Raw genomic sequence first — 211,341 nt, 5'->3', positions numbered from 1 at the left:
CTTGTTTTTATTTGATACTTCGTAACCTTCAATCGTACCTCAAACAGATTCATTGACATAATGTCAGGAGTCATTCTTCCCAGGGGAATGGAATTTGGGAACACTCTGGTGGTTTTGGTGCTGACAGGCCGCTACTCAGTGATGGGCTACCAACATTTTTATCTCCACACCGTGGGCATGGCTTATGCATTTTGTTTCAACATCTTTCAGTGCAAATTGGGTGCTCTGGGGTGGAGTTCCAAATTTTGCTACCGGAACTGCGTTCCTGACTGTTCCCGTAGGAGCCCATCACTGCTGCTACTACTTCAACACCACCCCATGCTACTGCAATTAGCTGCAGTCACACGATCCTCATTCTCCGTGTTTCCTGACCACTTCCCAGAAGTCCATGGGGAACTCAGAAGGAACTGTTACAATTGCCAAAGCTCCTTGCCATCTTCCCATCAGCAAAGTCTGCCTTGTGGAAATTTGGAGAGAGTCAATGGGGAAATGTTGCGTCCTCTGCCAATTCTGTGCTGGCAACATGCTGGCCACTCAAGCATCCCCATCTGGCAGCATCAACTTACTTGCATGCTGGGAAGGGAAGGATTTCATGCGTGTTCACTGCCAGTCTCCCACAAGGAAACTCAACAGGAAGTTAGACGTTGCTACAATTTCCACAAATCATTTTTGCTCGCCTTTGGTCATTCTGTTTCTTCGTTTAAGTAAGGAAACTTAGTTAAAGTTTCCTTACTTAACTGACTCAACATCTCACAGGTTTTCTAACACCATTTAAAGTGTGGTGCTCCAGGGAGCTTTCTGAGCTTGGTTGTTTGCTTGCAGATATTTCAATACACAAGTAAAACATAAAAACATCCGTCTGTCCGTCCGTGTGTGTGTGTGTAATGTTTAATAATTTTGTTTGAAGATGTTGCTTAGTGGTCTGTTTCCTTTCTCTGGTGTTCAGGATTGCTGCACTGCAATTATATTGAATACTGTACTTATCCAGATCCTCTTGTGCGGAAGTTGGATGGTTACCTTGGTAATGAAACACCCGGTTAGTGTGGATTATTTTTCAATTGACCTTTGTTTCTAATTTCCTGTCTGATCAGCTGTTGATGAGGATATCCAGGAAGAATAGTGTGTTGTTGATTATGTTGTCTTCTTCTTTCAAGAATTTTATTTCTTTTGCCTATAAATTCTAGCAACTGAGTAGTCAGAGTAGAGAGACCCTCACACTTAACAACCATCACAATATCCCCATGGTGATGTGAACAAAATTTGGGTGTTTGGCAACCAGCTTGAATTCATGACAATTACACCAGTAGTGGGTTGTATATCCTGTTACTACTAGTTTGTTCATACGCGGGTAATGCTTCTGAGCATGCAGAGAAGCATCCAAGGTAGGTAGATGGAGCCTCCCGCTGCTATTGGTTCACTGATCTGGGCCAAACCAGTAGCAAACTACTGCTGAGTTACACGTCCTGAGGTCACCTGATATCCATTTACAACTTGCCCAGCTGGCTACGGACAGGCAAAATCAAGAAAGGATGCAGCAGGATTTGTTTAACATCATGTGATTCACTTTAACAATTGCCTTCTTTAAAAACAAGAGATCTAGAACCCAATTATAGTCATAAATCAAGGCTTAACTGTAATAGTCTACACAATGAGATGGATAATTTTCATAATGGTTGCAAACTCAGCATTTAGTTATTGGTTCTCAACAAAAACTTTGTCAGAGCATTTCACTCCTATGTCAAAACCTGACATTTGTTTCTACTGTAATTAGAAGCAACTAATGTTTCATGTTTTTAATGATTGAACAAAACTTTTATTTTGAACGCATCTGCTGTTTGATGTAACCATCTATTATTCCTTAATGCAACTACAGCACATTAAATTTTGGAACATTAAAAATTACAGTGGGAAAAAATTACATCAAAGCTGCAAATAAAGAATTAAGTACATTCACAGTTGCTTCAGTTGCTAGGCCTGTGTTTTGGTATTATTTTTTGGTGCATAATATAATATATAGTAAAGTGTCGCCTAACAATTAGAATGGAGAGCTGTTTAATATTTCTATATCAGAAGTCGTATTGGTAGGTCCTGGAAGTTTTCCTTCCTAGATCAGTGATTTTCAACCTTTTTTGAGCCGCGGCACATTTTTTACATTTACGAAACCCTGGGGCACATTGAGCGGGGCGGGGAGGGCTAAAAAAAGTTTGGACAAAAAAATTATCTCTCTTCCTCCCTTTCGCTCTATTTCTCTCTCCCTCTTTCTCTCCCTTCCTTCCTCTTTCTTTCTCTCTCTCCATCCCTCTTTCTTTCTCTTCCTTCCTTCCTCTCTTTTTTGCTCTCTCTCCCTCCCTACCTCCCTCTATGTCTTTCTCTCTCTCCTTCCCTCCCTTTTTTTTCTCTCTCCCTCTTGCTTTCTTTCTCTCTTTCTCTCTCTCTTGCTTTCTTTCTCTTGTTCTCTTTCTCTTGCTTTCTTTCTCTCTCTTGTTCTCTTTCTCGCTCTCTCGCTCTTTCTCTCTCTTGCTTTCTTTCTCTTTCTCTCTTGCTTTCTTTCTCTCTCTCTCTCTCTCTCTTGCTTTCTTTCTCTCTCTGAGCTTCGCGGCACACCTGGCAATGTCTCACGGCACACTAGTGTGCCGCGGCACACTGGTTGAAAAACACTGTCCTAGATGACTGATCTACATGGCTTCTTTATATGTCCTCCTTTTGCAAAACTAGAGATTTTTGCCTACTTGAACATCAGCTTCTCTAACTTACTTTTATTGTAACTTAATTCAGTGCTGCTGTTTAAATTTTGCTAAAGGCCATTAGACTTGATAAATGTGACTGCAGTTTATTTCCCCCCTGGAATTTCTCTAATAAGAACAATTCAAATGGCCCTCATTTATAAAATTAATATGGCTACATTAAAATTTTAGTTTATAAAAAAGAAAACAAAGTGTTGCTGGTTCCACCCAAAATTTATTAGCGACACAGACATAATGTTCAGTCCCATTACTACTAACCTTTTCATTATAGAATAAATTACTAAATGTCAAAGTTTGAAGAAGCAAAAGAAAAAAAGAGCGGAGTATGAGTTTCTTCACTTTTTCTATGTTTAAGTAAGTTTACTGAATTACATACAGCGATAAAAAGCCCTTAGCCTAAAATTTAATACGGATGGAGTAGCCGTATAGAATCTTGCATCATGGCCAAACAGTGGGATTCGGAAGAAGGAGCTACAGTGGTTCAGAACTTAGCATCTTTGTTCAGCCAAACAGACAACACTGCTGAATAACTAATTGGCATAAACAGCATGCATGATTTTTAACTCTTGGTTTTAAATTGTTCTTATACTGTTTTGTTAGACATTTTAATATTACACTGTAAATTTTATTTTTTTGGTTGTAAGCTGCCCAGAATCCCCAGGGAGTTGGGCGACACAAATTTAAATCTATCTATCTATCTATCTATCTATCTATCTATCTATCTATCTATCTATCTATCTTCCTACCTACCTACCTACCTACCTACCTACTGTTCTGCCGGCGTGTGCCAACCGTCCTTAATTACAGGTTAATTAGTCCAAACAGACGCAAACACAAGATAGAAGGCAAATAAATGTTCTTTATCAATAGAAGAGAAGAAAAAACTCCCTTTTAAACTTCAAAGGGATTTCATGTAGCAAAATGGCACAGTTGAAATACAACACAAGAACAAAGTCCAATTATTAACTCAGTAACTGTGAAATTTGATCACAGATACTGTTTTCCAAACAGTGATAAACACTCACAATGAAGTATAATCCAAAGTCCAGGAATCCAAACACAGTCTTGAATACAATCAGGAAACAACAATTCACCTTGACGAATGATGATCAAATAATCTTCCACAACAGCCAAGCCAGCACGTTGCTATTTTATCAGCAGCTCTAATTACTGGAGCCTCACCCAACCATAGGTGGCCTCTATTATCTCCTGTAATATGTCTTAAGTTGTTCTCTCCTATGCATAGCTCTATGCATCCGTGAGTCTGTCATACGTTCCTCCTCTGAATCCAAAGAAGATAAGGAAGGTAAGGAAGATTGATCTCCTCCTGGGCTGTCAGCCAAGCCCCCCTCTTCCATCACACCCACACTTCCTTCGTCATCGGATACTTCACTAGTTGACTCTATCGGGAGCAAAACAGGCCTGTGACATGTGGATGTTTCCCCCACATCCACATCCACATTCCTTGGGGCAGGAGCTGGGCCAGAGCTAACCACAACACCTACCTACCTACCTACCTACCTACCTATCTATCACCAAACTGCCACAAAGCTGTTATCTCCCATTCAACAGAGGATCACCAAACCCAATAGACATGGCCTAAAAAGAAAACAGGTGTTTTACGAAATTATTAATACTGTACCTTGGATGGAGAGAACAAGGTTAGAGTTTTAGGGCCTATGAATGTGATCTTTGTTCATCTCTAAACTAAATTGGTAATCCAATTCTAATCCATTTGTTGATTACCTTCCTATAATCTATGAGTCTATGTTGTGGTTGGCTCTGGCCTAGCTCCTGCCCCAAGGAATGTGGAGGTGGATGCAGGGGAAACATCAACATGTCTTAGGCCTGTTTTATTGATGACAGAGGCAGGTAGTGCAGTTTCCTCGGACGAAGAAGGTGGGGGTGACTTGGAAGAGGGGGGCTTGGCACACAGCCCAGGAAGCCAATCTCCATTATCTTCGGTCGATTCAGATGCGGAAATCTTGGACCCACGCAGGCACAGAGTTATGCGTAGAAGAGACCAATTGAGGACATATTACAGGAGATAAGAGAGGCCACTTGTGTTTGGGTGGGGCTCTAGTAATTAGAGCTGCTGATACAAATAGCAGCATGTTGGTTTGGCCGTTGTGGAAGATTATCTGATTGCAGTTCTTCAGGACTGTGTTTTGCTGTTTTCCGGACTTTGTTGATTTTTCATGCCTTTGAAACCAAAGCAGAGCAAAGTGTGTGCGTCTCCGTTGAAGGAGGGCTGTGACGTTTCTTCACAGCTGCTAGCTAAGTACTTAAGGACTGATTAAGGGAATTGTACAGCCTACCAGGTTGTTTTGGGACGAGTGCTCTTTGCAATACAAAAGGGGTGCTTTGTTTCTTTTAAATTTTGTGATAAAGAACATTGTTTTGAATTTTCAAACGTGTGTGTCTGAAATTTGTACCCTTGAATTTTTGGGAGGCTCATACCAGAGAACCCGGCAGAACAAGTCTATATGACTGAATCCATTTCTTAAGGCTTCATCATAATTCATAGTCTGTAAAGATTCTCAGTCATCCAGGTCATGGTTGTCCCAAAGGTGCTTTTTTAGTAGGCAACTGGATTTTTTTTAATTTTGAAGATGTTTCGTTACTCATCCAGGAAGTTCTTCAGCTCTGTCAGGATACTGGGGAATGGGAAGATTTATATTCCTTCATAACTCAAGTTCCTTTGCGAGGCAGAATATAACAGCAATGGATAATGCTAAACTAGGATAGAATGATCACCTGTTTCTAACACCTATTTTAAAATATTCATTGTATTCACTATTACTGCCTTTAACAAGATTTCTGATCAAAATAAATTATATGTTCATGTTAAAAAGAATGCTTTTGTTTAAGCCAGTCTAAGCACACAAGTATATAGCCCACAATGCATATCACTGAAGCAATTTCTAGCAGCAAACCAGGACACAAAGAATATGCATAATATCCTTACATTAGAATCTTTTTCAATGTGTGGAGCTATTCTGGTTTGTTCTTCTTGAGGACCTGATAGAAAGGAAATGGAATAATAAAGGAAAATCAGAGAATGACAGAAAAGAGACAACACTGAGGAAAAAAGGATGAGAATTTGAAAAAAGTTGTTTGTATCATCTCTCAACCCCATCTTTCTTTATGTTTGATTAAAAGCTATTTTCTGACTTGTATTTTATTCCTATAAGAAAAAAAATAAACAGCCTGGAGCCATTGATTGACTGAGATACAACCTAGATCCGGCCATAAATGAGGAATGATTGTAAAAATTTATGTGTTTTAGTGGGGGTTTCTAATTAATGTTTTTATATTGTTCTTAGAATTATTTTATATTGCTCTTAGAATTGTTGGAAGCCACCCAGAGTCTTTTGAGAGTTGGACGGCAAATAATTAATAAACATATAAGTCATAGACTTCTTGTTGACTGTGGTCAAATGAAAAAGTATGAGAAACATATATGAAGTGCATTTTATCTTATCTTGGTTGTTGTAGTCAGATGTGGAGACAGAATTTGAACTGGAACTAGGCAGTGTATGGGAAAGGTATTTAATCTTCCTTGACTCACCACTGTCCTGATGGGAGCTGTCTGCCAAAGCTGCTATTTTGAGTATGGCGGGAAAGTGGTAATAATGTCAGTGGCAGTCACTATCCTGGAATAAACATGAAAACACAGGATGGAAACCAGTTACACATTTCCATTATTTGCCAGTTTGGTTCAGAAATATAACCCCTTTTGCTATATTTGATGTTCGATCTATCGCAGAGGTTAGATACTGTAGATGCAAAGCTTAAACCACTGTAGAAGGAAAAGTATATGTTTAAATTTATTCTTGCATAATGATAATTGTATGTGAACTACCCAGAGGTGCTTAAGATTGGGCAGCCATATGAATCTTTTAAATAAATGAATGAGCAAATACGGTTGTTATTTCAAATTAGTTTTGCCTAAAAATTGGGTGTGACTTCCAAAATCATATTTAAATTATGATTAAAGCAGAAAAACTTAATCCAAGGGTTATTCACTGATGATATCTGAATGACATATGGATAAAAATCTGTAGAAATTCTCAGTCAGCCAGGTCACGGTTTTCCCAAAGGTGCTTTTTTCAGAAGGCAACTGGACTTTCTTGTTTTGACTTTGAAGATGTTTCGCTTCTCATCCAAGAAGCTTCTTCAGCTCTGACAGGATAGTGGAGAACGGAAGGACTACAAATACTTACATTTCCCATTATCCTATCAGAGCTGATAGAAGCTTCTTGGATGACAAGTGAAACGTCTTCAAAGTAAAAAACAAGAAAGTCCATTAAATGTAAGAATAATGTTTAATAAAATTCGTTTTTTTCCCTATGGGAATGCATGGTGCCCAGGTGCCACACTGTTCATGCATTGGTTTGACATTTTTATAAAACTGAAGAAAATTTAAAAAATCTTAAAAGAAGAAATAAAATCTGGTTGCCTCCTGAAAAAAAACACACCTTTGGGACAATATATGGAATAACTTTCCACGTTGCAACCAAAAGCTATTTGACTTTTCTGTGTAAATGGCTAAAAATGAAGGTGGCTTACGATAACCCTTTCAAACATTCAAAACCCATCTTCTGCTTTAACCATAGTGGTTGGTTGAGACAATGCTGTTGAATATCTCCTTTTCTTTTAGACTCCCTACCCGTGGTGAGAAAGCAAATGCTATTTGCTTTTCCCTCACCTGTTTTTTTTCCCTATTGTTTCCACCGAGCAAACTTTGTACAAGCCTCTCGGCTGCTAGCTTCTATTCAAACTTGACATGTTCCTTTCTTAGTTTGTCCATTTGTGGTTTGGTTTGAAAGAAAGCATTCCTTGTAGCCAGGGGTGGGCAGCAGGCAGGACGGGGTGGAACACAATTCCACCAGTGGAAATGAAACGGTGTGCCCAGCTCCAGCTGACCAGCAGCAGTCACTTCCGGGATTACCGGTCTCAGATGGGCTCTCCTTTTCCCCCCTGCTGCTGCTGCTGCATCTGCACTCCTTGCTTTTTTCCTCTTTCCTCCTTTCTGGCCTCGGATGAGCTTCCCTCTCTCCTGCCCAGCTCCCCTCCAGCCTCACACGGCCACCTCCCAAGGCCAGGAACGAGAAAAGAGGAAAAAAGTGAGGAGCATGCAGCAGCAGTAGAGGAAAAAAGGAGAGTCAAACTGAGCTGCACCAAAGCAGTCTTGATTGTGGTCTTTTTCCCCTTTGCAAAGCCTTCACTCTGCCCATAGCTGAGATGAAAAGGCATTGTGCGGCAATAATAATATTGGTTCTATCTATGGAGATTCAAATTTATTTTTCCCAGGAGAAATGAAAAAGAAAGATAAAGTAAATCTTTGTACTAAAAACCAGCCTAGCAAGATGCAAGCATGAGTAGCAGGTGCATTTATGTCCCTATTCAAGGTGATATCATCTTCTAATTTCAGGAGCAGAAGTGGTTCCTACTGTTTTCAGATTTGTCTTATTAGCCCTCATCCATCTTTTGTATTTTAGCTTTACTCAAATGTGCACCCTTCACACTGAGAAAGAATGTGACTGAGAAATAATAATAATAACAACAACTGAGTTGGAAAGGACCTTGGAGGTCTTCTAGTCCAACCTCCTGCTTAGGCAAGAAACTCTACACTACTTCAGACAAATGGTTATCCAACATCTGCTTAAAAACTTCCAGTGTTGGGGCATTCACAAGTTCTAAGTTACTTCTCTCCTTGTTTAGTTTCCACCCATTGCTTCTTGTTCTACCCTCAGGTGCTTTGGAGAATAGGCTGACTCAGTGAAGGGCTACCAAATTTTTTACTATCACACTGTGGGTGTGGCTTATGCAGGAAGCCCTGCATTTTCTTTCAGCATTTTTCAGTGTAAATTGGGTGCTCAGGGGTGGAGCTCCATTTTTGGTACCCCACTGTGTCCCCCCCCCCGCCCGTCTGGGCAATAGCCCACTACTGGGTTGACTCCCTCTTCTTTGTGGCAACCTCTGAAATATTGGAACACTGCTATCATGTCTCCCCTGGTCCTTCTTTTCATTAAACTAGCCATGCTCAGTTCCTGCAACCGTTCTTCATGTTTTAGCATCTAGTCCAGTGATTTTCAACCTTTTTTGAGCTGCGGCACATTTTTTACATATACAAAATCATGGGGCACATTGAGCGGGGGGGGAGTGGGGGGGCTAAAAAAGTTTGGACAAAAAAATTATCTCTTTCTCTCTCTTTTCCTCCCCTTCAATCTATTTCTCTCCCTCTTTCTCTCTCTCTCTTCCTTTATTTCCCTCTCTCCATCCCTCTTTCTTTCTCTTCCTTCCTTCCTCTTTTTTGCTCTCTTTCTATCTCTCCCTCCTTCCCTGCCTTTCTCCCTCTCTCTTGCTTTCTTTCTCTCTCTTTCTCTTTCTCTCTTGCTTTCTTTCTCTCTCTCTTTTTCTCTCTTGCTTTCTTTCTCTTTCTCTCTCTCTCTCTTGCTTTCTTTCTCTCTCTTTCTTTCTCTCTCTCTCTTTCTCTCTCTTGCTGAGCTTCGCGACATACCTGACCATGTCTCGCGGCACACTACTGTGCCACGGCACACTGGTTGAAAAACACTGATCTAGTCCCCAAGTCATCTTTGTCGCTCTTCTCTGCACTTTTTCTAGAGTCTCAATATTGGTTTTGCATCGTGGCAACTAAAACTGAATGCAGTATTCCAAGTGTGGCCTTACCAAGGCCTTATAAAGTGGTATTAAATGCTGAGCTTCAGAATGAGATCCAGCACAAATGAATGAATGAATGAATGAATGAATAGAGGCAGGGGTGAAATTCAGCAGGTCCAGGCAAGTTCTATAGAACCAGCAACGGTGATTATGCCCAGTTTGGAGAATCAGTGAATTGCACTACTGACTGGCCCTGCTCCTCCACTTCCACTTGCTCCTTCTCTTCTCCTTCTCAGGCTCATACATACAGAGCAAACATGAGAAGGAGGCGAGAAGCAGCCAGCTTGAATACTGGAAGACTTGGCAGAATTTTTATGCTGGTTCTGTGGGCATGGTTTTATGGGCGTGGTTTGGCTACACCCACCAAGCCACGCCCACAGAACTGATAGAAGGCAAATTTGAATGTCACCCCTTGAATAGAGGTACTGTCCCCAAGAAATATACAACCCTTTGTCAGTGATTTGTCTCTGATTCAATATTACTTTCTTGCAGTTCAAAGATCCCCATTTTAGTCACAAGAATTTTACTACTTTAATATCGATGACAGTTTGAGAATGAAAATGAATAAACACCCTCCCCGAAATGATTTGTGAGCAGGTAGCACCAAACTATGTTTTACATTTACCTCACCATAATTTTTATACGAGGGTCGCCCAGAAAGTAATGCACCACATTTTTTTCTTCAACAATTATTTATTGAACACAATGAAACTTACATGCAAGAAAGAAGGAAGGATGTTTCTTCTACACTCCCTATTTTTCCATGTAATCTCTGTCCCATTCTATGGCCTTCCTCCAGCGAGACACAAGGGCGTGTATGTCCTGTTGGTATCACTCCTTGTTCTGGTCACGAAGTCATTTCTGCACTGTGTGAATCACCTCTTCCCACTTACCCTCTGTGCCCAGTGGCTAACCGTACTTCTGTTGACTGTAGATTCTCCATAGACTATACACAAACGTTTGTGAATGTTCCCAACGGTTTCTTTCTCCACAGTGAGAAATTCAATGACCACACGCTGCTTGTAACGTACATCACTTACCGACGCCATTTTGAAACACTGCTGCAGCTATACTATCTGTCTGAAGAAACACGAAATTTACACACACACTCCTGACAATTCAAATAATGTATAGCTAAAGTTTCACATTCATACCATTACTGTAGGCTGAGAAAAAAAATGTGGTGCATTACTTTCTGGGCGACCCTCATAGTAAGCCGCTCCGAGTCTCCGGAGAGGGGCAGAATACAAATCTAATTAATAATAATAATAATAATAATAATAATAATAATAATAATAATAATAATAAAGTACTCATGAATGTATTAAATTTCTGTTTTTAAAAATGGACAAGTAGTTTCTATTCCTAATAAAAGGTAGACTATTTTGACTTCTGATCTATATCTTGCTCACCAAAATGTTCATGCTCTGGAGGACCAATGGCAGATTATTGTAAGGAGAAGAAAAAATACCTCCATTTAAATATAATTGAAAAACAAGCATTCCAAAGCACATACTTACCCACATCTATGAAATCTAAAGTGACATCTGTTTTAATCAGCTGTACTAATTTCCAGATTGTAGAATTACATCCAAACAACACAAGTGAAAGATTGACAATTTATAGATATATAAGATTTTTGAACCAAAATGGATAAAAACTTTCTCAGTAGACCCTCTGTGTATGTATATTTAATTAGCTTTTCAATAATAATTTCCTAATATCTGTTTCCACTTATGTTAGTCTTTTGTGACAAACACAGAGTTCCAAAATACAAAACTTTTCTCACAATAGGGGTCTAAAGGCTAAAACATATGAAGAATGATTGCAGGAATTAGGTATGTCTAGTTTAATGAAAAGCAACGGTGACATGATAGCAGCTTGCCTTCAGACCTTGTGGGTGCTCCAATACTGGAGGTTTTTAAGAAGAGATAGGATAACATTTGTCTGAAATGGTATAGATCAGGGTTTCCTGCTTGAGCCGGCATTGAACTAGAAGTTCTCCAAGATATAATGATGATTGATATGATATTTCAGAGAGAAAGCACAACTATAGAAAAGTTATGTCTTGTTAGATGACAGTCCTTAATAAATGGGACTGGAGCATGTTTTTCCTGCCTAACTTAAAGTAACAGATAGAACAATGAAGTTCTTTAAATATCCTGGACTCATGCCATGTAGGGTTTTAAAGTAGCATTTTGAATTATATCAGGAAGCAAATTGAAAGCCAGAGCAACTCATGGAACAAAGATGTTACATGGATATATCTAGACATGCCCATAATTCCCTGGGCTACTGATTCTTCACCAATTGAAGCTCCTGGGTGTTCTTCAAGGCAGCCCTATGTACAGCATGGTGCAGTAATTCATTCAGGAATGACCAAAGCACAAGTGACTAAACGCAGCACCTCAAGACTCAGGAAGGGGCCCTGTTAAATCACTGCACCGGAGACGTCTGTTGAACCATAACACGTTTATTCAATAAAACACAACGAGCAAGCGTTCACCAGTAAAGCAATTCCCAACAAGGGCAACGGCTAACCCATTGCCCTATTTATACCTTTTCTAAAGCGCGGGCTTTTTCTAACTGACAATCATTTAACCTTGACGGCAACTTACATTTAGCCGCGTCTTAACCAATCAGTGATTTTCTTCAATTATTTAAACAAACACAACAGGCCCAAAGGCCTCTTAGCCAATGTTGCCACCTGCTCTTTAGCAAAGAGGTCATTTAAACTCTCCAGAAAGAGCATACCCAGAAGAATCCTTAGGATCCATTTACACCATTTAAAGATACCACCTGATGTCACTCACCTCATAACATAATTCTGAACTTCCAGTTCCTCCTCTGGCGATATGGGAAGCCAGGACCACGACCTCTATGGCCGGCTCTGAACACTCCATGCCAAGAGCTAAGCCCCCCCTTTAGAGGGGACGAAGCAAAGGGGGACTGCCAGGAGGGTAGAGGGGAACTGCATTTCCACTCTCCAAGCTGGCAAGCCCCTAGCTGAGGGCACAGAGCTGTGGCAGCAAACATGGCTGCCACGAAGCTGAAGGAGAATCAGAATCAACAAGACTGAGCAGGAGAAAAAGTGAATGATTTGTGATCTGGGCTAAAAAGAACTGTTTTATTTTTAAAAACAACCCCAAAAATATGGGCGGAAGAAATAAGGAAGCTAAAGATTAGCGGAGGGTCAAGCATGCTAAAATTGTGAGATGTTTGGGAACAAGGAGGAAAACAAAATGTTTTTCTTGGAAGCTTTAAAAGAAGATGTGTTCTGGAATGATATTCTATTCTAAAGAGTATTCTAAAGAAAAAAGCATTGATACTTGAACTGCAATATTATTTTACTGAAAGAGTAGTAGATCCTTGGAACAAACTTCCAGCAGACGTGGTTGGTAAATCCACAGTAACTGAATTTAAACATGCCTGGGATAAACATATATCCATCCTAAGATAAAATACAGAAAATAGTATAAGGGCAGACTAGATGGATCATGAGGTCTTTTTCTGCCGTCAGTCTTCTGTGTTTCTATGTTTCTAAGTTGTCTCTGCATTACCATAAATTGACAATCATACATACGGGATTTAGAAATATAAAATAACGAAGCTCAGAGCACAGGATAATGAAGAGGAATTTCTGATTTGAATCAGGAGCATCATTTTAGGGGGGGGGAAAGGGTGTAACTCTCGGAACTTTTCTTTTTGTTGGACAAATAACGTGGACTTAACTTTATTCCAAAATGATAAGGAAATGGGAAAGCATAACTCAGGATATTAAGACTATTGCAAACAAGCAGTGTGCGGGAACGAAAGAAATACATTCAAGTTATGGATCATGTAGAACTAAAACTGGAAAATATATAATGCAAAAAATAACAAATGCAATTCGGACAAATGAGGACAATAGGGAAAACTTTGGAAGAGTGAAAGAAACAGAAGAACCAAGCAACAAGCAGCAAGAAAGAAAATATAAAATATAACAAAGGGATGATTGAAATATAGAGGGTAAAAAGATAGCAAAGCAAAAGGAGATCTTTGGTATGGGAAAAAGAAGAAAGGAAGAGAAAGCTAGAAGGGAAAAGAAAGAAAAACCTAGAAAAATGAAAGGAAATACAGACAACAAAAAAGGGAAAGATAGAGACTATAGCAAAAAAGGGAGTTAAAGATAGAAATGAGAGAACTAAAAGAAATATGGTGCAGGCAACCAAAAAAGAAAAAGAAAAGAAGATTAAACTTTGGAGCAAATTAATGTTGAACGATTGTTAAAAATGTGATATAGTGATAGAATTAAAGGGTGAGAACATAAAAATAGCTTGCATTTAAAAGTAATGTTGTTGATAAGGAAATTATAAGCTGATTTTTGATTATTGTTTAGGAAATGAGTGAAGTAAAATATCTTAATATTAGAAATATATAAACCAGGAAATAACCACATCTTTGAGTGTTGGAATTAAAATAGGGATAACATAAGAGGGGAAAACAACAACAACAACAACAACAACAACAATAATAATTATTATTATTATTTATTAGATTTGTATACCGCCCCTCTCCTCAGACTCGCAGATAGATATTAAGAAGAAAAGAAATTTGAGAGATGCATTGAAAATAGATTGTAATTATTTTAAAAACAAAAATACAGTATTGTCAAGAATATTGTATGGATGTATGAAACTCAGAAAGCAAATGCTCATGAAATGAGATGTTGAAAGACCTAAAACTTATTGGGGGGGAAAAAGATATCCTAAAGAAATCATCCTTAATTTGGAAAGATCTCATGCCCCCCAGAAAGGCAGTAAAAATATCAGTGCCAAGCTTGCATCCTGCCTCTTAGAAGTACACCCCAAAAGGATAGTACCAAGAACCACTAAAGCAGTGAAGGAAGACCCCCTCCCCAGCCAGAAAAAGCACTTGATATAAGCCTAACTAGAATGAAGCAAAAGAGGAAACAGAGTAGCTGTTGCTTGTTAAATCAACTACCAGAATAAATTAAACACAGGAACTAGACAGATTTCTGAAGCTGCTTCTTTTCAGGAACAGAGATTAACATTTTTCCTTCCAAACAAAGCTAAACAGGGAAATTTATCCCATCAATAAGCACAGAATTAAACTTCATCCAAAAACAGTTTCAAACCAAAAGTCAGAAAGGGCATGTAACTCATGTTTGAATGTCAATCTTTCTAGCTAGCCAAGAAGCCTTGCCGAATGACACTCATGTGATAAACCCAGGTTTTTTTAAAAACATATTAGTGCTCATTACATTAAATGTAACATAGAAATGTGAGTATTTAGAGCTTTTACAGTTAGTTCTTGCGGATACCATCCCTTAGTTTTTAAACCAGCTGGAAAAAAATGTTGGCATGTTATGTACTGACTCCATTGTTTAGCACCATACTGTAACAAAAACTGACCTGGTGCTGCTTTTACATACCTTTTCTGGGCCATGATCAAGAGAGAGAAAATTGGTTGGATTTGCCTAGCATTGTTTTGCCATCTTCTGGCAGGAAAAACAAAATTAGGCACATGTTGGGCAAGTGTAGGCAAGTGCTTAGAATAATGGGCACTGGTGTGCTGCCAGGGTTTCTTTAAACTTTAATGTACAGTGGTACCTCTACTTAAGAATTTAATTTGTTCTGTGACCAGGTTCTTAAGTAGAAAAGTTTGTAAGAAGAAGCATTTTTTCCCCAGAGGAATCAATGTAAAAGCAAATAATGTGTGTGATTGGTGAAATCACAGGGAGGGTGGAGGCCTTGTTTCCTCCCGGGAGATTCCTAGAGAGGCCCCACGGAGCCTTCTCCCTGCCTTTTCCGGTTATAGTTTCGGAGGCTTGGGTTTGTAAGTACAAAATGGTTTTTGAGAAGAGGCAAAAAAATCTTGGAACACCCGGTTCTTATTTAGAAAAGTTCGTAAGTAGAGGCCTTCTTAGATATAGGTACCACTGTGTTGTTTTGATTTTAAACTGTTAATAGTTATGATTTTCAAATATTGAAGCAAAAGTGAAGTGTCCGTCCTTCCATAATATGGATTTCTCACTGAGGATTAAACTATAACCAAACTTGTTTCCTCTGAGATTGCTGAGGAACATTATATTGTGATGGCCACTACACAGACATATGCAGAGCCCGCAATCTAGTTTGCATTCTTTTTTTCAAGCTTGCTAGTGGAAGAAGAGTCCATTTTGGTGGGGGGAACAGTTCACTGAATTGTCATCGATGGAATGAAAGCACAAGAAAGCAGTTGGGGCATAATCAGTAGTCAGGCATTACCACAGAGGGGAATGGGACAATTTGCCACAGCCAACTAGCTGCGGTCAACTCACCATTGGCCAACTTGCCAAGGCCAATTCCTCAAAGCCTACTTGCTATGGGACAACGCACCATGGCCAACTCGCTGCAGGACAATGTAACAATTCTATATAATTATTTCAAATAAATAAAAAATATCTTAATTTTTTGCCATTCGTGTTTTATTCAGTTCTTCCTCTTGCATCCTTTCTTTATTGCTTCTATTAGTGTAACTCTTGTCCCGTAGCGAATTGTCCTGCGGCGAGTTGGCTATGGCAGGTTGTTCTGCAGCAAGTTGGCCGTGATAAGTTATCTGTGGCAAGTTAGCCCTGTTAAATTGTCTTTGGTGAGTTGGTCATGGCAAGTTGGCCATGGCAAATTGTCATAGACCCTAACAGAATTGCCAAATCAAGCACGAGTCTATTGTAGAATGACTGGTTCAAAACCTGCAACACAAAATTATGATGACTTTTTCTATTTGCAGAAACTTTCGGTTTTGGTGGAGCAGCCCCATTGAATAGCGCTCTGCATAAATCCTTCTTCAGTTCTTGCCATCATATCCCTTATGATGGAGAAGCAGGTGGAGCCAGAAAGATCATATTCTCTATATATATACTGCTCAAAAAAAAAATAAAGGGAACACTCAAAGAACATATCCTAGATCTGAATGAAGGAAATATTCTCACTGAATGCTTTGTTCTGTACAAAATTGAATGTGCACAATAGCATGTGAAATTGATTGTCAATCAGTGTTGCTTCCTAAGCGGACAGTTTGATTTCACAGAAGTTTGATTTACTTGGAGTTATATTGTGTTGTTTAAGTGTTCCCTTTATTTTTTTGAGCAGCATATTTAAGGAAAAACCCTGCTGGCAGAAAAAACAATTTCAAAAGGGATCATGTCCTCTGATTGTTCATGTTCATGACAACAGGGTTTTGTTTGGTCAACTTGACATGGTCTCCCTTTGAAGATCATGTGCTTGAAGTCCGGTGGAGTAAGCTGATTCTTTCCTCATGGGTTGAACCCTTATTTACAAGTTCAAAAACGTGGGCAAAACGTAAATATTTAACATATTTACTGTATTTTTCAGACTATAAGACGCACCGGTGTATAAGACACACCAAGATTTCAAAGAGGTAAGTTAGAAAAAAAGTGTTTGTCTTCCCCAGCCTGCAGGAGCACTCTGCAAGCCTCTGTACAACCCATTTTTTTTGCAAAAATAGTCCCATTTTCACTTGTTTTTTGTAAAAATGGGTTGGGCAGAGGATTTGGGAGGCTGTAGAGAGTTCCTGGGGGCTGAGGGAAGGCAAAAATGCCTCTATTTTTGCAACAACCAGCTCATTTTTCAAAACGGGCAAAAATGGCCATCTTTTCACAAAAATGGGAGGCCTGCAGAGAGCTCCTGGGGACTGGGGGAAGGGAAAAATGATGTTTTTACAAAAAATAGCCCATTTTTGGCTTGTTTTTATTAAAACAGGGGAGTTTTTACCTTCCTTCAGCCCCCCAGGAGCACGCTGCAAGCCTCCCAACCCCTCGGCACAACCCATTTTTGTGAAAATAGGCCCATTTTTTGCAAAAATGGGAGGTGGGGCTAGGCTTTGGGAGGCTGTATTTGGTGTATAAGATGCACTGACATTTCCACCCTCTTTTAGAGGGAGGGAGGTGCATCTTATTCTCCGAAAAATACGGTATATGGCTGCCGGTCTATCAAAAAAACTGTGGGTGGCAAACAAATAAAAGCAACAATAGAATCCATGATATTAAACAAATAGCATAACAAAATTAGCAATACCAGTCAAAACCCCTTTTAAAAAAATCTTAAACCATAACAGGCAGACCTGCACCCATATCAGAACTCCAATAGCTCCCTGACAGCAGTGCTTGGGGGAAAGAGCCAGATCATTCCAGCCTTGCAGAAGTCTAAGAAAACAGATATAATTCAGTTTTCCCTTTCAACAAGTGAAGAAATACTTAATAGCTTGTTTGCCCATTGAAGCACTTTGTTATGGATTTTGTGCCAACCTAATTTGGAGAGAAGAGACTTTATGTTTTAAAATAATGGCTACATATAAATCTTTCACATATACAATGCACAGTTTTACAGGCAGGAAAAAAAATCCCCTAGTGGAAGAACAGGATGTTTGTATAGGCATCACAAAACTCTTTCTGAGAATGTATTTATTTATTAGATTGTTAATCCCATTTTTATTACTTCAAAGGTAACTCAAGGTAGAGAACATACCCAAGTCTTTCTTCCTTCTATATTCGCTTCACCAACATCCCTGTAAGAATGGGCTCACGGAAAGAGACTGGGTGGGTCACCCATATGGCTTTCGTGGGCAAGGAACTCTCTGTCTCCTGGTTTTAGGTCAGTATCTTAGCCATTAACCCAGGAGCCCTGTTCAATAAAACAATCACTAAAGGGTTCTGTGTGTCTATAACAATGAGCTCATAATAGGGCAACTCTATCAATATCAAAACGCCACTTAAATAGTTGAGCTAGTTTCAAACTAGATTTTGATTTTCTTTCTCTCTTCCTTACTCCCATTCTTTTTCTTTCTCTTTTCCTTCCTCTCTTTTTTCTATCTGTTTCTCTCTCTTCCTCTCTTCCTCTCTTCCTCTTTCTCTCCTTCCCTCTCACTTTTTCCCTCTCGGCTTCTGGGCAGGTTTGGAAAACTCTGAGTTGATGATGATTTTTAAGTGAGCGATTGCTCACTGCTCAGCTTAGAGGGAACTATGCCCCAGGGTTCTGGGAAGCCTCCTGAAACCTGGGGATGGCGAAAAATAGCCAAATGGCCCAAGGAGCAGTTCATTTTCAAATTTGTGGTTGGCCCCTTTGGCCTGTTTTTGCTGCCCCAGGATTCAGGAGGCTTCCTTGAAGCCTGAGGAGCGCAAAAACAGCTGAAAGGAAGGCTGAAAATCAGCTGGCCAGTGGGTGCTGGAGCTGACATAGGACAATGTTTTCACATGCCCTCAGTTATGGCTCTGCACGCCACCTGTAACTCACATGCCATAGGTTCACCATCACTGCTCTATAGTGTCATTTTGAGAGAAGGAGTTGAAGCAGTTTGTGTCCAGGATATGAGGTGTCTATAGTCCTATCTTGAGGGGGAAATCTCAACCTTCAGGATTCCATGTGGACTTCCATATTTCCCAGAAGCTTTACTGATTATAATGATCAATATTTTATTTATTATGCTTCTCCATCATTTAGGCATGTTAGGAAGATTTGATGGTACATAATCAATCAAAAGAAAAGGCGAATATGAAAACATTTGTAGAGTGGATAGCTACTTGTCTGAAATGGTATGGGGTCTCCTGCTCCTCCTCCTACAAGACCTCTATGGTCCCTTCCAGCTCTATTCTGATTGATTGACTGAAATGCCTAAGTCTGCCAAGCTCAGTGGGATTGAATCGAAAAGGATTCTCTCTAACGAGATAAGGATGGAGCAGAAAACACAACCACGAGACTTGGGAGTGGTCAAATTTGTTAAGCCTTCTCAGAGCCTCCTCTGACCTCTTGCCAACTCCTGATTGGATGATTCAGCTCCCATGCTGCCCGAGCGCAGCTGACTCAGTTTCCGGGCTGGGAAACCTGAAGGCCAGGCAGTAACAGTAACTTGTTCTTGTATCCTTACAATTGCTTATTTGTAGACAATCATTTTTTTTACCTCATGATTTTTGACAAACATATATTTTCTTTTATGTACACTGAGAGCATATGTACCAAAGACAAATTCCTTGTGTGTCCAATCACCCTGGGCCAATAAAGAATTCTATTCTATTCTATTCCACTTCATTCTTCATTCTTCATTCCAATACATTCTATTTTTTTTATTTTAATTTATTTATTTTGTCAAACAAGTATAGAATTATAGTTTGTATTAACATAACATAAGTAGAGTAGTGATAGAAAGGACAAAAAGACAGTAGGCCAGTGGTGCGCTTATGCATATTCCATATGAATAGAATAATATTCTATTCTATTCCAATTCCATTCCACTCTTCATTCCAATACATTCTATTCTATTCCATTCTTCATTCCAGTACATTCTATTCTATTTTGTTCTGTTCTATTCCATTCATCATTCCAGTACATTCTATTCCATTCTATTCTGTTCCGTTCCGCCTGAATCAGGAAGCACCACATTTGTTAGGAGATCCGTCGCACAGGACAAAGCGGGTTACAAATCGAGCGGGGCCAAGTCCAGCCGCTAAACTTTAAATCTGAGCCGCTTTAGCGAGAGGGAGGCGCCTGGAGGGCGTGTGTGAGGTGAGGGGGGGGGAGGTCCAATTCCCGCGATTCCCCGGCAGGTTTCAAAGCCGCGCGCCCAGGCAAGGGAGGGAGAGAGGCGTGTCCCGACCACACGGAGCCGGGGCTCGCCCCTCCTTTGCTTCGCACCTCGCCGTGCCTCCGTCTGGAAAGGGGAGGCGGTTCTAATCTAATGGCCGGCTTCGCCTCGACCTCTCGCACGGCGGCTGAGAGTCCCTTCGGCGAGGACCGGCGACCATGCCCTGCTGGCCGAGCTTGGTGACGATCCTGAGCGCCCTGCTGGCGCTTCTGGGGGTGCTGCACTTGTGGCTCTTCCATCACCAGCCCACTTGCTACGGGAAGCACGAACCCTGCCCGTCGAGCCCGGGGGGCAACCGCGACGCCGGGACCCGCCGCCGGCGCTGCACCCACCTGCCGTCCCGCTGCGCCTGGTTCCTCCAAGAGCTTCCCGCCTTCCTGGTGCCCGCGCTTCTGCTGGCGCTGCGCAACCCTCCGCGCTTCGCCCCGCTGGGCTGCAGGCTGCTGGGAGGCATGTTCTGCGGCCACTACTTCCACAGGTACCCCCCCGCGTGGGAAGGGCCATTTCGGGCTGGAAAGAGGAGAGGAGAGCGCGCCGAGCTCCCCTCCGTTGCGCCGCTTCTTCTCTCCTCCGTTTGCACTTCTATAAAGCAGGAGGTCTCCAACCTTGGCTACTTTTTTTCTGGGATTTCCAACTCCCAGAATTCCTCAGCCGGCTTTGGAGACCCCTGGCCTAAACTCATGGTTCCAGCTACTTCTAAAATAAATTAATAGTAGGCGTGGGAGTGTAAAGAGAGGACGGCTGGGATCCTAAGTAAAAAACCAGATGGAAATCAGGGTCACCTTTAAAAATGGCCCATAATCATTCCGGGAGTTGAATTCCACAACTTTTTAAAGTTGCCAAGGTTGGAGACTCCTGTTCTTAAAGCCTGAGGTGAATCCGCCTAGTTATGTATTGCGGGGGCGCGGGAGTGGAGGGGCGGAAGTAAAGAGTCCGCTAGGCGCTTCTTATACATCCTGATCCTTTTTAGGGGGTCCGGTGGTGGTGGGTGGTTGAGTTTCCAAGGTGAAAGCGCCCGTTGCGCGAGTGCGGGACGTATGGAGAACTTCGAAGTAGCTTCCTCGTTCTGCTGTGGGAGTGGCGATCCGAGTGAATTCATAATCCTTTTGGAAACAATTAAACTTTCCCGCTTCTTTCGGTTGGACTCCGAGCAAATTATTAATAGTATTTTTTTGCGGGGAGCGAAGGGAGCGGGATGCGCGACCTTTGCGCTTCCGCCAAAGGCGCCGAGATTTACGAGGGATTCTTCGGTGCGCCAGGTGTTAACAAGGATCGCAGCCTTCAACTCGGCGGGGATTACGAGGCGGGTATAGTGATAAAGTCCCCTTTGTTCCGGTTGCCCAGGTCAGATTTTTTTTTTTTTTTGCTCAGGTTTAGGTTCGTGCTGTTTTGAACCGGGCGTCCCGTAACTGAATTCTTAGCCAAAGTAAAAGTTTGTTTACGCGGCAACGTTTTCTAATCGAGCTTCATTCCCTGTACCCACTGCCAGGTTTGGTGTATAGGGTGCTCCGCAGTTCCTGCAAAATAGCTGAAATGATGAAGCGTTGGGACATTTAATTTAATTTAATTGATGTATATGCCACCCAATCCCATGGTGCTTTTTAAAAAAAAATAACGAGAGCAGTCTAAAAATATCCATACATGTAGAGATGTTATCTTAAGAAGTCTTAATCTTTTCTGCCTGCTGCAATTTATTGCAATAAATGTTTGGTTTCTATTTTAAAAGCGAAGAATGAGGAAGAAAGAAGATATCAAAGCTATTGATGGAAAAGATTGCTTTCTCCGGCATACCAAGATCTTGATACCATATGAAACTGTTTTTGTACTTTTAACACTTTATTGAGCAATTCACCTTTTATGCCTCAGCTGCTGCCTTCTTACGCCTTTAAAATCTTTTTTTAAAGGGTTTTACTTTTTATAGTTTTAGTCAGTGAAGGGCTACCAAAGTACCAAAGGGCTACCATAAGCCACGCCCACAGTGTGGGCATAGCTTATGCAAGATGCCCTGCATTTTATTTCAACATCTGGGGTGCTACCCCACTGTGTTCCCCACCCTCCCATCTGGGCATTAGCCCACCCCTAGTTTTAGTCATACATTAAAAGCGCAGGTTTTCTTGGCAAAAAATTCCCAACCAAATTCCTGTGAAGGATAGCCAACCACAGTGTTATCTTGCAAGATGTGGACTACAATATTAAAAACAAGAAAAAAGTCAAGGAAACAATTGATCCATTGCTGGGAGAAAGTGGCAAGTAGATGACAAGTAACAGGAAGAATATACGGTACTTAGCTAGGTTTTTCGCATCTGTCTTTACACAAAGGGAAAAAAACAGTCCAACCTATCAAAAACAGCGCCACAAAAAACAGTTTGGGAACACAAGTTAAAATAGGGAAGAAAATAGTAAGTGAATTAGTCTCTACACTAGATGAGTTCAAATCACCAGGACCAGATGGATTATACCCCAAAGTTCTGAAGGAACTGGCAGATGAGACCTTAGAACCACCAAACTATATCTTTCAAAGATCCTGGAGCACTAGGAAACTGCAGAGGACTGGAAAAGAGCTGATGTAGTTCCCATCTTCAAAAAAAAAAAAGGGGGGGGGAGATCCAGGCAACTACAGACCTATCAGCCTGACCTCAATATCAGGGAAGATTCTGGAAAAGATAATCAAGCAACAAATCAGTGAACACCTAGCAGCAAACAAAGCAGTGGTATCTCTAAAAACTTTCCCTACCAGTTCTGTGAGCGTAGCTTGGTGATCATGGCCATGTGACCAGGTGAGCTCAAAAACCAACTTTCACACTTCACACACAAACAACACAAAAGCCACACAACTGAGCGGGGCATGGGCAAACACCGCAGCAACATGGAGTTCCCTGCACTCCATGGGGGATTATGATACCACTGTCACTTGGGGGGCCTTTGGGATTCCCTTCATTTTTGCCGGCACTTCTTTGAATCCCAACGATGGGAGCCTCAGGAGAATCCCCGCGCTTCGGCTGACAACGTAAGTCTGGAGGTGGGGGATCCCAGCGGCGGCAGCTCGGGTTCATAAAGTGAAAGTAGTTCGGAAGAAGAGGCAAAAAAATCTTAAGCACTGGGTTCGTATCACAAAAAGTTCATATGAAGAGGGGTTCATAAGACGAGGTATCACTGTACTTGGATATACCAGTGACAGAAAGAAAGACATTTTGTATGGACAAATTGACAAGTCTGATGATGATTACACTGGGTTTCACAGTGACAAAAAGAAACTAGGGGAAAAATATAGGTATAGGGAGAAACAATTTAAAATAGAAAGGGGAAATAAAGAGAGGAGGTTAAGAAGAGATAAAAATAGAATTAGACAAATACTATACTTAAAAAAGGAAAAAGGTTTGGAGGAAAAGATGCTGGGGTTACATAGGTAAAAGGAAGAAAAAAAGGTTAAGAAAAGGGGAATGGAAAACTATAGAAAATGGTTGAAAGTTGAGGAAATAGATTTCTCTTGCTTTATCTTTCATTTTTTTTACTATTTTAAAGTATGGGTAATAGGTTTAGACTGAATAAACAATGTGATTATTGAATTTATTAAAACAGTTTTTTTCTGGTAGTGTTATATTTTTATTAGGTTGATGTAAGACTGGATTTATTAATTGAATTGTTAGAAGAAAGCATAAATTTTGAAATCATTATTTCTTTATATAACATATGTTTGATTTATGGTAAGAACACTTTTTAAACAGGCCAACAGCTGTCTCCTGAAGCCGAACGCGGAAGTTAGCGTTCGGCTTCAGGAGACAGCTGCGAAGCGGCGCGCGTGTTTTAAAACGTCACAGCCGGCCTGGGGGGCTTGGGGGGAAGCCCCCGAGCCCCCCAGGCCGGCTGCCACGTTTTAAAACACGCGCGCCGCTTCGCAGCTGTCTCCTGAAGCCGAACGCTAACTTCCGCGTTTGGCGGCAGCGGTTTTTTTTGTTGTTGCACGGATTAATTGACTTTACATTGTTTCCTATGGGAAACAATGTTTTGTCATACGAGCGTTCCGACTTACGAGCCTCCTTCCGGAACCAATTAGTCTCGTAAGTCGAGGTTCTACTGTATTTTTATTGCCAGTTTGGAGAACCAGAAGTATTTGTTACTAGCGGTTCTGGCAAAATGGCCCAAACTGACAGCATTTCACTCCTGAAACAAAGTACAGTGTTCCCTCGATTTTTGCGGGTTCAAACTTCGCAAAAAGTCTATACCACGGTTTTTCAAAAATATTAATTTAAAATACTTCACAGGTTTTTTCCCTATACCACAGTTTTTCCCACCCAATGACATCATATGTCATCGCCAAACTTTCGTCTGCCTTTAATAAATATTTTTTTTAATAAACTTTCATAAATAAACATGGTGAGTAATAATCTGAATGGTTGCTAAGGGAATGGGAAATTGCAATTTAGGGGTTTAAAGTGTTAAGGGAAGGCTTGTGATACTGTTCATAGCCAAAAATAGTGTATTTACTTCCGCATCTCTACTTCGCGGAAATTCGGCTTTCGCGGGCGGTCTCGGAACGCATCCCCCACGAAAAGTGAGGGAACACTGTAATAACTAAAAGCCAACATGGGTTTGTCAAAAACAGATGATGCCAGACTACTTTTTTTGCATTCTTTGACAAAGTGACAAAATTAAGGGACCAGAGGAATACTGTCAATATAATTTACTTGGACTTCAGTAAGGCATTTGATAAAATGGTATATGTGATACCTTGCTCAATAGTAGTAACTCTGAGAAAGATCTTGGAGTCTTAGAGGACATCCATTTAAATATGAGTTAGCAGTGTGCAGCAGCCAACAGAGTTCTAGGCTGCATCAACAGAGGGATAGAATCAAGATCATTTGAAATGTTAATACCACTTTGTAATGCCTTGGTAAGGCCACACTTAGAATACTGCATTCAGTTTCGGTCACCACGATTTAAAAAGGATGTTGAGACTCTAGAAAGAATGCAAAGAATACAACAAACTCTTTGCAACAAACATGATTAGGGGGCTGGTGGCTAAAACATGAAGAATGGTTGCAGGAACCATTTACTGAAAAGGAGGACCAGAATACTCCCATATCTCAGGGGTTGCCACAAATAAGAGGGATTCAACCTATTCCCTATTCTCCAAAGCACCTTAGGATAGAACAAGAAGCAATGGGTGGAAACTAATCAAGGAGAAAAGCAACTTGGAACTAAGGATAAATTTCAGACAATTAGAAATTTCAGTTATTTAGAACAATTAATCAATGGGACAACTGATTAAAATACTCCAACACTGGAAGTTTTAAAGAAGTTGTTGGATAACCATTTGTCCAACGTGTGTAGGGTTTCTTGCCTAAGCAAGGGGTTGGACTAGAAGACCTCCAAACTCCCTTCCAACTCTGCTATTCTAAATTCTAAATGGCTGGGTGACTTTAGATTATAATTCTCACAATTCTCATCTAGCAACTTCCTCTAGATTTTGTGAGAGTTGAAGAGGAGCAGAACTACCAAGATTTTTGATAACCCCATTTGTAGATTTATCCATTAGTGTTGGTGTGCTCAAAATCCAGTGTCACCATCTCCTCCCATTTATGGCTGCATAACCGTAACTTGTTGCTTGTATCTTTATGATTTATGTTAATATTGTTTCCTGATTGCTTATTTGTACCCTATGACAATCATTAAGTGTTGTAATTTTAATAGGAAAGTGAACACAAGAACAAGGGGGCACAATCTGAGGTTAGTTGGGGGAAAGATTACAAGTAACATGAGAAAATATTTTGCTGAAAGAGCAGTAGATGCTTGGAACAAACTTCCAGCACACGTGGTTGGTAAATCCACAGTAACTGAACTTAAACATGCCAGGGATAAACATATATCCATCCTAAGATAAAATACAGGAAATAGTATAAGGGCAGACTAGATGGACTATGAGGTCTTGTTGTGCTGTCAATCTTCAATGCTTCTATGTAATTAATGATTATTGAAATATGTGTCTTTTGTTTATATGGAGAGCATATGTACCAATGAGGTATGGGGTGAGGTATCATCAGTACGCAGATGATACACAGCTGTACATCTCCACCCCATGTCCAGTCAACGAAGCAGTGGAAGTGATGTGCCGGTGTCTGGAGGCTGTTGGGGCCTGGATGGGTATCAACAGACTCAAACTCAACCCGGATAAGACGGAGTGGCTGTGGGTTCTGCCTCCCAAGGATAATTCCATCTGTCCGTCCATAACCCTGGGGGGGGGGGAATTATTGACCCCCTCAGAGAGGGTCCGCAACTTGGGCGTCCTCCTCTATCCACAGCTCACATTAGAGAACCATCTTTAAGCTGTGGCGAGGGGGACGTTTGCCCAGGTTCGCCTGGTGCACCAGTTGCAGCCCTATCTGGATCAGGACTCACTATTCACAGTCACTCATGCCCTCATCACCTCGAGATTCGACTACTGTAATGCTCTGTACATGGGGCTACCTTTGAAAAGTGTTCAGAAACTTCAGATCATGCAGAATGCAGCTGCGAGAGCAATCATGGGCTTCCCCAGGTATGCCCATGTTACACCAACACCCCGCAGTCTGCATTGGTTGCCGATCAATTTCCGGTCACAATTCAAAGTGTTGGTTATGACTTATAAAGCCCTTCATGGCATCAGACCAGAATATCTCCGGAACCGCCTTCTGCCGCACGAATCCCAGCAACCGATTAGGTCCTACAGAGTTGGCCTTCTCCGGGTCCCGTCGACTAAACAATGTCGTCTGGCGGGTCCCAGGGGAAGAGCCTTCTCTGTGGCGGCCCCGACTCTCTGGAACCAGCTCCCCCCGGAGATTAGAACTGCCCCCACCCTCCTTGCCTTCCGTAAACTCCTTAAAAAACTCATCTGTGCCATCTGGCATGTGGGAATTGAGGCATTCCCCCCTCCACCGGGCCTATACAATTTATGTATGGTATGTCTGTGTGTATGTCTGGTTTAATAATGGGGTCTTTTAATGTTTTTTAAATTTGTTAGATTTGTTGTGAATTGTTCTATTGTATGTTGTGAGCCACCCCGAGTTTACAGAGAGGGGCGGCATACAAATTGAATGAATGAATGAATGAATGAATGAATGAATGAATGAATGAAAAATACCTTGTGTGTCCAATCACACACACTTGGCCAATAAATAATTATGTTCTGTTCCATTCCATTCTATTGCCTACTAGTTCTGCTGCTGTTGTGAAAGTGGATTCTTGCATATGAGCAGAAGAAGGAACTAGATCCATGATGGCGAACCTATGGCAGACATGCCATAGGTGGCACATAGAACCCTCTTTGCGGGAACACGAGCCGTCGGCACAGCTCAGCTCCACCACAAGCATGTGCATGCACAAAGGAGCAGGGCACAGGGAGTGTGCACGCATTGCATTATGGGTGAGGGCGAGTGCACTGTCATGCCATTGGACATGCACTTTCGGCATGCAACAACAAGGGTTAGCCATCGCTGGACTAGATGATCTTGAAAGGCCATTTCAATCCTTACACTGTCTGATTCAGTGGCACCTGATTCCAAAATACTGAACAGCAGTAGTTGTAATAGCTTTGCAAAAGAATTGTAGCTGCAATTTTAAGGCTAACACTCGCTTGGAAGTTGCCTCTCTTGAAAGATGAGTGATGGGCTTGGCGTTACATCTCCGATATAGTTACTTTGAAAGGGCAAGTAAAGTAAATTCTTTACCATGTGTGTGCCAAAGACACTGTGTAAATGTCATGTTATATAATTTCATTAAAAGGAGATTAAAGGCAATTTTAATTTTTGTTATTAACACTTTAATCTTGATAAAAATATTAAAATGAAAGTTTCTAATTATCCCTTAAAATTGGTTTTGGAAGATACAGCTTATATTCAGCTACATAAAAATATGATATTTGTGCTGGCTTTTTGAGGTTAAAATAAAAGTATGGTATTGACAGATACAAGATTCAAATGTATAAAGTTGTGTAAAATGTACATTTAACAAAAATGGCCTAATGTAAGAAGGGATAAAGTCAAAGATAAAATGTCGGCTGACGGGGCCTAGGGGAAGAGCCTTCTCTGTGGAGGCCCCGGCCCTCTGGAATGAACTCCCTCCAGTCTTTTGTAAAGCTCTTAAGACCTACCTCTGCCAGCGGACACGGGGGCCGTGAGTGATGAGATTGTCTCCGGCCGATACTATGTATGATTGAATTGGATGAATGCGTATGACTTTATGTGGGGTTTTTAATACTTTTTTTTTAGTAATTTGTATAATTCTTTTATAATAATTTACATTTCTTTACATATTGTTGCATTTATAATGTTGTACGCCACCCTGAGTCACCTCGAGAAGGGCGGCATAGAAATATGATAAATAAATAGGTAAAGAATGCTAAAGGGTTAATTTCACGAGAATGACTCGCTACAAAGAAAATTGATTGTGGTGTGCCAGTTTTCTTTCAGCAAATTCTCTGGGAGTTTAATGTGATGGAGAATGGAGTGAATTCTCTTTAGAGCAGTGCTTCTCAATCTCAGTAATTTTAAAATGTGTGGACTTCCCTTTGCTGGCTGGGGAATTTGAGGAGTTGAAATCCATACATGTTAAGGTTATCTAGGATAAGAAACATTTCGTTTTGAAGGTTCTTCTGAGGCTCATCCACAAAGCAGCAGTGATATCACCAGATCATGAGGTTTCAGCAGAGTAAGGAAGATACTTAGCGATGATTCACACCCTGACCCGTGTCTCTTTACACTTTTAATATCGGGCAGAACACATTGAAACATAGACAGCCAGACAAACAGGTTTAAAAACAGCTTCTACCCATGAACTGTTAGACTGCTAAACTCAATCAAAATCACCCAACGTGCATATGGAAACATATGACTAGTTCCCCCTCCTCAATTACTTGTACAGTGGTACCTCTACTTACAAACTTAATTCGTTCCGTGACCAGGTTCTTAAGTAGAAAAGTTTGTAAGAAGAAGCAATTTTTCCCCATAGGAATCAATGTAAAAGCAAATAATGCATGTGATTGGGGAAACCACAGGGAGGGTGGAGGCCCTGTTTCCTCCCAGGAGATTCCTAGAGAGGCTCCACGGAGATTTCTCCCCGCCTTTTCTGGCCCTGTTTCCTCCCAGGAGGTTCCTAGAGAGGCTCCACAGAGATTTCTCCCTGCCTTTTCTGGCCCTGTTTCCTCCCAGGAGATTCCTAGAGAGGCCCCACAGAGGCTTCTCCCTGTCTTTTCCAGTTACAGTTTCAGAGGCTTGGGTTTGTAAGTGGAAAACGGTCCTTGAGAAGAGGCAAAAAAAAATTGAACACCCAGTTCTTATCTAGAAAAGTTCGTAAAGTAGAGGTGTTCTTAGGTAGAGGTACCACTGTATAAGGATTATTCTCTGTAACAGTAGTGGCGAACTTTTTTCCTTGGATGCCAAAAACACACAATGAGTACACTGAATGATGGCTCACGTGCTCACAGAGAGGGCGCTGCGTGTCACTCATGGCACGTGTGCTAGAGGTTCACCATCGCAGTGATAGGCAATTACCTCCCTGTAATCTCCAATTGCAATGCCATCCACAGAAAAAAAAAATCTGCCAAGGACGCTGGGTATGCCTTTTCTACTTGGACAAAATTTCTTTTGTGAAAAGGAATATGGAATTGGCAAATATCAGTAATTTTTCCATGTTAAAGGCTTTGGAAATTTGGTGAGAGCTAGCCAGGTATTGCTCAATAGCAAACTTCTCAGAGTAAGATATTTTTGGAGTCAGATTTTACCGCATGGTGTTATTTCATGTATTAGTTGGTATGTATACTTCGTTCTTTCGGTTGAAGTTACATTGTGTACCAGAATAACCACAACAACAGAGTTCTCTTTCTAATCTTTTCTACTCCATTCATTTTCCTCCACACCCAAAGCCTGCCTTTGGGCTTCCTGATGTTCAAGCCCCATTCTCCTTCCCTTTGTGGTTAACTGCAGGATTCCTCATCTATTGTCCATATCTCTGTTATTATCTCATTTTTTGCCATAAACTTGTTTGCCTGCAGACCTGAGAAGGAGTGAAATGTATACAATATATTCACATTTATACAATATATTCTTCCCAAATAAAAAGCCATAAGCTGATTTCAAGTCTTTAAAATGAGGAATGAATTCATGTGATCCCATCCAGTTGTTCAGAAAGAAATGGAGCTGAGGGTTTTTTTTTATGGGCAAGATTCCCCCAATTTGAAGCCCCTCAGAATCTGGATGACAATTGTCAAGTCACGTGGAATCTAGTGTTTTTTAAGCAGGGCCCAATCCAGAGCTTGCTTGAAAGCATATGGAAATGTCCCTTTCTCTAGTGTTGTGTTGCCCACTGTCTGCCTTCTGCCACATACCTCCCAGTGACTGATTAGAGCCCACAGGGTTGGCCTTGGGCTGCGAGGAAGGGCTTTCTCCTTGGAGGGAGGAGTCGACAGTCAGGATGGGTTGTACTCGCTCGTTAGAGGCGTGTCCGAGTCATAGAAGTATAAAAAGGCTGGAACCGCCCACAGACCCAGTTTTTCTGACTCGCTTCTAACAGAGACACCTCGTGGCAAGCACAACCTATTTTGTCTGTGACTCCTTATAAATAATCTCATTAGGTTAGTAATTCCAATTTATTCAGTTTAAAATTGGTCCTGAGGAAGCAGTAGGGTGCGGTGACCTCTTGGTACAGCTCTATCTGCTGGGTGGTAGGGCCCCAGGCCTTCCACACACCCCTGGCTCATTTTTTTTGTCTCCTTCTGCCGTTAGGGCTGCCTTGGAGCCACTCGCAGGCAAGCCATAAGCCTGGTGAGGGATTCTGACTGGTTACAGTCTGGTCCCCTTTGCCAACGTTTCCTCCCTAGTCAGAACGTGCGAGACCTCAGAGTGACCACTTTCCCCTGGGGCTGGCTACAGTCTTAGTGGTGATTTCATTTTATCTTGATTCCCTACCAGAGAGCTGGTTTCTGACTCCGTGTCAGATTTTCCAGGAAGCTTGGGAGAGAGTAAGCCGATAGCTTGTGACGCAGGAGAAATTGTCTGTTTACTTAATTCCCAGGCCTCAGCTACGAGGCGTTAATTGCTTCTCCTAGTAACTCAGGGAAGTTTTTTCAAGCCCCTGTTGATCCCTTTTTCGGGGGTTTTGTTTGTTTTTTTGGATAAGTGAGCCCTCTTAGAGAGGTTTTTCCTTTCTCTCCCCCCCCCCTTAATTATCGGCGGGCTCGAATTCAAACAGTCCCAAGCAACTCCAGCTCTTTTGGCGCCATCTGCTGGCTTAATTCTATAACGGTCTCAGTACCTTCCCATATTCTGGAAAAGTTACTCAGACCAGGCTGTAAAGAAGGAGCAAATAGGGGCTAGGTTATTTTCTATATATTTAGATCTTCCTTGCAAGGGACATTTTCAACAATTTTTATTTAGTCACCTTTGTTTTATTTGTCCCCTCACAGACCCCTGCAAGGGGACTTTGTCTTACTAACTTTTCCTCTACCTTTTATTCCTTTCTCCCTTTTTCTAGCTGTCTTGCCATGTCAGACCTAGCTAAAGCAGGAGGGAAAAGAACCAAAAAATCTGTCAGGCCTCTACAGGTGGATTCTGATCTCATTTCCCCTATTCCAGAGAATAGGGACCCTACTCCTCAACCTTCGAAAGCAGAGAGGCGTAGGGATCTTACTCTACAACGCCTCCATGAAAAAGCAGCTAGGGCTCTTTCCCCTACTCCCAGAATTCCTAATCAGGCTCCAGCTACTATTACCCCTTCTGGGTCCGCTGGAACTCTGGCTGCCAGTGTTTGGGGCCCAGCTGGTTTGCCAAATCAAAATTTAAATCCAGACACTTCTAGACCCCCTGTTCCTCTTTCTCCTTCGATTCTCATTGTACCTCCAGTTCAACCTGGCCCTTCCTCAGAGGTTCCTCAACAGATACCTCAGGCGACGCCTCCTCCAGAAGCCCACCCTTCCTCTTCAACAACCTTTGATACATCAGCCATCCAGAGGTGGATTGATTCAGCAGTTCAACGCAGCATTGAATTTAAGCTTAGCTCTTTACCCACTACCATTCCTTCTAGACCAGTACCTGCGCCACCAGTGGCCCCTCTTTCCCTTGCTGCCTCTATCCTCAGACCTAACCAAGATTCTTGGTCTGATTCCTCGACTGAGGACTCGGATTCTTACGACAAGGATCCTCCAGAGGGGGGTCATGCCGGTCTGTCTGAGGACGAAGAAGCTTCTCCAGCATTACCTATACCAGCAGCCTTATTCCCAGCAGAGTTATTTTCTACCATTTTGTTGAAGGCTCGTTCAACTGCGGGGCTCACAGCTCCCCCCACTCAAGCCCAACCTTCCGCTTCCCAAGTGGAGACCCTGTGGAATCCTTACACGGAGGAGCAAGACATAATACCGGCCCCGCCATTCTTCGTAGAGACTATTACTAAACAATGCCTAAATCCGGCGGCAGGTCCAGCTCCTTCTAATCTAGAGAAGAGATTTTTTTAATGTAGCTCCGGAGCTCGCCTCTTTCCTAGAGCCCCCCGCTATAGACTTCTCAGTTCTTGCCCTGCATTCTTCAGAGAACCTGCCGGGAAAGGAGGAGGATCTTCTAAAGGGAGAAGACCGTAAAATTGATCGGCTCCTGCAGAAGAGTCATCAATCCGCTGCTTGGGCAATCAAAGGAGCTACAACCTCTTCCTTTTTCGCCAGGTCCATGCTCATCTATATCAGACAGTTGCAGGAACAGATTCCGGCTTCTGACATTTCAGCCCAACAAAGCCTGAACAAGATGTTTGCCACCTGTCAACTACTCGCGGACACTACTCTTTATACATCACGGTTTGCAGCCAAAACCATGGCCTCCTCAATAGCGGCCAGGAGGATGACCTGGCTGAAGAAGTGGCAAGTGGATATTAAACACAAGTGGCGTTTTGCTACAGCAGAATACAAGGGTAAGAACCTTTTCGGTGATGTCCTGGAGCCCTTCCTCATCGATTCTAAGGACAAAAAGAAGATCCTACCCTCAAGCCAGAAGAAATCTTCTCAACGTCCATCTCCTTACTATCGTCGACCTTTTCGTCAGACTGATCAATCCTTCTCCTACTACAGAAGCTCAGCTCAACAGAGCTACAAACCTCACAATTTCCATGACAAGAACTCTAGAGGTAGAGGAACCAAACGGCCCTTTCATGGATCTGCAGGAAGCCATCAGGGCCGAAGAGGTAGGTGGTGATATCCCTCACCCCGATCCCCTTTCAGTTCCCATCGGTGGTCGCCTTGCTAAGTTTGCCTCCCATTGGTCTGCTATTTCCTCAGATTCCTGGGTTCTCAATACAGTGGCAAGGGGTTTACATTTGGAGTTTCTTTCCCCTCCCCCCTCTTTCTTCATTGCCTGTTCTATTCCCAAAGATCCCTCTAAGAGGGCTCTAATGGACCAGGCCATACAGCACCTGTTAGACATTCGGGCCATTCAGCCCGTCCCCCCTGAATTTCAGGGCCAAGGTTTTTATTCTATTCTCTTCCTTGTCCCCAAATCCTCGGGGGGCTGGAGACCTATTCTGGATTTGAAACGCCTTAACCTGTATATAAAATATCACAAGTTTAAGATGCACTCTCTTAAAACTATCTTAGCCTGCATCAGAAGGGGAGACTTCATGGCATCTCTGGACCTAACTGAAGCCTACTTACATATCCTCATAGCTAAGGAACACCGTAGGTTCCTTCGTTTCTCCTATGCCGGAAGGCATTTTCAGTACCAGGCCCTTCCTTTTGGTCTATCCTCAGCCCCCCGGGTTTTCACCAAGATTTTATCAGTTTTAGCTGCCCATCTTAGATCTATACCCATTCGTCTTCAATTCTATTTGGATGATGTCCTAGTATTAGCGAAGTCCTTTAGCCTAGCTCAGGACCACTTGAAGACCACTGTCGAGGTCCTTACAGCTCATGGTTTTTCTATTAATATTCAGAAAAGCCATCTCACCCCTGCTACCTCCATCCTTCATTTGGGTACAGTTATCAACTCCTCAGTGGGTCTAGTAAGTCTCTCCCCTGAACGGATAAGTAGCATTAGGGGGTTGGCGTCCCTAATCCAGGGCGACCCTTTCCCCACCCTCTCCTCCCTTTCTTCCTTGTTAGGGAAGATGGTTTCCTGTTTTTCCATTGTTCCCTGGGCTAGACTTCACTCTCGAGATCTCCAGTGGTTTTTACTTCCCTTCCAAAAGCTTGGACAGGCCCACTTGGCAAGACGAACCCATCTTCCTCCACAGGTCCAAAGATCCCTGACGTGGTGGAAGTCCGGAGCCATTGAGGACGGTACCCTGTTCCGATCCTCCCCCACCGTAACCATCACCACGGATGCCAGTCTGTCGGGACTGGCATCCGTGGCCAGTCTGTCGGGACTGGCATTGCGGCCAGCAGCAGGCTCAGGGCCTTTGGGACGCAAGCCAGTCTTCCTGCCCCATCAACTGGCTGGAGTTACACACAGTTTTCCTGGCCCTCAAGAGATTCAGCCACCTGATTGCCGGACAGGACGTCCTCATCAGGACCGACAATATGGCCACCAAGGCACATATCAACCGTCAAGGGGGCACCAGGTCCAGGACTCTGATGCTAGAGGTCAAGAAGATCGGCCTCTGGGCAGAGAGACACTTGTCCTCTCTCCGATCGGAACACATATCGGGGACAGACAACATACAGGCGGATGCCCTCAGCCGAGCAACAGTAAAGCAAACGGAGTGGAAATTAGATCCAAGAGTTTTTCAGCAAATCTCAATGAGGTTCGGCAAACCATTAATAGATCTGTTTGCTTCCCCTCTCAACACCCAACTTCCCCGCTTCTTCTCCCGCTTCCCGTCCCAGGGGGCGGAGAACTACGATGCCCTCCACTGTCCCTGGCCCAGGGAACTACTGTATGCCTTTCCTCCATTACCTATCCTTCCCCAAGTCATCCACAAGATATTGGAGGAGCAAGCCGAGGTAATATTGATAGCTCCCTTATGGCCCAGGCAACCCTGGTTTGCGGACTTAAAAATGTTGTCGGTGGTGGAGCCATGGCAAATACCAGTGAATCCTCAACTGCTCTCCCAGGGGTCCCTTCTACACCCGGACCCAGGCAGGTGCCGCTTGACCGCCTGGCTTTTGAGCGCAGCGTCCTGAGGAGTCAGGATTTTGACAACGATGTCATTGATTATATTCATAAGGCTCGCAAACCTTCCACGGAGCGTATTTACTCCTCAACCTGGAAAACCTTTTGCTCCTGGTGTGAGTCCCAAGGATTGTCTCCAATTCGCATTCCCCTCTCAAAGGTCCTTAAATTTCTAAAACACGGCCTAGATAAGGGTCTCTCTCCGAATACCATTAAGCGGCAAACTGCAGCTCTTTCCTCCATCATCGCTTGTGACACCTGGATATCCCTTGCTCATGTTCCTTTGGTGTCCAGATTCCTCAGGGGCTTTTCCAACTCGCACCCCCCTGTGGTCCACCGTTTCCCCACTTGGGACCTCCCAAAGGTGTTGTATTCGTTAACAGAGGCTCCTTATGAGCCTCTACAAGAGGCTTCTCTACGATATCTCTCCTTCAAGGTATCTTTCCTAATTGCCATCACAACGGCCAGACGGATATCCGAGTTAGCAGCATTATCTGTCAGAGAGGACCTATGCCTTTTTCACCAAGACAAAGTAGTCCTCCACCTTGACCCGTCCTTTCTCCCCAAAATCAATTAGATTTTCCACCGGAGTCAGGACATTATTCTACCAACCTTCTGCTCCCGACCTTCTCACCCTTCGGAACGCAGATGGCACACGCTTGACGTGAGGAGAGCTCTTCGTGTTTACTTGAAAAGAACACGGCCCATCAGGCAATCTGAGGCCCTGTTTATTTTTTTCTCCCCTCAAAAGATCGGCCTCAAAGCTTCTTCGTCCACCATTGGTCGATGGATCCGTGGGGCCATTGCCAAAGCCTATGATGTGGAGGGCGTCCAGAGGCCTCTAGGTATAACTGCACACTCCACTAGGAGTGCGGTTTCCTCGGCGGCCTGGGCCACTCAATGCCCCCTGGAGGACTTATGCAAGGCGGCTACCTGGACCTCTCTCACTCCTTTTATCCGCCACTATAAGATCGATAAATTTGCCTCAGCACAGGCGGCCTTTGGGCGGAGGGTCCTACAACAAGTAGTGGAAGTTGCCCATCCCTCGGGACAATAACTTTGACATGTCCCATCCTGACTGTCGACTCCTCCCTCCAAGGAGAATGAGCGTTGACTCACCTGATACGCTCTTTCTCTTGGTAGCGGAGTTGACAGTCACTTCCCTCCCCTTATCTACCTTTTTCTTCTTTCCTTGTTTTTTCCCCTCTTCAATGTAGAGCTGAAGAAGTTTCCTGTATATAGTTCAGGTTTTTTTTTCTTGAATTAGTTGAATCTAGGAGTCTGAGTTGTGCTGCCACTCCGAGTCAATGTTTTCAGTTACGTCATCAAAACTGGGTCTGTGGGCGGTTCCAGCCTTTTTATACTTCTATGACTCGGACACGCCTCTAACGAGCGAGTACAACCCATCCTGACTGTCGACTCCTCTACCAAGAGAAAGAGCGTATCAGGTGAGTCAACGCTCATTCTCTGTGGTGGCTCCAGCTCTCTGGAACCAGTTATCCCTGGAGATCTGCATTGCCCCCATCCTGCTGGCCTTTCTGAAAGCTGTGAGAACCTGGCTTTGCCAGCAGGCCTGGGGCCATTGAGCAATGTAGTATCATCCAGCTCCAGTCAGCCATGAAGGTATGAATAATTTCATTTTCTAAAGGTTTTTAAAACTGTTTTATATTCTTTTTAAATTGTTGTACACCGCCCTGAGTCCATAAAGAGTTGGGCGGCTTATAAATTAGATAGATAGGTAAGTAGAAGGTAGGTAGGTAGGTAGGTAGGTAGGTAGATAGATAGATAGAAATATTTCTTATGTGCTACCTAAACTGGGATAAATGTCAATCTTTCTAGCTAGCCAAGAAGCCTTTCTGAATGTTACTCATCTTGTTCCTGGTTATTAAAAGCTTCTTTGCTGGAAGACTCCAACAGGGAGTATTTCCTCCGAACAGCAGTATAAAATGCTTGAAACAACTCTTCCCATTTAAGAAAGTCAAGCAAAGAAGAAGAAAAAAACCTCAGGAGATAGTCAGTCTAGACGTACTGCCAAGAATGAAATAAGGGTTAAAGGAGATGCAGTTTCTGTAAGCAGGCCAATAAATATTAGGTTAGAAAAAATGCCAGAATGTTGTAATTCCTTACAGGATTAACCCTGTAAAGTAGAAAAAAACAAAGGGAGATTTATTATAACAACCAGTTCTCTGAACTGTTTGGAAAGTTAACAGGAAGGAAAGGTGAGTGGCCAACATTGCAGCAGTAGGAGTGTCCCCTGTGCTCTGTGGGAAACCCTGAATTCCAGCTGTTCAGAGACCTGGAACTAATCAGAACTAGGTAAGATCTGCCTTGGAGGGGTGGTGGAGAAGAGAGGTACTAGTTGGTGATGTGGAGGGGCTTGCAACAACACCAGAAGCTGACACCAACCTCTCAGCCTGCAGCTGAGGAGGATAACTCTGTCACCATTAGGTGGAACAGCCATAATTGGACTGATTGAATGGAGAGATTGTGAATTGTCTTTGTGACAACATCTAAGTGTTTGTGCTGGAGAAAGGTGAAGAAGTGCTGAAGCTGGTGAGTGTTTAGCCCATTTAACAATTAAAAGAAGAATTTTAAAACTTAAAAGGAAACAAGAGCTTTCAAAATGGAGTGAGCTGCTATCTAGCAATTGGAAATATCACACAGAGAGTTAAAGGAGCAATGCTAAAAGCCCAAATATGAGGATGTTTTTATAACTGACTTGGTGAAAGTTAAAATGATCAAATAAAATAAAGAAACTGAATAAAAAATTTATAAGTGCTAAGTGGATATCAAATACAGAGACTTTTTTTTTTAAAGAGTTGTGTTATATTGGGAATAGGCAATGCAAACTGCTGATTAAAAGAAAATACTGCAACAAATTGTGGAAGCATAAATTTGCTGACAGCTGAAGACTGACCTTGACTAGAAGAAGATATCTAGGAGTTTGAAAGAATTTAAAAGCAGTGTGCATCCTGCTATTGTGTTTGATGATACAGTGTTTGGGTGATAAAAGATAAGATGATTTTGAGTTGGACTAGACTGAAACACAAAGAGACTATATAGACTTGAGCTTCAAATAAAAAATTTGTGAACTGTGTGAATTGTGAACTTGACAATATGGAGGTGTGCATTTATGAAGAATTGACTGGGATGTTAAAATACAGTATTTTTAATATTTGAATTGGTACAGGGTTCCCTATATTACCAGGTTTATAATACAAGTGATAGTATATCGCATATCTCTTTTACAGAGTCCTATTATCTATTGGTGGTTTGGGTGCCTTCTTGAAATAATCAGTGATGAAACTGTACATCTCACTTGTACACAGTTTACCAGTAAAAAATGCTAAAAACAGATAAGATCATGAATCAATTTTAATTCCTTATCTCACAATAGTAAGATTTTAAAATCAAGAAATGTTTCATCATATATCCTGCTTCATGTTTGCAGAAGAAATCTTCAAAATGTAAAATAATTAGTAATGAATTAAACGAATTAAAGATCCAGAATGCAAAGATTCTGTTTCTTAAAAGTTAGTCTTCATTTCTACATTCTTTTCATTTGCCCATTTGTAAACATGTTAATACACATGTTCATAAATTACATGTAGTCTTTCTTGTTATATATTGTGTAGGAATGTCACAAACTTTAATCTGTTGCATGAAGATTAAAACTCAACTAATATGTAGCCATGGCATTTATGTTCCATTTTAATATCCAAGAAATCATTTTTGTTCTCCTCATAATTAAAATCACATAATAAATCTTGGAACTTTCTGCACTGTTCCAGCAACTAACTTTTTGAAGTATCTAGTCTGGCTAAGTCATTCTGGAACATCTTTCGTCCTTTGAGCTGATATATGAGACACATTAAAGCAACAGGAACAAACTGATCTATCTTCATAAAATTTAATGTGCTTATTTTCTACAAAAATAGTAAGGGATATTTTGTGGCAAGAAAAGAAGGACAATTTTCAAATTATTTGCCAGGTTGTAAACTAATATCTGTCTCAAACTAATAGATAGAAAAAGACTAGTAGAATAAGTCTAGCAGTAAAATACATGTGTGGGAGAAAGTTTGGTAGAACTTTACAGGAATGAACATTCCCATTTATAGGTTATAAGCAGCACGTACTCATCACTTTTTCTACAGAAACGAGCTATGGCAGTAAAATGTCTTATTTAAGTTGCGATTATAGAAAGGGCTCTGGCTAAGTACTCTAATAGACATATCACAATGACATGTGGCCTGACAACAAAATCTGAAACAGTTAACAAAAGTCTGTTACCCTCTAGCATCATTCTTTCAGAGAGAGAGAGAGAAAAATCCCTTCTCACCTCATCATTAGTCAGCAATGTGTAGTGGCAGCCCAAAAAGCCAATTGTATTAACAGAGGGATACAATCTAGGACTAGGGAAGTACTAATACCACTCTATAAAGCCCTAGTTAGACCACACCTAGAATACTGCATCCAGGTTTGGTCATCACACTAAAAAAAGACATTGAAACTCTAGAGAAAGTGCAGAAGAGAGCAACCAGGCTGATTAGGGGACTGGAAACTACAGTATAACATACTAAGAGAAGTTGCAGGAACTAAACATGGCCAGGATAGCGAAGAGAAGAAGCAGGGGAGACATGATACTTTTCCAATACTTGAGGGGCTGCCGCAGAGAGGAGGGGATCAGGCTGTTTTCCAAGGCAGCAGATGTCCGGACAAGGAATAATGGATGGAAGATGACCGAGGAGAGATTCAACCTGGAAATAAGGAGGAACTTTCTGATGGTGAGAGTGATCAACCAGTGGAACAGCTTGTCTGTAGAGGTTGTGAGAGCTCCAACACTTGAGATGTTCAAAGACTGCCATTTGTCCGAAATAGTGTAGGGGTTGAACTAGATGACCTATTAGAGTTGATCCCTTCCAACTCTAATAATAATCTAATCAGGGGTATGTGTCTTCTTTAATCTTGGGTCCTCTATCAGGAGCATGGGAGTTTGAGGTTCAGTGCAGTATCTTAGCTGTTCCTTGAAGGGAAACTGCCCTTCCACAGTGGGCTGACCTCTAGGAAGGCACAGGGTGCCGTGATTGCCACATCAGAATGAAGCAACGGAGAAACTTTTCTCAATGAGATGACCTCGATTGAATCAAGATCGCTCCTTTTATTGTATTTCACTTTTCCTGACATGTGGTACAGAATAACCAATCCGCGAACGCCACATACATTAAGCCATCCCCCAACTACCATTCAGTCATGCGCTGTATAAGGCAACCTCCTTGTGACTTCCCTATAGATAATTAATGGAAGCTCCATTCATTGCCTTTTCCTGGATTGTGTGTTTACTGGTGATTAGCAAAGGAATGAGAGTAAGGCATATATTTCCTTATATGGAAGTTAGCTATACGTTATCTTCATGCTGTATATCAAGCTAATTATTTTCCACGTGGTCATGGATTCTGCAGCTTGCTTACTCAGCCTGGACTTTGCTGCCTTTCCATAGAGGAAGAATAAGGTTTATACAGCACCCATTAGGCTAAAACATCACCCTTCAGCAATATTCTATCCCAATGTTCAGTGCCTAAGAACCTATGATTACAACAGTTCCTAATATTGCACTCTTCTGGGCAGAGAGCTCTGGTATTGTTCTGGGGGCTCTATTGGAACTAGTCCCCCAGATTAGGAGTGACAGATCTAAGTGCTTCTACTATCAATGGGAGCACTTTATTTTCCATATTCCTTCTAATTTCTCCTTTGCAGTCCAGTACTTCCCCAGCTTCTCCTTCTTCCTGATGTTGCTGTCACTTGTCATTGGTACATCTAGCACAACTGCTGAATTGTGGATCTTATCTACTACCATAATGTCTGGTTGATCGATCATTACTGCATGTCTGTCCATACCTGGAAGTCCTACAAGATTCAATCCTGTTAGTATTATGTAGAATCTCCTATGGGGAGGTCTAGCCCATTCAAGTGGGCAAATGTTTCTGTACACAATGCCACCTAAATGGTTGTGCTGTTCAGCGTATGATGTTGTTGCCTGCATATTTCACCCTATCACTCTGTGTTGAATTGCCTGTGTGACCGCTCTGCATAGTCTGCAGCTAGGGTCCTGTCTAGTGTAGTAGACTCCTGCTTCTATGGATCTGGTGCCTAGTATCCATTCTGGTGATGTTCTGATGCATGCTCTCTTTTAATCCAGCCCTTTCCAACTGGTAGGATTTGCCAATGTCAGCCTCCTCGGGTATCTGCAGTTCCCCTGCTTGATTTTCCCAACTGTTGCTGGTACTTGGGCATTGCAGTCCTCCCTGCCTCCTCCGTATGGTTCCCATAAAACTGGGATATCAAGATATTTGTACCTAGTCTGTATATCTGCTATGTGGTCCATTGGTCCTCTCCATCAATCTTAACTATTTTCCAATATATAAAATTATAGTAAATGTGAAGTTTGAAATAATGCCATAAATAAATTCTGATGCTCACTTGGTGAATCTTCAGCATGAGAACTTTAGTAGGAAGCAATGCTAAGCTTTTGGTTACTTTTTCTGAAGAAACTTCAGTGCTAAAAGTATTGAGATTTCAAGATTTATAGAAACATAGAAGACTGGCGGCAGAAAAAGACTTCATAGTCTGCCCTTATACTATTTTCTGTATTTTATCTTAGGATGGATATATGTTTATCCCAGGCATGTTTAAATTCAGTTACTGTGGATTTATCTGCCACGCCTGCTGGAAGTTTGTTCCAAGCATCTACTACTCTTTCAGTAAAATAATATTTTCTCACGTTGCTTTTGATCTTTCCCCCAACTAACGTCAGATTGTGTCCCCTTGTTCTTGTGTTCACTTTCCTATTAAAAACACTTCCCTCCTGGACTTTATTTAACCCTTTAACATATTTAAATGTTTCGATCATGTCCCCCCTTTTCCTTCTGTCCTCGAGACTATACAGATTGAGTTCATGAAGTCTTTCCTGATACGTTTTATGCTTAAGACCTTCCACCATTCTTGTAGCCCGTCTTTGGACCCGTTCAATTTTGTCAATATCTTTTTGTAGGTGAGGTCTCCAGAACTGAACACAGTATTTCAAATGTGGTCTCACCAGCACTCTATATAGCGGGATCATAAACCAATTGATTTATAAACCAATTATCTCCACAAGACTCTTTTTAGAGTTGTGAAAATAAAATAAGAACATTGAATGTGACCTACTGTATATTTGCAACCATCCTAAATGTAATACGTTTTTATTACAGCTTCTGTCTTGCCTAGTCATCATGGCATGCTTGTAGTTAAAGCCATGAGAAAGCCACCAAGTTGGAAATGGCTACAATATATTAGCCAAACGTATGTGACTGTTGAGTTCTAAGAGCTCTCTCCTTGAGAATCCATTGCAGACTATTAAAACGTTGGACCAGAATTAATAAAATATTTGCTCTAATAATAATAATTATGAATGGCTAAAAGGAAAATTATCAGTTTATTATAATAAAATACATATTCCTAAGCATCAAGATTTTTCTCCTGAATTCATGGAAAAATCACTAGGAACAGAGAAAGCTAGGTGGCAGTACTCCTTTATTAATAATTGTATGATGAAAACTTATTTTCTCTAAGAGGCACATTTTACATTTGACATTGAAATTTATCTCTTTTCACTTGCAATATTATTGAGGATAGTGTTGGATAAAAAGAGGAAGAGAGACATCTGTCATGTTACAAGGTGATCTAAACCTTAAAACTTGATGTTTTTGATAAAGGAATGTTTTTGATAAAGGACACAGAGGGAGAGCGATAGAGAAAGAAAGAAAAAGAGAAAGGAAGGAAGGAAGAAAGAAAAAAAGGAAAGTAAGATGTATTCTCTAAGTTTATATCTGTTATATCAGCTTTATTTAACCAAAAAAGGGCTACCGCCACAGCTTCCAAACATGGCTGTCAATTACAAAGGCTGCTTTTCTAATTCCACCACTTGAGGGGGAAAAAAACAGGATGAAGGCAGAACACGTGTTGAGGATTTTGCTTCATGAATCCCAGCGACCAATTAGGTCCCACAGAGTTGGCCTTCTCCGGGTCCCGTCGATTAAACAATGTTGTCTGGCGGGTCCCAGGGGAAGAGCCTTCTCTGTGGCGGCCCCAACCCTCTGGAACCAGCTCCCCCCGGAGATTAGAACTGCCCCCACCCTCCTTGCCTTCCGTAAACTCCTTAAAACTCACCTCTGCCGTCAGGCATGGGGGAATTGAGGCATTCCCCCTCCCTCCCCCGGGCCTATATAATTTATGTATGGTGTGACTGTGTGTATGACTGATTTAATAATGGGTTTTTTTTAATGTTTTTTAAATTTATTAGATTTGTTGTGAATTGTCTTATTATATGCTGTGAGCTGCCCCGAGTCTATGGAGTGGGGCGGCATACAAATCAAATCAAATCAATCAATAAATAAATAAATAAATAAATAAACAAATAAATAAAATAAATAAAATAAATATTCGAATGTCCCTTTATCGAGACATTCAACTTCAGCACTCAAAATTCTATTCAGGTTTGGCACAAGAAAAGGTAAAACAATTGCTATGCTTAAAATATTTATGAAAAAAATGGAAAGACTGAATGAAAAACAGTGACACCAGCATTATCAGTCACCAACAGATAACAGCACCAATGTGCTAGGTGCTCTAACATGATTGTTAGCACAAAAAATGGTGAATTGGGAAAAGCTGATTGGTGTGAACAAGAAAAAAGTGGATGGTTTATGACAGCAGCCAATGAAATTCACATGAGAACAGTTTGAACTGAGGAAAGACAATCTGCAGATGACTCATTGGGAATTTGTTTCTCAGAAGTCTTCAAAAGGTAATCACACCACCCCAGGACATTGCAGCAATCATAAATATGAGTTAGCTGCCCAGTGGCTGGATTTTTGTCGTGCAACCATAGAGAAGCTGCAATGATCATCAATATGAAAAACGGGCCTAAGTCCATTTTCAATGCTGTTATACATTTGAAAAGTCACTAAACGATGGTTGTAAATTGAGGACTACCTGCAATGTAATTTTTTTTCTTTTAAGTTTGTTCCTGAATACCTAAGCAAAGACCAGTACTTCTGTTACAGAAGTGCTCTGACAGACAAGGCAAAGACAGAATTATCTGGCCATAGTACCAGAAAACATGTTAGATGAAAAGTAAAAACAGCATTTCACCAAACGAATCTGATGCCAGCTGTAAAGCAGGGTGGTAAAATGGTATAACTTCAGTCTGCTTTGCTACATCAGGGTACCTCAACATCCCAGAATTAACTATGAATTCTTTATTGTACCAGAGGGTCATTGAGCATCTGTCAGAAGATTGAAGCTCAACTGCAATTGGACTCTGCTACATGACAGCACCCTAAACATTGTAGTAAATACAATACAGAAAAGAGAGGAAAGAAGGAATATGGTGTGTGTGTGTCTAGAATGGCCAGGTTAAAGCCTAGATCTAAACCAGTGTTTCTCAACCTTGGCCGCTGGAAGATGTGTGGACTTCAACTCCCAGAATTCCCCTGCCAGCTCTGCTGTTGTAGTCCACACATCTTCCAGTGGCCAAGATTGAGAAACACTGATCTAAATGTTGTCATGATGCTGTGAGGTGATCTGAAATGGGCTGTGCAGATAAGAAATCCTTCAAATATTACACAGCTGACAAACAACTCAAGCCATCTAAAGCCCTTCAAAACATCCTAAGCAAACCAAAAGACCCAGCAACCCCAGAAGGAAAAAAAACAGGTGTCATCTATAACATGCAACAGTGATGGTGAACCTTTTTTCCCTCTGGTGTCGAAAACACATGTGTGCACGCTATTGTGCATGTGTGAGTGCCCACACCCATAATTCAATGCCTAGGGAGGGCGAAAACGGCCTCCCCCGGCCCCCTGAAGGCCTTCTTGAGGCTGGAAATAGTCCATTTCCAAACTTCTGGTGGGCCTGGTAGGCCCATTTTTCACCCTCCTCAGGCTCCCTTGGAGCCTGGGGAGGCCCTCCGGAAGCTGAAAAGCCCTTCCCAGAGCCTCCATGTGAACCAAAAATCAAATGGCCGGTGTGCATGTGCATGTTGAAGCTGAGCTAGGGCAACAGGTCACGTGCTGGCAGATATGGCCCTATGTACCACCTGTGGCACCTATGCCATAGGTTTGCCATCACTGACATACACTATAAGACAATGATGGTGAACCTTTTTTCCCTCAGGTGCCAAGAGCGTGGGCACATGTTATTGTGCATGTCCGAGTGCCCACACTTGTTTAATAATAGTAATATTGGACTTGTATGCCGCCCCTCTACGGATACCTGTGATGGGCAAAAACAGTTCCCCCCGCCTCCCAGAGGCCCTCTGGAGGCCAGAAATGGCCTGTTTCTCAACTTCTGGTGGACCCAATAGGCTTGTGTTTCGCTTCCCCAGGCTTAAAGGCTTCCCTGGAGACAGGGAAGGGTAAAAACATCATCTCCCATCCTCCCGGAGGCTCTCTGGAAGCCAAAAATGCCCTGTGTGGCATTTTTGGCTTCCTAAAAGAATGCCAAAAGAGATTTTGTGTGAGCCAAAAATCAGCTGGCCAGCACATATATGCACAGTGGAGCTAAGGTAGGGCAACAGCTTGCGTGCCAGCAGATATGGCTCTGCGTGCCACCTGTGGAACCCCTGCCATAGGTTTGCCATCACTGCTATAAGAACTGCAACAACCACTTTATAGGACAAACAGGCAGAAGACTGGTAGAAGGCATCCACGAACACCAACTGGCAGTCAGAAGGCATGATGAAAATTCATTAATTTCACAACGCATAGACGGATTTAACCATAGTTGGGAAAGTGTGCCAATCCTAGACCAGACCAAATAAAAAATGGTGAGGAATTTCTAGAAGTCTGGCACTCTGACAAATCAACCATCAATAGACACATAGACATTAACTACATCTACAGACTATGCAAAAGAGACGACCAATCAGTCCCAAAGAGAAAAAAATACTCCAGCACTTTTCCACCAGTTATCAGCACTCAGATTAGTATAGAATAGATTAACTCCAAGGTCAACTTCAGACCAACAATCAAATGAGCAATACCCCAATCAAGGAACGGACAAAAAGCCATTACAAAGAACTAAAAAGAATCCCTAGGACTGCCTCTATCTACACATCAAGGCAAGACACCAGAATATAAACCAGCAGCAAACCATTTCATTTATTTATTAGATTTCTATGCCACCCTTCTCGAGGTGACTCATACTCCTTACTAGCACTGATTATGTTACTTAGTTAGGGTAATGAAAGGTTTGCAAAAAACAAACAACCTCAGAGCCTGGCCCACCCCCACACCCCGGAAAACATTCTGTGTGGAAGAGTAGGAAAAAATCCCTCCCAATCTCCAGACAGTTATAAGAATGTCTGCTTCAAGTTGTTTTTGTCAAAGAGGACGACCAAATATTACAGCCAATGACATGCTTACTTTTCCAATAGAAAGAAACAACTTGTTCACTTTTTATTGAATAAATGGTTGCTGTTATGTTTGCAAGTTGTTAGAATAAAGGTGATCGCTGATTGGAGCAGGCGCGACCAATGAGAAGCCCGCAAGCGCAACTAATGGGAAGCCAAGGCACGACCAATAAGGAATCGCCGGGCGCAATCAATAGGAAGCCCCGGCGCGAAGTCTTGAAACATTGTCACCAATCCCCAGCGCTGGTAATAAAGTATATAAGGTGCGGTTTTGGCCGCTTGTCTTTAAGTCACTACCTGCCTGCGAGCTGGTCACTTTTAATGTTCCTGATGATTGAATAAAGAGCTGTTACCCTCTTCCTCGGCCTCCAGCCTCTGATTTAACAGTTGCAAATGTTCACAGGATTTTCTTTGTTCAGTCATCTTTATTTTTATTTGATGAACTCACAGATGTTGTAACATCATATGTCAGCTCCTGTGAAGACCTATGTGTAACAACCAGGAACTTGTGAATATATAGTAACAATAAACCTTGGTTCACAGCTAAATCTAAGCAGCTACGTCATTCCAAAAAGGAAGCCTACAGAAAAGGTGATAAAATGCTGTACAATCAGGCCAGAAATGTATTAACAAGGGAGATCAGAGCAGCAAAAAGAAGCTACTCTGAAAAGTCAGTTTCTCAACAAATGAACCAGAAAACATGTGGATAACTCTTTAAAACATCAAAGATTACAGCAAACCTTCTTCCCAAGCTGAAGGAAATCGGCAACTGGCAGATGACCTGAATGTGCAGATTTAAAACGAAACTACAGCCACCTATCTCCACAACCACCATCCCAGACACACCAACAACAGTCAAACCTCCTACAACTGACCCCATACCATTGGGTTCAAAACCCCTAGTGATAATAGAAAAAGAAATGTAAGATCTATTTCACAGACAGAAGCAGGAAAAACCAGGCCCAGACAAGATAACTTCTTCTTGCTTAAAAGTCTGTGCTGACCAGACAAATTGGCATCCATCTTTACCCAAACCTTCAACAAATCACTAGAAACATGCCATGTTCCTTCTTGCTTCAAATGCTCCACTATCATTCCAGTGCCGAAGAAGCCCTCCATCCAGGAACTGAATGACTACAGACCAGTTGCTCTAACACCTGTAGTTATGAAAACCTTTGAAAGGCTAGTGATGTCCCACTTGAAAACCATCACGGATCCACTGTTAGACCCCTTGCAATTTGCATACTGAGCAAATAGATTGACAGATGATGCTGTTAATATGGCTCTGCACTACATCTTGAATCTCTAAAGACCTATGCAAGGATCCTATTTGTAGACTTTAGTTCAGCATTCAATACCATCATACTTGATATTTTTCTAGCTAAGCTAAATCAGCTAGCGGTACCTGAACACACTTGTAAGTGGCTCACAAGCTTCCTAACAGACAGGAAGCAGCAGGTGAAGCTAGGAAAAATCACATCAGATACATGTACAATTAGCACAGAGCACCCCCAAGGCTATGTACTCTCATAACTTCTCTTCTCCTCTATATACCAATGATTGCATCTCAAATTATTCATCTGTTAAACTACTAATGTTTGCAAATGATACAACAGTGATTGGTCTCATTTGAGATAACACTGAAACCGCATACAGATGGGAGGCTGAACAACTAGCCTTGTGATGCGACCGGAACTGAACATACTCAAAACTGTAGAAATGGTGTTAGACTTACAAGAAACCATCCCATTCTACCACCTCTAACAATACTAGACAACACAGTATCAACAGTAGAGACCTTCACATTTCTAGGTTCTATCATATCTCAAGACCTAAAATGGTCACCTAACATGAAAAATGTTGTTAAAAAAGCACAACAAAGAATGTTCTTTCTGTGCCAACTCAGAAACCTCATACTGCCCAAGGAGCTGGTGATACAGTTCTACAGAGGAATTATTGAGTCTGTCATCTGCACCTCTATAACTATCTGGTTCAGTTCTGCAACCCAACAAGACCGACACAGACTTCAGAGAGCAATCAGAACTACAGAAAAAACAATTACTACCAACCTGCCTTCCATCGAGGACCTGCACGACTCAAAAAGAGGTCCATGAAAATATTTACTGACATCTCACATCCTGGACATAAATTGTTTCAACTCCTACCCTCAAAATGACACTATAGAGCACTGTACACCAAGACAACTAGACACAAGAACAGTTGTTTTCTCGAATGCCATCACTCGGCTAAACCAATAATTCCCTCTGTTATGTCTTGTTATGCTGATTAAAAGCTGACCATTGATTGGTTAAGACGTGGCAAGTCAAATAGACTTGCCGGCAAAAACAAATAACCGTCAAAAGATTTCCCCGCACTTTTACAAGGCATAAATAGACGCGGCTTTTGCCGTTGTTCTCAGTTGAAGTCTGTTAGCAGAGCTGAATACTCCTGATTGTTCTCTTCAATTAAAAGAGCTGTTATCAACTCCTGGTAGCCTCTGATTTAACAGTGGCGACTAAGGCTGCATTACTATTAGTCTCCTCATTGTTCCTATCACCCATCTTCCTATGACTGTATTACTGTAACTTGTTGCTTGTATTCCTTACAATTTGCTGTATATTAATATTGATTGTTTCCTGATTGCCTATTTTATCCTATGTCAATAATTAAGTGTTGTATCCCGGCAGGGTTCCTCTTTGCCGGCACTACTGGAACGCTTCTGGTGAATGGCACGGGTGTGAGATTCGACTTCTGTACATGCGCCAGAAGCCAAGTCTACTGTGAGGACCTGCATGCGAGCGAGATCTCAGTTTTTTTCGCTGATATTTTTGCTTCCACACATGCAAAAATTGCCAAAATCTCACTCTCGTGCGCATTGTCACACAAGACTTGGCTTCCAGCACATGCACAGAAGCCAAATCTTGTACCGATGCAGCCGCCCGCCGATCAGTTGGAGCTGCACGCACAGCTCTATTTTCGCTCCCAGGATGCCATATTGGGGCGTTCCGGCTGCAATCCGCTACTGGTTGTACCTCATGATTCTTGACAAATGTATCTTTTTTTAATGTACACTGAGCATTTGCACCAATGACAAATTTCTTGTATGTCTAATGACACTTGGCTAATAAAGAATTCTATTCTATTCTATTCCATTCCATTCCATTTCATTCCATTCCATTTACTGTGTGACTGAAACTATTCAAAGTGTTGGTTATGACCTATAAAGCCCTTCATGGCACTGGACCAGATTATCTCAGGGACCGCCTTCTGCTGCACGAATCCCAGCAATCAGTTAGGTCCCACAGAGTGGGCCTTCTCCGGGTCCCGTCAACTAAACAATGCCGCTTGGTGGGACCCAGGGGAAGAGCCTTCTCTGTGGCGGCCCCGGCCCTCTGGAACCAACTTCCCCCCAGAGATTAGAATTGCCCCCACCCTCCTTGCCTTTCGTAAGCTACTTAAAACCCACCTCTGCCGCCAGGCATGGGGGAACTGAGATACTCTTTCCCCCTAGGCCTTTACAATTTTATGCATGGTATGTCTGAATGTATGTTTGGTTTTTACTTTAATGGGTTTTTAATTATTTTTACTATTGGATTATTGTGTATACTGTTCTATTATTGTTGTTAGCCGCCCCGAGTCTCCGGAGAGGGGCGGCATACAAATCCAATAAATCAAATTTGTTGATATGTCCACAGTGTATGTTAAAAAAGGAAAAAAACTTTCATGAGGTTTACTTCCTTTGTTTACACGACAGTAGTTAGGCAGAAAGAATCCTATTTATCCCAGGTTTCAGAAAAAAAAGTTCCGAAAATATATAGACAACAATGACAGGATCAATGGAAATGTGATTAATAATTAAAGAAATGAAGTGTTACAATAATTGTCAAAGGAGATATTTTTTTAATAAGTTGGTGAAAAGAATCAGGTTAATGATCAGGTTCATAAATATTCTATATCTGATTAGAGAATTGAATTGGCAATCACATCTGAAACTATGCTCGAATGTACTCGTTGGCTGTTAACTTTAAATGCACAATGTGCTTTCCTTGTCCCTGAAAAGCCTGTATAATTGCCTAAAATCGGGCTTTTTGTTCTGATTGATAAGCCTTTACTGTATTTATGCTGGAGTTATCTAATTAGCTTTATTCAGAGCAGACTGATATTATACTTTGTGGATAACCTGGAATGAGTCATGCATGTATAAATCTGTTCTGTTTTACTGTCCAATTCTGGTCCACCATGTTCTTCTTCCCAATAGTTTTAAGTGAGTTTTAAAAAGACAAATATTAACTTTATTCTAACTTAATTCTAATTCTAAAACAAAGACCTTTTATACACTGCTCAAAAAAATAAAGGGAACACTTAAACAACAGAACTCCAAGTAAATCAAACTTCTGTGAAATCAAACTGTCCACTTAGGAAGCAACACTGATTGGCAATCAATTTCACATGATGTTGTGCACATTCAACTTTGTACAGAACAAAGTATTAAATGAGAATATTTCACTCATCCAGATCTAGGATGTGTTATTTAAGTGTTCCCTTTATAGTCATTAAATTTCTCAAATATTTCTCAAATATTTTTAAAGTCGCTTTCTAGTCATTTTTCTAATTACTCCAGAAATATTTTATTTTTGTCAAATTAGTATTGTGCAGAATTTTAACTGAATAGAATGTATTTTGTTGAGCTTTCAGTTATCTGCTCTCACAGAAACCTCTAGTGGGTTTTTGTTCTACTTCTACTTGTTTATACAGTTTTATCTAATTATCTGAATGCAGTCTGAGATCAGCTAAAACAAACTTAGTATTTCTTGGTGGCCTTGGGGTCCAGATTGGCATATCAATGAAATATAGTCTGTGAAAAGTTTTTTAAAAAACCATGTTAAATCTTATGTATAAGTTGCATAAAGAGAAGATCAGAAGGGACCGTTGGCCGCTTACATGGCCGGCAGTGTTTGCGGTGCGGGCTGGGAGAACCAAGAGGCTGCCATTCGGGGGCAGAGCTGGCAATCTCGCGTGAGGGAGCGAGATTGCCCATAAGCCTCAGAAGTGGCGCGTAGGCGCTGGTTTGCTCGTGGGCGGGATGGGCAAGGGAGATACCCTCCCTCCCTGTGTTTCAGTGTGCATTTGTTGAGTTGCCTCTGGGGGCTGAGTAGGAATTTTTTGCGGTCAAGGCAAATTGGCATCGCAGTGACCGTTTTTTGCCTATTCCACACTGCGCTGGGAAGAGTTGGTTAGGGGGCAATCTTCCACCTAGTTACAGCAGCACCCCCTGTAGTCACTTGGGGGCCGGAAGGGGCGGAAAGGGGTTTAAGCAGCAACTGTGTGATCTCCTTTAGGGCACCTCTTGGGAGGTGATGGACGGCCCGTCACCTGAACTACAGGGCTGGGCTGGCCTGGGTAAAGGAGGGGGGTCGCCCTTGGGGTTCTCTGGCCAGGGCTTCCCAGAGACTGGGATCGAGCCGTCTCACACGCCAGGTGGCGTGGCTCGGGGAGGGGAGGGAGGGGGAGGAAGCCTCCTCCCCTTCACCCGGGCAAGGAGCTTTCGCCCTAAATTTGATTAGAAATGTTTTGATAGGGATTCTGCCCCATTCTAGATTTCACCTCCGCAGGTCATTAATTAATTAATTAATTAAATACATAAATAAAGTGACCCCTTTTACCCACTATCTGTGTCCGCGTGTTACTCTGCCTCCACCGCAAAGAAAAGATGGCAGTTTAAGGCAAATAATAATAATAATAATAATAATAATAATAATAATAATAATTTATTAGATTTGTATGCCGCCCCTCTCCGAAGCAAAGCAATTAGGAATGAAGAACTCTCTCTGGGAATCTCATCTAGGGTTAGGGTTAATCTCCTGGTGAATGCTTCTTTGCTCACAAACACACCTACACATACACTTAATTATTATAGACTTCCTAAATTATGTCTACTAGAGCAGATAAAATACCCATCACAAACCCTCTGGATTACTAAATTGACAAATTACATACAGCTGTGACCTCCCTGCTTCTTGTATAACAGGAGAACAAATTTTTATTAAAAAAGAGTTGCCCAAAGAATCACAGATATAGAAACTCAAAATGACATAGCCAGACTTAGTAAGGATGGTAGCCTGAAATACCTGAACAAATATAAATGCACCTTCGAAATGGACAACTATTATAAAGTCACAATTGCCAAAATATCTTAAGAAGACATTTACCCAAGTAAGATTCAAACAGCTTAATACTATGGTCAGATATGGGAGATTCCATTCTATCCCATATGACTGTATGTGTATTTGCGGAGCTGAAAAAGTAGAAGACCTTTTGGATCACAGTGCTCAAAATGAATAATGTAACTCAGGCAGCAGCTGTCTCTGAAAAGGAGAAAACTATTTTGCATACATGATGCCCTGTGCTTAAAAAAGTATGTGAAACATCTTATTTGTATAATTGCTTTTATTAGGTATTTTTGTGATAGGGTTGGGTTGCTATATATATTTCATCTGATAGCAGAGACTCACTCTCCAAGTGACAGTGTAAGTATTTTTAAGGTGTTACTGAAAATAGAATACTTAAGATTATTTTGAGGTTTTGAGGTTTAATATTAATTTTAATGTGATATTTTAATGTGATATTTCTGTTTCTTTTCCTTTTTTTCCTGGTGTCCCTCAGGACATTCATTTATTCATTCTTCCAAAGAGGCAGACCTTTCCCATTGAAGATAGTGGTTTTTGGTGCACTGTTCTGTATCTCTAATGGATTCCTTCAAGGTTACTACATGATTTATTGTGCTGAATATCCAGATGATTGGTGTAAAGACATACGATTTTTGTCAGGTATTGTCTGTGATGTGTCATATGTTTACCATTTAGTTCATCCAAACTCTGCCAACATTGAGAGGGATCATGGGCATAGTACCTGTGAAAATCTTATGGAAAGAAACAAAACAAGGGAATAAAAATACATACGGTATTTGTTTCCCTACCTCAATCTTATAGTAATTGAACAAAAGTACAAAATAGATTCTGTACTCCTGATAATAATTGTCAGACTGGGTTCTGATCACATTTCAGGGTAATATAGAAAGGGATCTATCCCTTGAATGGAAGAAGGAAATGATGTTTAATAGAAATTAGTACAGTGATACCTTGTCTTACAAAGTTAATTGGTTCTGGGATGAGGTTCTTAAGGTGAAAGGTTTGTAAGATGAAACAATGTTTCCCATAGGAATCAATGGAAAAGCGATTAATGCATGCAAGTCCAAAATTCACCCCTTTTGCCAGCCGAAGCGCCCGTTTTTGCGCTGCTGGGATTCCCCGGAGGTTCCCCTCCATAGGAAACCCCACCTCCGGACCTCTGGGGAATCCCAGCAGGGGAATCCCACTTCGCTGGCAACGGAAGTCCGAAGGTGGGGTTTCCCAGCAAAGGGAGCATCAGTGAAATCGCAGCATTGCAAAAACACCGAAGTCCTCGAAACTCCACCTCTGGACCTCTGTGTTTCTGCGATGCTGCAATTTCACTGAGGTTCCCCTCGCTGGGAAACCCCACCTCCGGACTTCCGTTGCCAGCGAAGCACTCGTTTTTGCACTGCTGGTATTCCCCTGCTGGTATTCCCCTGCAGCATCACAAAAACACGGAAGTCCAGAGGTGGGGTTTCCCATGGAGGGGAGCCTCAGGGGAATCCCAGCAGTGCAAAAACGGGTGCTTCGCCGGCAACGGAAGTCCGGAGGCGGGGCATCCCAGCAGTGGTGGTGGGTTTGTAAGGTGAAAATAGTTTGTAAGAAGAGGCAAAAAAATCTTAAACCCCGGGTTTGTATCTCGAAAAGTTTGTATGACGAGGCGTTTGTAAGATGAGGTATCACTGTACTTTTAAAATCTATGCTTGTGGGTCCAATTGAGGTTGGTTATATAGAACTAGCATTTTTTCTGCATTTGATACTACAGTTCACTACCCAGAATAATTTGGCCAAATATGTACCATATTAGGGAGATGTGTTTATGGGTATGGGTGGGGGGAGCTTTTTAATGGACATTTTATGTGGAACGTTTTGCAAAATTATGTAGCAAGCAGACAAAATAAACTTAGGGTTTGAAAAATGAGAAATAAAGAAATATGAAACTGAGGAAACATTAAAAAGTTTTGCCCAATTATACTATTGTTTTGGGGAATAGGTTTCTATCAGGCATCTGCCAAACTTTTATATTCAATTTTTATAGCATTTATTTAATTATTATAAATATTTGATACATTTGTAATGAAAAAATTATAGAATAATTTTGCTTTAACTTGTAAGCCACTTTAGAAAAATTCAAAAACACCCTATCAAATGTTGAGAATAATCTTGCATAGCAGAGGTGAGGAACCATGCCTCCTTTATCACTTGTGAACTTCAACTCACAGAATTCCTGAGTCAGCCATGCTGGGAGTTGAAGTCTACAAGTCATAAAAGGGCCATTGTTCCCCACCTCTGCTTTATAGGAAACTTTATAGTTCTTCCCAAATAAGAAAGATCAAGTCAGACAGCCAACAAATGACTGAGAAATAAGCATATTTACCACTTTTATTGCCACAAGGCAAGCTTGAGGAAAGACTCTTACATGATCCTGATTGGAATTGCTCTTGAGGTATCTCTTCTGAATACTTTTCACAAAAAAATAGGGAGTATATTTTCTCAGTGGCAAAGATATTTGTTTGAATAAAGTTCAAAAATCAAAGTACTGTATTTGTACTATCCAACTCATAAATATTCTTTTTTCTTTAGGTCTTTTGCTGTTTTTGTCTGGCATGGGAATCAATATCCACAGTGATTTTCTTCTACGTCAGCTAAGAAAGCCTGGAGAGTTGACTTACAAAATTCCACAAGGTATATAATTTTCCTTCCAAACTTCATGAAATATACAGATGAAACTCAAAAAATTAGAATATCATGCAAAAGTTCATTTATTTCAGTGATGCGACTGAAAAGGTGAAACGCAATACATGAGAAACTTCATGCTGGACTTCAAGCATCTTGCTGTGTGTGCCCCTCCATTCTTCCTCCATATTCTGGGTCCTTGGTTTCCAAATGAGATGCAAAAGTTTTCACAGTCTGCATTGGTTTGGGGAGTCATGTCATTATTATTATTATTATTAATTATTTATTAGATTTGTATGCCGCCCCTCTCCGTAGACTCGGGGCGGCTTACAGCAATGATAAAAACAATATATAATGACAAATCTAATAGTTAGAATCTAAAATAACAATAATACATTTTAAAAGTATAAAAAACAAGAAACCCCAATATATAAAAACATACATACGGTCATATCATACACAAAAAACTACATAGGCAGGGGGAGATGTTTCAGTTCCCCCACGCTTGACAACAGAGGTGGGTTTTAAGGAGTTTACGAAAGGCAAGGAGGGTGGGGGCAATTCTAATCTCTGGAGGGAGCTGATTCCAGAGGGTCGGAGCCGCCACAGAGGAAGGCTCTTCCCCTGGGTCCCGCCAAACGACATTGTTTAGTTGGCGGGACCCGGAGGAGACCAACTCTGTGGGACCTAACCGGTCGCTGAGATTCATGCAGCAGAAGGCAGTCTCGTAGGTACCCTGGTCCGGTGCCATGAAGGGCTTTATAGGTGATGATCAACACTTTGAATTGTGACCGGAAACTGATTGGCAACCAATGCAGACTGTGGAGTGTTGGAGTAACATGAGCATATTTGGGAAAGCCCATGATTGCTCTCGCAGCTGCATTCTGCATGATCTGAAGTTTCCGAACACTTTTCAAAGGTAGCTCCATGTAGAGAGAATTACAGTAGTCGAGCCTCGAAGTGATGAGGGCATGAGTGACTGTGAGCAGTGACTCCCGGTCCAAATAGGGCCGCAACTGGTGCACCAGGTGAACCTGGGCAAACGCCCCCCTCGCCACAGCTGAAAGATGTTTCTCTAATGTGAGCTGTGGATCGAGGAGGATGCCCAAGTTGCGGACCCTCTCCGAGGGGGTCAATAATTCCCCCCCCCAGGGTGATGGATGGACAGATGGGGTTGTCCTTGGGAGGCAAAACCCAGCCACTCCGTCTTATCAGGGTTGAGTTTGAGTCTGTTGACACCCATCCAGGCCCCAACAGCCTCCAGACACTGGCACATCACTTCCACTGCTTCGTTGACTGCTGGTGTTGGTCCACTGTGCTTCATTAAGTCCAGGGTCAACACAACTGTCTATCAGGAGATTTTGGAGCACTTCATGTTTCCTTCTGCAGACGAGCTTTATGGGGATGCTGACTTCATTTTATAGCAGGGCTTGGTTATCTGCCCACATTGCCAAAAGCACAAAAACCTGGTTCATTGACTGTGGGATTACTGTGCTTGATTGGCCAGCAAACTTGCCTGACCTGAACCCTATGGGGCATTGCCAAGAGAAAGATGAGAGAAATAAGACTGAACAATGCAGAAGGACTGAAAGACGCTATTGAAGCATCCTGATCTTCCATAATACCTCAGCAGTGCCACAGGCTAATAGCTTCCATGCAGTGAAGGTCTACCAAATTTTTTACTATCACACTGTGGGTGTAGCATATGCAGGATGCCCTGCATTTTCTTTCAACTTCTTTCAGTGCAAATTGGGTGCTCTGGGGTGGAGCTCCATTTTCGCTACCCCACTGAGTTCCCACCCGTCCAGGCAGCAGCCCACCCCTGCTTCCATGCCACGCCGCATTGAGGCAGTAATTGCTGCGAAAGGGGCCCAAACCAAGTACTGAGTACATATGCATGCTTATACTTTTCAGAGGTCCGATATTGTTCTATGTACAATCCTCATTTTATTGATTGAATGTAATCTTCTAATTTTCTGAGATAGAGGATTTGGGGTTTTCATGAGCTGATCCCCATAATCATCATAACTATGACAAATCACAGCTTGAACTATCTTGCCTTGCATGTAATGAGTCTGCCTCATATATTACGTTTCACCTTTTCAGTTGCATTTCTGAAATAAATGAACTTTTATTTATTGATTGATTTATTGGTTTATTGATTTATTTATTTGATTTGATTTGATTTGATTTTTATGCCGCCCTTCTCCTTAGACTCAGGGCGGCTTACAACATGTTAGCAATAGCACTTTTTAACAGAGCCAGCATATTGCCCCCACAATCCGGGTCCTCATTTTACCCACCTCGGAAGGATGGAAGGCTGAGTCAACCTTGAGCCAGTGATGAGATTTGAACCGCTGACCTTCAGATCTACAAGTCAGCTTCAGTGGCCTGCAGTACAGCACTCTAACTGCTGCGCCAACCCGGCTCTTATATTTTGCACAATATTCTGATTTTTTTAGTTTCACCTGTAGGGTAACTCTGAAAACTTCCTTGTATCACAAGAGCCTATCCTTAGGGCATGATAAAGAAGATACTATCTGGAAATGTGAAATCATTTAATTGGCCTTTTGTTCATTAACACAGTTAATTCGATTTTCTGACAAAGTCTTTATCAGATGCTAGAATGAAGAACTGGAAGAGATCATACTTACTTTGGGCCATCATCCCTGTTTCCTACTGGTCACCATTTATTTAGCCACTTTGGTGTGCCTAAAATGCAATGGAAATAGTAAAGTTACAACACAGGTGTCAAATCCACGGTGTCACATTGCCATCGCATCATGTTTCACGATGTTTTTCCATTTATGGAGCTGGGGTGGGCATGGCTTGTGCATGATTCATCTGGCCCATAGGCCACCAGTTTGACACCCTTGAATTAAACAATGTGTGTTGTCCAACCTTTCACTTGAGCACTCAGTTTATGGTTTAATTCTTCAAGGGAGTGATAAACAAATAATAATAATAATGCTAATTAATTAGCTGCTGTTTCTCAAGAGTATTTAAATGGATCTTTTCTATGCAGGAGGATTGTTTGCATACGTCTCAGGAGCAAATTTCTTTGGGGAAATCCTGGAATGGTTCGGGTATGCCATAGCATCCTGGTCTCTACCAGCTTTAGCCTTTGCCTTTTTTACACTCTCCTGCATTGGACCACGGGCTTATCATCACCATAGGTATACTATACTATACTATACACCATAGGTATACTATATAAATTATACAATATGGTATCTGACAACATTCTAAGCAATAATATTGCTCAGAAGCAGGAAATAATATACATGAGAACATTCTGTAGCAAGATGGAATTGCTCTATGAGTGAGATGGATGGTGTCTGACTTTATATAAATTTATTTATATATAAATAAATAAATAAGTAAACTAAAGGGCCAATTGATCAGAACTGTGAAAGCTTCAGAATAAGTGCTTTGGGCTATTCCTGAGTATGATGCCCCTCTGCTCTTTATTAAAGCAACCCATTTTTGTTTTTCTGGCTTCTGTTCATCTGAAAAAGGGTACCTAGGCCAGTGTTTCCCAACCTTGGCAACTTGAAGATATTTGGACTTCAACTCCCAGAATTCCCCAGCCATCATTTGCTGGCTGGGGAATTCTGGGAGTTGAAGTCCAAATATCTTCAAGTTGCCAAGGTTGGAAAACACTGCCCTAGGCCATTTCAGACAAATGACAGTCCTCTCACAACCTCCGCAGGCAAGCTGTTCCACTGGTTGATCGCTCTCACTGTCAGAAAGTTTCTCCTTATTTCCAGGTTGAATCTCTCATATTCCTTGTCTGGCCTTCTGATGCTCTGGAAGACAGTCTGTTCCCCTCCTCTGTGTGGCAGCCACTCGAGTATTGGAACGCTGCTATCATGTCTCCCCTGGTCCTTCTCTTCACCAGACTAGCTATGCCCAGTTCCAGCAACCGCTATGTTATAGTCTCCAGTCGCCTAATTATCCTGGTTGCTCTATTATTATTATTTTTTGTATTGCAAATTGCTTTGATGCCACTTTTCATTAAAATTCCCTTTTCCCTCCCAAAACTAACGTTGTGTCATTAGCAGTGTGCAGTTATGCTTCCATCTATCTTGCTCAAATATTTGTCTCCCAGAATTGTCAACATAGATAAAACAGTAAAAGATGGGTAAGAAGTTGCTCATTTATTTGAAATATTAATACCCTGCCTTTGATCCAAATTGACTCCAGTGTGCTAAAATAATCTCCCGTGGGCCCTTAAAATGACATGTGCAGCTGCGGATTGTAGTTCTGTTTGGATGAGCACTGTGAAATTTCCAGTGCTCCTCTCTTTTTGGAAATCTAAGTGTGCTCTGCCTATAGCACAAGGCAAATAAGAACATATGTGTCTCTGTGAATTTTATTCTAGAAGTCACAGCTTCTAGAAATATGTATTTTTCTGGATAGGAATTTTGTAGCTATCTTACTTATTATCAAACCACATAAGATAGTCAGTGGATATATCTAGTTGTGGCCTTCTACAAGTGGATTATAGACTGCTGAAGCATAGATTTTTCCATCTACCCTTGTTTTCTTTGTTTCCACGCAGACCTGCTTCACTTGTGTAATTTGTAGGACTTAGTACACAGCATGTCTATTGTCTTTTTTTCTTTGGCCCTGAAACATCAAATGCTGAATCGGGTCATATAAATATACACAATTCTTTCAGCGGCAGCCACACTAAATAGACAACTAAGAAAATTAGAATAAGAACTTTCTTTTCATGTTATCCTTAAAGCTGAGGCTTTTGTAAACATTCAACAAGGAACATAACTTTCTGTTTTATTGTATATAACTTTTTATTCTGCTACTTAAGTTTCATTTAGCCAAGCACAAAAGTAGAAAATACCACAAAATACAGGTGGACCTTAATTTACAACCATTCTTTTAATGACTTTCAAAATTATAACAGCACCAAAAAAGTTTTCTTATGACCTGCTCCCAGAGTTATAATTGTTGCAGTATCCTATAGTCACATGATCAGACTTTGGATGCTTGGCAAGCAGCATCTATTTATGATGGTTGCAGTATCCCAGGATCCTGGGACTGTCATTCATAATCTTCATAGGGAGTTTTGATATGCAAAATCAATGGAGATGCAAGATTTGCTTGTGAATCGCCTAGCAACCAAGGTAACAATGGTTGTAAGATGGGTCATAACTCAGTTAACCACTGACTTACTTAGCAATAGAAACTGTGAGCTTCATTGTGTTAGTACGTTGAGGACTATCTGTAGCAACTCTTCCACTGTTTTTTTCTTGGACTTTTCTCAAGATGGATAAATAATGCTGAATCTGGATCTCTAACAAATGACAAGCAACATTTACCAGATACTGTAGTTACTATTCAAAGATAACAGGAATTCTCTACAAATAATATCAGTTGAAGTCCGACTCTGCTGGAAGACACCAAATGTTTAAATCTTGTCTTCCAGAAGTATTGAATCTTACAATGAAAGGAAACTTATATATAAAAGTCACATGTAGTTTTTGTAATACTGTATTCTATAAACTTTTCATTACGAAATATTTATAACAATTAAATAATTGCAGTAAAATATTAAATATAAAAGAGTGAGTTTTAACATTATTAGAATTGTTTCCATAGTGGCAGATGGTCCTTTATTAGAGAGAAGACAGTTAACTTTTCATTGATCATTTAAATGTTACCTTTCTTTGAAACTTTGGATCCATTTATGACCCATTTTTGAAAAGCCGTGTACCAAAAGAGATTTGAAAAATGAGATTCAACCTTCCTAAAGCAGGATTATAATTTAGGGTACATATCTTCATGTTTATATATGTTTTCTTACAGGTATTATCTAAAGAACTTCACAGCCTATCCAAGATCAAGAAAAGCCTTGATTCCTTTTATATTTTGAAGAACCGTTATCAGAATGGATGTGTGTTATGTGTTCTTTATTGTTTACACAAATGTTTTATTATTGTAAAGTATAATGTATCGAAGACCCTTGAATAATTTCATTTTGCATAATAGAATCCTTTTGGCTCTGAAGAGCATGAAGAATATTCAGCAACTAATGTTCACCTACCTGCATTTCACAGGTTGACAACTAGTGCTGCTTCCTAATCTGGGAAATTGGACTGTTATCACTATCTACTTTTCAAAGAAAGCAGCAAAAATTAAGAAAAGTTCAGTTAAGGGGGAGTTAGCTGCAAGCGTATTGCTCTATTTTTGTGCTCTTTGTCATAAAGACAATGAAAACATTCCATAAAAAGTGATACTCAGTTTCAAGCTATATAAATGCATCTTGGTATTTTTTTCAAATGAGTTATGGTTGTATATAATTATCATCAAAAATGAAATATAGGTCGGTCAGTTATTTTAACAGGTAATTTAACAGTTAATAGGTTTTTTTTTTAAAGTGAGTCATGAGCTGAATATGACACCCAATAAAGATCAGACCTTTTGCATGAAACAGAAACAAATGTGCTTGTGATTTGTGGTTCTGATGATTAGAAAAAAATGGATAATAGAAAAAAGGGGTGGTTGTAATAATAGAATAAGAATTCATATTGTATATGTATTTAGATCTCCTGAAAGGAAAATAGGAAGCTTCTTCTGTTTTTTATTTCTTTTTTTCTTTCTGTACTTTTGCCTTTCTTTCTTTCTTTCTTTCTTTCTTTCCTTCTTTCTTTCTTTCTTCACTTTTTCTTTTTTCTTCTGCTCTTTATTATTTTTATGTGCTTTGTAAAACTTTAAAAATTATTTAAAAAACGTTACACAAAGCATCCCATCACTTTAAAAAATCCATTTACTTTTATCTGCCAAATCAAGAAATAAGAATCCACCTCCCATCTTCTTATCCAGATAGGTATTTTGTGTTAAAAGCCTAATATCTGGTGACTGAATGGATCCATACTACAGATAGGGTTCTTCACTGCACTTTCTTGTTTTGTTTTACTTTTCAAATTAGCCCTGGGATTTCTGAGTAGTTTCCACACATCCAATTTTGACTTAGTTCAGTTTCAGAGTCCAGACAAGAAATATCAACTGTTGCTACCTGGCCAAGTCATAAATAGTCTCAAAACTGCTAACAAGGGGTGAGCGGGGACTGAGTTATTTAGTGCCCCTAACAGCAAAATCTCTATGCTTCTCGAGAGATACATACATTTCTGTGTATATACAATAGTGCATACAAAGCTATGGCTCCATAGATCAGTTGACTAAAAAGAGCAGAGATGATAAAATTCAGCATCTTCTCTGGGTCCAAAATAGCTGATTCATGTCCTTAGATCCCGTAGTGTGTTTACATGATTCTGCTGTGAGCTTGCTTCCAAATGAACTGAATAAATGTGGATGCTAACCAATAATGCTGGACAATACAGCTTATTCTTTAAATAATAAATTCCAGCTGTTTTCCTGTAACCTTTAGTTTTATGTAATCTTTTGCAAGTAATTGCTCTGTAGGCATATTTAAAAGAGGCAAAGGCACTTTTCCTGCAACATTGCATCATTTTTGCAACAACTTGGATTTTCATGATTATCTTTAGACTACAGGTATTGTCTTTTTTATTTATTATATTTCTACGTTGAGTTTTGCATCACACCACAGCTTCCAGAAAATCAAAATATAATATAAAAGCCATAGCACAATTAAATTAGAGAATAAAACTTTCATGGTTCAGGGCTTCAATAGCTATAGAATTGGATTTTCCCAATAACATCTGGCAGGGGTGGCTGTTTGCATGTCACCTAGATTACAGAAACATGCCTATAATACCACCGCCTCTCCATTGGTATTATGTGTTGAAAAGATATAATCTCCTGATTTTCAGTAATCTGATGAACACTTGATTCTAACATGTCTTATGAACAGGATTGTTGGCATATACAGTAGTTCCTCCAGAAAATGAATGTCGGTTCCTGTTTTTCACATGGTTATTTACAATGTTATGGTTTAAGTTTCAAAATGTATTATTTATTTTAATCCAAAGGGGGGAGTGGCAAACTACTTAGCATTGGTCAGTTGGAATGTAAACAAACAAATCAAATCAAGTTAAAATAAATATATAATCAGCTCAATACAGTTATCATAGATATCCACTTCAAACATGGACAATATTAACTTTTGAAAATTCTGGGAGGAAATGTCTATTTTTACATCTGTGAGGAAAAAAAATGCTAAGATTAGTACCATTCTAATATCTGCAAGGAATTTATTCGATCATTTGCAGATGATACTAAACTTTCACTTTTGTAAGCCGCCCTGAGTCTGCTTCCACACTTCAACACTTGAGACTTTCAAGAAGAGAGAGACTTGACTGCCATTTGTCGGAAATGGTGTAGTCTCCTGCCTGAGCCGGGGGCAGGGGGGGATTAGACTAGATGACTCTGATGATAACTGTTAATCTGTTAAATTTATGGAGCTGAGGTCTCCACCGGGAATAATAAGAGCCGGGGTGGCGCAGCAGGTAGAGTGCTGAACAGCAGGCCACTGAAGCTGACTGTAGATCTGAAGGTCAGCGGTTCAAATCTCATCACTGGCTCAATGTTGACTCAGCCTTCCATCCTTCTGAGGTGGTAAAATGAGGACCCAGATTGTGGGGGCAATATGCTGGCTCTGTTAAAAAGTGCTATTGCTAACATGTTTTAAGCAGCCCTGAGTCTAAGGAGAAGGGCGGCATAAAAATCAAATAAATAAAATAAATAAATAAATAAATAAATAAATAGTGGTCAAGGAGTGTCTCTTACCTCATGAATGTATGGAATCTCAACATCTTGAATCAGAACAAGCTTATTGGGCAGTTCAATTCAATTCAATTTTAGAGAAGGTCATTCATTCTGCAGCTTTGGAGGGAAGGGGTTGGAAATCAAAATGTCATAGTACACAATATAGGAAATGGAAATATATTAAAATTAAGATCGGTATAACATCTTTTTGCATTCAAACCACTATAAATTGAACTTGACATAAATATTAAAACAAGAAGATAATATTCACTGCACCTCCTGGTTCAGTATAATTACATTTATTTGCCCTACCTTCCTAGATAATGCATTTGTGATGTCATGTTGTCAGTTATAATTTTTCCCCACTGTTATGCCCATGTATCTGATTTTAGGGAGACTGTTTGTGCCTCTTTTGGGCGCAGTTGAATTTATCGGCTCCTGGATTTATCATCTATTATTGGTGATAGTGTAATTGATCATTACAGTCAGCCAGATGTTCAGTCTGAGTTTGGCATTTTTTGTCTGTCTATCCATCCATCCGTCTAATTTGTATGCCGCCCAACTCCTAGACAATAGACGGTTTTTTTCTTGTTATCATTTACGGGTAAGACGCAGCAGCAGCAGCAGCAGCAGCAGCAGCAGATCGACCACCACTGCCTTTTAATTACCCTCACTCCGAAAAACAAGTGTGCCTTTTATTATTACTTTTGGGGGGTTAAATAGCCCTGCCCAGGCCAAAGTGCGTTCGAACTTTAAAGCAACGCATGCCGGGAATTGTAGTTTTGGCGGAAACGCGTCCGAGGACTTCCTCCGCGGTGCCCTCTCTTAGAAGATCCGCTTCCTAACCTAAACCAACGAGCGAGAGAACCCAGGGTTCTTTAGGATTTGAAAATTCCCGCGACGGCTGTGATTTGCTCTCGCGAGACTTCGTCTCCCTCCTGCGCCTCCTCCTGCCGCCGGTGAGTGTTCGCGGGAAGGGAGGGGGGAGGGAAGGGAGAACTGCGCAGGCAGAGAGCGAGCGAGTGCGGTTACAGGCGGTTGAGTAGGCCTGGACCGGGAGGGCCCGCCAAGCTTTCTTTAAAATTGCTCGCGCCGGCTGAAGGCGGAGAGATGCCGCTCTTCTGAGGGGAATTACGCGGGCGGCGCGGTCCAGGCGGCAACACCCGCCTCCGAAACAGGTAGGGTGGGTGGGTGAGTGGGGGGAGGCGGGGGGACAAGAGGCGCTTGAGCGAAGGAGCGAAGGGTCGGGCTCGGCTGGCGCGGCTTTCCTCACACAAGCCTCCTCCGTTCGGCGGGCCGTCGCCGAGCTCGTTATGTAACCGCCTGTCGGGAGACACCCGGGCTGCCCTCGTTGCGTTGCGGCTTCGGAACCCCCGCCGGAGGGGAGGGGCAGGGGGGCGACCTTCTCCCCCTCTTTCCAGCCCCGCCGCCCCGGCTTCTCCAGTCGCCGGGAAAGAGCCGCTCCGGCCGGGTCCAGCGGGCCGATGCCTTGGCGGGAGTTTCAGAGCGGGTGTCGGAATGGGGGAGGAAGGGAGAAACGTGCTTCGCTTTACCGGACTGAAGGGAAGGCGAAGAGAGCGCTCCCCTTGCCTTGCGGCCGTGCTTGCTCTCTCGCTCTCCCCGAGGCCCTGCCCCGGTGCCTCCGAGCTACTCTAGTAAAGGCAGCCTTTTTGTTCGCAGGCCTTCGTTTCTGGCCATGCGTCTTTCCCCTTCTTGGAGGCGCAATCGCTAAAACGAGATGAAACAGCCATTTTTATAATGTGTGTGTGTGTCTGTATGTGTATGCATGTATGTATATGTATGTGCATGTATGTAGATTGTTGTGAGTACGGGTTTGTCCCCGTGTAATATTTTGAGTGACTTTGCTGCTTTGAATATGGTGTGTGTGTGTGTGTATAGATCTAGATCTAGATAAAAACGAGGCGTAGGGTCATAGGCCTGGCCTGGACTTCCTGCTTGCTTGGACAGTCTGGTTGGTTTTGGGTGACTGCGGAGGGAGGCTGGAATTGGGTTTGTCGTGCTTTCCTTTCAAGGAGCGTGCAAGTTTTATTTTGCGAAACCAATAAGACCTTTTTTAAGGGGGGCCAAAGTGTAATACTTGGTACCTAATTGTTTACTTCGCCTGACAGAAGGCAGCGATCATAGCAATAGACTTATGTACCGCTTTCACAGCCCTCTCTAAGCCATTTGCAGAGAGTAAGCATGTTACCACTCCAACAAACTGAGTCCTCATTTTACCGACTTTGGAAGGCTGAGTCAAATCTACTGAGATTCGATCTGCCAAACTGCTGCTAGGGGGTGATCAGCAGAAGTAGCTTGCAATGCTGCAGCTCTAACCACTGCACTACCGAGGCTCTGAAATGCTGCCCAATGACTTTGTAGAATTTAAACTGACAGACTGGATTTGATACATTTCAATGCTTTGAAAGATACATTGGTGGCCGTTTAAAAGACACCTCCTTTCTTGCAAATTTTATAAGAACAAAGTTATCCTAAAAGTAATAAGACTGAGCTGTTTTTTGTGCATTTGAAAACATCCCTATCTCTGATGTGTGAAACCTGCTTAGACCAGCAGATCCAACCGCTGGGTAGGAAGCTCCTAGTGCTGCAGCTTTAAGCTGAGGACAGATATAAACAAACTGAGGTCTTACTGCATCTGTATTTTAAACATGTAGACAATTATCAGGATTGGGTTTGAATTTGAGTTGAAGTAATTAATAAACATGAAGATTATTGTAGGTGTGTAGTTTATGAATGTCAGGAAAGGAGAAGTATGCTTCAGTAACAGGAAATACAGTCACAGAATGTATTGAATTATCCTGATTTTCAACTAATTCATAAATATTGGTAAAATGTGCAATCAAATTGTTGCCATATCAGCAGCCTTTCTCTTGAAGTTAATCTGTATTCAGAGACTGCTGCATAGTTGGCTGTTCCAGATTAGGAAAGTTGAACACCTTAACAAAACTATTGGGGTCCCCTGTGAAGAAATCAAGTGATCAAGTGATCTCAGAAACTAAACTTTCTTTTCTGGTAGTTTGGTTAAACAATCACATTATTTCAACACGTGTACCCTGTTTCCCCCAAAATAAGACATCCCCTGATAATAAGCCCAATTGGGCTTTTGAGTGCATGGTAATAAGGCCAAGGGCTTATTTGAGGGTTCAAAAAAATATAAGACAGGATCTTATTTTCCGGGAAACACAGTACCTGCATATACTTTGTGGTAACTCTCCTTATTTTCGCTCTGGATTAGTATTTGATGACCCTATTTAATGTGAGAGGGAAGGGCAAAATAAGCATCTGCAGGATAGTGTTAAGGATTATCTGAAGTACTGTATCTGGCAGATAAAATCACTCAGATCTGGGGTTCTGCCTGGGAGAAGACTAGCCTATCCAGAAGCACCAAAGAAAAATCCCCAGATCTAAGCAATCCTATAACCCATTGCTACTTGGTCTGATTAGGTTTAAATCTAACCCTAAATTTGATCCTTTCCAAATTTGATAGTGCTACTTTGTTGGGCATTCAGTAAATATATAAAATTGCATGTCAGCAGCATATTGATGATACCTAAACTTCCAGCAAGACTATAACTAGCAGCTTCATATAGCATTAAAACAAGGAAAAATCAGAGTATTGCAGAATCCTTCAAAATAGGTCATTAGGATTAGTCTTCTCACTCTTACTAATGCCAGCTAAAATAAGAGGAAAGAGGAGACCCAATCACAACAATGTGTCCCTGCTCTTAACCATTTGAGCCAGTCCAGAAGAATACTATGATCAGTTGTATTGAACAACACAGAAAAAAAGGTGAGCCAATGTGGATGTACTTCCTCCTATGTAATCCCATCAGAGACCACTCAAAAGTGACTTTAATGCCATCTCAGTGCTATACACAGGTCTGAAACTCCTGGAAGTTGATTAAGATACAGTAATTGTTTCCTCTAGAACCCTCTTAAGTTGCAGCTTCATCATCTTCTCTGTATCTTTGCCCTCAAAGTTCATCATCTTCTCTATGCCCACAAAATAAAGGTTGGAAACAGACGGAAATTATCCAACAGCATTGGGTCCAGAATAGTTTATTGAGTACAGTCCACCCCATCACCCAAGAATAAATTTTGGATGAAACCATAAAGTATTTCCTGACAGGACTTAGCCAATTAGAAAGGACCTAGAACTAATTCAGGCAACCATGCTCATGGCTTCAAAGACTTAATCCATACCCTTGGGACCAACAAGCTCCAATTCTTTCCCTATAACAAGGACTCTTTTGTCTCCAATTCTTTTGGCTGTCCCACAAGATACGGTTGGCTTGCTACAGGTCACTTATATTTGATGTACCTTCTGATAGGACTCAGGGGAGCATAGTTTCTCTTCAGCTGTTTCTATCCTAATATCCAAGGGGTCTTATCCTTGCTTGCTTTTACAAGGTGCCAAGTACCTGATTCTCCCAGCATTGAGCCAGGTGATTAGTTGAATTCATTTTAAGTGTTTTATGTGGCTAGTTAAATACAGGATTTATTAGTTGTGGATGCATAAGCTGTCTGCTGCAATATATTTAAATTAATTAATTATTAATTCAAGTTCTATGCTGCCCTTCTCCTGAGACTCAGGGCGGCTTACAAGAATATAACATGGTAGAAATCTAAATAAAATTACAACTAAAAATCCCCATAACCATAGCCAACCAAACAGATTCTATATTTGCTAATTGCTATATTTGTTGATATTTTAGTTGATTCTTAGCCACACAATGGCATGGGATATGAATGAATGAATAATAAATAAGATGTAAGCTGAAGTATCTTCATTGTCATGAATAAAAATTCCTCTAGAAAATATTCTAGAATAACAGTATTTTTACATTATGATAAATCAAGACAAAACAACTATCACAAAGTATCTATACAAAAACGTTTTATGAAGAAAATGTATTTAAGACTTAAGGAAACTATTGTTATAAAAGATAACAGAAGGAATCAATGTATATTTTTATTATCTTTTATTGTGTATAAGATATGTAATTTGCAATTTCTTTTCTGTTACATATACTTGCTTCCTATAAGCACAATGTATATTGTAGCTTAGAATATTTTTAAGATATTGTAATGTTGAACAAAAGAGAGCTAAACCATGTGTAGAACATATTAGTATTTATTTATTTATTTATTTATTTATTTATTTATTTATTTATTTATTTATTTATTTATTTATTTATTTATTTATTGGATTTGTATGCCGCCCCTCTCCAGAGACTCGGGGCGGCTAACAGCGACAATAAAACAGTGTACAATAGTAATTTGGTATTGATGATTAAAAATCAATTAATATAAAAACCAAACATACATACATACATACATACATACCATGCATAGAATTGTAAAGGCCTAGGGGGAAAGAGGATCTCAATTCCCCCATGCCTGGTGGCAGAGGTGGGTTTTAAGTTGTTTACGAAAGGCAAGGAGGGTGGGGGCCGTTCTAATCTCTGGGGGGAGTTGGTTCCAGAGGGCTGGGGCCGCCACAGAGAAGGCTCTTCCCCTGGGTCCCGCCAGGCGACATTGCTTAGTTGATGGGACCCGGAGAAGATCCACTCTGTGGGACCTAACTGGTCGCTGGGATTCATGCAGCAGAAGGCGGTCCCTGAGGTAATCTGGTCCGGTGCCATGAAGGGCTTTATAGGTCATAACCAACACTTTGAATTGTGACCGGAAACTGATCGGCAACCAATGCAGACTGCGGAGTGTTGGTGTAACATGGGCATATTTGGGAAAGCCCATGATTGCTCTCGCAGCTGCATTCTGCACGATCTGAAGTTTCCGAACATTTTTCAAAGGTAGCCCCATGTAGAGAGCGTTACAGTAGTCAAGCCTCGAGGTGATGAGGGCATGAGTGACTGTGAGCAGTGACTCCCGGTCCAAGTACGGTCGCAACTGGTGCACAAGGCGAACCTGGGCAAACGTCCCCCTCGCCACAGCTGAAAGATGTTTCTCTAATGTCAGCTGTGGATCGAGGAGGACGCCCAAGTTGCGAACCTTCTCTGAGGGGGCCAGTGATTCTCCCCCCAGGGTAATGGATGGACAGATGGAGTTGTCCTTGGGAGGTAAGATCCACAGCCACTCCGTCTTGTCTGGGTTGAGTTTGAGCTTGTTGACACTCATCCAGGCCCTAACATCCTCCAGGCACCGGCCCATCACTTCCACTGCTTCGTTGGCTGGACATGGGGTGGAGATGTATAACTGAGTATCATCGGCGTATTGATGATACCTCACCCCATGCCCTTGGATGATCTCACCTAGCGGTTTCATGTAGATATTAAATAGCAGGGGGGAGAGGACCGACCCCTGAGGCACCCCACAAGGGAGAGACCTAGAGGTCGACCTCTGATCCCCTACTAACACCGACTGCGACCGACCAGAGAGGTATGAGGAGAACCACTGAAGAACAGTGCCTCCCACTCCCAACCCCTCTAGTCGGTGCAGAAGGATACCATGGTCGATAGTATCAAAAGCCGCTGAGAGGTCAAGAAGCACCAGGACAGCGGACAAGCCCCTGTCCTGGGCCCGCCAGAGATCATCCATCAACGCGACCAAAGCAGTTTCCGTGCTGTAGCCGGGCCTGAATCCAGACTGCTGAGGACCTAGATAATCGGCTTCTTCCAAGGACCGCTGGAGCTGAAGCGCCACCACCTTCTCAACAACCTTCCCCATAAAGGGAAGGTTGGAGACTGGACGGTAGTTATTGAGTATGGCTGGGTCCAGGGAAGGCTTCTTGAGGAGGGGGCGCACAAGTGCCTCCTTATAAGGAGCCGGAAAGGACCCACTCCCCAAGGAGGCGTTGACAATCTCCCGGACCCAGCTCCGCGTCACCTCTCGACTGGCCGAAACCAACCAAGAGGGACACGGATCCAGTAGACAGGTGGCGGAACACACAGCTCCAATGGCCTTGTCCACTTCCTTAGGTGTCACCAAGTCAAACCTCTCCCAGACAGATGGACAAAGACGTTTAGCCCCAGTCACCTCGACTGACTCGTTGTCAGTTGACTCTGTTTTACAATTGGAGTCGAGGTCCGCTCGAATCCGAACAATTTTATCAGCGAAAAACGTGTTAAAATCCTCGGCACTACTCTGCAAGGGCTCCCCAACTCCCCCCTGGTTAAGAAGGGAGCGGGTTACCCTGAACAGAGCGGCCGGGTGGGATTCCGCTGATGCAATCAAGGTGGCATGATACGCGCATCTTGCTGCCTTGAGTGCCACTTTGTAAGTCATAATATGAGCTCTTACAAGTGTTCGATCGGATTCGAGGTATTGTCTTTAATATTGACCTTGTTATTAACAGCATTTCCCCAAAATGAAGCCTTCTATCCTGTGAATTTGAAGCACATTATTTTTTTTACTTTTATTTTTTTACAAATAATCTAGATGTCTACTATAAAAACCTTTAAAGGAAAGGCAGTTTTTGGCATTCAGTGAAGCTGGTAACAAAGAGCTCCTTAACTTCAGTGGTGGTGAATTAAGGACATAGATTCCTTAGCTTAATCCAGTAAAAGCATGGCCAGTTGAGGGCATTCTACCAAGTAAACAGTTAAAGCAAGGTCAAAGAGACTATTCAGAATCATGCTGTCCACCAGTGGATAAACCTTTACATGTTTACAGACTGTTCTGGGAGAAACCAGTTAAAAGTATTCTAGAACTATTAACATTTATAGTTTGACTTATTTAAAATTATTGTTCATTGAATTACATTGAAATTTTTGCAGGCCTGAACCATATTCCCAAGTCTTCATTAATTTTCTTTTTCCACATTGTAATTTCTTAAAACTGTTTTAAAGTAAATAAACAAAAGTGTTCTCATCTTAAGATTGCACTTTAAAATTAAAAATAAATACATTTTCTATGGAATTTTCTGGTATAAAACAATATTTGTAGTACAATAATATAGTCACTTGTACTATTATTTCATTTCACTAGTCAAACTCTGAAGTTTAAATATATATGCTTTTTCACATTTGAAAAAAACATTGACATGTTAATTAATTTAAAACATGTTCAGTTGTTCATAATCTTCTCCTCCAGTAGCCAACTAAATCATAACCCTTCATTGCCACCAATGGGATAATTCATAAGAGTGGACAACAACTGACACATATGTCTCTTGTTAGGGTCAAGCATTTCCATTACCTTGACTTGCAATATGCAGCAATCTTATGCTACTTGCCTATAAAAGTGCTGCTGATAAATTGTGAAGCCAGGTGAGATAATTTTGGTGCTGGTCTTAGCTATCCTGAGCCCATCAGGCAATGTCAGAAATTAATAAAATAATATTTGTAACTCATAATTAACAGGAGGGGTCCTTCATGTTCTTGTCTTGCTTGTTTTTTTGCAGATGTTTAATTGCCATAACTAGATAACCTGATCAGTGCTGCACTTACGTTACCTAGTTTAGGTAATGAAACATCTGCAAGAAAACAGGCAAGCTCAGAGATCACCTCAAATCAGATATTATTTGTAAGCATGTGACGACTAAGCACTACACACAATGGCTGTATTTACCATATTTTTGAGAGTATAAGACTCAAATTTTTCCTCCTTAAAAGAGGCTGAAAATTTGGGTGCATCTTGTACTCGGAGAGGGGCAGCATACAAATCCAATTAAATCTTAAATCTTACTTTGAATATAGATATTTCGAAGCTTCGCCCCCCTCCCCCAGACCTAACTAGGTGCTAACGATCTTTCCTGGTTCCTGCTCCCTCCAAAGAAAGTTTCTTCTTGCCCTAAGTCATTCCTACCAAAAAAGACTTTTTCAGCCCTAACCAGGAGATAAAATAATATGCTTAAGCTGAGCAGACTAAAGAGGCTAGCCAGATGAATAACTGGTAGGTAGATTTCCCCCCCCCCAATTTTCCTCCCCCAAAACTAAGGTGCATCTTATACTCTGAATAATATGGTACCTTGTCTGCTGAATGAATCAGATCTAGCTCCTTGGCATAGAGCAGCTCCCAATAGTGCTTAGGTGCAGACTGAAGGTACAGTATTGACTGCTGCAGCAGGAAACCTCTCCTCAGTTTAATCTATTAGTAGGAGAAGCTTAAGGTCTTCAATAAAGTGGACATTTGTGTAAGAAATTTATCTCTGCTTCAGCGATACACAATACTGCCTGCTGAAGGTAGGAAAGAATTATTTCATCTATTTCCTCCTGCTAAGTCAGGCCTTAGGGAGAGACAATATAGCATGTTTATTCAAAATTGTCTACATCCTAGAACTGTAGTATTCCTGATTCCTCCAACCTCAGCAGCCTCAGCAGATTTAAACTGAAATTCAGAAAAGGAACAGCTGTTCTATTTCCTAATCACCACCCTCACCCTATGAGAGGGGGTGAGGTGAGAGAGCAATCAACACCTTCTCTTTCTGCACTTTGACAGGGAATTTAGAAAAAAAATGCCCTGCAATAATTACCCAGACCCTAACCTTACACCATTTATTTAGCTGTCATTTGTTTATATTGGTCAGAATTGCTGGAAATATTTTTTTTAATGCAGGAGATAGAAGAAAAGTGTGGGTGGGTGGGGGAAACGGGAAAAAATAGCTCTCTTTTCCCCCTTACTAGTCATATTTTCTTTAAAATGAAAAGAAAATAATTAAAATATGACTTTATTTTAGTGTCCTATACCACAGCCTTGGTCATATATTTTATAGTACTGTATAGTATTTGTAATTACTGACTGGCACTAACTGCTTACTTGAATAAACTTCCCAATGCATTTTTACAGTGAAACATGCCAGACCTAACTGCTCATGTAACCAGCTGTCTACTGCAGTTTCCAGATGTGACTCTACAAGCACTTGGAGAAGATGAGATAGCACTAGATTGTGTACTTCATGGGAAATTCACGGGAGGTAAACATTTGAGCTTACACTTCTGAATTATTTATTATTTATTTATGTATTTATTTATTTTATTACTTAGATTTGTATGCCGCCCCTCTCCGAAGACCCTTATTAAGGCTACAAAAATGTATTGTGATATGTATGATTAAATATTTCTATGAGGGCTAAGGAAGATGGGATGGAGAAGGTAAATTGCATGATTCCACGATTTAGTATAGAAAGGACTTTTCTTAAATCAGCACTTCAGTTGTTGGACAGACTGCCTTTTATAATTCTTTAAATGCAAAATCATTGTAGAACTACAGTAGGTTCATCTGTATAGAAGATGAAATTTATTGTATGTCCAATGGTAGACAATCTACACTGGCCAAACTGTAGCCCAGTTCTGAAGTTTAGTTTGTCAAATGTAAATAGCTTAAAAATAACTTTGGATTTTTATTCTTTTTTTTACCATGTAGCAGTTTCAGTTTTCAAAGTGTTTGTTGATAATTGACTGTCATTTTATAAATTCAGAATGTCAACAAACTCTTAATACTGTGTTAATTTAACATTGCTGTATTTTCTCCCTGTAGATGTCTTTGTGACTTAAATATCCAGTAGCAATTATATGCCATATTAAAATCAAGGGAAGTTTTAAAAGTTAACCTTATAAATTATATTTGCTCCATGATATTTCTTGATTCATGTTTTGCTTTCAGTGGGAGCAACATTATCCATATAAATTTATATACAGTATTTGTTTTGTTTTGTTTTTTTCTGTCGAATCACCCTGGTATACCCAAATATGGGAGGGAGCATACTGCTTCCTTGCATTATCAGCAAAAATATGTTACACACATACACATACCAATGAAAAAGCACTCTTTAATTTGTCTGCTCATGTAAATATGGCTTATGCTATATAATATGTATATATAGATATGGATATAAATAGATTGATTGAAACTGATAGTTGTCTATAGTGTATGATATGACCTCAATTTTTTTTTAGATGCATTTGAGATGTTAAGTTAAAAATGCATCCTATTACTCAGCACTAGATACAATATAATCCTGGAGCAATATCTCCATTCTCCAAGCAATAAGTTCTTTGTTTGCTAAGCCTTTGCTACAGTTGTCTCTGTATGAGTTCATTCTTCTCTTGGACTTAATCCTTGGATACCATCAGAGCTGAATCATTGTTCCACTGGAAAATATTTTGCCACTCTGTAGTTCATCTTGGCATTTTCTTAAATAGGAATAGTAAGAATATTTAAGAAATAGCATTTTTGTATAGAGCACCTTAGTTTTTAGGAAGTGTTCTGATTGGTAAGTATTTTTAAAAAGACACAAGCATGCTATTGAAGATTACAGTATATAAATTATTTTGCGCTCATAAATTAAATTTACCGGGCTACTTTGTCTAGGGTGTGTTTCAAATGATATGTAACTAAAATATGGAATTAATAAATCCTAGTGCCTGATGCAAACCCCCACCCCCCGTGTTTCTCTAATTCTCTCTATGAGTATTATTTCTTCACAGATAAGATTTCCTCTTATATATATATTTCTTCTAGGTCGAAGTGGGTTAGCTTGCCTTGCATGTGGACCACAACTTGAGATTGTAAACCCGGTCACAGGAGAACGACTGTCAGCATATCGTTTTAATGGGGCAAATGAACAGCTACCTACTATTCTTGCAGTGAAAGAGTTTTCCTGGCATAAAAGAAATGGACTGTTAATTGGTTTGGAAGAAACAGAAGGAAGTGTTCTGTGTTTGTATGATCTTGGAATATCCAGAGTGGTTAAAGCAGTTGTTCTTCCTGGAAGGGTATATGCATTATTTCTTAATTTAAAAAATAAGTTTTTTGTCTTAATATATGCTCCAGCTGTTGTTTCTGTTTAGCAGTTTGAATCCTCATATTAATTGTGACCTTTAAAAATTACAACCACATCTTTTCATATTCCAGATTTAGAATCATGTAAATTAATCGATGTTGTGTTCTCTAATGTAAGATGTTCTCAATTATGAATTGGTAAATTTTGCCATGAATTCTGGAAGAGAATATTAAGCAGGCTGAGCTACTAGTGAATGCAGAAATAAACTCTTTATGAATAGTAAAGGATTTTTATGTAATATAAAAGAAGAGATAACGAGAAACGAAAATGCACATTTTTGTCTTCTTATCTGTGAAAGAACTTTTTTATCATTTTGCCACAATTAAATTTATACTTTAGTCATGATAAAATAATATATAGGTGATTAAAGATACCCTTTAGTTTGTCTTCCTGACTTATTTGTTTCAAATGTATTGCCAAATGCATCTGGATTTGCGCAGATTATAATAAGCAATCGTGCTTATATTTGTTGTTGTTTTCTACCTTGGGCAGCTTCTGACTGCAGTAGCAGGGTTGATCTGCTGATTATAGAATTGGCCAAAATTGGAAGTAGGAATAGTCCTTTTTTTAGGAATATCTGTACTTTTTTTGAGAACAACCTGACTCTCAGGAAGAACATTTTAAGGTTTCATTGAGAACTGTGTTCTCCTTTTGGCTTTCAGGTAGATGCAGCCAATATACCGCTACTTTATTTTATTTGTTTATTTTAAATAAGCTTATGTGTATGCTGATTAGGAAACACTGATTGGTTTTATTTTCAGTTTTCTCTTCCCTCTTTACTTAGATATGAATTTAAAACAAATATTGAATTTGGCTAGAATTGTCTTCAATGTTATATTTAGTTAAAATCTGAAATAAAGTGTGATGATTTAGTAGATCATCTACATCAGTTTTTACTCTTAAATACTAAAGCTGTGGATGGGGCCAGCAAAAGAATAAGATGATTCATTTCTGATTTAGATAAAAAAATAAATTCTAATATTATGTAATATTAGAAAGCAGCGTGTATAGAGGTATCCGAGTCCTCTTAGAGGGGCGGCATACAAATCTAATAAACAAACAAACAAACAAATAAATATTTTGTGGAAAAGCAAACACAATTCTTAAAGGGAGTTCAGTATTTTGGTACTTGAAAAAAATAATTGATAAAAGAGATGAATCTGGTTGTTCAAATTCAAACAGGAGGGCATTTTTTCAATGATGTTTTTTTCAATGAACATTTATGTTCTGTTTAGGAAGCGTGGTGATTTCTTTTGTCAGTGCATCAAATCTCATTAATTTAAAAATTAAGTTAGGGTATTATAAGCAAATTTCTTTGCTGCTTGTCATCCTGGAAAAAAACATAGTATAATACAGTACATAACATTCTGAGGATAAATTAATGGTTTTCTTATGATCACTTAAATAAATAAATTATAGATGAAATGCTTCCATGTAACTATTTTGGAACCATATTTAATCAGTGTGTGCTGAATATATGAAAAATTAATGAAAGTTTTCTTAGAACATTTAGTGGTCATGTGATAAAATTGCAGTCTTTGCATTTAAAGAGGAATTGATCGTATCAGTATTAGTACTTAACCAGAAAAAGTTTTAGTTTTAGTTTAGGTTTTATTAGATTTGTATGCTGCCCCTCTCCGAAGACTCGGGGCGGCTCACAACAACAGCAATATAATCCAATATAAGTTAAAAGCAATTTAAAACCCATAAATATTAAAAAAATGATCATTACTACACAATCATACCATTCTCATATATTACAGTCAGAAAAAAGGTGGTGCTGGGGGGACAAGATAGTTATTCCCCCCATGCCTGGCGACATAGATAGGTCTTCAACATCTTGTGGAAGGCGGGAAGATTAGGGGCAATTTGAATTTCCGGGGGGAGTTGATTCCAAAGGGCTGGAGCCGCCAGAGAAAAAAATAGCTTTTCTGAATTACTATATTAAACTAAGTGTGGTAGAAGTTTTTTTGGATATTTTGACTGGATTTCAATAATTCAAAAATTATAGATATAAATCCCAAAGTGGCATTGACTATTTATGTATCCTATAGGATGTCCAACCGCTTAACTAATGTTATACTTTTTTAGGTCACTGCCATTGAACCAATTATAAACCATGGAGGAGCCAGCTTGACAACGCAGCACTTGCATCAGTGTCTCAGATGGTTGTTTGGTGTGGCTGTGGTGGTTACTGATGTTGGTCATGTCCTTTTGATAGATCTTTGCTTGGATGACTTATCATGTAACCAGAATGAAATAGAAGCTTCTGGTAAATAACATTTCTTTTAATCTGTAATACTGATTTCTAAAGGAGTTAGGTTTTCTAGATTATATAGGAATATAATTTACAAAATTAAACTCAGAATACTAATAGAAATTCTCATCACTGGGAAGATGACTGCCATTGATCTATTAACCTATAATATGTATATTTGATTAAGATAGAGAAATACAAGTTGACAGCAGCAGGAAAAGTTAAAATAGAGCAATTTTCTTTTCTGCAGTAATTCACTGAGCTAGAAATACTGGACTTTCAGATTTATCTGTAATATAGTAATGATGTAGATTATAACCTGCATATAGTATTAAATCATATGAAAATGGACTAAGAACAAATACTTAGAAATCTAGAAACTTTCATCTGACTAACTAGCTGTTATTTCTTACTGCTTCTGAATATGTTGTTGCAAAATCTGATGTGTTCTTAATCTTTCTCACATGCCCAAAATAATGTACAAAAGGCAAAGCGCCCTTATTTGCTTTATTATGAACCTCCAGATTGTGATTTGTATAAAAATTAGAATATGAAATTGTTGATTCCTGTAGTCATTTTTAGGACCGTCCAGGTTTAGAAAATTTTAGAATGAACTAAAAATGAAAGCAACTCCTAATTTGGCTTTGTAATAAAATTAAGATATGTTTTGAATGAAACAAATAGGCATTTATTGATCTCTTAATTTATGGCTGTTTGACACCAGAGGCATTCAATTGTACTAAAAAAATAGTCTAATGGAATGATGGTAAACATATGGCATGGGTGCCACAGGTGGCATTCAGAGTCACATCTTCCAGCATGTGAGCCATTGCCCTAGCTCAGCTCCAGCATATGTGTACACCGGACAGCTGATTTTCGGCTCACACGGAGGCTCTGGAAGGGCATTTTCGGCTTCTGGAGGGCCTTTGGGGGGATGGGGAAGGTTGTTTTTGCCCTTCCCAGGCTCCATGAAAGCCTCTAGAGCCTGGGGAGGGTGAAAAACAGGCCTACTGGACCCACCAGAAGTTGGGAATGGGCTGTTTCTGTCCTCCAGAGGGCCTCCAGTGAGGGGGCAGGCATTGAATTATGGGTGTGAGCACTCACGTTGACACGATAGTGTGTGCGAACGCGCTTTCGGCATCCGAGAGAAAAAAGGTTCGCCATCACTGGTCTAATGAATACGTGGTCCTGATGGGGAAAAGGAACAGCGAAACAACCTATTGGAAAGCCCTAGTTAGCCTCAACAGATTACTGAAAAAGTTGCATGCAGAAAAGAAGCAAAGTTATTTCAAAGCTTTATTTCACTTAAATATTGGATTGGGCATGTATTTAATCAGATTATCTATATTGTTAACAAAATTGAATGTTCTCATTTCCTCTTCATTATTTAGAGAAAGGAATGAACTAATGAATGCACACAGTTCAAGAATAATTGTGGAGTCCTTGGTACTGAGCTTGTTTATTTGATTGCAAACATTTTATTACTGGACTAGATAACATCATGATGATGTTACCTGGAGATGTAATGAAACATCTGAAGCAAACAGTCAAGTTCAGAGAGCACCAAAGACTTCACGGTTCAACCATGAGCTACAAGTCTGTTCTATTGATACAGAATAGTTAAAATGAAAAGAGATGAACAAAACCAATCTATATCATTAGTCAGTCTTACTTAATTGTGTGCATAATCTACTTTGTTCTGTAAGCAATTTATTTAAGTAAGCAGCTTTTAAATAAGGCAATAAGAATTTGTTATATATTGCCATATATACAGATCTAGAAGTTATCGCTGGAATCCCTTCTGAAATCCCACAAATAAGGGAATCTGTAATAAGGAAAGGCCGACATCTCTGTTTCCAGTTACTGAACCCATCAGGAACTGCTGTGACAACTCTCTCATATATACAGAAAAGCAACCAGTTAGTTGTGGGATTTTCTGATGGCTATCTTTCACTGTGGAATATGAAAAGCTTGAAGAAAGAGTAAGTGTACAAAAAGTGGTATGTCAAGTGGTATGAAATAAATTGAAAAGGAAACATGCTAATATGCTGATATTTGAAATATTTGTATATATGTGTGAGAGATAGATACGTATTCTGGATATTTTGTCCCCTTACTAAAAGGACCAACATATGTTGGATTGCATTTCCACAGGTTCTCACTTGGTCCTGTCAATACACATGTGCACCAGTTTGGAAGAGATAAGTGAAAAGTGATGTTAATTTAGCATGAAAGTTCTCACAAGTGTAGATCAATTTATGACATTTGCTGTCTAGAGAACAAATGGGATGAAGCAATTGCTCTTGATTCTTCCATCCTCTAGAGCCCTGGTTCCCAGCGTGGGGCTCACACTCCACAAGGGGGCAATTTCATTTTTGGTGGGGGCAATTGGAACCTTGTTTAAGTGAAGTTAATGGGTTCCTCCACATGAGTTCACTTTTTGAATAATAAGAATTATATGTCATGGGGGGGGGAGGCTTAGAGATGCTTAGAGATGCTTAAGTGGGGCATGGCCAAAAAAAGGTTGGGAACCACTGCTCTAGAGCTTTGAAGTTTTGTCCTGGAGAATTAAAATCCTGCATGCAAAACATGCCTGATAAAAGGAGACAATTGCAAAAACCATATTTCATTGTGAAGTTCAAGCCTTTTCACAGTAAAATGGTTCCTTGGATTAATTCCAGTATGTTCGGTGAATCAGATAACTTAGATTACTTCTTTATAGTTTAGGAGAAAATAAAGTTCCCCATATGAAAAATGCATCCAACATATGCCATTTTATTATGCAGATATAATTTAATGACATGGTTACCTAATTAATACTTTTGTTGCTAAACGTTTTGAAAGTGTGATGGTCTTTTAATTCAAGCAGCATAATCCTAGTGGTCTATATTGTAGAATGCTGCAATGTAGATTATACATTACCCAAAGTACTGTATTTCTTCTCATTTCTGAGTTGATTGTATAATAGAATATTGAATTAAAATATCACTACTAAATTTCCATCCATTGTAAAGCAATAAATATTTAGCAAATACACCAAAATAATACAGAATATCCTGTAGAGAATTATTTTTAAATGTATCCATTTCTTCCATCCTAATATTCAGATACCATTCCCAGTTAGAGGGAGGGAGAGTTCCTGTATATGCTGTTACTTTTCAAGAACCTGAAAATGATCCCCGCAATTGTTGCTACTTGTGGGCTGTCCAATCAACACAAGAAAGGTGAGTGAAGCAGTTTGACCATTCTGATGATACTAGATTCTAAAAATGAAAATCATGATTTAACTTGTGTTTACTTGTGTTGCAATAAGAAATAAGAAATTGGTTCATTGGAGAGAGTTGTTTTGCCAGACTCTAGGTCAGTGATGGCGAACCTATGTCATGGGTGCCTTTCCCTTCTCCCTTCCTGTGCTGGGAAGCAGTATGAAGAGTTGAAGGAATGAAGAAGAGCAGGTCTGCACTCTGATAGATACTTTTAGACTGGAAAAATTCCATTCTTGTTGAGAATTTTTTTTCATCTAGAAAACAGATTTGTTTTGTATTTTACATCTGTCCCTTAAAACCTTCTTAGGTTTGAGGTCCCCAGTAGTTTTAGTATATATTCTTGTATATTAAAGACTAGACTTCTATTCTGTAGAATTGAAGATGCCTGCAGTTCTCCCATGCTTCTGGAAGGAGAGTCCAGCATGGGTTTAGCTCTAGTCTTATTGGTAGGACTGAGTTTTAAATTAACATAAATACATAATAATTAGATACCGCCCCCTTGCTGCCCCAAGGAGTCAGTTTTAAAAAATTCAGTCGAGGTTAAGGACTTGAGTTTTTTCCTCCGGGATAAGTATATGTTAAAAATAATGTTTAAATCATTAAAATTATGTTTGAACCTTGTAATCTTTTTTCTTTTCTTTTACACAGGTTTGTGATCGGCTTGGGGTTTCCTGCCCTCCGCGGGCAGCGCCCCCACCATTCCTCCTTGTGGGGCCCCTTCCCCCCGCGGGTACTGCCCTGAGAAGGAGCAACGGGGCTCCAAGTCACTGACCTCCGAGGCCAGACTTAGCCCAAACACCCCAGGTGGGGGAGGTCCGCCCTCCCCCATTGACGGGGGCGGCAAGAGGTTAACGCCGCGGCAGCGGCTAATTACGAGCCGCTTAACAGCTGATCGCTCCGAAAACAATGAGGGGATCGCGGCGGCGTTTTCAAGCCGTTCCAGGACGCCTGTCAAGGAGACAGCAACGTTGAAGGAGAGAGAGGTCTCTCAGTGTCCCTGTTGGTGCCTGCCTTGCCTCCTGAGGCTAGGAAATCGTCGCGCCCGCCATTTTGGAGCCCCCGAAAGCGCGAAATTTATTGGGCTCGGCGATCAAATTGGCGCGAAGCTGGCAGGCTGCCAAGCTGTCGCAGGGCTCCTATTCTGCCTCGATACTGTCGCTGAGGCTGACACCGAGGCAGGGCTGCCAATGGAATTCTGGCTAGCTGGCAGTTTGCACACATAGTCTCACTTGCGAGTGAGCTTCTCTGTGCTCTGTGTGTTTCTAATTGATTGAGATCGTAATTGTAAGTACGCTGCCCCTATCTTATGATGGCTGATAAAATCGAGGTTGCTAGGGAGGAAGAACAGGCCCAGCCAAGCAAGGTTGTTGTAAAAGCCAAAGAGAAATCTTCGGGCAAACCTAAGAGCAAGTCTTCTCAGTCAGCTTCCTCGCTTCGTGAAGCTGAGAGGAAAATTAAGGCCCTTGAACAGCGCTTGGAAGTGGCCTTGTCCCCCCCCCACTCCAGGGGGACTGATTATACAACCATTCCAGCCTCTCCCTCCACCTTCCCTTTCACCCAGCATGGTCTTGGGATTTCAAGGGACTGCAACTGATAGAGACTGGTCACCTGACAGGCAGGCTTCCCAGTGTCCTCCGCCTTTGCCTTCACCTAATGTCAGATCTGACAGGCCATCATCCTCTCATAGTCAGGCCATGCCTCAGATTGGAATGCAGACAGCTTACGGTCCCTCTGCTACTTTTACACCCACGGCAGCTGGGCTGAGAGAACAATCAGATGCTTGGCAGGCTTTCTCACCTGCTATTCAAGACATGGTAGCCAATGCCTACTCACAAGGCATAGCAGCAGCTACCCAGCGCGCTCATACCTTCCCTTTGCAAGCCACTCAACCCAGAGATCCCTGGTCAGCCCCACCGCCCCCTACTGGGTTGGATTCCATGGCAGATGACCATTCCAATTTTGAGCAGGACAGCGACCACGGGATGGATCTGTCGGATGACGAGTTTACCCTTCCCGAGCAGCCGGCAATGGCAGGTCTGTTCAAGCCCTCCTTATTCCGGGTGCTATTGCACAAAGCTAAGCAGGCCCTGGACGTGCCGGGAGCAGTGGCCCCAGTGGAATCCGGGGATGGCCGGCGCACATCGGCCACTTTGTGCAAGGAGGCCGTCAAGGAATCAGACAAGGTGCCGGCGCTGGAGATTTTTCTTCAGAATGTCAAGCGCCCATGGCAACATCCGGCTGCGGCACAAGGCCCTTCGAACTTGGAGCGCAGATTTTATACGTTCGATGATGCCATGGAAAATCTGTTGCTGTTCCCCCCCGTGGACAAGCCGGTGGCCACCTTAGTCTCCACGGCGGTTGTGCCCTCAGACAATGCGGATAGTCTCAAGCCCGACGAGCGTAGGGCGGAGACGCTCTTGAAGAAGACACATCAGATGGCTGCTTGGGCTCTTCGAGCTGCATCTACTGCCTCCTTTTTCAGTCGGGCATCCATTATGTGGATTCAGGAGGTCCAGGCGCGGCTGGGGCCCGAGGACACCCGATTGAGACAAGATTTAAATAAACTTCTGGCGACGGCGGAATTTTCAACGGACGCCACTTTGCATGCCGCTAAATTCGCCTCCAGGGCTATGGCGTCCACCATATCATCTCGACGCCTTCTGTGGCTGAGAAACTGGCAGGTGGATGCCAAATCGAAGTGGCCATTGTCCTCCGCCCCCTTTGAGGGCTCTAAACTGTTTGGGGAGTCTCTCGAGCCCGTCCTGGTGGAGGATAAGGATAAGAGGAAGGTCCTCCCTAGATCGTACCGGCGCCAGGACCGAAGGACTGGACCGTATTCTCGTCGCCAGTCCTTTCGGTGGGACCAGACTCCACCCACAACGCAACCGGCCCGGCCTTATACCCAAGGTACCTTTTCCACACCTTATAGAAGTGACCGCTCCTACTTCCAGGACCGGTCTAGAGGCTTCCACCAAACCAGATGTCCTTTCCGAGGTTCCCAGCAGCGCAATTTTCGGCGTTCAAAGTGACTGCCTACAGGACGTCCCTTTGGGAGGCAGGCTACAGCGTTTCAGCGGAACCTGGCAGGCAGTTACCACCGATTCCTGGGTGCTGGCAACCGTATCTCGGGGACTACGCCTCGAATTTCTGCAAAATCCTCCTCACCAATTTGTGGCTTGTCCGGTACCCAGGGACCCCACAAGAAAGACTCTCTTGGAACAAGAGATTTTGCATCTCTTGGATATTCAGGCAATCGAGCCGGTGCCGTGCAGCCAGGTGGGTACGGGGTTTTATTCACGGGTGTTCCTCGTACCCAAATCATCAGGGGGTTGCAGGCTCATCTTGAACCTCAAACGTCTGAACCAATACGTTGTCTACCGAAGGTTCAAGATGGCCTCCCTCCATTCCATCCTGGCCGCCATTCGGCCTGGGGACTTCCTTACTTCGGTCGATCTGAAGGAGGCCTATCTACACGTCCCTATACATCCGTCGCATCGTCAATTTCTTCGATTTTGCCTGCACAACGCGCACTGCCAATACAGGGCAATGCCATTCGGCCTTTCATCGGCCCCGCGCACCTTCACGAAGCTCTTGGATGCGCTGATGGCAAAGCTACGATTCCAGTCCATCCGGATCCTTGCATATTTGGACGATATTCTCCTTCTGTCCGGCGACCGGAGAACAGCGCATCGGGAGTTGCAGACCACGTTGACCTTACTACAACGCCATGGCTTCACGGTCAATGTGCCGAAGAGTCATTTGGTGCCGGCGACCAGGCTCACCCATCTGGGTGCAGTGGTGGACACAGTTTCCAGCAAGGTGTATCTCTCCACAGAGAGACAACTCAACGTGTGCGCACTGGTGAACAGGCTTCAACGGCACCGGAAAGCCCCATTGTCCCTACTGTCCAAAGTGCTGGGGACACTGGTGTCGTGCGTGGACATTGTTCCTTGGGCCCGTTACCACTACCGCATGCTTCAGTGGACCCTACTCCCTTACCAGCGGCGGCGCCTAAGCCATACACACCGGCTGATCTCCGTGGGGCAGGAGCTACGATCCTCTCTGAAATGGTGGAGGTCCTCGGCGCTGCGTCAGGGCTCCCTCTTCGGACACCTGTCATATACCATTCTTACCACAGATGCCAGCCTCCTGAGATGGGGCGCCCATGTCAACTCCCAGGTGACACAAGGGTTCTGGACACCCCAGGACCTACGACCTGTCAATATCAATTTCCTGGACTTACGGGCTGTCCGTTTGGCACTCCAGGCCTTTTTACCCCTGCTGGAGGGACATCATGTTCTCGTCCGCACGGACAATGTGGCCATCAGGGCACATTTAAATCACCAGGGCGGGACGCGGTCACTCAGACTCATGACAGAAACTGTCCTGCTTTTCGACTGGGCGGAAATTCACCTTGCCTCTCTACATGCGGAGCACATAGCGGGAGAGGACAACCAGCAGGCGGATTGGCTCAGCCGTCAGGAACTGGATCCGGCGGAGTGGAGACTCGATCCCCTTCTTTTTCAAGAAATTGTCCATCGCTTTGGGGAACCAGCGGTGGATCTGTTTGCCACATACCAAAACACCCAGCTCCCAAGGTTCTACTCCCGGTTTGCATCACCGGGAGCCGAGGGAGTCAATGCACTTCACCTCCCGTGGCCAAAGACACTACTCTATGCCTTTCCCCCCCTTCCGCTTCTCCCAAAGGTGATAGGGAAGGTTCTCGTGGAGAGGGCAGACATAATGTTGTTGGCACCGCATTGGCCGCGACGGCCTTGGTTCGCGGACCTCATGGGGCTCTCTGTCTCCCCACCGTGGAGGATTCCGGACGACCAGATTTCCCTCAGCCAAGGGTTTGTGCCCCATCCGGACCCACAATGGCTCCATCTAACCGCTTGGCACTTGAGGGGAACAGTTTAAGAAATTGTCAACTTCCGGACAACGTGATTACCACTATTCAGGCTGCTAGACGTCCTTCTACGACGCGAATTTATCAGGCGACATGGGCCGCTTTCACTTCATTCTGCTCCACCAGACATTTGCAACCTCAAGATTCCTCCGTCCTTTCGGTTCTGGAATTCTTGCAGACAGGTTTGGACAAGGGCCTAGCGCCAAACACGTTGAGACGACATGTGGCGGCGTTGGCGACTATTATTAGAAGGGAAGATGGGGGCCCCTTGGCCCATCATCCATGGATAAAAGACTTCTTAAGGGGGGCTGCAAATACACACCCTCCTCCGATTCGGCGTTTTCCCACATGGGATTTGACCTTGGTCCTCCAGGCCCTCACAGGACCTCCCTTTGAACCCTTGAGGACAGTGTCGTTACGATTCCTCTCTCTGAAGACAATTTTCTTGGTAGCGGTTACCTCGGCCCGGCGGGTGTCCGAATTGTCTGCCCTGTCGGTTAGACCGGATTTGTGTACCTTTTATCCGGACAGGGTGGTATTAAGGTTAGACCCTACATTTGTTCCCAAAGTTAATACTCACTTCCACAGGGCTCAGGAATTGATATTGCCGGATTTCTGTACCAAGGGCAATCATCCTTTAGCACTTAAGTGGCACAAGGTGGACGTCCGCAGAGCCTTGAAACTGTACATCAGACGTACGAAGGCGATACGTAAGACTGAGGCCTTGTTTGTGTCTTTTAGTTCCCTTAGACTGGGTCTCAAGGTTTCTCCCAACACCGTTAGTCAATGGGTGAGACTATGCATAGTCGAGGCTTACCGGGCGAGTTCGACCAGCCCACCTACTGGAATATAGGCACACTCGACAAGGAGTGCGGCGTCATCTGCGGCTTGGGCGACACAGGCGCCCATTGAGGATATCTGCAGGGCTGCAACATGGACTACGCCCACGACCTTTATTCGCCACTACAAATTAGATACCTTTGCTTCGGCGGAGGCGGCGTTTGGCAGACGGGTGCTTCAGAAGGTGTGCGAGGACACGCAATCCATGGTTCAACAGACTCCCACCCTTGAGCACTGAACTTGGGTATATCCCATGCTGGACTCTCCTTCCAGAAGCATGGGAGAAGAACCGTTGAACTTACCTGAACGGTCTTCTCGATGCTCTGGAAGGAGAGTCCATACCCTCCCTGGAACCATGGGGAGTTTTTGTTCCGGTTCAATTACTTGTTCTGATTTATAATGTTCAATAAATTGTTATTCTTCTTACCTTCGTTTTTTAAAACTGACTCCTTGGGGCAGCAAGGGGGCGGTATCTAATTATTATGTATTTATGTTAATTTAAAACTCAGTCCTACCAATAAGACTAGAGCTAAACCCATGCTGGACTCTCCTTCCAGAGCATCGAGAAGACCGTTCAGGTAAGTTCAACGGTTCTTCTTGTTCATATATAAATATAATTTCATGAACATTTCAATGGCATGGATCCTGGTAATTAAACATGAAATTAATAGGGAAAATTTGATTTTTGTGCAATTGAGGAAATTTCTATATCTGAAATAGGAATAACAACCTTTGCTTGTAGTGATAGCAATAGCAGTAGCACAGAAATCAAAGTGGTATATAAGTCCTATATCACTTCCCAGTGCTTTATAGCCCCTTCTAAGTGTCAACATATTGCCACAATCTGAGTCCTCATTTTACCGACCTTGAAAGGATGGAAGGCTGAGTCAATCTTGAGCTGGTGAGGATCAAACTGTAGTCAGTAGAATTAGCCTGCAGTACTGCATTCTAAATACTGTACCACCATCAGTGATATCTGTTAATGAGGGATGGGGGAAGTATTTTGAACTCTTGGCAGAGGAGTCTTGTCCAGTAGTATATTTGTGTCATTCACAGGATTGAAATTTTGTATTTGTTTTGCCAAGATGTGTTTCCCCCCCAATTGAGTTAGAGCTTTCTTTATCAACTGTGTAAGAGTGCTTTAGGCATTCTAGTAATGTTTTCATTGGCTTCATGCCTCAAACAGTTGTAAAATAAGGCCTCCCATGTGAACCTAGAGCCATAATAAAAGTTCCCTAGAGTCTCAAGGTATCCTTTCTGTGATATACTATACAGCTGTGATTAATTTGCTATCTACTTTATATTACAAATCAAATAATTGAAATACTTGTATTTATTATAATCTCGATATTTCATTGTAGTGAAGGAGATATTCTTAGTTTACATCTGCTGCAGTTGGCTTTCAGTGACAGAAGGCGGTTGGCATCAGGACAAATCTTGTATGAGGTAAAGTATTACGTTTAAATTTTAAGTACTAAAGTGAAATGTATTAAAATCTATTACGGCATTCTTTGACAAGGTATTAATCTCACCACTGCAAGCACACTGCGACTTTCCTTGCAATTATATTAATTTAGATTTTAAGATAATTTGGTTTCTTGCTGTGGAAGAAATATATGCTCAACTTATTTTTAATACTATGGCTATTGACATAATTCTACACATTTTAGACAATATTAAGAACATTTTTAATTTCATGTGCACATATACAGTGATCCCTCGAGTTTCGCGATCTCGATCTTTGCGAAACGCTATATCACGATTTTTCCACCCGATGACGTCACTCCCTTCCTTTCTCATCTTTCTTTCTCTCTCTCTTTCTCTATCTTGCTTCTTCCTCTCTCACACTCTCTTCCTCCCTCTCTCATCTCTTTCTTTCCTTCTCTCTCTTTCTCTATCTCTCCCCCTCTTGCTCTCGAGCGGCGGGCGGCACCCAGGGAAGGTTCCTTCGGCCGCCCAGCAGCTGATCTGCTCGGCAGCGCAGTAGCAGCGAGGAGCCGAAGATGGGGTTTCCCCTTTGCGTGGGCAACGGGGAAACCCCGTCTTCGGCTCCTCGCTGCTACTGCGCTGCCGAGCAGATCAGCTGCTGGGCGGCCGAAGGAACCTTCCCTGGGTCTTCAACTCCCAGAATTCCCCACCGCCCACGCAAAGGGGAAACCCCGATCGTGCACCGAGCGGCGGACAAGCGGCGGCCGGACAAGCGGCGGAAAAGCGGCGGGCGGACAAGCGGTGGGCAGAAAAGCGGCAGAAAAGCGGCGGGCGGAAAAGCGGTGGACAAGCGGTGGCCGGACAAGCGGCGGCCGGAAAAGCGGCGGCCGGAAAAGCGGTGGGCGGGCAGGCGGGCAGGCAGGCGGCTCCTCAGCTGCTGGGCGGCCGAAGGAACCTTCCCTGGGTCTTCCCAGGTGCGGAAGTAAAAACACCATCTGCGCATGCGCGGCCATGGAAAAAGGGGAGCGCATGCGCAGATGGTGTTTTTACTTCCGCACCACTACATTGCAAAAAATCGAGTATCGCGAGGGGTCTTGGAACGTAACCCTCGCGATACTTGAGGGATCACTGTATTTGCATCCAGCAGTTTCTTCTCAATTGTTAACATGATGTTTTATATGTTTCAGCCATTTACATTAGTCATTGTTAAAAATGAGAAAAATATTAATAATGGGATATAATTTAATTATGGACCAGTTTTCCTGCCACAGATTTAAAATTGTTGATTTTATAAGAAGGTAAATAACACTATCCAAAATGTCCAACGATACTTCACCAGAAGAGCCCTTCACTCCACCACTCGAAACAGAATACCCTACGAAACTAGACTTACAATTCTGGGTCTAGAAAGCTTAGAACTATGACGCCTTAAACATGATCTAAGTATTGCCCACAAGATCATATGCTGCAACACCCTGCCTGTCAACGACTACTTCAGCTTCAACTGCAATAACACAAGAGCTAGGTTCGAATTTAATATCAACCACTCCAAACTTGATTGTAAAAAATATGACTTTAGCAATCGAGTTGTTGAAGCGTGGAACTCATTACCGGACTCCGTGGTGTCAACTCCCAACCCCCAACATTTTTCCTTTAGAGTTTCCACGGTTGACCTCTCCAGATTCCTTAGAGGTCAGTAAAGGGCGAGCATCAGTGCACTAGTGTGCCTTCCGTCCCCTGTCCAATTGTCTCTCCTATATTTTATATATCTTTTCTCCCATTCATATATCCTTTCCTCTACTCTTCATTGACGTATTCTATTCTCATATCTTTTCTTCTATCCTTTCCCTGATATTTACTACTACATATTTTTATTCTCTTTAACATTCAATTTGCATTGGACTAACTAACTAAATAAATAAATAAATAAAAATAAAATAAAATAAACTGTAGTATTTGAATGTAAATAGGATTCAGAGACCAAGGTATTAATTGGGAGAGAGTCCAAAAAAAGAGTGATTGCCATGGTTGTGTGATAGAACCATGGTCCTGTACATACAAAAATAAAAGGAGGTGTGATTTCAGTTGTGCAGTTTAGCCATCATATTCATATTTTTTATACATCCAGATTTCATCAGGATGTTCCATAATCTTAATGAGATGCAGGAAAAGCAACTTAGAGCAGCAACTGTAATTGTCCAATTTCTGATAGATTCTGTTAACCATTCACAGCATTTTTCTGGGAATCTTTAGCATGGAAACCTGAAAGTGGGACTGTAAATGAAGAGTTCTCAAACCTGAGGTCATGTGAGAAGGAAATAGACAGTGGTTGCTCATAAGAACTATAATAATGAAACTGTTCTTATATTTATATATAAGTTTTAAAGCATTTATTTTAGTCTCTGGTGCTTAATGCAACAGCACAAAGCCATCTGAACTTTGTTTTGAGTTATATTTTTAAGCATATATTTTAAATGGCTTATGAGTCTCAAATGTTGTGACAAGCTTAGAAAAAAATTAACATATATATTTCCTTCCAGGGTTAATTTTCATATTTAACTGCATACTTAATCAGTACAAATTTCAGTAAAATGGGGGAATATTTAAATAATGAATTAAAGGGCAGGGATAAAATGGCAGGAGCAATCACCCAGTGGGCTATATTAAAAAAGGCCATCTTAAAAGCCACTGGACTGTATGCAAGGCAAATAACTAAAGGTAAAAGGAAGAAGAAACCACTATGACTTAGTAATGATGTAAGGGCTGTAGTCAATGAAAAAAAGTCTGCCTATAGGAGGTATAAAGAGTCTGGAAGTATAGCTGACAGACAGGTGTATAAAATGAGACAGAAGGAGGCAAAACAGATAATATATGCTGCTAAAGCCTTAAAAGAGGAAGAAATTGCCAAATTTGTGAAGAAGGGGGATAAAACCTTTTTCAGATATATTAGTGATAGGAAGAAGAAAAACTGCAGCATCACAAAACTTAGTACTGGAGATAATACATACATTGATGGGAATAAGGAGATCGCTGACCATTTGAATAGATACTTCTGTAACATTTTCTCAGAAGGTGGCTTACAATATAATACTAAGGATGGATATAGCATTGCTTCCAGCTTTAGGGATTCAGCTCCAGTGATCTCAGAGGCCGATGTCTTAGAAGAACTTGAAAAATTAAAGACAAATAAGGCAATGGGTCCTGATGGCATCCACCCCAGAGTTCTTAAAGAACTCTATGTGATTGCTACCCCCTGACTGATTTGTTTAACCAATCCCTTTTAACAGGAGATGTTCCTGGTGATTGGAGAATGGCCAGTGTTATGCCTATCCACAAGAAGGGCAGTAGGGAAGAAGCTAGTAACTATAGGCCAGTTAGCTTGACATCAGTTACAGTGGTCCCCCGATTATCGCGAGGGTTCCGTTCCAGGACCCCTCGCAATGATCGGTTTTTCGCGAAGTAGCGGTGCGGAAGTAAAAACACCATCTGTGCATGCGCAGATGGTGTTTTTACTTCCGCCGCAGCAGCGAGGAGCCGAAGATTGGGGTTTCCCCGCTGCCCACGCAAACTCCTCGCTGATGCCCGCCGCTTGCCCTCCCGCCAGCAAGAGGGGGAAGACCCAGGGAAGCCGCCCAGCAGCTGATCTGCCCGGCGCCATCTACGCATGCATGGCCATAGAAAAAAGGGCGCGCATGCGCATATGGTGTTTTTACTTCCGGGTTGAAAAATCGCGATATAGCGTTTCGCAATGCTCGAGATTGCGAAACTCGGGGGACCACTGTATAGTTAAAAGAGGATAAATCAGCACCTAAAAACCAATCACTTATTGGACCCAAACCAGCATGACTTTACTGAGGGCAAATCATGTCAGACTAACCTCATTGAATTATTTGACTATGTCACAAAGGTGTTGAATCAAGGTGGTGCCGTGGATATTGCCTATCTGGACTTCAACAAAGCCTTTGGTACGGTTCCACATAAAGAGCTGATAGATAAATTAGTGAAGATTGGACTTAATCCCTGGATAGTTCAGTGGATTAGCAGCTGGCTGAAGCATAGATATCAGAGGCTTGTTGTTAATGGCGAGTTTTCTGAGCAGAGCCTGGTTACAAGCAGTGTGCCACAAGGGTCTGTTCTGGGTCCTATTCTTTTTAATATCTTTGTGAGTGACATAGGGGAAGGTTTGGTAGGGAAGGTTTGCCTATTTGCCGATGACTCTAAAGTGCAATAGGGTTGATATTCCTGGAGGCGTCTTTAATGTGGTAAATGATTTAGCTTTACTAGATAAGTGGTCAAAGCAATGGAAACTGCAGTTTAATGTTTCCAAATGTAAAATAATGCACTTGGGCAAAAGGAATCCTCAGTCTGAGTATTGTATTGGCAGTTCTGTGCTTCAGAAGAGAAGGATTTAGGGGTAATGATTTCTGACAGTCTCAAAATGGGTGAACAGTACAGTCAGCCAGTAGGGAAAGCAAGTAGGATGCTTGGCTGCATGACTAAAGGTATAACAAGCAGGAAGAGGGAGATTGTGATCCTGCTGTATAGAGTGCTGGTGAGATCACATTTGGAATACTGTGTTCAGTTCTGGAGACCTCACCTACAAAAAGATATTGATAAAATTGAACGGGTCCAAAGATGGCTACAAAAATGGTGGAAGGTCTTAAGCGTAAAACTTATCAGGAAAGACTTCATGAACTCAATCTGTATAGTCTGGAGGACAGAAGGGAAAGGGGGGGACATGATCTAAACATTTAAATATTTTAAAGGGTTAAATAAGGTTCAGGAGGGAAGTGTTTTTAATAGGAAAGTGAACACAAGAATAAGGGGACACAATTTGAAGTTAGTTGGGGGAAAGATTAGAAGTAATGTGAGAAAATATTATTTTACTGAAAGAGTAGTAGATGCTTGGAACAAACTTCCAGCATACGTGGTTGGTAAATCCACAGTAATTGAATTTAAACATGCCCGGGATAAACATAGATCCATCCTAAGATAAAATACAAAAAAATAGTGTAAGGGCAGACTAGATGGACCATGAGGTCTTTTTCTGCTGTCTTCTATGTTTCTATGTTTCTACATTTTTCATGAATTCAGTTTCCTACCTTCCCCTTCAAAAGTTGTTTAATTTAGACACACCTGATTTTGAATTATATTCAAATACTGAATCAATAGCTCATGTATAAGATGCCTAACATTGAACTAGATTCATCATAGGTGCTGAAATATTGCCATCTTTTTGCTTGCTGACTCTGATATGTGAACTGCTTACTGGTTTTTACATTTTTCAGCTTGGTTATTTACTTTTACAGTAAACACTGAGAGGTTATAAAAGTTTCTTTAAATATAAGCTAAGTGTAATTGGATTTGTGCAGTAATTATGTTTTAAATATTAGAAAATCAAAATAAATTGCTTTTATTTTAAAAGACTTTCTGTGCTATTAAAAATGAAATGGTTTCTGATTTTTTTTTAAATTCAACAGTATTTCCTCATTTAAAGGTTAGTTAATATCAAGAGGTATATTGATTGGTGAATACTGAGAATATATAACCAGCTATTTGATTGTTCTAATTTTGTGGAAAATAATTTAGAATCAACGTTGGGCATCCTGGGAGAAAACACACATATCCTCAAAGTAGTTTTAACAGGTTTTTATATTTTTATTTAAAGAAGCATTGCTATTTCTCTACTATTGAACACTCATGATAATTAGGTAGGGTTTAATATGCTTCTTGCTCTTAGTGGAATGAGTTGTTCTTTATCTTTCACTTCATTCTTAAAAATTGTCAACCCCATTGATTAATGGTGTCACCATTGATTAATGGTGTCAGTGTCAATGCCATTGATGGAATGTTGCCATTCAGGCAATACTTTTATAAGACCAAAAGAATTCTATCATAAATGAAAAGTGTTTTTCCAGCACCCAAGTTGTTAAGCATTTGTTATTAAGAATTGAATTTCTCATGTTCTTGGTTAGTACATTGATTTGATTTAATATTATTCCAGGGCTTGGAATACTGTGAAGAAAGGTACAGTCTGGACCTTACAGGAGGGGTTTCCTCTTTGAGAGGACAGCCTAGCAATACCAAATTAATTGGTTGTCAAACTATAGAAAAATTTCGAAGCCATGTTGACAGAGAAGATAGTATTAATGAAGGTTAGTATTGTAAACATCACAGCTAATAATGGGAACTTGTTATGTCAGACTCAAGCCATAAATATACAATTTGTCACCATATAAATGTTGATTATTTTTTATGTCCTGTTTAATGCTTAGTAATAATTGTGGAATATATTTCAATTAGTTCCCACAGAGTCGGCCGCCTCTGGGTCCTGTCAACTAGACAATGTCATTTGATGGGACCTAGGGGAAGTGCCTTCTCCGTGGGGGTCCTGGCCCTCTGGAATCAGCTCCCCCCAGAGATTCACACTGCTCCCACTCTCCGCACCTTCCGTAAAAGTTTAAAGACCTATCTGTGCCACCAGGCTTGGGGCCATTAGACCCCAGCCCTCTGGCCGACGAGTGTAGTATGTCTTGCTTTGTGAATGGGAATGTTTTTAAATGTTATTAGAGTGTTTAAAGTTTTTTAGCTATATTAATTGGATTTTTTAGATATGTATATTGTTTATTGTTTTGATATATTGTGAGCTGCCCCGAGTCCTCAAAGAGGGGCAGAATACAAATCCAATAAATGATGATGATGATGATGAACAACCTAGATACATTTTGTGAAGTCCTATAAATCTATATTAGAATCAGCACTTTAACAAAAAAACCACTGGAAAAGTATGCATTCATCCACAAAGGCATACTAATAAAAAAGAGTGCCCTTCTGCTTGTGCAGTTGAGCTTCCTATTGTTCTTCCTGTATGGGCATTGTGTTCCAGTGTTAACCCCTCAGATCTGATGTGAATAATAAAGAACAGAATTAGGGGTTTTATTGCATTATTGAGCAGGATGGCATATTTAGATGTGAAAGAACAAGGGATATGGGATATGGCCAATATCGCAGCACTATGGGTGCCTCCCGCGCTCTGGAGAAACCACAAATCCCAGCTGTTTGAAGACCTGGAACTGTATTGGAACCAGGTCAGATCGGCTCTGGAGGAGTGGTGAGGAAGAGAGGCACCAGTCAGTGTTCTGGGGGGGAATTGCAAACCCCCCATAGAGCCAGCACCGCCTCTCAGCCAGCAGCGGAACGTTGAAATGAAGAGATAGTGGATTGCCTGGGTGACAAGATCAACTATTAATACAGTCATACCTCGTCTTACGAACCTAATTGGTTCCAGGGGGAGGTTCGTAAGACGAAAGGTTCGTAAGACGAAACATTGTTTCCCATAGGAAACAATGTAAAGTCAATTAATCGGTGCAACAAAAAAAACCCCGCTGCCACCCGGCTGTCACCTTTTAAAACAGCCGGGCGGCTTCCCTCTATCTCTCTCTCCTTCCTCCCTCCTCCTCCTCTTCCTCCTCCTCCCGTATTCCGCCTCCCTCCCAGCCCGCTAGGCAGGCCAGTGGTCCCCGTCACGGAGCACAACCATGTGGGCTCCGCTCTGTTCCCTGCCGGCCCGATTGAGGGGCCAGCGGTCTCCGCCAGGGAGAGCTTCCTGGCTTTCGTTCTTGTTGGATTCGCGAGCTTTCATGCCCAGGAAGCTCTCCGAGCTCGGGAAGGAGCCCACGGTCAGTCGGCTGCGGGCGGGAGGAAAGCGAATGCCACGGGGCTGGGCTCGGCTCCCCCTCTTACCAGCCCAGCAGGCAGCCACCGTGGAAGGCTCCGTTCTGTTCCCTGGCGGCCACGGAGCCCGGCCCCATGGGCTCGGTTACATCTTCCGCTGCCAGCCAGGCAGCGCAACAAAGAGAGGCATTTGCTTTCCTCCCGCCGGCCCCTCAATCGGGCCGGCAGGGAACAGAATGGAGCCTTCCGCGGTGGCTGCCTGCTGGGCTGGTAAGGGAGGGAGCCGAGCCCAGCCCCGTGGCATTCGCTTTCCTCCCGCCCGCAGCCGACTGATCGTGGGCGGCTTCCCGAGCTCGGAGAGCTTCCTGGGCATGAAAGCTCGCAAATCCAACAAGGACGAAAACCAGGAAGCTCCTTCCCGAGCTCGGAGAGCTTCCTGGTTTTCGTCCTTGTTGGATTCGCGAGCTTTCATGCCCAGGAAGCTCTCCGACAGGCGCGTAGCTCCTCCCATCCATCCAGAAGCCAAAAGTTCTGCCCTTTGTTCACCAGCCTCCACGTTTTTCTTTCGGCTTCGGGCTGGACAGGAGAAGCTAAGCAGCCGGAGACGTTGCCAGCCCAGAAGCCCAGAAGCAAGAGACGCAGGATCGGGCCGGCGGCAGGCGCAGGGCGAGGCAGCAGGTCTGCATCCTGGGCAGGCGGGCAAGGAGGCGCGGCCGAGCGGCGACAGCGGCGGTTCTCCTCACTTCGCCCGGTCCTCTCCTGCCTCCTGCACTGATGTTCCCCGCTGCGTCGGGCGCCGCCAGCCCCAAGTTGGATGCACCCTCGCTGGCCCGCTCGGCTGCGGCTCCTCGCCCGCCGCCCGCCCGCCCAGGATGCAGACCTGCTGCCTCGCCCCACGCCCGCCGATCCTGCGCCTCCTGCTTCCCCCCCCCAGCCAAAAATACAAAGGCGGTCTGCCGCCGCCCGCAGAGCAATGGGAAGCTGAAGCCGCCGGCGGTTTCAGACTCCCTTTGCTCCAGGCTGCTTTGCCCTGCCTGTCATGCGGCGGCAAACAATCTGTGTTTTTCGCGGGGGGGGAGAGCAGGAGGACCTTCCTGACTCCCTCCCCCAGCACCGGACCTCCTGCCCGCCCTCCCAGACAAAACCCCAAAGTGGCCTCCCGAACCCGGAAAGAAGCCCCGCCGCCGGCTGTCACCTTTTAAAACAGCCGGGGGGCTTCCCAGCAGCCTCCCGAAGCCGAACGCCAAACCCGAACATCTGGGTTCGGGAGGCTGCTAGGAAGCCCCCCCGGCTGTTTTAAAAGGTGACCGCCGTGCTGGGGGGCTTCCCAGCAACCCCCCGAACCCGGAAGTTCGGCAAAAGTTCGGGGTTCGGGAGGTTGCTGGGAAGCCCCCCAGCCCGGCGGTCACCTTTTAAAACAGCCTGGCGGCTTTCCAGCCGCCGCCGAACGCAGAAGTTCGGGGTTGGCGTTCGGCTTCGGGAGGCTCCTGGAAAGCCGCCCGGCTGTTTTAAAAGGTGACAGCCGGGCTGGGGGGCTTCCCAGCAACCTCCCGAACCCCGAACTTTTGCCGAACTTCCGGGTTCGGGGTTGGGGGGGGGTGCTGGGAAGCCCCCCAGCCCGGCGGTCACCTTTTAAAACAGCCGGGCGGCTTCCCAGGAGCCTCCGAACGCCAAACCCGGAAGTTCGGGTTTGGCGTTTGTAACACGAAAAAAGTTCGTAAGAAGAGGCAAATTTTTTCTGAATCCCGGGTTCGTATCACGAGTTGTTCGTAAGACGAGGCGTTCATATCTTGAGGTACCACTGTACTTAGAGCAATTTTTCAGGTTTTAAACAATGGTTCAGTAATACTTTATCATTTAATTTTGTTATTGTTTGCTTTGAAGCATTAATCTTTAAATTTATTTTATAAGGATAGACTAATTTTGGCAAAGGTTAAATAAATTATAGTACAGTGGTACCTCTACTTAAGAACTTAATTCGTTCTGTGACCAGGTTCTTAAGTAGAAAAGTTTGTAAGTAGAAGCCATTTTTCTCATAGGAATCAATGTAAAAGCAAATAATGCGTGCAAATGCACTAGGAAAGAAATAAAAGCTTGGAATTTGGGTGGGAGGAGGAGAAGAAAGAAGAGGAGGAGAATAGTCGCTGCTGAAGGAAGAAGGTGAGGTGAGGGGAATCAAAAAAAAATCCAAAACTTTAAGGTTTTTTTTTTTTAAAAGGGACTCTTAGGCGGCGAGGAGGAGCACACGCCTCCCATACACCAGGGACGTGAGGCTGCCTCCCATACACTGCTCCAGAGAGAGAAATCCAGGGGGAATGGCAGGAAACTGGCCGGGCCTTCATGCCGCTCTCAAATTTCCTGGGAAATTTTTCTGGGCTTGGGTTTTTAAGTAGAAAATGGTTCTTAAGAAGAGGCAAAAAAATCTTGAACACCCGGTTCTTATCTATAAAAGTTCTTCAGTAGAGCCATTCTTAGGTAGAGGTACCACTATATTTATATAATTTGTAGCTGCCTTTTATATTAATTCCATCCCCCTTTTTTTTTTTTGATCCAGTCACATCACCTGATACAAGTGTATCTGTCTTTAGCTGGCAAGTGAATACCTATGGTCAAGGCAAGCCATCTACCTACTTAGGTATTTTTGATATAAATCGCTGGTATCATGCTCAGATGCCAGATTCATTAAGGTAAGTGGTAGTTTCTTCTTATTACAAAATTTCAGAAATAATAGATTTTAATGCTGTCAGATTTACTTCTTCTTTGTCTGTTTTCTTAAGGCCAGGGGAATTGTTACACAATTGTCCATATTTTGCATTATGGTCTTTGGATGCGATGGTGAGCGTCACCTCTCCTAATCATATTTTGGATGTCTTGGTACATGAACGAACCTTTACTCGGGGAGTGCCTCCTTCTTATCCTCCACCTGAACAGTTTTTTAACCCAAACACATACAATTTTGGTAAGTGTATTATCAACTGAATTCTGAAGTTATTGCATCCACAATATACTTTTGAAATACAGTGGTACCTCAAGATACGAACCCCTCGTCTTACGAACAACTCGTGATACGAACCCGGGGTTCAGAAAAATTTTGCCTGTTACGAACTTTTTTCGAGTTACGAACCGGTGTTCGGAGACTGCTGGGAAGCCGCGCGGCTGTTTTAAAAGGTGACAGCCGGGCGGCGGGGCTTCCCAGAAGCCTCCCGAACGCCGGTTCGTAACTCGAACAAAGTTCGTAAGAAGAGGCAAAAATTTTCTGAACCCCGGGTTCCGTTCGGGAGGTTGCTGGGAAGCCCCCCAGGCCGGCTGTCACCTTTTAAAACAGCCGCGCGGCTTCCCAGCAGTCGCCGAAAGCCGTTTTTTTGCGGGGGGGGGGGTTGGTTGCACGGATTAATTGACTTTACATTGTTTCCTATGGGAAACAATGTTTCGTCTTACGAACCTTTCATCTTACGAACCTCCTCCTTGCACCAATTAAGTTCGTATCATGAGGTATTACTGTATTGCTGTGATAGCTTTTCCAGGCACGAAAAGTGGGATAAACATCTACTAAGAATAATACACACTCTGCTGCAGTAGATCAAATAATGCCATTCTTTGTATGTCAGCTGCAGGAAAAGTGCAGTAAACAGCTTCGATTTATTCTTAATACAGAGAGTCCTTCACTTATAACCATTTGTTTAGCAACATTTTGAAGTTACAACGGCTCTGGAAGAAAGTGACATATGATCAATTGTCACACAATTGTTGCAGCAACTCCATGGTCACATGATCAAAATGTGGAGTCTTGAAAGTGACTGTTCTGCAGTCATGTGGCCATCTTTTGCAATCTTCTGACAAGCAAAGTCAGTGGGGAAGCCAGATTCACTTAACAACTGTCTTCCTAACTTAACAACTGGAACAATTCATTTGACAACTCTGGCAAGAAAGATCATAAAATGGGGCAAGACTGACTTAACTGTCCTGCTTAACATCTGAAATTTTGGACTCAACTGTGGTTGTAAGTCAAAGACTACTTGCTGCATTTTGATATAAAATATTAACATCATAGGGTTTCCTCTGGGTAGTGCTAGAAAGTATGAACAATGTTTAATATCAATGGTATTATTTGGTGTGCTCTATCCCAGGGAGTAACATTTAATTTTAGAATTCAATGTTGGTATTTGGGTGTGGGACGACCTTAGTACTGGAAAAGCTACTCTCTCCCTTTCTCCTTGTATTTTGATAGCGTTGCATACATAATTTTTTTTACAAACCTTCCTCATGCTTCTGTTGCAGAGGGGTAAGAAGTTGATCTACTAGATCAATAATGGCATACCTTTTTTGGCTCGGGTGCCAAAAGGGTGCGTGCATGGCCATACCCATAATGCAGTGCTCTCCCCATGCATATGCACAACCCCCATGCTGCCCACCCCACCCCCGGCATGTACACAGGCCTCACTGAAGCCTCCGGACATACGGTAGGCCTCTTTGGCTATATTTCGGGGTTCAGGAGGCTTTCCTGAAGACTGGGGAGAGCGAAAACGGTTGAAAAGAAGGCTGAAAAATCAGCTGGCAACGCCTTGCGTGCCCTCAAATAGGGCTCCATGTGCCACCTGTGGCACGCGTGCCATAGGTTCACCATCACTGTACTAGATCAATACTGTAAAAATAGTAACATACTGGGGAGCCGTCATTTTCCCTAGCTTGGTTTTAAAATGATATTTTTATATTTCATGATATATTTTATATTTTACAATATATATTTTTCATGAAATATATTCATGATATATTTCATGAACCAGACTGATTCATAGAATTAAATTATAGACCATTGATTTTGGACGGTGACCTGAATGTACGCTGAGAGAATTCAACAATTATTCAACAATTGTATTTTATACAATTATCCTCTCTGTATCAGTGCCCCAATGTATGCTCACAATGTTGAAAAAATATTGCTGGAAAGTCACTACCATCACCCCTGTTATAATACCGGTCATTTGCCCCTCATTATTCTAATGAAGAACTCTGTTCCATAGATGTCACTTGTTTGCTGAATTGTGGAATAGTTCATATGTCTTGTACAGGATTTCAAAAAGATGTAAGTATTTGTTTATTGCTATATTATGGTATTGTGTTTATTTGTTTTTTTCAATTCATAAACCTGTGAATTAGCTTTACTTTGGAAACTTAATTTCTAATTCCTACCTTTGAAAAAAAAATCTAGTGGTTTAATAGTTATTTGTTGATTTTCGTTCTAGCCCTTCAGAGCCAGTTTGGTCTAGTGGTTAAGGCATCAGACCAGAAACTAGGGGATTGAGTTCTAGTTCTACATTAGGGCTTAGGCAACTTGGGCCAGTCATTGGCTCAGCCCCCAGGTGAAAACAGATGTATCAATTCCTGTCGCAACCAGTGGACCAACATTTGGTTGATATGGGAAAACAGAACCCTGGAGCTGGCAAATCAGAAGTAATGATTTTATATATGCCTGCTTATACTTCTTATTATATTTGCTGAGACCAGAACCCACCCAGTAAATTTCCTTTAAAAATGTTTACTTCCCCACTTTTAAACATTTAACATATTTTCTTAACTGGTACAGGTAGTCCTTGATTTATGACCACAGTAGAGCCTGCTCATCATGATTATAAATCATGACACTTATAAAATGGGTCAGTTACTTGACCAATCTGGTCTTACAGTCTTTCTTGCAATAATCACTAAGCGAATCATCATAGTTGTTAACCAGTGGTTCGTTATGGGTACAATTTTACCAAAACCTGGAAGTAAATACCAAATTTTAACAAAACCATAGTAAAACATCATGAGACTATGGGATGTTGCAAGTAACCTGGCTGCTGAGCACCCAAAGTGTGGCAATTTGACTGGGACTCGGGACGGCTTGGTCTTTGGTTGGTATAGAGAATATGGAAAAAATTAACAAATACAATAATTTATGTGGCTTTATTTTGAAAAGAATTTTTAATTTAGTAGTAATTTCCCAGTGTCCTAATGGAAAATTGTTTGATTAATTGTAGACATTGCATTTCTTAAAGAATTCTGCCTGTTCATTAAATGAAACTATTCCTGAGGGTTATAATAGATGCCTTATAGCTGGTTTGCTATCTCCAAGATATATTGATATACAGCCAACAAATCTGAGCCAGGTAAGTTTATGACCAAGATATGATTGAAAATGCAGTCATTCTTATTTGATTCTTAAATTTTATGTGCTGCCTAATTTAATTGGGTTGTAGCAATTGATCTAACGAAAATTCCACAAGTAAAATTTTATTTGTGAGCAGCCCTGATGTATCCATATGTTAGTTGCTATGCAGCTACAGATGGATTGCATTTTTAATGCTGAAATTGTGATTTATGCAATTTCAGCCATGAAATGCTGAGATAACTGCATTTTGTTTTCTTTTTGAATTTTTTTTTTAGGAAGAGCAGTTTGAAGCTGTGTTATCATCTGCTATCCAGACAAGTTCTTTGGGACTCCTCACTACCTGCATCAAACAGTGGACATCTGAAGGTAAACATTACCTTGTTGTTCAAAAAATTATTTTTTTAAAGTACCATATTTTTCAGAGTATAAGACACAGTTTTTCCCCCCTACAAGAGGCTGAAATTTTGGGCGTGTCTTATACACTGAATGTAGACCCACCACCCGCCGTCACCCACCCTTCGGCCTCTTCCTGGTTGCAGAGACTGCCACAGACAATGGCTTGCGCTTTTTTGCTCTGTGCCTTGTGTTTTCAGCCTCCAAACGCTCCTTTTGAGAGCTGTTTCAAAGCACATCGCCACCTCTACCCTCACATTTTTGGCCTCTATGCATTGCGTTTTAGGCCCCGGCAAAGTTAGTATTTGGCCTCTGTCGTGTCACTTTTTTGGGCGGCTATCAGCGGCAATGTGCCTTGGTGATCCCCGCAGGCTTGAACAGCTCTCAAACAGCATTTGGAGGCTGAAAACACGAGTCGTGGAGCCCAAAATGGCAACCTGGAACAGTTGCTGCCTTATCTTATTGCTTTCACTCTTTACCTGCTTTACTCACTTGAGCTCCCTCCGACGATCATCTGTGCTGTTAAAGCTGCTTAGCAGCCCCAACGAGATGTATGTGAGCGAAGTGAGAGTCCTCTGATAATGTAACATAAATTTTGTTCCCAGCTTTTAAATGTTATATTCCAATTGCTTATGTCTAAAACAAATTAAAAATTGCTTACATTCATCATAAACTTCGCTTTTGTGACCACGGCAACGGAAATTATGCATTTTTACTATAGAAACAGATGATTTTGCATCTTCTCATTTATACAGTCAGACTAAGAGCACTATATGCATTGGAAATTTACACACATTACCAAAAACTGGTCAGAAGTGTGCGGTTTTCCGAGATTTACGACTATACTGCCAATCAGTTTCATGAATCAATCCTCAAATATAGTTGCCCATCATGTTTTTGTTTCCTCTGATCTGTGACTTGGACGCTTTCATCTAATAAGTTCCATTGCTTGAGCCTTGATGTCAGAAGCTCAGCGTTGGACTTGGTGAGACCAAGGTCTCTGATCAGATCGTTGAGGTCTTTTTGGTTAGGGTAGTATAGCTTCCGCTCCTCATCTGCAAATGAAGAGAAATCGTGATCTTCAACGTCTTCCTCGGTGTCTGACCTGCTACTTTCTTTTGAAGGTGGTGTAGCTCTGTCTGGAGGTGTTGGTACAGGAAGTTCAGGGCAGTGTGGTACTGGGGCAATAGATGAAGGAATGTCAGGATATGTTACTGGTGGTGCATTTTTGCCAGTGCAACGTTTGGAAGAGTCCACAATGCAGAAGTAGCAATTTGTTGAGTGATCTGTCGGTTCACGCCAAATTCTTGGGATAGCAAAATGCATGGCTCTCTTCTCTCCCTTGTACCAACCTATAAGCAAACAAAATAACATTTGGATTGAGAATTTGATTTAGGCCTATTTCACACAAATGACTAGTGGTATTTACAATATTAACACAGTTAATCTGCTATTTAAGAGAGCAGCATTTATCCACTTACCTTCAAGAGTTTTCTTGCAGTGAGGAGCCCATGGTTTGTCTTGGTCACCAACAGGCATGCCGAAGTATGCTTTGTAGGCCTCACACATCTTAGCAGATGCTTCCACAGAGTACTTTTTCGCTTTTGTCTTTATAAACTGGCCACATACATAGCAAAATACATCGGCTGGATGTATGCAACCTCTTGATGCCATCTAAATTGACTAAGTTGCTGTGTACTGTAAGGAAAAAGGATGTCTCTCCAAACTTGATAAAAATGGTCTTTATTCCATGCAGTATTAAAGTACAAGTGTGTACTGAGGATTCAGCAGAGCAAGATTGATCACCCGGTGCCAGAGTAACACAATATATATACATTTACATTCCTAAGCTCCTCCTGTAATGGGTGTGGGGTGACGTGTGAATACTGTCATCAGAATCTGAATAGATATTGAATTCACACCTGTCTATCTAGGTCAGTTCCCCTTTGTCTGTGATGGCCATTGCCCACTTACCATGCAATCCCAATCAATTAGATCCTGTCTCTCAGGAAGGGCTATAGTGGCCCTATATTACTGTAGTTATACAGCTACCTACAATTCTGTACAGTCCCAGAAAGTTCTAGATAATTCTGGACAGTTCTAGAAACTTCTTGATAGTTCTCACAATTCCAGAAGCTTCTTAAGTATCTTGAAATATTGTGAATATCCTTAAAAATAGATCAATTTCAAAGTATCATTGTGCTGACCACAAAAGCAAAGTTTACAGGGAATAATAACTTTTTTTCTATTCATTTAAGGTGCAAACAATCAGGAAAACACACTTAACAACTGGGAACAATTTTTTTAAAAAAATTGTTAGGTGGTGTAAGTGATTTTGAAGCTGCTTAGCAGCCCCATCAAGGTGCACATAAGCGAGTGCACACACATGCACACTCACAATTAGCAAACTAATGTGCTGAAGCTGATCAAGCTAAGGATGCTGGTAGGCAGTGGCAGAATTTCCCCCCTTGTTTTCCTCCCCCAAAACTAAGGTACATCGTATACAGTGATCCCCCGCTCGTTGCGAGGGTTCCGTTCCAGGACCCCCCGCAACGAGTGGGTTTTCGCGAAGTAGCGCTGCGGAAGTAAAAACACCATCTGCACATGTGCAGATGGTGTTTTTACTCCCGCAGCGCTAGCGAGGAGCCGAAGATTGGGGGCGGCGCGGCTGTTTTAAAATGTCGCCGCCGGCATGGGGGGCTTCCTAGCAGCCCCCCAAACCCGGGTTGGGGGTCCGGGGGGTGCTGGCAAGCCCCCCATGCCGGCGGCGACATTTTAAAACAGCCGCGCCGCGCTGGCTGTCGGCGCTTTCGAGCTGAGTCCCGGAGCGAATTCGCTCCGGGACTCAGCTCAAAAGCGCCGACAGCCAGCGCCGGCGAACGGCTTCTCCGCGCTGGCTGTCGCCGCTTTCGAGCTGAGTCCCGGAGCGAATTCGCTCCGGGACTCAGCTCAAAAGCGCCGACAGCCAGCGCCGGCGAACGGCTTCTCCGCGCTGGCTGTCGCCGCTTTCGAGCTGAGTCCCGGAGCGAATTCGCTCCGGGACTCAGCTCCAAAGTGCCGACAGCCAGCGCCGGCGAACGGCTTCTCCGCGCTGGCTGTCGGCGCTTTCGAGCTGAGTCCCGGAGCGAATTCGCTCCGGGACTCAGCTCCAAAGTGCCGACAGCCAGCGCCGGCGAACGGCTTCTCCGCGCTGGCTGTCGGCGCTTTCGAGCTGAGTCCCGGAGCGAATTCGCTCCGGGACTCAGCTCCAAAGCGCCGACAGCCAGCGCCGGCGAACGGCTTCTCCGCGCTGGCTGTCGCCGCTTTCGAGCTGAGTCCCGGAGCGAATTCGCTCCAGGACTCAGCTCCAAAGCGCCGACAGCCAGCGCCGGCGAACGGCTTCTCCGCGCTGGCTGTCGGCGCTTTCGAGCTGAGTCCCGGAGCGAATTCGCTCTGGGACTCAGCTCGAAAGCGCCGACAGCCAGCGCGGAGAAGCCGTTCGCTGGCGCTGGCTGTCGGCGCTTTGGAGCTGAGTCCCGGAGCGAATTCGCTCCGGGACTCAGCTCGAAAGCGGCGAGAATGAACGGCGTGGGCGGGCGAAGGGCGGGCGGCAGCGAGGAGTTTGCGTGGGCGGTGGGGAAACTCCTTGCTGATGCCCGCTGCTCGCCCTCCCGCCAGCAAGAGGGGGAAGACCCAGGGAAGCCGCCCAGCAGCTGATCTGCCGGGCCCCATCTACGCATGCGTGCCCATCGAAAAAAAGGGCACACATGCGCAGATGGTGTTTTGACTTCCGGGTTGAAAAATCGCAAATTACCCTGTTCGCAATGGTCGGGGACGCAATAACCGGGGGATCACTGTATTCTGGTAAATATGGTAACTTCTATAATTTCTGGTTTTTGTTTTTTAAAGAGCAACCAGATTCTGCACCCAACTTGCGTTTTGTTCTCGAGTGGGCATGGAGTAAAGTTGTTAAAACAAAAGAAGACTTCATTTGTCTCTGTAAGTAATATAATGTGCTTTGAAAAAGTGGAAATTAACATATTGTATACAGTACATAAATTACTCAGTAATTGGGGTTAATTATTTAATTATATTCAACAAAAGCATGTTGAATTCTGAACCTTAACTAAAGTTATCAAAACTCTATTTTTAAAGGTGCTCCCTTATTTGATGGGTCATCTAACTTCATTGATCCACAGACTCTACAGTCTCTCCAACGCTGTGAGTTGCTTCTTAGCAACCTTAACACAGTGTTAAACTATTTTGTCACGGAAGCTCAAGAACTGACTGAAAAAGGTATGGAAATGTCATAAAATTTAAGAATTATTTTATATTACCTTTTAACAAATAGAAATTTTAAATTCTTCCTTATCTATTGGTATGTCCAACTATTGTGTGGTTATTTCCCTCTTCAGATTCGAAAATAAAAGATGATTTGATCTCCAGACACAATACAGAAAAATTTAAAAGAAAGCTTGATTTATTATCTCATTCTTAGTACAGTGATCCCTCGCCACTTTGTGGTTCACTGCTCGCGGCTTCAATGCATTGTGGGTTTCTGAGAGGCGTGTGCGCATGCGTGGTCAGGGGCTCGCGGTGTCTGCCAGAATTCTAGGGCTGACTGGAGGTCGAGAGGCTGTGGCAGAGATGAGGGGGAAATGGAAGGCTCACTGTCCTGCCTCAGTGTGTCAGAATGAAGTAGGGGGGGGGGGGAGGCCTTCATGGCTGGGATTCTAAGGCTGCCCGGAGGTCAGGAAGCTGTGGGGGATCCAAGGGGAAAGCAAAAGGCTCACCGTCCTCTGCCTCTGGATCCCTTAGTGCTTTCAAGGAGGCAGCAACCCTTTAATATTTCAAAAAAACCTCACGTCCCTACTTCACGTTTTTTTATTTATTCCGGGTGGTCCTGGAACCTACCACCCGCGATAAACGAGGGATCACTGTATAGTTGAAATTTTATATCCTGTGCAAATAATTTGTGGCTGTATATGAATTAAAGCTAGAATGCCTTTACAATCATGAATGAGCTAAATGTTCCCTATGTCTTTAAGATGACAAATTATTACTCATGCCTTGTCAAGGTTACATGAAGCTTTTTTTGAAAAAAGTCAGTCTATGTTCATTTTTTTTAGGCATTACAGATCTAACAAACAAACAGGTTGTAACCAGTCTCCTTTCTCGGTATTCACAAGTGGTCATCTGGTTCAGTCGATCCAGTCTCCTTCCAGAAAATTTAGGTAGGTCTCCTTTAGCTGTCATATCTCAGTAACAGACTATTTCCTATTTTAGTATTAGTTGTATATCTATTTCTTATGGAAAAGTTAACATCATATTGAAAAAGTTGATTTCTGAAAATCTAGATTTCAAATATGCACATTAAAACTCTTAGAAGAATCTGCTTTTTCATTGCAGTTTGTTTATAACCTTTTCATCTTTGCTATCACTATTGCATGTTCCATGTGGAATCAAATTTGATTCAAAACTGCTGAAACTACTTTTTTAAGACAACTGTTTATGATTGTAAACAATTTTTCAGAAGCAAGAATGAGAAACAAATTTTAATTTTTTTATTTCATTTTATTTTTATTTTGTTATTTTTTTTCTTTCTTTCTTTCTTTCTTTTTCTTCCTTCCTTCCTTCCCCTCCCTCCCTTCCTTCCTGTTGTGGAATATTAAAAATACCTTGGTGGATCTTTATTTTCTTGATAGTGACTAAAACTAATAGCAGCGAATTTAATGATTTTTGAATTTGAACCTGTCCTTATTAAAAAAAATCTGCTTTCAAATATTAAGAGGATTAATCAGGGGTACTAAGTCATTATTGTTTTTTATTGCTAATAGGTTTGTGTGCTGTGGAGATATGAACACTTCATAGCAATACCAATAATTAGAAATCTACTTTTCTAATATTTTTCCTAATTTTCTTAATTTAATTTAATTTCTTCAAAATATAATGATTATGGACAAGGTAGTTGTGTCTTAACTTCTTAGCTACATTGCGGTTAGCCAGTAGAGTTGGCATAGTATTCACACTTGCATTGGTACTTATAGTAATTAATTTTTTTCTTTATAATTGAGTTCAGAATTTTTAATCCAGTTATGGAAGGAGATGTACTTCTTAAAAATATAGTTTGAACCAACATCTCATCTATAATTTTCTTGGTTTTCTTTTGTTTAGGGCATTTTGTAATGTAACTAGAAAAGCTTACGTTTAATATTTGACCAGGTATAATCTAATTAGTATTTTGAATTGCCACAAATAACAATATAAACATACAGTATCAGTTCAGATTTGAAAATCCTATTTTTCTATTCTAGCTACAGCTAGAAATTTTTTTACATCTGATATATTTAAAAATGAGTTTTCATCCTTTTTTATGCAGAGGAAGATATGCATTTGTCAAAATGTTTCTATAATTACCAACATATTCAACGGTTTTATATCAGTTGTCGTCAAAAGTTGGAACGTTTATCAAGGTAAGAAGTTTTTAAAAAGTGTGTTAAATCTAAGTAAAAAGATTTTATCACCTGTGAGCAGATTGCAAGTAGCAAGGGAAAGGACACCAAGGTTTATGTAAAAAGTTATTGAGTGCATGTTCATAAAACAAAAAATGGGTAGGGAGAAAATGTCACTAGTCGTTTTCTTAATGGCATTTGATATAGCCTGTTTATTCCTTTTTTATGACACGGAGGGTGATCGTATGCTTTCCTTCCCCCCCCCCCTTGTTTTTATATAACTGAGCAATATCTTGTTTCCCTCAGGATCCTTGTAAAGTTGTTATGTGTTTCTAGATAAGATTCATCAAAGCATGTGGCAAAGATGTAGCCACATTCTTTTTTTAAAAAAAGTGATTTTAGAGACTAGCCTTTTCTTATGCTTCCACATAAATTGTTTAGCTTTTAATGTTTGGTTGAGGTTGTTGGTTTTTTGTGAATAAATTTTGAAGGAAGGGAAATTTGAATTGCATGATTTGTTACTAAATAGCCTTTTAAACTTGCTTTTAACAATAGGAAATTAAATGCCTGCCTTCCTGTTATAGGGGGAAATGGAACCCTGATTCTTTGATGATTGATGGCATGATTTCCGAGTTAGGTGATTCAGTTGTGAAGTTGTGGCAGAGAGATGATGGGGGAACTGGAAAGTATCCTCCTCCAACATTACATGTAAGTAACATGAATAATACAGTTTTATGTAGTGGTTTAAGGCAGTAGGAAATAACTCAGAGATTATGGATTCTAGTGCTACCTTAGGCAAAAAGCCCACTTGAGTGATTTCTGAAAGTCTGAAAAGTGCATGGATTTGTCCAGGAAATTGCCAGAAATGAAGAATTTTTAACAATATTTGTTGACTTTGTGTGTATGTTTTCATTATAGGCACTGCTTGATCTCTACTTGTTAGAAAACACTGAAGAACTCTACAAGCATGCAATTGTATCCTTTTAGAAACATAAAATATGACAATGGCTGCAGCACATTGCATTTTCAAGGTTTTTAAATGAAATTGGTCTTTTAAAGCTTAGCATTTTCCATTATCATCTCTGTCCAACATTGACAGAATAAATGAAAACAGATATTATTGGAGTTGATAATAGAATTGAGCCTGGGAGGAGTTTGCTATTTATAAGTCTGCTTCCTTCTTTCTAGGTCTCTCCACATTTGCATATCCAGTTGAGACCTCTGTTATTCTTTAGGCACAAAATAGAACACTGTTAATCCACTTTATTCTTGTACTTTTGCAAGGATAAAGGATCACAAAACAAGATTCTTTTGTGCGTCATCGTCATAGTTTTGATTCAGAACAGTTCAGGGGAAATATTTTACAGGCCCCTAATGAGAAGCTGTAGAGAAGCTTTTAGAGACCAAAGTTCTTGTATGTTGTTCTTTACATTCTTGATTTCAACAATTCAAACTTTCAAGTGTTAAATGGCTTCAGAATTCATTTACAATTAAAGATTAAGGTTATACAGTCATACCTCGTCTTACGAACCTAACTGATTCCAGGGGAAGGTTCGTAAGACGAAAGGTTCGTAAGACGAAACATTGTTTCCCATAGGAAACAATGTAAAGTCAATTAATCCGTGCAACCAAACCCCCCCCCCCCCGCAAAAAAACGCTGCCGCCCGGCTGTCACCTTTTAAAACAGCCTGGGGGCTTCTCAGTGATCCTCCGAACGCCGAACCCCCGGGTTCGGCGTTCGGGAGGCCGCCGAGAAGCCCCCAGGCTGTTTTAAAAGGTGACAGCCGGGCGGCAGGGCTTCCCAGCAGCCGCCGAACGCAGAAGTTCGGGTTTGGCGTTCGGCTTTGGGAGACGGCTGGGAAGCCGCCCAGCTGTTTTAAAAGGTCACAGCCGAGCTGGGGGACTCCCCAGCAACCTCCCGAACCCCGAACTTTTGCCGAACTTCTGGGTTTGGGGTTCGGGAGGTTGCTGGGAAGCCCCCCAGCCCGGCTGTCACCTTTTAAAACAGCCGCGCGGCTTCCCAGCCGTCTCCCGAAGCCGAACGCTAAACCCGAACTTCCGCGTTCGGCGTTCGGAGGCTGCTGGGAAGCCCCCCTGCCCAGCTGTCACCTTTTAAAACAGCCGCGTGGCTTCCCAGCAGCCTCCGAATGGTTTAGAAAAAAATTGCATCTTCATACGAACTTTTTTCGTGTTACGAACGCCAAACCCGAACTTCCGGGTTCGGCGTTCGGAGGCTGCTGGGAAGCCCCGCCGCCCAGCTGTCACCTTTTAAAACAGCCGGGGGCTTCCCAGCAGCCTCCCGAACCCGGAAGTTCGGTAAAAGTTCAGGGTTCGGGAGGTTGCTGGGAAGCCCCCCAGCCCAGCTGTGACCTTTTAAAACAGCCGGGCGGCTTCCCAGCCGTCTCCCGAAGCCGAACGCCAAACCCGAACTTCCGCGTTCGGCGTTCGGAGGCTGCTGGGAAGCCCCCCAGCCCGGCTGTCACCTTTTAAAACAGCCGCGCGGCTTCCCAGCAGCCTCCGAACGGTTTAGAAAAAAATTGCCTCTTCTTACGAACTTTTTTCGTGTTACGAACGCCAAACCCGAACTTCCGGGTTCGGTGTTCGGAGGCTGCTGGGAAGCCCCGCCGCCCAGCTGTCACCTTTTAAAACAGTCGGGGGCTTCCCAGCAGCCTCCCGAACGCCGAACCCGGAAGTTCGGGTTTGGCGTTCGTAACACGAAAAAAGTTCGTAAGAAGAGGCAAATTTTTTCTGAACCCCGGGTTCGTATCTCGAGTTCGTAAGACGAGGGGTTCGTATCTTGAGGTACCACTGTATATGTTTTAATATTGTCAGTGAGATTTTACCAGATAAAATTGTAGCAAAATACATTTATAAAATAGGAATGTTCTATTTCATAGAAAGCATAACTCTTGGTTAACCTTAATAAGCTAATCAGACAATTTATTTATTACTGGATATCATGCATTCTTGCCCAAACAGAACTGATACTTCAGTGGATTCTTTCCCAACAGCCTTTGCAGTACCAATAGGTCTGGTTAATCTAATTCAGGGGTTTTGGTGTTTGGATCATAATGACTATGAGGTCAGTATAAATTATCAATTCCATTATTTATTAGATTTACCATATTTTGGGGTATAAGACACCCCCCCCCAAAAAAAGGGGGTGTGTGAAAACTGGGGTGTGTCATACACTGAATGTAACCCCACTCAGCTACCCCTACCCTTTGGCCTCTGCCTCCTAGCAATGTGCCTTCTTGCAGCAAACAAAACAGAGGCTGATTAGCACAAGGAACTGATTATCAACTTCCAGACCATCAGCTGGTTCAGGCTGCAGTTCATGAAAGTGAAACTAAAACTGCAAGGAGGCAAATTAATGGGAAGAAGAGACAGGCAGCATTTTATTTTTTTGTGCTAATCAGGCTGCTAAAACTGGTTGTTTGCTGCAAGGAGGTAAGTCAATAACTATAAATTCCTACGGAATGCTCAAATTAGTAGACTTATTTTTTAAAGACTATTTTATTATTGTTCTAGATCAGTCTTTCCCAACCTTGGCAACTTGAAGATATTTGGACTTCAACTCCCAGAATTCCCTAGCCTGCAAATGCTGGCTGAGGAATTCTGGGAGTTGAAGTCCAAATATCTTCAAGTTGCCAAGGTTGGGAAACACTGTTCTAGATAACTTAACAAAATGAAGAAGCTTTTAAAAATAAATGCTTGATCTGAAGAGGCACAATGGTATTGTATCTTCTTTTAAATAGCAGAGAATACGTCCAGAAAGCCACATCAATTTTAACAGCATCTGTACAAGTATAATCTGAAATGTAACAGTGTTCTGTTGCAGTATTAAAGAAAAGGCAGCTGAGTTAGGCCTTGACTTAGTCATGTTTGGAGTAGATCTATTTAAATAATTGGGAGGAGTTAGTGTGACTACATTTAAAAAATAGCTTTCTAGCATTAATTAATATATTGCCATAATTATTCTCTGCTATGTAAAAGAAGAAGCATTTCTCCAATTCTTGGTTATTTCTATGGGTCAGGCACACATGCACAGAAATACACAGCAAACAGTGTATATCATCTGTACTGTTTGCTGGAAGGCAAACACTCCGGAGTGTCTTATACATCGAAAAATACGGTATATTTTACCTCTTGGTTTTTATACATTTTCAGTGCTTCTTGAGAAAGTGCAGTAAAGTACTCTACAGTAGGTTGCCCTCAAATTGTAAATAATAACTTTACTTTTAGAAAGATCTAAATTGGTGGTAATATTGGAGGCAATATTAAATTAAAATATGCTAAAAGTCTTGCTGAAGGCAACATATACAACAAGAAGAAATTAAAATTAGCAATCTGGATAATACAGACTTGGAATAGAAGTATAAATACTACATACTCATTGGAGAAAATACTAGTTTGATTATTGATGTATGTTTTATTTCTATTCTAATTATAACCTTGCACTTTTGCAGAATTCTCTGTCCTATCTCTTTCATCCAGCTACAATCAAATTGCCCTGGCAACACATGCGGATCATTCAAGCTTTGATGTGTCAAGGAGAGCACAAGCAAGCCCTTCGATATATACAGATGATGAAACCATCAATGATAGGTAACGCTGAAGTTGCCCTCCACATTACCGTCTTGCTATATAACAGGTAAAGCACATCTTTATCTTTGTAATACTGTGCTTAATTCATAAAGAGAAATGATCGTCAAAGAAAAAGTCTATGAAAATTACTTTTTTAAAAAATCAAAGGCATATGATATTAACAGCTTTTAATATTTTTTTTTCCTGAAGCAGAAAGATCTGCCAGAATTCTAATTCTGAATTTAATTTCAGTTGCATGGTGGAAGCTTGGAACGTGTTGCGGCAAAATTCTAGCCAGTTAAAGGTTGAAGAGATGCTCAAACATGTTTATGAAATCTGTCAGGAACTTGGATTGATGGAAGATTTACTAAAATTACCATTCACAGAAACTGAACAAGTGAGCCAGAACAAAAATAAAATCTAAGGAGTAATTATTTTTTTTAAAGCAATGGATGACTCATTAATACAATGGCATTTTATGTGCCTGTTTATCTCCTGTAGGAGTGTCTAGAGAAGTTTTTACAGACAACTACTGGTATCAACAATCATGAGTTTCTTTTAGTTCATCACCTCCAGAGGGCCAACTACATTCCTGCCCTGCAGCTGAATCAGTCTCTGAAGATGAATCTCATGGTAAATCATAACATTTGGGAGTACATGGAAAAAATTAGGATTGGTTTCTAAAATCACTGTTGTGAAAATTCGTTGCTCGAAGCTAAAGTTAACTGAATGAGTCCAGAGCAGGAATTTGGAGGCGGTGGGGGAGAGCATTTCAGAACTGGCCCTCCCTAATTTTCTGGAACCATAAAGGAAGGGAAGGAGGGAAAGCATTTTCAGAATGGCAAGATTTTGTTACTATAATCTTGCAATAAAGGTAGTATTAATTTGATTTTGGTTTCCTGGTCTAGACTACCTGATAGGATCTTGCAAAAAGAATAGGCCAAAGCTAGTGCATATTGTTGCAAATGTATCCTCTATCCTGGTCTGCCCACTGATTTTCCCAGCAGCTTTTCCTTTCCCTGTTTCTCCTTGTCTGCTGTTATTGCCCAAACAGAGACTCTCCAACCCATCTTTATCCCTTTTCCTTGCAGTTTCCTTTCTCCTCCGTCCTTGGTCTCTCTTAGTGATTCCTTGGCTGCTTATCATCTCAACTTCCAAAGTACATCAATGCAGAAATCGCTCTCCAAGGCAGCATGCTATTTTGAATTCATATCCAGACCAATTGCATGCTTCACTTACCTGTTTTGTGCATGGGGAGGTTTATGCATAGAACATTTTACACATTCCTATTTATATTCTTGACTTTGGCATCAGAATTTACTAAAAGTCAGATCCACTTGGTTTGTAACTGATCTTGTTCAAATTTATGTATGTGATTTGCAATTGCCTTAAAGTGGGTGACATAAGGGGGGAGGGGAAAGGTAAACTTCAGTTGTCTTTCAGCTGTTTTAGTGCATTTGTCATTCAGACTTCTTTTTATTCTTAAATAGAATGACCCTCAATGGAGACAGAGATCAGTTACCAGAAATTCCATATTAGACCATTATGGCAAAATTCTGCCTCGAGTTCAAAAGAAGCTAGCTATAGAGCGAGCCAGGCCTTACCATTTGCCATCTTCACTACCACTACGGCGGGAAAGTAAGTTTCTCATTCAATGAAAATTGCAGAAATCGATTTTAAGAATGTCTGTGGAGATTCTCACTCATCCAGGTCATAGTTGTCTCAAAGATTTTTTTCTTTAAAAGGCAACTGGACTGTTTTTTTCCTTGAGGAAGAAGAAAACATTTTGCTTCTCATTCAAGAAGCTTCATCAGTTCAGATATGGTAGCGGCGGTGGGGGGGAGGATAAGTTCTGATAGGAGGTGGGGGGAGGGGTTGAAGGAAGGATTGTACCTCTTTGCAGTCATCTAGTTGTTAGCACTCTGAGAGCGGATGAGACCACTTGGGAGTTTATCTGTGCCTTTCAGTATCATGTGAATTAGGGTGCAATTGTGGAATCTTCTTAGAACTGTTGGAAGGGGCTGACTTGTAGACTGGAAATAAGTGGTGTCATATTCTTTCCTCTGCTGGATTTTTTAACATGGATTTCTTTTTACCATTTTTTCAAACCAATTTTAAGAATTTTTTTAAAAAAATTCTGTCTTGTCTTGATTTTTCTTCTCAGTTTTAAGACCAAAACCATTATCAACAGTTACAAAACGGATTGCTACTGGAAATGTCATTACAAAAGCAACTTTCATCAATAATGTATTGTCCAAAATTGGAGAAGTGTGGGCAGGAAGTGAACAGAAGAGCAAGTCACACCAGAATGTTACGTAAGTATTTGTTTCGCTATCCAGGCATAGGGATGGAGAATCTTCAGCCCATGGGCATAATCTAGCCAAAATATTGGCATATCCATTTTATAGGACCTTCCCAGTCCTAACATTTTTCAAGTTGGCCTAAACTCTGTTTGCAGTATCTTGCTGAGCCTCTGCAGTCAGAGAACTGTTTCAACACCAGTGTGCCTTCTCCAATGAAGGAACCAACAACTATTTCGGATAGCCCATAGATTCCATTTACAATCCTGCAAGGGCATTTGAAATAACTCTGTTCAAAGTAAGACAAAGAACCAAAGTGTTCTCTTTTTTTTCTGGCATCTTTTTCTGTTTTCTCTATAGTGCAAAATAAAGAACCAGAACCTTCCTTTTCCCCCTGTATGGACAATATTATTTTCTTTCAGACTTCTACATAGAAAAATGAAGGAGTCACTTTTGAGGAATTGGCAAGACATCTTCCAATCCATGATATCAAAGACACAATTATTTGTTTGTTTGTTTGTTTGATTTTTATGCCGCCCTTTTCCTTAGACTCAAGGCGGCTTACAACATGTTAGCAATAGCACTTTTTAACAGAGCCAGCATATTGCCCCCACAATCTGGGTCCTCATTTTACCCACCTCGGAAGGATGGAAGGCTGAGTCAACCTTGAGCCGGTGATGAGATTTGAACCACTGACCTACAGATAGATCTACAGTCAGCTTCAGTGGCCTGCAGTACAGCACTCTACCTGCTGCGCCACCCCGGCTCATCCTGAATTAAGATATCATGGTGATATCTGTTGCCTATCCCTAACACCACAGAGAAATTGTTTTCACTCTTCATTCTGTTACTCTGACATTAGTTCAGTAGTTAAGTGGTGGGTTTTAAATTGGTAGAAACATTAACTTAGAAAATAAGGACTAATACTCAAGGGCTGAAAATAGCAATAATTTTCTAAAAGTGTGATGGAGGCAGCAAGAATTATGCAATTTATCAATTTTCTCCTTTTGAAGAAAGTAATATTTTGATGCACAAAATTATTTTTCTTAATTTGGCTTCTCATTTTTTTCTCAAAAATAGGCCTGAAGAACTATCACCTGTGTTGGAGCCCTGTCCTGATAGACAATTATCAGATCCATTTATTGGGACACCAATTACTAAATCTTTAAGAAAACATTCCAGGTAAAAAGAAAAAAAATATCACAGAGAAATGCACTAGGAAATCCACTACCAATGTTTGTCTTTTACTTTCTGACTACTAAGAATCATTAAATTGAATTCTTACAACACAATAACCTGTTTGCCCAGTCATTATATTTTGGGACCACATAAACTTAGTCTGTTAATCTGTTTTGTGTATCTAAGAAGAGAACTACAGTACTAAACAAAACAAGGTTGTTCATTTTAGAACTCGCTGCCTGGTAGAGTAGTAGAACACAACTCTGATTGGCTTGGTCAATGGGGAGAGGCTTGCATTCTCACGAAGGTTGGACTATATTGTCCTAATACAGAGGCTCATGGGATGTAAGCCTCTTCCCCAAAAAATTATATATAGTGAATTGTATATCCAAAAATTGATTTCTGACACAGCACAGGTGATTCTTGACTTGCTCAGTGATTGTTTAAAATTACAAGGATGCTGAAAAAGGAGTACTAGTTCATGAAGTTGCAGCTAGCACAGCATCCCTCTGGTAGTGTGATTGTAATCCAAGTGCTCGATTGCCTAGGCCCCAGTGTATGGTTATGACATTGCAGTAAGATGCTGTCATGATCTCATCTGCAACCTTTCATGCTGGCGTCTCTCAAGCAATGGGAAAAGCCATCAGGGAAGGTCACAGGTTATTCCTATAAGTCAATCTTGCCATTTTTCTCCCGAGGAAGCTTACTACAGGGTACTCATACTCTAGCACCTACACCTTGATCAGCCATGCTTTCCACTACCCTTCTGTTGTCCATGCTGGTCTGCTCACGCTTCCCAGTACTTGCTGCCTTTTCTGATCTGCTCACACTTCTCTGCACCTGTCTGCTGAGGTGCTAGCCCATCAGTGCTTCCCAATATCTGCCCACTGTCCTTGCTAGCCCACCAACACTCCTTAGCCTTTATCTGTGGCACCCTCCATTCCCCCCACCCCCAACTCTTTATTTGAGACTTCCCCCTCTTCCAGCTTGCACACAATCCTGGAACTATGCTGGCAATAGGGACTCTTGAGATGCCGTTGCTAAATAATGTGATCATATGATGTCATGCTTTGTGACTATCACTTAGCAGTTGCGGTCCTGATTCCAATTGCCAGCATAATTCGAGGACTATCTATATTCTGATTCTTTATTACCTAAATTGCGTATAAATAGATTTAGGCCATCGGTCACTAAGGAAGTCAAAGACAAATGCGGGCTGTATATATCGGGAATTGCTTAGCAAATATACACCCAATTATCAGACCAGGGGTATCACATAATTCAATTAAGAATTAAAATTAAAGTAATTTTGATATTTCTGGATATCGGGTTGATATTCCTGGAGGCATCTGTAATATGGTAAATGATTTAGCTTTACTAGATAAACGGTCAAAGCAATGGAAACTGCAGTTTAATGTTTCCAAATATAAAATAATGCACTTGGGGAAAAGGAATCCTCAATCGGAGTACTGTATTGGTAGTTCTGTGTTAGCAAAAACTTCAAAAGAGAAGGATTTAGGGGTAGTGATTTCTGACAGTCTCAAAATGGGTGAGCAGTGTGGTTGGGCGGTAGGAAAAGCAAGTAGGATGCTTGGCTGCATAGCTAGAGGTATAACAAGCAGGAAGAGAGAGATTGTGATCCCGCTGTATAGAGCGCTGGTGAGACCACATTTGGAATACTGTGTTCAGTTCTGGAGACCTCACCTACAAAAAGATATTGACAAAATTGAACGGGTCCAAAGACGGGCTACAAGAATGGTGGAAGGTCTTAAGCATAAAACGTATCAGGAAAGACTTCATGAACTCAATCTGTATAGTCTGGAGGACAGAAGGAAAAGGGGGGACATGATTGAAACATTTAAATATGTCAAAGGGTTAAATAAGGTTCAGGAGGGAAGTGTTTTCAATAGGAAAGTGAACACAAGGATAAGGAGACACAATCTGAAGTTAGTTGGGGAAAAGATCAAAAGCAACGTAAGAAAATATTATTTTACTGAAAGAGTAGTAGATCCTTGGAACAAACTTCCAGCAGACATGGTTGGTAAATCCACAGTAACTGAATTTAAACATGCCTGGTATAAACATAGATCCATCCTAAGATAAAATACAAAAAATAGTATAAGGGCAGACTAGATGGACCATGAGGTCTTTTTCTGCCATCAGTCTTCTATGTTTCTATGTAATGTGTATTCTCTATGCTTGGGTATCTTACATTCTTTCAAATGACAGCTTGAAAAGTGCCTTCATCAGAGTAGGTGTAATACAAGGCAGCTTAATGTTTTAAAAACCTTGAAATATTTACAGATTGCTTGACTTGATGATCCAGCCTATTTCTCTTGATTCACCACCTTTGAGAAGAAGCCAGCTGAAGTCACCAGACGTTTCTGCTTCTGGCAGATTTTCTAGCCCGCTGCATTCCAGTTCTCAATACTCCATAAGAACCTTACTGCCCAAGAATATTGCAAGAGCACCAGAATTAAAATTATTGGAGACACCTCTTGTTGTCAAGGTATATAGATTTTTGTAGGTCGCAGAAACCTGTATTTCTGAGGCTGAAAAGTGAAGTAATGATGACTTTCTATAAAGTCGTAGCTTTAGATTACACATTTTAAAGATGTTTTGTCCTCTCCTAGAGAGCTAAAGCTTTGGCATCCACATCATCCTCAGTCTTCCCTGATTTTACTCCTCAGTCAATATTGAGATCCAGCGTTCGCACTACTCCTTTAGCAACTCCAACTGCATCTTTAGGAAGATCTATTACACCCCCTCTGCGTGGAAAAGAAACAAAAATATCATTTATGGAAGAAAGCAGAACTTCACAATGGACTGTGGTAAGTTGGCAATGATGCTGGAACATCACTGCACACAAGTTTTAGGTAGGACCCTGCTGTCATCTTTATTTATTAAACATTTCCATATCACTGCAATCAATCTGAGTCTTTGCAGCACACATTGAAAAAAATATAAATAAAAATCTAGCCAGTACAAAAGACAGCAAGACAACAATACAGAGAAAAGAATAAATAAATGGAGAGGGGGTTTTAGCCTATGGAATATAGACTAGAGAAAGTGAATTCACTTCAGATCTGCAATTTCTGATAGGGAGCCCAGGGTATAAACTTCTAATACATGTAATTTGTCCAGGAATTGGAGCGGTTAGTGCTTTGGGAATAATTACCCTGTATAGAATCTTTGTTGCTTTGGGGGGGAAATTAATAGGAGTTGAGTGAGATAAATAGGGTGTCCAGCAAACCTGGAAAACAGGGAAATCAAGGAATTATCAGGGAAATTGACAGTTTTGGAAATATTGGAATTATCAGGGAATTCGTGAAAAAAAAAACGGAATAAATCAGGGGAAAAACAAACTGTACTAAAATGTTTAAAAGTCAGGGGAAAATAATGTAAAAAACTCCCGGATTGCGCTGCCTGGCAGAGTCAAGCAAAAATGAGCATAACTGTGGCAACAACTTTATTTATTTATTTATTTATTTATTTATTTATTTATTATTTGGATTTGTATGCCGCCCCTCTCCGAAGACTCGGGGCGGCTCACAACAAGTGCAACAAATCATAAATAATCCAATTAATTAAAATATTTAAAGATTTAAAAAACCCCATATACTAACAGACACACACACAAGCATACCATGTATAAATTAAACATGCCCAGGGGGAGATGTTTCAATTCCCCCATGCCTGACGGCAAAGGTGGGTTTTAAGGAGTTTACGGAAGGCAGGAAGTGTAGGGGCAGTTCTAATCTCCGGGGGGAGTTGGTTCCAGAGAGCCGGTGCCGCCACAGAGAAGGCTCTTCCCCTGGGGCCCACCAACCGACATTGTTTAGTTGACGAGACCCGGAGAAGGCCCACTCTGTGGGACCTAATCGGTCGTTGGGATTCGTGCGGCAGGAGGCGGTCTCGGAGATATTCTGGTCCAATGCCATGAAGGGTTTTAAAGGTCATAACCAACACTTTGAATTGTGACCGGAAATTGATCGGCAGCCAATGCAGACTGCGGAGTGATGGTGAAATATGGGCATACCTAGGTAAGCCCATGACTGCTCACGCAGCTGCATTTTGCACGATCTGAAGTTTCCGAACACTTTTCAAAGGTAGCCCCATGTAGAGAGCATTACAGTAGTCGAACCTCGAGGTGATGAGGGCATGAGTGACTGTGAGCAATGAGTCCCGGTCCAGATAGGGCCGCAACTGGTGCACCAGGCGAACCTGGGCAAACACCCCCCTCGCCACAGCTGAGAGATGGTTTTCTAATGTGAGCTGTGGATCGAGGAGGACGCCCAAGTTGCGGACCCTCTCTGAGGGGGTCAATAATTCCCCCCCCCCAGGGTAATGGACGGACAGGTGGGATTGTCCTTGGGAGGCAAAACCCACAGCCACTCCGTCTTATCCGGGTTGAGTTTGAGTCTGTTGACACCCATCCAGGCCCCAACAGCCTCCAGGCACCGGCACATCACTTCCACCGCTTCGTTGACTGGGCATGGGGTGGAGATGTAAAGCTGGGTATCATCAGCATATTGATGATACCTCACCTCATGTCCTTGGATGATCTCACCCAGCGGTTTCATGTAGATGTTGAATAGCAGGGGGGAGAGGACCGACCCCAGAGGCACCCCACAAAGGAGAGACCTCGGAGCCGACCTCTGACCCCCCACTAACACCGACTGCGACCGGCCAGAGAGGTAGGAGGAGAACCACTGAAGAACAGTGCCTCCCACTCCCAACCCCTCCAGCCGGTGCAGAAGGATACCATGGTCGATGGTATCGAAAGCCGCTGAGAGGTCGAGGAGCACCAGGACAGAGGATAAACCCCTGTCCCGGGCCCGCCAGAGATCATCCATCAATGCGACCAAAGCGGTTTCCGTGCTGTAACCGGGCCTGAAACCCGACTGCTGGGGACCTAGATAATCGGCTTCTTCCAAGGACCGTTGGAGCTGGAGTGCCACCACCTTCTCAACAACCTTCCCCATAAAGGAAAGGTTGGAGACTTGACGATAGTTATTAAGTACGGCTGGGTCCAGGGAAGGCTTCTTGAGGAGGGGGCGCACGAGCGCTTCTTTATAGAGTGTTGGAAAAACTCCCCTCCCCAAGGAAGCGTTGGTAATCTCCTGGGCCCAGCTCCGTGTCACCTCCCTGCTGGCCGAAACCAACCAGGAGGGACACGGATCCAGTAAACAGGTGGCGGAACTCACAGCTCCAATGGCCTTGTCCACTTCATCAGGTGTCACCAGATCAAACTCTTCCCAGACAGGTGGACAAGTACGTGCCCCAGTCACCTCGACTGACTCATTGTCAGTCGACTCTGTTTTACAATTGGAGTCGAGGTCGGCCCGGATCTGAGCGACTTTTATCAGCGAAAAACGTGTTAAAATCCTCGGCACTACTCTGCAAGGGCTCCCCAACTCCCCCCTGGTTAAGAAGGGAGCGGGTCACCCTAAACAGAGCGGCCGGGCGGGATTCCGCTGATGCAATCAAGGTGGCATGGTACGCGCATCTTGCCGCCTTGAGCGCCACTTTGTAAGTCTTAATAAAAGCTCTTACAAGTGTTCGATCAGATTCAGACCTACTCTTCCTCCATCGCTTCTCTAGACGTCTCTTGGCGTTTCAACTCCCGGAGCTCCTCGTTGAACCATGGGGCTCTACGGGGTCTAGCGCCACGGAGAGGTCGCAAAGGCGCAATCCGGTCAAGAGCCTCCGCAGCAGCCCTGTTCCAGGCCTCCGCAAGAGACTCCGCCAAACTGTGGACGGGTGCCTCTGGAATAACCCCAAGCGCCGTCTGAAAGCCCTCTGGGTCCATTAGGCGTCTGGGGCGGAACATCTTCATTGGTTCCGCCTCCCTGCGGGGAAGGATTGGAGCCAGGAAGTCAAGCCGTAGTAGAAAATGGTCTGACCATGACAAAGGCAACACTTCTAAGCCCCTTAGTCTCGGACCATTACTCAATTGCTCGGAAAGGAATACCATGTCAGGTGTGTGCCCTCCCTCGTGAGTCGGACCCTGTACTACTTGAGTCAGGTCCATGGCTGTCATGGTGGCCATGAACTCCTGTGCCAACCCAGAGGTTTCGCCGAGTGACAGCAGGTTGAAGTCCCCCAGGACAATAAGTCCGGGGAACTCCACCGCCAACCCGGCTACCTCCTCGAGTAGCACAGGCAGGGCTTTTGACACGCAGCTGGGAGGCAAGTACGTGAGAAATAAGCCCACCTGAACCCCTAAGTCCAACTTCATCAAGAGAGACTCGCAACCCGCAATTTCCGGAGCAATGAGTCCACGTAGGCAAAGGCTCTCCCTGGCTATAATAGCCACTCCTCCCCCCCTTCCCTGGGGTCGAGTTTGATGCCATATCTGAAACCCAGCTGGGCAGATTTCAGAGAGAAGAACACCTCCCTCTGGGCCCAGCCAGGTTTCAGTAATACATGCCAGGTCGGCCTCCTCATCCAGGATCAGATCCCGGATGAGGAGAGCTTTATTTACCACCGACCTGGCATTGAGCAGCAGCAACCTGAGCCCAGGACCAGAGTTACACTCATCACCAGTACCCAAGATTGGGCTCACAGAGCCAGAACAAGGGATCGTTATTAAGCAACGATCCCTCGTTCCCCTGGAATGGCTAACTCTATGGCCCCCGCCATATCTGCCGATATTTCTCCACCGCTTAGCCATTTGGTATGATGTCATCTACGACTGCTCCTTAACTAGATTGCAAGTTACAGGAAAATGTCAGGGAATTTCAAAATGCTTTCTCCCTGGACACCCAGGATAAAGGAGATAAAAATACAACAGAAAATAACAAACATCCCCATTCCACTTCGACATCCAGATAGTTCTTGAGTTACAACCATTCTCAGCAACTGTTGGAACTTAGTGTGCTATACAAGGGCACGTGAAGTTAGTCCCCAAAACTACAGCTGATGCAATGCTCCCACAATCACTTGAGGCGCTTGACAGCCTGCCTGCGATTAAATTATAGAGACACATCAATTCCTGCCATATATTTCTTCCCAGTCCATGCTCTTTTGGCTCCTTGAATTTTGCAGTCCCTGTCACTCTAGTTGATCTGTGCCATCTTTTTCTCCCCACTGCTGAGCAAGCTTGGCTCTTTGCAAGGCAGTTGCTAGCCAGGGTTTCTTTCCAGAGTTTCCAGCTTCTCAAAAGCTTCCTCACAAGAACATGGAAAGATGGTCAGCAGCAGCTTTACAATGGGCCAGGATGGTCCCGCCTTGTCAGCCACTGGAGCGTAAAAATGGCAGAGTGGAGGCAGGGTGACAAAACTTTGGAGGGCAGCATGGTGAGGGCAGCCTGGCCTGGCCTGGCCTGGTATATGGCTCTGGCTTCCCAGTGTACCCAGGACACAACACCACCCTGTTCTGCTTTGTACCATGAAGGGATTCATGCTGCAGCTTGGGTTCTTGCAACCCCAGAACAGTAGCGCACTGAGAAAAACTTGAGCATAGCATATTCTAGTATAGCATAAGCCCCCTCGTATATCTGTTGTAAGCCTCCCTGAGTCCCCATAGAGGGGCGGCATATAAATCCAATAAATAAATAAATTCTTCCTCTCTCTTCTTCTCCCCACCGTCTCACTTCAGCAATAGCACATCTTGTATGCAGCCTGTGCTAGTCCTCTCAGAGCTTCCCCTAACTTCCTGTAGCATCCCAATGCTTCTCATTTATTTAACTACCTGCACATTTGGAGTTACTATAGCTGCCAGGATTTCCATCACTAAACAATATGTTCACATGACACAGAGTTCCATGTTAAAATCAGCAGTCCTTTAAATAAATTGCAATTTACTTATTAACTTTAACTCAACCTATGCAAATAAGCCACACATATCTACAGTACTCTACTATATTGTAGATAGTAGAGTATTCTGGATCTCATGTTGCATAGTCAGATTTTATTTTATTGATTTTTTCCCCTTTCCCTTTTCTTTTTAGGAGACAGATCGTGAAATAAACAATGCAAATTCATCTGAATATATTCTTGATGCTCAAATGGAAGAAAATTGGGTTAAGGATAGAGAGACATCCTCCATTTCAGATCACAGCCTGCAAGAAGAGCTTGAAGAAAGTGACCAATCATCAGAGTACATAACAGATGATCAGTTGATTGAAACCAAAGTCTCCAAAGAAATTAATGACACTGGTGTGAAACCAACATATATTACTTTAGAATGCCATGATGCAAAATCAGTTGACTTTGGAAACAGTAACTTCATGGACTATCAACAAACTGCTATTTCCTCTGGAGAAATTGTAGACCTACCAAGATCAAGTGAGAGAGAAGTAATTGAAATAAGAAATGAACCTGTAACAGAACAGCAAACATCTGAAAATATAGACCAATCAGCTGGTATGTATAATGATTTTGATTATCCACAGGTATGATGGAAAGCAGCTAAGACGGATGTTCATATTGAACCAGAACAGATCCCATCTGATTTACCTCTGGTTTTTGAATACTGGTAAAATTGGTATTCCAAACAGAAGATGTTATTGTCTTGCATTTGTTTCTGTTATCTATGATTTGAACCTTTGAAGTTGGAATAAAATACTCAGTAGTAAGCTGCTGATCCTTATACTTGGTATTTGGGAATACAGAAAAATCTGAATTTAAAAAATGTCATATTTAATAGAAGACTACGATTTTATAAAATGTTGATAGCAGTATTGCCTGGGGAATTCAGATGGCTCTAAACTTTAAAAAAAGACATTGTGTTGTATCAGAAAAAAGGGAAGGTGGCCTAGGAAGGAACACTCAGGCTCTTGAGAATTTATACCGATAGAAAGTATATGAAAATCGGGGAATGTGTTGTATCCCACCATTGTACAGTCATGTAGTACTTTGATTTAAAGCAAGTTGTTTAAAATATTGTGGGCCAAAATAGTAGATGACTTGAGGGTTAAGAAAAAGAATTTTCAGGAACAGCAAAAGGTCTCTGTTGTGGTTTTCCTCCACTTCTCTCAAAACATCTGAAATGCACTATACAACTCTTCTGTTATCTTGAACTATAAATAAAAATATTTCTCCTGGAAATATGCAGAGAAGAGCCTTTTGTTGTATTTATTAAGAAAAAAGTTATTAATGAAATAAATAATAGTAGTCATTTCAGTATCCCATGGTAGTAGATCACCTACGTTGATAGACTATGAATATGTTGTCCTCTTTGGAGAACAAGCAATATTTTAATTTGATACAGCAATATTCAATACATTATCTGCACATCATAGCAAAAAGAAGTCACTTCTGTGTGTAAGAGATCAAAGTCTCAGTAAAATATTTGACACACATAGAAATTTCTCTAGACTGGTTGAACTCACAGATTGTGCTAAAAACACAACAGTTTATTGAAAAGTAGGTCATGCATAATGCTAAATTATAATCCCATGGTTTACAAATTTCTGGGTTTACACCCACAATAAACCATTGAAGTGCTGAAGAAGACAAAAGCAGTGAAACAGTTGTATATTATTACTGCTTTCTTCAAAGTTTATCTCAAGGTGAGCTTAAAACCAAATTTTAAAAATTATTATTTTGATCTATTAATTTAATGAAAATGAATATATGAATTCTAATCATCTTTACATTTAAAATAATTTGGCACCAGCTATTACTTGGGATGCAATCTTCAGTGCAGCTCTGAAAAATCAAATGCAGCTTTAACCTCTATACAGATTTTATGCTTACTAATTTGAATATGGGATGCCAATAAGAATAGTAAATAGCCCAGCAGAACTATAAATTCAACACGGTTAGTCAGAACTTTGGGCCTCAATCTTTTAGAGCCAGTTTAGTCTTGATATATAGCATGTTCCTGAGGTTTTGGAAGGGTCAATAGCAAGGATTTGTCAGCTAAGCCAAGGTAAACATTTTGACCTCCATTCATTTTTTGCAACTTGACTAAGAACATTAAGTTCCACCAGTATTATGTGACCCTCTGTGGCTTGGAAAATGGGAGATAGATTTACATCTTTTAAAAAGTTGAATTAATATTTCTGGAAAAATATCATTACTGAGGATGCAATATTTTTAACTTTTACTGTCCATAGAATCTGATGAAAAGGATAACAAGAAATGTGGCTCATTTCCTGAGAATGAAGCATTTCCAAAGGATCATTTGAAGGTTGACCAAGACACTGTAGTCTGCTTTTTGCCTTGCAATGAATGGTAAATATGTCCCGTATAATTTCAAAATTTTAGATGAGGCAGTTTGCTTTAAAATTTAAACTTAAGTTCCATTTACTTATTTTTCATGATTATGATTTATATTTTTTTAGAAGGTAGCTGGAGTTTGTCGGCCGTTGACCACTCCATAGCCAAATTAGAGGAGGCATGGGAGTCAGGATCAGCATCAAGGCAATCTAAGAGGGAGGAAAGGGAATGGGGCTGGCAGAGAGAGAGAAACAGAGGCAGAACCTGGGCCATCTGTCAGCCCTGAGATAAAGAGTTAACAGTCCTCAGGTCTGGAGGTGGCTGATGAGGAAGAGGAGGAACATTTGGGCCCAGTGCCTGATGCATGGATGCACAGAAGGCAGAACAGAGGAGAGCAGTGGAAACCTGTGGGCCGATCCTTGGGAAGAAAGAGCCACTACTGCTAGCAAAGCCCAATCCTAGCTCTGAGGATAAAAGGCAAGGGGTGGAGATAAATAGATGTGACAGACAACTATTCATCTCCTGGCCAGATGGACTTGTTAACCTGCAGTGAGAGAGAAACTTTTTGCCAGGGCTGCTGGCACTGCTAATAAAGAAATTGTTGAGTTAACTTCAGAGGGTTTGCGTCAGAATAGTAGCCAAACTCCAGGACTGGGGGTTTGCTCTGAATAAGCTTGCTTTTTCCTTGGAAGTAGCAGATCCAGTTCTGGGACTTGTGCTTGAGTTCCCTGATATAATTACATTTCCTGTTAGCTCATCAGCAAGAAGTAATTTGCAATACTTGAATTTACTCTAAAGGAGTGCTTAAATCCATATAGAATACAGCACCTAGTCTACTATCCTATGCACAGTTGCAGAATAAGATTGCGCCCATGTTGAAAGTTTTGCACAGCTTAATAGTTGACATTCATTTAGTTCAGACTGTTGTCTGGGTATAAAATGTGCCTCTGTTAAACATGTTCTCTGTTATCAGTGATCTGTTGTCAAGTAGATAAGAGAAAGAGTCCTCTTTCAAGGACTCCTTTTATAGTTGCCCCTAGCCTATATTCTTAAGTACTGATTCAAGCTTATTTGCTATTGAATAATGCTTTAGCAGGCAGCAGCATGTAGCTGATCTCTGATTTCAGATGCTTATGAGATTTAGCCTCAGTATGTGGATGAAAAACTAGCTGAGAGTCCCAGAATATTTGACTACAGTTGGAAGTTTAAAAAGGATTCCAGATGAAGACCACAGCAAACCACAAGTAAATTGCCTGGGTGTAATTGTCTGGCTTCTTTCCCTAATATTAATTATTAGGGAATAATTAATTAATGCTTATTAACAGCCAAACTTTAAGTGAATGTGCATATCAGGCATATTTTTTATGCAATAGCAATAGGGTCAGGCTGATGTTTTTGTATACTCTTTGCGATATAAGTAAATAGTTGTACATGACTTAATAGTTCATACAACAGAAACACTTTTAAAGTTTTATTTTTTTAGAATCTTAAAAAGAATGGCCCTTCATATGCATGTATCTGTTTCTGTTTTTGTATAGCGCACCTAATCCCCTAGAATCCAGCAAGCTACCATTGTTGGAAGACAACAGATTCCTTGCTGAAACAAACAGCCAGGTTCAAAAGGTAGAAGAAGCAGATGGAGAATGTAAGTATTTTGAATATCAAAACAGATGGAACAAGCAGTATGAAATGGTTCTTTTCACATCTTCTTTCAGGAGATATATAATGCTGGAAGCATATTACTGTACTGTATTTTCAAGACTTTCCATGCACATGTCTAAAATCTGTTAACCTGAAAATTTACCTTATTTTTCGAAGTATAAGATGCATCTTAGTTTTTCCTTCTTACAAGGAGAGTCCTCCAATTTCTTTCGCTTCGTTGTTCCTGACCTCTCGGTACAAGAGCAATCCACAGCACACTTGGTGTCAGTATTAGTAGCACCCCAGCCATCAACATTTTAGTTCTCACGATGGTTATAAATGGTAAAAATGAAAGGATGAAAAGTATATTTATACTGAATTGCATACCATGATACTCTTACTTTTATTTTTTCTACTCACAAGATATTTTGAATTTCTACGGAGTCAAAAATGAAATCTAGTGATTGTTCACACTATGAAAAGATTTCAGTTTTACCATACTTGGGCTAATGAAGTTTTGGTCTGTTAGCTCTTTCAATGATTTGTACTTGAGAATCCAGATATAGATTATATTTGAGTGAAGAAATTAGTTATACAGATTATAAAACCACCCATTTAAACCAGTCTGAAATTGTGATGGGCTTAAAAAAGGTGCTTTTTTGTCTGTGAAGCACTTCCAGCCATTGCAAAACATTGTGCCACCTTGCTGCATTCCCAAGACTGCATTCTGGGTGCTTGGCAACATGTTCCCACTTTCAGCTGTTTGCCAAGCACCCAGAGATCATGTAACTACCATCTTCTCTGCTGCCATTTGCCAAGAGTATTGCCTTCTGACTTGTCTGAGCTGGCTGAAAGAGCTGCACTATGCTGAAATCCTTTGGCAGGCAGCTCTTTTGATCCATCTGCCTTACAACCCAGGAGAGCTCTTTAACAATTGTAATTAAGAGTGTTGGGATTTTGATTGTTGAGCAGAACAGTCACGTGAGTTTCCGTGAATGTCCACTTCACTGAACTACTGTGATTCCAATCTCATTGATGATCATGATAATCGCTGCAAAGTAAGGATTTTGTTTAATTTTGTTCTTCACTGAGCTGCTTCTCCAGTCTGTATTTCTTTTCACCGTCAGTTATTTAGAATTGAATGTTTATTATTCAACTTAAAATTGAAACTGAAACTTTATAAACTTGGAATTATATTAGTATGTCTTAGATTTTTTTTTTACCATGGAAATTTAATGCTTGTGCAATCTCCTGAAAAGGTAAGTCTTTGCAACTGAGTGAAAATATTTTCTTCCATTTTTTTCATGGAAAACTATTCAAAAGCTAACCGTATTAATCTGCATTTTAAATTACCCAGATGCATTGTAGAAAGTTATTGCATCTATGCTCCACCTAGAGCCTGAAGCTGATTAAAAATACCCAAAGCTTTGCTGTATTGTGAACAGTATTTGCTGTATATTTACAGACTTGTATGAACAGACGCAAATTAGAAAACAATGCTAGTGGGCCATTGTAATCTTGATGCAAAGAGTTAAAAGAGGGCTAATGTTCATTTTTGAAAAAGATGTGATTACAGGGTGAAACCAAAACTTCAATACCTCTTGTTATTGGATGAATATTTGCACAATAAATATTCATTCTGCTTATCCCTTGAGGAGAAATAGTTTAATATTAGCATTTATTAATTATAAAGGACAAGAACAAATTTGATTATTACATTTCTATAAAGGAAAAATGAAAATTATGGTTAAAGGATCTAATCATAATATTTTTCAGTAAAGATTTCATTCAGAAACAATAAAATCAAATAATGTCAGAAAATCACTTTTTCAGCTGTCATCAGTATTCCTGATAGTGAAGACATTGCCAGTGTCCATTCAAAAAAGCTGGAAGAAAAAGAAGCAATAGATGAAGGTGAATTGGAAAAAACAATCCAAGAGGAACATCTAATAGTCCTGCAAGAAAAAACATTGCCTAATATTGACTCTGAAAATCAACAAGTAGATGTAAGTTAACTTATTTGTATAGCACTTTTACATGATTAGAAAACTGGCATCACACTTAATCCTGTGTTACCAGTATGGGCCCCAAGATTTTTTCCTAAAGATTTTTATATATAAACAATTGCCAGCCAATTGTACTATGTCTCTTTTAAAGTAGCAATAAAAAAGGAATGCATTAACATTTCTATACCACAGTATAACCATGGGTGACAAGTGAGTAGGTCTTGTAGTTAAAGCATTAGGGTAGAAATCAGGAGATTGTGAATTCTAGTCCCGCTTTAGGCATGAAAGCCAGCTGGGTGACTTTGGACCAGTCACTCTATCGGTCCACAACATCAGACTCAGGGAAAAAGCCAGTCAGTCAGTTCCTGTTGCAATAAAATGGATTGACATTTAGTTGATCCCAGAAAAGTGGATCCTGCACCTGGAGGGAAAATACTAAGAAAGAAAAACAGTTATTCATGGCTATTATGTTTCTTGAAAAATACTGTATAATGGAATTCAACTTATGTGTTTTCTATTTTAGCTTGTGGGACATGGAAAACATGAGATGCAAGTTTCAGAAGCTATAGTACAAGAAATCCCATACAATGATCAGTGTTCCTCAAGCAATCTCAAATTTCAGTATCACCGTGACAGTGCAGAACAACAAGTCACATGTGAATTGCTTGAAAAAGATGCTGATGAATCTTCATTTACTGAAAGAGATGGAGAACTTCTGTGTCCGAATAATTTTTCTTTAATATTAGAAGGTGATGACGAAGCTGAGGTGGAAGATTCTACAAGTTTGCATACTTCTCTGAAACCAGCCAGCCCAGAATCAGGGGAAAGAGGCAACAACCAAGAACTAACTACAAATTCTGTGTCCACAGTAACTAGTAATGAGATACCACAGAGTACTGCTGAAGTACTACCTTATGTACCTGAACCAATGCAAATGGCTATTGCTGAAAATCTGTTAGATGTAATCAAAGACACAAGAAATAAAGAATTTTCAGCTGAGATAATAGAACAATCTTTTCATGAAAGCATAAACAAGAAAGTATTAAATTTATCCCAGGATCCTATTCAAAATGTTCATGACACAAATAATGATGTAGACTTAAACAGAATTGAAAATTTGATGCCTGGTATAAGTTCAACAGATCAGGCTAACCAAAGTCTAAATATCTCATGTAATGAACAAGCACTGACAAAGAAAAATAAATCAACTATATTGGCAACTCCCACTCTAAGGAGAAGTGCTAGGCGAACAAAGATGACAACAGACATTTCTAAAAATCTACCATATAATTCTGAAGAACCTCAAGAACAGCAGATTCTCCAAATTCCTGATTTTCCCACGGGAGATGTGAAGGAAAGGAAGAGTGAGTTAGAAATTTCAGAAAATGTTCATCCTGTTTCACCGACATTTCTGGCAACTGTTACCACAAGGAGTGGAATTAGAAAGTCGAACAAAAGTGTGTCAAAACTTTCTGGACATCCACATAGTGATCTACCTTCTGATCGTCAGAGGACTCCTAGAATTACAAAAAGTGAAGTAGGAAATCAAAATAGCAATCAGTTTATTATTGATCATACAATACAAATGACAGTCACTCCTAAAAGTGCAACAAAACTAAAAGCTATTGCCTTGCAACTTGCAGAAAATGTAATTTCAGATCAGGAGGTAGAACCTCAAAGAAAGCAGCTGTCCATATCACCAAAAAGAGGAAGGAGACGAAAGCATGCCGTATTGAAAGTAATGACTCAGGCAGAAACCACACCTGAGAAGCTAACATCATCTAGTCCAGTTGAAAAGAAACGTAGTAGAAAGCCCAGTCTGCCAGAAACATCTTTTAAACATGATATACAACCAAATGAATCACAACTATCGGAACAGGAAAGAATACAAAGAATAGATACATCGGAATCAGTTTCTCATCAAGAAAGTAGTCGTATTGAATCATCACATGTTGAACCACCACGTCGTAAAAGAGGTAGACCAAGAAAAAATGCTTTGAATGTTTCGGCAGAATCACAACTGGACTTGTCTATATTGTCTTCTGCAGATGCTGCATCCTCAGTCCATAAGCACAATACTAGGAGTGGGGCTGTACATCTGTCTACAACCTCGGGATGTTTACCTTCTCTAGAAACTTCTGTAATGGAAACCCCAAAGAGAAGATCCTCAAGAGTGACATCTCGAAGTGTAAAGAAAACAGATCTAGAGCAGTCCAACCTAAAAGAATGTGTTATCCAACCAAGTGAGGCAGTAGCTTCAGAAAAAAAGTCTGAAAACAGGCAAACTAGGGTAACGAAAATTAAAAGGAAGACTACGTTGCCTTCTGTCTCAGAGTCAAGTAGAGAGGAAGAACATTTGCTGCCAGCAAAAAATAATGAAGTAAAATCAGAAACTACAGATGTGGCCAGGCTGAGGTTTGGCAAAGTAGAAGAAACTTTGACACACCCTCCTAGTAGCATCAAGAGGGCAAGATTAACCCCAAAGGAAGTAAAAGAGTCGCTTTCTCTGGATATAAATGAAACCTTCTATTTTTCTCCTCCTCTTACTAAACTCAAAGAAAAAACTAAAGGTACTTTTGAAATTTTGCTTCAGAAATTCCATATAGGATAATCAAATTGTCGGCTCTGCTTGAGGGTTGATCCAAGTCTAGAAAGAGTGTTGCATAATGTCAGATAAAAATGTTTTCTGCTGAAAATAGCAGCAAGAAAGTAATTTATGGTGTGTCTAAAAAGACTTCAGGAGAGTAAATTCACAGAAATTGTACAGATAGTCCTTGACTTACACAGTTTACTTAATGACTGAAAAAGTGACTTGTGATCATTTTACACACTTACAACCGTTGCAACATCTCTTATGGTGACGTGATTTACATTCAGATGCTTGGCAACTGACTTAGATTTATGACGGTTGCAGTGTCCTGGGGTTATGTGATTACCTTTTGTGACCTTCTGACAAGCAAAATCAATAGGGAAGTCAGAATCCCTTAACAACTGTTACTAATTTAATAACTGCAGTGATTCACTTAACAAAGATAGCAAGAAAAATCATAAATGGGCAAAATTCATTTAACAATTTTTTTCACTTTGCCACCTAAATTTTGGGTTCAATTGATCGTAAGTTGAGGACTACCTGTATTTGCTTCTTAAGCATATGCAGTGAATAAAAATGTGCTTGTGTTTGTTGATACATTTACTAATTAAATTAGTTGTGAGCTGCCCAGAGTCCTGTTGGAATTGCGCGGCATATAAATATCACAAAATCAATCAATCCAGAATTTGAATAGAAAAAAGTTACACGAATCTATTTGTAAGACAGTAATGCTGTGTTGATTTTTTTTTCTTGTTAACATCATAACCTCTGGTAACAGAAAGTAAGGTGCTGATTCAAACTGAGATTGGGATGGTGAAAAAATTAAATTAAAAGAGCCACCCAGTTAACATATTCTTGATGTGATGTTTCTGGAACTTGGGCCAGGGGGGTGGGGTCCTAACCAAAACCAACACACACACACACACTTCGGGGTTAAGGGAAAATAGAAGGATTGAACCTAAGAGACAAAAAAAACCGGGACAAAGAATCAAGAGGAATAGAAATATAAAATAGTTCTAAGAGCCTACAAAACATCAGTGGTAGTTGGGAAAATTAATCACTCCTCCCTGTATTAATTTTCTACTTAGGAAATATGTTTTGTTGCTGCCAGACTACTCTTGACAGCAATAAGATGCCATCCTTTGGTTTTCAGTTCAAATGGGACCCGTGAAAGAATAAGAGACAATGGTGTCCAGTGTTTAATTTTTTTCTGTTCCATTGAACAGATCCTGGGGCAACTAAATATGGGCTTTTGGTAGTTGGTTCAACAGCTTGATGCAGGATTGTTAGTTGAAGTTGTATGCCTCAAAAATTTCCAAATTCAGTTTATTATTTCTGTTTTTAGGTCAAAAAGCAGTAAAACCTATTCAGCTCAAAGGTGTAGATACAGATTTGGCTTCTAAATTCGTGTTCTCGCCCCCTGTTCTGAGGTCCAGGAAAAAGCAGGTCACCAGTATTTCAAGGATTGTGAAAGACCTGGTAAGTAATTTGATCATTTCTTCTGAAATATATTCAAATGTACTTACATTTCTTGTACAGTAGGCAAACTTGATAACTAAATTCTGTTAACTTACTGCTAATTGAACCATTTTACCATATCAGCACATTCATTGGACGTCTAGTTCCTAGCCCTCTTAGTATTCACTTTCAGTAGGACAACAATTCCAAAGCGCTATGTATTGGAAAATACCTTTCATTTTGTTTATCTTGTATCACTAAGGGTCTTGTGGGATATCTATTTTGGATTTAAAGTAAACTTTTAAAGCTGGGGGATAGAGACAATGACTTCCTGTTTTGCCTTTTTAATATTATTTATTTGTCCTTAGGAATTACCAGTTAAAGAAGAAAAGCATGCTGTTTCAGCAGAGACCTTAGAAAAGCAAAATATTAAAAGTAGAGCTACAAGGTCAAAAACAAGAAAGTATGTAATGGTTTCTTTTCTAAAGTAGTTGTTTCAAAAACAATCAAAAAATGATTGTCACATTAAGTCCTTTTTAGCTGCTAGAGACCACTTACATTTTCTCCGTGACAATCTATTCCTAACCTGTTATTTCAATGGTATTGTCCTCACTATTATATACTAGTCCATCCTTGCTGTTTATTGTCCTCTCCTCCTCTTTCTTACAATCTTTTTCATAATTAGAATCTTTTCAAGATAGCTGAAGACTCTTCATATAATGTATCCAAAGAGGATAATTTGAGCTTGATCATTTGTGACAAGTGAGAATTCTGGATGATGTGTTCAATAATCTTGGCTTTTTTGTTTGTTTTGTGGCTTTTCACTATATTCTCAGGAGTCTTCACTAATACCATAGATCAATATTTTTCCTATCCTGTAAACATGGGAAAAAAATATTTCAAAATTAGTGGGCTTGAAATATGGCCCATTCATACATTTAATATTTACTTATTGCAGTGTGAATTCTGAACTTGATTTGTTACTGCGTTTTCAGCTATAGTTAAACTAGCTTTAAAAATGCACTCTTTTCTTACAGAATCCTAGAGAAAGACAGTAGTTGGTCACCTCCAACAATGGAAATCAAGTTCATTTCACCCTTTGGCACCCCCGCAGATGAAACCAAACGAAAGCAAGGAGGTTCTTTGGACAAAACAGAAAAAACTGTTGAAAAAAATGTGCATAGGAAAGAGAGGAGACTGTCTAGTTACCCAAAGCCAGTTGTACGGAAGAGGCTATAACTGCTTTTAAAAATGTGTGGTGTACGCCAATATTTGTAAAGTCATCACATTTGTGTGGAATATTAAGAAAAAAAATCATCTAATTTGGAAGATAATTTATATAAATTATTGTAAATTTTCAGAGAACTAAAGATCTTCAATAAGTAACTCCGTATGGAGTGTGATTTCTTCAGTCAATGCAGTTTTCTATTTTATAATATACTTCGTACATTTATATAATATGTAAATAAATATTTTAGGAATGTTAAATAAAAATGTATACTTAATTATTATTGTCCACTACATCTTGGAAGAGAATAATATGGTTGCAGAATGCAAATGATCCACAGGGGATTTTAATTACGACTTTCCACTTGTGGGGCCTCTCTGATGGGAGGCCAGCATTCTTTTTTTAAAAAAAGTTTGATCTTATAAATTTTTTTAAAATTAAAATTTCACACTTTTACAATTTTTAGAAAATATGTTGACCTCATGGGAATTAATACTAGGAGTTATCCATTAAAAAGTAAACCTTATTCTCTTTATTCAACATGTATTTAATTGAAAAGGTCAGAATGTAAACCATTGTACTGAAGCCGTGCAATATTTTTTTGTATTTGTTTTAACTTGGGAAAGCTGCTCTTTGATTTAGAAAACAAAATCTCACCTCAAATGGTTTTTTTTAACTTGATGCATCAGCAGAAGGTTCTTAACATTCAAGGTATTTATATTGTCACGAGTATTCAACAAGGGACAGCATTTCAGGGATTTCATCTACTTAAATTTAGTTCAAATTTGATATTTTGAGATGATGCATGTTTTATAGATTTTGTGGTTACTAGAGCAATGTTGCCACAATTTTGCTAAAATAAAATTTGTCTGAAAATACTCTTCCGTAGTATCCGACCTGTCCTTGCAGCACAAAAAAGATGTAAAAAGGATGAATTGAAATTATACTTTAAGAGAAAAAACAGTGGATAAATAATTCAAATAGTTTTACGTAAGTTTACCAACATTCAGGTGTATATTTGAAGACCAATACACAGTAGCAGTCAACCTAATCTAATGGAGCTCCTCTTAGAAATAATTTATCAGTTACCTTATACAGGTGACAAGTGACGATATCAATAATGTATTAGGTATAAAGCACCAGTTAGCTGTGCTCTTAAAAATTTTTACCCAAGCAGTGTTCTGGATATAACTGGTGCTTGCACACTATATTTTAATTCCTTAAAGAGTTTAAGATGCCGAACTCTGACAGTGTGAAAGTAGCAGTACGTGTCAGACCTTTCAGCCAGGTTAGTTGTTTGTTTTGTGCAGTCTATTGTTTTTCGGTCATTGGGTTATTTGTGTTGGAGAGAAGAACAAAAGGCAAAAAATTGGGAACTTGAGTAGAAACATGGGTCTGGTAACGGTATCAGCACTCAGAAAATGTATTAAATGGGGAGACAAAGTGAAACTTGGTCATAACATTTATACTACCCAAGTTAAATAGACACTCCCTTGCTGGTGGTACCAGGCCTAGTTTCACTTTTCAGGCATTTTTTGCCTGAATCTTGATATGTGGTTTTGTTAAATTTGCAAATGTGTTCTTTCTTGGAAATATGTTAGGCCCTTGAGGCTGAATACAATAAGCAGCTGTAAATCTGATTTCAATTGCCCATTTATTCCTAACAAAACTTTTAAAATAAATAAAGTAAAATAATATATGTTATTTTAAAAGACATTTAAAAGATGGGCTTCTACTGTCTGTTCAGCTGGCAAACCCAGCGGTTCCCCAGATGCTAGCAAGGATTTTAAGTTTAGAGACAATTCCCACACATGTGAGGAGCGCATTAAAGGCATGTTTTTTAACCTGCTGTAATTTTTCTTATTCTAAAAGCAATAGAAGATAATGCATCTACAGAACTCTTCTGTTTTAACATTTGGAAACCCATGTGAATATCCCATATAACCAAGAACCTGTTGTGCTGGCTTTTATTATTGTATTTAAAGCTTTTAATAAAAGCGATGTTTTTAAAAAATTAATCCGCTTTTTCCAAAACACATATATGCAATACAGTAGTCTAAACGGAAAAAATTTCAAGTTAGCAATTTGAATTTTAATGGATTTAAACTGGCTAACTTCAACAGAGAGAGAAAGATGCAGACAGCCGATGTGTGATTTCTATGAATTCCAGCACAACAAGCATACATGATCCTAAAAATCCAAGTCATGTAAAGTCCTTTACCTTTGACCTGGCATATTGGTCACACAGTGGATTTTTAAAGGACAAAGATGGCAAGCTTGTTTCATCTGGACCAAACAGCAGATATGCTGGGCAGGTAAAAAGTACTTTCGTATTTTCTATTGAGAAAAAAAGTATTTATTCCATCATTGGTTGTGATGACAAAAATAGATTGCACAGACTAGCCAGTAGATAATCCACATGCCCAGTCACAGCAAAGTTTTAGAGTAAAAACTGAGTGGAGTTATTTTTATACTTCATGACTTAATCAAAAACCCTCTTCTCTCTAACCATTGGAAGGAATTTTAAATTTAATTCAACTCTCAAACTGGTTTAAATAAATTTTTCAAGTTGGAGATGTGGAGGTAGGTGGATTTTTATTCTTCAACCATTTTCTTATCAAAGCTTCCTAAGGCTGAGTTTTCCCAATAGTTGTAGAAACAAGGAAGTGTAGGGTCCAACTTCAAATTTTTCATTTGATAGATGAGTTGCTCCTTGGTTGACAGAAGAGGTAAACCAGAACATAGTAGGTGGGTATTAGATTGCAGTCTAAATTGAATAAAAACATGAGCTTCCCAATTCAAGTCTTGTTAACATTATTTTCTTGGACTGCCATGTTTAACATCTTCAAAGTCCTCATTGCCTACAGCCATGACTGAAGCTATGGTATGCGAGCCACAAGTAGCCCACGGAGCCATATCTACTGGAATGTGAACAGTTGCCCTAGTTCAACTCCAGCATACATGTGCACACTGAACAGCTTATTTTCAGCTTGCACATAGGCTTTGGGAGGGCGTTTTCAGTATCCGGAGGGGCGGGGGAGGGGTTTAGGACATTTAGCCTCCGCCAGTTGGATGAAGCTCTTTCCTCCGCAGCAGCTGATTGGCCGCTGCCTTCACTCCCTCGCCCAAAGGCCCCTAGCTCTTGGCCCCAGCCCTTTGGCCACAAAAATCCAAATTCAGCCACAGCCTTTTGGCCACATGGGACACTTCGCCACCATCCAATCAGAACAGTTGTTACAAAATGCTACTTTTGGAAGGAAAGAATGGGACAGCTTGCTCTTTCATACATAAACACACACATTGAATGATAGAGAGGGAAGGGACCTTGGTGGCCATCTAGTCTGACCCCCTTCTCATTCAGGAGACTTACAGAATGATAGATAGGGAAGGGACCTTGGTGGCCATCTAGTCTGACCCACTTTCTCATTCAGGAGACTCAGAATGATAGAGAGGAAAGGGAACTCAGTGGCCATCTAGTCTGACCCACTTTCTCATTCAGGAGATTCACAGAATGATAGAGAGGGAAGGGACCTCGGAGGCCATCTAGTCTGACCCCCTTCTCATTCAGGAGACTTACAGAATGATAGATAGGAAAGGAAACTCAGTGCCCATCTAGTCTGACCCACTTTCTCATTCAGGAGATTCACAGAATGATAGAGAGGGAAGGGACCTCGGAGGCCATCTAGTCTGACCCCCTTCTCATTCAGGAGACTTACAGAATGATAGAGAGGGAAGGTACCTTGGTGGCCATCTAGTCTGACCCACTTTCTCATTCAGGAGACTCACAGAATGATAGAGAGGACAGGGAACTCAGTGGCCATCTAGTCTGACCTGACCCACCTTCTCATTCAGGAGACTTACAGAATGATAGATAGGAAAGGAAACTCAGTGCCCATCTAGTCTGACCCACTTTCTCATTCAGGAGACTCACAGAATGATAGAGAGGGAAGGGACCTCGGTGGCCATCTAGTCTGACCCCTTTCTCATTCAGGAGACTTGCAGAATGATAGAGAGGGAAGGGGCCTCAGTGGCCATCTAGTCTGACCACCCTTCTCATTCAGGAGACTTGCAGGATGATAGAGAGGGAAGGGGCCTCAGTGGCCATCTAGTCTGACCCCCTTCTCATTCAGGAGACTCACAGAATGATAGGGGAGGGACCTCGGTGGCCATCTAGTATGACCCCTCTTCTCAGTCAGGAGACTTACAGAATGATAGAGTGAAGGGACCTCGGCGGCCATCTAGTCTGACCCCCTTCTCATTCAGGAGACTTGCAGAATGATAGAGAGGGAAGGGACCTCAGTAGCCATCTAGTCTGACCACCCTTCTCATTCAAGAGACTCGCAGAATGATAGAGATGGAAGGGGCCACAGTGGCCATCTAGTCTGACCCCTCTTCTCATTCAGGAGACTTGCAGAATGATAGAGAGGGAAGAAACCTCAGAGACCATCTAGTGCAACCCTCTTCGCAAGCAGGAGAATTGGTCTTCCGGTCAAATTCTTGGGCTGCTAAATTGGCTGGTGGAACTCTTTGCCTCACAACAAGCTAATCCTTTAAAAGTTAATTTGGGAACCCAATCAGAGCAGTCCTCTCAAAAAAGGTTTGGGAGAGACTGCTAGTTAGCAAAGGACAGAAGTGAAGGTTGGTTGCTCTCTGGGGCCCCTTTATGACCTGCTACTCATGGTAATCTTTGGAATTTTTACGATGCGTGGAGCATTTATGACAAAAAAAAGTGTCAAGAGAGGCAAAAATTTGGAGGCCCCAGACATGGGGGCCGGGGGCCACCCCCACCCTCCACCCATACACATTTAACAAGAGTTGGAAGCGACCTTGGTGGTCATCCAGTCCCACCCTGTCCTTCCGCCCATACACATTTCACAAATTCTGACCTGCTAAATTGGCCAGGGGAACACACTGCAACATAGTCCTCTCTCAAACTCCCTTTGCATTTCTCTCTCTCTCTCTCTGTCTCTCTCTCTCTGTCTCTCCAGGGTCCCTTCCAACACTTGTTAATTTGTTTGGGAATCTGTAGAAGTCACTGACTTGAGAAGGGGGTTGGACTAGATGACCTCTGTGGTCCCTTCCATCTCTCTGATTCTGTAGAAATCTGCTTGAGAAGGGGGTTGGACTAGATGGTCTCTATGATTCTAGATGACCTCCTTAAGGTCCCATCCAATTCTGGTGGCGAAGTGTCCCATGTGGCCAAAAGGCTGTGGCTGAATTTGGATTTTTGTGGCCAAAGGGCTGGGGCCAAGAGCTAGGGACCTTTGGGCGAAGGAGTGAAGGCAGCGGCCGATCAGCTGCTGTGGAGGAAAGAGCTTCATCCAACTGGCGGAGGCAAAAAGTCCCATTCCCCGGGGGAGAGCATTTTCTCCCTCCAGAAGCTCCAAGAAAGCCTCTAGAGCCTGGAGACGGCAAAAAAACAGGCCTACAAGACTCATCAGAAGTTAAGAAATGGGGCATCGGGGGGGTCATGTGCAGCAAATGGGACAGCACAGTGGGGTTGTGTGCACATACACAGGAGGGTGGGGCATGTGGCGTGCATTGAATTATGGGTGGGTACATGTGTACATCTGAAAGCACATGCGTGCATCCTTTTAGCATCGGAAAAAAGGTTCGCCATCACTGACCTAGAGCATAGCCGTGCAACGTAGACATTATTAGGAAATTTGAGGACAATTGATATCCATGGTATAACAAGACCAGTTGCCATCATTATTTCCTCTGCTTATCTAGGGAAAAAAATTGTGATGGACGATGTAAACTTACCATTACATATTTTTCATTTATCTTTTCCTTAGCCAGTGCTATCAATGGTATCACAGTTAAAGGGATGAGACTGTCTTAATGATGGCTCTGGAGGCATTTTTGGAAAACCATCCAGAAACCCATGGGACCTGAAAGCTAAAATCGGGGTGGGGGTAGGTGTTCCACTCTCAAGAAGTTGCCTTTGTTTGGGTATTTTCTTAACTGGATGTATTTTTCCTTGAATGTGTGATGAGACATTTGTATGTATTACCAGATCAAGATAAACAATTCATTGTAGTTCCCCAACATCACTTATCGTTTGTGTAGTTTAAATCTGATACAACAATGTTCTATCATTTTAGAGGGACATTTTTCATGACCTTGGTGAGGGAATTCTGGACAATGCTTGGCAAGGTTACAATGCCACTCTTCTGGCTTATGGTCAGACTGGATCAGGAAAGAGCTACTCAATGATAGGCCATGGGGCAAACAGAGGCATAATTCCAGTCATATGTGAAGAACTGTTTAAAACAATTCAAAATCAAGACACAAATAAACAATACCAGGTATGTTCAAGAGTTCAGGCATTGCAACATAGCTGACCTATGACCCGTTTACAAAAATATTTATATATATTGAGATACTGGTTTATTTTTATCATAAATGGATACGACATCCCAAGGCATTAAGATACTGCACTAGTGGAAGACCTGAAGGAATTGATTAGGGACAAATCATCACAGGAAAAATCTATATAATTGCCAATATTGATGCCGCATAATCAGAATAAGGTACAAATACACAGTCAGAAATAAGATTTTTGAGGGACAAAGGTTATTGTGAAAATTGTGCATATAAAAATATTTCAGATCATTTCTATTGTATCAATAAGGGTCCATCTCTGACTGGTTTAAGAAAAAGTCCCATTTGAAGAAGAAATTATGAATAATTTGATTCCATCTTTTGCTATACTGTACAAGTATTTTTTTCAGATAGACACATTCGTAATAAAAAAATTAAAATCTGTGTGGTGACAGCCTTTGGCTGACTGTAATGAGCGTGTGTATAGATAATACATTGGAATGTTTTAAATCTTAAACAGTTACTTTCCAAGCAAGAGGGAACTCGGATAAAATACAACTACAGAATAGAAGTAGGTGTATACAATAATGCAGAACTCTATAGAATATACAGTTGTATTTTTCTAACTAGTTAAATACTTAGTAATGGAACTAATAATTTATCTTGTGGTATTGTTTCCATTTTCCCTTTTATAGATTACATTTAGTATGCTGGAAATTTACAATGAACAGGTAATTGCACTAAAGATGACATTTAGCCTTTTTTCTTTTTCTTTTCGTGATATATTTTAATAGCTGCTTATGGAAGTAGCATTGGTAGACTCTAAGAATCTGATTTTTCCTCAGACAATCTTTATAACAATTCAGAAACAGGATTGATACTTGTACCAAAGTTACTGTTCTCACAATTCACCTCAGTCCTCAGTGGCTAACCTGTCAGTGCAAAGAATATTCTGTAAATCTGGGCAAATTGTGAACCTCCTGACACTCCTCCTTCTACCCAGTTAGACTGTCTTAACATTGGTCTTAGCCTATGCAGGTTAATTCTCTTCAGATTATATAAAAATAAAAGCATCAGAGGTAGGTTTCTCCCGGTTCAGACCAGTTCTATGGAACCGGAAGTAACTTGGCAGCCTGGGTCACTGGAACCAGCAGCGACCTAGTCCTGTCATGTCCCCCAACTGGCTCTCAGTGTCATAGGTGGCACCATTTTGTTTTTTGCTTCTGTGCACAAACAGCTGTTTTGGGGGGGTTCAGCACTGCACATACATTCTTCTTCTTCTTCTTCTTATTATTATTATTATTATTATTATTTATTTATTTATTTATTTATTTATTTATTGGATTTGTATGCCACCCCTCTCCAGAGACTCAGGGTGGCTAACAACAGTAATAAAACAATGTACAATAATAATCCAATAAATACTAAAAATGATTAAAAAAACCATTAATATGAAAAAAAAAAAACCAAACATACATACAGACATACCACACATGAAATTGTAAAGGCCCAGGGGGAAAGAGCATCTCAATTCCCCCATGCCTGGCGGGTTTTAAGGAGCTTACGAAAGGCAAGGAGGGTGGGGGCAATTCTAATCTCTGGGGGGAGTTGGTTCCAGAGGGCTGGGGCCGCCACAGAGAAGGCTCTTCCCCTGGGTCCCACCAAGTGGCATTGCTTAGTTGACGGGACCCGGAGAAGACCCACTCTGTGGGACCTAACTGGTCGCTGGGATTCGTGCAGCGGGGCGCATCAGGAAGCAAACCGGCAATGAAGAAAATCAGAAGCCACCCCTGACTAGCATAGCTGAGCATCTAGGAAATCTTTAACACAAGGGAGGTTTTATGAGAATTTCCCTTACAAAACCAATGAAGTTCAGCCTACAGATTATGAAAAGGAGTTTATTGGGAAAGAGGAAAAAGGAAGCACAAAGGAAAGAAACTGGCATAAAATTCCAACTCTATGCAGCAAGCCTAATTAAAACAAATTACTTACCAGGTTACTGAATATGAATATGCTAATGCATTTCAACATATGTTCACTAGGAAAAATATTATTTAGAGATCCCTTTTGGCTGGTCTTAAGTAAACTCTTCTGCTCTGTGCATGCATTTGTAGATTGATAGGATGGGGGGGGATTCTCTAAGTGAAAGCCAATTTATTTGGGAATACTTTCCTTTGCCCAATCAAGAACGATGCTTAGTCTATAAATTACTGGTTTTAGCCAACAAGTCAAAAATGGCCTAGGGCAGGGTGTCAAACTCATGGCAGCAGTGTCACATGATGTATCAACTTTTCTCCTTCGCTAAACCGGGTGTGGCCATGGCCAGAGTGTGATGATGATAATACAGTAGTCTCTCACCTATCGCTGGTGTTACGTTCCAGACCTGGCCGCAATAGGTGAAATCCACGATGGGGAATTTATTGACTGATAGTACAGTACTTATTTAAGTATTTATATTGTAATTGTTTGGTAAGTTTTAATTGTTTTAAGTGTTTATAAACCCTTCCCACACAGTATTTATTTTAGATACAGTATTTAAATACAGTATTTACAATTTTAGATTTATTTATTTTTTTGAAAAACCTGCCGATCGAGTTCGGCGGGCTGTTTAAATCTGCCGATCGACTTCCTCAGAAACCCGCGATGAAGTGAAGCCGCAGTAGGTGAAACGCGGTATAGCGAGGGACTACTGTAATAATAATAATTTATTAGATTTGTATGCCGCCCCTCTCCGAAGACCCATGGGCCAGATGACAGCCCTGATTTAGATGTGGTTTTTATTGATTGATTGAATGAATGATTGATTGATTGTATTTATATGCCGCTCACTCCAAAATGGACTCAGAGTGACTAACAACAATCATAAATACAACAGGAATAAAAAGCAATAAAAATACAACATTAAAATCAACAATGCAGTACAAACAATAATGTCATAAAAAAGCCATACATACTTGTAATCAATACTAATTCCAGGCCCGCCAGAAAAACCAGGTTTTAACAATTTTTCGGAAAACCAGTAGGGTGGAGATAATATGAATCTCTGGGGGCAGTTGATTCAACAGCATCGAAGATTATCAAGTAGCAGTCTGATTTATAAATATACACTGTGAAAGGTTTCTGGGCAGCTACTCTACACAAATCAAATCAAATTAAAAATATTGAGTGTAAGAGAAAACTGTAAACATGTTACACTCTAGCCAGGCCAGTCTTTAAGAATTTAAGGACCAACGTGTTGTAGATGGAGGGTTAAAATACCAAACTGAACATGCCAAAGAGGGGCAGTTTAGGGAGGAGAGAATTGACTCAAAATCATCTTGTCCAACTTACTTTTTTCAAGTGTTACTATTTTAGAATCCCTTATATGTAATTTAAATAATTTTCTTTGATTTATGAACCGAACAATCTGAACCATTGCTACCAGGCATTTATTTTGCATGTTTAAAACACAAACATGAGAGAACCCTCACAAAGTGATCTGTGTATCTTTGGGCAATCTTAGAATTCCCACAGGGAGAATCAAAAAGGGTTGGAATTCCAGTACTGTATATCTGAAAGATACCAGGTTGGGAATACTGATTTGAATATTGCTGCCCAGTCATGGGCACTGAACAGAAGGAAACATATGGGCTTTATAACCATTGAAAATGTTAAGACACATTTTACATTTCTCTGTAATTCTATTTAATCAATTTCATTCCCTTACAAATACATCTTTACATTTTAAGAATTCCTTTCTCCACTGAAATGGCCGCCTATCTTTTTCCCATTTTAAAATAAACTTGATCTGCCCTTCCAGGTAATAGATTTGCTGTCTAAAACCAAAAGGTATGGTGGACTCAAAGTTAGAGAAGACCAGCAGCAAGGCTTCTATGTGGATGGTTTGAAACTGGTGCCTTGTGACAGTTATGCTCAAATTGAGAGGCTCATGGAGCAAGGTACCAAAATAAGGACTACAGCTTCAACCATCATGAATACTACCAGCAGCAGGTCTCATATGGTCATCACCATTCATTTTAAACAGGTACAGGAAAACCACAGTTGCAGACAATAGCCAAATATGGCACACATACACAACAAATTAGGTTATTGTTAATAGGCTCTTACTGTGAAGTTTCTGATTCCAGATAATTACAGTTACTTAGAGAAAAGGTTTGCCTGTTCTAAAAGTCCATGAAAAATGTATGTATTTTCAAAGACTGTTTTCCATCCCATGGAAATTTGACCTGTGGTATAGGTTTGTATATGTCTTTTGTTAAATTTGAAAGTAATGTCTGAGTGGTGAGTTGAGCCACATAAGCTGATTTCTAAATCCTGAATCCAAATTAATTAATTTATTATTTATTTATTGGATTTGTATGCCGCCCCTCTCCGGAGACTCGGGGCGGCTAACAGCAATAATAAGACAGTGTATAACAATAATCCAATATTAAAAACAATTTAAAACCCATTATAATAAAAAACCAAACATACATACAGACATACCATACTATTACTATGTTCACACAATAGTGGCTGGGTTCCCAGAACATGCTGACTGTTATTATGTATGATCTTATTTTTGTTTTATGTTTAATCTTTGATAATATCAGCCTATTGTATGTTTTGATGGATGTACTGAGTACAGCAACCTCTCTTATACCAATTTCAATAAGAAAATGAGAACTTAAGGCATTTCTGAAATACCTGGTCAACTCTGCCCACTTCCTCTCTCGATATTATTTCCTGCAGATTTTTCTGAAAGATGAAATCACAAAACAGTCCATTATAAATCTAGTGGACTTGGCAGGGAGTGAAAGGCAAAAGTCGTCCGGATCAGAAGGCGACCGATTAAAAGAAGGAACACGTGTAAATCTGAGTTTAACCACCTTGGGAAATGTCATCAGGTACAAAACCTGATGTAGTAATCGGATCTATGTAGTGGTTCTTCCACACAGTTGCATTAACACTAATCCTTCCAATAAAAAGGTATAATCTCTTCTGCCTTGCTACTGTGCCCCTCTCACAATCCTGGCAATTGATGATGTCCAGTTTTAATACAAAACAACTTAAGAGTTGCAATCATTGAATTCCCCAACTACACTCCTTAAAAAAATAAAGGGAACACTCAAATAACACATCTTAGAGCTGAATGAATGAAATATTCTCATTGAATACTTTGTTCTGTAGAAAGTTTAATGTGCTGACAACACAATGAAATTGATTGTCAATCAGTGTTGCTTCCTAAGTGGACAGTTTGATTTCACAGAAGTTTGATTTACTTGGAGTTATATTCTGTTGTTTAAGTGTTCCCTTTATTTTTTTGAGCAGTATACATTTTTGTTGCCCATCCAGAATCAAATGGAGGAAAAAGCAGCCAACAATCACTGTCGGTCTGTGGTGGCCTGTGGACTCAGATTACAGCTGGCACAGCCTTAGCCATTTTTAAAATTACCTAAATCAGGGGTGTTAAACTCACCTCACCACGGCGGCATCATGTGATGAATTCGGACTTTTCCCACCTTCGCTAAACCCGGCATGGGCGTGGCCAGGGCCTATTGCATCTCGCCGGGAGTTTGACAGCCCTGACCTAAATGATAAGTCACTAGCAGCGTCATTCCTCTATGCAACTTACCTATAATTCACACTATGAATCTAGTCTCCAACCTTGACAAATTAAAAACTTTTAGACTTCAACTCCCAGAATTCCATGCTGACTGGGGAATCTTGGAAGTTGAAGTCCACAATTGCCAAGATTGGACACCCCTGCTCTAAAGGGTAAACTAAAATCAGAGTACAATATTTTTCAATCAGATAATGCTTCACAACTCATATGCCCAGTAGAATGTCTTTTATCAGGTTTTTCTGATATCAGCTCCCTAATAAAAACAGTTCAGGTTTAAAATCTACATGTTGCCTTATTATCTTTTCTAGCCATCTGTGTATTTTTGCCCATTTTTTTAAACACGTCTACCACATGTGATAAAATGTGGTCATGTTTTGGTTACATTAGCTAACCTTGGAGGTGGTAAATGCCATCTATAAAACATTTTACATAGATTCTTTATAAGAAGTTGCCATTGTTAAGCTATTGTTCCTTTCCCATAAATGTTGACATTTTTCCAATTCCACCAGTATGTTATAGCCAAAGTTTTCCCCATTGTACCATCGTGTCTTTTATTTGTTCATTCTCCATTTTTAAATTTAATAAAATTTTATATACTTTTTCATCAGGGTTCAACTGTATCTTATCAAACGATGTTTGGCTTTTCTAAAAACCACACTATTTTATATCTATATCATAGCTAGACTGTGTTTGCAACTGAGGCCACCATGATAATATAATGTCCTGTTCTTCAAACTCTCTATGCCCAGTGAATGTTATTGGTCTGGCTTATGTCTCCTTGATCTTCAATTGCATTTTTTTTTTTACAAAAACATCTGATTGCTTTTTCCCACCTTCCATCTTTCTTTTAGTGCTTTGGCTGAAGCTGCCATAGGAAAGAAAGTGTTGCATGTCCCATACAGAGATTCCGTTCTTACCAAACTTTTGCAATCTGCATTGGGAGGAAACAGTAGAACTATAATGGTAATATGTTATTCCATGTCCTGTGGAGGTTATGTGCATGGAGTGGGGAGGGGGGGCATCTACTTTTTCCTATCTCAAACCATTGATTGATTGATTGATTGATTGACTGATTGGATTTGTATGCCACCCCTCTCCGTAGACTTGGGGCGGCTAACAACAGTAATAAAAACAGCATATAACAATCCAATATTAAAACAGTTAAAAACCCTTATTATAAAACCAAACATACCTACAGACATACCATGCATAAATTGTAAAGGCCTAGGGGGAAAGAGTATCTCAGTTCCCCCATGCCTGGCAGCAGAGGTGGGTTTTAAGAAGCTTACGAAAGGCAAGGAGGGTGGGGGCAATTCTAATCTCTGGGGGGGGTTGGTTCCAGAGGGCCGGGGCCGCCACAGAGAAGGCTCTTCCCCTGGGTCCCGCCAAGCAACATTGTTTAGTTGACGGGACCCGGAGAAGACCCACTCTGTGGGACCTAACTGGTCGCTGGGATTCGTGCAGCAGAAGGCAGTCCCTGAGGTAATCTGGTCTGGTGCCATGAAGGGCTTTATAGGTCATAACCAACACTTTGAATTCTGACCGGAAACTGATCGGCAACCAATGCAGACTGCGGAGTGTTGGTGTAACATGGGCATATTTGGGCAGCTGCATTCTGCACGACCTGAAGTTTCCGAACACTTTTCAAAGGTAGCCCCATGTAGAGAGCATTACAGTAGTCAAGCCTTGAGGTGATGAGGGCATGATTGACTGTGAGCAGTGACTCCCGGTCCAAACCATATTTGTTTTCTGCTGAAATCATAAAGGCATCCAAATGGTTTTCTTTAGTGACAGTGCAGACATGCTTAGCATTGGCCTTGGGAATTTTGTTGTTTTATTTCCCAGCCATGCCATTTCCTACTGGTACTAGTCAGGATTGGCTATAGTGAGTTTTTCAAACTCATCTACTTATACATTATCTGCTTACTAAAGTAGCTCTTTACAACATAATTTCAGGCACAGAAGTGGGAAAGGAAAATTGCTTCCTTCTATCAACTAGGGTTGTATTTCAACTAAAGTTGAAATAATCCTGAAAGGTTATTTTTTCCTCCCAGTAAAGCTTGAAGAGGGGTGGCATATAAGTCCAGTTAATATTATTTATTTGTATACCATCTTCATTATTTTTTACAAATTACTCAGTGAATATATCTACTACACCTTCCTCCTATTTTCCTACACAACATATATTGTAGCAAGCTCCTTGTACGCTTGCATGGGTTTCTAATTGATTAGATCAGATATTCACAGCCCAAAGGTCATACAAGGCAGAACCAAGACAAAACTTATATTAATATTTAGTGATTACCTATTGAAAGTAATTGCCTGTAAAAGACTTAATGAACTCAATCTGTATATCCTGGAGGACAGAATGGAAAAGGGGGACATGATCAAAACATTTAAATATGTTAAAGGGTTAAATAAGGTTCAGGAGGGAAGTGTTTTTAATAGGAAAGTGAACACAAGAAGGGGGGGCATAATCTGAGGTTAGCTGGGGGAAAGATCAGAAGCAATGTGAGAAAATATTATTTTACTGAAATAGTAGTAGATGCTTGAAACAAACTTCCAGCAGACGTGGTTAGTAAATCCACAGTAACCGGATTTAAACATGCCTGGGATAAACATATATCCATCCTAAGATAAAATACAGGAAATAGTAGACTAGATGGACCATGAGGTCTTTTTCTGCCATCAATGTTTCTATGTTTCTAAATAAGGCATACTTGTAAAATTCAATTCCCCCACTACTAAATGAAAACCCAAAGCATTGCCTCATACCCAAGTTTACAAATGCAAGAAAAAAGAGAGCTGTTTGTGTTCCCAAAGCATCATGGTACAAGATAGTAGTTATCACCCAAAAATGAATACTGTACACGCAATGGTCTCACACAAGAAGGAATATACAGCTGCAAAAACTTTTAACAGAACAAAAATGCCAAAACTCCTGGAGGAATCATCAACAAAACTCCAGCCAATCTTACCTTATTTAACATTTCAGTGGAATAATTCTTGGGAGACTGATTGCCAATCATCAAAACGCATAAAGAAATGCATGCTTACCCTGTAGTAACTTTCACTGAATCCATGCCTTTGATGCTTGCATAAGTAGGTACAAGTCATCTATTGCTATGCTGGGTTGGCTCTGTTTAAACCAGGTTACTTTTTCTAAGCTGTGGTGTGGACATGATTCTTGAAATACAGAACTGGTAAACAGGTCAGAGGAGACCTTGGGGTTGGGCTACAAATAGAGTGAAGTACTATTCCAATGAAATGCATGGCTGCTTACTTTAGAGAAGTCCCATTAGTTCAGTGACTCTTACTCCCAGATAGTTATGAGGAAATCAATCAGCATGCAGGCCTGCTCTCTCTCCAGGTGGTGAGAATGAATCTCTTTAGCTAGGGAGATTTTTCCCCACCTGCTGCTCCTAATTCCACCACCCCCTCTCTCTGTATACTCATTTGGGTGGAAGAGGTGTACTCTGGTTTACAAGATGTACTCTGATGCAGGGATCTCCAACCTTGGAAACTTTAAGACTTGTAGACTTCAACTCCCAGAATTCCTCAGCCAGCTTTGCAAAGTAATTTCCTGTCCCTGAGGAATTCTGGGACATGAAGTTCATAAGTCTTAAGGTTGCCAAGGTTGGAGACTCCTGCTCTGTTGTACTCTATGGTTAGAAGAGGCTGTCTATTAGCTTACAGTGCAGGGTTCCTTTTGAGGCTCCCCACCTCCATCTCAGTTTTAGCCACTTTGGATTAACATTGTGCAAAGCAAATCTGTTTGCTTTCAAATCATGTGAGCTACTTAAATGAATTTCTACCCCATGTCACAGGTGGACAGTAATTTGAAAGGGAAGGGAATTTTCTTTTAGGAGAATTGGTATGCTGCTCATTAGCATCCAAATAAAACATATACGTACTGTTTTGTTCTTCATATCAACTTTCTGGTTTATTGCTTCTAATACTAAAATAGCGTGCTTTTTGAGTTGTTGGGCTGAGGTTCAAGTTTTACCACTCAGCCATGGAGTTCACTGGATGATTTGGGCCCATCAGTCGCTCTTAGCCAAAGTTTCCTTACAGAATTGTAGTCATTCATCTTTACCTTGGCCATCATAAGCTCTCAAAGACTATATGGAGATATATATAAATACTGCTCAAAAAAATAAAGGGAACACTCAAATAACACATCCTAGATTTGAATGAATGAAATATTCTCATTGAATATTTCATTTGCACAACTATTTCATTTGCACAACAACATATGAGATTGACTGTCAATCAGTGTTTCTTCCTAAGTGGACAGTTTGATTTCACAGAAGTTTGATTTACTACAAGTTATATTCTGTCTTTTAAGTATTCCCTTTATTTTTTGAGCAGTGTATATATGGTGGGGTGGGGTGGGGGGCTTATTTTAGCCCATGTGCTGAAAAGCCCAATTGGCCTTAATATCGGGACATGTCAGATTTTCAGGGAAACACGATAGATCGATAGATAGATTGATAGATAGATAGATAGATAGATAGATAGATAGATAGATAGATAGATAGATAGACAGACAGACAGACAGACAGACAGAGAGGTAGGTAGGTAGGTAGGTAGATTAAATTAGATTTGGAACTGCAAAAATCTGAATACTCAGATAGAAAGCTGGGTTTTTATGGTTCGAACGTTGAATTAGGGGTTAGGATTAGACCATAAAAAGTGCTAAAAATCATAAAATATTAAGGGCTTAGAACAACAGTTCCCAACTTTTCAACTTGGCAGTCCGGCTGTGGAGGGAGAGGAAAACTGGGCAGCATAGTCCTTACACAAGTGATGGGCATACGCTCAACTTCTGAGAGCGGCGGGTGTGAGTGTCACTCATGCAAGTTGAGCTGCATCTATGGATGTTCCAGCCGTCTACTCACATAGCCTAATAGTCGGGGTAGGGTGGGGACCGCAGGCATAGAAATTTGCTTGCCTCTGTACATTAAAAACATTGCGTTATCAAAACCTTTTGACTTCCATTTCCACAGTGGGCCAATATTTCCCTCTGTGTCTTTTCTGCAAATACTGATTGGATAGCATTTTTCCAGGGATAGCCATGACACTGCCAGTTAGCAATTTCTATTCTGTAACATTCATAACAAATACAATATATTCCATGAAAATGTATTCATATTTAAAATATTTACTTATTTCTAGATTGCAGCAATTAGTCCTGCAGACATATGCTATGATGAGACATTGTCAACTTTGCGGTATGCTGAAAGGTAGATTGATTTCATATCCTGTAAAATGAACGGGTAGATTAGAATCCAATTGGAGACAAGGAATTAACTATTGCTAAACTATTATTTGACAGCTGGTCTGGTGTGGTAATTAAGGTATTAGGTTAAAAACTGGAAGACCAGAGTTCTAGTCCTGCCTTAGGCACAAAGTCACACTCTCTCAGCCCTAGGAAGGAGATAATGGCAAACCACTTCTGAAAAACCTTACCAAGAAAACTACAGGGACTTATCAGGGCACTCTCTGAGAATTGGACATAATTGAATAGAAGGGGGGAAAAAACCCTGTTATTTATGCCACATGTCATTATGCAGAGTAGCTGGTATATTTCTATTACTCAAAATATTTACTTCAGAGTTAGGAATTATCCACTTTTAATTTATCATATTTTTCACACTATAAGACGCACCCTCCCCGTCCCAAGAAAGTGGGTGAAATGTCTGTGCACCCTATAGAATGAATACTGTGGCAGAGAGAGGGAGGTTAGTGCAATGGCCATTCATGGCCACCTGGGAATGCTGTAGCCTTTGCTGCTGAGAAGCTGTTCAGTGGTTGGATGGGCCTCCCGGAATACCATTGATCAGCTGTTCCACCAATTGCTGCCACCAATTGCCGCTAATCACCGCCACTGAATGGCTGCAACAGCAATCGGCTGTGGTGGCAATCAACGGCAATCGGCAGCAAACAGTGGCATTGGTAAACGGCGGCAGCAAATAGCAGCGATCCCCACCACCTAGAACAGCTGATCTGTGGTATCCAACCGCCAATCAGCTGCTCGGCAGTGAAGGCTCCTGTGTTCCCTGGGGGCAGCAGTAGTTCAGTTCAGTTGGCCAGTGGGAACAACAGAGCAAAGCCCTGACAAGCCGCATGCTGGAGCTACGATAACATGCTGAAGTTCACCAGGATGTTTGCTATTTGCTGCAAGGACTCTAGCCAGATGAATACCAGATAGATGCTGGGAGGCAGAGGCAGATTTTTCCCCTTGTTTTCCTCCACTAAAGCTAATAATCTGGAGCGTCTTATAGACTCAAAAATACAGTACCATATTACACCAGGCCAGACTAAGTCTAATAACAGAAAATATATAATTGCAAAATTAAAGAAAAAGTAGACTGATACATACTGCTCAAAAAAATAAAGGGAACATTTAAACAACAGAATATAACTCCAAGTATTCAATGAGAATATTTCATTCATTCAGATGTGGGGTGTGTTATTTGAGTGTTCCCTTTATTTTTTTGAGCAGTATATATATTTTAGGCATCTGAAGATTTGGACATACTTGTTCATCATAACTGTGAAAAATGCTCCCTAATATTTTAATTTTAAAAATTTTGTAGACTTTTCTGATGGCTTCTCCGTCTTGCCTCTTCCCCCTAATAATATACATCATCCTGAGTAAGATCAGAGCAAGGCATTCTCTCTACAAAGTTTCCTCTTGTTTCATGTGAGATGAGACAATAATTTGCCATGAGATTTTGTATTGAAATGTCGCAAGAGACACATTTAAGATGAACAATAGTTTGATGGTCAATTTATGTAGGCCAGTTTGTCATAAAGCACCTTCCCCAACCTTTCAAAATCTTTGGACTAGAATTGGTGGTGATGCTTGGTCTACAAAAATCTAGTAATTTTGATTCCTCTTTGTTGGCATTTAGCAAGTTATTCAAATTTTTGTAGATCGGATCTTACTTAGATTCTTTACTTATTCAACTCAGTACAGTAATTTGTATTTTTTTTTCTGTTTCGTTTCATCTAAAAGAACCAAAAAAATAAAAAACCAAGCTGTGATAAATTCAGGAACAACAGCAAAACTGATAAATGATCTCAAGATGGAAAATTGTAATTTATTGTCCAGATTGTCCAGCCTTGGGAATTCCGGAAAAACAGTAGTAGATGAAACAAGTATGTATTTTGCAGGAAAAATACCATAATTACTAAATTCAAGATTCTTTCCTTCATTTTCTGTCTTTTCTCATGTGCATTTAATGAAAATAGAATGAATATAATATACTATAATATTGTATAGTATATATTTGCATGTTTGATAGCTCTGCCTTAAAAATTAAACTTGGTAACAATCTTTAGAGATCTCTAGGATTGACACCTCCTACTTTGGAGATCATATATAGGCCTGGGAACTTGGGTGATATTCTTTCAAAATAGGAACATGTAGGAAAAGCTTATTTCTCTTGCAGTCTTAAATTACGATAATTTTTGGAGGCAACTTTATATGTTCCAACAATTTTTTTCAGGGACACGTGGCTATCATTCCTGCCTGGAAAGATTGAATCAGTATTCAAATATGTTTTTTTTAAAAAAACGCCGAATATATAAGAATCAGACATTTCTGTGTATTTCAGATCTGAAGTGTTATAACAGCTTCAGCAATACCTAATGGAATTAGTAAAGTGAGAGAGGATGTGAATTAAATTATTCTGTTTCCTTGTTGTATCCAAAGTTGGTTTCCTTGTCCTTGGCAGAAGAGCTTCGTTCCCTACTAGCAGAAAATGAATTACGGATTCAAGCTATTCAAGCAACTTGGGAATATCGTCTGGAAGAAGCGCGGAAAGAATGGGAGCAGCAATATGCAGCAATTACTCAGGTCATGGCTTGTGATGCAAAAAGTTTGTCACAATTGTCTGGAGCCTAAGCTCCCCCCATTGGCTTCTCACTATGGTTAACACTATTACCCAGCTATACATTTCCACCCCATGTCCAGTCAACAAAGCAGAGGAAGTGATGTGCCGGTGCCTGGAGGCTGTTGGGGCCTGGATGGGTGTCAACAAACTCAAACTCAACCCAGACAAGACGGAGTGGCTGTGGGTCTTGCCTCCCAAGGACAATTCCATCTGTCCGTCCATTACCCTTGGGGGAGGGAAACTATTGACCCCCTCAGAGAGGGTCCACAACTTGGGCGTCCTCCTCGATTCACAGCTCACATTAGAGAAACATCTTTCAGCTGTGGCGAGGGGGATGTTTGCCCAGGTTCGCCTAGTGCACCAGTTGCGGCCCTATTTGGACAGGGAGTCACTGCTCACAGTCACTCATGCCCTCATCACCTCGAGGTTTAATTACTGCAACGCTCTCTACATGGGGCTACCTTTGAAAAGTGTTCGGAAACTTCAGATCGTGCATAATGCGGCCGCGAGAGCCATTGTGGGGCTTCCTAGATTCGCCCACGTTTCTGCAACACTCCGCGGCGTGCACTGGCTACCGATCAGTTTCCGGTCACAATTCAAAGTGTTGGTAATGACCTTTAAAGCCCTACATGGCTTTGGGCCAGAATACATCCAGAACCGCCTTCTACCACACGAATCCCAGCGGCCGATAAGGTCCCACAGAGTTGGCCTTCTCTGGGTCCCGTTGACCAAACAATGTCATTTGGTGGGCCCCAGGGGAAGAGCCTTCTTTGTGGTGGCCCCGGCCCTCTGGAACCAACTCCCCCCAGAGATTAGAACGGCCCCCACCCTCCTTGTCTTTCGCAAATTACTTAAGACCCACCTTTGTCGCCAGGCATGGAGGAGTTAAGTTAGCCTTTCCCCCTAGGCTATTACAAGTTATGCATGGTATATTTGTGTGTATGTTTGGTTTTTTATAATAAGGGTTTTTAGTTGTTTTTATTAATTGGATTGTTCATGTTGTTTTACCACTGTTGTTAGCCGCCCCAAGTCTGCGGAGAGGGGCGGCATACAAATACAATAAATAATAATAATAATAATAATTATTATTATTATTATTATTATTATTATTATTATTACTATTATTATTAGAACAAAATACAACTGGTCACTCAGGGCACTTTCAAACTTGGTAACTTTAAGACTTGTGAACTTTGATTCCCAGAATTGTCCAGCGAACTATGCCTGGAGTTGAAGTCCACAAGTTTTAAAGTTGCCAAGTTTGAAGACCTCTGCTTTAGCAATTGGATCAACAAAGCAACATTTATGTTTACAAAGCAAGTGTCATTTTTTTTTCTTAAAATGGCAACTGAACTGTTGGTTTTTTTCATTGAGGAGAAAGAAGAAAACATTTCACTTCTCATCCAAGAACCTTCATCAGTTCTGATGGCAGGTGGGGGGTAGGTGAAAGGACGGGATCTGATAGGATGGAGAGGGATGGGCGAATTGTAATTCTTTGCAGTCATTGGCACTCTCTGGAAGGTGTTAAGGCCACTTGAGGGGGTTTATCTGTGCCCTTAAGTTCTGCTAAATCAGGGTACAATTGGTTGTGGAGTCTTCTTGGAAGGGCTGCAAAGACTGTGTTGAAGAGTGGAGATACTGTAAGTGATTTATTATTATTTATTTATTTATTGGACTTTTACAGTGCTTTCTCCTAGGACACGGGGCGGATTACAACAAATAACAGAACAATATTTAATGTCTTAGATCCAATTAATTTAAATTTAAAATCTAAAACAATGTTTCCCAACCTTGGCAACTTGAAGATATCTGGACTTCAACTCCCATAATTCCCCAGCCAGCGGATGCTGGCTGGGGAATTCTGGGAGTTGAAGTCCAAATATCTTCAATTTGCCAAGGTTGGGAAACACTGATCTAAAAAAACTGGGAAAACCATAAAAAGACAGTCATTCCCATTTGGTCAACTTACTCTCAACACATTCATCAACCAGGGGGCTAGAGTCCAGTGGCCCCAAGACTAGTGGCATAGATGAGTTTTAAGACTCTTGCAGAAGGCAGGGAGGGTGTGGGCAGTACCAATTTCCGGGGGGGGGGGAGATGATTCCAGAGGGCCAGGCCCCCCACAGAGAAGCTCTTTCCCTAGACCCCACCAAACAACATTGTCTAGTTGACGGGACCTGGAGAAGGCTGACTCTGTGGGACCTGACCAGTCACTGGGATTCATACAGCAGAAAGCGGTCCCGTAGGTATTCTGGCCTGATGCCATGTATGGCTTTATAGGTCATAACCAACACTCTTCTCCCCCTGTTAATTCTTCTCCCCCTGTTGGTTCAGTCGTTCTAAATAAGAAGAAATAAGGAAATATTTTCCTTCTTATTCAAATGAAGGAGAACACTCTTGGGGAAGGGAAGGTAGAAGTGTTTTCTGAAAATGTAAGATTTTTACAGCTGCAACAACTTCTTCAAATGGGCTGAACAAAGATTGCTTCCAATAAGGTTCAATTACTTTCCTCCAGAAATTTCCACAGCATCTAGTAAGCAGGCTAAACTACACTGCTCAAAAAAATAAAGGGAACACTCAAATAACACATCCTAGATCTGAATGAATGAATTATTCTCATTGAATAATTTGCTCTGTACAAAGTTGAATGTGTACAACAGCATGTGAAATTGATTGTCAAGCAGTGTTGCTTCCTAAGTGGACAGTTTGATTTCACAGAAGTTTGATTTACTTGGAGTTAAGTGTTCCCTTTATTTTTTTGAGCGGTATATTTTATGTTTAGCAACTCAGACTCATGACAAAAGTGCATAACCTCAGGTGTCCAGGTTGCAGGTGGCTTCTAGAAACTTTGAATTTGCCTCCCCAAAACCCTTTCTCAACGTTATTTTTGATTGAGCACTATTTTTAAATTTTACAAAAGAGAAATGCCATTTATATTTAATTAACGTGTTTTTAAAAGGCAAGAAGGGATAAAAATCCAAGTTACAATTTGCTGTGGGCCTCCCTTGTGTTTTGGAAGACAGCTCCCAAGATTTGAACTTCGAGACCAAGTATACTCCTCACTCAGTCAAGAAGTCATCTCTGGAATGAGCTGTAGAACTGTACTAAAGTATTGGGGGGGAAAGGTATAAGAAGAAATTACAACAAATCAAAACAATGTCCTGAGAGTAGAAGAAATAATGGGGGGGGGGGAGAGAATAAATCCTCATATATAACCTTAATAGCCTATGAATGTGTCTCTGCTCATAGTACATGTGAGAGATTTCCAGGATATAAAAGCCAACATTAATCCTGTTAATACTCAAATCTGGAGAACTATCCCTGTAGCTACAAATATTCTTGCTTCATAAAGTTTCAGATGTCCTTAGAAGTATAAATGCCAAATAGGTATGATTTTGTTGTCATGCTAGATTTTTAAATCAGGAGAATGATTTGAGAGGAATACAGTCCACAATGGTACCATTATTTATAATAACCAGCAGTGAATTGCTCCTAGTTCGGCCTGGTTCTTAGAATCAGTAGCGCTGGCAGTGGATGGCTCCGCCCATTCACCCGGAACACTTCTGCACTCACGCGAACTGGTAGTAACGGGTTGTGAGCCTTGGTGGCGCAGTAGTTAGAGTGCAGTACTGCAAGCTGCTTCTGCTGACTGCTGGCTGTAATTCACCAGTTCAAATCTCACCAGGTTCAAGATTGACTCAGCCTTCCATCCTTCCAAGTTGGGTAAAATGAGGACCCAGATTGTTGGAGGCAATATGCTGATTCTGTAAACTGCTTAGAGAGGGCTGTAAAGCACTGTGAAGCAGTATATAAGTCTAAATGCTATTGCTATTGTTTTAGAATCTACTACTGATTTTATTTATTATTAGAGTTGAAAGGGACCTTACAGGTCATCGAGTTCAACCCCCTGCCTGAGCAGGAAATCCTACATCACCCCAGCCAAATGGCAGTCCAATCTCCTCTTGAAAGTGTCAAAAGTTGGGGAGTCCACAACCCCTGCTGGCAGGCCGTTCCACTGGTTGATCGCTCTCACTGTCAGGAAATTCTTTCTTATCTCCAGGTTGAATCTTTCCTTGGTCAGTTTCCAACCATTGTTCCTCGTCCGGCCCTCTGGTGCCCTACAAAACAGTGTGTCCCCCTCCTCTCTGTGGCAACCCCTCAAGTACCTGTATACAGCTATCATGTCCCCTCTAGCCCTTCTTTTTACTAGACTATCCATGCCCAGTTCCAGCAACCTTTCCTCGTATGACCTGGTCTCTAGTCCCTTTATCATTTTAGTTGCTCTTTTCTGCACCCTCTCTAGAGTTTCTATATCTTTTTTGAAGTGTAGTGACCAGAACTGGATGCAATACTCCAGGTGCGGTTTGACCAGGGCTTTATAGAGTGGTATTATTACCTCTCTGGTCTTGGAGTGTATCCCCCTGTTCATGCAGCTTAGGATTGTGTTGGCTTTTTTAGCCGCTGCTACACATTGCTGGCCCATGTTGGTTATCCACTAAGACTCCAAGATCCCTTTCACAGTCACTCCTGGTGAGTGTGGTTTCGCCTAATTTGTATGCATGTTTTGGGTTCTTTAGGTGCAGGATTTTACTTTTCTCTACATTGAACTTCATTTTGTTTGTAACAGCCCGCTTTTTCAGAAACCCTTGGGAAAAGACCGAATCTATTTATTATTTAAAAGGAATATGTCGCGTGATTCTCAGCATGTGGAGGAAGAGCATGTGCTGAAATAAGATTTATTTGATTCTTCATCAGGAGAGGCAGATGATGGAAACCTTCCCGTATCTTGTGAATATTAATGAAGACCCTCAGCTTTCAGGAGTTCTGAAGTATTTCATCCAAGAGGGTATTATTTTGTTTAACTGTAACATTTCCTTTTGCAATACAGGTAGTCCTTGACTTACAAGCGTTCATTTAGTGACTTACTTGAAGTTATAGCTGTTCTGAAATAAGTGACATGACCATTTTTCACACTTATGAGCATTGCAGCATCCCCGTGGTCATCTGATCAAAATACAGATAGTTATCAACTGGCTTATATTTATGACCAGTATCGGGTGCCTACTGAAAAGGATGAGGATGCTGCACCAGTAGTAAAACTGGAGCTGCACACCCAACTTTGGATCTCTAGCGCGTTTCCATCCCAGCAACATTTTCCTTCTGCGCATGTGCAGGAAGCAAAATATTGTGAGGGGATGTGCGTGTGTGTGAGATTTGGGCAATTTTTTGCTTTGAGCATGCGTGGAAGGGAACTGCCGAAATCTCTCCCTCAGGTGCATCCCCTCACAAGATTTTACTTCCTGTGCATGCATGGAAGAAAAACAAATAGCATCCCTTTGTTTGTTTGTTTGTTCATTCGTTTATTTATTTATGTATTTATGTATTTATTTATTTATTTATTTATTTATGTATTTATTTATTTATTTATGTAGTTATTTATTTATTTATTAATTGTCGCCCCTCTCCGCAGACTCAGGGCGGCTCACAACAACAATAAAACAATTCATGACAAATCTAATAATTTAAAAAACATTTTAAAAAACCAACCCATTATTAAAGCAGACATACACACAGACATACCATACATAAATTGTATAGGCCCGGGGAAGATGTCTCAATTCCCCCATGCCTGAGGCAGAGGTGGGTTTTAAGGAGTTTACGAAAGGCAAGGAGGGTGGGGGCAGTTCTAATCTCCGGGGGGAGCTGGTTCCAGAGAGTTGGGGCCGCCACAGAGAAGGCTCTTCCCCTGGGACCCGCCAAACGACATTGTTTAGTCGACGGGCCATCTCTGTGGGACCTAATCGGTCGCTGGGATTCGTGCGGCAGAAGGCAGTCCTGGAGATATTCTGGTCCGATGCCATGAAGGGCTTTTTCTGCATGCGCAGAAGCAAACTCTCACTGGGATACATGTGGACGCCAGCTGAAGCTGTGCCTGCAGTGCACCAGTAGTGTCGCGAGCGGCAACCCCCGCCTGTTTATGACAGTTTTGTGTCCTGGAGTTATGTGATCACTTTTGGTGACCTTCTAATGAGCAAAGTAAATGGTGAAGCAAGATTCACTTACCAACCTTCTTACTAACTGAACAACTGCAATGATTCACTTAACAACTGTGGCAAGAAAGATGGTAAAATGGGGCAAAGTTCTCTTTTTTTTAAAAAATAAATTTTTATTGATTTTTATAAAATAATTACATAAAACAAACATATAACAGTGCAAAGTGCATGTGCCCATCACCTAACAACAAGACACCCCCCATCACCCCCACCACCCATACAAGAGGATTCAAAGATTTTGGTTTGTTTATCTATAATTCCTTGGCTCTATCTTGCATTGAATATTACTAAAAGAGTGATTGCAGTTTATTTTTCACATTTACATCACAGATTCTACTCGACATATAATCTTTCACCTTATTCCATCGTACCATCAGCTTCTCCAATTTGTTCTCTTAACAAATGTCTCACTTAGCCACAGAAATTTTGGGCTCAATTGTGGTCGTAAGTTGACCACTACCTGTATTAAGCACCCGATGCATAAACAATGTCATTCCAAGAAATATAAGAGTTTACAGGCTGTTTGTTTGTTTGTTTTTTGTAATGTCAATTGTATAAGTAACTTAAGGAATAGGCAAACTCAATGGCCTATTAGGTCCTTTTCTGTTAGTTCTGTTGATTTCCTGTCAGCTGTTAGTTTTATATGTTTCTCTTATGGGCACCCTTCATTGATCTGATGCTCTTTATATACTTCTCAAAAAAATAAAGGGAACACTCACATAACATATCTTAGATCTAAATGAATGAAATATTCTCATTGAATACTTTGTTGTGTACAAAGTTCAATGCGCACAACAGCATGTGAAGTTGATTGTCAATCAGTGTTGCTTCCTAAGTAGACAGTTTGATTTCACAGAAGTTTTATTTACTTGGAGTTATATTGTGTTGTTTAAGTGCTCCCTTTATTTTTTTGAACAGTGTATATAAATAGATTCTCAGAATTACAAACAGCAGAATTTTTGTCATTCTGGCTTGGCAGTCTACGAAATGCAGTTCCAGTGCAGCTGGAAAGAGCCCGTTTGAGATAGACCAGTGATGGCAAAACATTTTTGACTCAGGTGCCAAAAGAGTGTGTGTGTATGTGATAGTGTGCATACGTGTGCACAAGCCCATAATGCAATGCTCTCCCCCCCATTCATGCATACACCACCATACCACACTGCCCCCCGGGCTTGCACAGAGGCCTCATTGAAGCCTCCGGATTTCCAGTAGGGCCATTTGGCTGTTTTTCCCCATTATCCAGGGTTTAGGAAAGCCTCCTGAAGCCTGGGGAAGATGAAAAATGGCCAAGCAGGCCAACCAGAAGTTCGGAAACTAACTTCTGATTGGCCCATTGGGCCATTTTTTGCCATCTCCAGTGTTCAGGAGGCTTTCATGAAGCCCGGGGAGAGCAAAAATGACTGAAAATAAGGCCATAAATCAGCTGGCCAGAATGCCTCAGATATAGTAGGTCTCCACGTTGCACCTGTGGTACGCATGTCATAGGTTTGCCATCTCTGACATGGATCTAGATCAATACGGAGTCTACGGAAAAGGGCGGCATACAAATAAATAAATAAACAAACAAACAAATAAATAAATAAATAATATTCTGCATGGCACAAATATGCAAGACAAACATTTTCTTTTCAGGGTCTTCTGAAGTGGGTCAGTCTCCGTCAAATGCAATCCTCCTCAGAGGTTTGGGGTATGTATCAAAGCAATTCAGTGCTGTCAGAGAGAGTGCATGAAGTTGGTGAGGATATAATTTGGTTTTCTGTATTTTTATGCAATGATTTATTATTTATTTATTTATATATTTTTCATTTATTTATTTATTGGATTTGTATGCCGCCCCTCTCCGCAGACTCGGGGCGGCTAACAACAGCAGTAAAACAGTACAACAAAATCCAATTCTAAAAAACAGTTAAAAACCCATTATATAAAAACCAGTCATACATACAAACATACCATGCATAAAATTGTAAAGGCCTAGGGGAAAAGTGTATCTTAGTTCCCCCATGCCTGGCGGCAGAGGTGGGTTTTAAGCAGCTTACGAAAGGCAAGGAGGGTGGGGGCAATTCTAATCTCTGGGGGAGTTGGTTCCAGAGGGTTGGGGCCGCCACAGAGAAGGCTCTTCCTCTGGGTCCCGCCAAGCAACATTGTTTGGTTGACGGGACCCGGAGAAGACCCACTCTGTGGGACCTAACTGGTTGCTGGGATTCGTGCAGCAGGTATAAAAGTGCTCTAAAAAGAGGGTTATTAGTAGCTTTGTCTCTTTGTCTCAAATCTGTGATAGGCATCTCTCTGAATAGCTTAGTGTGTAAGAGGTTTTTTTTTCTTAGTGTGAGAAAGGAATAGACACTCTAAGACAGTGATAGTGAACCTTTTTTCCCTCGGGTGCTGAAAGAGCATGCGTGCATGCTATTGCGCATGTGTAAGTGCCCACATCCATAATTCAAAGCCTGGGGGAGGCCAAAAACAGCTTCCCTCACCTCCCGGAGGCCCTCTAGAGGCTGGAAACGGCCTGTTTCCCAAAAGAGTGTGGTGGGCCCAGTAGGCTCATGTTTCGCCCTCCCCAGGCTCCAAAGGCTTTCCTGGAGCCAGGGGAGGGTAAAAATGCCCTATCCCATCCCCCCTGGAAGCAAAAAGCACTCTCCCAGAGCCTCTGTGTGAGCCAAAAATCATGAACGTTGGAACTGAGCTAGGCTAAAGGCTCATGTGCCAGCAGAAATGGTTCCACATGCCACCTGTGGCACCCGTGCCATAGGTTCGCCATCACTGCTCTAAGACAAATTAAGGGTTACATATTTATTTGTCTTAGTGTCCATTCCTTTCTTTTGGCTCATAACAACCTGAGCCTCCAGACCCATATGAATCATCAGGGCCCTTTCTTTCTCAGTGTCTTTCAATTCGTGGTACAACTCTTGCCACCATTTTGAGGCAGGAACCATTCAACCATTGTAACATGAGCTTTAAATAATTACAAGAAAATTTAAAACTTTAAAACATTTCCTGCCAGGCACAGTGTTCCACATTTTTAATGTAATTTAATTTATTAAACTTATAAGCCGCCCAACTCTTTATGGACTCTGATGATTTTGAAATATTGCTTTATCTTTATTCAGCCCTTACCCTTTCAAAAATCTTAAGCTTGGCTAAATAAGAAGCTATCATAGAAGTAGGTAATCTCTTGCAGCTTGTGAGATGTGGCAGTGTTGGTAGAGACTGAAATAGAAATGTGTGATATGCAAAGAAAGGACATTGCCACTGAACCTCAAGTTAGTTGGGGGAAAGATCAAAAGCAACATGAGAAAATATTATTTTACTGAAAGAGTAGTAGATCCTTGGAACAAACTTCCAGCAGATGTGGTTAGTAAATCCACAGTAACTGAATTTAAACATGCCTGGGATAAACATAGATCTATCCTAAGATAAAATACAAAAAATAGTATAAGGGCAGACTAGATGGATCATGAGATCTTTTTCTGCTGTCAGTCTTCTATGTTTCTATCCTCCCATCATTTTCTCCTCCTCATTCCCAATGATGTCTTCTTTGTCCCAGATACGGTTGTGTTACTCTTTATATTTCCTGGATTTATAGCAGGAAATTTTTGACTTGTGGTATGAACTGCTTGCCTTGCTCTTTTCCAGTATTTTGGATAAGCACGCAACATTCACGTACACTGATGGCAAAGTTACTATATCTCCTTGGGATAAATGTAAAGTCATTGTCAATGGAGTACCCATTGTGGTGAAAACTAAACTTCAGCATTTGGTGAGTTTTGTGTGGATTTGTCATTTCTCTGCATGTGTCTCCTACCTTCGAATGCTATTGTTCCAAAATACAAACCACATGGCTCTTGAAAGTCATCTCTGCTATAGCTACTGAGCAAACTGGATTTTCAAACTGAGGCTGGGTTCTTCCCGGTTTGGACTGGTTCGCCCAAACTAGTAGCATACTGCTGGTGATGTCACGGTGCCGGTTCTGTTGGTGCAGGTCCATGGATGCTAACGTCTTTTTTTGGGGAGTAGAAAATATATATAAGATAAAGAACACAAGAATTAGAGAGATGAGAAGGAAAATTTTACATAAATGGTACTTTACGCCAGTAAAACTAGCACACTTCCAGAGGAAAGGAAAAGGAAATTGCTGGCATGGTTGCCAAATAAAAGGAGTCTTTATGCATATGCTCTGGGAATGCGTTGAAGTTCAAAAATTTTGGAAGGAAGTACAGAATGAAATTAACAATTTGCTAAACATTAATTGGATAATCACAAAAGAATCAGCAACACTAGTTAAACATGGGGAATTACGAGAATTTAAAGAAATCAAAACAGCAGCTTTGGAAAGCGCTCAAGCAGTAGTGGTATTAGGGTGGAAGGATAGCAATAAATGGACAATCCAGAATTGGTACTGGTACATGGTGGACCACATCCACTCCGAAATTATGGAAATAAGATTAAATAACTTTGATGAAAATAAATTGGAGAAGCTGATGGCACGATGGAATAAAGTGAAAAATTATATATTAAGTAGAATTTATGACGACAATGTGAAAAATAAATTACAATCACTTTTTGTATGTAAAGAAATGTAAACCGGAGCCAAGGAAGAAACTGAAACTTATTGCAAATAAGTGTTTCACCATCACTCCGCAGTCTGCATTGGCTGCCGATCAGTTTCCGGTCACAATTCAAAGTGTTGGTTATGACCTTTAAAGCCCTTCATGGCATTGAACCAGAATATCTCCGAGACCGCCTCCTGCCGCACAAATCCCAGCGACCGATTAGGTCCCACAGAGTGGGCCTTCTCCGGGTCCCGTCAACTAAACAATGTCGGTTGGCGGGCCCCAGGGGAAGAGCCTTCTCTGTGGCGGCACCGGCCCTCTGGAACCAACTCCCCCCGGAGATTAGAACTGCCCCTACTCTTCCTGCCTTCCGTAAACTCCTTAAAACCCACCTTTGCCGTCAGGCATGGGGGAACTGAAACATCTCCCTCTGGGCATGTTAATTTATATATGGTATGCTTGTGTGTATGTCTGTTAGTATATGGGGTTTTTTTAAATCTTTAAATATTTTAAATTGTCAGATTATTTATGATTTGTTTCCACGTGTTGTGAGCCACCCCGAGTCTTCGGAGAGGGGCGGCATACAAATCTAAGTAATAAATAAATAAATAAATAAATAATAAATAATTTAACCCCCTAAATGGTGGTGGGGTTTATTGGTGTTGGGCACTTTTTCTTTAAGTAATTTTTATTTTTGTTTGTTGTAATAAAAATTTAATAATATATATATATATATATTTTAAAAAGTCTTTTTTTGGGGGGGGGGGGGGGATTTCTTTGCTGATTTTTTTTCTTCTGCACATGTGCAGAAGCTGGGTATGTGTGCTGCCCTCTTGTTTTTGGCTGGCTCCGAAACAAGAATATCCAGTTAACAGTTTTGGTCTTTGATAAGCTTATAAAGTTCAATAAAGTAGAAACTCTTTCAGCATGCATAGTGTATCTAATCCTTCAGGACCGGCTAATTTTGGGATCAAACAGTGCATACCTCTACATTGGCCCTCCAATCAACCGCACCTGCGAGGATCTGAGCAGATATGATTACGATTTCATCCAATCAGAGCTGGCAGCTGCCAAAGGCTTCAGTGTAGACAAACTTGGTAAGCATCCTATTAGAATCATTGTCCTGTTGAGGGTTGCAATTTTAAACATGTAACAAGGTGCTGTTCTTTCACTGTAAACCTGTTTGGAAATCTGTTCAGTGAGCTAGGATGGAAGGGATTCCATGCCTTAATAGCAATTGGAGAGACTAACAGGCCAATCCCTCTATTCTAAGCAGCACTTTTGTGAAGTACGGAACTGGGACATGAACTTTGTTGAGGAGTGTGCAGAACGATCACTGAGTTTTCAAAGATATACATACACAGAGGAAAAATGGAGTTTTAGCAGATATCCAGCCGACAGCCCAGAGATATGAGTAGTGCTTCAGTAATACAAGCCGGATACATTAAGTGTATACAATATTATTTACTTTGGCAAATATCTTAGACAAGAACAGTCCTAGTCATACACAATTAAATCAGTCAATACATATACAATACTATAAGTCTTACTTGTTCAGCTTGCAAATACATAAAACAGTATTTAACACAGTTTCCACTATAGCAGTCACAGAGAACATAATAGAAATAACAGAGAGAACTACACTTCTGGCTCCCTCTTGTGGCCATCCGTAACACTAACTCTTAAAGCAAGTGTTTCAATACATTTAAACATACATTGTTGGTTTGTTTTATATATTGCCAAACCTAGCCAGTTATGTACATAGTACTAACAAACTTGAAGTTAACGGGCACCATCCAAAACCTTAAAATAATATTGTGCTTAGGTCATTGCCTCATCAACAAAGGGAAGTTTGCACAATATGATAGTCAATGTAAGCTAGCAAAGCATATAATCCTACATAGGTTCCAATAAATTATTAATTTATCCCAGAAATAAATAAATGCAGACAACATTATTTGTTTAGTCTTGACCCTGGGCTTCTTTTCTGAAAGGTGCTGCAAACAGGAAGGATGGCAAGCTGGACCCCAGTGTCCTTGCTGCATTCCATGATTATATTAAGTTGATGCCATTGATTGCTGAAGCAAATCAGATGAGTATAGAGTTGAAAAAGGTGTGGCTTGAATGCATGCTTCTCTCTTTACTATATACTAGATTTTTGGGAGTTGCAGCCCAGCATTTATTGAAGGTATCTCATGATGTAAGGTAGGAATGTCAAATTCGCGGCCCATGGGCCAGATGAATCATGACACATCACGTGATGCCGCCCCGAGTCTGCGGAGAGGGGCGGCATACAAATCCAATAAATAAATGACTCCGTGAGTTTGACACCCCTGATGTAAGGGAAAAATGGGTTAGATCTAATCTGTAAATGAAATAGACATGTTAGTTAACTTACAATTGACGGACTATAAAAAAGATTTATTATTGTGGGAACAGTTCTGAGAAAACTAAGTCACCACAAGATGGAAATATTGTGCATGGATTAGTCTCATGTCTCATGTGGAATCAGGGGTGGCCTACTGCCCAGACGAGGGACAGGACACAATGAGGTAGCGAAAATGGAGCTCCACCCCAGAGCACCCAATTTGCACTGAAAGACGTTGAAAGAAAATGCAGGGTGTCCTGCATAAGCCACACCCACAGTGTGGTAGTAAAAATTTGGTAGCCCTTCACTGTGTGGAACTGTGGCACAATCTATTCTTGGCAGAGTTGTAGTTGCTTCGGAAGAACATGAGAACATGAGTAGCTTGAAGGTACCTCTTGATTCAGGTATGTAATCTATTTTTGTATTGTTATTCAATAAATAAGAATAATAATGTTTCTTTCACGGAATGGGGCAGTGTTGTGACTACTTATGCTCTCAAGTAAATAACGTTGCAGAATAATTAAAGGAACGTAACATTGAAAACCTCTTGAAAAGAAAGGAAAAGCATTTAGAAATATCTAGATGCACAAATATACAAGAATCTCCATGAGTTTGCTTTTGGTATCTTTCCACATTTATGCCAAAGTGCTACTCAACAAAAATATTGTATTAACAGGACCTAAATTTAGAACTGAAAGTGAAAAATCTCGCCTCCTCGGACTCCAGAGGTTATGACCTGCAAAAAGAGATCATAATTAAAGTAGTACACAAAGTTACTAACCAGGTATGAACCTATTTCTGCATAAATAGAAGATTGCCTTATTGCAAAAGTGCATCCCATCAAAAGACATTTATGGTGCTGTGATTGGTCTCATTTTGAGTGAGGTTGACCCTCATGCTGACGCCCAAATTAGCTGTTTGAATGTAAAGACATATTTTATGATATTGGATTTTCTTGGTGTTCATGGACAAAGATATAAGCTGCTTCAATCTTCTTTCTTTACTTGGTTGTTATTAATTTATTAAAGCATATTTGACAAGAAATATGTTCATAGGATATGTTTCTTGATACATATGCATGAAAAAAATATCAATTTCTAATATACATGCATAATTATCCAATTAGCCATTAAAGGAATAAATAGAAATTAAAATTAATTGGACACATTTCAACTCCTACCTCTCCTAGTCCAAATAAAACTGAACCCTGATGGTCATCCTTCATCTTCAGAAAATAAAATGTCAAAGACATCTAGGGCAATGATAGAAGACTGAAGAAAATGGCGAACCTTTTTTTCCTCGGGTGCCAAAAGAGCATGGGCTGGCACTATCGTGCATGCGCGAATGCCCATACCCATAATCCAATGCCTGGGGAGGGCGAAAACAGCTTCCCCCACCCCCTGGAAACCCTTTGAAGGCCAGGAACAGGCTGCTTTCCCAACTTCTAGTAGGCCCAGTAGGCTCGTGTTTTGCCCTCCCGGGCTCCAAAGGCTTCCCTGGAGAGAGTAAAAATGTCCTCCCCCATCCTCCTGGAGGCTCTTTGGAAGCCAAAAATGCCCTCCCAGAGCCTCTGTGTGAGCCAAAATTCAGCTGACCAGTACACCCATGCACATTGGAGTTAACGTAGGGCAACGGCTCGCGTGCCAGCAGATGTGGCTCCATGTGCCACCTGTGGCACCCATGCCATAGGTTCGCCATCACTGCTCTAGGGACTGTCCACTTGAAAGACAGATTATTTACTTGTTAATTCTTGCTTATTTCTATTAATAAAAGCAAAGAGTAATGATCATATGTTATGTGTTCAGCATCTCTTGTCTCAATTGGGCTGGAAATGAGGACATATATTCATATCAATTTCTAGGACTTTTGATTCAAGTAGAGATTTCTGTCAATGCTGCCTGTATCTTTTTGAACAATATATGTAAAGTTAAGACAAAATAGGATTGGTTTTTGTAGGTATGGATTTGGTCAAAACCCAAGTTCATCAACAGAAAATTTTTAATGGAAGAGCTTTACCGGCAATTTTTAAATGGAGATGTACATGTTGACAAAGAGAGTGATCCATTTTGGGACCCTGTGGAGGCAATTCATCTCGGTTCTGCTCATATCTGGCTCCAATATCTTGCTTATTGCATGAAGCTTGAGGAACAAATAGAACTTCTGAATTCTGAAGGAATGGAGGAAGCAATTCTATTGATCAACATTATCCCATGTATGCAAAATGGGAGGTAAGTATTTATGTAACATAACTGCAGAATAAAAATTGACCCAGGAAAGGCCCCTCTCTGGCCCATAGAACATGATAAGCAATGAAGGGCTACCAAAAGTTTTACTACCACACTGTGGGCGTGGCTTATGCATTTTCTTTCAACATCTTTCAGTGCAAATTGGGTGTTCCGGGGTGGAGCTCCATTTTTGCTACCCTACTGCTTCCCCCCCCCCCCCGTCCGGGCAGTAGCCTATACCTGATGATAAGTATGAGATAATGCAGATAATTTTCCTCAGTAGTAACTCAAAATTCAGAGTTAACAAGTCCTAATTTGGATAGAATGATCAATGGTAATTTGATAAATATGTATGGCTCCGTCAGAACCTGAGTCTGCAGAAAAGGATGAGCTGGAGGTGCGGTTGACGGAGGTTGAGGGGGACAGCCTCTTTGACTTTGAAGGAATGTGGGGAGAAGCACAATGAGACAGCCTGGGGTCCCATGGGCTTGAGACGACTTGCCATCAGGGAAGAATGGGAGCAGGACAACCGAGAGACGGGGGAAGAGAGGGCAGGCAGTGGAGATGAGGAGCAACAGAGCTCAGGCAACGAGCAAGGACTGCCCTCCTGATCCCCAAGCCTGAAAGTGCAGAGAAAGCGGGAATAGTGCAGGCCAACCTGTGACTCGAGAGGAAAGGGCCCCATACAGGGGTAGGCTACTGCCCGGATTGGGGGGGGGACACAGTGGGGTAGCGAAAATGAAGCTCCACCCCAGAGCACCCAATTTGCACTGAAAGATGTTGACAGAAAATGCAGGGCGTCCTGCATAAGCCATGCTCACAATGTGGTAGTAAAAAATTTGGTAGCCCTTCACTGGCCTCATCCCTCTTCACAAGGCACATCTGGGGACTGAGACTTAAGGAGACACTATGAGGAGGGGGGCGCTTGTTGGGAACAAGCACAAATTAATGGAGTTTTGTGTGCCTTTGCTGATGTCTGGCCTTCTTGCCTTGAAACCATTGTGGACATTTTTTAATTATTTATTTATTTTGTCCAATACACAATGAGGGTTTTAGTGGGTATATATCTATATACACATAGTAAAATACATGATGAAGGTTATAGAGGAGATACTCATAGTAAAATATATCTAAGAAATAATAGAAAAGAAGGTATAGTAATAGAACATATCAATGAAAGAATAGAAGAAGAGATATAGGAATAGAAGAAAGGTATAGGAGATATAGGAGAGCAATAGGACAGGGGACGGAAGGCACTTTAGCGCACTTGTACTCGCCCCTTACTGACCTCTTAGGAATCTGGATAGGTCAACCGTAGATAATCTAAGGGTAAAGTGTTGGGGGTTTGGGGATGACACTATGGAGTTCCACGCTTTGACAACTTGGTTACTGAAGTCATATTTTTTACAGTCAAGTTTGGAGCAGTTAATATTAAGTTTAAATCTGTTTTGTGCTCTTGTGTTGTTGTGGTTGAAGCTGAAGTAGTCGCCAACAGGCAGGACATTGCAGCATATGATCTTGTGGGCAATATTTAGATCTTGTTTAAGGCGTCTTAGTTCTAAACTTTCTAGGCCCAGGATTGAAAGTCTAGTCTCATAGGGTATTCTATTTCGAGTGGAGGAGTGAAGGACTCTTCTGGTGAAGTATCTTTGGACATTTTCAAGGGTGTTAATGTCTGAGATGCGATATGGGTTCCAAACAGATGAGCTGTATTCGAGGATGGGTCTGGCAAAAGTTTTGTAAGCTCTGGTAAGTAGTGTGAGATTGCCAGAGCAGAAGCTACGTAGGATTAGGTTTACAACTCTTGAAGCCTTCTTGGTTATATTGTTGCAGTGGGCTTTGGCACTTAAATCTTTTGTTATTAGCATACCAAGGTCTTTAACCGAGTGGGGATTTGCTGGACTACTTGCAGCCAGAGGCTGCTGGAGGTGTGTGGGTGAGCGCTTTGCTCCGGGACTTGCTTAGGACCATTTGGGAGAAATTTGGAGCAATAAAGGAGAGTTCAAACTATCAGCTGAGTTTGTTGCCTTGTCCTGGGTCATCACAATTGAAACATTCCTTTTTATTTTATTCATGCAGCCAACTTGACGGGAGAGGTTGGAACAGGTTCACAGTGGTCTTCACATCCCAACAGAATGAATGTCACTACTCTCTTATATGCTTTGCACTACTCTTACCCTATTTTCTCTCCTTCCACTCCACAGACCTTTGACAGATGATGATATGATTATCAACCCTTTGGAATTGCTGGGGAAAAGAATTGATTTCCAGATTCACATTTTTCAGTGCCTTGGAGTTAAATGGATTAAAGAGGTTGCCCAAAGGGGGATTCAAATTGGGTATTCTTTTTGGGTTTTTTACATTTGTCATTTAAAAATGAACATATTCGGAATCTCGCATTTTTATTGTCTTGTTGAAAGTATGTGCTTTTACTATTTAATGCTGAATTTCATTTTTTTTCCTTTAAAAGGATGCTTCTTTGATTTCTTTTTAGCTTTGTTTCTGGGCTTCTTTCAGAGGGAAAGGGGTGCGAAAAGGAATAGTAATAAAATAACTGACTTTTCACTGAACTATTGCATCTTTTGCATATGTAGATATAAAGTTTATGATCTTCCACATGTATTATACACAAAACCTGCTTGGAAAAACATAAATCCTAAAATAGGAGAATTGGTTCAATTTTCATCCATGAAGGTTTCCCAAGATTTTTTGAATTATCTACAGAGAAACGCTTTAATTGTTGACTTATGGGGACTTCAAGGTATTCTTTTAATTTAAGTGTTATTAAATTACATTTGCATTTTGATAAGTCTTCAAAACATTGCACCAAATCATATCATATTGTACATGCTGGACTTACTTCCTGCTCACTATTAACCCTTTCCTTAAATTTCCCATTTATTACCTGAGACCCTACTGTCTGATATGCTACCTAGCATCAGTGTTCCCTCTAATTTTTTTTGGGGGGGGGGCGGAAAAGTATAGTGTCTGAGCGGCAGTCCTTTCAGGATTGGGCGGCACAGAAATAATAAATAAATAAACAACCAACCAACCAACCAAACAAACAAACAAATAAAAAACCCACCCTGTTTTGCCTCAGAGAATTTCAAAATAAAATTCTGTACTGTGTGTCTATAACAGTGAGCTCATAATAGGGCAACTCTATCAATATCAAAATGCCACTTAAATAGTTGAGCTAGTTTCAAACTAGATTTTGATTTTCTTTCTCTCTTCCTTACTCCCATTCTTTTTCTTTCTCTTTTCCTTCCTCTCTTTTTTCTATCTGTTTCTCTCTCTTCCTCTCTTCCTCTCTCTCTCCTTCCCTCTCAGCTTCTGGGCAGGTTTGGAAAACTCTGAGTTGATGATGATTTTTAAGTGAGCGATTGCTCACTGCTCAGCTTAGAGGGAACTATGCCTAGCATAGTAGCATAACTTCCTCAACACTGTCATGCCTCAAGATATTTACGCACGTAGTAGACTGTTGAGATACTCCTCAACTTACAAAGTTCATTTACTGACCATTCAAAAGTTACAAAGGGCACTGAAAGAAGTGATTTATGACTGCTTTTCACACTTACGACCATAGCAGCATCCCCAGGGTCACATGAACAAAATTCAGATGCTTGGAAAGTGGTTGGTATTCATGTACAGTAAGACCTCACCTATCGCTGGTGTTACGTTCCAGACCCGGCCCGCAATAGGTGAAATCCGCGATGGGGAATTTATTGACTGATAGTACTTATTTAAGTATTTATATTGTAATTGTTTGGTACGTTTTCATTGTTTTAAGTGTTTATAAACCCTTCCCACACAGTATTTATTTTAGATACAGTATTTAAATACAGTATTTACAATTTTAGATATATTTTTTTTGAAAAACCTGCTGATCGAGTTCCGCAGGCTGTTTAAATTTGCCGATCGACTTCCTCAGAAACCCGCCAACCAGCGAAGATCCACGAATGATTTTTCTCATTAATATTTCTTGAAAACCCGCGATGAAGTGAAGCCACAGTAGGTGAAGCGCGGTATAGCGAGGGACTACTGTAATCACCTTTTGCGACTTTCTGACAAGCAAAGTCAATGGGGAATCCAGATTCACTTAACAACCATGTTACTAACTTAACAAATGCCAAGATTCACTTAACAACCGTGGCAAGAACAGTCATAAAATGGGACAAACTTACTTAACAAATGTTTCACTTAGGAACATAAATTTTGGGCTCAATTGTGGTTGTAACTTGAGGACTACCTGTATTGCTATTGCTATTGTCCTTGTCATCTTTCTGATGTTCTCATCTTTCCCACTACTTTTTCCTATTGGCATATTATGATTTTTCAATTGTTTGTATCTTATGATTTATTATGGTATCTTATGATTTATGATCCTCGACTTGTTGAGAACACTGAGAACTACGTTTGTCCCAGAAATTTCATTACATTCATTTTATAAATGTCAAACTAAGAAATATCAAACTAAGCAGAAACAATACAATAATTGAAAGGAAGAAAATAAGAGGCGGCACACAAATCTAATAAATAAATAAATAAATAAATATTTTATTCCCATGACTGTGGCTTCTAAGCATTGCAGATCACTTTGCATTATAAGCAGATGGATTAATACAGTATTTATTTATTTTATTTTATTTTATTTTTTATTTTATTTTATTTTATTATTTTATTTTATTTTATTGATTTTGTCAAAACATATACAAGATAGCAGGTAAATACAGATAAATGAGGAGAGTAGGGCAGGAACGCTAGGCACGCTGGTGTGCTTATGCACGCCTCTTATGAAATTGAACTTGATCCAGTATATACTTTAGCAGATCAAGTTCAATTTTCAGTGTAGTACTGTACTGTTGACTTTTGGACCAAATGCACAATTCTTTTTACTGTTGGTTGGTTCACCTTGGTTGTTCATTGTTAGACTACCTCAGCTACAAAATTGGAAGTAGTTTATTTATTCAGTTTTAATACCATCTATCTCCCTGATCCAGTGACTCTGGATAACATCACTTAGATGCCATTCGTCCAGCATGCTTAGCCTTCCTGGGTGACACTGGCTCCTCTATCATGCTTCCTTGTTTCCCTAGGATACTGAGCATGAGCAATATCATAATGGTGGGTGTTGGCTAGGAGTGGGATGCCTGCAGGCACTGAAGTAGCAGAATAGGCCATCAGGTGAGAGGGGAAGAAGGACCACTGGAGGTAGCTGAGGCTAATCTTTTTAGGAACAGGATGTAAAGAATCTTTAAAATAAAAGTTTGAAGCCTAAGGGCATATCAGTCCAACTCTTCAAGGTTCCTCAGAATCACTGATAGAAAAACAAATGATATCGACGCAAAATGACCCTGTTGTCAGCTGGAAAATAATACGTGCTTCTTAAGTAATAATATTTTCCTGGTCCTGCAGAAGGATGTGCAGAACTGTGTCCCACTGAGGAAGGCATGGCTGTCATTAGTGAAGGCTCATATATTATCGATAATCCAAAAGCAGGAATTTTAACACAAGGTGATCTGGTGAGTGCGTGACCAGCAGTTAAAATTAATTTATTCTTCATTTCCATATGGCTCAAATAATGAAAGTATGAAATAGAGGCAGGAGGTCCAGGTAAGTAAGTAAGTAAGTAAGTAAGTAAGTAAGTAAGTAAGTAAGTAAGTAAGTAAGTAAGTAAGTAAGTAAGTAAGTAAGAAAGTAAGAAAGTAAGAAAGTAAGTAAGAAAGTAAGAAAGAAAGAAAGTAAGAAAGTAAGTAAGTAAGAAAGTAAGTAAGAAAGTAAGAAAGTAAGAAAGTAATTAAAAAGTAAGAAAGTAAGTAAGAAAGTAAGAAAGTAAATAAGTAAGTACGTAAGAAGGTAAGAAAGTAAGTAAGAAAGTAAGAAAGTAAGTAAGTAAGCAAGCAAGCAAGCAAGTAAATAAACAAATAAACAAATAAACAAATAATAAATAAGTAAGTAAATAAATAAATAAATACATACATACATACATACATACATACATACATACATACATACATACATACATACATACATTATTGTCATTTAGTATGGGGGAAGAGGAGCCTAGAACAGTGATGGTGAACCTATGGCACCGGTACCACAGGTGGCATACGAAGCCATATGTGCTGGCACGCAAGCCATTGCCCTAGCTCAGCTTCAACATGCATGTGTGTGCCGACCAGCTGAGTTTTAGCTCACACAGAGGCTCTAGAAGGGCACTTTTAGCTTCCAGAGAGAGAAAAAAGTTTCACCATCACTGTCCTAGAAGGTTGTTGGGAAAAGGCCACAATTGGAAAAGGTTAAGCAAACAGAGAAAGAAGTAGAAAGTTATACTGGAGTGGAACAATGGTACTGGTGAGATAACATGTTATATGTGTGATAAGGTTGGAAATGTTGTCTGGAATTGGATCATCTGGACAGAAAGACCCTACTTTCTTGACCCACTGTTCAGAATTTTCAAAGGCTGGAGGAGATAGTTGCGGCAATAGTTAATGGGAGATTCATTGAACAGTGTAGTTTGATGCCATTGCACTCTCACTTCATTTGGGATCACCTCAGGACAGACAATCGTTCTTGCACAAATGTTTATGGGGAAATAGCACTATTGTAAGAATAGTAATTATAGCTCCCTTGCAGCATAATTGGAACAGATTTCCCAGGGTGCCATAAATCGGCAAGTGATCTGTCCCAGAGCTTTGGAAGAGCAACTAATATAGAACTGTTCCCAAGATAGATCTATAGATCAGAGATCTTCAACCTTCTCAACTTTAAGACTTGTGGACTTCAAATCCCAGAATTCTTCAGCCAGCATAGCTGGAGTCCATGAGGATTAAAAGGAAGGGGGGAGGGAAATCCCATTAATATGCTAGAAGAAAAAGGTGAATCATCATATTTTTCAGAGCATAAGACGCATGTTAGTTTTGGGGAGGAAAACAAGGAAAAAAGACTTCTGCCTCCCAGCAATTTGCCAAACTGCAAACAGCACAGATGATATACACTGTTTCTTGTGTATTTCTGTGCATGTGTTCCTGACCCATAGAAATAGCAAAGAATTGGAGAAATGTACATTATGGCAGTATATTAATCCCAGAAATGTAATCACACTAACTCCTCTCAATTATTTAAATAGATCTACTCCAAACATGACTAAGTCAGGATTTAACTCAGCTGCCTTATCTTAATACTAATACTTAATATTAAAACAGGACATTTCAGATTATACTTTAACAGATCCTTAAAATTGACGTGGCTTTCTGGAAGTATTCTCTGCTATTTAAAACAATAACACTGGGCCTCTTCAGATCAAGCATTTCTTTTAGAAATCTTCTTCATTTTGTTAAGTTGCCTCGCATAATAATAAAGCAGTATTTAAAAATAAGTCTAATAATTTGAACATTTTATAGACATTTACAGTGAACCCTCGATCATCGCGAGGGTTCCGTTCCAGGACCCCACGCGATGATCGATTTTTAGCGAAGTAGCGGTGCGGAAGTAAAAACACCATCTGCGCTTGCGCAGATGGTGTTTTTGCTTCCACTGCCGCCCGCCCTTCGCCCGCCCACCTCGTTGCTCGCGCCTGGGGTGCGCGCGCGTTTGGGGACTCCCTAGATCCACTCCCCAGCTGGGGAAAGCGCGCGCGTTGCTGGGGAAAGCGCGCGCGTTTGGGGACTCCCTATATCCGCTCCCCAGCGCTTTCCCCAGCAACGCGCGCGCTTTCCCCAGCAACGCGCGCGCTTTCCCCAGCTGGGGAGCGGATCTAGGGAGTCCCCACCGTGCGCGCGTTGCTGGGGAAAGCGCGCGCGTTGCTGGGGAAAGCGCGCGCGTTTGGGGACTCCCTAGATCCGCTCCCCAGCTGGGGAAAGCGCGCGCGTTGCTGGGGAAAGCGCGCGCGTTTGGGGACTCCCTATATCCGCTCCCCAGCTGGGGAGCGGATCTAGGGAGTCCCCAAACGCGCGCGCTTTCCCCAGCAACGCGCGCGCTTTCCCCAGCAACGCGCGCGCTTTCCCCAGCAACGCGCGCGCTTTCCCCAGCTGGGGAGCGGATCTAGGGAGTCCCCACCGCGCGCGCGTTGCTGGGGAAAGCGCGCGCGTTGCTGGGGAAAGCGCGCGCGTTTGGGGACTCCCTAGATCCGCTCCCCAGCTGGGGAAAGCGCGCGCGTTTGGGGACTCCCTATATCCGCTCCCCAGCTGGGGAGCAGATCTAGGGAGTCCCCAAACGCGCGCGCTTTCCCCAGCAACGCGCGCGCTTTCCCCAGCAACGCGCGCGCTTTCCCCAGCAACGCGCGCGCTTTCCCCAGCAACGCGCGCGCTTTCCCCAGCAACGCGCGCGCTTTCCCCAGCTGGGGAGCGGATCTAGGGAGTCCCCAAACGCGCGCGCTTTCCCCAGCAACGCGCGCGCTTTCCCCAGCTGGGGAGCGGATCTAGGGAGTCCCCAAACGCGCGCGCTTTCCCCAGCAACGCGCGCGCTTTCCCCAGCTGGGGAGCGGAGCTGGGATGTCCCCAAGCTCGTGCCGCCCGCCCGCCCACGCCGTTGCTCGCGCCGCCGCTGGGGTCTTACGGGGGCAAGAGGGGGAAGACCCAGGGAAGCCTCTGCCCGGCGGGGAAACTCCACCATCTATGCATGTGTGGAAGGGCACGCATGCGCAGATGGTGGAGTTTACTTCCTGGTTGAAAACTCGCGAAATAGCCCTTTCGCGATACTTGAACACGCGAAACTCGAGGGTTCACTGTATAGTTATTGACTTACCTCCTTGCAGCAAAAAAGAAACAGCCATTTTCAGCCTTTGCCTCTCCCTGCAACAATTTGCCTCCCTGCAGCTTTAATTTCACTTTCACTTTAGCATTGGCTTGCCATCAACTTCAATCAATCAGCTAAATGTCGGGAGGCAGATAATCAATGGTTTGTGCTAATCAGGCTCTGCTGCTGTTTGCTGCAGGGAGGTAAATTGTTGGCAGGCAGAGACTAAAGAGCGAGGTGGCCTGGTGGGGCTACATTCAGTGTACAAGATGCACCCAAGTTTTCACCCTCTTTTGGAGGGTAAAAAGGTGCGCCTTATATTCTGAAAAATAAGGTAAGTAAATACAGCATGAGTTCTGCCCTAAATCCCAAAGAAACCAGAAGAAAGGAAGAAGTAGAAACCAGAAAAAGGCTATCTTTTCTGTTAGGGAAATAGAAATATGACAATGATTGATAAAGGAGAAACAGGTTAAGACTTCCCAGCTCTAGCTTAGAGACCTGTACTTTCCAGATGGTTTCTGTAAATTTTCATGTACTTACTAGGATTATATCTTGCTATTAATTAATTACATTTATTGCTGCTTATCTTACCACAGGCTAACTCTGGGTGGCTTACAGCCATGCTCCTAACTTGCCATACTTTTAAACAAATGTGTCTTTATACATACAGTTCTCAACTCTGGAATTATTTTTCAGAAGTGAGCAGCTACAGTTTTTAAAGGATATCCAACCTAGGACTGTATATTGGTATTTTAGTCTTTAGCTCATGCAATATTCCTATCCTATCTGGATCAGCTTCCTCTCTAAACTGCTGTTTTGAGAGTGATTCCTATTATTATAGTAAGGAAAAATGATTTATTTAGTGACATAGTATCTCATTGGATCAGCCTTTTAAGATATTGCCATAGAGCAGCAATAGGCTGGAAGTTCTGAAGAGCCTTCTGGAGAAGGTCAATCCATGTGGTTGCTATGAATTGGCATTGACTCAATGGCCCAAATCTTTGTCTCTGTATATATGTATATATCTGCAGTCATCAATGTACAGTAATACCTCTAGATACGAGTTTAATTCGTTCCAGAAGGGAGCTTGTATGTCGAACAACTCGTATCTGGAACAAATGGCTTTAGACTTTGTTTTTCCCCTCCGAGATAACCAGAAGCAAGGATAGTGGACGCTTAGCTCATATCCCGAATTTGAGCTCAGGTCTCGAAAAGAAATTTCTCTCCCCTCGTGGCTCGTATCTTGGAATACTTGCATGTGGAGCAGCTCGTATCTAGAGGTACTACTGTAATTGTTTCTTGCTGGTAGGACACTGTTTTGTTTTGTTCTTGAGGAAGCGATACCCAAATGAAAGGGCTTCTCCAGCAACATACTCATTTGTAACCAAACTTCAAAGGGAGATCTTATGTACTTTATCATTTATAAATTACCAGCACATTTTATTTTCTCCCAGTGCTCCTGTCCTCCCAGTTCGGCACATTGCTTAAAGTATTTATTCTGTGACTTCAGTTCAAACATTCTGCACTGAACTCTGGAATTTGCTTTTAAATTGCCAGTAGTCATTTTAATTCAATGAAAAAGCTTGCATTATTAATCGCAATTTCCATCTGAATAATTGCATATACACATCCTAAATTATAAACAATGTATTTTATTTAGGATGCAGAAAGCCATATCGCTGAACTTTACCAAAAGCTGTTAAAACTAGAACAAGAGACTGAATTACTTAGAGATATTAATAGATCTCTGACAGACGAAAACATACATCTGAAAGCTAAACTTAAAGAATATGAAGGAGCAACCCATTTCGGTAAGTATCTGAAAATAAAAGTGTAATTCTTTACTTTTCTTTATGTTTCTTTGAAATTGATAAGCCAGCTGTTACCACAGATTGATAGCACTCCAGATGTTGATGAGGTACAATGTCAAATATTCCTTAAACATTCCTTAAACCCATCTGGAATTGCTGAGAATGGTAACTTTTTAAATTATTTCACTTAAGATCGGGATGGAATGCTCCAACTGGTTTCAAGTGAAATATTCATTTTTGTAGTGGGATGGAGATTATTCATTTATTTATGACATCTGTTTTCCAACCTTCAACCAAGAGCAAAAGTGGTGTATATAAATACTCTTTGCAAACATCACAACATTAGGATACAGATAAGAGCTTTAAAGGTAGTCCTTGACTTATGACCACAATTGAACCCAAAATTTCTATTATTATGATGATGATTATTATGATTAGTCAATTGACAAGTGTTTGAATTTTGATCAGATGGCCATGGAAATGTTGCAACAGTTGTAAGCATGAAAAATGGTCCCAAGTCATCTTTTTCAGTGTTGCTATAATTTTGAAGTCACTAAATGAACAGTTTTAAATCAAACCCCACAATTTGTAGCCAAACCTATTTTAGAGCAATTCCAAAGCAATTGGTGATGAATTTTCAGAGATTTTAGATCATGAACAAACGAACAATTACATTTTTATAGTATATAGATTGCAACAAGTATAGAACTATTCAGCCAGTAGATGGCAGTGTTTAGTTTGCATCTATGGTTATAATCTATGGGTTTTTTTATGTTCTAAGGCAGTGTTTCTCAAATAGTGGGGTGAGCCCCCTAGGGGGGCATGGAGCAATGCCGGGGGATAGGGCACATGACCTTGGGGAATATGCTTTTTTTGCTGTAGGGAGTAGGGGATTTTTGCAGTGAACAATAGTACACAGCAAAAAGTAGGAGATATGAAGTGCATATAACAAAACTTAAGAGGCACCATGGAAAAATATTTAACAGGGATGGAAAGAAAGGAGGAGAGAGACGGAGATAGTGAGACAAATTTAAGCCTCCCGAAAGCTGAGGAAATATGATGAAGCATATATAGCGCTTGACTTCACTGTGACTATGGTGGGAGACGAGGGAAGACCGGTATGTTTACTGTGTCTACAAATGTTGGCAGTGGACAGCATGAAGCCAAATAAATTAAGGTGTCACTTAAACACATTACACCCCAATCGCGGTGATAAGCCGCTTGAGTTTTTTCAGTGAAAATGTGCTGAATATTGCAATCGTCCTGGAGAATGTGTGTGTGGGGAATGTTTACTTCTTCCGGGGGGGGGGGGGCATAACAGAAAATAATTGAGAAACACTGTTCTAAGGAGTGTCCTGTGGCAGTTAAAACCATTAAGCAGCAAGGCCCATGGTGACTACACTGTACACTTCATTTGATTTTTATGGCTATGTAACTATCCTGTGCTACCAAGCTGTATGGCTTATATAATAGTCCTCTGCTACCATGTCAAAATTTCAAAGCAATGGGTGAAGAACATTCGGAGATTATAGATTATGAACAATGTTTACATTTTTATTTATATAGATGTGAGTTAATTGACAAATGTCTGAATTTTGATCACATAGCCATGGGAATGTTGCAACAGTTGTAAGCATGAAAAATGGTCCCAAGTCACCTTTTTTCAATGGTGCTGCAATTTTGAACAGTCACTAAATGAACTGTTTTAAGTCGAGGACTACCTGTATTTTGTTAACAAATGTATCCCAAATTTCCTGATATTAGGAATGATTGCAAATAGAGTACCAAGCAAGCAACTTTCTTTAACATTTTATGGTGGGTTCCCTTCTGTACAATGTATCACTATTCTGGACTCATTGATACTGATTTTTAAATCATCTTCTTATAGGTAAGATCTTAAAATCTCCTTCAAAACTCCAAATAAATAAGATACTTTCAGCAGCATCAAGGGATAGTCGCACAGCATGCAGTTCTCGGGTCAGCTGTGATGCTGAATTTGCTAAGGCTCTCAAATCCTTCTACCGGAAAATGAACATGATCAGAGGACAGTTCTTAAAACTGCAGCACTACAGAGCCCCGGTACACATTTCAATTCTCTTGGGAAAACATGGATTACATTCTTAGTTCTAAATTAGGGGTCCACAAACGTGGAAACCTCTAAGACTTGTGGACTTCAACTCCCAGAATTCTCCAGCCACCTCTGAAGTCCAGAAATCTTAAAGTTGCTAAGTTTAAAGATCTCTTTTCTAAAGTGTTTATATTGTTTTCTGGATATCGTTTCCCCAAGATCTGAGTATTTTATTTTTTTTCAAGTTTTCACACCTAATACTTTGCCCAACAGCTTTTTATAGCTCCCAGATCACCACCAAACTAGGGCAATTTTAGATTAGGGTCAAAATAGGTACCTTGACTTGCTGCCAAGGAGGCCTCAACGTTGAACTCTAAGCTTAGCCTTTCCCTTCTTGCTGTAAATATACCCATATGCTATTCAAATTCAGAATACTAGAAATTTGTTCTATTCTAAATCAAAATCGTTGGGGACATGTGATAAATACCAATTAATATATACAGTAATTATTTAAAGTACCTTATTGAAATAGCTTTGTTCTATAGGCTGCCCATTTCCTATTTCCTTGATAGGCATTATGAACCATACTACTATTTAAATTTTTTTACTATACAATAAGAAAGGAAAGAATTCTATTTATTTTATTTTTAGGATGAAGATAACGTTCAACTACTTCGACTTTTTACTGAGAGACAATCACATTTGTTGAAGGATTTTGGAGATCAACTTGAGTCAAGTATAAGTAAACTGAAAAATGATGTTGCCTTAATAGTTAAGAAGAAACGAGAGGCTAGGTTACAGCAAGGCATTAAGTGAATGTAGTTTATCTAGTAAAATATTAGCGAATTGGAAATTAAGTCAGTACTTACATATATCATTATAAGAGTCAACTGCGTTCTAATTTCTTCACAATTTCAACATTAGCTTTTTGACATTTTTCTTCCTTTAGACCTTGTTTACAAGATAAAAGGAAGCATGCCGGAATTTAGATTTCCTTGTAATAGGGATAGTATTGAGTCATCTTCAACTCTTCTCAATAAGAGCAATGAGAGATATTTGTTGTTGCTAATTATGAACTTTCCTTTCCAAACAACGACACTTATAGAGTTCTTGATGCTCTCTGAGCTTGGTTGTCTACCTGCAGACATTTTATTACTCAACTAGGTGACATCATCAGTGCACATTGAGTGTGGGGTTTGCACAGTTTATATTCTATAGCTTGCCCTGCCAGTTTTGTTGGGGGTGTGGTTTTTCTCCTCAAATAGAGTAAACTGAGTAGTTTTTTTTGTCATTTCAGCTTTCTCTTTTACTGGAATGACTTTCTTAGTTTTCTTTATCAATACTACAAGTCATAATAAAAGTTTGGATTTCTATATATCCATGTAGTTTGTGTTGTTGATGATCTCATTGTCTCCTAAATTGTGAATAAACATAAGCAGTTTCAGAATATCCCAGCATTAAACATAAGGATTCATAATCTTGCTTTTAATTTGAGCTAATAAAGAAATTAGCAATAGTATTCCATTTTCCATCATACTATCTAAAATAGCAGGATGAAATATACCATATTCTTAACCTATTGGATCATGCTAATTCTTATACTATGCTTTAAACATTTATGAAACGGAAAACAAATTTTCAATCCTTTTATTGCATTGAAAAATAACAAAGAAAATAACAGCAACTAAGTATAAGATTAAGTTCTTTAAAACGCCAGATACTCAGGTATGTTTCAGCTGGAATGGATACATAAGATATGAAGCTAAATGCTTTCATAATGCTATAGCAAACAATCAAATATAGAAAAATTCCAAATGACTGGACTCAGTAAGACCTAAACTAAGGACAATTACTTTATTCCATTAGTCAACAAGATGTCAATGTAATTTATTCCTACCTTCAATATTTGATCAGTTGATAGAGTTTCAACAATTTAATCTGCAATTACTTTCAAAAATCAAATAGCAAAAAAGTATGCATAGTTACTGATAAAAAATGAAATGGATCACTTAATGTCTCCTAGAAATTGGGCTTGTTTCTGAAAAGCAAGAGTGCTCTATGGATCATTCTGTTAGACTAACCATTGCTAATTAATTAATGGCAGTTACCTATTTCCAATACTAATAAGTCCATCTTCCTAACTCTTGTATGAATCATTCAAGCAACAGTATCTTTACACTATACATATTAAGTTTATTAACTTTATTATTTCATTTTGAATGTGCATGCATGTGTACACACACAAAGGGTTGCTGGTCAGATTTCAGACTTCAGGCTTGCTTATGACAGAGAATTCAATTCCATTCTTGTTCAGCCTCTCCACAAGTTTTGTGTTATAGAACACAGCTCCAGGAGAATAGACACCACCTCTGTAAAACAAGTCACATTTGTTGTTAGCAGCACATAAATACAAGAAAGCCTATTTTATTTTATTTATTTATTTTACAAAAAACCACATTAATTCAAATATTAATGCAACTTGGGGATTAGAGATGGGGTTTTCTTCTGACATAATCCAAAAATTGTTTATCTTAATGCAAAGTTTGTAATTTACAAAAAGGAAAAAAAAGTAACAGTGATTTTATAAATTGGATGCATGAAATAACTATGGAAATAACTAGTGCACTAGACAGCTCAACCCTAAACATGATTACACAATTTTAAATTTACTGAATTCAATAAAACATATCCAGGTACATAAGACTGCAACTCAAATCATAAACATGATAAGCAGGTTTGAAGAAACCGGTAACATTCTTTTCCATCTAACTATTAGTAATTATTCAGAGTAATATGATACTCTCTTATTCACAAACCAAGTTTGGATGGCATATAAAACATAGTTTAAAAGTTTTTATTCAGATTATTTTAACACCTGTAACTAGAACTGTACTTAGCAAGATCCTGTAAAAAAAGGAGTTTTCCTTGTCCAAATATCACACAGCTAAACATTAGGATTTAATCAAACTCCTTATAAAGGTAGCCCTTAACTTACAACCACTCGCTTAGTGACTGAAATTACTATACACTGAACAAGATGACTTATGACCAGTTTTCACACTTGTGACCATTGCAGTGCCCTGTCCCCCCAAAATCATATGATCAAAATTCAGGTGCTTGGCAAATGCCACATATTTATGATTATAATATCCCGGATTATTATAATATCTGGGATTTACAACCTTCCTATGGAGTTTCTGAAAAGCTAAACCAATGGGGAAACCAGATTTGCTTAACAAACACACGATTCATTTAACTGCAGTGGTTTGCTTAACAATCATGGCAAAAAAGTCATACTTAACAATTGCCTTGTACAGCAACAAACAAATAAATAAATTGGACTCTGTGGTTGTAGATTCAAAACTGCCTGTAGTGTTTCCAATGTTCATTCCTCACTGCCAGCTTTCTATAAATAGTTGAAAATATGTGGATAATGAGGGTTTATAAAATGGGAGAGTTACTATACCATGGAACTGTATTGTTCAGCTAGTAGTATTTTGCCATTTAGTTTCTTATCCTTAAATAAAGGTTGTCCTCTATTTACAACAGTTCATTTAGTGACTTCAAAGTTACTAAATTACTTCAGCACTGAAAAGTAACTTATGACTGTTTTTCACAGTTATGACTTTTGCAGCATCCCCATGATCACGTGATCAAAATTCAGATGCTTGGAAACTGCTTCATACCTTTGACCGTTACTGGGTCCCAAGGTCACATGTAATCCACCTTTTGCAATCTTTTGACAAGCAAAAACAATGGGGAAGGCAGATTCATTTAACAAGCATGTTACTAACTTATTAACTGCAGTAATTCACTTAACAATTTTGGCAAATAAAGGTTGTAAAATGGAGCAAATTCACTTAACAAATGTTTCACTTAACAACAGATATTTTGGGCTCAATTGTGGTTGTAAGTAGAGGACTATCTGTATATTTCACTCAACCTCTATGAAAAAGCTGACACCAGCAATTGTCAAATTTCTCTGGTGCTTATTTTCATCTAGTAACCATAGGATGCAAAATAAGATGTTTCACAATTAGAGGATAAACACTCACTTTTTGGGAAGAGAATTCTTGTCCTTAAGAAGTGCTACAGCAGCCTGCACCATTGCTATAGGTGTAGCAACATAACCAGCCTCTGTAAAGAGAAAGAGCTATAATTACACTCCTTGCTTCAGAACATTTTGACATGAAGATGGAAAATGAAACTATTATGATCAAGTAGAAACACAGTAGATATAGTATTTGCTTTATCGGAAAGCCAATATTAGGAAGAACATAGAAGAACTTGGACAGAGAAGCAATAGCAATAGCTCTTAGACCTATATACCGCTTCCGTGCTTTACACTTCTTTCAAAGCATTAACAGAGTTAGCATAGTACTCTCAACAATGTGGGTCCTCAAAAATTAGCCTTTTTAGGGGTGGAAGTTAGAGGATATATACCTACAATAAAATTATAATTTTTTCTTTCTTTTTGAAGTCAAAAGTAAATATTAAAAATCAATAGTGGTTCTAGATTCTAAAGCTGAAAGTACAGCATCAGTCTGCTAAGGTATTATTTTATTTTTTAGGTTGGAAAACACTCTAGGAATGGTATTAGAAGGTGGGAGAGGAAGTAGAAAGGAAAGAAGAGAAGGAGAGTGAAGTTGAGGAAGGAAGCGGTAGGAAAGAGAGAGAAGGAAAGAGAGGACAAGGAGGAATGAAGGAAAAGTAGGTAGAAGGAGAAAAGAGTTGAAGGAGGCAGTGTGCAAGAAAGAACAGCTAAAGGGGCAGACTGTTGTTGGTCAAAAGGGAGTGAATCAATTAATTAATTAAGATTTTGGCTTATGAAATAAAGAATAATTTGGAATTATGTGTATGTAATATTGAAATTTATATACATGTTAAAATTGTAAAATTTGTATGTGAAGATGGAGAAAAATAAAAAATCTTTTTGAAAAAAAAAAAGAAAATGTCAGGCTATCGACAATCAGAATGCATGTAAAAAAGGGCAGGCGGTACACTGCAATGTCATGGCAGTGCTTTTGTCAGTGTTGACTTACCTTGCAGACATCGCTACCCACACAGACACGGTGAGCTGCTATTTCTATATTTAATGCTATATGTATTGTATTTTATATTAAATAAAGTATTGTTGTATATAATTAATAATGAAATCAATTGTGCTCCAATATTACTGTTCTACCTGGTCCCTTTACTTGAGTGCAGATTTTAACATCAGGTTTGCCCTCCTTAAGATTTTCTTCTGTGCTATATCCCTCTCCAAAAAAGGTCATTTCAAAAGATGATCCTTCCATCTGTCATTCAAAAGATAAGAAATAAACAGTATTATATCACCAGATAGCACACCAGTGTACATCAAGCACACATATATACAAATACCCTGCATCCTAATTTATATCCATTTTAGAAATAAAACCAAATTATACAACAATGCCTCTCTCCGAAGACTCAACCCCATTTGAAAGACCAATGTACAGTATATGTAACCTTCAAATAGGAGAAAAACTTAGTTATGTGTTAGTATTTCTAACATAGCAAACTAGATTCAAAGATATTCATGCTATGCTAAGAGAAAATAGTACTGTGATTTAATTCTTATTGATCAGCCCAAAGAATTTTTGCACAGACTGAAATCCTGAGATGCTATACTGTATATGCAAATAATACAACATATAAAAACCATTTATATTTATGATTACATCTTGTCTTTTTTATTCAACATTCAGATGTGCTTTCTGATGCTATACAGCAAACCTGAACATATCAAATGCAAATCTGAGTAAAACAATCAATGGTGAAACAAGTTAAGTTTGCCTATTCGACTTCAACACTATTAACGTATCCTAGCATTCCCAAATAGAATATTTGCCTTTGTTCACTTAATTTGTTTACAGAACACTGAGATATTTAGTCTGCATTTTTAGAAATATAATATATAATCCATGTATAGGATTTAAAACATTTTTCTGATATAGGCTATAGGGCACAACATATGTTTGATCCAGTATGTATAACAGTCTCATATTAAGGTATCAGAGTAAAAATAGAATAATTAACATGAAGCCTCTTTTACTCCATAAATAGATGATTCAGTTAGTAATATGCAGAAAATCATAATTACAAAATATATTAGTGTGGTAAGAACAAAAGTAAAAATTACCTGTTTTTCTGTTGGCCCATCTTTTGTAAAATATCCTCCAGAAAAGAATTCAGGATACTGAAGAAAGCAATTTCATAGTAAGTTTCAGACTAATTGAACAATTGACAAAATTTGTCAAATTTCAAAGCTATTTAAAAGAAATCCTACTTTTAGCAGGAGCTTTCTTCCAAAGTTGAATTTCACAAGCATTAAAAATAAAAGACCAGCAAACATTAGCTTTATGACAGAAGCGAGACTGCCCACGGTGGTATAAGCAGCATACTGCACCTATATGAGAGAGGCAAATTTAGTATCCATTTCCATGAAACATTTAAGTTAATTCTGAGTTTTTAAAAAAAATCAAGGGCAAGAATTTATTCAGAAAGAAGCCAAGCAAAATTATTAAAAAGTTAATCTAGGAAATACTTTCTATCCTTACTCAGGACATTGTAAGAACAACTGCAGACTTTAAAGAAAACACTTCTGATACTGGGTCTAAATTGTCACGTACACTGCATTAGCAACATGTCTATGCTAATAAGAAGGTACAGTGATGTACTTTTCAAAAGGCAATATAAAGGAAACATATTCTGAAATCTTTGAGATTAAAGGATGGTCAGCCTATAGACAAAACATTAGAAAGAAATTAAGGATTCCAATGGAATGCCATGGCATTTTTATAAGAGAAACAATTATATTTTTCCTCCCATTTGCCATTTAAAAAATAATTTGAAGTTTAAGTCTGGAGTTGATCAATTATTGTTTGCTAGAACATGGTCTTACAACTGAGTCATGTCTGAAAGAAACTAAAGAGGAGCAGGTAGAAAATTTCCGTCTTCTGAAGAATAACTTAGATTAAGGGTCCCCAAACTTGGCAACTTTAAGACTTGCTGGCTGGAGAATTCTGGGAGGTGAAGTCCACAAGTCTTAAAGTTACCAAGTTTGAAGACCTCTGATTTAGATGATTAGTCCCTATATATAAATTTTTAAAACTGACAAGATGTGGACAAGGGATTAAAGAAAAGCATCACTGATGAATCTGATAGTTTACAATTTATTTACTTACTTGTTTATTTCTTAGATTTATATGCCGCCCAATCCCATGGGACTCAGGGCAGCTTACAGCAAGAATAACAACAGTATATATAATTAAAATGCGACAATTGAAAGTACTTTAAAACCCTTAAATAAATCACAACAATCATACAAACATACCAATTAAATCATATCTAGGCCGGAAAAAGATGTCAATCTCATGGCCCTCAGGCCTGCCGACAGAGCCAAGTCTTCAGGGCCTTTCGGAAAACCAGTAGGATGGGGACAGTACAGACCTCAGTGGGTAGTTGATTCTAAAGAGCCGGGGCCAATACTGAGAAGGCCCTTCCCCACAGGCCCATCAACCAACACTGCTTTGTTGACAGGACCTGGAGAAGGCCAACTCTGTGGGTTTTAATCAGTCACTGGAAGGTATGCGGCAGGAGACGGTCTTGTAAATAGTCTGGTCCTAAGGGTGCCCGGAGACCACCGGAGACCAGTGCAGCACAGAGTATTGGTGTTATGTGGGTGTACCTAGGTACACCCACAACAGGTTTTGCGGCCACATTCTGGACTAACTGAAGTCTCCAAAGGGTAGTCCCATGAAGATTGCGTTGTAATAATCAAGACATGAGATGATAAGGGAATGAATGAGATTGAGCAGAGCCTCCTGGTCCAGATAGTGAACCAGGCAAACCTGGGCAAAATTTCCCCTGGCCACTGCTGAGAGATGTTGATCAAGCCTCAGCTGTGGATCTAGGAGGACATCCAGGATGCCTGAAAGATGGAAGTTTGTATTATTTTGTTAAAAAGAAACAAAACTAATGTTATAATATGTTAAATAAACTTACAGGTGTTTCTTCCAAATGTGAATTCAAATACCGCTGAGTTCGCCTTACTACAGAGACATCTGATCCCATGAATGGAATGGAATACTCTTTGAATTCATTACTGTAAAATACTGTACCTCTAAAAAAGACAAAAAGAAGATAAAGCATAACAAACATAACTTGGATCTGCACTTTGAAAACAAAAGCATATTTACAGTAGTGATGGGCAGTGTTTTTTTCCCAAGAGTTGTAGGGAATGGGTCCAATGATATTACTGGGATTGAGAATAACAGCTTCAGATTGTTATTTATTTTGGATAAATATAATTGTAAAATAGATTTGCAATTTTGGGGAATAGTGGAAAATCACTATCTGGGGCTGCAAAATATATAGAACTATTCACCTACTTTTTAGTGATAAATTCCAATACCACATTTCATTTCAGGAAAGGCCTTGAATAATAGACTACAGTTCAAAATTATTAAAAAGATTCATTTTCTTCCCTTTATGCAAAAAAATAATAATTGAATGACATGTTTGCACTGAAAACACTAAAAGACATATATTTCCCATACCTTCTTTTGAGTTTTGCTCCAAATACTGGAATTGGTTTATGTCCAATTTGTTTTCTAATTTTCTTCAACTTTGGTTGATCTGCCAAGCCAAAAACAGCTGATTTCCAGGTTCCATCATGAATACAGGCACCCTATTAAAATGGAATTATAATTCAACATACTATATTGGAATGACATTCTACTTTTGGCACATCTACACTATTAACCCAACCATGAAAGCATATATATTCATTATAGAAATTATATGTATCAAAATTGACTGAGATATTAAAATAATGTATATCAAAAAAGTGATATGCTTACATTTGGCCACATAATCCATTAGTTGGATATAAGGGCATTACATTTATTCGGTGAGCAACAAGATCAGAAATTGAGAGAACTGGTGAAAATAGTATTAGGAGATTCTTCTGGAAAGTGCATAGTTTTATTTTCTTTTTCAAAATTCTTCCTTTATAAATAGTTGGGAAAAATTATATTGAGGGATCTATTTTCCTGGATAAGGAAGTCCTATAATTGCATTAGTTTTTATTGTTAACTATTTTATTTAGATAAATGTTACAAGTTTTTCTGCCAATGGTAACATTTTAACTAATATATAATAAATTTTAAGAAACTATTTATTTTGCTACAGCTGTTTGAAATAGCAGCAAATAAATAAATAAACAACAACAGAGTTGGAAGGGACCTTGAAGGTCTACTAGTCCAACACCCTGCTTAGGCAGGAAACCCTACACTACTTCAGACAAATGGCTATCCAACATCATCTTTAAAACTTCCAGTGTTGGAGTATTCACAACTTCTGGAGGCAAGCTGCTCCACTGATTAATTTCTCTTTAGTTCTTAAATTACTTCTCTCCTTGTTTAGTTTCCACCCATTGCTTCTTGTTTTACCCTCAGGTGCTTTGAAGAATAGTTTGACTCCCTCTTCTTTGTGGCAATATTCTTTGTGAGATATTGAAACGCTGATATCATGTCTCCTCTGGTCTTTCTTTTCATTAAACCAGCCATGCCCAGTTCCTGCAACCGTTCTTCATATGTTTTAGCCTCCAGTCCCCTAATCATCTTTGTTGTTCTTCTCTGCACTTTTTCTAGAGTCTCAACATTCTTTTTACATAGTAGAGACCAAAACGGAATGCAGTATTCCAAGTGTGTCCTTACCAAGGCATTATAAAGTGGTATTAACACTTTGTGTGATCTTGATTCTATCCCTCTGTTAATGCAGCCTAGAACTGTTGGCTTTTTGGGCAGCTGCTGTACACTGCTGGCTCATATTTCAATGGTTGTCCACTAGGACTCCAAGATCCCTCTCACAGTTACTACTGTTGAGCAATGTATCGCATATACTGTACCTGTGCCTTTTGTTTTTCTTGCCTAAATGTAGAACCTTACTTTTTTCATCATTTAATTTCATTTTGTTTGATGGGGTCTAATGTTCACGTTTGTCATGATCCTTCTGTATCTTGAGCCTATCTTCTGAAGAGTTGGCTATTCCTGCCAGTTTGGTGTCATCTGCAAATTTCATGGGTTCCCCACTTACCCCCTCGTTCAAGTTATTGATGAAGATGCTGAAGAGTACTGGGCCTTAAACAGATCCTTGGGGTACTCCACTGCATACTTCCCTCCATGTAAATGCAGCTCCATTGAGCACTACACGTTGAGTGCGGTTGGTTAGCCAATTTTGAATCCATCTGGTGGTGTTGCTGTCCAATCCACATTTTTCTACTATATCTAGTAGTAGATTATGGTCTACTTTGTCAAATGCCTTACTGAAGTCGAAGTAAACTACATCAACAGCATTTCTCTGGTCCACTAATTTTGTCACATGTACATTTTGTAAAATGTACTCAATATCATATATAGTAGAGTCTTGATTATCCGTCCTTCGGATATCCAACATTCCGGATCATCTGACGTCGTGGCTGCTTGGGGGTGTGGCTGTAGGCATTTCTGCACCCCCTAGACACGCCCCCAAACAGGGCAGCCGTGGCAGGGAACAAATGCAATTTTCCTCTTCAACTAATCAGAAATGGGCAAGAATTTTATTTCCTTCTTTGGTGTGTGTCTGTGTGTGTGTGTGCATATTGGACTTGCTATGACATCCAAAAAAATCAACTAGCAAATCTCTGGGCTCTTCTGTTTGGAGAAAATCCCCCCTTCCTCTCACTCCCCCCCCCCCCATTACTCGGATAGTTTTCTTAGAAATATGACCCCTTTTCTGAAGAAAAAATGCAGCTTGTAAGGAGAGGAGGAGCTTTGGGAACAATGCGGGGGGAAGGGGGGAGAAAGGAGAGGAAAGCTTGGTAACGTGTTCATCTCATCTCACCTTCCAGGTAGAAGGGTTACGCTGAGAGGAACTGGACAGGCGGGCAAGCTGGGAGGAGAAAAGCAGAGGACAGCAGGGACCCTGCTGGCTTTGGCAAGCGGAAGAGTGAAGGAAAGAGCATGCGAGGGGTGGACAGAATACCCGTTTGCTTTTAGTAGTTTGCAGGAGCCAGGGCCTATTTATTTTTATTTTTTTCCTGCCTTGATTATCCGACATTTTCAGCTATCCAACCATCAGCCCACCCATTTATATCGGATAATCAAGACTCTACTGTATTATTTGTTAACAATGTAGCTGTAGCAGAAAATGCATGAAAATATACGATTAGACCAGAACGAGCATTAAGTGATATTTTTTGCTATTTTGCTGATTGCTGGTACTACTTTTGTTTTTATATATAATATACAGTACTGTGAATGTTGAAGAATTATCAGTATTATATCTTGCTCAGTTTTATTAGATAGAGGCTGAAGGTAAAGGAAACAAATAAGTGAGAATCTGCCAATAGTTGAAATATACTAATAGTCATATTCAGCTTCATGCTACAGTTTTTATAATTTTGCAGTTGCCCACAACAAGCTTAGCAAAAAGAAGAAGAAATTAACCAACCTCTGGTCCCGATTTTACAGACAAAAAACTTTCAACTGCAGTTAAGGTACCTTTAAAGAAAGAAGTTAATAATTATCTGTGATAGTAAGGAACAGTTAATATTCTAAAAAAACCTATCAATTTGTTAATATTTATTACTGTTGGATAATTGACATATAGTATTGGTAAGCTTTTTACACATTCAACACAACATCTAATTTACTTAAAGCACATAAACTATTTCTTAAAGAGGAAGAAAGGAAGCATGTTCATTTCACTTATTTCCTTTACAGAAATCAGGATTTCAATTTCTACTCAACACATTAAAACATATAGTTTGAACTGCGAAGTGCTCCAAGATTGAACAGGTTGCAAATCAGATTTACTTCAGGTTCTTGAGCATGAGTGAAGAAGGGTGTAACCTAGTTTCACCTGAGCAGCTTACTGAAAAAATTCAAGGGAATAGATAATCTGTGTGATCTTCCCACAACACTTGCTGTTCTAGTTAATTAAGGAACACAAAGTCTGTCTTTCTGGTATTTGTCTATCTACTGGAAACTCTGGGAATTGGATATAGTCCATGGTATCTTTCTAAACTTTCTGGCGGAATTAAGTCTATGAGACACTATTCTATAGAAAATGATTGGCTCCTCCCTGTTTTGCTATATAAAGTAGCTGATGGACTGCCAGATATTTTGTCAAATTTTCCGCCAGACATTTCCACTCCCTGAACTATTATTATTTATTTTTTATCATTATTTAACTTTCAGAACTGATGCCTTTTTTTCCTCCTCTCGTCCCCATTTTATTTTGTTATATGATTTTGTTCATGAGCAGGATAGGCATTGGTTTTTTAATTTGATCAATTAAAGCTTATCTAAAAGAATGTGTACTAGAGGTGAAGGACCGTGAGACATGTTTAAATAATTAATGACAGATTATTTTTAGAATACAGGCTATCATTTTACCATGAACCAATCTAATATCTTTAAACATACAAATAAAGTAGCTACCATATTTCCCCTAGCATTTATCAAAGGAACAATCAAAGATAAAAATCACCCTTTAAGCTGTTTTTGGTGAATAAAACTCCCATATCAGCTGGAATGGAATCAAAACCACAGCTTCCAACAATATATACTCCTTTTTCTTCAGCTTTGCTATTATAATGTAGATACATTCCTTCCAGATACTAAAATAGAAACACGATATTATATAAAAAACAACCAATGCATTTCTAGCCATCAAGCAAAACCAACAAATTTCTTAACATTATTTTAAAACTGCTTTCTTGGTTATTGTGCTATCTTGCAGTGTTATAAATGTTTGTTTATTAAATGTTTATTTATTTATTATTTATTTTATTAATTGGACTTATATGCTGCCCCACTCCATGGACTCGGGACTCACAACATTTTGATTAAAAAAAATTATTAGCCATTAAAACAATTCAATATTTTACAGTTAAATTTAAAATTGGTTATGTTTAATATTCAGCTCAGATTTATAGAATTTTACAATTTCACCTGAAACAACTAGCATGGTGTGTTAAATTTTTAGGAACTGGACTAAGAAAGTCCAGGTGCAAACCCATTCACCATCTCTCGCCCCAACCTATCCCATAAAATGGTGACAACAATCCCAATTGTGTATTTTCTCTGTCTCCCAGAGGAAAGGTAATATAAAAATATAATAATAAATAAAAATACAATAATAAATAAAAATATTTTTACTAGCAAGGAAACAGTTCCCGTATAACCATGTCCATCCACACTGTTAATTTATGGAAATAAGAGATAAGTAAGGAGATTTTTGTGGGAGTAGAGAGGAAACCACAGACACCCAAAAAAACTCCAAACCCTGCAGTTCCCAGCACCCATGGAGGCTGCATCACATAGTATGCAGAGCACCAATACAAAGTTTGATATGTGAAGAAAATAATTATCCTACACTAAGCTAAGGAATACAAGTAAAAAGTTGATTCAATAATAAAAATATTATTCCTCAAAGTCCTGGTTTATTTTCTTAATTGTACATACCTGTGGTTCTCCACTAATGTCAATACAGTTTGTACCATTCTCAATACAAGCTTTTATTACAGGCTCTCCAAAAAAACGGTACTGTAAAAATGAAGAAAAAAACCTAATAAATTATATTAATCTGGGATACTTGAATAGACTCAGTTTGAAGTTTTATTTCCATTTAAAAAAATATAAAAATCAAATAGAAATCTTACAACAATGGTATGTTTTAAATAACTGATTTAGTATGAATACATTTTTTATTTATTCATGAAAAAAAACCTAGAAGAAAGCACTTACTGGGCCTACACAGTTTAGAACAATATTCGTTTGTTTAGCCATAGAAGCGAGAGAAGACGGATCGCTGACATCACATAGTATTATGCCAATTTCTGACTTCAGTTCTGCTTTCCCTGAAAATTTAATATTGACATGTTATTATGAAAACCTTTCTTTAATTCTTTTTATTCGATCCACCATTTATTCAATCACCATTTATTCAATTAAAATTGATACTATTTTTGCTTTTACTTTTTGCTTTCCAATTGCTTTCAGTAAACAAATTATATTTCTTCTATATAAATTGCATCACTAACTCTCAAATATAGTTTCTCTACACAAGCAAGTAAACATGTGGGAAGATAAGTCATTCGTTACAAAAGCTCACTAGAAAAAAAATAAGTAAATATTATATAAAAGAAATAATCTATATAATGTGCACAAGGACAAAAAGGCAAAAATGTTTCTTTCCCTGAACAAATCTTGTTCTGGAAACAAGCTTGGTGACTTACAAATATCTTGTAGTGTTAGTGAAAAAGGCTGTAAAGCAAGTGTTATTATAAAATTGCAGTACAAAAGGGACTTATTGCATCTTCCATCCTTCCAAGGTCAGTAAAATGAGGGCCCAGATTGTTGGGGGCATTGTGCTGACTCAGTCCCCCTCCTTTCTGTTAGCACATTGTTCCCAACAATCTGGGTCTTTATTTTACTGACCTCGGAAGATTGGAAGGCTGGAAAGCTGAGTCCAAGTAGATGCCTTGCAAGCTATTTAGACAGGGACTATAAAAGCCCTATGAAGCAGTATACAAGTTGAAGCACTATTGCTCCTTGGAACTGTGAGAGACAAGCAATTTGATCAGTTGAAACTTCGACCCGAATCAGCAGCAACTCTTTAGCAATCCAAGCCTCAGTGATGAAGGGAATAATTTACATTAGGCACAACCTGTTTTTTCTTCTTCCAGAAAGAGTCCAATGTCCTACATGTCAATGAATACTTCAGCTTCAACCGCAATACAGTGTTCCCTCGATTTCTGCGGGTTCAAACATCGCGAATAGCCTATACCACGGTTTTTCAAAAAATATTAATTAAAAAATACTTCGCGGTTTCCCCCCCTATACCACGTTTTTTCCCACCCAATTACGTCATATGTCATCACCAAACTAATAATTTTTGCAAATAAATAACAAAAAAAAATATTGTTAATAAATAATTATGTTTATAAATATCAGGATCACTAAGTGTCTTATTCAATGGTGAGTACCAGGAATAATGGTGAGTAAATGGTTGTTAAGGAAATGGGAAATGGTATTTTAGGGGTTTAAAGTGTTAAGGGAAGGCTTGTGATACTGTTCATAGCCAAAAATGGTGTATTTACTTCCGCATCTCTACTTCGCGGAAATTCGACTTTCGCGGGCGGTCTCGGAATGCATCCCCCGCGGAAATCGAGGGAACACTGTAATACATGAGCACACAATAGATTCAAACCTAATGTAAACCGCTCCAAACTCAAACTGCAGAAAATACGACTTCAGCAATGGAGTGATCAATGCCTAGAATGCACTACCTGACTCTGTGGTTTCTTCCTTAAATCCCCAAAGACCTCAACCCATTCCTAAGAAGTCTGTAAGGGGCGTGCATAAGCGCACCATTGTGCCTACCATCCCTGTCCTATTGTCCTAATTTACCTGTACCTACTTTACTAATGTTTATGTTCATACCAATACCTGCTATCTTGTACACATTTGACTAACTAACTAAGTGACTGACTGACTGACTGACTGACTGACTATTGCATTGGCCTACTTCAGTCCCGAAAGACCATGGTATGCTCTGGATAACTAACTAACTAAATATTTATTAAAATAAATTTAAAAAAAAAAATCCGGAGAGGGCCAGAATGGAGAAAACCCTCTCTTTCCTTCTCTTCCACCCCGTCCCCGGCCACAATATTAAGGTCAATGTCAGATACACCATTAATGATTTTTCCGACTGCAACCAGGTAACTGAGCGGACACGTCTTTAAGTTCTTTCCCCCCCCCCCCCGCTTTAACGGCAGAGTTTTGGGGGACAGAGCCAAGTAGGGCCGCACCCCGCCACGCGACCTGCGACCCCCTTTCTCTTACCCAACTTGTCGGCCGCCTTCTCGACCACCTCCTGCAGCTTCTCCCGAGACCTCCCGGCCACGGCCCAGCGCAAGGAGCCCCGCAGCTCATCCTCGGCGGCTACCCGCGCGACCTCCTGGACCACATACTGCCCCGTGAAGCCCGAGGCTCCGAATACCACCAGCTGGAAAGGCCGCCCGGTAGCCATGGGAACGAGAAGCCGAAAGCGCCCGGTAGATTAGCGAGGAGGAAGAGCGGGACAAGGCGCAGAGCGGCAGCCCACCTAGTCTCGGCGGCTGTAAAACGAGGCGGCGAAGAGGGCGGGACGGGGGCCGTTGGCCCCGCCCACAATCTCGGGCCTGGACATGTCAGTTGCCTCGCCACCGCGGCTTGTCGTTCTCGAAGCCGAGACTGTCGACTCCTCCTCCGACTCCTCCTCGCTCCCTGCCCGTCACGGTGCCCCATGCGCAACTTTAAGACTTATGGACTTCAGCTCCCAGAGTTCCTCAGCCAGCGTTGCTTTGCTTTTGCCGGCTGAGGAATTCTGGCAGTTGAAGTCCAACAAGGCTTAAAGTTGCCCAGGTTGGAGCTCCCTGAAATAGAATAAATCGCGCGAAGTTCCTCTGTCGAGGGAAAAGTAACCGGCCATTTGCTGCTTCATTTTAGGATAGCCCGCCGAAGCTGGTTGCTACCAGAGCGGGTAAAACCGCGCTCGCCTGTCAAATTGCGCTTCTCGTCCATATCGTACTTGGAGCTTTTTTGTATTTTTAGCCGGTTTGGTGCCCTTCGATAGCATGAATTGGAGGCTAAAAGCAGGAAGGACGGTTACAGGAACTGGTTTAGTGAAGGGAAGGACCATGATAGCAGTGTTCCAATATTTGAGGGGCTGTCAGAGAGAGGAAGAGGAGGGTCAAGCTATTTTCCAAAGCAGCTGAAGGCCAGTCGAGGAATAATGAATGGAAGGAGAGATTCAACCTGGAAATAGAGTCCTGACAGTGAGAGCAATCAACCCTTGGGACAGGTTGCCTCTTGGAAATTGTGGGAGCTTCATCATTGGAAACTTTCAGGAAAAGACTGGACTGCCATCTTTCAGAAATGATGTAGGCGCAGTGGTTCTCAACATTTCTAATGCCACGGCTCCTCAATACAGTTCCTCATGTTGTGGTGACCCCCAACCATAAGTCTAGCGCCAATTCTCCCAACAGAGCTTTAAGCTGATTGGTAGGAAGGTCAGAGGGACACCCCCACTGTAAACGCCTGATTGGTGAGATTGTAAAAATATGTTCCAAGGCGCCATATAGAAGCTTTAGTTCCTAACCCTATGGGAAATTTGTGAAATGGTCATTTGACCCCCAAAGGGCTCCCAACTCCCAGGTTGAGAACCACTGGTGTAGGGTCTCCTATTTGGGTGGGTGGGATTAGATGACCTACAATGGGTGTCAAACTCGATTTCATTGAGGGCCACATCAGGGTTGTGTTTGACCTGGGGAGGAGGCATGATTAGAGTGGATGTGGCCAACTCGATGTCATTCATGTGGGGGAGGCCTGTGATAGCCTGAGCGCTCTGCATGCAGCCCTCCTGTGCTTGGTTTACCCTGGCAGAGAGTTGCAGAAGGACATGGCAGTCGAAAACGGAGCCTGTGGGCCCATTTTTGCTGGCAGAAGCACTGTGGGCAAATCCTTCGCTGTTTCTACATCTAAGCATCCCCTGGGCTTGCTACGCCCCCACCCCCGGCTTTGAGTTTTACACTCCTGACCTACAAGATTCCTTCCAACTCTCTTACTCTGTTAAACTTTGCTGTTTACTCCACTGCCAGGAGTAAAGTCCACATGTCACAGAAGAACCAACTTTGCCTAACTGTCTTAGACAATAAAGGGAGACAGAAATTGTGGACCTCAACTCACAGAATTTCTGAGCCAATCATCATCATCATCATCATCATTATTATTATTTAGATTTGTATGCTGTCCTTCTCCTGTGAGTTGAGGTCCACAAGTCATAGAAGAGCCAACTTTGCCCACCCCGGGTCTAAGAGAATTTTCAAACATTTAGGGGTTTACCTTGAAGAAGGCCGAATAAAAAGGGAAACACTGCTTTTACATAAGGGAAAAAATACCTTTCTATTGCAGGTAAATGTATAGTTTTACTCTAAATAAGGGTAGACTCAAAGACACTTGCAAAGTTCACTTCTACTGAAGAGCATAAATTAATTAAGAGATTGTCTTTTGCCTGGGGCAGCATGGTAATATGTTTTACATGTGGTTTGTGTTTTATGCATTGCTGTATTTCATGCCTAACTTGTGTGACGGGTTTATTCGTGGCTGTAAGGTTTTACAACCAAAAAGCATCCAACAGTTGCCAGTGGATATATAGATTCTCACTCTTTGTCCTTCATGACATCAAGGGTAAAACCTGTTGAGAAGTGTTGTGATTGGATTGCAGCCAGGCCCTTTGATAACAGACTGAGTCTGATGAACTGGATCCGTCTGGGCATGGTTGGCCTGTGTGGCTGTCAGAGTAGTAGGACATTGAGAAGAAGGGAGAGATAGAATGTGAGGGTCCTGCAGAGACTATAGAGCCCTCAACTGGAGCTTTGTCTGGGTATGATGAGGAAGAGGAGGTGAGGGACGCTATACTGGACGTAAGAGTGCGAAGGATGTGGGGGAGGCAACAGCAGTTACGCAGACTCAGAAGGAGGACTTGAGTACAGCTGTGTGCAGGCTATAATCCTAGGGTGTATAAAAGGGGAGGAGATTGGGAGTTTCCCTTTGCAGAAAATCAACATTTGATTCTTCGAAGGAAAAGAGCATGTTTAGAGTTTTTGCCTTTTGTACAAACATGCCTTTCTGCAGTTCTGAGCCATTATAGTGTTAAGTCTGTGAGTAAATTTTGCTTTGGAAACCTTGTTTTGAAATCCTGCTTATCAGCTCTCTCTTATCAGCTTTGAACTTTGGCATCCGAGGGATATTCCTTTGTTATAATTTGTGTTTTTCAACAAACCTAATTGTACAATAGACTACAATAGAACGCGGCCGCAAGAGCCATTGTGGGGCTTCCCAGATTCGTCCACGTGTCTACAACACTCCGTGGCCTGCATTGGCTGTCGATCAATTTCCGGTCACAATTCAAAGTGTTGGTTATGACCTTTAAAGCCCTACATGGCATTGGACCAGAGTACCTCCGGAACCGCCTGCTACCGCACGAATCCCAGCGACCGATAAGGTCCCACAGAGTTGGCCTTCTCCGGGTCCCGTCGACTAAACAATGTCATCTGGCGGGCCCCAGGGGAAGAGCCTTCTCTGTGGCGGCCCTGGCCCTCTGGAATCAACTCCCCCCGGAGATTAGAACTGCTCCCACCCTCCTTGTCTTTCGTAAACTACTCAAGACCCACCTATACTGCCAGGCATGGGGGATTTGAGACATCTTTCCCCCAGGCTCCTTATAATTTATGTTTGGTATGTGTTTGTTATTTCTTTTAATATTAGATTTGTGCCACTATAATATTATTTTTATCATTGTTGTGAGCCGCCCCGAGTCTTCAGAGAGGGGCGGCATACAAATCTAATTAATAATAATAATAATAATAATAATAATAATAATTATTATTATTATTATTATTATTATTATTTCATTTCAATACCCTGTCTCTCAGTCTGGAAGTTAATTGCTGCTCATTTTCGGTGTGAGACAGAACAAGAGATAGCAGGTAGGCTAGTGATAGTTTTAACTAACTCAGGCAAGCCCTCTTGTTTCCATTCTGTGGTCAGCCATCTCCAAAAAGAGCTGCAATATTATACTGCAAATGCTGCACTTCCATGGCTTGAACAGGTTAGTGCAAGATAAGTCATAAATAGCATAATGGGATGGTGGGAACTACTTTCCATCCAAAACCTTGTAGAATTTCCCCATTCATGTAGAAATCCAATGGTTAGCATTTGTTGCCCATATATTCTTTAAAGGGAAGGCAGAGAAGAGAAATATCAAATAAAAATGTTATGTGTGATTCATCTTCCTGCATGACTCATATTTTTTCAATTTCATTCAACTTGGTTTACGATACAAGATTCAAAAGTCACTACTGCTTAGTGTTATAATCTATTTTTCCAGTTATCTACGGTTATGAAGTAAGGCTGATCTTACCAGACTTACTATTGTTAATTGCCGAACAATAATCATAGTGTTGACTCTAAGAGGATTACACTGCTTTCATCAGGATAGAATTTGAGCTGCTCTTCTTTACTAGGAATGACCATAGTTCAAATGGAGCTGGCGAAGAGCAGTGCCCCTGTTTGTTATCTTGTTTGTTCTTGTTCTCTCTCTGGTCTGAGCAGCTCTGCCTAAATTTTGCCTCTCACTTTTTCCAGCTAAAATAGACACACAAAGAGGCTATGTTTGATTTTTGTACCAACCACTACTGTGTACTAAGGATTAATCACTTTTATCAGCCAAGCCTAATGTGAAGGGCAGCTTTGCAATATCTGTGCGGGCTGGATTCCTCCTGGTTTGGAACGGTTTGCCCAAGCCAGTAGCAACCGGCTGGTAACATCACAATGATGTCACAGAACCGGTTCCGTTAGTGCTAGTTTATAGACACCGTCATTTAAAAAAAAAAAAAAAATTCCCGGGTTTTTTTCCACTTATGAACAAGCACAGAAGCTGAATTTATGGCACTGCACATGTGTCACCATCTTGTTTTTAGCTTTGGGGGGGGGGATTCCCCCCCCCCCAGCACTGCCCATATGTGGCCACATGGCACGGGAGGAAGCGAACCGACAATGTGTTAAGTTAGAACCTGCTCCTGGCTGACATGTGTTTTGTTTCCTTACTGAAGATAGCAGATAGGCAGGACATTGTCTGCCTGCAGCTTTTTATATTGGCAAGCTGTAAAATCTTTAGTGGTTCATTGAGTACCTGGAAAGGGGGACTGCTGAGAACATTGGTATGGTGGCATGTAACAATGAAGAAGTCAAAGCTGATGGGGGAAAAACCCTGTATAGAAATGTGTTATGATGCTCCTACATGTCTTCTTCTGAGGCTTGAAGGAGCATATTCTGGGCTGCTACTGTCAGCATTGACTTGTGAATAATATATATTTTTCATGTACCATAACTGCTAAAGAACCTGTTTTGCAACCATAAAAAAGTGTTGTCTTTTTGCTGACAGCAGCAATTAATGCAAGGCTGCAAGCTAAAATATAATTTCTTGGAAGTAATTTCATTTTTAAGGGATAGGCTCTTTAAAGAGCAAATTACTGAGCAAGTTATTTTAGGATTCAAAACCTCTGTTTATTCAAAGGGTATTTAAAGTAATTGTATGTTATTTTAGGGTTATTATTTGTTTCTATTGTCTTATTTCTGATATTTTTGATATTGTAACTTCTTATACTATTTTAAATTTTGTTAGCCACCCAGAATCCACTGGAGTTGGGTGGGATATAAATCCTGTTAAAGATTAAAGATTGAAGTAATTGTGAAAACATGCTAGAGAATGATTTATTAATAATTGCATTGAGCTACGTAAGATATATTGTGAGAAAAAATATTCCATTAATGGGAGTGGGTTTTTTAAACGTTTGGATGCTCAATCTTTCATATTAAAGGTAAAGGTTGTCACACATATGTGCTAGTCGTTCCTGACTCTAGGGGGCTCATTTCCGTTTCAAATCTGAAGATGTCTCCATGGTCATGTGGCCAGAATGACGAAATGCCAAAGGCACCTGGAACGCTGTTTCCTTCCCATCAAAGGTAGTCCCTATTTTTACTACATGCTTTCAAACTGCTAGGTTGGCAGAAGCTGGGACAAGTAATGGGAGCTCACTCTGTTACGCAGCGCTAGGGATTTGAACTGCCGACCTTCGTGACCGACAAGCTCAATGTCTTAGCCACTGAGCCACCCTGTCCCTATTCATATTTATATACAATTAAATATTCCCTCAATAATCCTTGAAGATGAATTTCTGCTATTTTCAAAAAGTCTCTCACCACAACTCCTGACATACTTAGCTTTCATGAGGTATAACAGAAGACAGGCTAACAGTGGTTCTCAACCTGGGGGTCGGGACCCCTTTGGGGGGTCAAACAACTGTTTCATAGGGGTCTCCCAAGACCATGGAAAAAGACAAATTTCTTTCTATTCCGGAGCCTTGGAATATATTTTCACAATCCGACCAATCAGGCGTTTACAATGGGAGTGTCCCTCTGACCTTCCTACCAATCAGCTTAAAGCTGATTTAGTCTTCCAGGTTACCAGACTCATTCTGGAGCTCATCCTTGGGGAACTTCTTTCTTACCAGAATTTTCTCTCTCACTCTGTTCCAGAATGTGTGAGACAGAACATTCTAGTGAGAGAATTTCCCCAAGGATGGGGTCCAGCATGAGTCTAAATGCTTGGAAGACTAAACCTCTGGTCCCGTTGATTGATCCTGATTAGACCCTGCAACTTTATCCTGGCCTTCATTGGTGACAATATTTTATCTTCTGCAACAGAAAATTCCATAAACATTTGTGCTTGCAATCTAAAGTGAAAATAAATCCATAAATCAAGTAAGCAAACGTTCATTGCAGTTCTACAAGGTCTGTTTCATAAGGTAACTCTTTTGCTCTGGCCAACCTTAGGGTCAGGTCTGTGTCTATGGAAGATGGAGGGTGGCTGGATACTCTTTCCCCTCTCTCTCTTATGTGGGTGTTGAATTGGAAGGTTATTATGCAGTTGCAATGAACCAGAAGTCACATTCCTTACTTTTCCCCCCAGAATTTTCTCATTTCTCCGGGACCGCCTTCTGCCGCATGAATCCCAGTGGCCAGTTAGGTCCCACAGAGTTGGCCTTCTCCGGGTCCCGTCAACTAAACAATGTCGTTTGGCGGGACCCAGGGGAAGAGCCTTCTCTGTGGCGGCCCTGACCCTTTGGAACCAACTCCCCCTGGATATCAGAGTTGCCCCCACCCTCCTAGCCTTTCGTAAGCTCCTTAAAACCCACCTCTGTCGTCAGGCATGGGGGAATTGATACTTTCCCTCCCCCTAGGCTTATAAAATTTATGCATGGTATGCCAGTATGTATGATTGGTTTTTAAATTGGGGTTTTAAATTAACTTAAACTTAAATATTAGATTTGTTTACATTGTACTATTATTGCTGTGAGCCGCCCCGAGTCTGCAGAGAGGGGCGGCATACAAATCTGATTAATAAATAAATAAATAAATTTCATCTGTTAAACCCACCCACCCACCCACTCAACCAACCAACTAACTAACTAACCAACCAGAAAAAAAATCCTCTGTTCAACTTCAGTGTCTACATATAATTTTTGGTGTCATTCAACATTTCAACAGTGAGAAAGAAATACACAATTTCTATTTTAACACCTTTTACAATTTCAGTTATACCACTGTTGGACTTTTGCCTCTTTCCATCTCCCTCAACTTTTTAGAAATCTCAGAATCTAAGCTTCTTTTTAAATATTTGCTTGGTTGCTGTCTTCTATGAGTTGTAGAAACAATATTAAAATGGTTTTTTCTCAAAATCCAATTGTATACTACTGTAATCATGAATTACAGTGTTTGTATTTCTAAGGTAAAAGAAAAATTTTATCAGTATAGTTTAGAAAGTTTTTTTAAAAATTCAAACGAAACTTGGCATTTTCTCTCCCATTTTTTTCCTTGACTACTCAGCAAACATACATGAATCTCTGAAGTGTTGTATTTGTACAACTAAAACCTTTCCCATTCACTCCCCTAATTGCTAACTTCCATTATATTTATTTTATAGAGAAAAAAACAAGAAGAACAAGCTGAACTTGAGCAGGCAGCAATTACCACATCTGGAATCCCTGTAATATAGCGTGGGAATTTGGGCTGATACACTTACTTCTCTATACAGGATCATCCATACCTTTAGACTGAAAGAAACAACTGTCTTAGCCAATAGCTACCTAGTGGCAGGAAAAGGACTATTATTTAGATGTCACCCTGCTAGTCTTCTCTGTAGCTGCTGTAGAAGATATTATCTTGCACCCAATTAATTGGGAATACAGTATTCAACTTTATTTTTTTACCCTTCAACTTTATTTTTTACCCAGCTGAAATGAAATCTCTGTCTGTGTGATTTAGTATTGCCAATGTGAGCAAAATGTAGATTGCTTCTCAAATCAGTTCTTTATGACAGACAGGCACAGCTATCTGTATTCCTACATTACATAATTAATTGGAAAGCGCTCTCTCTCTGCCCCCCCCTTATCTATCATCTACATTCTTTGGGTTGTGCAGTAAATGATTTTATCCAAAGCCCTGTTAGTAATTGTGATTGGTGATTTATTATTTTTATTTATTTATTACTTAGACTTGTATGCCGCCCCTCTCCGAAGACTGGGGGCGGCTCACAACACGTGGAAACAAATCATAAATACCGGTAATCTAAATTTAAAATTTTAAAGATTTAAAAAGACCCCATATACTAACAGACATAGACACAAGCATACCATATATAAATTAAACATGCCCAGGGGAAGATGTTTCAGTTCCCCCATGCCTGACGGCAAAGGTGGGTTTTAAGGAGTTTACGGAAGGCAGGAAGAGTAGGGGCAGTTCTAATCTCCGGGGGGAGTTGGTTCCAGAGGGCCGGTGCCGCCACAGAGAAGGCTTTTCCCCTGGGGCCCGCCAACCGACATTGTTTAGTTGACGGGACCCGGAGAAGGCCCACTCTGTGGGACCTAATCGGTCGCTGGGATTCTTGCGGCAGGAGGCGGTCTCGGAGATATTCTGGTCCAATGCCATGAAGGGCTTTAAAGGTCATAACCAACACTTTGAATTGTGACCGGAAACTGATCGGCAGCCAATGCAGACTGCGGAGTGATGGTGAAACATGGGCATACCTAGGTAAGCCCATGACTGCTCTCGCAGCTGCATTCTGCACGATCTGAAGTTTCCGAACACTTTTCAAAGGTAGCCCCATGTAGAGAGCATTACAGTAGTTGAACCTCAAGGTGATGAGGGCATGAGTGATATCTTTTCCTAAAGAAAATTGCACTCTTTTAAAGTCTTTTATATAGGAAATAGTGGCAGTGTGGTCATAGTCCAGGGCAGTGGTGGGATTCAATTTTTTTACTGCTGGTTCTGTGAGCATGGCTTGGTGGGCAGGGCTTGGTGGACGTGGCAGGGGAAGGCTATTGTAAAATGTTCATTCCCACCCCGCTCCAGGGGAATGATACTGCAAAATCCCCATTTCCTCCCAATCAGCTGGGACTCAGGAGGCAGAGAATAGATGAGTCCGGAGCCAGTCAGAGGTGGTATTTACTAGTTCTCCAAACTTCTCAAAATTTCCACTACCGGTTCTCCAGAGCTAGTCAGGATCTGCCGAATCCCACCTCTGATCCACACCTGAATCCCACCTCTGATTCAACACCTCGGCCGAGGCAGTAGGGACAACTTGAACCGATTCACCAAACCGGACCAATTCAAATCTCCCTCCTTGGAAGCTGCAGGCCTTCATATGTTGCCAGCTGAGTTTCACCAGCACTTTGACTTGAGGGGCTTCAACAGCGAAGCGAGTGACCAGCCACGCTCGTCCTATCAACACCCAGAGATAGGGCCAAAGCAGCAAAAGCCGCTTGACCCGCTTAAAGATGTCATGCACCGACGCTTCCTTGGCACTGCCACCGTTCTGCTCGGCTCCTCGCTTGGATGTCATCATGCCCCCTGCGCTGACCCTCTGAGCATGTGCAAAAAGTGCGCAGAAGGTTCTGTGCATATGCAGAAGAAGCACAGCCTGCATGCATGCACACTAACATCTCCAAGCGGGTAGCAAAGGTAAGTGCATTTTACCCCTGTCATAATCATAGAGAAGAGCACTATTAGCAATAGCTTCCATGTAATATGTAATGCATTTTCAATTGCCAGAGTCAAGGCCAGAGGCTATGGAAAAACAGCCATAAATTTATTGCCAACTCATTGAGTGTACCTTTCATTTTTTGACATCAAGATTCAGATAAATCATATTTTAATAGTCTTCAGTCTTGACCTGAAATGATTTATCTGCGTATGTAATTTAAGATTTAGATTGCATCCATACAGGGATGAAATTCAGCAGGTTCTGGGGAACTGGTAGTGGAAATTTTGAGTAGTTTGGAGACCTGGTAAATACCACCTCTAACAGGCTTCAGGAGTGGGGAGGGGAGGGGAATTTTGCAGTATCCTTCCCCTGCATGCTCACCAAGCCATGCCCACAAAACTGGTAGGGAAAAATGTTGAATTTCACCCCTGCATTCATGCCTGATAAAGTCAAGATAAAATGAACTTTAATAGCACTGACAGCATTAGCTGCGACAGTTTTCAGCCTTAGTGCTGAAACTAATATTGTAATGTTAGTATTAAATTACAATAGGCATGAGAAATGAGTGGGTTGATGTATATTAACACATCAGTGCATTGACTTTTTATCTGCTGCTAAGTATTATTTTGGGATGGTACGTTCCTTTGACAGTCTTTAGACACAAAAGGCTGCAAGAAATATGGTTGGCTTAACCAACGTCATTAATTTTGGATTATTTGTACTTTAGGCCAAAGCATCCTGAAAACTTTTGCTCCACAGTTATTGTCTTTGGGTTGCAAAATCTTTTGCATCGCATGTTTGATGGCTTTGTACTTACAGTATTTTGATCCCTTGTAAAGGTGGCTGGGCTGGAACCTGATGATGATGATATATTATATTAAACTTTGGAATGATGTTTTACAACCAAAAAAAATTGTTTCACCAATCCTTATAAAATGGGAAATTCCAGCAATAATCAACATTTCTTTCCCCCTTTTTTTCTTTTTTCTGATTTGTGTGCACTCCTTAAGTAGAACCAAATGGCTTGAGGAAACAGTCAACAGAAATATATCTGCCCCATAGCCCCTCTTGTATGGAGTGGCTTGGGGCTCACATCTCTCTCCACTCCTATTTAACACCTATGTGTGAAGTCACTGTATGAGGTCATTTTATGGCATTGGGTGAAGTATCATCAATATTCTGATGATACTAAGCTGTACATCTCTGCCCTGGCTCGCCAAATGATGTTTTGAAAGTTGTGTTTCAGTGCCTGAAGGCAGTGGGGTCTAGTTAGGAATAAGGCTTTCAAGAAGAAGTATACAATTGGTGGAATGTAAAAAAGGACTATTAAAGATATTAAGATAATGTATGGAATAGTTAAAGTTACTAGGTTGAATATATTTTATAGTGATATTTAATGGATACGTTTAGTTTTATTACTTGATTATAATTATCTTAATTATAATTATATAACAAAATTGTTTGAATGTCTAGATTTATGCATTATTGTAGTACTGTATACCAAGAGATATT

General features: G+C 40.9%; 5 protein-coding genes across 8 annotated transcripts; 4 read left to right on the top strand and 1 right to left on the bottom strand.

Moving 5' to 3' along the window:
• Positions 1 to 20,060: 20,060 nt before the first annotated feature.
• Positions 20,061 to 61,944, top strand: SRD5A2 (steroid 5 alpha-reductase 2). The gene is made up of 5 exons (XM_070734081.1): positions 20,061 to 20,547; positions 53,298 to 53,461; positions 55,388 to 55,489; positions 58,506 to 58,656; positions 61,310 to 61,944. Exons 1-5 carry the CDS (start codon positions 20,228 to 20,230, stop codon positions 61,374 to 61,376), a joined length of 804 nt encoding a protein of 267 aa, XP_070590182.1. The 5' UTR covers positions 20,061 to 20,227; the 3' UTR covers positions 61,377 to 61,944.
• A 3,092-nt stretch (positions 61,945 to 65,036) lies between these two features.
• Positions 65,037 to 137,341, top strand: AHCTF1 (AT-hook containing transcription factor 1). 4 transcript variants are annotated; one of them, XM_070734063.1, is made up of 36 exons: positions 65,037 to 65,148; positions 73,958 to 74,084; positions 75,632 to 75,885; positions 78,045 to 78,225; positions 79,985 to 80,192; positions 81,318 to 81,434; positions 88,587 to 88,671; positions 94,658 to 94,808; positions 98,882 to 99,014; positions 99,105 to 99,286; positions 101,349 to 101,410; positions 102,348 to 102,476; positions 102,754 to 102,844; positions 106,760 to 106,849; positions 107,006 to 107,146; positions 107,980 to 108,084; positions 109,230 to 109,323; positions 109,887 to 110,010; positions 110,221 to 110,277; positions 112,238 to 112,384; positions 113,772 to 113,956; positions 114,142 to 114,286; positions 114,391 to 114,522; positions 115,380 to 115,527; positions 116,054 to 116,204; positions 117,270 to 117,371; positions 119,673 to 119,877; positions 120,002 to 120,199; positions 125,323 to 125,737; positions 127,435 to 127,552; positions 129,076 to 129,182; positions 131,012 to 131,184; positions 131,708 to 133,754; positions 135,120 to 135,253; positions 135,601 to 135,695; positions 136,270 to 137,341. In XM_070734063.1, the coding sequence occupies exons 2-36, from the start codon at positions 73,964 to 73,966 to the stop codon at positions 136,469 to 136,471; spliced, it is 7,029 nt and encodes a 2,342-aa protein (XP_070590164.1). In that variant the 5' UTR covers positions 65,037 to 65,148; positions 73,958 to 73,963; the 3' UTR covers positions 136,472 to 137,341. The 4 variants fall into 4 exon arrangements, with proteins under 4 accessions (XP_070590164.1, XP_070590165.1, XP_070590166.1 ...); XM_070734064.1 differs by lacking the exon at positions 65,037 to 65,148 and adding an exon at positions 65,161 to 65,367 and having other exon boundaries at positions 102,366 to 102,476; XM_070734065.1 differs by lacking the exon at positions 65,037 to 65,148 and adding an exon at positions 65,161 to 65,367 and having other exon boundaries at positions 120,059 to 120,199.
• Positions 83,039 to 87,594, top strand: LOC139158132 (uncharacterized). The gene is made up of 2 exons (XM_070735553.1): positions 83,039 to 84,383; positions 84,516 to 87,594. The coding sequence occupies exons 1-2, from the start codon at positions 83,039 to 83,041 to the stop codon at positions 87,236 to 87,238; spliced, it is 4,068 nt and encodes a 1,355-aa protein (XP_070591654.1). The 3' UTR covers positions 87,239 to 87,594.
• A 90-nt stretch (positions 137,342 to 137,431) lies between the features above and the next one.
• On the top strand, positions 137,432 to 184,990 carry LOC139153259 (kinesin-like protein KIF28). Its single transcript, XM_070727007.1, is given in 24 exon segments — positions 137,432 to 137,748; positions 138,584 to 138,775; positions 142,568 to 142,771; positions 143,483 to 143,518; positions 146,587 to 146,811; positions 147,519 to 147,673; positions 149,244 to 149,355; positions 153,571 to 153,671; positions 155,417 to 155,559; positions 156,138 to 156,259; positions 161,052 to 161,142; positions 163,982 to 164,036; positions 165,983 to 166,106; positions 167,852 to 167,996; positions 168,894 to 169,012; positions 169,944 to 170,051; positions 171,224 to 171,495; positions 173,697 to 173,831; positions 174,087 to 174,253; positions 176,908 to 177,014; positions 181,889 to 182,039; positions 183,928 to 184,118; positions 184,759 to 184,889; positions 184,891 to 184,990. Coding segments are annotated over 24 exon segments (3,240 nt in total). The 5' UTR covers positions 137,432 to 137,694.
• A 748-nt stretch (positions 184,991 to 185,738) lies between these two features.
• Positions 185,739 to 200,456, bottom strand: SCCPDH (saccharopine dehydrogenase (putative)). Its single transcript, XM_070734066.1, has 12 exons — positions 200,028 to 200,456; positions 197,925 to 198,037; positions 197,643 to 197,723; positions 196,666 to 196,795; positions 195,625 to 195,674; positions 192,690 to 192,820; positions 192,136 to 192,253; positions 190,418 to 190,537; positions 190,271 to 190,327; positions 189,293 to 189,404; positions 188,163 to 188,244; positions 185,739 to 186,476 (listed from the first exon to the last, which is right to left on the bottom strand). Exons 1-12 carry the CDS (start codon positions 200,212 to 200,214, stop codon positions 186,371 to 186,373), a joined length of 1,287 nt encoding a protein of 428 aa, XP_070590167.1. The 5' UTR covers positions 200,215 to 200,456; the 3' UTR covers positions 185,739 to 186,370.
• Positions 200,457 to 211,341: the final 10,885 nt, after the last annotated feature.

Source organism: Erythrolamprus reginae, chromosome 1, assembly GCF_031021105.1.
Source record: "Erythrolamprus reginae isolate rEryReg1 chromosome 1, rEryReg1.hap1, whole genome shotgun sequence".
In the NCBI taxonomy this organism is placed as follows: Eukaryota; Metazoa; Chordata; class Lepidosauria; order Squamata; family Dipsadidae; genus Erythrolamprus; species Erythrolamprus reginae.
Note: the sequence above shows the minus strand (reverse complement) of the source record. Positions and strands in the feature narration are given on the sequence as shown.

Excerpts from the sequence above, each read along its gene's own strand:
- SRD5A2 (XM_070734081.1), top strand. The coding sequence starts at position 20,228 with ATGCCCTGCTGGCCGAGCTTGGTGACGATCCTGAGCGCCCTGCTGGCG. Across the intron at positions 20,548-53,297 it reads TGCGGCCACTACTTCCACAG|GACATTCATTTATTCATTCT; the intron begins GTACCCCCCCGC and ends GGTGTCCCTCAG. Across the intron at positions 58,657-61,309 it reads CGGGCTTATCATCACCATAG|GTATTATCTAAAGAACTTCA; the intron begins GTATACTATACT and ends GTTTTCTTACAG.
- AHCTF1 (XM_070734063.1), top strand. The coding sequence starts at position 73,964 with ATGCCAGACCTAACTGCTCATGTAACCAGCTGTCTACTGCAGTTTCCA. Across the intron at positions 78,226-79,984 it reads GAATGAAATAGAAGCTTCTG|ATCTAGAAGTTATCGCTGGA; the intron begins GTAAATAACATT and ends CCATATATACAG. Across the intron at positions 113,957-114,141 it reads ACCGTCTTGCTATATAACAG|TTGCATGGTGGAAGCTTGGA; the intron begins GTAAAGCACATC and ends ATTTAATTTCAG.
- LOC139158132 (XM_070735553.1), top strand. The coding sequence starts at position 83,039 with ATGGTCTTGGGATTTCAAGGGACTGCAACTGATAGAGACTGGTCACCT. Across the intron at positions 84,384-84,515 it reads GGCCCGGCCTTATACCCAAG|GACGTCCCTTTGGGAGGCAG; the intron begins GTACCTTTTCCA and ends GACTGCCTACAG.
- SCCPDH (XM_070734066.1), bottom strand. The coding sequence starts at position 200,214 with ATGGCTACCGGGCGGCCTTTCCAGCTGGTGGTATTCGGAGCCTCGGGC. Across the intron at positions 195,675-196,665 it reads CACCAAAAACAGCTTAAAGG|GTACCTTAACTGCAGTTGAA; the intron begins GTGATTTTTATC and ends CTTTCTTTAAAG. Across the intron at positions 188,245-189,292 it reads CACTCAAGTAAAGGGACCAG|AGGCTGGTTATGTTGCTACA; the intron begins GTAGAACAGTAA and ends TTCTCTTTACAG.